This window comes from Podarcis gaigeae (assembly GCF_964106915.1).
Source record: "Podarcis gaigeae genome assembly, chromosome: 4".
Classification (NCBI taxonomy): Eukaryota; Metazoa; Chordata; class Lepidosauria; order Squamata; family Lacertidae; genus Podarcis; species Podarcis gaigeae.
In genome coordinates, this window is record NC_139677.1 from 60,943,284 (window position 1) to 61,231,641 (window position 288,358).

The following is a 288,358-nucleotide window of genomic DNA, read 5'->3' on the forward strand; positions in this document are numbered from 1 at the left end:
TGCTGGGTGAGAGGGACGCGGGTGGCGCTGTGGGTAAAAGCCTCAGTGCCTAGGGCTTGCCGATCGAAAGGTCGGTGGTTCGAATCCCCGCAGCGAGGTGTGCTCCCATTGCTCGGTCCCAGCGCCTGCCAACCTAGCAGTTCGAAAGCACCCTCGGGTGCAAGTAGATAAATAGGGACCGCTTTCTAGCGGGAAGGTAAACGGCGTTTCCGTGTGTGGCTCTGGCTCGCCAGAGCAGCGATGTCACGCTGGCCACGTGACCCAGAAGTGTCTTCGGACAGCGCTGGCCCCTGGCCTCTTGAGTGAGATGGGCGCACAACCCCAGAGTCTGGCAAGACTGGCCCGTACGGGCAGGGGTACCTTTACCTTTACCTTTTACCTGCTGGGTGAGACCAAAGGTCTGTTCTGTCCTGGAAGTCCACCAGCAGGGCTTGAAGTGAATAGCCCTCTTCTCATTGTTCCCCATGCTGTCTCTGAAACTGGGGATTGCATTTAGCAGTTATAAATGATAGCCATCAGAGATATGCATTTCATGAAGGAGGCCAATCCTTTAAAAAGTTTTCTAAGCTAGTGGCCACCATAACATTCTGTGGTTGCAAATTCACATATTAATTACATTTTGTGCCAACAAGCATTTCCACTCTCTGTCCCTGAATCTACTGCTAGTCGATTACACTGGAAGACTCCAAAATCCAGTATTAAGAGAAAATTATAAAAGTTCCCCTGTATCTACTTTCTGCACACAGCTATCATCTCCTTTCTTTCCCCTTAAATTCAAGAGACCCTTTCACATTTTCTTAAAGAGAAGGTGGTTCCCCATCTCCCTGATTATTACACCCCTTTTCAGGTTGGTGATTTTCTTTTTCAGATGGAGCTACTCAAGCTATACTCAAATATGGCTGCACATGTGAGTATAGTATAAGGACATTGTGGTACTTGCAAGTATACTTTACATCCCTTTCCTAATGATTCTTAGCATGGCATCTGCCGTTTTCTAACATAGAGTTGACATTTTGACTCTATGACAAAACTAATCTGATAAGACAATCCTTGTATATGTCAGGGGTGGAAAATTGGTGGAGCAGGCTGGAACTGGTCCAAAAAGACTTTTTGAGTAGCCCGTCATCCCCTTACAACATTTCTTGGTTGTTATGGCAGCAGTGACAACATGGTTGGTTTAAAATATCCTCCACGAAGTGTAGTGGTAGCAAAGGTACTAGCAGTGGGGACATTATCCCTGGTGGGGTTATCCTAAGTGTTATCCTTGGTGGGGGGAACCTCCCCCCAACTACATAGTATCTGGAAATAATCCTCACTAAGATTCAGCCTCTTAAACAGTTTATAAACATCTTCATGGGAGCATTTCTGGAGAGCTTGGGGATCATCAGAGGAGCATTGTCAACATTTGGTCAAGATCAGAAGAGATAGACTTCCCACATCTCCCTTTACAACTCCAAGGAAGAAGAGCTCCAGGCAGGGCAAGAGCTGCACACAGGTGAAGTGCTTTGTCTGCCTACTTCCCCTTCCCTGCCACAGCTCAAAGCAAAACAGACAAGTCAATAGCAACTCTAACAAACGTTTCAATTGCACTCCATGCAGCAAGTTACTATTATCCTGGTCTGTGAGAATCTTGGCCTATGTTAATTTTGTCACACTAAATAGCATCTCCACATTGAACTTGCAGCTGAGCAAGAGGTGTGTGAACTGTGTGTGTGTGTGTTTAGGGTGTGTGGTGGTGTTAAGTGTGGTGTGTGATTGTGTGTGTCTTAAGGGCGTGTGTTGTCTGGTCCAGACACTTTTGGAATGCACCTTCTGATAGATTTTGACCTCGGTAATATGGACCTTGACCTGAAAAATGTTACCCATGAACCTCATTTGCCATTTTTTTGCTCATTTACTGAGTATATTGTTATGAGTTTGTGGGATGCAAAATATCCTAAATTCCAGGGTCCAATTAAAGTTAGACTTAATGAAGGTTTGGGCAATGAAATTGTGCCAAACACTGAAGCCCTGGATGCAGTTTATGTTAAAATACAAGCCAGGCCAGCCTGGTGATAGCTTGTTGATTGTGGGTTATTAGGGGAACAAAGCCTAGTCATGGCCAGGTAGGTGAACCATTAAATGAGACATTAGCAGGCAAAGAATATGCGAAATTCTGTCAGACTCCTTTCCTTCCCCAGGGCTACAATTGTTTTGCACAAAGATACGTCAACTTGTGGTGCTGTGGGTTAAACCACAGAGCCTAGGACTTACCGATCAGAAGGTCGGCAGTATCCGCCCTCCCTTCCCCACACATGGGCAGGGTTTGCGGCACCAAGCGAGGCTCACCTGGGCGGGTGCCACCCACCTGCTTGAGCTGGCCTTTGACCCGCCCTCGGCCAGGGAGGACAATGGACGGCTGGCCGGGGGTGGGCCTAAGGCCAAAAGAAAAGAGGCTGACCCCTGAGCTCAAGCCTCTTTTGCTGTTCTTCCTTCTGGGATCCCCGTGACGGAGTGAGCGCCAGTTGTTCGGTCCCAGCTCCTGCCAACCTAACAGTTCGAAAGCACGTCAAGTGTAAGTACATAAATAGGCACCGCTCCGGCGGGAAGGTAAACAGTGTTTCCGTGCGCTGCTCTGGTTCGCCAGAAGCGGCTTAGTCATGCTGGCCACATGACCCGGAAGCTGTACGCTGGCTCCCTTGGCCAATAAAGCGATATGAGCACCGCAACCCCAGAGTCAGTCATGACTGGACCTAACGGTCAGGGGTCCCTTTACCCTTTACCTTATGGCAACTTGGGCTTTCAGAGGATCTCCTGGGTGCTGTGGCTTTTTCAATCACCATGGCCATGTTAAAAACTAGGCTATGGGACATAGATCTCCAGGAACTAATCTCAGCTGCGGGGAAAACATGTCCCCCTCTTTATTTTCGACTCTCTTAGGTGCAGGAATTTAACCTTAATTATTTACAATTTTTGTTTAACCTGCAGGAAAGAAGGGCTTTTTCGCTGGCTAGGTTCAGTTGTAATCCTTCTAACCTCCTTTGGGGTAGGTTTGCGGGTATGGCAGAAGGAGATAGGATCTGCCCATGTGATGCCCACCTGGTGGAAACTCTAGCTCACATGGCCCTTAAGTGTAAAATGTATGATGATCTCTGCCAACAATACTTAGACCACCTATGTATCCCAATATGGAAACCTGAGACAGAGGTTATACGCTTCTTATTACAGGGGAGAGACCAGGAGCTCACCAAGACAGTAGCTAAGTTCCTCTATTTGATTTTCTGCTGCCAAAGTATGCTACCAGCCCTTGCTGGAGACTACAGAGGTGAAATAGATTGCTCGCCTTTTCTTCCCTTTGGCAAATGACTGTATTGTTGAAATGGCGATGAGATCGCATTGGCCTATTTGTTCTGAATGTTTGTAAGTGATGCCAATAAAGGTTTGATGGAAGAAAAAAAATATGCCAGCCATCCTGAGCTGAGAGACAGATATCAGAGGCAAAAGCAGAGTTTTTAGTTTGGTTTTGCTGCTGGTGATGATGTAAGCAGAAGGAAAAAGAATTGCATTTTGCAAGCAGTTTGCAAGCTGGAAAAGGGAGGATCAGAGCAATGTGAATCCAAGGAGGCAGTAATGGGAGAAACAGGACCCTCTTGGAGCCCCTCCATCTTAGGCTCAGGTTATATATGTGTATAAATAAACCATATTTCATAAAGACACTACAGTCTCCACTGCGTCTCATTTTTAAAGGAAACACAGACCCTGGTAAATATGGCTGGTACCCCTGGAATCTTGCACCACTAAGAGATTGGGCTGGCGTGTAAATATATATTTTTTGAAGTTCTTCACAGTCTGCTTGGCTCCCCGCACCATCCTGAATAATTTTGTGACCAGTTGAAGAACAGAATGGGAGGGACAGCATCTCTGTGTGTAAATTATAGACACTATCACTGCAAGAAGACAACCCTACTTGTTATAGCAGAAAAAAGTGAGTCCTTCTCTGCAATTAGGCTATCATTCCAATTGTAATACATTTACCTAAAATGTACTACCTTGATTATTGTTTACTGCATATGTCAAAGTGTGTATTCAGGCAAATGACTTCTAGCCATTATTTTCATCTTTCTGCTGAAACCATGTCTGTTACGCTAGTGAGCTTCACAACAATATATATATGTTAGCACGCGGTGATAAGAATACAAACATCACTGTGCCACTCACCAACTTGACAGTAAATTAAAACCATGGTTATATCACTTTAGCTTGCATTCTTTCCATACCACAGGTCACCATGCCCCAAGGAGATTGTCTTCCAAAATATTGGCCAACTACACTCACAGGAAGATTCTGTTGAGTCTAGCCAAGAGAGATGAATAAATGTTGGCTGGAATATACTAGGTCGATGGAGTGTCTGAAAGATTATTTGACATTACAAGACAAACAAAGCCAACTGTGGGCGCAGTCTGCTTGCTAAGCGTCAACAGGATCTTTTTGCACTAAGTTCAATGGGAGAAGGCTCTGTAATTAATCTTCATGAGTAATGCGTAGGTTTCCAAAACATTCTAATTTCCCACAATCATCCTTTATTTATGCCCAGATAAGTAAATGTTCTTAGGGCAGCTACACCGCTCTGTAGAAGAACTGTCCCAAGTCTATGAACACCATCTTTATTTAATTTAACTGGCTTTCCAAACTTTCCCCTAAGAATTACAAAAAAACTCTTAGTTTTGCCTAAAGAAATTCTTAGCAGCACAGTTCTGCCTCTATTCAGAGTAGGCAAAGAAAGCTCAAACTGCAAAGAAATATTGTCCTTTATCTAGGAAGGGAAGACATCAGCAATAGCCCACATAGTGCTACCCAGCTATTATGGACAGCTCCCATCATTCCTGACCATTGTTCATGTTGGTTAATGACACCAAAACTGGCCACGCCTGGTGTCTTCAGCCCTTCCATCACAATGGAATTAGTTATGTTGCGAGATGGTGAGGAACTGGTATAGGGTCACCCACTGAATTTCATGGCTATGTGAAGATTTCAAAGCAGCTTTCCACTGTCAAACCTCTAACCATTACACTATGCTAGTTCTTATCCTACATGAGGCAATTTACCAGAGTATGCTTGAATTTTTCAAGCTAACAACTGGCTAATTAACATGCAGATGAAAGACAAGGAAGAAATGAAAACTCTGAAATCTGCTTTGAATAGAGTTATTTGGTTAGTGCCGAATGCTGCAGCATGGTTACGGACAGGAGTGAGGCAACATGAAACCTACAGTCTGCAACATGAAACCTACAGTCACATTTACACTTTCGATTTATAGTTAATAGTGCTAGAAAAGCATATTGTAGTTAGCCAACAATATGCACAGTATTAAAAATGTCTCACGCCTTTCTCCTGCCACACTGCGGCACTTGTGAAAATGGATAACATAAGCATCTCATCAGAAGAGTGTTTCCTAGTCCTGACATGCATGTAGTGCTCCTGTGGTCTGGTCAGTCTAAGCTGGAATCCAACATGGCCGCAATAGCTTTGCTGCAACCAACCTGGTATGGCCTCATGACCATACCTGCTCTAGACCCACTGCTCTAGATAAATCCTTCATTTATGTACCATGCAGGTATATTTCTATCACACTGTTGTAGAAACTACCCTGATCTTCAATTTTTGTATGTTGCTGGTGGCAAAGAGGTAGCTCATGAATAAATAACCTCAACCATTATTATTGTTTTTAAAAATTATGTCTCTCTGTGTTCTGGGTGGTATATGTTCATGCACATATAGCATCTCTTGCATAAAATTATTAGTTTTTTAATACAAATAAAAAATACAAATCAAGCGCCAAACTGATCCACCCATTCCTAATATTACCTCTCCCACACTTAACAAATAACATTGCCAGTTACCCACAACTAGCATCTACAAGATGTAATTCAGGTTCATATATTACCACCACCACCCTGGTCACCTCCAAACAAGGAAACAGAAGACAGAAAGACAAAATAAAATAAAAGGGGACGTTGTGGCAGGAGAGATTTCTTAAAATTATTGTTGCTTATCGAAAAACACTCCCAGCTGCCTATATTTATTTATAATTGACTCGGTTCCTCTTCTCGCTACAGGCATTCCTATGCACGCTTGAGATCCAAAAGATTTGCAATGCTGAAATGACAGGAGAAAACACCGCAGCTTATGAAAAAATGCTATGCAAGGTTCTCATTTATGTTGTCTTTAGATTGCCTTCATATAAAGAGTCTCTAAAGGGACCATGAATAAAATATGGAGAGTAATTAACAGCCACTTTGCATTGACAGGGGCATCCTTTAAATTAAAACCAAGTTTCTGCAGTGCTGGCCCCTCCAAAAAAGACTCGTTGGAAATCTGTTAGTCATCCTTTTTCAAATTAAAGACTTGGAACGGTTACTGTAAATGAGCTGGGATTAAATTCTATAGACCTTGACACACTGTTTCAGACATCCCTAGCATTGCTTCTTGACAGTGACTTTGGCGATGGTAGGGGCCATAGCTCTGGGGCAGGGCAGATCCTTTGCATGCAGAAAGGCCCAAGTTCAAACACTGACATCTGTGTTAAAGGGGTGGTGGTGGCAGCACCAGGCATAAAGAGGACCTTTGGAGAGTCATGGCAGTCATAGCCTGACCTTGGCTGCAACACGGACCAAGTGCTTGGCCTACTGCAGTCTAATCACAATTTTTATTTGACACATAGTGGAACTGCGATTTCATCTTTATGTTTTGGGTGCAGGTTTAGGTAGGCAGCTAATGTGCTGCTGTAGGAACAAGGAGTACACCCTTATTGTCAAGGCAACCAAAACCAATACTATTTTGCATTAGAATGTGCATTTCACTGCAAGGGTCTAGAGGTTGCATTCATTTAAAAAAAAGAATGAATGAAAAATGAAAAGAAGCCCCATTTGTTTCAGTTGCTTTTATAGTGGAAACAAATGGGAATTAAAATGAATGAAATGAAAATGACAGTTTGCTTAATTTCAAGTCATTTGTTTCTAGTTGCATGGCTTTACCTTGGCTAGAGCTTTGTGTTCAGCTCACAAGGAGTTCTTAGGGATGGAGGAAGAGAAAGTGCAATGAAATTGTCAGATATAAATTGGGGCTTATAAAATGGAGGTATGTTGTCCCATCTGTCTGAAATGTGGAGGTCTGATGCGGGAATGGCTTCAAATTTCATGACATTTGGATGGAAAACACCAAAGTTCTAGGCAACATCAGACTGGCTGGGTCTCCTGTTGAAATAAATAGGAGAGAAAATGAATGAAAAACAAAAACAAATGAACTAATAACCCATGAAAAACAAAAGCAACATGAATGCAGTTCAGGCAAATGGAAAATGAAATAACTTTTTTAAAAAATGAAATCAAGTAGAAATAAAATAATAAAATAATATTAAATAATTCTATTTCCTTGTCCATCCTTACAAAAGACTGCTGAGCCAGTTGCCTCCAAAAGGAACTTGCCCCCAACTCCCCCTAAGAAAGACAGCAAATAGGACCAAACTAGGTATTCACTTAGTTCTTTGGAACCTATATTTGAGACCTTTTCTAGTCATGATGTTTTTAGGAAGACGGAAGTTTGTCCTGATGCAAGAAGATGAGTGACTGTCTCTCATCTTTAAATCACCAAGTAAAAGCCATGGCAGCTCTCGACAGCCCTCATTCCCACTAGCTTAGCACAAATAGCCATGGAAGAACCAAGGAAATGCATGTCAAGAAAGAAAATAGAAGGAAAGCACTATTTCAAAGGTTTAAATTCTGACAGATACGTATGTTCTTTTGGCAAAGGGACTACAGTGTATGTGTTTTCAAAAGAGCTTTTTCTAAATACTGTATATAAATGCAGAAAGGGGCAGTAGAATCCATGAGGTTCAGTGTCATCTTCCCCTGATGAAATGCCTTTAGGAACCCAGCCAAGATCCATGATGCATGACATATTACCCTAGCAGTATGTCAACAAGGCCTTCAAAATGCAAAGTACATCTGGGAAGTTATAGTTGTTTGAAAGAAGCTGGTAAGCTTAGAGGGGTTATGGACAATATCTTTTGTGTCATGAAGGCAAAGCAGAGCTTCTTTGTTTGACTTTCCAAATCTTATATGGGAGCAGAATAGTATGTTTGTCATATGTTTATATAAACATAGGAGCTTTATGTAAACTCTAAGACAGAAATGGCATTGTATTCCACACAGTTTTACCTACTGTGAAATGCATTACAGACTGTACTTTAGCATCAATTGGCAAACTCTCAGTCAAGAGACATGGTTAGGTTCACGTAATTTATAAGGGCCTCATGGAGTTGAGCTCTTTGTGCAGTGCCTTCTTGCAAACCATCAATAATTCTATATCTCAGGCTTATTTTTCTAAAATTTCTAGATTTTAGGAAAATAAGTCCAAGATATGTTATGCTAAGTTTGTGTAAACAGAGGGATTGCTTACCACAAAGTGCTGCTGTGCCACTTTCGAATTCTGGGATTTGATTTTAGTGTTGGGGCTTCTAGAGAACAAAAACCCCATTTGGAAAGTTCTCTGAACCAAGTCTATGAACCTAAGTGACCAGAAAGGGCTGCATCTCAGCAATAGTAAGTACACTGATCCCTCATACAAAACAACAATTTCCATTGGCTCAGTATTGTGTACATACCACCTTAGTTGTCCCATTAGCTGCCAACCATGAAAAGGCACTGAGTAAGCAAAGTGGCTTCAGGGCCTGATTTGGATGAGAAGGGTGTTCATTAAAGGCTGTCATCAATGCATCGATGGTACCAAACTTTGAATCCATGCCCAGTTTTGAGCATTTTGACAATTTGCATCATGTACACATTGAAATGACTGGCATTATGTTTACAGGGAATGATCACTTTGCATGCAACCAATGTACACACAACCGCTTTTGCGTGTGCTGCTTTTTGCCCCTGAATGGGATGGGGCCAGAATGGACTTATGCATGACCACTGACATGTGCAATGACCCAGAATGCAACCTCTGCACAAATGGGGAGCTGCCTGTACATGGGAATAATGTGCATCATATACACACTGCAATGATGTGGGGCTAGAACAAGATTTTCCCTATGATGGGTTTGTGTCCCCCCCTTTTTTTGGACAAAGGTTCTGTGCCTTTTGTCATTGTATGACATGGGTAGGCAAACTAAGGTCTGGAGGCCAGATCCGGCTAAATTGCCTTAGAAATCTGGCCTGTGGACCGTCCGGAATCAGCGTGTTCTTACATGAGTAGAATGTGTCCTTTTATTTTAAATGCATCTCTGGCTTATTTGTGGGGCTTGCCTGGTGTTTTTACATGAGTAGAATGTGTGCTTTTATTTAAAATGTATCTCTGGGTTATTTGTGGGGCATAGGAATTCGTTCATCCCCATCCCCCAAAAATATAGTCCAGCGCCCCACAAGGTCTGAGGGACAGTGGACTGGACTCCTGCTGAAAAAGTTTGCTGACCCCTGTTGTACGACCTGGAGAAATCCATCTACCTTAGCTTTTTCAGGCATGAAGATGCGGTAATGGCTTGTCCTTGCCAGGCATATATACAACAGAGATAGGTCCCGAAACACCAGCTAGTGCCATAGTAACAAACACCTCATTGTCACTGGCAACAAAAGCTTTTGCAAGAACTAATAATAGAGCAGGATATAGTTTTGCCCAGCCATCTCTAGGTGCAGATCATCCACCATGGCCGTGATTGGGTTGACACAGGTTTAGGCTCCCTGCTGCTCTTCACAGGCTATAGTAGAGTAAATCTGACTGAAGCTAGAAGGGTCAGTTCTAGCTGAACTGTGACAAGGCAGGGACAGAGCCAAGCCAAGAGAGGCAGAAGCAGGGGTGGGCTCAGAGAACTGCTTGCCTTTTCACCCTGACTCCTTCTCTTGCCTGTGTAGGATTCTGAGAGGAACATGTGGAGCTTTTATTTATTATTTATTTGATGGATGTTGAGAATGTTTACTCAGGGCACCATACAAAGGATGATTTAAAATAATTATAAAACCAAGTAAGCCACACAAGGAAGCAAAGCAGCTAGAATTTCATTGTAAGGTCAGAATTAAGTGAGTCAATCTAAATGACAGATGGAAAACTAGATCCAGCCAGCAGGACGGATGTTGAACTAACCCACCTCCACTTTGACAACTGGACAGGCCCTCCCAGCTGCCATTCTGCCAATCACCTGATGACACCATGACACGAGGAGATAGTGCTTGTATTTCAAAGGAAAGAATAAGGAGCACACACTAAATGTGCCGTCAAGTGATCATTTTTTCCCCTTTTGCAGGCACCACTTAAACTGAAGCTGCCTCTGCAAAGGAAGAACCTTTCAATTCAAGGTAGGGAATGTAAGGGAAGAATCAGGAGTGCACTCAAAATGCCCTCCCAATTCTTCCTTTACAGCCAAAAGTTGATGCCAAATCAAAAGGTGTCCATTTTTGCTGCAAAGGTTTGCATTCGAAGTTTACTTTCCACTCTTCATCTTTTAGCCACAGCTTGAACTTGTCTATGCCTGATGTGATATATAATGTCAGGCCCAGAAAAAATAGGCATGGTTTGTCCAAATCAGTGGTTCTCACCACTGATCAAAGTAACCTTCAGCTGGTGCTAGATAGGACATGAGCTCCAGACCAGGGCACCACGACTGACAAGGCACTCTCTGCAAACACCGCCCACATCATCTCTGACAGGAAGTAGACTCAGAGAAAGGCCTATTACATCAGAAAAAGACACCTATATACAGTTTTCATTCGCTCCTCTAAGACACAAAAAGTGTCAGTCCTAAAACATTTTTAGGCTGATTACCAATTTAACCAAAGCACTACAAAAGTTAGTATTGCAAGCTGCAGCTACCAAACTCTGTGCAAATCCATTAAATACTAATTTGAGAACAGTATTTATGATGAAAACAAGACTCTCCCCACCCCCCTAGGATTTCATAGTTATTTGATGCAATGTCGCTACAGTAGCTGGAGGTTGCTGACTGCTAGGACAGAATGGTTAAGTCCTCCTGATTACAGGTTTTTTATGTTATTACCAACCACTCAGTCTTGTATTTGAGAGCCAAATTCATCTTGGATGTAACCTAGTTTGAAATGAATGAAAGCTCCTGGCCCATTAAGTTTAGCCTGTGATAAAGTCAAGGGCAAAAGGATATTCTTATGCAAAGTAGCATCAATGCAGATATGCCACTAATCGCTGTGGATTAGGAGGAGGATATCCATGTCCTCATAACACCTTCATGCTGATCTTTCTCTCTTTCTCATTTTTCTCAACACAAGTATAAGGATTTATTCCTTCCCCAGAGAAGACACAGTGCTATCTGTTAATGAAGCAACAGAGCATCATTAAAGGTGCAAATCTCTTATTATTTTGGGGATGGTGATTTGATAAAAGTGTTGTTATGCACAATGTCATATTAAAGGTGTTCATTTTGCTTCTCCAGACCCCCTCCAGTGCTGGGTACAGCAAGATCAGCCTAGCCATGCCAAAAGCTGATAATTCAAACTGAATTTAGGCACACACCTGATAGTTTGATCATGAAATCAGTAGCCCCCTTCATAGGTTAATTGCATGGCGGCAACTCCACATGATTAAGAGGAAGCAGGGCTTTGGGGTCATTCCTGATGTCCCAAATCTTCCTGGCCCTGACCCAAACATCCACACACTGAGAAAAGACAGTGTAGAAACATGTTCTGGGATGCTGCATGATCAGGGCTGCAGAATACACAAAGGCAGCTTCTGTGGTGCCACTTTAAGACTGATTCAGTAGGAAGATTCAGTAGGAAGAATATAAGACAGAGGCCAAATTCATATGGGAGATTCTGGGTGGCTTCAAAAAGACTGCCACTGGAGCTAGACTCATATGAACATACACAATTGCAAGCTGGAAGTCAATTTCATTGGGCAAAGAGCAGCTGAAGTAAACATGCATAGGAGCAAGCTGTTCAGATCTCTGATTTGTAAAAATTGAAGTGCCAAGCACAGAGGAGGCACAGAACAAAAGAGCACTTTGGATTCAAAGTACTAAATAGACTAATAATAAAGACAGCACCTTGGTATATTTTCAATCCTTACGCCTCATGGTATGTGTAGCTGTGATGGGACACAAAGCAACTGCGCTGTCAATACTTCAGTAGCCTGTTAAAGGCAAATGTGGCAAATCATTCCTGCTAAGCTGCCTGACAGCTGCAATCCCATTATGAGACTATTGCTACATATCATGTGCGCAGGTTTGCTTGGACTTAGATGCCTTGATGTTTATTGAGATACCATAAGCATAGTGCTGAAAGGTATACAAATGTCTCCTTCAGTCTTTATTCCTGGAAAATACAACCCCTTTGTGCAATGGCCACTTTGTTAAAACACTAATGGGGTCTGTTGCCAGGCTAGTAGCACTCTCTGAACTCATTGCTCTAGTATAACATACAGAGTTGACATATAAGATGGAGGAAATGCAAAATACAACTTTGCCATGTTGCCTGCTGGTTTACTGGTGCATTGGCCAATTAACAGCTCTTTCACCTTACTTCCATGAATATTTACAACCAGAAAAGCAACAGACAGATCACCTCGCATGCTCTGCAATTCCATTCCAAACCAAAATCTGTTTGATATCAACTTACCTGCTATTAAGAAGAGATATATTACTCTGAAACTCAAGTGAAATGTCACAGTTCAATGATTAACTGATAATATATATTGAATTCAGTTAACATATACTGAATTCGGTTGCTGGGTGTATGCTTAAGCATATTTAAACAGAGCTTATGTGAAATAGCTCTGTCTTTATGCAATTATAAATGGAGATGCAGAAGTAGATTATGATTTTATTGCATTTCCTCACTTAATCACAATGTTCTGAGTTAAGGTACATTGCAACTGGGAATGCAACTATTGGGTAAAAACTAGGTTATGTTTCTCTTCCATATGTGAGAATATGCATAAAAGATAATCATTTTGCTAAATGGATGTAAATTAAGAGCAGTATAGATTACAGTTACTGTAAAAATAGGTTAAGATATTTCTACCACACTCTTGCTTCTAAATAAGCATACAATTTACAGCCATACCTTGTGTTACGTTTGCTTTCAGGTTACGAATGTGGCAAACCCGGTAGTGTTTACTTCCGGGTTCGCCCCGTGCACATGCTCAGAAACGATTTGCACGCTTTGCGCATGCGCAGAAGCACTCTATCGTGCTTCGCGCTCGTGCAGTAGTGGCACTCTACTTACAGACTTTTCGGGGTGCAAACGGCACCCCGAAATGGATCGCATTTGTAAATAGAGGTACCACTGTAGTTATTAAATTAAAGGCTGACTACATGTTACAGATCAACATGCTGAGCCAAGTCCAGACTACAATGTTTTAAATACACAAGCCTCTTTCCTTTCCCTTTTTTTCTTCCTCAGCCCTGCTTTCCATCTTTCTGGTTCTACCAAAGCACATTATTTCATTTCATCCTTGGGTTTTACCTGCTGGCTGTGCCACCTATCTTTTGTGGATGTTTACAATAGCATCAGGAAAGTTGTAGCCATTTGATGAGATAACTTGGTCCTGTGTAGATTTCACTGACAGATGCATTCATGGGAACATTCAAGGTTCCTTAACGTAAAACTGAGATTTATGTCGAGAGGCAGAAACATTTTGAAATTGCTCTTGCATACGCTCACACTTTCTCAGCTGGGAAAGGATTTTCAGGCTCCTAACATGCCAGAGACAGGTGGATATCCAATATAGACGCATGCTGCAGCATCTGCTAATGGTTACAGATTACATTTAAAACAGCTATGCATCTGATAAGTACACTAAGTGTTGACAGGTATTCAGCTAAAGCAGACTGTACAATAATATGAAAAAGCAACACATTACACCCATGTTTTAATCTAAGATGCCACTTTAGAAAGGTTAAACATTATTAACAGATACAGACCTCATTTCACAGAATGCATTTTAAGGACAAGAGATCTAAGGGCCTGGTACACTGATCCACATCCATTCACTTGCAAAACAGTCACAATTAGAATGGCTCTGTTATATAAACATATGAAAGTTTCCAAGCAGGTCTAGAAACATATGTAATTTGTTTCCCAATGTTTCAGTTATTTCCTTTCACATAGAACACCAGCAGAATAACTACTGTTTGTGGCAAGGCATGGGGTTCCAACTTTGCATAACCTTTGCAATCATATGTTCCCCAGATTCATCTGCCAGTCATCAGTAAGAGTGGAACAAAATTCTACTACCACTGGAGTTTGGGCTGGTACTGTATATTCCAGCGAGCATAAATGAATTTCCAGAACATAGTTAAAATCGCCTGTTTGGCAGCAAGTTCTGGACCTAGCCTAGAAATAAACAGAAGCCCCCTGTGAAGGAATAGAGGACTTTGCTTCCAAATTCCTGCCTTGAAGGACCTGGGGGCATGCCAGGTGAGGACTAGCGCAGTGCAGGCAATGCTTTCTTCTGGGGGTACTCAATGGTGCAGAGTACCAGCACTTACCCCCCAAATGTTCAAAGCATGGCACTTACTGCAGCAACTTCATGGTGAGTATCAGCAGACACACACACGCAGAGAGAGGGGGGAGGGAGGGAGGGAGGGAGGGAGGGAGGGAGGGAGAAGCACTGGGTGAGTTACATATGACTAGACACTCTAACGCAACCCTCATGTGTTCCAAGGCCAACAATGAAACAGTTGGTGCAGTTTTTATCAACACATCTTAACAGTATCTAAGGGCTTCACTGTGGAAGAGGTTGTGGAAATAATCTGCATTACATTCCTGAAGTGAACACTCCGACGATCTGCTGTAGTAGTGATGTCTTTTACAGCCTCTCTCCCCCCCCCAAAAAAACCCCAAAATAAAAGCATACTGGATGGCTTCGAGTATATGCAAAGGGTCTCAGTTCTGCTGAGTTCTGCCAATTTGTGTACACCCACAGTAAACTGTAGAAGCAATCCTGTCTTCTGCAATTCACACAGGTTTGGGTAGAATGGAACATTCCATTCTCTGTCAAAATGTCATAGAGTGGAACAGACTATTCTGTTCTCCCCTCATTCTCTAGGGGCAGGTCACATTTACAGGGTAGAATCTGCAGATGGGAAAGTAATGTGTTTAATTCTTAGGTTACCATTTTTTCCCCCAAATAATCCGGCGAGACTTTTTTTTTTTGAAAAGGGAAAAAAAGCTTATTAAAAAAGTTTTGTTTGTCTTTTTTTTGTTTTTTTAAGAAGTAATATCTTCTCTTCTGTAGTCTTCTCTGTCACGCGGCCTTCCTCTGAGCCCCGGCTTGCTCTCTTGGAGCACTAGCTGCCGTGGAGTAGGCTCGGCTCAGGCCTGGGCTCGGCCACGTGTCCTTGCCCTCCCTGTGCACAGGATTGTTGTGGGGGTTAAATGAGGATGAGGGAGAACCATGTATGCCACCTTGTGCTCATTGGAGAGAAAAAAGTGGGATAAAAAGTGGGATAAATAAAGTGTATATTGGTAGTTGTACCACTTCCACCCCACTTTCAGAATCCTATATCAGAACACAGTGAGGCAGCCCTTTCCTGATGTGAAGGCTACAAATGCCTTGCATCAAATTTCCACCAGACACCTTAGTTTACTGGTACATGATGAAAAATGATAATGCTATATTTATAATCTCTGTGGTTTCTGCAAAATACAATTTCATTCCTGAGGACACATTTTTCACAGAAGGATTCTGCCATTATCAGCTTCTCATATATTGCAGGAACTTACTTTCCAGTTCAATTCTCCTTCATGCTTTCGAATGGAGGGGGGGAGGGTTAAGGCTGTAATATTGAGATACATGAGATGAGGCTTCCCAGGGCAGCCCACAGAGCAGGTTAGAGAACAATTTTTCTGATGAGGACTGTGTTCGTTCAAGGGTAATTTGTTGGGGTCCACATGTTGGCAATGTGAAGGGCCACTGGTGGGTGCAGCCAACCCCGTTTGTCTTGTTCTCTTTCTGTCAGTCCATTCTCTCTCTCTCTCTCTCTCTCTCTCTCTCTCTCTCTCCTTCCTTCTCTTCTGTCTCCATCACTGATCACCAGACTGCTAGGAACAGGTCACTCTGACCTGCTCATCTGCAGTGGTGGCACCAGGAAAAAAAAATCTGGGTGGGCACTGAAGGATCAAAGCATATTTCGGGGGGGGGGGTTAGTTCTCTGAAATAAAGCCAATACTATATGTAAGGATACCAGCAATGGAAGTACAAGTGGGGTGGGAATCTCCTTGTTTGGGCTGGTGTTTGCCCCTTCCCAACCTCTGGCAGAGAGCTTTTGAAATTAGATTGAAGACCACACAAAATTAGCCAGAAGACCACATGCAGCCTTAGAGTGCAGAATGTAGATGCCATCATGCTTAGGATAATATTTTATTCTCGGTTTTAAATGCACATTTTATATTTGACTTCCTTTAGTAATGTTTTATTTTGAAATGTTTAAGATAAATATTTTTTGTTAACTTTGCTATGTTAAATGTGCATTCTGTAGCTGACCTCTTTGCAATGTTTTATTATGAAATCTTTAAGATAATATTTTAGTTTCCTGTTAAATATATTGCTTTGAATGTTTACATCATATTTGACTTTCTTCAGCAATGTTTTATTACAGATTCATAGAATCATAGAATTGTAGACCTGGAAAGGACCCAAGGGTCATCTAGTCTAACCCCCTGCAATGCAGGAATCTCAACTAAAGCATCCATGACAAAGGGCCATCCAACCTCTGCTTAGAGTCCATAACTTCCTGAAGGAGTCTGTTCCACTATCAAACAGCACTTACTGTCAGAAAGTTCTTCCTTTCTTGTACAGTGGTACCTCGGGTTACATACGCCTCATGTTACATCCGCTTCAGGTTACAGACTCTGCTAACCCAGAAAGCGTGCTTCAGGTTAAGAACTTTGCTTCAGGTTAAGAACAGAAATCTTGCTCCGGCGGCCCGGCTAAAGTGGTGCTTCAGGTTAAGAACAGTTTCAGGTTAAGAACGGACCTCCAGAATGAATTAAGTACTTAACCCGAGGTACCACTGTAACTTGAATCAATTGTTTCAAGTCCTACCCACCAGAGCAGGAGAAAGCCAGCTTGCTCCATCCTCCATGGAACACCCCTTTGGGTATTTGAAGATGACCATCATATCTCCTCTCAGTCTCCTCTTCTCCAGGCTTTATCCAGTTTTATTGTATGTTTTAATGTAAGCTGTAAACCACTTGGATTTTTTTTTGCTTAAAAATATAAACAAATATAGAAATGAAATGAATTATAATTATAATCAGATGACAAAACAAACCTTCTGGAAAAAAAGGCTGTTACCTTGTAAGAGGGTCACTCTGAAATTAAGTTTACTTTTGGCCCAAGCTGATCAGTGGTATAAGCAACCTAATCTGGACGGAAGAAAAATGTTTCTCAATAATGGCAGTAGGATAACTGAGAAGATGCTAAGGATGTTGAAGGTCTCTGAAAAGGTTAGAAGTTCAGTGCTTCATTGCTCCAATGCGGGAGACTACTAAATTCATCACCACAATGGGGAAGACAAAAGCCATTTCACTGCAGCAAGCCCAACAGGCGGCGCTCTACAGAAATATGGGACAATTTCCCTAGAAGAGCAAGCAAAAATGGTAGAACCTCTTGCATTGAATGGGGCTACACTGTTGTGCCATGGTCACTATATTTGGCCCTGAAGAATCATTATTTCCTATTTGTTGAGAGCCAGAGGATGCTTATGCATGTGATAAATCTCACTATATTCAATGGGCCTTATTCGCTAGTAAGCAAGTCTAGGATTGCAGACTTAAACCTTCATATTATCTTTGCTGTGACCCTATTTTAGCTTAACAGAAAAGGTTTTCCTAATTTGACTATTAATCTTGGTGCCAGACTGATGTATTCTTTCTCTCGAGTCCTTTAATTTAGCCACAACAAAATGCACATGTAGGATATTCACTTATGTGTCAGAAGTAATATATATTAATCGCTGCGGTTGTCTGCTTTAGGGCACAGAATTTGTAAAACTCTTACTGGCTGCTCATCCTGGTTGTCTAATATCTTTGAGAAGAGTGACCCTGCATCCCTTTAAAGTCACAGAGAATTGTGGTTAAAGGTCACGGGAGATTTAGGATGTCACTATGTGTATGCTGGTTAACCATGCTCCAGCTCTGTATAAACAGCTTATTGTTTAAGCTCCCTGTCCCTAGCCTTATTTCTAGCACAGCAGAGTCATATAAGGGCATACAATTGTTGCACCAATTACTCATTGTCCTTAGATAATTCTGGTGGCGCTTCCTCATGCCATCTTGTGTGCAGTTGCTAAACTACACCTTGGGCTATTTGCTTTCACATCCAGTCCCAAGGGGACTGATTCATGTGGATACAGATTCACAGGGGGCGGGGATGATAATTTTTTAAACCAAGCATAAGCCCATGTGGATGAACAGCAAAGAGATGGTATGTCCTCTCTCTCTCAATTTGCTTGATTGGTTTGTAGCTTATTTCAAGCCAACTGCAATAACGCATCTTGTCTTGGACAAGACTGGCTGATTAGCTTCTGGATGTGATAACTGGATAATTCCTTGGGCATTTCCTTCCCCTTAGAAAATTCAGTTTAGAATGATGGGTTCCTCTGAGTTGTCTGGTAAAGAAAGCCCGTCATTCTTTGGCTTTGATGGAACTCTTATCAGCAGGTGACAAAGGCAGTACTCATCAAAGCTCCTTGTCAAATCTGTTCTTCAAAATCACTTGTCAGTCTTTCCAGCCTTTTCCAAGCTATCCAAGGGTTGGCTGACTTCCTATTCATACTGAAGGTCCTCTGACCTATCTTGAAGTTTGTCTACTTCTTGGCAATCTTCTCTGCAAATATCAGCTCTCTCTCTCTTTCTCTCTTGCCTGTCTCTCTGTCCCTTGATTCAAGGCTTGTTGATAAAAATATTGTTGAAGCAAAATATCTCTTGCCATATGATTCTAACCATCTCGTAGTCCTTGAACTCTTCTTACACTTTATACAGCAGCAGAAATGTACAAAACTTTATTTATTGATATGTTTCCTTTGGGGGCATAACCCACCCAAGATGGTTTATGGTATCTTAAAAACACAATAAATCTTCTGAACTAAAATAACCAGAACTAACAATGGCAGCAACATTAACAATTATTTAAAAGGCCAGTTACATAAGGTGTGTAAAACTCTAGGATATGTAAAACTCAGCAAACAGCAAGGAGCCATTTTATTTGCACTGTGCGTGCTGCAGTAGCTCTTGTGCAGTGGGAACCCATGTGGGAAAGTTGAAATAATCCTACTAAAAGAATATTCAATATCCTTTGTCTTAAGTCACACTATAAGGTAAAGGTACCCCTGCCCGTACGGGCCAGTCTTGACAGACTCTAGGGTTGTGCGCTCATCTCACTCTATAGGCCGGGAGGCAGCGCTGTCCGCAGACACTGCCGGGTCACGTGGCCAGCGTGACAAGCTGCATCTGGCGAGCCAGCGCAGCACACGGAACGCCGTTTACCTTCCCGCTGGTAAGCAGTCGCTATTTATCTACTTGCACCCGGGGGTGCTTTCAAACTGCTAGGTTGGCAGGTGCTGGGACCGAACGACAGGAGCGCACCCCGCCGCGGGGATTTGAACCGCCGACCATGCGATCGGCGAGACCTAGGCGCTGAGGTTTTACCCACAGCGCCACCCGCGTCCCTTAAATCACACTATAGCAATGTACAATTTAGTGAAGGACTGTAGTTCATCCATTTTGCATGCAGATGGTCCCACGTTCAAGCTCCAGCATCTCCACCAGAGTGGCTGTCTGAGAGTGTAGATAACAGTGAGTTAGATGGACCATTGGTCTGACACAGTATAAGTTAGGTTCCTATAGCCCAGAGCTGAATTGGCAAAATAGGGAATTAATTATAGAACAGTAAAGTGTTGGTTGTGGTATTCTGTGCCCTATATGGTCTGGAGCTGGGGCGCCTGAAGGATTCTCTTCCCCACATAAGCCTTTCAGAAAATAAGATTTTAGGCATTCTCTGGGTGTTCACTATCTGCTGAGCGGATGACTACCAGAAACAAGGCTTTCTCAATGCTGACACCCAAATTATGGCATCTCTCTCTAAACTGGTGTACTGTACTTGTCCCCTTAAGTCTTTTGGGATCAGTCTGTCTTCTTCATTAAGTCTTTAAAATGTCACCTGATTTGTCTTGTTATAGTATTAGCTACTATTTATTTTCCTTTCAGTTTAACAGAACCTGCTTGTTATTTGATTGTTTTTAGGATACTTGTTACTTTTTTATTGTTGTTTATATCTATATTATATCTATATCTATATCATCTATATCTATATCTATATCATCTATATCATCTATATCTATATCATCTATATCTATATATCTATATCTATATCATCTATATCTATATCTATATATCTATATCTATCTGCAGATGTATTCGCCATTTTTTATTTAATGTGTCGAGACATTTATATGCAACATATTTTAATTGGTTTTCAGACATTCTGTGCTGGGTATGAATGTGATATCAGAAAAGCTTTGGAGCTATTCCACTGTAATAAACGGGGTGACTTCAGAGTAAGTGGTCTGAAACCTTCAACCTCAGATATTTCCATGCATTTCATAGCAATGAAACTGCAGAATGGCTAATTAAAAATATCTTTGAAGAGTGATAAAAAAATCAGGAGCTTCCATCTAATTGTCTGGGCTGGAGAACATTTTCCTATTAGGTAGAGTGAATTCGGATTGCCTTGCCGCCACCTCAGCTTTTAGTGAATAATAAAAGACACCAGTCACTGGACCCATCAACAAAAATTATTTAGAAAGCCATGAATGGTGTCTCCTTCAATACTTGGGGAGAGCCGAGACAATTTTGCTGTTGTGTACAGACTTGAAAAATGTGATGTGACTAGTAATTAGCATGCATTCATATAACAACTAGCTGGATTACTCATCAGGAGTGCACTATTATGTTGCATAAACTGCACAAAAGAGAAAGAGACTCTTAATGAATTTTGGCTGAGTAGAGCTATGTGCAGTGAAGTTCAAAATATTTTGGATCCTTGCCAACTGATATAGAAGAATATGTCTAAAAGATTAAGAAGCAATTTGACCAATCCTCCTGCTGATCATAGAGCTGCCCATTGTTTCAACATTACCCCCCACAAAAAAAATCTTAAAACCAATATTGATTAATCTGATTTTCCCAGAAAGCTAGCCTGTGGTCAAGCTCAACCAATAAATTTTCAATGTAGTCAAAGAAGCGAACAGTTTAAGCTTCAAAACACTCCCTCATTCTCATTAAAGAGCTTGCTATTCTTTCTGATCCTCATAATTTTGCTATGAGGAAATATTTGAATGGAATGCATTTTATTAAAATAGTCAGTCTACTATTGAGAAAGATCAGGTGTTAGTTAAGAGTAGGTTTTATACTTCACACATTGCAAAACATAAGCAGTGGATCCCTCTGGACAGTGTAAAGAGGTCATGATGAGAGTGTTCAAATTTAATTCCATGCGCACCAGGAGAGGCATAATTATGGCCTCAGTGTCACTAGTGAAATTGTGCCCAATTCCAATCATTACTTGGTGATTTCTCTGGCACTTATTTCCAACACCACTAAAATCCCACCACTGTCCTTTCACTTATTATGACAGCCAGCCCTACTCCTTGCTAGGACAACCTCCAAAGAAGGACAGGATTTTTTTGGAGTGATGGCATGAAATTCCCTTCCAGAAAGAATGCAAAAAGGAGGTACTGGTTCTCAGAAGTTCCACCTAAGAAGACTTGATTACAGCTCAACATGTTTCAGAACACAGGTTCCTCTGGCAATGTGATGTGGTTAATTCCCTTCCAGCTCCAAATGCCTTGCAATGACCACTGAAATTTCACCTCTTGGAAAATTCAGTTTGGCTATTCCTCCTCAAATATCCAAGGCATTTTCAAACCACAGAACTAAAAGAATTTCCATGAGACCTGTGACATTTCTCAAAGCAGTCCTCAGATTGTCACTGGTGCTTACTCAGTGTAAAATTTTGAAGCAGAGGTTCCTCTTCAGATGAAATAAACGAGGATTGTTGGCAGAACTGGATAAAGCTGGCAAAAATTCTTACAGGGGTTTTGTGCGTCTGTACAGATGGTAAGTGAGGTTGTTTGGTGGGGTGAGTGGCAGCATCCTAAGAAACTATTTCACAAGCTGCTCTATACTAATTGATTGGTGTATTACGTACTGAGAAAGAGGGCATGTTGTGCACCAAACAACTATTCATACTTGTTTTATTAGGTATTGCATCAATTTGGTTCATTGGAGGATTGAAAAGCGACCTGATGATGTTAGCCAATGGAACAAACTCAGACAAAATGTGATCTCATTGCTCACAAGTGGCTGTTTATATACAGCTATACGTATAGGAATATGAAAGTAACCACTAGAACAAGCTAAAGGGGGAGTTTTAGCTGTAACCCATATTAATGGGAGTCAATATTTAACTCTATAATTTCCCATTATTTCATTCATGTTGTAGTTAAATTTATGTTTATTATATTGCATTTGTAAATAAATAAATAAAGTTAGAGGCCACAAGTGAGGTAAGTATTGTATCTCCTTGTTCCTCTCTGAATTAGGTATGATAGCACAAGCTTTGCATATACTTTGGCTACGAAAGATTTAGATCAATAAATTGCTTACTCATCAGTCCTACTCATAAGGATTTATACTTTGTATAAATACCTGCTGTTCACATCAAGAAATTTAAAATCTGACCTTGCCTTACTTTCCAACCTTGACTTTTGAGGATCAAGGCCAGACACTGAATCATTACCATTTAAGTTTGTACCCTTGACATTACACTAGTAATTGATCTCATCTCTCCATTATTACGTTAAGCCTATATGGATTTAGAAGCTTGAGATTCTTTCTTAATTGACCTCAGCTCCCCCCTCCCAAAAAAGTAAAATTACTCAAGACTGACATGGGTAGTTCATAATTTATCTGAATTTAAATGATGGACTTATGTATGAAGGCTGGGATTTTGAGACATAGTGAAAGCCATCCTTATTCTTCTTCTGCCCTGTGTGTGTGTGTGTGTGTGTGTGTGTGTATACACACACACACACACACACATATCACAGAGCATTTTCTCGATTCCAGATGTTTATTTAACCACATCCATATAGCACACAACAATGAATGTGTTATACTTTGCATAATACAACACCGACACATTTGGCGATGGTGACCTTTTCCAATTACTCCCAGCTCAGTTTGTTTAGCTGTTGTCCTGCCACAAACTATATGGCTGTGGTGCCATACCTCAGGTGCCCACATTCACTAATATACTACTTACATCCTAATCCTGACTACTCAATCGTATACCAACTCATACATACCGCTCAACCATCCCGAATTGAGCAGGACCTCTCAGAATTACAGAAGCCATCCCGTTTTTTGGTCCAGCATTCTGGCGTGAGTCAGCTGATTCATTCCAGACCAAAAGACACTTGTTTTTTGGTCTCATGATCTTGTGTGAATCAGCTCTCTCACACCAGAGCACTGGACCAAAAGACATTGGCTCCCACGGGACAATGGAACCAAAAAACAAGTATCCTGATTTTGATAAGCAAGATGTTGGAGAGTATGCTCATAGACTTCAGTAGTTCGAAAGAACTTTGCTACTGGTCCCATATTGACCTTTCTTAAGACTTTCATGCATAAGGCAAGGCCTGGTTTTGTTTTAAAGCCCTCCAGCCAGCCAGGTTATTGATGAGATTGCTCAGTTCTCAGGAGGATCAATAGCCATGGATATATATTCACAGTGAATCTTTTTCACATTTTGTCTCTCACATGCAGTTGCAACCATGACCTCAGAGCAGCTACTGAAACCACAAAATGACAAGCCAAAACATCCTCCAGTGATTCTGCCTTAAGATGCTCTGTCTCTATGAATTAACAGCTGAGTAGTTTCACCTGCATGGGAGAAACAGCATCAACTCCAGTTAGTATTCTCCTTTGAATATACACTGACCTTTCTTGTCAGGAAATGCCTTTCTTGGGAACAGATTCTTCAGAACTATTTATGCTGGAATCAGTGGGATAATCCTGAAGATGCTATTCAGCATGACTGAGGAGGACATTTGTTAGAGACCATTTCACTTCTCCGCAGCAGTAATGAACCAGCATTCAGAGGCTCAGCCATGCAATCCAAAGTGAACTGAGCAAGATGGTGCAGCTTTGAATGATACAGACACACACACGATCATATCTGAAATCGGTGTAGTTCAGTGTCTAGAATCATATACTGGAAAATCAGCACCTACTTTGGCCAGTGAATGGTCTCCACCCACTTGCAATAACTACTACAATTTATTTCAGGCATCATCATGTCTCTATATCAATATAAAGTAGGGATGGGGAGCTTGTGGCTCTCCAGATGTTGGTGGACTCCAACTCCCTTGACCCTTCACCATACTAGGGCTGATGGGAATTGGATTTCACTAACATCTGGAGGGCCACATGTTCCCCATCCCTTTTTTATATTGATTTGGAGACATGTTAGCCACTTCAGCCACCCTGTGAACTGCCCTGAGACCTGTGGGTATAGGACAGTAAATAAATCATCATCATCAACAACAACAACATCAACATTCTGTGGCTAGAGATATTCATACCCAAAGAGGGGTAGCCTTTATTTAGGGCTGGTTCTGCTACTGCTTTTACAAACATACCTCATATTTTGTAATCATGTTTGGGAGCTCAAGGCTGAAACTACTCATGAAAGTGTAGCCAGTGAATCCATGAGGACCCAAGGTTCATGCAGAGCAGATAATTTGAGAAAGGGAGCCAAGCTACAGATTTCAGGTAAGGTTACACATGTAATATAGACAAGTTATTAAGCAACATGGAAACACAAACCAATTTTATCCCTCTCTGTCTCTCATCAAGATATGTTCTTCCATGAGATGAGAACCAGACCAACACACTGCTCTCTCTCTCTCTTTCTCCTGCTGTGGTAGCACTTGCTGGACTAATATCATACTGCTCTGGACAAGCCAACAGAGCAGGCAGGCAGGCTCTGGGCTAGGCTGTCAACAGTGGACTCACCTGAGGATAGCAGCAGGATATTACTGCCCTCATCAGAGTGGCAACCAGTGTTTAAGCAGAGCCAGTGAGCAAGCCAGCATGCCTGTCTTCCTTCTTTCCAACCATGCAGCTTGCCATGCATCCCCATGAAATATGAGTGCACCTATGGCACAGCTGTCAGTGATTCCAAGTGGACCTGACAGCCAGGCACATTCCTACTTGCTGACCTGCTGCTGCAACAGCCATTTCAAGTTTTACACATAGGCCCTCTCTCACATGTTATGCCTTCTCTACTTCTTGCTTAGTATGCATGTATATTTACATGTGGAACAAGTGCAGCATAAAACAACAGTAGAAACAAACAAAAATGGTTAAGATAGTTAAATAAAGGGAGGGGAAGGGAGGAAGTAAGCCAATTTCCACTCCTCTCTCTGTGACCCCTGTCACTTCTCAATCTAATCCATGGTCACTATATGTGTTGTATTTCTCATCCGCCAACACCAAGAGATTGTTGAGGGTGAGAGGCGTGTCCTTGCACTTAGCAGGCACCAACATCATTGCAACGAAGAGAAGGAGGAGGCTCCATTTGACTTAGCACAGTACAGTACGGACTTGGCAGGGTTACACAATAGCAGAGTCAGAAGCAGAAGCCCTGTTCGTCCAGAAATGAATGCGGATTTATGGATCCTATTATCTGTCTAAAATCTGAGATGCACTTGTAGCATTCCATGTACCAGTCCCTTCAGACGAAGCTGCTTTGAAGGCAGCCCTGTTTAGGGAAGCTTTTAATGTTTGATGTATTACAGTATTTTAATATATTTTTTGGAAGCCGCCCAGAGTGGCATTTCCACTCAGAGTGGCATTTCCAGCATTTCAAACAGAAGTCTCCCCCACCTCTACCTGGAGATGCTGGGGACTGAACCCAGGACCACATGCTCCAACAATGAGCTATGGCCCTTCCCTCATCTTCAGTTTATGGGTGCCATGACTGACTTTTCACTTTCTCTTCACATGCACACCCACAGGCTTTGAGTGACTGGAACCTGCCACGGTGACTGGTTATACTTCTACACCCAGTCATATGAGCTGTTGTCTCAGAAGCTGCTAACAGCATTTGGCCATAAAAATGTTAGGCTCATGACAAAGCCTCAATTTATTAAGGAAAACACAGGACTTTTCAGACATATTATGTACAAATTTGGTAAGTGGCCTCATGGATCAAAAGATGAAATCATAAAAAAGAAAGAAATGAAACTAGCTGATCCCCTGTAACTGTGTGGAAAAGGTGTTATAAATATTATGAGCTGCTTGGCTCTATTTGTTCACTGTCAAATATATTCCCTCGGGTCTCTGTTCCATGCACAAGGCCATTATTTGATGGAAAAGTATAAAGTCATAACAGGTTGATGTAAATTTCTTTTAGATGCCTCATACCTCATAAATACCTTGGGGAATATGAAACAGCAGTTTTGCTCCCTTTCATAAGCTTAAATGGAGCAAATGATTTGTTAATAGATGCCTAAGGCTAGAATCCTATGCACACTTTCTTGAACTCATGGACCTCCCTTCAGAATAAACATGTACTGTATAGGATCAGGCTACATACCGATACCTAATGACATAGCCAGAGCACGTTTTTCCATATTTCACAACATTTTTGAAGATCATTCTCAGAAGATAAAATTCATATACAGGGGGAATCAACAGAAAACAAGGAAGATGCTGCGTTGTTATTTCTGTGTCTTTTAGAATTTCACTGTGCACTACAATTTAATTAAAAAAAACCTGTGAGATATTAATTCAAGACATCAAATCAGAAGTTGGCTCAACTGTATCATCTTCCTCAAACCTTCACCTTTCATCCTTCAGTGTTTGACACAGGTAGAGCAAATGTATGAGTTTATGCTGTTTCCTGGACTCATGTAAGACTGAATGTGAATGTGGTGTGGCCTCCCTGTATATTTTTCCTGATACTGAGAAAACAGTTCTTATTAGACAGCAATTATCATTGTGTGTGTGTGAGAGAGAGAAATAAATATTATGTGATCTGCTTAATCAGTACCAGCACGACATCACCAATTTCCCATGGTAAGCTTGAGGTTGCCTGTGGAGTGAAGCAGAAATGACTATACTTGCTCTAATTGTGTGTCATGCCATGCCCCCATGAGAGCCATGTTGTGTTATATCATGCCCCACATGGCAGCCATGTTGTATTATGCCATGCCTCCAAGCAGTCATTTCATGACATGCTCACGGCACCTTCTCAGAATTCAAACTGTGCCGGCTGGTCTGAAAAGATTGGTGACCCCTGTCAAACTTGACAGCAATTTAGTGCCTTATGTGACTCATGTGTTGGTCACACTGAAGTATTCCAAGAGGGTGACAGCCACAACGTGGCTTACAAAATGTGAAATAGTCAAATCCACTGTAGATGTGATAATAAACATCCTAACTAAAATATTGCACAAATTCATTTAAATGAATGTAAGCAAAATATGAAATGTAACATTGTTGTTAACAGAGGCGGTTTTAGAGTGGCATAACTGGTGTGGCGGCACTGGGTTCCATGCTGCAGGGGGTGCTACAACAATGCTGTAGAACATAGGTGGAGTGGGGGGACTTTAGCATTGCACAGGGTACTGCTGAAATTTGGGAACCCAAAGCCTGCCATTATTGTTAACGTTAGGGTTATGTGGAGAGTGAGCTTGCCCCACTCCCAGTAAGACTGGAATGAAAAAACGAGGGCTGGTGGAGAGATGATCAGATTGAAATTCACTGCCATGTCATTGATTAAACCAAACTCTCTGTCTAATATCTTTATATGGGCCAGTCACCCTAGGTTAGTATCCCCCACACAAAAAATGAGCCATCGTTGACTCACTGTGCATTGCCTTAATGTGCTGGGTTGGGTCTAGAGTTTGTCACACTTGAAATCCCTGGGTCTCCTCTAAGCATGACCAAGTCCAACCCAATGTATAGATGTGTGGATCCAAAGATACAGAGAGTGAACTATGAAATATCAAGGCTAAAACAAAGATCTGGAAATGTAGTAAGATTATTTGGGGGGTCAGGGAAAACACTGATGGTCAAAAACAATGAAGAGTCTTGTTGCAGACTAATACATTTATTATGGCACAAGCCTTCATAGATTAGAAGCCATTTCATCAGTTAATTTGGTCTGCAAAAGCTTACACCATAATAAACTCCTTACTTTCTAAGATACTAAAAGATGCTTATTTTCCCCCCTTTGACAGACTAACACCGTGGAAGTTTTTATGATGACAGAAGAATGAAAAAAAAAATGTCTTATGAGATTATGCTTTGAAATATTGACCTGATTAACTTAGCAAAAAGATGTTTGATAGGAGACATGACTGTACTTTGCAAATACATGAAAGATACTCACAAGGAAAGGGAATGAGATCTTGAGAAGATAATATAGGTACAGTGCAAGGAGAAATGAGAACGCAATGAGTAAATGTAGTGTGGAAATGAGATGAGGAGGCTAAATTTCTCGCAGAATTACAGAAAGACAGTTGTCAGAATAATTTAAAAAAATGGATTAGGTTAAAACTGGAGACTTTCAAATTCATATGCCATATATGCCATATTTCATGAATCATGAGTCATGTGAAGGGAATAACAAAATGCTCATTCACAGCAGAGCTTGTTAAGCCAAGATATCATAATCTGAAGTGGTTTATGATCATCCTTCCCCAAACTGGTGCTTTCCAGATGTTTCAGACTACAACTCTCATCATATCTGGAGTCAGGCTGGTGGGTGCTGTCGACAAAAACATATTGAACACATTAGGTTAGCAAAGGCTAACTTAACACAATAAGGGCTCGTCCACACTTTGGCTTGTGTCTCAAAAGCACACGGCTCCTGTGCTTTCAGGGAACAGATCCAAGAGGTTTTGACTTTGCCCAGCCACTTTCCCCCAGAAATGCGATCTAAACAAATGGCAATCCGCAGAAAACCTGATTTTGGTTTGCTCCACTTCAACGCTAAACCGTGGGTCTCCCTGGGAGAAACGTGGGGCAAATGGAAGTGTGGATGAGCCCTTTGTATTGTAAGCTACAAACTTATAAACAGATCATGGAGATTGTAGTTCCTTTTTTAAAAGGTGAAATAAATCCTCTCTCTCTGCCCAGCATTAAACTTGGATTGTTCTAAAACAAAAAACAACAACACTATTTTTATTCACCAAAAACTTTATTCAGTTGATTTCCTAGGCTCCCAAAACTTAGTCTTATATCCCTTTTGTGTGTGTTTATTGATTTTATATCGAAACATACAAAGGACACAACTCAGTTCAGAAATAGAACTCAGTTCTAGAGATTAACAGGCCCAGAAAAAAAAAATCACACAGGAATTACTCGAAGAATCATGGTAACGGGAGTTTATCCCCCACAAATCTACAATTCCCAGCACCCTTAACAGACTACAGTTTCCAGTTTGCAGACTAGGAAAGAAGACAAATTTTTTGAAGATTTGCAACACAGTATTCTGTAATACAAAAGCAAACACCTAAAGACTTTTCCTGCCCACCCCCTGCTGGTGGGACGAGGAGAGGAGAAGCGCTGCCTACTGCAAGTACTTTCCCGCTGAATAGCTACAAGCAGTGTCCTCCAAGGGTTGGACATGACAATGTTGCTGGCTATGCTGGCAGCTTGCCAATTATCTTGTTGCCAATTCCTCTCAGGTAGTGACCTTGCTGGGTTATAGAAGCATGTTGTACTGACTTTATTACAGCGTGCCCTTTTATTGAGGGTATGTTTAGTGCATGTTTGGGGTCTAATTAAAATGCTAAAATATGGTTCCAGGAGATTATTATCCTTCCTTCAAAGAAGACACAGAGTCATAGGACTTGTGTGCCGAAAGTGGCTGCGTAAGTTGAACAAGCAAGGTTCTGGAACCTCCACAGATTCACATTAGATGCATTATCTTTTGTGATTTCTTTCACATTACCTTCTAATCGGCAGATGCACTATCATGGAACGAGTCAAAGAGTTAATCAGAGAATATGCAAATTCTTTTACTGATCCTAGCCTTTACCCAAGTTGCTTTGCTACTTCTCTAACAACAACAAAACAACAACAAAACAGATTACCTTACGGCTTCTTGAAACGGTGAGAGGAAGTAAGCAAACCCAACTGCTTGTGAGTCTAGCTTACAACCTTGTGAAAGTATGATAATGGCATAAGATGCTTTTGCATTATGAGAGCACATGAATGCCTAAATCATTAAGGTCACATAATGAGGTATCACATGTCATCTTTAAAATCTTTGAAGATACATCTTTGTTGTATCTTTGTACACCTACTGTACACTGCTTATAGACTGAAATTTCTAAATTAAGCCGTATATAAATTGTTTTTTAAAATAAAATTAATTAGGCATATTCCTGAAATTGTGTACACTTTTCATGTATTTCCCAGAAATAACTTTGTCCCCACATATTCTTACGGCACATTCTAAACTTAGGGGGTCATTTAAATTCCATATTGATATTATTTTCCCTTTGGAAATGACAGGTTGTGCTTGCAGACTTCCCACTGGTTGGCCCCTGCAAGAACTGTATGCTGGACCAGACAGGTCTTTCACCTCATCCCCCAGGGCTTTTCCTATGTCCTTTGGTTAAATTGTAACTTTCTCATGTAGGTGTCAGTACAGAAAGCTCTATTGCTTTCTTCTTTCTTTGTCTGCATAAATAATAAGCTGTCAGCTAATTAGAAAGATAAGGATAAGATTTCAAAATCTCCTACTAGTACATGTGTGGTGGTGTAAACATTGGGTTAATAATGGGGGAAAATAATGGGTAAAAGTGATTGTGGTTATTCAGTCTCAGTGAAATTTGTCTCTCCAGTCAAGTATCTGGTTGCAGTGGCGTAGCGTGGGGGGTGCAGGGGGGGCCGGCCGCACCGGGTGCAACATCTGGGGGTTAGGGTTAGGGGGCGCAAATCCATGGGTTAGGGAGCGCAAATTACTTGCCTTGCCCCGGGTGCTGACAACCCACGCTACGCCACTGTCTGGTTGAAATATGCACAGTTGCATGGGTGGAAACTATAGCTTATGTGCTTCACTATATAATGTACTTCAATAAATTGAAATGTGTTTTAGCTGTTAAAGGCTGGGCAGATTCAAAATCTGTGGTTTCTATCATAGGCCTATTGATAAAGCAAGTTAGCTGGATATTAAATTCACAAAGAAAATCTATTATGTTGACTGAGCTACTAATTGGATAAGGTTACTGGAAACCACATGGTATCCTGGGAGATTGCTATGTGGAATCTGTACCACATGGAGAAATAGTTGCTGGTAGCATCTGATCATTGGGTTGCTTTTCCAGTATTACTATTCAAAACCACTATATTTCTGAATGACTATGGAAGGTTTTATGGTGGTTACAGGTGCTATGCACTGAGTTCATAAGTGACTATATCATCATTCCTGGTCATCTGAATGTATTCTGTGACTATCCTTATGAATTCCATAGATGTTTAAAGCCTTTGTTGTTGTTGTTTAGTCATTTAGTCGTCTCTGACTCTTTATGACCCCATGGACCAGAGCACGCCAGGCACTCCTGTCTTCCACTGCCTCCCGCAGTTTGGTCAGACTCATGTTGGTAGCTTCGAGAACACTGTCCAACCATCTCGTCCTCTGTCGTCTCCTTCTCCTTGTGCCCTCAATCTTTCCCAACATCAGGGTCTTTTCCAGGGAGTCTTCTCTTCTCATGAGGTGGCCAAAGTATTGAAGCCTCAGCTTCAGGATCTATCCTTCCAGTGAGCACTTAGGGCTGATTTCCTTCAGAATTGATAGGTTTGATCTTCTTGCAATCAATGGGACTCTCAAGAGTCTCCTCCAGCACCATAATTCAAAACCACCAACTCTTCGGTGAGGAAAACTACTGCAGACTGACAATAGCCTCGGAGATAGACATTTGTTCAGGGTCTGTTTTATACCTTAATAATTGAGCATGGTTGCCAATAAAACCATTTCTGGATGTCACACACCTGCTGTAATATATGTAAGAAGACCAGCAGCTGATTGGCCCTTTTATTTGAAAGAGTCTACCTGGCAGTGTCATTCCATTTTTGAGGGTGTGCACACGCTCTGCAATAAGGCTAGTTCAAAAGAAGAGCCACTTATATATATCAAATCATTTACATGGAAGGCCAGGCTTCCTACATAACACCTATGCTCCCTACGTAATCTGTTTCTTCTTTGTATCTCACAGCATGATCAACCTAGTGCTCTTGTTGGAGACCTAGAAGAGAAAAAGAAAACTCTCTGCCCACTCCTCTTTCTTTCTTTCCAAAGATTCATCAGAAAACACAAAATTTACACTTCCACTTCACAGTCGCTTGGGCCTTTGTACAATCTTGGCTGAGAGTATGCCTGGATTCCAAGTCAGAGCAGCCTGCTATGTCAAAGACAAGCTGGTGTCTGTGTGTGTGTGTGTGTGTGTGTGTGTGTGTGTGTACCTCATTTGTAATCCAATGGAGTAGTTAAAACCTTTCATGCTGTTCATACCCAAGAGGGTGAAATTGCATTTTGCACACCCACACTTAAACAGATGGATTGTGCAGTGCTTAATAGAGTCAATATTTAATTTGTCAATATTAATACTGAAATCTCTAACTGGGGGTTGTTGCATTACATCTCCCCCTCCTCTTTTTATTTTTAGAAAAACCATGCAGATTATTATTTCTCAAAGCATTTCTCACAAGAAATGGTTTGCAGAATGTACAGTTGAGCCCATCCATTCCCTTTGTACTCTCAGCATGGTTTTCCTAAGGAAGTCCAACTATAGGTACCTCAGAGTTCATAAAATCCCTAGACTGAGAACTGTTTAGACAAGTGCACATTATAGAGGTGATGATTAGAGAACATTTCAATTTCTTGTTTTTCAATTCATAAGAACACCTGTGTTCATTTTAGTTTGAATAAGCTTCTTAAGTCCTATACTTGTTGTAGAACAAAGTTTGGGAATATAGCCAAATAGTATCCCTAATGTTTCAAAAACTGAAGTACTGTTGTACTTTTCTTGTGCTTTCCCTCTCAGAAACTCCCAACAGTTTTAACACCTGACATATGATTTGTATATGAATAGGTTTCATGGAACAAAATAAGAAAACTGCAAGTGCAAAAAGTCAAACAAAATATAACATATGAAAAACTTTAAAAAGCAAAAAAACAAGGCCCTTTTTTCTTCTTTCTCCTTCCTTCACTATTCAGAAACAAGGCAGGCTTTGAATTTATTAGCACACTGACAGTTTCTGGAAAAAAATGTCTTAGTGCTAAGTGAATGTGGTTAACAGACACCTCACAATAGGTGAAATTTGGATACACTGAGCCTCATAATAAAGACATACCGGTAGTTATGTGTTCTTAGCATTTGTAAGGGGTGGGGTGGACAGTGGAACTAAGCCCCCTTTTAAAATGGGTTACACATTTAGCACTGTCATTTTTATGAATTATTTGGGGTATTATCCTGCCCTGTCCATCAAACCTCCCTCATGGTAGACATTGGGCACAAAGAAACATTGAATCTGGCCTAAAATACTAAAATGGCTCAATAGCATCCCAGTGACAAAATGGGCCCAAGAGAGGCTTTTTGTCAGTTGCAGAAAACATGAAAACCAGCCTTCCATGAATGCCCAGTTCATGGAAGACTGATTTCCTGTTTCCAACGAATGACAAAATGCTTCTCTTGGGTCCAGTAACTCATGGTGAGAAGATAAACAAGCTATGTTAGCCTTTCAAAATGTTGTTCTAGTACATTTGCAAAACTTGTTCTGTGGTATGTCTCACTCCTACCGACTGTCCTCAGAGGAAAATATTGTTTCTACAACAGAGATGACTATGCATAAAATGAAGAATTCCTTCTTACGTGCCACAGGCATGCAGCTTGGACAGGATTTTTAAAGCCTGCCATTCCAATAATAAACAGTAGAAGCTGCTGAATGGTCTTTTCATAATAATCCAGAAAATTATTAGTAGTATTAACATTTATTTATATAGTGCCATCAAGGTACATAAGCAGAATTCTCTCCCAAAGGGCATACAATACAAAAGAGCATATATAAACAATACAATAAAAACCAATAGTTTAAAATGAACAGGTATGCCAGGTATACCGAAACAGCCATACTTACCCAGAACTGGAACTGCTCATAGTATAGGACCAGCTGGGATTGCTTAGCTGATAGTTGAGCCATAGGCAAGAAGCTTGTGCCTGTAGCTGGTGGCTCCCATACTTGAGGGGTGGGAAGAACAAACACAAGCTCATAATACAGGCTGAAATCTCCCAGATGTTACCCTTCTCTCTCACCTCCAGCAAAACAGTGTTGCCGCCCTGTTTCCCCTGATCAGCTCTTGATTTAAAATATTCCTCTAGCCAAATATTTGAATTTGGAATCTACAGTTCAGATTAAATTTTCACATTCTCCACTGGAATAGTGTCTTAGAACACATCATATTGTTTTAATGTATTTGTCTAACTTGCGGCAATAGTACACAGGTGTGGGCTAGAAATTGGGGCCTCCAGAGTGGCATTTTGATAGCAGCTCAATTCAATAAATTGTTGTCAGTTCTATGACAGACTAAAGAAGAGGCAGGGAAACTGTGGCCCTTCGGGTGTTATTGGACCAGCTGACATCAGTCCCAGCCAACATGGCCAATTGTTAGGGATGATGAAAGCTGCAGTCCAACATCTGGAAGGCCAAATGTTCCCAGACTAAAACAATGGTTTGATAGCTAAAGAAGGGTAGTTTGCATCATGGACAGAACAGCATATCTCTTAAGCTGCTGCTCTCTACATATTTTGACATAGAGCTCCCATCAACCCCAGCAGAATTGCAGTCAAAACCATCTGGAAGGAATCAGGTTGGTGGTGGCTTCCTTACCTTGCACCTGCATATACATTTATATTATACCAGAGTCACCATTGCTTATGGCATATGTTTTCATTTTTCTGGTTTACTATAGTCTTGGGGGGCATGTTTTATATTGATTTAAAAACATTACAAAGACTTGTTGAACCTGTTGGCCAGGGAACACAGCGGGATAGCAAAAGGAAAAATATGTATCACTAGCAAAAATGCCTAAAAATCACCAGTAAGCTATTATTTGTACACAGCCTTATTGCCACAGAGTTTGAATCACAAATGATGGCTGCCCCCATCTGCTTCCTTAATACAGATTATCTTTCTGGTAGAATTGTGTGAAAAAGGGATCCATTGGATTACCACTATGGCCATGTCTCTCCCCCCCCCCCCCAAGTAGAATTATATATATTTTATTCCCATGTTCACAGCTCCATAGTTTAAAATTACACAGCTACTATACTTCATTCAGGATCAACGTAACCTCTCTCTCATACACATGCAATGGTTCTCAATATAACACCCTTCCTCTTTTAGTTTTCAAAAACAGCTTGCAAGCATCTATTCCATGCATTTTTTGTTTTTGGTAGAACATGTGGTTGGATGTGGCTGTTATACTGGTCCAGTGGGAGGAAACCTAATAATTCCCCTAGTATTTTTACACCATTTGTTATGGACTGCTTTAATTAAATGTTTGGAAGATGATCTTGAAACTCTGATAGCATATATTAATAAAATAAATAAGTAATGAAGTCAGGGAATTTTTTAAAAAAGCGAGGCATGGATTAAGGTAGCGGCTTTCTCAGCATGAAAGAAATTGTGGAGTCAGGATGAGCAAAGGACTGAAAATCTTTTGCATCAGCTGGGGTGAAAGATAAACTACTATTAGCTCCGCCACAAATAAAGGCAGTTTGAGATTTCGGTGGTGGGTGTTGATGCCAGCACGGACCAAAATTTAAAATGTTCACTATAAAGTCCATTGATTTTAATGGAGATTACTTCAAGTAGTATAGGCTCTGTCTTTCATGACTTCAAATGGGTTTGGTGGTCTAGTAGTAAGAATGGGGAATGCAGCCGTTGAATAGATGCCTGAATAATTTCAGAAATTCCTCTGAAGGAAGCTAAATGATCGTGGGAGTAAGTAAACATACCAGAAATGCACTAGTTCTTTGCTTAGGGGACAACAAACATACAAAAAGATTTGAAAATGTTGGTGTGGACATAGATGTAGCTCAGAGGGAAACTTAAATATGGCTTTGGAGAAACTGGAATGACGAAGAAGAAGAGGACAGCTCCTGTGCTAAATGAAGGGCAGGAAGAAACTGAATGATTGTGGCTGGTAGCAGGATGGGATTAGATGAGTGCTCACTGCACAGGAATCTGCAAAAGACAGATATGAGCCCTGAGTCTAAGAAAAATGGCAGTGACCTAAAGTATAACCTGGGGATCTGTAAAGGAAGAGAGGAAAGGCATTTCTTGAGTAATATGGCTGCTGATGGGGAGCATATTAATTAGAACATTAGAGAGGGCATGATGATCTAAGAGATTAATGTAGGGGATTTGATGAAATGTACAAAGCTGCCAAGGGTCAGTATTACCCAGAAAACAGAAAGAGACAAGGATCTAGAAAACTAGACAGGCTTCAGATTCTAAATAGAAAGGGCAGGGTTACTGTATATAACCCATGTATCTGGTTTGTCACATTACCATAGACATATTCAAAAAAAAATTATGCAGATGTGCACAGATATGCACTGATAATGCTGGTCATATGAGGTGTCCAGCACACATTTTAGATACCCTTAACTTTTAACAGATTGTGATTTCAAGGGAAACTGGAATATGAGCTCATATTTTTACGTGGAAGGACAAAAAGGCTCATTGGACTCTCAAGCTGTAGGAAATGAAACCTTATTTCATTTCTTCATTACTGTATTTATATAGGATTCCTATATAGGCATCCTATATAAACATAGGGGACGCAGGTGGCGCTGTGGGTTAAAAGCCTCAGCGCCTAGGACTTGCCGATCGAAAGGTCGGCGGTTCGAATCCCTGCGGCGGGGTGCGCTCCCGCTGCTCGGTCCCAGCGCCTGCCAACCTAGCAGTTCGAAAGCACCTCCGGGTGCAAGTAGATAAATAGGGACCGCTTACCAGCGGGAAGGTAAACGGCATTTCCGTGTGCGGCTCTGGTTCGCCAGAGCAGCGATGTCACGCTGGCCACGTGACCCGGAAGTGTCTCCGGACAGCGCTGGCCCCTGGCCTCTTGAGTGAGATGGGCACACAACCCCAGAGTCTGTCAAGACTGGCCCGTACGGGCAGGGGTACCTTTACCTTTACCTTTTATATAAACATATTCTAACAGCTCAAAAGAGATGGATGTGTGTATGCCCCTACCTGGATTGGCAGTGTTGTGTCTTGGACCTATACTGATTTGACAGACAGTGATGAACAATACATAGACATATGCATGGTTAATTGGAAGTAATTAAGTTTCATTTATCTCAATGCAAGTAAACTTCCCTAGGATTGGGTTCCTGCCCTATAATGCCTACTAAATATATACTAGTAGGAGGACTAATTTAATTGATGTGACTATATCACTGTAAGTAATTTGAAAATTACATATTTACAACCCACCCAATATTATTATTCATCCAGAAGACTCAACCCAAAACCTTCAGTCTAGATTGGGTTATCTTTAAACCAGCTAATATTCAGTCTCAACCAATCTCAATTCACTGGATTTAAATGTCCCTTAAAATTTCAGTATTATCATAATGTGTTCTGAGTCTTGCAACTCAAGACCATTCCTTCACTCACTGAGCATTTTGGCATGTACTCTCAAATCTTCATGAAAGAACATAGTGGGGATCAGGCTGTCAGTTGGGTGAAAGGTGCCCACAGGCGAGTGCAACTGTCTGTCAAAGAACATCAAGTGCCATGAACCTTCCTATCCAATCAACAGCCTGCAGGGAAGGGGACAAAATCAGAATGTTCCCTTAGGATGTGCAGTGTTGCCCCTATGGCTCTCAAAATGGCCCCTTGAAGCTTTGACAACCAATTCAATTAAAGCCAGCCTTTAGGTTGCTTTGAGCCATGCTGGGGGTTGCATACGGTGCATACTGGACTGGATCAACAAAACACAAAGCAGGCTTGATGTCATATTTGTACATTCCCAAGACCAAATAATTTTTGGCTGCCATTCAGGATCTAGACATGTCCTTTGTAATCAAACAGTAAAACAGCTCCTTTCTCCCCTGGTCTTTCTGCTTCTACAGATTGGTATGCTAAGCACTTGTATTGACCTCAAGAAGCCTTTATAGTGACATTTACAAGACCATAGAACTGGAAGCATCTCACAAAATGAATTGCCTTTTATTGGTGGATAAAGTTTAAAGAACTTTGATTGCTGAGATATGTGAGAAGAGACTCAGAATCAAGACAGCGATGGAATTCTCTTCAAGCTACTACTAACTGTAGGTGGCAGTATGCTACAGTTTAACCTTCAGACTAAAGTATTCTTATTGCCCACGATTTGCACATATGGAAGCTCTTACCACCAGGAAAGACATTCTAGACACTGGCATGACAAAAAACTAAATTTTAAATTAGAAAAATTTATGAACAAAAATGTTCATAATGTGAGACAAGAAACTTACTAGGAGAACCTTCGAACAATATGAAATTAGTCATACAGAAGTTGTGAATGAACTACATAGATTTGTATCAGCCCAAAGCTGCAACATTCTTTTTAAGGAAAGCAGAAATGATAAATAACTGAAGCTTTAAATAAATTGGTATCCCTGACACTATGTTCTTCTCCCTTCTTTGGCATAGCATAGATATCCAGTTATCCAGTGCAGTGCCTCCAGATGTCATTATATCAACTCCCATCATCCTTGATCCCTGGCTGTGCTTCCTGGGGCTGTTGGGAGCTGAAGCCCACAACTACAGGACAGTATTATCCCTAGTGTAGACAAACCTGGAAAAAAACTATACAAAAGAGTGACTTCTTAGATGAATGCCTTATTATCTGCTCATTTCTTTCTTCCCAGTGAGTCATCTATGTAGCACATTGCATTTGCAACAATGGAGTCTTCATTCAGGAGCTCTTGAATATGTTTTGTGCAAGGAGATTATTTCACAGCAAGAGGAATCTTTAATAATCAGGCATGTCGAAAAAGAAGCCTTTGAAATGAGGCATGGGCTCACCTGCTTGCATTTTATTCACACACGGCCATATAATAGAAGGCTAATTTAGGACTGCAACTTCTACAGTATAGGCTAACCCAGTACTGACCTGTTTCCCCCCCACCCCCGCCTTCCCGTCACTCTTTCCATTTCCTAACATCTAGATGTGGCAGCAAAAGGGAAGACTCACAGCTGGGGCTAGTGTTGATTACAAGTATCCAGAACCACCAGGAAACATTTTGTGCATATTTATTGTATATGTACATTTTTCATGGTTCCTTGTATTCCTGAATGGTGTTGGAGACCCTGAGGTAGCTCCCATCTTGTGTTCTTGCTGCCTTTACAACATACAGGTAAGATGAGAAAAGAGGAAGGGGAGGTTAGAAGTGAGAAGGAGAGATGGAGGCAGGTTCAGTCTGCACTAGACCAAATTAGGACATGGATTATGTGTTGTTCAACATACAGAATATGCCTTACAAAGTCATTCTGGAAGTAAAAAGTCCCCCAAATTACAAGCATTATGTCCACTATTACAAATCACTTTTAACTATCTCAGCTGGGTCTTTTTTTGCAGAGAAGTTTGTTATTTCCTGCTTTGGAATGGGCATTTCTCATGTTGGTACTGATCATCTGTATTACAAGTCAAAAACCTTTCTCTTAGATGTCCTTTTCAAGGTGAGAATATAAAAGAAAATTCTGCACATGCATTGTCAGCATTCAGTATGTCCAGATTGCAAAAGTTCTTTAATGTTAGCTCCTTACTTTAAGTGAAACCCTTATCGAAAACTCTCATTGATTGCTGAAAAGCAATGTGAACTACAAGCCAGCTGCTTTGTAGGTGCATATGCAATTATTTAATGTAATCTCTTTGCATGCAATGGAACCGTTATTGATTGCTGTGAACTATGTGACCAGATCAGCAAGCCAAGCAGCTTTGCACTTGGGAAGTACCTTCTTTCTGTTTGGGTCAATTTTCAGGATTGTTTCTTGCAGACAGTTGGTATGGTTGTAGTCTCCCAACCGTACCTAAAACCCACTCTTGTTCCTGGGTACGTTTGTTTTGGCAGCAGAGAGGTGATTTTCAATTCTCAAACAGCTATTCCCACAGCTGTGCTGAAAACCAGTATTCTGGGAGGTAGGGTGGCATTACAAAACAGTGCAGGAAGACCATTGAAAACCAGAATGACCCAATCAGCCCTGGATCAGCCAGCTAGCCATTCATTCATTCATTCATTCATTCTCTCTCTTTCTCTCTCTCTCTCTTGAGTGGGGGATAACCACGTACACTACCCCAAGCTCATTCCAAATGAGTTTTTACTTTCCTTGTAGATGGAAATGAGCAACATGAGCCAATGCTTTGAGACCTCCAAATATACCCCCTTTAACATGTACATTTAAAACCCACCTGTCTATGTTCAAGTGTAGAAATTGGAGCACAGCTGCCAAACTCACAGCATAATGGGTCTTTTAACCATGATACATCCTAAGTGATTTGACGGCCATTTTAAGATCTCCAACTCCCACTTAATCAGACGAATAACAGTGCTTTACAGCTTTGTTAATATGAAGACTGCTGTATTTCTCTTGACTTGTGTTCTCTTCTTCTTACCAGGAACACATGTGTTTTGCCTGAGGTATGAGATGTATCTTTGGAAACTGCCAGGCTTTGTGATGTTAAGAATGGAGATCAGCTATTGCTTCTGTATCCCAGAATCCTAGCTGTAACCTGAATCCTGCAGCAGTGCAGCAGCTAACAGACACTCAATCAATCAATCAATCAATCAATCTGCAATCTCCATCTTGAGACTGAATCCAAATGCCAACCTCCATTCCTACAGTACAAAGCCTAATTTTTGCACCTTTCTTCCTTATTCCTACATCCCCTACTTTGTATGACATCTAGTCTGATGAAGAGTTATGAAGTACCTGCTTACAATATTCTGACATTTTGGTTGATCCAATAAAACTCTGCCCAACCATGGGTTTGGGAAACATGGCTACCTTAAGTGCTGTCTTTTGCTTTTTTCTAATATGGCATGATACTTATATCAGAGTTGCCAACCTTTTTGGCCTATAGGCACACCTGGAAGTCTGACAAAGTGCTGTGGAGATTAGTCATAAATCAGCTCCAATGAAGGCATAATACACAATGGCTGTGGTGGACATGTGGCACAATATGGCCACGACATCCCAAAAAAGCAGAAAAAGAGGCAGGCCCACAAAATTGTACAGGCATGCCCTCCCCACATCATTGGAGAAAAGGCGTCTACACTACTGACCCCCATGCTCCATCATAGAGAGAAGCTCTTTGCACCTCTCCTCTGTTCAAAATGAAATAATGGGTGGTTGTCTAGTCCTGGCAATCAAATGTGGGGATGTTTAAGAGGGCACATTCAATGCAGACAAGGCAGAACAGGCAATATAGATTTCTGAGGGGATTTACTGAGATCCTTTGTGGACTCCAAAGGAGGTACTGGAAAGCAGAATGGTTCCTGCAGGTGTCATTTTAGTGAACCCTTTCTAAACACATCCACAGTCCAGTCAAGTCACAAAATAATACACTGCAGAAAAACTTAACAGCTTCCCAGATGCAACTGAAAACTAGTTTTGGTTATTTGGTTTTAATTTTTGAGATGACACAACAACTACCTTGCAGTATTAGCATGTGGTGGCTTAAAAATTCCAGACTAGCTTGTTGCTTATTTTTAAAAAAGATATTTATGTGTACCTAGTCTGTCAAAAAATGTGGATTCTCTGGATTAATCACAGTAACAGAATGTGGATTAATTATAGCTGGAGGTAGTTTGCTTCTGAATACCGATTGCTAGAGACCACAAGAGATGAAAACCCTCTTGTGCTCGGGTCTGCTTACAGGTTTCCCACAGGCATGTGGGCAGCCATGGTGAGAACAGGGTGCTGGACTCTAGTCCAAGAGGGTCTTCTTGGTTCTTACAGTATGAACAGTGATGCACATTTCAATGTATAATTAAACATTCAAATACACATATACATTCAGTTGATGCCACAGTTCCTGATCCATAAAATGATGTGATGTGTGCATAAGCTATGGATCATGTACCCATATCCCACTGACTAATTCTAGTACTATCGATTTTAGTGAGGTCTTCATATAAATAAATATGCTTAGCAAGACGACCTGAAATGATATGAGGGGCTGAATTCACACCCTACATTTTCTATGGGTTCTTCAGCTTGTCAAATAGCTTTCCTTACATGGCTGGTGGAGATAAGCTCATGAGGGACTTAATTACTGCCAGCATGGTATTTTTTCTAATTACACATCATTAATCAAAATTATGTGATTTGGGTCACTGAAATCAGGTTAACCATATGGCAAGCACAGCGAAGGCTTAGTAATGTACAGGTTTGCTAAGGTTTAGGAATCTGTTAGAGCACAGATTTGGAATTCCATTGAAGAAAGTAATGAACTGCGTTTGAGAGAACGGAAAGTAATCTCAGATAATCAGAGAAAATAGAGTCTGCTTGACAGTATGTTGAAAAGGTTCAAGAGGTGAAGCAGAAGTCATGCATAAATACGAAGAGGCAAGGCTTTATTATTTGCAGGGGGTCTGGAAATCTCCAAGGCTGTGATTATGCCACAAAGTATGAAATATTGTATTTAATACTGAACCCCAAGAATCCCAGCATTCTATGACACAAATAAAAAAAAAGCTTTCCTTTCATAGAAAAAGGCAAATCATAACTCAGAGCATGACAACTACATTTAAATGCTCTGAAATTATAATGAAAAGAAGGGTGCACTAAATACTTCATAAATACTTGACAAAGTCGCAAACTCTGCTATCCATATATTAATTACCCTGGCAGGTTTTCCTGACTTACTGGAAGGTGACACCAATAATCTTGATGTAAATGAAGTGTAAATGAAGGTGTTTGGTGAAACATGGAACTCTTTCTTTAGTACCAATTATTTCTTTCCTTACAAACACACAAAGACATACACAGAAAATTGCTCTTTGATTGTCCTTAATGAAACAGGGATGTCTATAGTATATGAAAATACATTCGGCTTATATTCACAGCAATTATTGCCGTAATGTACTAAGTATTTTGCTTTTTCATATACACAGAAACAAAACAAAGAACACTTCAGAGCCAGCATGGCTTTGGAATGATTTCCCTGTATTAAAGCAGATTAGCCTACTGCACACCACTTTCCCGAAGCCTTAAATACCAGCTCTCATCCCCCATCCTCTACAAACAACACGAATAACTTAAAATTCATTTGATTTATTTACTTCTAGTGCTGATACAAAGATCATGACAAACACAACAAGGAAGAAGATAACTAAAGCATGGGAAGGGGCAGATTAACTGGGAGAGGGTTGTGGTTTTGATGGTTTTTGGCAGTACAAAGGAAATTAATGTTGGGGAGATGCTTTAGACAGACACTGCAATAAAGCCAGCATTTGTGGACTTTGATTGCGAACAGAAATCATCTACTTGCAAGGTCTTTTCCAGTCATTTCAGCAATGGGCAGTGCACCAGGGATAGCCAATGTGGTGCCTCCACCAGCCAAGTCAGCATAGCCAGTTGTGATGGGAAATGGGAGTTGTAGTCCAACAACATCAAGAGGGTGCCATGTTGGCTACCCCTGCTCTACATTGAGCTGCATGGCAAGGCTGATGCAGGGTGCCCATAGGATAGCATTGGCCGTCAGCTGGGGCTGCCTTTCACAGAGGCCCTTGCGGCACCCACCCAAAGTAGGGTGTTTAGGAAGTTACCACCCGTGGTGTTCCCACCTTGATACCTAGCACAAGACCCCACAATGGGGAATTATAGAGAAAAGGAAAACAGACCCAGTGGATCCAAAAGTGGCCCATTTCCCAGGCTGCTCAAGCCTAGAGTTTGCACAGCAAAATAGAAAAACAAAATTCTACTTTCTACCCTGATTGATTTTTTGGATCTGTTGATGGACCTGCCACTTGATTCTGCCCTGCTGCTCCCGGCTGAGGTTTGGGACTCTTCTAATTGGTATGCCCTAAGACTCTTCCTGTATCCGGTGCTGGATTCAGGTTTGGGGAAGTCCTTGGCCAACATGCCCTCAGAGGATCTGCTGCCTGAGTTGGCCATGGCTTTTTCACCACAGCCAGTTCACTTGCCCTCTGCCTTTGGGCCAATCCACACAGCCACCCAAAAGGGAAGGTGAGTGGAAGTGGCAGTTCCTTCCTCCTCCTACCATTGCCCAGCTGTTTACAGGAGGCTGATGAACAGGCACAGCAGAAACAGCAGAGTCAGGGGGTTCCAGAAATTGGCAGTGCCCCCTGCTTTGTGATGTGCACCTCAGTAGGTGCCCAAGGATCCTGACTCTCGCTCTGCCTGTATCAAGCATCCTTTCACTCTTAATGCTGCTTTGAGAAGCCTCCTGGTTAACAGAAGTGTTTGTCCTGCAAGGGTTCATTCACCAATCCTATTGCCCTTATTGGATTTTATGACTTTGTTCCTGTGAGCCCCATCAAATCTGTATTGATTTTAGGTGGCCTTCTCTTTATATATCCATCTCTCATTCATTTTAGCTAGTTGCTATCTTAAACAGATTGTTGGGGGGAACAATCTGTTCTCATCTCTAAAGTAACTTGTGTTTCTCAAGGAGATCGCCCTCTTAGTCTCCTTAACATGAGCTATAAAGGGCAAGACTGATTAACCTTCTTTCAAAACTCTAATTCGCAAAGCTCAGAATCATTTTGGTTGTCCTTTATTACATTCATCTAATCGTCTATGTCTCCTGCATTGCGTATATATGACGGACAACTCTGGTTGGTGTTTCTTTCAAAGATATATCAGTGGATTCGGCATGATCATCCCACTGATCTAAAAGAAGTAGTATGGGGGAGGGGGTTTCACATCTAAAAAAATCTTGCCAATTCAAATTTAGATTTAAACTTGTTTTCTGCTATTACAGTGGATCTGGCAATGACTTTTATTCCCCTGAGCAGAACAAAATAATTATTTAAGAATAGTGTTCCTTAATACATATTCTGCTAGGCACATTTAATTAACTTGCAGAATGGCAAAAATAATAATAAAGAATCATGATAGTGAATTTAAACAGTTGCAAAGAAGTGTTTTTAAGAAGGCCCAAAACATACATTATGAAGCTTGAAAATAAAGCATCCTTAAGATCAAACAAGATGTATTTTTGGAGAACAATGAACTGGATCCTCCAGGGTTTTATCATTTAAAAACAGCTATTGGGTGTTAGGGGTTGATGGGTTGTCAACCTGGTCCCTACCACCCACTAGTGGGCATTTCAGGATGCTAGGTGGGCGGTAGGGGGTTCTACTGCACAAGCTGAATCCTCCTTCCATCTAGCACTGGTGGGCGGTAAGGAAATTTTACCCTCAAGAAAGATGCATTAGTGGGCAGTAGGCATAAAAAGCCTGACTACCCCTGATTTAGTTCTTGAGAAGTATATGTATGTCCTCTTGGAAGGAAGATAGGAGCACCATGCCATCTTTTTCCACTTTGAGGAGTCTGTAATGTGCAGCGGTTGCTGAGGGAAAAAAAACAAATAAGCAATGCAGGCAGGAATGTTGTAAATGTCTTGGTATGCTTGATATGACAAAAGAGGCATTGGAGAAAATTGGTTTCTTTTAATGTTTTATCACGTTTTTCATTACTGCTTCATGAAGTGTTTTTGCCTTTCTTTGGCAGCACTGCTAGAAAAAAGCAAATATAGATATGATTTCATTAATAACTTGGTAACCAAGACACAAACAAATGCTGTAGAAGAGTTATAAAGTGGTACCTATGGTTGCGAACAGGATCCGTTCCGGAGGCCCATTTGCAACATGAGCAGAATGCAACCTGCAGCGGTGCATCTGTGCATGCGGGGGTTGCAATTCGCCACTTCTGCACATGCGCGTGACATCATTTTGTGCATCTGCACATGTGCGAGCAGCAAAACCCAGAAGTAACCCTTTCCGGTACTTCTGGATCGCTGCGGGACACAACCTGAAAAGACGTATCAGGAAGCAAACGTAACATGAGGTATGACTATATATCATTACAACACACTCACACTTTATTTATTATTTTTGTATAATTATTTATTGATGTTCTTTATTTTTCTGTTGTTGTTTAGTTGTGTCCGACTCTTCGTGACCCCATGGACCAGAGCACGCCAGGCACTCCTGTCTTCGAGAGCACTGTCCAACCATCTCGTCCTCTGCCGTCCCCTTCTCCTTGTGCCCTCAATCTTTCCCAACATCAGGGTCTTTTCCAGGGAGTCTTCTCTTCTCATGAGGTGGCTAAAGTATTGGAGCCTCAGCTTCACGATCTGTCCTTCCAGTGAGCACTCAGGGCTGATTTCCTTAAGAATGGATATGACTGATCTTCTTGCAGTCCATGGGATTCTCAAGAGTCTCCTCCAGCACCATAATTCAAAAGCATCAATTCTTCGGCAATCAGCCTTCTTTATGGTCCAGCTCTCACCTCCATACATCACTACTGGGAAAACCACGGCTTTAACTATATGGACCTTTGTTGGCAAGGTGATGTCTCTGCTTTTTAAGGTCCTGTCTAGGTTTCTCTCTCCTTTTTTTTCATACAAAAAGGTCAAGCATAACCTGCAAAACCTATGAAGAAAAGTTAACCTGCAAAAGAAGACATTAACTGAGGGTGGGTAGGGTGGGAGAAGCTCTGGAGCCAAGTGAGGATTACCAATTAAGATCCACCCTCTATTGTGTGGGCAGGTAATCCCTCCCCCTACCTGGCCTGGTTTCCCTGGCAACGCTTCCCCCAGGTGGGATTGGACAACTCACTGGGGTAGGCGGGGACCTCCAGGTATCCCACCTGAGGGAAGGCAAAGCCTATGCTGATGGGGCCACTCCAGATCCAGGGCTGCACGCGTCCCTGCAAAGGGCGCCCCCCGTTTTAAGTGGGGAGCGGTCATTAATGTGGTTAGAAATAAAACAACTTTTAAATGTAGTGTTAGAATCACGGTGAGTTTACATACATACATTCCACCTGGCATTGTACCCAGGGGACATAGAGCTACTTTTTCAACAGAAAAACTAGCTGTTAATCATTACAGCTGATTCAGCTCACTCGCTGATATTACCTGTTACACACTAAAAATATTTTAAGTCATCATCTCACAGGAATTTGTTTTCTCCCCCATAAAGTGCCCCTTCCTCCATGGGAGAGAGGAAAGAAGGGAGAGAGAACAAACACATCAAGTAAAATTTAACTTGTTTCCTCTGGAAGATCCGGATGCAAGATACATAGCTTGTTTGCAAAACACCACCAGCAAAACATTTGTAGCAACTTTCATCTCAGCCACTGCTAGGATGGTCCTAATTACAGACCAAAAATGAGTAGCAGGCATAGTCTAGTACATAGTACCACAGAGAAAAAAACCCATCATATTGGAGCTGCTTTTATTTATAGGAGAAAATTGCAGAATCTCCCTCCAGCTCCAAACTTGCTCCTTAAGCCACTTGACAGAAATAAAATGGAGTCTTAAAAAATGACACACTATTTGCTTTGATTGGGAGAAAATAATAAACTGACCCTGATAAAAATACTGATATTTCCAAAGAGTATTCATCTAGGTTTCTCATTGCTTTTCTCCCAAGAAGCAGGCGTCATTTAATTTCGTGACTGCTGTCATCATCTACAGTGATCATGGAGCCCAAGAAAGTAAAATCTCTCACTGCCTCTATTTCTTCCTCTTCTATTTGCCAGGAGGCGATGGGACCAGTGGCCTTGATCTTAGTTTTTTTGATGTTGAGCTTCAGACCATATTTTGCGCTCTCCTCTTTCACCCTCATTAAAATTGCTCCTCACTTTCTGCCATCAAGGTTGTGTCATCTGCATATCTGAGGTTGTTGATATTTCTTCCGGCAATCTTAATTCCAGTTTGGGATTCATCCAGCCCAGCCTTTCACATGATGAATTCTGCATATAAGTTAAATAAGCAGGGAGACTGTACCATATCCAGTTCTAACTGTAGTTTCTTGTCCCACATAGAGATTTCTCAGGAGACAGATGAGGTGATCAGGCACTCCCATTTCTTTAAGAACTTGCCATAGTTTGCTGTGGTCAACCCAAATTAAAACCTTAAAAACTTGTGTAAGTGATAGTATTATTATTATTTTATTATTTATTAAATTTATTACTTGGCCTTCACCAGCAGATCCAGGGTAGGTTACAACAATTTAAAATTCAGAGTTTAAAACAATTAAAACAGTTTACAGTTTCAGGAACAGTATGAGTCCCCCAAAACCACACATCTCACTGTGAGAAGTGAGGTTGCAGGGAATCAGGCAGAGGGACTTCTCGGTAGTGGTGCCCGCCCTGTGGAATGCCCTCCCACCAGATGTCAAGGAAATAAACAACTATCTGATTTTTAGAAGACATCTGAAGGCAGCCCTGTTTAGAGAAGTTTTTAATGTTTGATGTTTTAACATGTTTTTAATATTCTGTTTGGAGCCTCCCAGATTGGCTGGGGAAACCCAGCCACATGGGCGGAGTAAAAATTATCATCATCATCATTATCATCATCATCATCATCTCAGGTGTCAAAAGCCAGGGCAAAGAGGTGTGTCTTCACCATTCGCTGAAAGCTGTCTAGTTATGGAGCCAGATACACCTCTGAGGGGCCACTGTAGTTCAACACCATGGGATCTTCCCTTCCCCACTCCCTCTGCAAAAGGGAACTCTATCTTGTTGTAAAGCAGGCATCTGTTCAGTGCTATATACTCCTCACTAGGGGCAGCAGGAGAGAACCCTGAAGATGTTAATAGCACTCTGTTTCAGGCTCTTGCTCCCCAATAATGAATTTATTTGTTGTTGTTGTTGTTGTTGTTATTATTATTATTATTATTATTATTATTATTATTATTATTACCCCACCCATCTGGCTGGGTTTCCCCAGCCACTCTGGGTGGCTTCCAACAAAATATTAAAATACAATAGTCTATTAAACATTAAAAGCTTCCCTAAACAGGGCTGCCTTCAGATGTATTCTAAAAGTCAGATAGTTGTTTTTCTCTTTGACATCTGGTGGGAGGGCGTTCCACAGGGTGGGTGCCACTACCGAGAAGGCCCTCTGCCTGGTTCACTGTAACTTGGCTTCTTGCAGCCAGGGAACCGGCAGAAGGCCCTTGGCGCTGGACCACAATGTCCGGGCAGAACGATGGGGGTGGAGAAGCTCCTTCAGGTATACTGGACCGAGGCTGTTTAGGGCTTTAAAGGCCTAAACGCTAAACACCAACACTTTGAATTGTGCTCGGAAACGTACTGGGAGCTAATGTAGGTCTCAGCAGCCACTCCCAGTCATCAGTCTAGCTGCTGCATTCTGGATTAGTTGTAGTTTCTGGGTCACCTTCAAAGGTAGCCCCACATAGAGTGCGTTGCAGTAGTTCAAGATTATGTGTCACTTAATCATCAAAATTTCTAAGTGCTTTGCAAATAATATACATTAAAATTACTGGTAAAGTAGCTGTTAGAAACAAGCTAGCTTGATTTTTTTTCCATAGCAGTTTTAAAATATTCATTATAAAATAAAACTGCATATAAATATACATGCCAAATTTACACGTCTGGACAGGCCTGCTTCAACAAAAAGGTTCGGCAGGTGATGAAAGCAATACAGCTAATAATAACAATCCCCTCCAGGAGGTTGGTTACACATATGTGCATTGATTTAAATTTTAAGTTTTAAAGAGAATTTCTTTTGCCCTTTTCAAAGATAATGTGGGTGTCAGTGTACTGTGTGAAAAGAATCATGAGTAAGAGAGACCTTTATGCACATCACACATTATCATCCATGCTTCTCTTGCAACACAGAAACTGTGCGGTCATTTTCTCTGATGTATTAAGCAAAATGCCCATCTACAGAGCCACAGGTACAATGTGTGATAATCCCTCCCTGTCCCCCTCCTGCATTTTCTGATTTAGTCTGGCTAGGTGAATGGGCTGCATACCTTTGAATGCAATAATCCTCTGATTCACACGTTGAGTTAAATTCTTAGCAGTCTGTAGCACATGCTTCTCGCATCCATTAGCAACAGAGACATACTGCATTCACCTACCGAGTGAGCAAGAGTAATAAATGTCTACTATTTATTTAGTCTACAATAAATTTAGTCTTAATAGATATATATATTGATCATGTATTTACTTTACAGAGTTTCACTGCATATTTAAAAACTGACATCCTGGAGCACTCCACTGGTACTCTGTTCATCAGGTTCTCTTCTTTAATAGGTCAAATAATCATTATATATCACTGGGATGCTGGGTTTTAATTCATTTAACATTTTAATCTTTCATCAGTTTTTCATTTAAGAGGATTTCACTGCATATACTGGATTTGTATAAATCTGTGTGTGGTAAATTTATTCTTTTAACAGTTTTATTCTTTCATCAGAAATTCATTTAAATAGATTCCACTATATATCATATCTACTTCCAGTGAGGCTTTAGGTCAGGCTGTAATTGATGCAAAAGCAATGAGGTATTAAAAGAGATGGGAAATATCTGAAATTGGAAAGAGTTCAAAATGTGTGCCATTGTGAGGGCATGACATTCCTCAGATACGCAAGGGGAGGGGAACTAATGAACCATTTTGTTCCAAAGCTTTGAACAGTAGATCATTTTCTGTTCTTACGGGAAAGTCAAAATCTACACTTTCCCTTCCCTTTAAGTCAAAAATTAAAGGAGTAATCAACATGATATTTCACCTCCGTCTAAAAAATAGCATTTCCCTTGTTCTAGAACCATTCCACAAAAGCCTTCTGACTTTTAAGCCTTTAAGACTTTTAAGCCAACTGAAAACTTTGTTCTGCCAGGCTTATGAGGGCAATGAAGAATACGTTTCTCCATAATAGTTTGTTACTGGGCTCTGATTTTAAGTGGTTATGGGTTGTTGTTTTTTAACAAAAATGTGCTATTGTAAATGGCTTTGATATTTTTTCTGATATAGGAGGATAATTACAATTTCCTTGTTACAACAGCTCCACTCACTACTTCTCTGCTTCCAAGCACAATTCAAAGTGCTGCTTCTAACCTATAAAGCCCTATATGGCTTAGGTCCAAGCTCTCTGAAAGACCATATTCCCTCATAGATCATTGGGGAAGGCCCTTCTCTCAGTCCCACCACCCTCACAGGTATGCTTGGTAGAAACACAGGAGAGGGCCTTCTTGGTGGCTGCTCCCAAATTTTGGAACTCCCGCCCTAGAGAAGTTTGAGTGGCTCCCTCCTTGTTGTCCTGCCAGCAGGTGAAGACCTTTTTATTCCACTGATTGCTTTTAATGAAAGGGCTGTTTCTATGGTAATTATCTGTATGGTTTAAATATATGAGAGAGTTTCTCTTCTTTTATTTTTTAATTGTTTCTTAATACTCCCCCAACTCTGGGCTCTGTTTTTAGCTGTTCTTATGTTATCTGTAAGCTACCTTGGGTCCCTGTCTGGAAAAAGCTGGTAAGTAAACAAACAAACAAACAAACAAATAAACTGTGGTGTCCAGTGTAACATTTGTACATTTCTTTATGTAATATTTTGTGTTTTAGCTAACAGTATTTAACTCCAATTAACCTTTAACTATTAGTTAACTGCCTTTACCATCTCTACAAAAATAATTAAGGCTTTTAATCCATAACAGCTATATAGAGTTGTTCAAATTCGTATTTTATGATTCCGGTAGATATTAAAAAGCAAGTGTTGTTGGTTTTTAATGCATAAGAGAAGAGACTGCTGTAGAAGAGCATACCTTACCACGGATCCAAATCAAGGACTCAAGAAGCACAAGTTACAGTCCCAAGAAGCTGTTCTTTCCTAGCCATATAAACTGCAATGGAAAATGTGAAAGGATGTGGTTTCATAGGTGAGTAAACCCAAGTCATATTTTTTCATCCTACTCAACTGTGATAGAGAGAAAAGGAACCAGAAAATTTAAAACTGCTGATCAAAGGTTTATGTGGGGTGATGCAAACACTGGTGAATGATGGAACGGAAATGCCAGAGGGGTACAGGAGGGTGAAAAATATAGCGTGTTTTACAAGATCTCAGTGAAACAATGAACTAATTTATTTGAGAAAAGCCCAGCTAAGAATATCACTGATAAATTGCATTTATGTCATGTGCTCAACAGCCTTTTCAATGAATAACGTTGAATGTTAACCATACCTGCAAAATTCAAACAGATTTTAAAACAATAAGTGTTGTATTTTGCTTTCCAAACACCACACAGTAGAAAGAAAGGGAGTTGAACTACAAACCATTCCCCAAACAACAACAAAGCGTGTTCTCCTTCATGGAGAGCACATGTTGCGGTGGGGTCTTACAAGACATCCCACTGTTGCTGGATGGGTAAAGGTAGTTGGCCACCATTGCAATTGGGTTCGTCTTGTCGTTAGGGAGAATTTGATGTTGCCATTTTTTGATTGACAGCCAAGAAGTTTTATATTCCCTGCACACAGCGTTGAGCTTCCTCTTTTCGCTGTGTGCATCAGATTACCCGCCCACCCTCCCTATATTTAGGGTTGTTCGCTTTGACCTTGCTATTCCTGTCATGGGGTTGTCTGCTTTGGGGACAGGGGCCTGGTAGGAATTTTGTCCATTTGGCTGATTGGCTGGTGCCACTTGGTTTTTGCCTGCTGTGTAGCAAATCGTCACAACTTGTAAGATTGCGGTTCGGCATTGGTTTTATGAATTGGTTGGTGGAGGGACATGGATTGGCTGTGCCTGCCCCTCCAATGCTGCTGCTGCAAGGGTATTCCGTTAAAGGAATCCAGGGGCTTGCCCATGCTTTTGTCTGTCAAGGGGCTAGGGCCACGCAAGAGCCTCTGGGAGCATTTGGGGAGAGGTGAGGGCATGGTTCCCAGCTCCATCTTTCTCCCCAAAATGTTTTCCCTTTCTGACTTTCGCGGACATGCGAATATAAGTCTGTACCCGGGCGGGGACAGATAGTCGCAACCAATGCATTTTTTGTATTTTAATAAAGTTGTGGCCAAAATTATGCCAAAAACCTTAAACAAAAATTCTGTGTGAATTGTGTTTTATTGGGGTGGCTTAGGGACCTCGACACGCAACCGCAATCTAAAGAATATGGAGACATTGTGAATGTGTGAAGAATGGAGAAGAAACATCCATTTTAAGAAACCATTTGGCTTCCTTTTCTTACAAACCATGTGTTCTACCACTGATCCTTATAGTTGAATGAGCAGAAAATACTGGCAGACCCAAAATGGGTAATCCCATAAGTCTGCATTGCAGCCTGGTGCCTCTGCATTATGTCATGATCCCATGTGGCCCTCCAATCTTAGGTTTTCCAGCCGGTGAAGTGGCTTGCTTCATTAGTTTTTGATTCAGGCCTACCTATGAATTGGCCCATGTTGGGCAGGCCTGAATGACAGGCACCTCCCTGGGGATAGGCCCAACAGAGGCCAAGACTTCCCTTGGGTTCACGCCTAGGCAGTGCTTTTTTTCCTAAAAAATATGTTTATGAGTACTCTCATTTTGACTCAAGAAAATCACCATTTTATCGTTCAAATCAGGAAAAATAAATACAATAAATGGACAAAAGTACAAACATTCACAAAATATTTAGGGGTATGCGTACCCCTGTGTAGTCCGCCCAAAAAAGCACTGCTCCTAGTGAATAAATACCAGCCTGCCCTTGACCCTGGGTTGCAATTCTTCACTGGGTCTCCCTGTCTCCTTCTCTCCCTCCCTATGTGCTCTGCCAATTCATTGTGGCATGAACTTGCTATGGTCATTGTTGGCCACTATATTCAGGGCCTGGCAGGAATTTTTCCCACCAGGCAAAATGGTTCATGCCTTGTGGTTTTCATCTACCTCATAGTAATCATCACAGCTTTGGTGCTATAGGCATTGGGTAAGCCTTAGTCTTGGATGAAGGGGAGGTTCTAGCCTTTGCCTGCACCTCCAAGAACTGGCTATTCTGTTAAAGGGATCCAGGAGGAATTGCTTCTGTCCATATGCCCAGGTGGGGACGGGGACCACAGCACTCCTCAAAACAGTAATCCAGCAACAGGTGACCCAATATGATGTAGGTCCCAGGACCCCTCTCACTGTTTGTTGACCTGATAACTTAATTCTGGCAGGTGGGCCTGAAATCAATGGTAATACCCAATGCCTATGCCACACCTAGGATATCTGTAATTCAATAAAGTGGTGACCTTATTTCATCCCAATGCACTGTTTCTTATCCAGTAATTGTTGGATGTGATGACGGGTGCTGTAGGGCCTCAGCACGTAACTATCTGCCTAGTAAATAGAGAACAAGGCACAGTCTTTGCAGCTATTGGAACTCACTAATAGCATGCAGCTGAAGAATTGGCTGGTTAGTTCAAATCAATAATTAAATCTCCCTCTCAAACACATACACTTTGTTTTAGCTTTTATTGACCACTTTGATTTGATTTGCTGCAGTGAGAGTAGAATCTGCAAAAGCAAGAATTCACTTCTATGCAGCTCTTTCAGAAGCTGCAGCCATGTCCTGTCCTAAAATCCCTAACAATGCAATCCTATACATGTCTAGTGAGAAGTAAGTTCTATTTCGTTCAACAGGACTTAACATCAGGGATTGCAGCTTATTATTCCCAAACTCCTTTGTTTAACTTTTTTTGGGCCAATAGTGCACAGCCCTAGTTCCATTCCCCACCTTGATTTAATTTCCTTGGCTCCCGATTTCTTCATGTCTCAACCACCCATTCCTCAGGTTCTTGGTTTTAGGCCAATGCCTGCTTCATGTCACTTCCTTTACATATCCTGTCTGATAGAATGCAGCTTGATTTTAAGAGTTGTGCTTTTTCATGGCCCCATCCTTAATTCAGCCTTTTGTAACTTAATTCACTGTCTGCTCCACCCTTTGCCATGGTTCTCTGTGCCTCTCCAGTGGAATCCTTTGTATTGTGTACTCATGACAATTTGTACTCGTTATGTTTTCAGAGCAGTTACATGCAACCCTGCTTCTAATAATATCAGTAATAACATATTTTCACATCTAACCTCACATACAGCAAGTAATGCATGCAAATAATAAGACTTCCAATAAACCCACATCCACAAACATGTACGCACATAAGTCAAGATAGACTAAAAATAGCAACCATCCATTTTGTTTCATAGACATAATGTGAAAACCAAGTGCAGTAGACACATTTGAAAATATGTTTATCGGTTTTTCGTTTGATGCTTCTCTATAAAAAACCTTTGTTCCAGTGAATATTCAAACAAATAGTACTGTATTTTTTCGTCTATGACAAGCTTTTTTGACCCAAAAATGAGGTTCAAAATTTAGGCTCATCTTATACATAGGTAGTACTGAGAGGGGATGTGCAAATGGTTTTTTGGCATGAACCAAGATTGTAAGAGGCGATTGGCCACTTGATTGTTTGGGGGGGGGGGTGCTGAAAATCGCTCGCCCGCCAGAATGCAGCACACAACTGCTCGCGTCGCTTACAATCACCGCTTACAATCTCAGGCTCGCACTTTGTTTGACTTTCGGCATCTCCCCACAAATAACCCTCCCCAAAAGCTCAACCCCCATTTTCTAAATTTTGAGGCCCCCAAAGTAGGGGGTGTCTTATAGATGGGGGCGTCTTATAGATGGAAAAATACAGGACTTTACTGAAACCAGGTTGTAAGCTGGTTTGCCATCCTCTTTGGCTGCATGAGAGTAACTGTTTTATGGCTGGAAGTATTTGTGGTTATAAAGGAGCAGCATGAGAAGAAGCAGGCATAAGTGGTGGTGGCTTCCACACCAGTAAGAGGCAAAAGAGCCCTAGCTGGTCTTGTATTATACAGTGGTACCTCTGGTTACGTACTTAATTCATTCCAGAGGTCCATTCTTAACCAGAAACTGTTCTTAACCTGAAGCACCACTTTAGCTAATGGGGCCTCCCGCTGCCACTGCGCTACCACACAATTTCTGTTCTCATCCTGAAGCAAAGTTCCTAACCCGAGGTACTATTTCTGGGTTAGTGGAGTCTGTAACCTGAAGTGTATGTAACCTGAAGCGTATGTAACCCGAGGTACCACTGTACAGCCAAGAAAGCCAGTCTGCTAGGAATTCAAATTTCTGAAGCTATAAAGCAATGCTAGGTGATCCAGACTTATGTTCTGGTTTTAAGGCAGTAACTAATAAAAGCACAGTTGATGTTTAAGATAGAAGATTGTCCCATCTCTGGCCTGAAACAATCTGCAGAGGTACTTTGGAGAAGCATTAAAAGTGCCCTTGGAAATTTATTTTGGACAATCTCCAGTTCTCTGACCTCATTGTAACCCAATAATTCTGTACTATAAAGTATTTGTACTTGAGCTGTAATAATGAGGAGCGAAAGTGAGATCAAGTTTCCACTCCATGATTTTGTACAACCCCAAATTGCCTGCATCGTGTACACAGCTTTTCATCTAACATAGTTGGGAAAATACATTGCAAGTCTAGACCCTGCTGTGCACTGTCTCAGTTAAGCCCTGACTGAATCACCCATTCACAGCTACAGTAGCTCCCTTCACATGAAATAATTATAATTAATTATTATAATTTATATACTGTATACACAAGCAGGGCCCTGCAGCAAAATATTGCAGTGTATCACTGGTGTCCTGTGGTGGATGGGGCTGAAAAATGAAAAGATAATGACAGCTAAGGCAAGAGTCGCTGCTATAATTTGGCTCTTACTTCATGCGCATTTAAAAAGTTTATTGGTCTTATATGATAGTAAACAAACATAAGTAAATGTAAAGCATTCTCCCTCCCTCCTTTAAACATTGCCAACTAATGTGCAATTTTAAACAATTAAAAGATTAAGCAGTCTGCATGCAGACAATATGAGGCTATTGCATGCAGTTGAGTGCTGGATTTGTCCTGGGAGGAAGTCTGAGGGGGACAATTTAAGTAGATTGACCATGGCTGCAACATGAAGGGTATGGGGGATTCCTTGTTCCCTCAGGGAATTGGTGGGCTGTATAGTATTTGCACACTGATTATGCGCCTTTGTGGACCTAGACATTCAAAGTTAGCAATATACTTATGTTCTTAACCATGTGTCCTACCTTTTACTTACCCATGGGTTTGAATGAGCATCAGCATGACTGGCTTTGGATAGATCAGAGTCATTCTGTAATCTGTCAAACCCTTTAATGTTTCTGTATCTGAATATAAGCATATATTCCTTTCTGATAGGGTTTAGCGTTAACCAGCTGTTATCATCCATATGCTGGCCTCAGTGAGACTCTGACATGCTTCATTGCCCATGAAGTACCTTCCACTAGCTCATATTATATATATTACGCTTGAGAAACAGTGTTTTGCAAGACAGGCATTTCCAATAATAAAGTGTGTTTTTCCAGAAAGGGTATTAATTTTACTGACATGTTCTGGATTTGACAGACCAAATTAGCCACACGTAGGGCCTACTAAAACCAATGTGAGCAGTTTGTCATAGCTCTCATTGAATTCAACACATGTCTAGTCAGAGTTAAGTCTCACTGAGCTCGCTGGAGCAAACTCCTGAGTAGGTAGGTTTCCAACCCATTGTGTGGAAATTAGGATTGTAAAGAAGCATTGTTTCCCATTCTGCTTATATCTAGTTTATTGTTACTGTACACAAGTAACAATAAACAAAGATTGCTGCAGATATTCAGTGCCAGTTTGGTATAGTAATCACCAGTATGTTGGATTCAGACCTGTTTAAAGCCCTGTTCCATCACAGTGCTCACTAGGTGACACTGGGCCAGTTGCTCTTTCTCTCTTAGATTAGTTTATGCGTCAAGGAACTGAACCCGTGTGGTGGTAAAGAAGAGACAAGGATTAATGGGCTGAAAAAAGGCCACAACTTTTATTGGTTACAGCATGTGAGTGGTATTGGCTTAGGCATTGGATAAAACAACCTATACATGACCCCACTCACGCAGCAGGGGGGTCTTTGTTAACCTTAAAAACAGTGGGAGGAGCTTGTTGATGCAAATACAACTGGAAGCTTCCCCTGATGTCACCGGGGGTCGTGCCATGGCCCTAGCCACCGACAGGGCATCGGACAGGATCCACGACCGCCAGATTCCATTAACAGAATACCCTACAAGGGGTGGGGTAGGTGGTGGCCAAACACCGCCCACCAAAGCACAACACATATTCCAATTTCTAACCGCCAATACTGGAAAAGTCGTGACAAATTGGTACGAGGTAGGCGAAAAACCAAGAGGCTGGTGCCAATTAGCCAAATGGATAAAAACTCCTACCAGGACCCCTGTACAACCAGGGCAACCAACCAAAGTCCATAGCAAGGTCAGAAACATGAACCTAGCCTAAAGGGCGGGTGGGCGGGTGACCCATCGTCTTCTGAGGGCTGAATGAGGCACGGAGGCTGCTGCGGCTGCTTCAATGCGGCTAAGCCCCTCCCCCAGACCAGCCCTATTGGCTGGCCAGCCAAGGGGGCGGCGCGGCAGCAGGGAGATGACGCAGGGAACCAAACACGCCCCGCTGCTGCCACGGGAACGGTTCCCACTCACAATGCCTCCCCTCTGTGAGGAGGAGAGGCTTTGCCTCACAATCAGAGGAAAGTGGTATAACATATCCATGTAACTCACATACCCTTCATATTTCATCCAATGATTTATCAAATCAGTGTGAGGCATTGGGTTGCCTTCAATGAGCACTAGATGAAAAGCCTTGATAAAACACCCTGAAACAAACACACCTAAAGAACAATATGAAAAGCAAGCCAAATTCAAGCTTCTCACAATAATGAGCCTTGGCAACCCTGACATAGGCACTTCCACCTATATGACTGGCTGCAACTAATATTTTGCAGCATTGCTGGCAAAATGCTATGCACCCATCATCCAAAGCACATGGGCCAGCATGGCAGGTTTTAGGCTCAGGCTGAAAATGTGATTAAAATAAACTGAAGAAAGAAGCCACAACATTAAAGTGGAGTAAATGTGCCAGCTAGGTAGAGGTGGTAAGACACTTAAGGTATAATTAAAATATTTTCTCCAGCCATATTTGTCAGCATCAGTTGCACTGAAATAGCTTACAAATAATGAATGATTATCTCTGAGTTGGCAATGCTGGTTTTCTGAAAACAAAGTGATTAGTTTGGCTTAGCGCTGTATTCCAATCAATGTTTATGATGCTCTACTTTCTCGAAAGCCTCCATCTATCTCTTAAATGCAACAGTTTTATTTGCTTAGGCTTTCTTAGGCATTTTACCTTTTTGCAGTATATTAAACATATACTGCGGAGTTGAATTATCTAGGCTTTAAAAATATGAAATCGTGCCCAAAACAGTGCTATAGAATGTAGTAATTCACTATGTTGGCTGTAAAGCACAGATGGGAATGTGTAGAAGGAGGATTAAGCAGCTTTCCGGATCCTAAACGTTATCAGGGATAACAGAGAAAACTGTGTCATACATTACTGCCTGGGGAGTTGTCGAGTGTTAACAATTTATCTTGCTTATACATTAAACAAGATGGAAAGTGTGAGGGTTTTTTTTATTAGCAATAATAGTCTATAACTAAAATGAAAGTAAATTGTTGCTTTGCCAGAGTTTTACTAATACAAAGCAAGCCAAACATCGCAAACTAGTTTATTCCAGCTGAAAACATAACTTGCCAGACCCTAAAGATTTTGGAATGAGGCAGGCATTTTGGGGTCAAGTTCCTTTAAAAGATAATTTATGTTTCGAAACCTTGATTTATCTAAGTGTTTATGCCAGTTTTACAGCATAAAAATAATGAACACACCATTTCCCGTCAACCTGACTTTCACTTATAATGCGTTCAGTGAGAGTTAAGGTTGTATCAGGTCACACACTGCTGAACAATTCAAAAATACTTCAAAGCACAAAAATGACCAGTTAAGGTGAAAGTCACCTTCACTGCTTGCTCTCTTCATATTGCCTATAGTGCTATCACTTAATACTTAATCATCTCCAGCCTGATCCACAACCCAGTCATATCACAGTACTTGGATTAAAGTTGATACAGACACTTTGAAGTATAATGGTCAGGGAGCCCAGTTCGAAAAAGGCATGGTACTTATGGCCATGTCAGAAGTGGTTCTTATTGCATGTCTGAAACCTATTCATGGGCATCTCTATCCACCTGAGCCAGTATTTTCTTTGGTGCGTTTAAACGGAATAGGTTTGGGGTCACATCTTGATTCAATAGTGTTTTGAAAACTCTTGGCACTGTCTTGGTTATTCAGGATAAAAATGTCATATTATTCCAAGGAGCTCAGCTTTGAAGGCTTATGGTAAAATAACAGCAAAGGGAGTGGGTCATTCTTTGATGTAAAAGTATTTGGTCTCAAGTGCCTTAGTGTCTGCAGCTTTTTTACATCTTGGTAAGCTTGTCCCACTTCTCCCACTTCATCCTCCAGAGCTGCTTTCTTTTATTTTTCCTTGAGTTTAGGTTGAAGCATTGAGGTACAAGATGCTCTGGAAATGAACTGAGCACATTTTTAATTCATGAATGGGCTTAACCACAGTTAACTACGTGTTGGACTGTGGCCAAAAAATGCATTTTCTTTGACTTATGGAGTGGACCTTTGTTACACAAAGCCCAACAATGTACTGATTTCATAATGCTCCCCTTTATTTGCCATAGTTACTGTAGCACAGTAGTTCTCAATTGTTTCACTATATAACCTACCAATGAACCTTTGACTCTGAGGTAATTCACACAACCATTTTGTTAAAAGTTATTTTCTCCCAATACATGCCAAGAAGTGCAGCAGTTGAAAAGCCAAAGTCAACATTATGAATTATTAGGCACTAGATAGAAGATAAAATGGCAAGTGCCATGATTTTAATACTAAAATATGTAATATCCATGATGTGACCACGTTTGAAATTTTGTGTATAGTTCTAGTTGCTCCATGTCAAAAGCAGAACTATTGTAGAACGGGAAAAGAGAAACTAAAATCAAGTGGGCTAAGAATCAATCCTACGATAAAAGGTTAAGTAGACTGGGGCTTTTTTAGTTTTTTAAAAAGTTGACTGAAGAGAACATGAGCAAAGGCACACAATTCTTAATTTCTCCTCTCCCATAATCCACAACTCAGGGTCAATGAATAAAGAAAGTTGTCTGTAGGGTCATAACAGACAAAAAGAAGTACTTATTCACACAATACACAATTAACTTGTGGAATCACTATCCAATGTCATGATGATCTTTAAAAAATATTAGATAAAAGAATAGCTGAAATCCTAGACAGCCATAGCTGAGAGGGAAGTAGAACACTTGTAGGTGGAAGTGTTTTGAAAGTTTGTACTGCAGTTGATCACCTGGCTGAACAGACAAGCTAGGTTTAAATGAAAAAGTGACCTGTCTATTCTGCTAAGTGATTGATTGGTATCAAACAACAAAGGAATACAGAGAGTAGAGCCTCATCAAGCACAAATTCTGTATGCAAAATGAAGGTATATTGTACACTAAATATCTCAATGCACTGTGTACTAAAGTACAAAAGAATAAAAACTCAAAGATTATATGTACAGTCTCAAATCACTATTGGAGGTGATTGATTGGTAGCAGCGGGGGGGGGGGGAACTATCACCAACAGCTTTCAAAATGCTCATGTGTGCCACTGCTGTCTAGGATTGTGGCCATGGAGCCTAGGTCTATTAATAATTTTCAGCCAGAAATAGTTACTAAAACACTATCTGGAGAAAGTATATCACTAAGCACCAGAAACTGAGGAGTGGAGGTGGCCATCGCTGTCATACCCTACATATATGTCAAGTTAAATTCAGGACTGGACCAACCATGAAGTAAAGTGAGACAGCCAGCTTCACCAGGCAGCTGATTTTAAGTGTCATGAAGGGAAGCAAATTGTGCTCATAAGACCTTAGCACTAGTAGTCATTCTAAATTCTTTACTCCCAGGGGAAATGAGAGGCAACAGAGAAATGTGTGCCTCAGGTGCCAAAATAAATCGTGTCCTCCCTAGAAGAGGGCACATGTTGCGGTGAGACCTGGAGACTGACCTTCTGTGTTGTGGGTGGGTAAGATTGGTCAGCCACAACACCCAATTGGTAGGTACCTTGATGTTGAGTTCAGTCTGGCCAATGGGGCACAGTCCAAACGGATTGAGGGACCTATATATACCCATGCATGTGACCCAGAGCTTCCTCTTTCGGCGCGTGCATTCGGAACACCTGCCCAACTCTCCCTACTTTTAGGGCTTTTGCGCTTGACCCCGCTATGCTGTCGTGTGTCATCTGTCATTGGGATACGGGGCCCAGCATGAATTTTCCCCACTTGGCTGATTGGCTGTTGCCATTTGGGTTTCGCCTGCCGTGTAGCAAATTGTCACAACTTGTAAGGTTGCGGATACGCTCTGGTTCAGGTGATAGTGATGGGAGAACGCTCTCGCCATCCCTAAGTGAAGGGTATTCCGTTAAAGGAATCCAGGGATTCAAATGGTTTGGTCAACCCCTGAGAGGGGGTTGTGCCCATGCCTGAGTCCAGGGAGACATCTGGGTGGCAGACATAGTCTGTTCCCGGATTTCTGCCTATCCGGGTGTTCACCCTTGGCTGACCTATGCTGGAACCCTGGGTCAGCACTGCCTGCAAGGGAGCTAGCCGAACCAGAGCCTATGCAACCACTCACTTTCTGTAATCAATAAAGTTGTGGCCTAAATTCAGCCAAAAACCAAACTAAAATTTCAGTCAAGTGTGAATTTATTTAGGGGGGAGGTCTCTGGGTCTGAACATGCAAATTGACTGGCCTTGAGTACTATATGTCTTGAAGGAGAAGCAGGCCTCATTTGATAATGTGTCTCAGGCAGCAATGTGGCTTGGAAAAGAAAACCTGGCTAAAATTTAAACTCACTGCAGGTAGCTGTGAAGCCCTATTTAGGCATTATACTATTGAACAAGTGGACGACATGAATGGGTAGAGGGTGAATGCACTAGTTCCATGTCTGTCACCATCTCTGTTGCCCTCAGTGAATTGGAAGTGGGGAATTTTCATTGCTATGCAAAAGGTCCTGAGTAGGGCTGGGAAAGAGCCCTGTCTGAAACCCTTGCCAGGGATGACAATGCTGAGCTAGAGGAACAAATGGTCTGACTCTTTGTGAGGCAGTTTCCTATTTTCCATAGCATCCTCATTGGTAGGCACATGCACACCTTTTCCACTTGTCTTTTTAAATATACAGATAATTGATTCTCGCAGCAATGTGGGGAATGGCACCGTCAGGAAAATTAGAAATTGCATGCCTTCAAGTCCTTCATACAAGGACATACTTGGAGAATCCTAACCTAGTTAAGATACATTTAAGGAAAGAGAGGTAAGCCTTCTTAGTAAGCAGGTTGGAATATCTCCAAACACCTTTCAAATTTCTGTTTTTAAATACTTTCCCAAGACCTGGCTAAGCACTGGATTAGAAAGACAGGTGCCTGTTGTCTAAGCTGTCTCAGTCATGTCATCTCCCCTCCCCCTCCCCACTGACTGATGCTCTCAATGATTCAAAAGGCAAAATAAAATCAAAAACCATTACAAGTAACAAAAAGGCTGAGTACGTGAAGGGAGGAAGCCTCTTGCAGCAAATGTCTGAAAAAAACTGACTGGCTCTTAGAGGTTTGCCAGTCCATTACCAAACAGAAATGCATGAACTATGTGATTAAGAGAATACTAAGTAGTGAGTACAGAAATCAATTCTGTTTAGTGAGGATGCAAATCCCCTTGAGGCTTTAAAATGTTTTTTAAGGTCTGATGAGGTGGGGAGTTGACATGTCTTCTATAAATGCACAGAATTACTGAGCACAGGGGATTTATTTAACCAGGAAACTTGCATTATTGAGATTAGACATCTCGCTTTCAAGGTGCTCCTGGAAGATAATGACTGCTATATCCATAATTCACAGTAGACATCAGTTTTGTCAGGTAATATATAAATAGGCCTGAAGATGGAACTTAGCAGTTTTCACTCTGAAGTGCAAAACAAAATTATGGACCAAGTTTCCTAGGATTCAGTAGAGCTACACCAGCAGAAAATTTGATCTGGTGACTTGAACATATTCACAACTATATTCTATATTCAATATGTTTCCACTTTTAATTGATTTGATAACACATAAGATAATCATTTGAAAAACTATACTTTGGAATTTTTATAGCCCCTTCAGGCTTAGAACTGAGGTTACATGTCAATCCTGTTTGGGTTTGGAATCTTCTAGGCTTTGTGTGCTATATTATGTGTGTATTTAGTTTGCTCTGTGTATACTTAAAGGTAAAGTAAAGGTACCCCTGCCCATACGGGCCAGTCGTGTCCGACTCTAGGGTTGTGCGCCCATCTCACTTAAGAGGCCGGGAGCCAGCGCTGTCCGGAGACACTTCCGGGTCATGTGGCCAGCGTGACGAAGCTCTCTGGCAAGCCAGCGCAGCACACAGGAACGCCATTTACCTTCCCACTATAAAGCGTTACCTATTTATCTACTTGCACTTAAGGGTGCTTTCGAACTGCTAGATGGGCAGGAGCTGGGACCGAAAGACGGGCGCTCACCCCGCCGCGGGGATTCGAACCACCGACCATGCGATCGGCAAGTCCTAGGCACTGAGGTTTTACCCACAGTGTATACTTACTACCTTCCAAAAAGTACAGTGTCTGTGTGATCTCTGAGGCAAACAAAAACTTTATTGGTTTCAATTGCTCTGCAAAATCTTAGAAAATAGGTCAATATAAGGGATTTTATTGTTCAGGGTGGGGATGGAGCGAATGAAACAGTAGCCTGTCTGTAACACCTACATCAATATTTGGCTTAAAGGGTCACTTTTGCAGGCAGTTTTGTAGTCCTGTTTTCCTTAACATTGCTTTCTTCAGTCAGTGGGAAAGAACATTTGGCAATTTCCAGATATGGATTAGTTATCAGTAGGAAAGTATCAACTGATGGTGCCAAATACAGCCTCTGCTTGCATCATATTTGTGATGGGCTCTTTGTCACTGCACCACCATTTTGTGACTGGTGGGTCTAGTAATATTCAGTCATCCCAGTGGTTCTGGGGTTGGACAATTAAAAACAATTGCTTTCATTCGTATATTCAATGGGGGGTGGGGCTGGGCAGCACAAAAACAACAACAAAACAGGTGGTATATGGAACAATAGCATGACCCTTATGTACCACCACACAAACGTGTAATTTCCTGTGTGAATCAGAGCCTTCACATCAACATATGATTGCAAACCAAGGGGAGCACAGAAATAAATAGCACAAATGGGTCCTTTTAGCAAAATTTGTGTCATTTTAATGTCTGAATTTAACTAAAATTCTGAATTTGAGGAGGGTGGTCAGTGGAGCAGCCCTATCAGTGAATAGTCTGCATGTCACATGAGATATTTTTAGAAAAAAACCTTATTAAAATGTTTCTTTACTACGTTCAATTACAGCAGGAGAAGCAGAATTTTTAAAAGCTGTTTAAATGGAAATGGATTGTTAAAAAGAAAAATCAATAATATTTAAGAGTTAGACTTCCATGGGTCCATTCCAAATGGTTTAGTAGTATATAGATCAGGGCCAGTGGTTGTATGCTTGTATTCTGGAACAGAATGTTCCAAGGCCTCTGACCTGATTTTGTCAGTGCCATCTTAAATGTTTTATGAAAGTGGGCATCCAGAAGTGCAAATGATACAGATACAGCATCTTGGAACTCACACATGTGAGCGGACATTCTCTGCTGGTGAGAAACATAAGTCTATGGCAGAGCTTTCCAAACTTTTCATGTTGGTGACACACTTTTTAGACATGCATCATTTCACGATACAGTTATTCAGTTTTACTAGCAAGCCGCAGGTTAAACTAACCCCTTTCCAGTCCCAGGAGGAGTTTGGGGAGTGTTTGTGCGACACACTAATGTGTTGCCACACAGTTTTGAAAGCTCTGGTCTTGGAACTACCTAAGCAGCACAACCCTAACCATGTTTACTCAGAAGTAAATCGTACTGAATTCTAAGGACTTACTCCCAACTTAGCAGGGTTACCATTGAGGCTAAGAAGTTTGCATGATTCTCACTTCCGAAATTCTTACTTCTAAATCATTTTTTTTTGGGGGGGGGGGAATACAGACTTTCTTATTTAAAATGGAGGTGCCTATGGTTGCCCCTGCCCCCCCATTCCCTTTTGTCACTTGATTTGTCTACGGTTGACAACTTGCAGCAGAATGCCTTTACTGACTCTGTTGGAAAGTCTTAAAGGGAATAGAATAGGAAAAGGGGCTGAATTTTGAGAACTAATATTACAGAAGAAACCAGAAAATGTAATAAAGACATTCAAGAGAATGGGATGCAATATGGGGAAAGAGTCCAGTGCTTTTTTCCTAGAAAAATAGGAACAGTACTCACCATAAAGTTGTTACAGTAAGTGTCACATTTTTTAACCAAAAAAAGGAGAGGTGTAAGGAAGTGCCACGCTTTTTAGCAGCAACAAAAAAAGAGGTGCTGGTACTGCATACCCTTGAGTAAGCCCTGAGAAATAGGCACTGGAGAAGACTAGCTATCTTTCACCAAATGCACTATTTTTAGAAAACTTATATAAGATATTTGCAAGGTGGTACATCACTTCATGGAGAAGAAAACAGATATCATAAGGTAGATACACTAGTTGTTAGAAATGTCTTAATGTTCAAAATTTGGGAACATAATAACTGAAGAGGCAATAATTGAAGCAGAAATCCCATTGGATCCTATTAGAATTTTGTTGGAATATATGAATGCAATTGGATCAAAAAGCGATAAATAGTTTATATATTACTTCATCATAGCTACAAAGGTATAAGTATCTCCACATTGTAAAAATGAGGAAATAGCAACAGTTAAGGACTGTGAAATAAATTGTTGGGGTGGTATTAAACTAAATAATTGCACAAGCGGAGTGAGTTCCACTTGTACAATGGGATCTCCCCCTTCTCTCTCTCCCCCCCCCCCCACTGCCACTATCCACAGATCTGTTCCAGAGGGATGGTGGAACAGATTTAGGAGGGAGGTGTGGGGGAGGAGAGGGGAAAAACATTGCACAAGGAGGAATTAATTGCACAAGGAGAAATCCTTATGCTGAAACAACACTCGACTTAGCACTACATTGAATTCCACCCTGATAAAAATTAAGAAATAATTGAAACATTTATTATTAATCATTAGATTTGAGAGGAGCAGTATTAGTTAGTTGGGTTGTGCTGGGAAAGACTCCCTGCCTGAACTCTGGAGCGTGAAGTCAGTCACTGTAGACAGTAAAGAGTTAAGATGGACTAATGGTTTGACTCCATGTAAGCAGTGGCGTAGCGTGGGGGGTGCCAGGGGTGCCGGCCGCACCGGGCGCAACATGGGCGGGGGGCGCACTCGCACTAGCACCTCTCTGCCCCTACTAAAATCCACGGGTTAGGGAGCCCGTGCTCGCTCGGCTTGGCGAGGAGGTCGCGGAAGGGGGAGAGCAAAGCCTTCTGCCGCGGGCAAAAAAAGGAGAGGAAGCCGGGCGGGCGGGCTGGCTGGCTGGCGGGGGTCTGGCTGCGCCTGCTGCTGCCGTTGCCGCTGCTGCCGGGCTTTGACAGCTTGGCGAAGCGGAGGGAGAGGAGCTTTATGGTAATTGCAGCTCTCTCTCCACTGGCCGCCTGGGTAGTGAGCCGAGCAGGGAGTCTGGCGAGGGGGCGGGAAGAGACTTTCCCCCCTTTTTTCCACCTCGCCTGGTCAAAAAGGAGAGCGGAGTCTCCTCAGGGCGCCCTCAGGCAGGTCAGGGCAAGGCAAGCAGAGCGAGGAGGAGAGAGAGGGGAAGGCGGGGGGGAGCGGCCAGGAAACGCCGCGGTGTGGAGGGGGAATCAATTAAGGAGAGAAAGCGAAAAGCCTTGGAGAAAGGGGGAAAAGGAAAGAAAAGAGGCAGCTCTGGGAGAGCGCGGGGGAAAGAGAAGCCTCGCTGCTGCTGCTTGGGAGAGTAAATTACTGTACTTGCCTTGCCCCGGGTTAGGGGGCGCAAATTACTTGCCTTGCCCCGGGTGCTGATAACCCACGCTACGCCGCTGCATGTAAGGCAGCTTCCTATGTTCCAAAATCCAGGTGGGTGGGACTAGTCAGTGCAGATGGCATCATAGATGTAGTTAGTTAGCATGGTCCCACTCACACATTGCTCTACACATGAGATATCACTTCCACTTTTGTTAGTTTGTTAGTTTGTAACACTTCTCTTGCCTCTTACCCAAAACACTTTTTTTCCGTTTCTGTTTTTTAGGATTCTAAGCCATTCAAATGACGTCTTATAGAAAGCCAATTATTTGGAATGTGGTTACTGCACTGATTTGCAAGATTCTGCACGCTTTCCGGACAGAGCTACTCCTGTTATCTCCAGCCCTCTTCCCTAATTACAAGTTCATTAAAAGTTTAAATGGCTTTGTAAATGGTTGGTTCTACCCTCTGGTTTTTCACCATAATGCACCACTGTTTCAAATGTCAGATTTTCAAACACCAACTGTCAGGGGTGCCAACTATAGGGGGCGAGGGTGAAGATGAGAGGCGGGATGCATCACGTGACACTGGGTCCTCTCAATGTGGAGGGCAAGTTGGCGCCCCTGCCACCGGTTGCATTTTATATGTTATTTGTAGTTAGGATTGGCATTTCATCCCCTGGCATGTCCCCTTTGTCCTGAAAACTGCATGGTAAGCATGATTTTTCTAACAAGAAAACACAGTGCTGCACTTGTTGAATAGGTGTCTTTCGGAAGCCCTGCCAGAAGAATGGTGACACTCTTTTCGAAGTGTAACATTGGGAATGTAGGTGCTGTAGACACTAACTGAGCCAGTCAGGCTTGCTTTGGAATCACAAAAGTGCAGTAACCTGAGCAAATTAAATTCAAGGCTGCTGGACCTTAATCTGGTTTTGTTGGTAAACATTGTTCATTAATTTAAGGAACTGAGTGTGCTGGCCCAGGCAATCCTGTCTCATTTGATAATGGGCTGGGAATCCAGTGGATTATTGCAGGGATTTTATCTTGCCCTAATCTCTAGGGAGAAATGTTCAAACAGCTGGGGAGGACAAGAAGGAGCTGCATTCTGTGGCTGCAGTTCCTTGGACGAGGATAATATTTGCAAATGCTGCAAATTTTGACTTCGGAGAAAAATGAATCTGTTCTGTTTTTCACTGGTAAGTCTCTTCTTAGTCTGCCTTACTTTATAAACATGAGCTTTAGTCAGGTGACAGAGATTAAAGGTGTTAAAAAGAGAACTGTTGGGTGTACAGTATGAAACTCTCGGTTAGTAAGGGGAAGGGGAATAGAACAGCAAAGGAAGCAAATCATAAAAATAAAAATAAAATAAAACCAGAGAGGAGCGTGATTTAGAAGTATTTTGTCTGGTAGCTGTGGAACTGATGTCCACCCCCCTTAATGGTTCATGTGGAGCCGTTTTTTATTCATGAAGATGAAACAGTTTCTCTTTGTGTCATGCATTCAAGAAACGATTTGAATTCCATTTCTAACATGGTGTTTTGAAATATTGAGACTTATGCAGTTGCAGTGTGACCTGGGGGGGGGGGGGGTTGGAACATTGTGTGTTCTCACAATATAAATGCCATAAGGTTTTAAAACTTTGATAGCACACTTTAAGTGTAAGTACTATTGTAAAATGCAGCTCTTTTCACAAGATATTTTAGTCTATGCGCTGTAGTGTTTCAATATCTTTTCATATGGTGAAAGCAAATGCAGGGTGTGTGTTTTTTTAACAAACAAACAAACAAGCAGTTTTTCCTACCTGTTTGTGAATATTTATGCTTCTACCATGAAAATTTAATTGAATACATTGCTTATTTGTTGAAAAGAAATATATTTTTTTAAAAAGTGACATTTTGATCTAGTTCAATACATGCAAGTATCTTGTTTTCATTTTTTTTAGATTTATAATCTTCTATTGTATACATCATAAAAGAACACTGGTAAATTACAGTGGCAAGTACATTAAACGAGCCAACAACAAAGTGAGAATACAAAGAAGTTGGAATAGAGATCAGGTCAAGAATCTATTAGCACACCTTACAGTGGCTTGTATCTCATCAAACCTCGTTAAAATGATTGTTCTTGCTGATTTCCTATGAAACTAAGGATCAAGAGGGCTTGATGTATTTCCCTCAGATGGAATTACATAAATGAAGTATTTTTTAAAAAAACACTTGTCGTTATACCTATCAGGGAAAGTTTCCATTTCACTTGAGACGAGGCAGACATAATTGCAGTATCAGGGATTATCTGGGCCTTTTTGCCCCTGCAAGTGGCAGTATGTACAACATGAGCCAAGAGATAGTTATTTATTTATTTAATAAAAATTTATACACCCCTTGATTTTAAAAAAAAAAAAAACCATCCATGCGGTTTACATCAAGATAAAACCATGAAATCAAGAACAAATTACAATAGTTTAAAACATACAATATGTTTAAACAGAAGGTGCTTTAGCTGAGTACTTTTCATCATATTTCTCAAAACAGGAAAATTTAGTTTGAAATGTGGTAATTGGCTCAGACAAATTCCATTACCAAATTCAAAGCTTTTGAATGAATTATAAGATCAAAGGATAGCTCAGCTGGTAGAACATGAGACTCTTAATCTCAGGGTCATGGATTCGAGTCCCACATTGAGCAAAAGATACATACATTGCAAGGGGTTGCATTAGATGACTCTCGTGGTCCTTTCCAACTCTGTAATTTTGAACAAATCATTTGTGACCCTTGTATTTTGGCTTCTTTATGCAAGGTGCCAGAGTGTGCTGGCTAGAAACTGCCTATTGTCCCATATATCTTGGATTACATGTTGCCCTGACTCGCATGTGCCAATGGGGTAGCCTAGACTTGCTCATTATAAAATTGAATCTTCCTGTGACATATTTGATTGGCTTTAGAACAGAACTGAAGATTTTGAATAAATGTCTTTAGAATGGGTGTGAGAGCTGGGCTAGAAGCAGACAGAAGGCAGAAGGAGAGAGAGAGAGAGAGAGAGAGAGAGAGAGAGAGAGAGAGACTTGATTTCTGCTTGATTTGAAGGCTGTGACTATAGGAGAAGCAAGACCTTCTGGGGAGTTAATGCTGTGAGCCCCTCCACCATAGGCTCAAGTTATATATATATATATATATATATATATATATATATATATATATAATAATAATACCCTGCCCTCCCCAGCCAAGGCCGGCCTCAAGGCGGCTAACAAGCAATAATAAAAACAACTTGAATGAATACAACTTAAAAACAAAATTAAAATACAACATTAAAATACTGAAACATTAAAATATTAAAATGTAGCCTCATCGCAGGAGGAGAAAGGAAAAGAAAGAGGAGGAGGGAATCAAACTGGCTCCAAGCCAAAGGCGAGGCGGAACAACTCTGTCTTACAGAGTTATTTATATGTGCAAATAAACCTTATATCATAAAGACACTACAGATTCCACTGTCTCTCATTCCAAGGAAACCGAACTCTGAATAAGTACCTGGAGGTGGCTTGCCGAAAGGTCACCCATATGGTATTTTTACAGGGTGAGGGGAGCATTTTGGGAAAAGATGGTCAGAGCAGAGATGTAGCAATGTAGCAGTGTGTGGCTTTGTAGGTTGGTTGAACGTTATTGACTTTAGAACTTTGCATTGAGTCTCTAGAAGCAATGAAGAACACCTGTCCTGTGGGACTAATTAGACTCAGCAGGGATTCTAATTTGATTTACCCCAAGCTGCACCCACCTGCCTTACACGTGATATCCTATATGACATCAGCAGCTACAAATGTGGATTTCTTCTGAAAATTGGGTTTTCAGAAACTGCAAGACAAGTCCTGTGCCATGTGAACTGATTTCCAACCACACAGGCAAAGGAAATGGGGTTTGCAGGCTCTACTGATCAGCTGATCATTGATGCATGCAAAGCCCTTTGCTTTAGCCTGCATTGTTTGATTTCAAACTATGTGGGAAAGGAAAATACTTCACCTGAGGTCATGCAAAAGCAGCTGAACACTGGGGAATTTTCAGGTGTGTGGCAGATATATAGGTGGGATGGGAAATCTAAGAATCTAGCCCACCAGTTAGAAAAGTTTCCCCATTCCTCTTTCATATAGAGGTCCACAAAACAGTCTGCCTATTTAGGGCCAGAAATCTAATTACTTTGTCCCAATGTGCAAGACACTGTTGGATTTTATTAATTTGCTATAGTAAGGTTTTGCATGAGGTTCCTAAACAACCAATAATCATAAGCAATTTGTAATTACATATCCAGTATGTAACAATTGTGAAGGTTATGTATCTGGTGTGAAATCAACTTCTGTGGAGAAAGACAAAGGGATGTTATCCCGGCTTTTCTGTGGTTTGTTAAACTCAACTGAGGAAAGTTCTCTTCAAGTCATACAGAAAAGATATACAATCTGCTGGAAGATGAAAAGAATTAACCCAAATAAGGTTTCTTCCATTTCTCCATCTCTCTTCCATATGTTGGCTCTAAATTTTACTGGTAAATCCTAATATTAAATACAGTGTGGCAGCTTAATCGTCTTAACGACTTTCAGAGCCACTGAGCCACTTTTGCAGTTTATCAATATTTGGTTCAGCAAATAAAGGGATGGTGTAAAGGAAATATTCTTGTTCTTGTTAATCTTTGTTAAAGCAAAACAATAGTTCTGCAAACAAAGCTCTTTCTTTGTGGGATGTAATCCAAATGAATCTGCACCTGAAGACCAGTTGCTGAGAATGGCAGGTGGGCAGAAGGCTATTGCACTTAGGTTCTGCTTCTGGGGTTCCTAGGGGCAGGCATCTGGCTGAACACTGTGTACCAAGACTGCCCAAGTTACTTTGACACCCGAGGCAGAATGTCCCACAATACATAACCATCTGCTGCCCTTTCATGGCACCCAAAATAAGCTGTGGTGTCTGCTTCACTTTGCCCAATGGTGGGCCCAGCCCCGAGCCTATTCCTGGACCAATTCCCTGCCATAAGCTCAGCAAGTGGGGCATACCAAGGATAGTAGTGCAACTGGCAATGTTGCCACTTACTGTAAGATCCTCAGCACCTGCTTTTTTCACATCTTCAGACCTGGGCATAATCAGGCCTCCACATGAGTACAGCAGATTAAGATAAATACTCAATTTAAAATAGCTGCAAACCCCACCCCCACTAATTGTGGACCTCTGACCATCTGTGGACCCTTGGTGCGATTTTCTTTTGCCCTGGAAACTCTGTGGAACCTGTAACAGCTGTTTGGCATGCTGTTCTTACTGTACTTGAAATATAATAGAGATCAGAAATAGAAGCAATACTTGTGTGAACTGACTTTGTATGACAGACTGAATACTATTCTATTCTATTCTATTCTATTCTATTCTATTCTATTCTATTCTATTCTATTCTATTCTATTCTAATCATTATTTCTTACTGGTCCTTTACCATAAGATCCCAAGGCAGATTAGAACAATAAATTATACGATTATAGAACAGTTGCTAAAACAATTATGATGCTCTTGAATTTCAGGAGGGCTCTATGGATAGTTTATATGAACCAGTTAAGGAAAATCAAGACCCACATGAGACCATTTGCATGACTAGCAGGGCTAACACCCCAGTAATTGCCTCTGCAAAATGTGGACCTCCCGAAAGATCTCAGTCTTTGGTAAGTGATCCTACATCAGTAATTTGATGCTTAATCACTAATGTCATTCTGTCTTTAAACGTTTGGACTGCTTTTCAATGGAATTGTTATAACTGCTTAGGTTTGAACACAGACTTACAAACACAACTCTTTTCAAACTGATACGTCTCTGAAAACACCAAAAGTTATGTGTTAGAAAAAGCCCAGTCCCTTCCATAATGGTCAGTAGTATCTGGATTAGGATACGGTCCAGGATCTAGGACCCTGTGTGCCTAGGGCAGTCCACTCTCCTTAATGAGATGTGGAAGTTCCAACCAAGCATGAGAATTCCCCAGTGGGTATAACCAGCATCTGTTTATTGTACATGACTTGGCAAATGTCTCCATTGTCCATCTCTGCTTGATGCTCATATCCTATTTCACTTCTGCACTAGCACACGGTACTAGTGTGAAGGCACAAAGTGTGCAGATGAATTATGGGTTTTTACTCTTGACCCCATCGCCAAAGCAACCTGGCCTCTTTCAGCTCCAGCTCCAAATACTAGGGATGCCTGAGGTCCAAACTTCATGCATAAATCTCTGTGCCTAGAGCCCTGTGCAATTTGTTTATGTCTACACACACAAAAAAAACCTCATATGCACAAAAACTTCCCTGTCTCTCACATCCATGCTAACATGTAGACCTGGGGCAGAGCTTTGCATCACCAGTGGAAAGTGATTAGTCAGTTTAGGGCTTATCCACACTTCCCCTTGTCCTGCTGCTTTTTCCCTGCTCCCTACCCCCACCCCTGGAAAACCACTCTTTAGTGCTCAATTGGAGCAAATGGCAATTTGGATTGGTGTTTGTTCCAATCTATCACTAAAGAGTGGGTTTTCCCTTGAAAAGGAGTGGAGCAAGGGGGAAACCGTCCAGACTCATGCTTTCTGGACCTGCTTCTCTTGCATGCAACTCTGCATGCACCATCTATTGCTAAGCTGGGCTGCAGTCCAACAAATATAACCAGGAGAAACAAACAAAGAATACATCCATCAGGAAAGGGGTGGAAATCAATGCAATATTCCAAATGCTTGCATGATTTAGTTCCATTTACTTTCCTAGTTGTTTTCAAATGGAGCTTTTGAAACACTTATCTGTTTCCAATAAAACCTAACTGCAAGCCATCTGTGCAATGTTTAGCAGCAATATTATTTTAAAGAAAAGAACACACAAGATCTTGATTGTATGCAGTATGAATCAACAGATGTTATTTTCAAAAAAGAGTCTGGTATTACTATGAACCTATTTCTGTTATCCCTTGGAAATCAGGTCACCATGTTAATGTATGTTACTAAAATTAAAGTCATGGCATGAGGGGCAGTCACAAAGGGCAGCCAGACAAGATATACAGATTTATCTTTGCTACTGTTTTATGAATGAGCATTCAAAGTCACTGTTTGTGCTCCTGCAGGAATCGGTGCCTCTGAAATAAAGCGGCACTTTTATTTGGTACAAGTACTGGTAGTTTCTCAACACAACTCTACCTCAATAATTTCATCTGGTATGCCAGCTATGGTGGTATCTAGATTTGGGTAACTTGGCCACAGTATTCCATGCATTGGCCATCTCAAGACTGGATTACTGCAGAATGCTTTATGTGGAGTTGCCCTTGGCCCTTGGCCCTTTACTGGAGCTCCAGCTGGTGCAGAAGGCAACGGCTAGACTGCTGATGGGGGCAGATGGCCAGCAGCATGCTACACCTCTGCTAAAACATCTACACTGGCTTCCCATTTGCTTCTAGGCCAGGTTCTTGTTTTGGTATGCAAATCCCTTAATAACTTGGATCGAGGATGCCTAAGGACTACCCGAGCCTTTATATCCCAGTCTGATCATCTGGAGGTCTGCCGTTAGTTGTCCTCTAGAAGTTGGGTCTTTATTGTCACCAGTCCGATTCTGTGAAACATTCTTCCAGCAGAGATTTGGCAGGCATTCTCACTTTTGACTTTTAGGCTGTTGGATGATGTTTTTTTAATATTGAGTAGCTAGTCATTTTAATTATTGTTTTGTACTGCTTTTAATGTTTTCTTTTTAAGTGTTTATGTAGCTGTGCAATGCCCTGCTATTTTGTGAAAGGGCTGTATATAAATACTTAAATAAACAATCAATCAATCAATAGTCAACCTCTCAAAGGCAGACCTTGGTAATATGCTGCCCTGTGCAAGGCCATTTGATGCCCTCCCCCCCAGCCCTTGTGGCGCTGGCTTGAGCCAGGCTTTGGAAAGGAGGTGTGAAGCTCTTGCAGGGTCCTAGAACCCTCCTACCTCCTTCTCAAAGCCCAATAAGTGTTTGCCTGGCTTTGAGAAGGAGGAAGGATGACTCTAGGATCCTGTCCAACCCCTCGCAGGCAAGTACCCTCCTTGGCTGCACACCCAGTGCAACTGCACTGCTCGCACTGCCCTAAATCCACCTTTGCCCTTTTCTCTGATATTAGCACCTTGCACTGCTGATGTAGCTGAAATGTCAATTCTGACAGGTTGGACCAGCATGGAGAACTCTTGTTCAGGAATTATCCATAGTGATAACTCTTTGGTGTTATGTCTTTGTCGCAGCAGCAGCAGCAGCAGCAGCAGCAGCAGCAAACCTTTTTTATATAGCCCTCCCACCCAGAATTAGGAATGTTATACTAGTCAGAGAAGCTTGTGGAGTTAGAATATGCAAACTATCATGTTTTAAAGCTCTAGTATGTAACATGCCTTAACACACTTGCCATGTCTGGTTGAATGTGTGAATCTATCTTATATTGAGTCAGGCTGTGATTCACTCTATCCTCGCTGACTGGCAGTGACTCTCCAAGGTGTTTCAGACCTCTGCCAGGGATTACATTTGGAACTTTTCCTTTGTTCCCATAACAGAGAGCAAGTGGATTCACCACAAAGTTAAACTCTCACACACTCAATAGTAAGCAAAGCAATCTCTGACATCATCTCTCATTCATTGATATCACATGTTTCATGCCCATGAAGAGGGAACATTTTTTAAATGCTGCACTACCTTTTTTAATGTAACGCTAATTAAAATTCTTCTTTGGGGGGGAGGAAGAAAAGAATACTAAATCAGTTAAATTGCTTACTATCAACCAGCTTTAATGAGGAACATAAATATCCTGTTGGATCTCTACATTTTTGTTTTGAGAAATGTTTAGTACAGTAGTTAACTAAAAATAACAGCTCTCTGCTGTGTCACTCTGCTAGCTGCAGAATCAATATGGTTATTTATAAAATAGTTTCTAGAAATGGAAAATGAGATTAGCGGTGACGTTTCAGCAATGTGCCTTGTGGAAAAATGCCGCTTAGGCCAAAGCGCAATGTGTAATCTCCTATCTGCTATTTCTAGCATGAGCGTTATTAGGTCTACACCTTATATGCAGCTCTAAGCTTATTAACTGAGCCTGCCTGGACTCTCATCTTGAATCCTGTCAGTCAGCATCTGAACATTGTCACCTCATGATTTCAAGGCGGCATAACTTTATTCCAAAATCAGCAAGGACTCTCTCTTTCAAGCTCTGAAGAATTTTGCTAGAATTCCTTTGTGATGAGGAACAAGTCATACATGTACAGCAAATGGGTCTTGCTACAATATTCTGCAATGTATACCCATCACTGAACAGGAATGTTCCATCTCAGCCAAGCTGCCTTCCAGCTTACTATAAGCAAAGGGGGATTTAGGGCAGTGCAACTGGTTCTGCCACACTGGACATCACAACTATGACATAGTCAATTTAGCAGAATGGAGGCGTACGCCGAATGTTGGCCTCGCACAGAACACCACTGAAATTTGAAGGGCCAATGTCTGCCCCTGCTATAAGGGCTCCTCCAGACTATTTGTTTCCACAAAACTTATGGGTAGATTAGACTGTGCCTGGTGTTTACTGAGCATTGGTTCTGAATAGTTTTTGGAGAGGTTATACAACACTGAGCATTCATTTTGGATTTACTCAAATCTGCTTGCTCGTAACTATGCATCTTCCTGTTATTCATTCATCCCATGCCTTTCTGAACCACAAGAATTCCATTTTTAAAAATGAATTCATGGACCTAAAATGACTTTAATTCACTTAAACTGCACAAACCAAAATTTCCAGTATGGACTTGAATCCCTCCTGCAAAATTCTGACAGTTTTGAGAAGACCTAGAATGTTAGGAGCTCAACAACCCAATTCCATCTCCCATTTCTTCTTCCCCTAATTTCCCATTGTTTTTCTAGAAATGGTACTCAATAGTCTGTAATTTTTGCAGTCCACTTAGCATGCTCACGCTTCACTGAGCAGTTTGGGGGAGGTAGTATGAATTTTAAAGACATATTATAAGAACTATTTTAAAAAAATGGTTTTTTTTTAAATTGGAAACTAACCAGTATTATTCTTTTCACCAAAGGAATTTTCTGATATTGAAAACACGTTGATGAAAAAAAGACAGTAAGTGGACATTTATAATAGCATCTGTGAGCTGTCTCTAGTTTTGTGTACTAAGCTAGCCTCAATCTTTTAATTCTTTATGTATTTGTACTGTGTATGTGGCAGTGCTAGTGCCATTTGAAAATGTATATAAGCTTGCAAAACACTCTAAATCTTTTTCAGCATTTTGTTTCCAAACTTTCTCTTTACAATAACTGAAGAGGAGACATCAAAACTCAGATACATTTAGTCATCATTAAGCTCAGCATGGGTTAACCATATGTATGGTTTTTCCCCATAAGACTTATATGGTAACCTATTTCAAAGTGTGCGTGTACTATTGACCTGATAATCTTCTTGTGAGTTTCCCCTCCCCCCCTTTATCCCAATACAAATTAGTTCTCAAAATGATTTGGATTAACCACCAAGCCAAGGTATATTTTATCAGGCATTTCTGTGACAGTAGTTTGGTTGGACTAAGATTTGCATGAACCAATCTTACGATTGTTTCTGCTAATGACTAGTATGCACATTGATTTATTTTTGTATTTATTTAAGAGAAGAGCTGGACTGGCAGATTCCAAGCTTCTGACAGGATCTTTGTAGGTGTTTCCTCTTTCAATTGCCATCTCATTTTGAAATCCCATCTTATACAATGACTTATCAGCAGATCTGTGTCTATGTGGCAGACATACAGGGCCAGCCCCAAACATTCTGCTATCTGAGGTGGTCTTCTTCAAGACGCAAAAACCCAAGGCCAGCCAAGTTTATCTTGGCACCTGAGGCAGAAATTTCCCCAAGTACCGGTACCTCTATCACTCTTCAGCAGCAAAAATAAATACTAATATTAATAATATTAATAATAAATAACAATTTGCTGCCTTCATGGTACCCAAATCAGCTCATGATGGGGCCAACCCTGCAGACATGTCAGCTACTAAGCCATCTGAATTTCCGGATCACTATTATCAACAGATAAATTTATTGTCCAAGTTCAGGCTCAAGATGAAGAGAGAGCTTGTCTTATGAATGTAATGGTGATCAGTTGATAAAAATACTATTTGAGGTGCATTTCTCCAATAACAATAGACTTATGTACAAGGCTTTCTGCTGGGCTGGTAAGAGGGAACCTATAATAGTTATACAGCAGAGGAAGTTTTCTCATCACTGAGTAGTTATTTTGGGGATTTATACTCCCTACTCATCAACAAGTTCCAAACTGTAGCTCAGTGCCAAGGTACCTGCTTGCATACAGAAGGTCTTAGGTGCCATTCCTGGTATACCTAGGGTTGAGCCAGTAGAGACCCTTGTCTGAAATCCTGGCACTGAAATCATTGGCATATAGATAATATCATGTTTGAGGTACCAACTTGGTATAAAATAGCATCTTGTGTAACCTAAAATTACAGTTGAGACAAAAACCTTAAAACAATGAAAGTGCGGACAAAATAAAGCAGACTCAAAGCAGCAGCTTGAGAAGCAGTTTTTCATAATGGTCAAATCCTCTCTTTTGCATAACTATATTAAGTATGTAAAATATTTCTGTTCTCTATTGCATCTGATTATTTGTAGAGACTTTCATTCCCCTGGTCTGTTGGAGGGAGGTGGCCATGCTCCATGCGACAGTGGTAGTAGTTAACAGCAATTCATTTTCAGCCCTGGAGGGAAACAACTCTGTGACCCAGGACTGTAGTTTGGAGGCACAGAAATGGAGAAACAGGTAGACCTGTGCCTACTGTAGAATCATTCAGGTCACATGAGCACCCCTGCCCAACTACTGCCGAAACAAACATGACCTGATGGAGACAATGCTTTGGATGGATTTTGAGGGGCAGAGAGGGATCACACTTGTCTCACCTAGGGCAGCATTATTATTTTTTAGCAATCCAGATTCTTGAACCTGTGTGAACAACAGTTGACTCAGACAATCATCCACTCATTACATATAATGAATAATGTAAACCAATTATTTGTGAATTATGTGCTCCCCAAATGAGTCATGCTCCCCTTAACTATTTGGTAAATGCTTGGCAATGAATAATAGATGGGAAGAAAATTAGGCTCAGTTTGAGAATAATTTTCTCATCCAAAGCAGGGTCAGCCTTATGATAAATGACTTAGAGTCCTATGGCAAATTTATTATGGCATGAGTTTTTGTAGGGTGCAGGATTGTTTTATCACAAAGCTCCACTGTAGTTAGAGTGCACAGGCATCATTTAAAGATAGCAGACAAAAACCCTGGTTCAGTCGTTAGAATAACTACGTTGAATCGATTAATAAAAGATCAGACTCTACATTCTTTTTATCTCTTTCTAGGTCCATCCAGAAGTCCATGTCAGAAAATGAAGCATTTGGTTAGTAATTCACATTGTGTTCTGTTCAGGCTTTTGTGTTGTTGTTTTATCACGCAGATAAGGGGGCATCCATGTGCTGAAGACCTCTGGTGAAACAGACAAATCCAACACTCTGACAGAGGTTGCTGGAAAGTACCAGACATGCATACAAAAAAACAATTATAGGAGCATTTCAGATTTAATAGAATGTGTGTCTAATTTGTTTTCCATTGTAAAAATATCTATTTTCCTTTGCTAGTTGAAACCGCAAACATAACTTGAGAAATGAAATGTATTTTCATAAAATGTCTAATCATTTTTTCATGTTTGATTGTGATGGTCAACATATCCTGTTTTCAGCAGCTAGCTTTATAAAAATCATTTCGTATATATTCCAAGTTGTAGATCTGATTTATACAGACATTTTAAATACATTTTTTTTGCTGAATATGGAAATAAATAAAAACATGGCAATCCATCATAAAGAGCCTATCGACCTCTCTGTGAGTTTTGCAGTTCAGCAGGATTTGCATCCATTCATATTTTATCTCACTAGATGACAATGAATGGAGAACATCTAAAGCAAGGATGCTTTCTAAAGGTAAAAATATAGATTTTAATTGTAAAAATCTTCATATTTCATGACACTATATTATTGCTTTAAAGCCCACAAGTATAAAATGGCCATGCCATATCAAAAGAATTTCCTTTCTTTTTCTCCAAGTGTATTTAAAATGAAAACAAACGAAAAGCCTTAAAAGGAATTGCATCACCATTCAGAAGTGAAATCACAACAGATGTTTCATAGATGTGGTTCTTAGTACACTCTTGAAATCAATACAATGCAGTCTTGAAATCAATATGAACCATGCAAGAGATGCAATCATATTCCTAAAAAAGATGATACTACACTCTCACATGTTGAAACCATAAACTTGCTGATGTCTGCTTTGAATAAATCGGTGTGGCATCCTTAAAACAAAATCATGGCAAATCTGTCCTCATAGAACTTTCCTACGGATATTAAGACCAATTGCTTCACATGCAGGTTGACATATAGAGATAGCGAGTCAATAGTAGCTTACAACAGAACACAAGTTTCTCACATCATCAGTCAACACATATTTGCCAGCTTTGCAGAGTTAATTTAGAGGCTATGGCCTCTTGGTTTGTGGCAGCTGCTTCTCTTTGGACGCTCACTTTTTGATGCAAGAGTGACACCTCCAACATCACTAGCAACAGAGCCCAACCCCTCAGCATGATTGTCTTCTTGCCTGACTTCAGGGTTTGAGGTTTATATTTACCAGTGCTGACCCTGAAGGGGGCAGGACCAAAAGGGGATCTCCACCTGAGGGGATCCCCTTACGGGGCACTGCAAGAGCCATCTCCTTAACATCTAGATAGCATGAAGCTGGGGTGTACCTTCTCTGAGGCTTTTTGTGTTGGGATTAAGAACCACCGGTTCATCTATCTGAGTATTAGAGCATTCCCAAATTGTCTAAAAGAAACATTAGTCGGATCACTCTCAAATAAACCATCACTGAACCAAAATCGAAATAAGCTACTGACTGATTTCAAAGCTGGTAGTCACTGGCCAGATTTGGATCCAGTTTAGGCTCTGTTACAGGCTTTAGTCACCTGGAGTCAGAAGAGAGACAGTGGGTTTTTGACTTTGTTGATTCTCATTGATCTTAGCAGCTTTCAGTCCAATTATCTTTCAGCTTTGACCTATAAAGCCTTAAATGGCTCAGGACCACAATACCTCAAGGACCGCCACTTCACATATGAACCATATGTGCCTCCTTTGCGAGAGGTCAGGAGGGTGGCAACACGAGAACGGGCCTTCTCTGCAGTGGCTCCCCATCTGTGGAATGCTCTCCCCAGGGATGTTCATGTGGCACCTTCACTATACAACTAGGCCTTTGCCTGACTCAAGCTACATCATATACCCTGTTTAAAAATGCTAGCTCTTTTGGGTTTTTTTGGGGGGGGGTTATTGGTTTTGTTTTGACTTTATGTATTTTATATTTTATGTGAACTGCCCTGAGACCTCTGGGTATAGGGCAGTATAATGATGATGATGATGATGATGATGATGATGATGATGATGTGGTACCTCGGGATGCGAACAGGATCCGTTTGCATCCTGAACAGAACGTAAGATGCGACTGCGCGTGTGCAGGTCGCATTTCGCAGCTTCCATGCATGCACGTGACGTCATTTTGACCATCTGCGCATGTGCGAGCGGCGAAACCCGGAAGTAATGTGTTCTGTTACTTCCGGGTCACCGCAGAGCGCAACCTGAAAATACTTATCCTGAAGCGTATTTATCCCAAGGTATGACTGTAATAATAATAATAATATCCTTCTGGAATAGCTGTCTAAGTTGGGAGCGGGCAGTATTGCTTTGCAGTACTTCTGGCCCTAGTTGGATGGCCGACTCTAGAATCTGGTGTTTGAGCGGTATTGTAAGAAATTGTGCAGATTTGTGCAGCCACCAGTGTGGGGCTCTACATGGTTTGAGCATGGTTTTGACCTCCATGCTATTTAACATCTACAGAAAACCATGGTGAGGTCATCCTGAATTATGGAGTGTGTTGCCATCAGAATGCTGAGGACTCACAGCTCTGCTTCTCCTTTTCATCATCCTTATATACCCAAGCGATTGTTGTGCTCTACAGGAGAGGGCATCCTGCAGTTACTGTTGTTGTTATTGTTGTTGTTCTAAATCACCCTTCACCTAAGGTCCCAAGGCAGGCTGCAGCATAAAAAACAATATTAAAAACAATTAAAAACAACTTACAACCATAAAATAAGGGCTCCATTTCACACAATGTTGGAATAAGGACTTTGTGTGGTAGCACCTCTCATGACATATCAGACAGGTGTCTTCTCTATTTATTTATTTTTTGGCATTTGTTGAAAACTGTCCTCAACAAGCATAGATTTTTATCCCATCAGCATCTGTAATGGATTTAAAAGTGTTTCTATATATGTAGTGGGTTTAAATTGTTTATATATATATGCATTTTATTATATCGTTTTTATATATGCAATGTGAAATTGCTTTGAGATTCTTCATGACAAGCAATTCATAAATGAAACAGACAACTGAACAAATGAATAATCACTGGCCCTTGTGGTACTGTAAGGACTCTCTGACACTGTAATATGGATCTGCAGATCAAACTAAATATTATGCATAGATGCCAATTGGTCTAAATCTTTTCCACTTTTAGAAGCTTTTTAAAGGAAATTGCCCTTTGGGATTGGTTGATCTGCATCCCAACACTAATTATGTAGAGTATTCGGCTGCTTCACTAATATGATATGAATCCAGGAATCTGCTTTCTTTGCTTCGCTTCTAGATAGGAAAAATGTGAATGGCACACTCGGGCAGCTTCCCAAGAAGCAAGAGAATGATTTGTACTTCGGAAGGCACTGTCAGTCTGAAGGTAATTGCAATACGCATTTCAGCTGATTTTGCATTTTCCTCAAAACATTTTAAAGGGCACAGAGGAAAACAGTGAAATAATTTGTCAAGGCCTCTGGTGGGGAGGGCTGACTCTTCCCCAAGGGAAAGATATGCACTTTAAATAAAGTGGAAAGTTGAAGCAAGGAACTGCATGGCTTCTATTAAATGCTTCCTGTAGCTGACATGTAGCAGAAGACCCTCATGCAACCAGCTTGTTGTTGTTTTGATCCTGGCAGAAGATTAGTATGCCTGCTATTTGACATGTATTTCCGATGAACTGTATGCTAGGTGCTTTGTAGAAAACAGAAGTAGCAAAGCCTTCTAACAGGAAGCCCACATTGGGGGAGGGAGGGAAAGAAATATAAACCCCAATCCTGTCTCACTAGCAGAGCAAGTGCTTTGCATTCAGAAGGTTCCAAGTTCATTCCTTGGCATTTTCAGGTAGGGCCAGGAGAGACTTGTGCCTGAAATCTTGGATAGGCACTGCCAGTCAGAGTAGACAGTTCTGTGCTAGATGGACCAGTGGTCTGACTTGGTATAGGACTGCTTCCTGTCTTTCTAGCCTAAACATTTTTTGTTTAGATGTAAATCTCATTGATATCTGTGCAGCTTAATTATTGCACCAGAAGTAGTCTAGTCATGCTGGCCACATGACCCAGAAAGCTGTCTGTGGACAAACGCCAGCTCCCTTGACCTGAAAGCAAGATGAGCAACGCACCCCATAGGCATCTTTGACTGGACTTAACTGTCCAGGGGTCCTTTACCTTTTACCTACTAGAGACAAAATCATGTGGGGTTGGGGGCGGGGAAGAAGACATGTGTACAGCATTTTAGACTAGACTCAAACTGGATACACACCCCAAAAAATAATAAAGCACATTATTTCGCCAAAGAATTCTGGGAGCTGTAATTTACTCCTACAGAGCAACAATTCCTCTCACACTTAACCAACTAGGGCTGGATCTAGGCACATCAAAAAAGTGTTTCAGGAAAACGCATTGTACACTTTATTATGGGAAATCACATTGGCAAAAGACGGGACTCCACAGCACCTTCTGAGGTCACAGTGTTGTAACCCATATAAAATGCTTTTTCTTTACTAATGTTGACATAAGTTTCTTCAAATGCATGGTGTGTATGCAGGCTTAAAGTATATTTTCACTATGGTTTGCCAACACTGCGGTGGGTCCTATCAGTCTGATTTTACACAGCACTATGGACACACCAGTATGTGAATGGCGTTTCCAAGGAAAGGTACTGACATAGGGAAAGTGAGCCAGGAAGCTGTGGCCAAGCACAGCTATAAATATTTTTTTACATATCTACCACCTTAACCAATGGTGCTCCTGCTACCTTTCCACTTTGAATAAAGGAGCCAATATGAAAGACCAGTTATCATGACACTTGAGGGCAGTACATAATAGCTTGAGGAACAGCTATCTCTATGCAGTCCTTTCAGAGTTGTGGTCTACTCAGTTTAGATAAGTGAGTTGACACAAGAACATGGCAACTTTTATGTTATGCCTTAGAAAAAAGCCTGTTTGTTTTTAGAATTCACTGAATCAGGGTAAGTTGCCTCTCTATTTCCTTCTTTCTTTCTCCTTACTTGTCCCTCCTTTCTAAAGGCAATTGGGTGTGAGGATTAAGTGATTGACCCCACAGAAACTAGACCCTGATGAATCAAAGCACTAAACCACAGGCTTAACTTTAAGCACCTTAAAGCCATAGATTTCAAATAGGCTATTCATGAGCCTATCTTATCTTTTAGCTTTTCTTTAACCGTTTCATTTCCCTTGGCACACCATGAGGGTCTTGTCTCAGTTTGTAGTACAGTTTACTTCTCCCTTCATAGTTTTGAATAATCCTACAGAGAGTTCCTACATTGCCAGATGGCCTGGTTGCTTGGGTTCATTTTAGGATCTGCACATTGACTTTGCCTTGCTATGCAGTATTTCCTGCACAGTTTACAGCAGGAAAAGGCACATGGAGAGACATAAAGGCATAAGGAGATGTTGTAGCAGCAAGAGTGGAGGGTTTTGCACTTGGTCCTGGCTTACAAGCATATGATGCTACCTTATACCGTGTCTAGTTCAATATTTTCTGTGCTGATTAGCAGTGATCTTGCAGACTTTTGTGCACTTATAGCACAATAAAATAGGATCTGTGCTGAAGCTAAGTAGGTCTGGTTAAAGCTGAAATGAAAAATCAAGTAGAAACCCATCTCTACTGCTTTGAGTTCCATGATGAAAGGAAAGTGGGATACAAATGTAATTATTATTATTATTATTATTATTATTATTATTATTATTATTATTATTATTGCAAAGGGAATACACAAAGCTTTGTTCCTCAGGATGATGATACTGCAGATTTAAAGTAACATTTTGGTAACACCTTCACATTTCCCAAAAGAATAATAATACCAACTGTTGCTGACATTAACATTTTGAGGGAACATAACTTATATTTTCCAGAAAAGTAGACTGATTTGATATTCTACTAAAACAATTGTGGAAATCTATATGCTCATGTGCATACAAATTCCATTTACATTAATGAGCTGTTTGCAAGTGAAAAGGTTTAGGATCGAGGTGTGAAATCTCTAATTAGATTTTGGTTGAAATAGATCATTCAACTTCACCTAATACAAACTAAAGGAGTTGGATTAAAAAAAAAATAATAATCATGCCATATAAAATTTTTTAGAAAATAAATGAAGACAAAAGTAGACTTTCTTATTATCGTTGGCATCAATCTGTCTCAAGAGAATGGAGTGCATCTCCAGGGTGACGCCAAATCTCTGGAGAATCACAGTGCCTGCTGTGGCTGCAGAGGCTGGTAACTCATAACTGCTGCCTCCTGCAATGTTTTTGCTGTGTTAGCAGCACCAAAGTGAGCTATCTGGGCACAAACGTAGGCAATTTGTATGGGGTTCCTGGGCTGCCCAGACAACAAGTCTCTCTTCTCATCCTTATTGATGTGGTCCAAAGAAAAATGAGCAATATGTTTGGTGAAAGAAGCATACAAGATGCCATCCATCCCTCTTAGGAACCCCACTCTGGATTTGTGTAGGGTTTACTCCTTAGCCTTGTCTTCTCCTAAATAGGTCCCACAAGGCAGCGGGTATGGATTTTTCCTTTGGGTTTTCTCCCAAAGTCTTTCTCGTGAATGAATATATCTGTAAGGTAGCAGAGGTTTAGGATCAGAGTCATCCTTGACTTGGATGAGTTACACTCCCAGGTTGATGAGCCCCATCTGCCCCTTGTTTCCCTTACAGCATGTGGAGTAACTGCCTTCTTGACCAGTGAACACTAATGGTCTTGTCTGCTCAATCTGCTGGAGTCTGTCTTCACATGCAAGCAGGGGCGCCGACTTATAAAAAATATTGGGGGGGCCCATACCGGGGTCCTGCCCCGGGAAGTTTTCTAAATTTTAGATGAAAATTAGTGAGTTTTAAAGTTTTTTAAAAGTATTTTAGAGTCATATGATCAACATTAGAACCCCGAAAACTCGACTCTCTATAACTCCACACTCCGGGAAACTCGACAAGCCTGAAACACTTTTGGCTTTGAAAAAAGAAACAAAACATAAACACGCACGGTATTTTCGTAAAAAGCTAATTTAATTTGCAGTAACAATTATGCTTATAGACTATTACAGAGCAGTGAATATATAGCTCTGAAAAGACTGAAATGATATTTAAATAAATCCTAAACTATCATTAAAAGAATAAAACATAAAATATCGCTGTCGCACAGTAATAGCACTTTGATTAATAAGTGAAATAGCTAATTTAAGCTTACTTTGAATAAGGCTGAGGGTTCATTAAATAAAAATAATATCTCAAAGTTAATGCTTTAATACAGTTAATAAAGTTAATACAGTATGCCTAATACTGTATGTAAATACTGTAATACTGTATGTAAATAACGGGCTTTAATTGGGTCTTACACCCTAAAAATATTTAAGTATTTGAAAATAACTAATACAGTACTATAGTAATATAGAAATACAGTCCTAAACTAGTACTAATATTTCGAAACTGAAAATTTAACATTCTGTATGTATTTAATTCTCTATTTTATAAAGATTTTTAATATCTGACAGTGAGTTTGGAGTAGCCCAATGCAAAAATCCTGAGGATCCATGTGGATCCGTGCTTTGTAACCACGTTTTTGCACCACTGTGACCCTAGGCAACAGTGGGTGCGTGATTTTTTTGGTGCAAGATGTAGCCATGAACATGCTATGTGATCTGATGGTGAATTTGGGGTGACCCAGTGCAAAGATCCTGTGGATCCATGCTTTGTAACCACGTTTTTGCACCATTGCAGCCCCAGGCAACAGTGGGTGCGTGATTTTTTTGGTACAGACTGTAGCCATGGACATGTAATGTGATCTGATGATGAATTTGGGGTGACCCAATACAAAAATCCTGAGGATCCATGTGGATCCGTGCTTTGTCACCACGTTTTAAATGGGGAGGGAAGGAAAAACACAGAAGGGACAAGAAGCACAAGAGGGGTGTGCGGAGAAGCAGCTGGCTAAGAATGCAGGGGAGGAGTTTAACGGGGTGGGGGGGAGGAAAGGAAGGCAAAAGTCCCCTCCCAAGCCAGCCCCCCCCCCTCTCTCCCACCTGCATCCCTAGAGCACGGAGAGGAGGAGGTGGTGGGCTGGAGCCTGCACACAGTGTGACTAGGAAAGAATTAGAAGGAAGGACTCGATCCTTTCCTTAACCCTCTGCTTGCCAAGAGGGCAGGGGATTCCCTGCTCTTTGTTGAGTTTGAGCAAACGCAGCAACAGAAGCGGGTGGGCAGTAAGACCCTGAGGCAGAATGCAGGAAAGCAGCAGCTTCCGCCTTCCCTCCGCCCGCCCGCCCGCCCGCCCGATCTTATTTTTGCCTTATTTTTGCCTATTTTTGCTCCGGCGCTCCGGCGAGTCAGCTCCAGGGACCACACATTCGCTCAATAACACGCACAGACATTTCCCCTTACTTTTTAGGAGAAAAAAATCTGTGTGTTATAGAGCGAAATTTACGGTAATAATTTTCTTAGATTATTGGGGGGCGGAGCCCCCCCAAACGAATTTTTGAGGGGGCTCGGGCCCCCTCAGGCCCCATGGAGTCGGCGCCTATGCATGCAAGAAAAGTCCTTAACTCACTCAGGTTTTAAGACTCATCGGCTACCCTCACCTGGTTATCAAAGCTGTTTGCTGGGGTGCGGCCACTGTCACATGCTGACAGTTTCTAGGAGCCACAGGTGAAAACTGAGTACAGGGTAGGGAACAAAGGTGGACAAAGTAATCCAGAAGGAGCACAGTGTGTCTCCCAGAAGAGGTACTACCCCTCCCTTAACACCTATACATAGTAATAGTATAGAAATGTTCTTTATTAATTTGAGATGAAAATGTAAGGTTCCCCTTCCCCTTTAGGGAAGGTTACACACTTCCCCTTTGCTATAAATTTCTGATCAGTTTTAGCCAGATGCAATGAAAGTGGCACAGAGTTATTATTTGTTTATTTCATCTACAGTGACATCTATTTCATTCCTAAGCACAATTCAAACACCTGACTACATATTGATAAGCCTTCGGCTTTTCCTACCTCTGCTTAGGACTGTAAAATTAGGAAGTGGGTTATTAAGGATGTAGCAAATCACAATACATAGATGGCTGTTGGAATTCTGCTTCGAGGCTCACAATTTTGCAGGCTTTGCCTAGAGCTAGCTAGTAAACAGATCAAAAGTCTAATGCTAACCAAGTTTGTTCAGATGCATGCAAGTACATCTTCATATGCATGCAAGTACATGGGACTGCTACTTTAGTGATCCACAAATTAGGCATGAATGAGTTTAAGTCCAATTATACCAGCTTAAGTAGCTGATGAGTGGTGATCTTTAGAAAGACTGGGACAGTAAAGATGTTCCCACTATGGAAAGCAGCGTGGAAGTAAAAACAAAAACAAAAACCTTCACAAGAACTTTGCTGAATGAAAATCTTGACTTCAAACAGTAAAAACTCATTATTATGATTAGAGAAAATTTTCAAAGTGCTTCCTGTGCGCGCGCGCGTGTGTGTGTGTGTGTGTGTGAATGAAAGGCAATATGTGTTTATCCTATAGTCAAAGAACATAAATATTCTGACCTCCTAGGTGTCTTGTGTACTCTAAGTTTCCCCATCACCACAGCTATTTTAAATGTCTACAGCATACCAAGAGGCAATGAATATTTTTAAATCTGACAAGATGTTATAAGGGAAGGGAAGAAGCCCAGAGAACACAGGAAATAAGATTGAAAGCTTTAAAAAAGAAACAACAACTCCAATTTTCCTACTGTGGTAAAAAAATATCTCTGCGTTTCCTACCACGTTTCTGTTATATTTGTATATGTTACTCATTCTATTTTCAATGAAAATGTATTGCAAAAACTTTAATTAGGTTCTTCGTGATAATAATCTTTGTACTTTTCTAATTCCCACCTCCGGACAGAAATGAATGAAGATTTTCTTATCGGAGAAAGGTTTCATTTACTACAAGGAACAAGAATAGAGGAAACTACATGTCAGGTAACTGTGAAACTGTAGCAGAACTTGGGCAATAGAAATACCTGCCTGAAGTTCTTTCTAGACTGGGCTGCAAAATGGATCCCACGTGTCTGTAGGCTTGGATGGATTTTATTTTTTTTATCAGCCTGCTCTCTGACTAAGGACTGCTAATGGAATCCCGGCCACAACATCCCCGTTGAGCCACCATGGCACCCTGCTTGGAGGGTCATGCATAATTTTTCTGGCGTACTCAAACAAATGGGCCTGCCAAATCATTAAAGTTGGTGGTTCTCTTTTGGTCTGTGGTGGTTGAGCAACTCATGCTGGCTATGTTTATAAGCTTTTATAATAGATGCTCATTCACACAATCCACATTAGTCAGATCATGAGCTTCCTGGTGGTCACAAGCACTCCAACAGGTTAGGGGTAGAGCTGTAAGTCAGTGGTAGAACATCTGATGCAGAAGACCAAGTTTCAATCCTTGGCATTTCCAAGTAGGTCTAGGAGAGGACCTTCTCTAGAGATCCATTGCCAATTAGTATAGACAACACTGAGCTAGATGAACGTACAGGGCAGCCTTGTACGTTCTTGCCAACCTTCTGGACCAGAAATGTATCTCCTGTAATTGCTTCACTTAAGGAGAAAATAATCTCGTGTGGGGAGCAAGCGTATTTAGAGTATTTTTCCCCCCACTCTTTTAAATAAATGTGGCCAGGAAACTGCTTCAAGACAGGTTCCTATGAATGTGTCACAATCACACTAGGTTTGTGTATCTGGTGTAAAGATTGAAAGTTTGAGTATCTCTCTTGATTTGTTTTTATTCAGTGGGTTATTTTTTTATATATATGACCCATAAGGGTTTAATGCTTTGTAGCACACACAAACACATAACTAGGCTGCCATTGAATTAGTATTGTGAAATTTTATTTGGCACAGACCTATCCTAAGTGCTTTGATCAATCTAGCCAGCCCCAGTTTGGTGTATGTGTCCAGAATGTTTCTCAATTTTTATAAACATATACTGTGTCTCCAGGCACTTGTCTTCAAAAGACTACATTAATTAACCCACTAGTATGAGCAATTAAAGAAGCCTGACCCTTGGGCCTGTGCATAATAATATAAAGGTAATTAATGATTCATCAGTTGCTGAACACTGAAGAACTAGAAGACACAGCAGAAATAGGTGTTCCTAATGATGCTGTTGTTATTGATATCTCAGAAATCCGTGAACAAATTAAAAGGAACCAAAGGGGCTTCCCTTATCAATGGGCAAGCAAGTTGCTACACAATTATATCTCTCAACCGGTGTGTTACAGCTTGTGTTTGGTTTGGAGTGAGACAAACCACAAACCTAGGTTTGCATATAATGCTAAGTCAAACCATGGCTTAGCTCCTGATGATGTGGAAGTAGCAGCTCTGAGGGAGAAGAAAAGTGGCCATAATCTTCTAAATGCCAAAACCAGGACATTTATTCATTTATACTAGGCCATTAGTGTTACATGTGAACTAGGCGATTATGTCATTGAGAAGCAATTCAAGATGCTGTAAGTCAGCCTGGGAGAGCTATGCCCCCCAAGGGTAGCATCTATATTATTTTGTGAATGAAGTTTGAGTCCCAACTTTAATTTTGGCTTGCTTTTTCTTCTTGGACAGTTTTTATTTGGCAACAGAGAACCATGTGGGCTTCACAGCCAATCAATTGATTTAAAAAAATCTACCTCATTGGTATTATTGATACCTTTTATTTTAAATGCATTCTGCATAGCCCAATTGCTTTCATGATATATCTACATGGTGCTGTTGCAATTCCTGTTGTTGACATTTTGTTTACCCTTTTGTGGCCAAGGTAATGACATTTGAACAGTGGATTCCACCTCAGAACCATGTCCCAAGTGCATCCAGTGATACAGTAAGAGAGATTCCACAATTTTTATTCCTTTTTCGTTTTGGCCGAATTATACATTGGCTGCAGTGTTTTCAAAAGCCTTCTTCAACTAAATGAACATGCAGAACATTATAGAAGCAAACCCTTTTAGATCTATGTCTTTGTGCCCTCACACTGATTTGCCAGCCAAAGTTGAGTGTGCCTCAATAGTATTTGTGCCTGAGGAGATTTTAGGAGATCAGGTTGGCCCCATTTCGCTTTATCTACAAGGACTCTGATAAGAAAAAAGTTTATTAAAAATTTGTGCTAGTCAAATGCTGACCAATATAGCTAACTGGTAGCATCAGGACAACTAAGATAATGCAGTGTTTAGATTATGGAGAGAAAGATGGAGAGCGGAATTAAGCTTAGAAGCCCCATACCTGACACTCCCCAATTTTGACCAAAACACAGCCCTGCGCCCTTCTGGATGCATGAAGAACCAGGCAGAAAATCAGGCAGAGGGCATTCTCAGTAGTGGTGCCTGCCCTCCCATCAGATGTCAAGGAAATAAACAACTATTCGACTTTAAAAGACATGTGAAAGCAGCCCTGTTTAGGGAAGTTTTAATGTTTAATGTTTTATCATGTTTTTAATATTCTGTTGGGAGCTGTCCAGAGTGGCTGGGGAAACCCAGTCAGACAGATGCGGTATAAATATATTATTATTATTATTATTATTATTATTATTATTATTATTATTACCTATTCATATAGGCACATGCTTGAGTGACTCAAAAGAAAGACAGGAATAGGTTTATTTGTCCCAGATATAAATATATTTAAGTTTTATTCATTCATTTTCACACGCAACCTCCCTCCTTCCTGTTCAAGTAGTTGATATTTTCCCTACCTCCACATAGCAGTGTGATGTTCTGAAACTGTTTCAGATCCTGTTTCTGATAAGTTGCTGTGGTCATGAAGCCCCAGAACGTTTAGTGCTTATCCTTAATCAAAGCAAAAAAGAAAACTCCAAAGCTTTCATTAGTACAGTTTGCATCAGTAAAATATAACTACTGCATTTATTGTTCTGCTTACATGACTTTTGCTAACATAAAACTCTCCCCCTCTCCACAGTAACTGCTCTTAAAACAAAGAGGATTACACTTCATCCATTAGTAAAATTGTTTGAGTAGATTATATTCCCGTTTTACTTTGAAACGCTCAACCATCCACCCCTCAAATAAAATACAAGTTCAGACCTCAGTTCAAAATTCATAGTGATGTTAATAATTAGAGTTTGACACGTTGTCTGGTAAACAATCCACTTGACTTGGGTAGGTTTGCTTCTGGCTAAAATGCGATGATTTCTGTGTTGTCAGCTAAGAAGCCATTTCACTGATAATTATCCCCATTGCTTTTTGGTGGACTGGTACCCACCAAAGTACTGCACAGTGGCTTGAATCTATTTGCTGCATGAACAGATGGAACATCCATTAATGGCAGGACTCCAGCTGCTCAGGAAAGGACCCCTTCTGCATTTTGAAGTCTCATTCTGTGAATGGAATGGCATTATAATCTCAAGCATGTCTGACCCAACCAAGTGGTTTTGATATTTTAAATGAACATGCAGCTTCCCCCAGATGCAGACTTTTGCATCTCCTGTTAAGATGACTGCGAATGAAATTAGATTTTCTATTCCAATTCCACACACTCAAACATAACTTGGGTTGCGTCAACATGCACCAGCTGAGGATGGCATCAAATAAAATTAAATCCAATGCAAAACTATAGACTGCTTTTTATCTTTCAAATAGAGTTCTGATGAAAAGTTCTCAGATATGTAAAATCATTCTTATATTTCAGGGGGTCATGCTTGGTTCAGCATATTCAGTAATGTTATATTGCATCTCCAGATCCTATTATTTTGTAATCTCTTCTCCATTATATTTTCCCTATTCTACAAACCTGCCAGTTCCTCATATGATTTGTGTACTCTGAAATCCATGGTTAGGTTGAAGAACCATTTGTTTCAGAACTCTTCCATTAGCTTACTCAAAAATGTAGTATATTACATATTTATTCTAGTAAAATATCATATTCCTAGAGTAAGGTACTCTGTGAAAATACCCTTTACCAGCCTAGTAATGGTATTCCACACATTTGTAACAGAAATGTTGTTGTTGTTGTTTAGTTGTTTAGTCGTGTCCGACTCTTCGTGACCCCATGGACCAGAGCACGCCAGGCACATGCCTGTTGTCTTTGTCCATGGAGTTTTCTTGGAAGGGATACTGGAGTGGCTTGCTGGTTCCTACTCCAGGTGGATCACGTTTGGTCAAAACTCTCCACTATGACCTGTCCATCCTGGGTGGCCCTGCACGACATAGCTCATAGCTTCTCTGAATTATTCAAGCCCCTTCGCTATGGCAAGGCAGTGATCCATGAAGGAATGTAACAGAAATACTAGTATCTAAAGGGACTTTTGAACTACAATCCAATCTTTGATGAGCACAAAATAGCTGCCAAATGGAAAAACGTCTCTTTCTCTCTTTCCTTGTTGTATTTGTTAGTTGCCCTGTAACCTGAGTTATTGAATCATTAAAAAAAACAGAAACAGAGAATTCATAAAATACAATCACATGTATACTTAAAAAACCACAAAAAACCCAGGCGCCTAAACCTGGTTCCAGAGCACCAAAATAACATAACAGAGCAAAAACACATCCATCCTAACCACCATAGAAACAGTGTTAAGATCAATGTTTTAAGTATTAAGGTAAAGTCCAGGGAGAATAAAGAAGACTTTCCTTGATGCCAGCAAAATATTAATGAATATGCTAGGCAAGCTTTTCTGGGAAGAATGTTCAATTACTAGGAAGCCACCATGAAAAAGGCCCTCTCCCTTCTTGCCCTCCCTCTGAACTTCAGGTTTGGGAGACACTCATAGAAAGGGCTCTGTAGATTACCTGAGGGTTCAGGGAAGGGTATATATGAGAAAAGGCAATACATTAGATACTGCTGTCCTAAAGTAGTGCAGGATGTTATAGGTTAAACCCAGCACTATGAGTTGGACCTAAAAACAGCTTGGGAACAGACTTGGTGCACATACTTCCTACATACCTTTTGAAGGAGTGAGTTTTATGACAATAGAGGATGTGTTCACATTACTGCTTACTGTGGCTCCAGTGTGCTCCTACCACTGTTTTTTAAAGCCAGGTTCACATGACATTAGCCACACTCCATCTACATCCTGTAGCATTTAGAAAAATACTCCTCTTTGATTAGCTTTTTCTCAAACCAGCTTTCCGTTGCGGTGTGAACAGTTCATGGTTCCGTCGTGGTGTGAACAGTTCAGGCTGCTTTTGCGCATGTGCAAATGAAAGCATCGCTGACCTGCAGTTTGGTGCATGCAAATAAATAACTGGTTGAAGATATTTCCAGGCCTGCTCTGCTATGAACAGCAGTGGAAAAAAGCTACTTGAAAATGCAGCAAGAGGAAATGATCTTGCAGTGTTTTAAGCCACTAATGCAAACATAGCCACAAAAAAGAAAAACCCACCTCACCAGTGTCGAGCTGCTGCACCACAAATGGTTTCGTGTAGCACTAATAGCTATGTGCCAAGTGGTTCTGTATAACAGCCTTTACTATCTGAATTATTGCAAAAACAGCTTGTCTGCTTTGGATTTGAGATCTATTTGCAGGCATAAACAGAGAACCAATTGGACTTTCCCACCCATTCTTTTTCTTATTCTATGGAAGATAGGCCTACTGGTAGCAAAAAATCAATATACCCAGTTCTGAACCAATACACCTCTGGCCACCTAGTCCTAAGAACTCAAAAGTAGAGAATAGGCATTGCCATCATACCTTGCTTCTGTACTACTATGTCTAGCAGCTGTCAATAAGTAATAATGAATGAGTCTCACATGGCATAGCACTTTTTATGTTCTTATATACAGTGAAATACTACAAGTTCCATAATCACAGCTAGTGCATCCTTACATATTTTCCTTTCTTTTTCTTTCACAAAGAAAGAAGCTCACAAGTTATATACTTGTGGCTGATTTAATTAATATTTTTGTAGCACCTTTGAGAACACTTCAGAGTCAATTTGTAGCTTGTAAAAAAATTACACTGTATTTTTTTGCTTCTTGGGAGAGAGGTTGCCATTAATTTTTGAAGGCCAAAGGCTGACTATCTCCACCATAACTTCTGTCTTCTTTAAAAGCCACATACTGCTTGAAACCTAAGAAGAGGTAGTGCAGTCAATCCATGAACACTATTATTGAGGGATCTTCAGACACATGAGAAAGACTCCTGTCTGCTGCTAGTTAGTGTAGACAATATTTGATTAGGTCAACTAGTAGTCTGATGTAGTAGAATCTATGATGTTTGGAAAGCCAGGAAAATGTGCAAAGAACAAAGACTCATGGAAGTTCAACCTTTTCCATGAGACTATTTTTCAAGTTGTCCTTCAAGCAATCATGCCGCTATTGCATCAGTCAGCTGACTGATTTAATTTAAAAAAAATTGTAGCACCTTTGAGAACACCTCAGAGTCACTTTGGAGCTTGCAAAAAAAATTACACTGTATTTCTTTGCTTCTTGGGAGAGAGGGAAACAAACATTTCAATGTGTTTTGACCATATATTTCTTTTCTACTCTAGGTTGCAGAATCTGATGAAAATAAAGCTGAAACAGTGGGAACTTTAAAACGGTTGCAGAAATTAGTGCAGACTAAGAAAGCCAGTATACACAGTTCGGATGACATCAAACATGTTTTAATACCTCTCAGTAAGTAAAAGGATACCTTTTGAGTCTATATATGCTTGCGCTTATTTCAGTTTTCTATGTAGGTTCAGAGAATGAGTACCAAAGTAGGTAAATTATGCAGGAAAATATTATTCCCTCGTTTATTTAAATTAAATATGTCCTGGGGAGACTATAGTGTCTTCTGAGTAAGCTGAAAGAATCTATGAATTGTGAGATCAGTGGGAAGTTAGAGACTTCCTTGCTTCAACAGAATGTCTGCAAACTGGTTCAGACAATACCTCAAGGGTTAATGCAGTTCATCATGTGAAACATGCGCACTATCCCCACCTCTGCTGGCTTCACTCACCCATGTGGGGATAGACCATTCAAATGTGGCCATCTCTGCATAAAATCTTAGGTGCGTAGGTCATAATTGTGGGGTCGGTTTCCTAGATCAACGCTTACAAATATCCTATACTTTATACCAAGTGTGTGTTAATAGTTCCACAAGTTCGGTACAGAATTGCCTGCATCCAAATATTTCTATGTGTCTTTGGGGATGGGTGGGAAGATAAAACACTATTTCAAACCACAGTTTCGTTGATTTATTTTTAAACTTTTTAAAGATCCACCGCCACAAGATGTATATGTCTCCGAAGATGAGGATGAAGCTCCAACATCATGTATGAAATTAACCAAATCCCAGGACAAGAAAGTATTGAGAGAGAATACAAGGCGAAAGGATGAAGCTGAGACGAGAACAGGCCTTCTATCAACTTCGTTGGGCAGATCTTATACTTCCAGACTAAGCAACTTAGGAAATATTTCCATCCATTCAGAAACTGAATTTCAACTCTGGAGTGATTGGAAACCTTTTCCTGATAACCAGTTGTGCCCCTGTGATTTCCTGATTACAAGGATAGAGGAATGGGAAAAATGTACTTGTTGCTCTCACCAACCCCGTCTTACTTCCTCTCTCACGGACGTTGATCTCCCAGATTCATGGGTAAGTTGCTTTCCTCCTAAATATTTAACTCAGCTATTAAGACTTGTTGGGTTACGTCTGGCAGTTATTTTAGTCTACCTGTGACATGGCTGAAGCATCCAAAAGAATGGTGATAGAAAAATCCTGAAAGACAAATCTGACCCAAACCTGACGTTGCCTTTATTCATTCCCATAATTGTCGTGACAGATGATCCCAGTCACCTGCTCATTATAGTCCTGTCAAATTGTTAAGTAGTGCTAATATGTCTGTAGCAACTGTAGGTTTATGAAAGTTAGGTTCTGATGGTTCAGAATTTGTTCTGGAGGAACTACCCTTGTCTCAATTCAAAATGGATTCACACATCAGAGAAGGTTTGGGGGGGGGGGGAGAGAGAGAGATATTGAAAAGTTCATAGATTTCTCTCCTGGCTTGAATTATCATCACATGCACTGATAGTGCTGTGCATATACCCATTATCATATTGACCCTTAGGAAATTGTTGTTAGTTTTAGCTACATCCACAACATAGCACTTGAAATTCAACTAGATCTGGATGGGCAACATTAACAATGTTAAATTTCTGCAAGAAAGAATAATAAGAATTAATTTACCACCAAACAAACGTCTACTTGGTTAGATGATCTGGTCACATTATTCACAGCAAACAACAAACACTTAGTCAGGGCAAATGGCTTTGGGTACACACATGACACATGCAGAATGTCATTTTACATTCTGAGACATAGAATAACTTCTAGAGAGAATAGTGTTCAATTTTTGTTACACCTGAGCATTATGAGATGGGCAAATTTGGATTTTGAACTGGATATTATTATTGTTTTATTAATAATATTTATTTGTTGTTGTTTTTTCAGAAAAATGACTCAAACATCAATGTAAAAACAAACATTAAAACTAAGTATAAGAATACAACTACAAAGCTCTTAGATTTCGGTATCAAAAGTGAAATCTGTTTATATTTATGTCATTCCACCTTAGTATTCAGAATAAGGAGATCATAACATCTGTTAAAGAGAAGTCGTTTTTGTCTTAGTATTTTGAAGAAAACGACCTGTTAAATCACTATCCTTTCTCATCCAGCAAAACCTTGCCTGTTGTGTGGGATGTGTTATTTGACTTCTTTCAAGCTTGGCACTTAAAATACTCTTAAGAATATGGTTCCATACTCTTGCTCCTGCTTCCTTCACTCATCTAGCCTGACAACCAATATTACTTACTGTTCCAGGCCCTTTACACTCACAACCTGTTTTTTACCTTAGATTTTGCTAAGAGCTCACATGTATCTAAATTCAGACCTCCACAGAAGTTTAATTCTTTAAGTATATTAAGCTTAGTTTTGCACCCATGTTTAAATCATACCAGCACTTGAATATGACACTGATGCAGTTGGGCTGACTGACAGACAAAAGACAGCCACGGTTGTCTTTGGTAAGGTACAAGTACGGAATAGGAACCAAAACAAAGATATTAAAAATGTAGGGAATATAAAAAATCCACTCCACCTCTCTTCCTGCTTCAATTTTTTGCCAGATTAAGCTCCCTTGCTTAAGCAAATTTTACGTAAACAGGCCTGTTCAGACCAGGACAATGAGATTCTTTGCAAACTAGAAGACTGGCATGCGCCACTTCACACAGATGCCCAACACATGACACAGGCTTGGAGAACATTGCTATCTACAGCAAACTATGAAATTTGTACGTTAAAAATAAATGAAAAGTTTGAATGTGCCATTCAAATTGTATATGAGGCAAAACAGTGGCAATTCAGCAGTATGACACTGACATGAAGAAATAAATTCAGTTTGAACTGATGGCCCTGGCAGAAAACAGTTTATTGATAGCGGACTCTGCTTTAGCATTAATCAGAATACATATTTGTTGATCTTGATTTTAATCAGAGATAGGAAGACAGATAGCATCACGTTTGCAGCTTGAAAGGTCATCCACTACATGCTGCTTGCTCTTGGAGCTGCTTTGTAAAACAAAGGTTTAGCAGACCTCACCCTATGTGTCTGAAATCTAGTCTGTTGATAATGTTGCAAATACTCTGACTAAAGTGTGTTCGGTTTTTCTTCTTGTCAACTCCAAAATGGCTCCCCTTCTTTCAGCTTTGTACAGATCTTTCTAATTTAAAGCTTCATCAGAATGAATTGGTAGCCCCAGCATCTCCAGTTAATATAGAAGGGCAGGGAAAGGCCTGTCTCACATCTTACATCTTGGAGAGAAAATGCCAATCCTCTAGTCTGACTTGGTATGAGGCAGTGTGAGATGTTCAGATCATACCAGTTTCTATAGTACAAAAGGAAGCAATGAAGCCTTTAGCTGATTTTTTTGACTTGGGAAAGGTGAATGTAATTACTTTGATTACGGTGCCCATTCCTCCCCTTTTAAAGTCATCATTGTTAACTTCTCTGCTCTCTGATAATGATGCATTGTGGACACATTTACACATGAATATATATTACACAGTGATGTCACTTGATAACTTTCACCTGAACCATCAGTGAACCGAGTCTGCTGTGAAGTTCTATCCGTTAAATGATGTGCAGTAATTTGTATATTCTGTGTTGTGTGTCTGATAAGACTTCTCATATTTTCAACATATCATTTAATGTTAGTCATTGAGAAGTAAGAACATAGTTATGGACTTGCCTTCATGTTGTTTGCTATGCTTATGGCATGTTAATTAATGAGAGCCAGTGTGGTGTAGTAGTTAGAGTGTCAGACTAGGACCTGGGAGACCAAGGTTCAAATCCCCACTCCGCCATGAAGCTCACTGGGTGACCTTGGGCCAGTCACTGCCCCTCAGCTGAACCTACCTCACAGAGTTGTTGTGGAGATTAAATGATGAGGGAGAGAACTGTTGAACCCTTTAGAGGAAATGATGGAATATAAATTCAACAAATAAACAAATCCTTGAGTGCTAGAAAGGTGATTGGGAAGTTTGTTGATGAATCTGGTTATCTGGATACATTTGAGTCAGTTTTGGCACCAAATCAGCCTTGGTCAACCTGATGATTGGTAGAGGACAAGTGGAGTACTTGATCTCTCTGTGGCTTTTGATACTATCAGCCATGGTAGTTTCCTGCACAGGATCTGTGAGATGGGTATCAGAGGCACTGTTTTACAGGAGTTATGATCCTACATGCCCTGTCAGTTCCAAAGAGTGGCACTGGTGAATGCTCATTGGCCCCTTGGTGTTTGTGCTATGGGATGCAAAAGGGGACTGTTTTGTCCCTGGTGCTATTTAACATCTTTATGAAGCAACTGGGAGCAATCATTAGGGGATATGGAGCAAAATGCCATCAGTGTGTTGATGATGCACAGTTCTACTTATCTGTAATATCAGAGGTAGATTTAGGGGAGTGTGACTGGTTTGGCTGCATCAAACATGGAGCCTTGGGGGCACTGCAGGGGGTGACATAGCCATGATGTAGAATGGAGGGTGAGAGGCGGCGGGCACCAAATTTTCGTGCCGCACAGGGCACTGCTGAAATTTGAGACCCCCATGGTCCGCCACTAGTAACATCTTAAATAGGACTGGGTGTGCAGACTCTGGACTAGTGTCTTGCCAATGCTGTGGACTGGACAAGGACTAATAAACTGAGTTTAAATGCTGGTAAGAATAGGGGCCACCTCCTAGGGGCTGAGATCCCTTTGGCCACCCCCACCCCTCAGTTGATGGGGATTGCCATTCAAATGATGTGTGTGCACCACATCTTGACATTGTTTATGTGAGATGGGCCTTACCTGCTCCCCCCCCATATTTTATTCAAGCTGGTACCCCTACTGACAATATAGAGGCCCTGTGGGGCCTTATGTTTGAGAGACAGGTCAGTTATCTCCTTTTCTTCTGCCAGTGGGGAGCTTTTGTGCCTTCTATGAGTAGAAGGAGGCCTTCATTTGTGAAACAGTCAATCTTGATCCAACCCATCCAGTTTTATAATAAACCTACTAAAAGTCCCATTGGCAGCTAATTTCTTTATCTATGATGCATCACTTGTAAATGCTAATGGGCTACATAAAATGGAAGAGATCCATTTTACCTTGAATATATGTTCTGATCTTACACACTGAGTTTTCACTACTATTAACTACAGTATGTTTTTACAATATGGTCAGTCATAAGCATGAACAACCTTGCATGTAACATTATCAAATGTGATGTTCCAGGTATTACTATCAAGTTATTTCTTACATGGGAGTGCAGGAATTTTGTAACCTGTAACATACACAACTAATTGTGGTTTACTAAAAAAGACTGATCTGAGGTATTCAGGTGCCATTTATAACCCTCCCTAATAGTGTGTGTGTGCTTCACATGCTCCTTGTTCACCTGTCCCTCTTTATGATCAATGTTGTGCAATGCATTCTTCATATTAGACCATTTGAAAATTAAAAAGATAAAACTCTCAGACTACATTAACTTTCCAGGCATTAAAATTCATTCAAGATTCCAGCTTAACTCAATTATGTGCTTGTAATGTTACGAGTGTCAGTCTTTCGCTCTGTTTGGTATTTTCAACAACTAGTGATGAGGTCAAACTTTCAAGGACAAGGAGATAATCAGGTCAGCCTTCAACCTGCTGTAATTTTTCTGATGCATGGAGAGAGGAAATAGATATGGGTGGGCACTATATCTCCTGAAATGGCCTCTTTCTACCCGTTTAACGATAAATATTCTAGCAAAGGGAAGCTCATATATTACTCTACATATGAATTCTCTTTTTATTAATCACACAGATTTTAACAGTGGGCAGAAAAGGAATTAATGTTTGAATTATCAAGGTGGTTTGATTCCCTCCTAAAGGTTTATTTGGTGCTTTAAAGGTTGGAACAATGGCCAAGAGTATAACAAATGAATTTATAATTGCATGAACTTGGGTTCAATGTGCATTTCCAAATGATATGATAAATGCATTACTAGGTGTGTTGTGTACTTGTGGCATTTATTCTCCAATAATTTCCTGTGAGTTTGGTCAGGTCTATGATGGCATTTCAGCTGCCATTACCAGACATATGAGGATGAGAGATATTTTTCCCTTCCAACAATTTTATTATTGACTCTATTGCAAGAATACAAGATAGATTTAAGCATGTGAAACTACTCAAAATCTCATGAAAAAATTGATGAGAGAGTGAAACCTGAACATGAATTTCTGAAATGCTAGAATGGCTTTTAATAAATATAGGGTCTAATCCATAGGGAGCTTCTCCTACAATACTGTATCAAAATTAATGGACTCATGATTTAGCTCCTGCCCTGCATAGACCAAAAGAAGGCTGGATTGTGTCCATAAATGCACTTTTCTTATTCAATTGTTTAGAAGGTTTAAAAGAAAATAGTTATGAGGATACCTTATAAATACTCATCATGTTTGTAATCTTTCTTTGTTAGCTAGTCAACCCAATTTGATCAACCCATCTTGACATGATATTGCCTCCTCAGATTTGCATAAATATATACAGTGACCAGAATAACAAAATTAAATGATAACTCATCTGAAGGGTGATATATAAGCTTCAAGCTTTTTTTCTCCGGAATATTTATTGTTAACTCCAGAAAGACAGAGGCCATTTCAAAAGATATAGTACTTATCCATTATTTCTTATTCATGCATCAAATTTTACAAGGGCGGAGGAAGAGGGTATATAATTGAAGGTTAAAATATTATCTTAGCAACTGTTGATATGTGTTTGGGTCTTTTGACAAAGTTTTGATTTGTTTTTAATCCATGAAGCACTGTGCTAAGAGCTGAGCAGTACACCACACACACACACACAAACACACACACCTTACTGGTTTCATATATAAGACTATAGAGATATAATCTAGGAGGGCGCAATGACCACAAGAGTAGGTTCACACTCCTGTTTGGTGTTTTGGAAAGTGGCCCATTTTAGTTTGTGCTGCTTTGCCTTAGATTGATTTGTTGTTGTTGTTTAGTCGTTTAGTCGTGTCCAACTTTTCATGACCCCATGGACCAAGCACGCTAGGCACTCCTGTCTTTCACTGCCTCCCCCAGTTTTGTCAGACGTCCCGCAGTTTGGTCGGACAGTTTGATATCAGCACCTTAATTTTGAAAATCTGAAGCTCTGTGCCGCTTTATTGACTTGCATCAACAAATGACTATAGCTCTGTCTCTCATACACACTTTTTTTTTTACAGAAGTGAATGAAATTTGTAGGCATAGCAGGCCCTTCTATATAAAGTCTTCCAAAACTCCAGACAAATAGGTCCAAGTTATATTTTTGTTGTTTGGAGCTGGCTGACGTTGAAGTTTAACCTTTTTAAAAAAGAGAGAAAATCCTCTATGACTGTTTAAATTCCATGTTAGTTCTACTGGATCCAACTTTTACTCAAATAACTTGTAAAATTGAGGAATGTGCATGCACACATGCATGTTTTTTCTCTATTTGGGGAGGAGAGATTAGCAGGAAAAGAAGCAACAAGTGTGGGTGGTGCCCACGGTACTCTCAGAATTCCAAATGGGTCCCAAAAGACCACTATGCTATTCTGTATAAGCTAAAATGCACCACTTTCCAAAACACAAAACATCCTTGTGGTCATTGCACCCTCCTCGATTTTATATCTCTAGAGTCTTATATATAAACCAGTGAGATAGGGGTGTGTGTTTATTACTCTAAAAACCAGTTGGCTAGAAGTACCAGGAGTAAAGCTGATTTTCATCTTGTTGATATCAAATGATCTAAACTACCTCACACCAAGTGTAGGCTGCTAATAACAAATATGATTCCATTTCTGGCCAGGATGACAACCTAGGGAGGATTTTGTTTTTTAGGGATAAGATTGTTTGGCACATTTAGATGTTTTTTGTAGGAATATGCCCTGGAGCAATGGTTGCAAAAGAGTCATGAGCCTAGCTTCCTATGCACTTCTGAAAACCTACTCTAAAGAAAACATGTAAGAATATAAGAAGAGTCCTGCTGGATCAGACCAAGGTCATCTATCAAACAAAAGTAGTTCCTCTAGTGCAGTTCCTCTGTTGCCCACGGTGGCCAACCAGATGTTCCTGGGAATTGCACAAGGAGGCAATAGCAGTCTCTGCTTGTTTCCCTGCAACTGGTAATGCTGCAGGAGAATGGATATAAATTGTTTGTTACCCACCCTCATTAGAACATACTAGGCAGTGTTTGTTCTTTTACACTTCAGCTCACTGTATTTTTAATTTATTTTGAGAGGGATGTGCCAGAAGATCACGGTTGCTGTGGTGCTTCCTAGTATGGTTGTAACACTGAAAGAAGAGAATAATAATAATCCTGCTGCTTGGGATGTTATAAATTGTTGACAAAGCTATAGAACACTGCAGGGGGTTGAGCATCCCTGACTTGTTCACCCTTCCACACAAGGCTGCTAGTATGGAAACAGTGCATCAAGCACCTTTTCTGTGGAAGCTGCCGTGAAAGAAATGTGGGGAAGAAGCTGAAGGAGCAGCGCTTGCTGAGTTATACCCAGAGCCTCTCTCTCTCTTTCTTCTTCTCATTTTGTCTTCCTTCCTCTATCTTCAGTATTTCAACCAGTCCTAGCAGAAAGCTGAGTGAAGTCACATCCTTAGCAGAATAAGGAAGTTTTATTTTGCTGATTTGAGCTCTGTGTATCATTCACACTGCTGCACTTTGGCTGAGCAAATCGAGCAACTCTGCCTTATAATGGTATTTTGATTCAATCTGAATGTTAAGATGTTGAAGAGAAAACCTTCGAATGCTTCAGATAAGGAAAAAACTCAAAAGCCAAAGGTAAGAGAATTTAGCATTTAAGAAGGAATTACATTTAGATGGAAAAACCCAAGCTGTGGTGCTCAAAATAATTTCAGTTATATAGTACCAAATTACAAGTTTTTGATATTCACAGCCCAGAGTTCACTGGGACTGAGGGCAGCTGGACAGTGTTCATTTCTGGGGGGGGGGGGGTTGTGAGGGTAATTTCACACAAACAGGCCCTCCCATGAAAATGAGGTGGCAAAGACCCTCTCTTCCAGGAGTAGATGTTACAGGTTTCAGACCTAAGTACCAAGCAAGCAGAGGTGTCTTTGAAATTGTCTTCAACATGCTGCCCTGAGTAATTCCCAGATTTAGGTAAGGAAATTCAAAATGAGAATTTTACAAAGGTCCCACTTAAAAGAGAAGGCCACCATCCTCAGAGGGAGTTGCACAAGTCCAAGTCTTGGTAACAGTATGCAGCCCTCATTCCCAGTCCAGTGAGGGACCTTGATTCTAAGTTATTTTTAGTTGAAAAATATGAAAGTAGCTCCTTCAGAAGTGTCATCGCCACAGTTCTACTTCTTTAATTGTGAAATGACCCTACAGGGGTCTTAGGACTAGTACTGACAAAAAGTAATGGGCATTTTATCCACAAGGATGTGTGCTCAGTTACATGACTGTGTTCAGAAACTTTGTAAATTGCTGTGTGAGGAAGTTGTCTGGGAACTAGCCATGGCTTAGACAGGAGTATCACTATGATTCCATAATTGTTGCAGATGCTTGTTTCTGTCAACCAATAATTTTGTTTTTCTATCTTTAGTGAACCTTTTAGTTTAACAGTCAGTTGTACTTTGCTGCAAGTGTTTTTATAGTAAAGCCTAACAATGGCAGATTGCGAATGCATTTTATTTGAAGTAGCAGACGTTTGTTATTTTGGTACCCCTTTGCCTTCAGGTATAATATAATTGATCCCTCGAGAATGTTTATTGTTCAGTTCTTCATTGTTTTGGCTGCCTGTGCTTTACATTTACATTCAGAGGCAAAGATAACATATAGAAAGATATATACAGATATACATATATATACAGATATATACAGCTGAGATATTGAATGCATACATTTTAATTCTAAGTCGAAATTCCAATCCCACTGATGTCAGAGTTGGACATGGTAGAGTTAGATTTTTCCCATAGGAACATAAATAGCAAACTTTGGATATTTTGTTCCCAGGTTAGGACATTCAAGTAGCAAAGAGGAGCAGAGGAGAGTCTTGCCAAGAGCACAAGACAACCAAATTATTATTTTCTGCCCTTTCATTTTTATTTCCCTTCCCTCCCTTTATTTTTGGCAGAAAAAATTGCTGCATTAGTGTGAAATCATTACTTGTGAAAGGAATTGGGGAGGGAGAATATTTTGGGTTCAAAATGAATTTTCACAGTTAGATCCACTTTTTCCAATTTTTGGTAATTTATTTTTTAATGGCCTTTATATCTAGCATAAAAATATTACTGGTACATCTGTTCTGATGACTGGCTTGAATAATACAGATTTTCATTTTTGAAAGAAACAAAGGGTTTTGGTTGGGTCAACAAGATATTGTTTATGGATGGATTCATATTTTTTCTTATCTGGTACTCTAAGCTTTCTGTGACTGTTATTGTGTGTATGTGAATTGTAGGTGTTTGTATAAAAATGTTAATGTTTTATATGAATTTCAGATGGTATAATGTATTTATTTTCCATTTTTAAAAACACAGGTCACTTGGAAATCTTTAAGGTATCAAGTGACTAATAAATCTTATTACAAATAAGAGTATAAGACAAAATTTTTCTACACACATAAAACCTTTAAGTTCATGCAGTAAGTATGAACTTCCTGAGCTTCCTAAGACTGATCTTCTGATGATAAAGGGATTTTCCCAGATTGAATTACACTTTCTGCCACTTTCTGGGGAAAGAATGGATGAACTTGTACTATCAACAGTAATCTTGAACAAGTCAATATTTTCTGGGAAGATAGAATGGATAACACAATCCTCTTTTCACTGATTTAAAAGCTGATTAGGATTGTAATAAAATGGATGAATTAATAATTGGCATCAATAAGTTATTTAATCTTATATGTTTAATGATGGGCAATGGCCACCATGGGGCCGGCCCTACCACTGCTTTAGGTAGCATTTGCTGAGCAAAAGCACTCCAGCTGTTTCTCCTGAGGCCCCTGACTATAGCTGTCAGTTGGCAATCAGAACTATGTGTACCACCTTCTAACTAGATCTGCTACCCTTGGGCACCCTGAAAGATGGTATGCCATTGCCAATGTTGAAATAAGATTCAAATGCCAGCCTGGTTGGATTCTTTGGATGGAATGGGGGAAGGGATGTGATCTCGTCTTTTGCCTCAGGTAGCAAAATGTATTGGGCTGACTCTGATGGCTGCTAAGCAAGGAGGTGATTATCACACCACTGGAGAGACTTTCTCTCCTTCAACTTTATTTTAGATTAATACTGTAAGCTATCATACAAATGTTTTTATGTAGAAGGTAGTAGTATGAATTGATTTTTATAAAAACACATTTTCACACACTTGGTGAATGGAATTGCAATAGTAAACCAGCCCCTACCCCTGCCCTGCCCCAATGCCTCACCTTCAAAAAATATACCTTTATTCTTTAGTGGCTTTCACAGTCTCCAGTAAACTTCACCAAACAGTTGCCCATCATCGGGGGTGGAGTTGTGTTTGAAACAGCTCCATTCTACAGCTATAATGTATTGACCCCTTGCAGAGGGCTGATAGGTCTAGAAATTAAATCTGGCCCCTCATAGCTACAACATTCAGTGAGAAAGAAAATATTATCATGGACACATTGCTCCTTAAGCCTTTCTGCATGCTGGGAAAAGATGGCAATTTTAAAACACCTTACATGGTTCCTCTGAGAGGAGACATCTCTCCAGACACTTCAGAAGTGCATAGTATTGCCACACTTTCACAATCATTCCATCATCTAGAGTGGCCGTGTTCTGCGTTATGACTGCTCATTGAAAGTCTCTGGATGACTGGCTTTCTACAAGTTTAGAACTACTATGTGAAAAATTAAATGGCCACTCCTCAGTAAATTTCCCCTTCTAGTGAACCACCATTGTAGCTCACCAATGTTTGTACCCATCACCACGCATTTTCTCTACAATATTTTACTGGTACTTTTTTATTATCTTAATCAATGTAATTTCATGGGAAGGAAATGACAAAATAAATGACAAATGTACCACAGGGTAGTACATTTATCTTTTATTTTGCTATGATATGTATTTTGATAATGTTTAATGCAAAAGCATAGTGGTGCTAAGCCAGTGTGTCTTCCACACATTTTATACTGATTTTCACTACGTGTTTAAAAGTAGGGAACAGTGGGGAAAACCTAACTAAAATCAATTCTGCATTCGTCATACTGAATTTTGCAATTCCCCTCTAAAGAAGATTGTTACCAAACTAACCATATGGTTGGGAAACATTTAAAACATGCACCTCTAGTTGCAAAGGAACTGGCAGGATTTCACAATGAACTTCCTTGCGTGCCTTCCTGAATGGTCAGGCATTGCATTCTACAAAAACTAGTAACAGTCATGCTTAGTAGTTTCAATATTTATCTAGCAACCATTTATTTTTCTTTTAAAATGAGCTTCAGTATAAACAAGAATCTCACTTCAGTGGGTAAACTGAGCAGCTACACACAGACACTCAGTGTCTCTCAGAGATGCATTTTTTAGGTCAGCATACACACACTATCATCTTCATATTGTTGGTATAGCATGTTTTTGGTGTTCTGAAAGCACCTTTCTGTAGAACAGTTATAAGCCATCTTACATCTTACATTTCCTTGTGTGGAAAGTGACAACGCCATATGGGAACCTCCTCTTGGGGAGAGTTTTGTGACATTGTTGGACTGCACTTGTGTAGATACTCCCCCACATCCTTCCATGAAGATATTAACCTGAGAGGTACCTGAGCCATTTGGTGTTGGGATTACTTTGAAGATAATCAATTGGTTTTGTAAAAAAATCCCCAAGTATATTGGTATATTTTAGTCTTCGGAGAATTGCATAGGCTTCACTAATGTTTTGCTATTTGAAAGGAGGGGGCAGAAACAGCCTCCCTTAAGTGTTTATGCTCTTTAAAAGGACAGATGGAAACAGCCACAATTAACTCTTTCTCATCTGCAAACAAACACAATTGGGAAGGGGTTGGCTTCTGCCATGGTATTTATTGTGGTGTTGCTTTTTAAGTAATCACTCCAGTTTATCGAAACTTCAATCAACTTAGTGTTGTAACCACTAAAAACTTTTCCACCAAGAGCCATTTATCTGATGCTTATGGTAGCAGTTTGATAGATATGAAGTGCATCCGCTTTGTGCATTGCCCTTGGACAAAACACAGCTGTATGGTGATATTTTAAAAACCACCATGACTCTAATGGAATTAACTGGTATAAAAGGGAACAGATATATTGGAAGCCTGAAGTGCCAGAGGGTCTATGAAGTGCCTTTTTTTTTTGCATTCCTTGTTGAACAAATCAAACTGTGTCATGTTCCAGGCCTGTCTGGTGCTAGGGCAGGAACACTCTGAGCATAATGCCAAAAGTAAAAAAGATACGTAGTTGCTTGTGTGGCACAACTGAAGGAAGCCTCTGGGCAAACACTGAGTGCAGTATAACTGTATGTGTTGCCTGTGCTACTGGACTTTTGGCATCTCAATAAACCGATAAGCATTTTTTCATAGAGTACAGTGTGCATTGAACAGGGAGGGAGCAAAGAAATTGATGTGCTAGAGGGTCTATGACCTCTGCGTGGCAACTGCTCATGTTGTCTGCACAGCATGCAGGTGTGGACACCTGCAAAACAATGTCTGCAAAAAGCGCTTTTAGGAAAAACCTCAAACTGCAGGGCTTACAGGCTAATGTGCACACAGAGACACACTTCACACAGTAGCATGTAAAGAGCTGCTCCCTTCATTCCTAAAAGCAGGGAAATGGTAGCCGGTGGAGAATTTTATTCTCCTACAAATGGAAAAAGCTGCTTGATGAGGATGAATGAGTTTAACTTTGTCCAGGAATGGATGGAGGATGGGGCACAACCACAATCAAAATTGCTGGAATCTAAGGGCTGATTTACTTAATTTTTGTACAGTTTCAGACAGGATCCTGATTGTATAAACTGACTCAAAAACTGTATTTTAAGTTCTATCCATGGTGACTCATTCACACGTGCAGGTCATTACTTCCTGTTGCAGTTCTCAAATCATGAGCATATGCTTGTGAACAAAGTTTTAAGTGCATTGCAACTCTGTGGGTTAAACCACAAAGCCTAGGACTTGCCGATCAGAAGGTCGCGGCTTGAATCCCCACAACGGGGTGAGCTCCCATTGCTCGGTCCTTGCTCCTGCCAACCTAGCAGTTTGAAAGCACATCAAAGTGCAAATAAATAAATAGGTACCACTCCGGCGGGAAGGTAAACAGCGTCTCCTTGTGTTGCTCTGGTTCGCCAGAAGCGGCTTAGTCATGCTGGCCACATAACCCAGAAGCTGTACACTGGCTCACTCGGCCAATAAAGTGAGATGAGCGCCACAACCCCAGAGTTGGCCACGACTGGACCTAATGGTCAGGGGTCCCTTTACCTTTACCTTTACTACCTAACTGCCCCATTTTTACTGGGACATTCCTGGAATTACAGAAGCTGTAGAGCACCTTGGGTGGCTGGCCGCTGCCACCTACCACAACATGCATGAAAAAGGGCCGCAGCTTTGTGATGTACAGTGCCACTTCTAGAAGTAAATCAGTGTGTGGTGTGGGGGTGAGCCCCTGGCACACAGCTGAGTGGTGGTGCAGTGTGGCATGCAGTAGTGGGCATGCGCACACACAAGCCACTAAGGTGGCGTATGTGCAAGCGGTGGTGCTCGGGGGCGGGCTAGCAGACAAGCAGTGGCGGCAGTGGGATTGGGGGGGGGTACAAACCAGCAACTGGTGGTGGCGGTGGGATGGTGTGGGGGAGCATGCAAGTCAGCAAGCAGCAACAGGAAGTTAGTGCAGCAAAAGGGGGAGAATGTCCCAATTTCTTCTTAGGAGGTGGTGGAGCAATTCAGTGGTTTGTTATTTTATTTTTAAAAATGAAACAAAATTGTGCTTATGGATCAGATAGATTCTTCATAAATTTCCTACGTTTTCTCCTGTTTAACGGTGGATACAATGAATTCCAAAATAGCAGATACAAAAATAAAAGTTACTGTCATGCCAAACATTCATTATTCAAAATATAATTGTGGGTTTTAAAGACCAAGATATGCAACGTGGAGACTGTATACCATTAATGAATATTAACCAGGGTTAAGCTTTCTAATGTTATTTCAAAGGCATTTAGGAGATTCAGATTTAAAACAGAAAAGTTTAGATTTCATAAAGAAATTGAGCCCATAATTAATCAGCTACTCATATCATTGTAGCTGGTTTCTACAACCTATTTGGCAGTCACATTCCTCCCCCCCCCCCCCCCCCATTTACATTTATTCCTACAATAATGAGAGGTGATGAGCTGATGATAAAGCTACATTTTTCTGGCTTCCAACTGTGTAAATTTATGCTTAGAGGCAGAGATGGCACATAGGTCTGTCATCAAAGGTCTTTAGTACAATCCTCTAAGAAGACTGTCAAGGTATTTGCAAGTTCTGCAAAACAGCCACAAACAGATAACATCTGGGTATGATGATTTTTGCTGGAAATACCTGTAAGCATTATCGGATGACACCCACATGCATAGAAACTTGTCTTCATATTCAGTTAAAAAAAGAACTTCAGGTGACATTACAGATAAGGTTTTCCTGTTTCCTGCAGGCCTTGTAAATTAAACTGGGTCAGAGCTAACATCGGCTGCTTCATCATCACACAAGTGCGTGTGTGTGTGGGGGGTGTCCATTAGTCAAAGTTTCTGCAGCCAACAATACTGCTTATTTTCTTGTATTCTGTGTAGACAGTTGAGCCAAAACAATCCCCTAGAAAACTTTGTTTACTGTGGTAGCTCCTATTTATTTCAGTGAGGCCTACAGAGGATAGTTTCTTAATGGTTTCCTGTTCATGATTGCTTGTTGATGTTTTTAATTTTTTAATTTTTTCACTGAGATGTTCCTTGTTTTAAATTTACATGTTTCTTCAATTGTGTTCATATATCATAACATTCTCATTTTAAGATTTATTTATTGATTTAACACTAAAGACAATTTCGGAAGTTGTAATACAGGTAACAAAAGACAAATTTAAAATCATGTTAAAATATATTGTTGTGATGGTATTTTAGGTCCAGTTTGCTAATCTGTGACCCTGTAATTGTAGAGATTCAAAATCATAATGAATTGTGCCATCATCAGTTCTACTATTATATTCCCAAAAGGTGAATGGGATTTTAAGGATCATTTTGGTTTTCGTGTTGCATTTCCAGAGCTCGCTGTCTCCCATCTAAGATTGTGCTACATGTATGTCAGGCATCATTTAAAAAAAAAAAAAATAAGTGCAGCAAGAGGATGTGGTTGAAGGTTTTTTTAATGGTGACAGAAAACTTCCAGTAATCCAAACCAGATGGTTCTAATCTACTAACCTCATTTTTAAAAATAAATAAAAATGATTATGATACTCAGACAGAATTTACCCTATTTTGCATGGCAGATTTTTCTGAGTGTTGCTGCACTATATCACTGTACATAATGTGAATGTGTGTGAACTTAATTAGATAAAATATCTGCTTATCTAATTTGAAAAATATCTGAGATTCAGAACAAGGAGCAACAATTTAGAGAAAAATATTACTTCAAAGGAAAGAGGGCAGAAGAGTTGTGAGTCATGCCCCTGACGCTGCTTTGTCCACATCTTTGGATGTTAGGCTATTCACCCAGTAGGGCAAAGTAGTGAGTACAGAATTTGCCTGCCTACTCACTTAGGTGACTGCATAATTTGCTCTTTTATAGTGTAAATGCATTGTTAAAGTGGCTAGTCTTTTACAGTGGACATGTTGTCCAACTGGGATCAACTTGCCGAGGCATTAATTGATAAGAACTCAAGCTCTTATTAATTCATGTGCTTTTTAAGAATAAGAATATCTATTGCTTTTCCAACATCAAAGTGCTTTTCAGCAACTGAGAAGTGAATAAAAATAATAGAATAGATACCAAGAATAAACACAACAAAAATATAACTCAGTCAAAAACACTCTCAATGAGAAATTCCCAAGGCCAGATGTTTTTACAGTCTCTCTCTCTCTCTCTCTCTGTCTCTCTCTCTCTCTCTCTGTGTGTGTGTGTGTGTGTGTGTGTGTGTGTGTAAAATAAGTTCTGAGTGGGATTCACGTAGCAAATCCTGTCAGTGGAAGCGCTCTGCAAAGGTCTTCTTCTCCTCTCCTCCCTGCATGCCCCCCAAGTGGCTTGCAGGGGTCAAGAGAACCCTCTCTGAACAGCTCATGGGGAAAGGGAAGGGGAATTCTCCTGTCTGATATGCCCGCATAGATGGAATGTTTGTAATAGTGCAATGTTCAGTTCAACCCAGTGTCATTTAAACTGTAGGAGAGCTTACAGAGCCCACATAGATATCCTATGAGTGATATCCACCATTAGTCAAACTTACGTGCATAGATTTCATTAAGTCTGCTCCCAGTATGACTTAGTTGGACACCCAATGTATCCAGGCCATCTGCATACTGAACCCGTGTCACTTGAATAACCTATACAGTACATTTGGTTCCATTCCTGCTCTAAAAAATGTGGCGCTGGGCCAAATATGGAGCAGCTTCAGTTCTGGGGTTTTGATTACATTTTGCTCTTTCTTTTCTGCATTTAAGTCAGCAGGTTTCAGTTTTTAACATCTGTCAAACAGCTACTCAGCTGGTCCTAGTTATTTGTAAACTTCAGTGCGATCAACCTTGCATTTACTTTACATTTAAAAAGTCCTTTTACAGATTTACAGTCCGCTATATAAATGAACTGGAGACAGGGCAATCCAATAATATTTGAAATAAATTTTCTTCACTTTGCACTCAAAGGTGAAACCTCTGTGGAATTGACTACACAAAGTCCTTCACTCTATATTTTTCTTCCTTATTAACCTGCTGCCTGCAACATCAGCCATTTGTGCTCATTGAGTTTACAAACCTTCTCCTCCAAAAATCCTAAGAAAAGATTTACTTATTTTTATTTATTTAGGATTACATGATATGGCATATTTGCTGTGCATAAAACTGTCATTGGCTTTTTAAAAAATAAAAAGTTTAGGTTCAAAAAACCTGGTGGGTTGGGGGCTGCTTGGGCATGAGGTTGTTTATAAGCCCTGCTATATTCACTGCAGCACTCAACCTCAGGTGATATAAAGCATGCAAAAAAGAACTTTCTGTCAGTTTTATTATTTCTAAAAAGGTTCCCCTTGAAGGAGAAGAGTGACCTTGTTCTGCTGAGCTGACATGTGCCATTGAATTAATGGCTGAGCTTCGCTTTAGGGAAGCTTGCAGAAACATTACAACTCTCGTGGCTGAGTTTGCTGTGCACATTAATCAGGTAAACCAAAATGATGCATCAAACACTCATTTAAAAGTAGTAAAATTCCTCCCTCCCCTCCACATTCCTTTTTTTTATAAAAAAAATCTTCCTAAGAATTAGTGTACAGTTGGTCATTGCTTATGGTCAAGGGCACTGCTGGATGGATACAGTAAAACATAGCTGAGGGGACTGAAACTTTTCTTAATCTCCAGCTACTAAAGAAGCTCAAGAAGGAAGTTAGATATAATAGGGACAGGTTAGGACCTGCATTTAATACAAACCTTATCTCCTAGAACATATTTGCTCTAATTCTCATGACCATAACATTATTTGACATTATGATTCATAACAATGTGGTAGCAACATTGATAAAAAAGGAACGAAAGAGTTTGATCACACTTCCAATGAAGACAACAGGGAGTTTATCATTCATTTAATGGAGGCCATGATCAATGGCTTCAGGCAAGACAAACAGTTTCTCCCATTGACAGTGATTTTTGTAATAGTCTGTTAATGAGATTTATGAAGTATTTAATAGTGCTTAAGAGTCCAATGCACCTTTTATTTTTCCTGCGTCATTTTGTTGTGGTCGTTAACTGAACGTAGTGCTCTTCTGGAGCTCCCAAAACTAAAGTTGTGATAGACATGTCCACAAAACAGATTTAAAGCAGATTGTGCCTGCACACACACACACACCTATAATGAAGAAAGCATTCATCTAGAGCTTTCCCAAATTGTGGATCTCAACATAGTTGAACATCCCCATTTTTCAAATTTTTCAAATTTAATGACCAATAATCACATAGCATGGGGCAAAGAAGGTAAATGCCATCACAAAGTCGAAAGCCTTAGCTTAAAGAACTGAGATGCTTTCAGGAAATGGTTATTTATTATGTATGCCAATATCTGCAAAACATCTCCACAGAGACACAGCCACTAAACTTGCTAACAAAGTCAACCACAACCTGCTTTTTGAGACCAGATCAGAAGGCTGCCTTTACAAAGAGAGCATATATTATGTTGAATGCCCCAGTTCTATAATGTCAAAAAGCCCAGAATGTTTGGAAGCAGCTATGGACTAGGTGGAGTGCTTCCACAACTGCATGGCTCAGAATGGATGAATTCTGCCCCATAATTCTTAACAAAGCAGGAAAATGCCATGCACGAATAAAAAGAAGTGCCTTGTGAACAAAGCTGGATGAATATTTGAGATGTGAACAGCTCACTAAAGTCTCTCAACAGTTATCCTAAGATACTAACCTAGTTCCAAAGGAGCACTTATGGTGATGAAACAGTTTATGGCCATATTTAAAAAAAGATTTTGCACACGGGACAAATAAAAGCCAATGTTATAAAAGCAGGTGGATGAACCTCATTCCTGTTCAGAAGACCAGCACATGATCTCCCACTTCTTTATCCTTTGTCTTAGTGGTGCATGAGGCTCTGTGTTGTCTTTCCTGAAGTGCATATTTACCATAGGTGCAATCTAATAAGCACTGATCTCATACAACCCCCATTTGTGCTCATAGAAAAGCATAACTTGGCATCTTAAGGCTGTCTGCCTCACCAAATGCTAATAAGCTAGACAGATAATTCTTTAGTTAGCATAACCTAACAAAGCACAAGATACGGTTTATGGCTGTCTTGGGTCTGGCTGTAAGCATTAGTTCTGTTAATATTTCCCAGTATTAAATGCTGATTATTACTATTGAGGAATGTGATGCAGGGATTAACTCTGGCTCTCAGGAAGTCCAGTGTACTACAGACCTCCCAGAAAGGAAGAATGAGAGTTAGTGATGATTTAGATGGGGAATGGAAAATACAACAATTATAACAATGTCAGCACCTCAACCAGTAGCACATTTACACCTCCTGTCCTCTGTGCTGAAAACCTCTTCTCAAAACGATATAGTAAAAATTAAGGAGGAGGGGAAAGAAGAACATCCTAACAATAGTAACAGGCATCTGTTGTTGTTTAGTCGTTTAGTCATGTCCGACTCTTCGTGACCCCATGGACCAGAGCACGCCAGGCACTTCTGTCTTCCACTGCCTCCCACAGTTTGGTCAAACTCATGCTGGTAGCTTCGAGAACATTACCCAACCATCTTGTCCTCTGTCGTCCCCTTCTCCTTGTGCCCTCCATATTTCCCAACATCAGGGTCTTTTCCAGGGAGTCTTCTCTTCTCATGAGGTGGCCAAAGTATTGGAGCCTCAGCTTCAGGATCTGTCCTTCCAGTGAGCACTCAGTGCTGATTTCCTTCAGAATGGATCAGTTTGATCTTCTTGCAGTCCATGGGACTCTCAAGAGTCTCCTCCAGCACCATAATTCAAAAGCATCCATTCTTCGGCGATCAGCCTTCTTTATGGTCCAGCTCTCACTTCCATACATCACTACTGGGAAAACCATAGCTTTTACTATACGGACCTTTGTTGGCAAGGTGATGTCTCTACTTTTTAATTGACAGGCATACTTATATGTATATAGAGCCTTCAGTTAAGGAAAAGCAAGGTGGAAAAGCAAGCAAGAAGAAATGGGTGGCCAACATGGTGCCATCCAGATGTTGCTTCACCACAGTTCTACAGCAAAAACTGTATTGTTTAGCCCTTTGCAATTTGATTTATTTTTTATCAGCCAGCTTTGCTGATATGCTCTTGATGCTTTTAATGATGTTCTTGTTGTAGTATTTGTTCTTAAGCTGTACACTGCTTTGTTATCTCTTCTATGAAATTGTGATTTAGAAATATCTGAACAAAAAAAATAATCCCTGATTTTTGGCTATGTTGGTTCATGGGGTATTTATGAATTAGTACTTAAGAGTTCATAGTCCTTGCCAAAGCAGAACATCCTCCAGCAACCTCAACTCCGTGTGACTTACAAGAGGGAGGACACCAGAACTAGCTTTACAGGGGCTGAATTGTTGAAAACATAGCAGTGAGTTGACCAAGAAGTAAGCTTGTTCACCAGCTCTCACATTCCTCTTCTCCTGGCAAATCATCCAATCAGAAATATTTTGGTGCCCAAAGGGAACCTCCTGCATTCTTTCTCCTTCTTAATGGGTGCATGCAAACCCTTCCCTTCCCGCAGCACATTTTATGTTCAGGGGGATTAATTTGCTTAATGTAGTCATCCTTCCAAAAGAGAATCACTTAATTTTATGGGATTCTGAATACCAGTGTCAAAATCAATGGCCCATTCTCTTCCAAGAGACTTGCATTTGCTTTAAAAGCTTTTGTAAAACTGGAAAATAAGGCTCCCACATTACACCAATGGCTTCACCGGGCAGATACTCACTGAAGCTGATGTGGCGGCTGGCACAGGCGAGCAGAAGGACTCAGGAGTCACGTACACACACACACACACACACACACACACACACACACTGCAGGCCCTCAGCTCCTCAGTGTGTTTTTCTATACTGTTGTCATGGGGTTGAATGCATTTTAAAAGGTGGCAGCTATATTGATTACTTAATGGGGAGAAAAAAGAAGTTGGGACTGAGAATTGCTGAAGTAGCCCTGCTTAATGCTCTCCTGTGCAGCAAGGCCATTATCGAGAATGGTGGAAACCATCCTGCAGCTCTTATTAATGTTTAATAAGTACGGCACAACACAAAGGTACATGACAAAATAGCCCAAGGCCTCTGCTCAGATAGGATAGAAGATTGTTGTGAGCCTCGAAAGGAATAACTGATTTCCCTCAGCTCTGGCTCTTTATGAGAACAGCAACGATAAGCATTATTTCCCCTCTGCTCCTCAGTGTCTCACTATCACATCGGCACTTCAATAAACAGGGATTCATCATAGGCATCCCGAACGCTACTGAAAGGCACTGGCTGCTAAATTTGTATCATGGCACGAGCCTGTTCCTCAATTAAACATTGTGGTGAATTGTAGCCTTCCTTCATTTATCTACAGTGCTGTGGGGCATATTCAGCAGGACTGAAAAGTCAGCAAAAGGTGTTAATCCTGCCTGATAGGCCCATAATCTTTGGTGCTGTGTGTGTTATATCACACTACTGAGATGCCTCTCACCACTTGTCAGGATATTGTTCATTGATTTAATATAGAAAATCTGTAAATGAAATGTTAACTGTACGAACTGAGGGGGATATCTGATGCCCATTTGCAAAAGGTACCGTATACACACACACACACACACACACACACACACACACACACACACACCATATGTAATCGGTAGCAATGAAAATGCTCTGTTACCTTGAATCAAATAAGGGGGCAAAGTAAGCTTGATATAAAATTACAGTAAGCCAGGAGTGGAGAAGCTTTCGTAGCTCAAGGGCCATATTGACAGACTGTCCGGCAGCTATGTGCATGGGATGGATGTGATAACCCCAGGCCTGAAACTCTCACATGCACCAGTAGTGGCTCACTAGGTGGGGCAGAGCCACTACACTAGTTTCCAGCAGATGGGGCAATGCTGCCTACCAGAAGGGGGGAGAGATGAGACAGGGAGATCAGTGTGCTGCAAACGCATTGGCAGACCCAATTTGGCCTTTCTGCTGGTGGGTTTGCACCATGATAACCTCCCCATTGCCCCATTTTGGGGGGTGGAGGAGGTGTTGAAAATGAATAGCAATGCAATCCTAAGCAAATTTACTCTGAAGTCATTTCCACTGTACTCAATCAGATTTTTTTTTTCCACTAGTGAGATTGCAGCTCTAGATAAGGAATTATTCCTCAGCCTTGAGGATTAATGTGGGCTATAAAATCAAATAAACAATCAAAAGAGGGTTGCAGCTAGCAAGACTGATCTTCATGTGATTGCGAACTAGTTGTCCAAATGATAATTTTATTCCATCAGTAAATTGTCTATTACTCTTTATTTTTAGCTTCAAAAGAATGTAAAAGAAATGGGACCTAACACAGGTAGTAAATTTGTGATTTATTACCAGGACTGTAATAAGATGAGGCACCTTCCAGACTGAAAATTATCCAAGGAAGTTACTTTGTAAAGTGTACCGTTAGTGTCAGTTGCATGTACATCATTCTTAGAATCACCACTGCTGAACTTGAATGCACACTTGTCACTTTGCATAACGGTCAGCAATGCAAACATACCCATAATGAGACTCTTTCAGAACCAACCATCAAACCCTTGCAGAACCAAAAGGGCAATATGTAAATATAGCCAAACTACCTTTAGTACCGGGATGCGGGTGGTGCTGTGGGTTAAACCACAGAGCCTAGGACTTGCCAATCAGAAGGCCAGTGGTTTGAATCCCCGCTACGGGGTGAGCTCCCGTTGCTCAGTCCCTGCTCCTGCCAACCTAGCAATTCGAAAGCACGCCAAAGTGCAAGTAGATAATAGGTACCGCTTTGGCGGGAAGGTAAACGGCATTTCTGTGTGCTGCTCTGGTTTGTCAGAAGCAGCTTTGTCATGCTGGCCACATGACCCGGAAGCTGTACGCCGGCTCCCTCGGCCAGTAAAGCGAGATGAGCACCGTAACAACCAGAGTCGGCCACGACTAGACCTAATGGTCAGGGGTCCCTTTATCTTTACCTTTAGTACATATGTTTTGTTGTTATAAAAGAAATGGAGTTAATAGAGTAGCATTCAGTAATACTGAGAATAGACTCACTGAAACCAGTAGGGCTTAAATTAAGCATAACACTAAATCTGAATCCAACTATTGTTCCTACCTTATCCTTTGTTGATTTGATCACAATTAAAAAACACTTTGTAGTACATTAGGAGTGTTTGGCAAACCTGCGTAGAAGATAACAAAAAGTGTGTGTCTTAAGGCAGACATTTAAAGCACATCCAATGCACATTTGAAACATGTCCCTTCCTCCCAAAGAATCCTGGACACTGTAATTTTCCCCTCCCATAGCTATGGTTCCCAGCACCTCTAACCAACTACAGTTCCCACAATTCTTTGGGACGGGGAGTCATGTAGGTTGGGTGTGCTTTAAATGTATGGTGTGGATTTGACCTTAGTTACTTTAAAAGTCAACTGTAGCTACCTGCTCAGGGTGAGATTGATGAGTAGAGCCATCCTTTGGGACTGGACTCAGGATATGGGTAACAATTGATAACTTCCAACTCTGCAAAGTTCTGATTGCTCATCTATAATGTATTTGAATCGCTGACCATATGTCAAATATGAATGCATAACATGTACCAACTGGAACACTCAGCAAAGTTATGAAAACTTTGTATCAGCTTACTCTAAAAATAAATAATTATGCTAGTGTGTCTATCTATATTTATTTTTTTCTTTTCATAGCGAGCAAGTAGCTTTGGGAACTTTGACCAGCGCAGACATCAGTCAGTTTCAAAGCCAGATGATTCATCTGAGGTTTGTATATTACTCAATCTAGTTATTTTACATAACGGCTCCTTAACTTCTGTACATGCAACAGAAGCACATTGTGCAAAATACAGTGGATTTTGCACCAACTGAGTGAGCAACTGACTCCTGAATTGAGTAAAATTTGTGCAGACTTAATGATTTGATGATATAGCACACAGAACCTTGGTTTTCGGAGGGGAAAACACTCAAACAGCAGGTTGCTGTTGTTGAGAAGTTGTACATCTCATAGTCATCTATTGTCTATTGCCTGTTACATTGCTGGTAATTAGTTATACTAATTAGTTATACTAACCTTTTTGGAGATTTACAGAGGCATGTCCAAACACAACTGGACAAGGGCCAACAAATCTTGCTTTGCCTTGTTGCCAGCCAGAGTACTGTCATCATTACCTTATTCCCCCATCCAAGTACAGGGGGAAGGGCCTTCTTACATTATGTTGCATTCAAAGCTCAGCCTGGCTGTGGGGTGTGCATGAGAAAGAGCAGCCCTGACCTCTTCCACAGTGAAGCTCACCCTCATTACATTTAGTCTCAGACATTCAAAAAGTGCCGAGAAGTCTCCTGGCTCTCCAAGTATCTCTGAGGTTCAATGCAGTATCAGGGAGAGTCTTTAAATTTCTCCCATGCTTCTGAAGTCAGTCTGGTACTTTTCCAGGCACTGAAGAATGGCAGGGGCTGTTCTTGATTTTGTGCTCTTTCCAGAGCAAAAGATGTAGATTCTTACCAGTGGAACTCTTAACACAATTTGCCTGTAATGAACAAACTGTAATTTGGGGGCAGAAAACAATGACTTGCTACATGTATCATCAGAAAGCTTCACCAAGAGACTCCTATAAAATTTTAAACAAACTTTTTTTCTTTTTTAAAAAACCCAGATATGTGAAGCAGATGCTGTAAGTGATGGTGGAGAACTGGGACATAGCAAATCACCAAATAGTGGGGGAAGCCTTGGAAAGAAGATGCGGGCCATTTCCATGACTATGAAGAAAAAGATGGGTAAAAAGTACATCAAGGCACTTTCAGAGGAGATGGTAAACATATCACTAAAATCTTTTGATCTTCTTTATCTGCTTGTGGTTTAACTTCCGGTTTTTAAGCTCTGCTGTCAAAGTTGCTTCATATTTAGCTGTGCGTGTCACTGTGTTCAGGCAACATCATAAACACTGCGGTGATATTGCAAAACTAATCTGTAAAGTAATTTTCTCCAAACATATTGAACTATGCTTAATCACGCCAATCCACTTCTTTGAGTGAAATTTTTATGTGCAACTGATTGTGCGTCTTATTTCTGCAAATGAAGGCTTTGGGAACGAAGTGGGGAGAAATGTTCAGATTCTGTTAGTGGCAGTAGATTCAACACCGGGATCCACCTTAAATCCTAGGTGTTGCAATTCAAATACTTTCCCTTATTCACTCCCATTTGGGAGTTGGAATGTTCAGATGGGGATGGGGAGATTACCGGTACATCTCACACTGATTTGAATAAATAAATCAATTATTTTGTTGCAGACTTCCAATACATTAACTGAATTTTTAATAGAATTTCTGGGCTCCCATTGTACACAGTGGTATTTATCCCTGAGTAGACATGCATAGGTTTACACTTTGATGACTAAGCTGGAAGTTACCCTGAGTTGCTTTTTTCTCTATTTGATATTGTGTGTTATAAAGTTTTTCTAAGTCTTTTTCACCAAAACAAAATGCCAAGTTGTTGTTGTAATTGTATTGAAAGAATGCCTCTCTTTGACTACTGTTTAAAATCACTGGAAGCCAAAAGTAGTGCATAACTCCCAAAAGGGCAGGTCTCAGAATCATGCCCTGAAGAAGTTATATTCTTTGACCCCAAAGCTTTTTCTGCTAATCTCAGATGTGAAACAGCTGGCTGAAGTTACTTAGGGCAGAACTACACATTATTCAAAACCATGTGTAATAAAAAACCAATGGCTACTTTTCTAATGGAGGGTGGAAGCAAGTGTAGATGCTTAACTCTGTCTTTGCCAGCTGCTTTTCCCTCCCTCCCCAATCAGAATCTCAACTTCTTTTTCTGCCCAAAGCTTGCACTGTGAAAGTAAAGATGTGTCTGGATCTCTGCAGTTTGGGACAGTTGCTATTTGGAATGGAGAAGTAGTGGGCATCCTCCTTTCCCTTTTCCACTCAAAGGGTTCCCTTTGCAGCTATCAGACTTGTGTGATATGGTCCTGTGGCCCTGCTTCTGTCATTAATTCAGTGCACATGGTACATACAATGGGGGACCCTTGATTAATATTACTTCACTTGCTCTGCAACAGATGTTCGGGCTGAGGCTAAACCCCTGTTCAAATTAAATGCTGAGTTGATGATAGGCATAAATAATCAGACACATCTTTTGGCACAAAGGTGTGTTCAGTGAAATAGTCATTCTGATATTTATTTTTAAAATCCATTAATGGCCCGGGGAAGACTGTGAAAAGTAAAATGGCAGAATTTGATGAAAGTACTAAAGTAGGCTATGAAGAATTACAAAAGAATCTCAGAGCCCAAGCAGAATGGAAAACTATATGGCAGCTGAATATCCCTTAACTGAAGAAACGCACCTTGGAAATATAACCCAGTCTACATAAATATGGTTAGATACTGAATACACTATTACTGCCAAGTAAGGAAGTTTGGGAGTCACTGTGCATACTTCCTGGAAATGTCAATTCAGGCCACTGAAGTCTTGAAAAAGCAAAAAATGTTAGTGATTATTATTCAAGGTGACATAAAATAATATGCTAATTCTCTATATAAGTGAATGGTACAGTCTCTTGCAAAAAAGTGATAGCATGTGAATTGTCAAAATTGTCAGTGGTATGTTAAGTTTTTCATGTAAAGAGAGTCTAAATGAATATGATTTTTCAGTTTTAAGGGTGGGAAATCCAATAGCCACAGCATGCACAACTGTGCATAAGGCAACAAAACGTGGTGGGTGAGCAATACCACACAGGAGTGCACATAGGAGTTACCATTTCTGAATGATCTTCCATGTGAAAGTGTCCAAAAAGAAAGACATCAAGGAGAAAAATTCTAGCTAAGCACAATTCCTACAGTCTTGTTTTCCCTTGCAGGGAAGGTTAGGTTGGGGGGGGGGGACCCAGAGGGGAGCATTCCACAGTGTAACCTCCCACCAGCAGGATGAATGGGTACCACTTTGGCATTGTACAACCCTCATTCTGTTATGAGGGTAGACTCAGTCTAAGTTGTTGAGACAATCATCTGCAGTTTGGTAAAAAGAGACCAGGGTTTGACCTATATTGGATGCAATGGATTCTTATGGTGTAGCTTTAAAATTCCTACTTTTTTTTTGCATTTTATATATAGTTAACAGGTGGAATTTAAGAGTGCAAACGTGGTAAAAGAACTGGACTCAATAATTGACTAGATGTAAAAGAATATTACCAGAAGGCACACAGTTCTTTTTGATAGTGGCAGTGTGCACATTTGCCAATTAATCAACAAGCAACATGAATAGACTAGTAACTAGTGGGGCACTACAGGTAGGGGAAAAGGCTACCAGCCAACAACAGAAACCCTCTTGTGGGAGCAATGGATGATATTTTGCCACTGTGAGAATAGTGGACAGAATACTGGGGTAGATGGGCCATTGGCCTGATCCAGTATGCTCTTCTTATGTTCTTAACGAGTTACAGAAAAGCTTGTATGAGTTGGTCCTAATCCAATATTAATACATTTTGGAACATAAAAATTCCCATAATGGGCATCATGGGGAAATGTGCTTCTCATCCTGTGTGCAGCTGCTTAAATCAGGCAGCTTTTGAGTCTTATCTGGGGCATCTGATCATTTAATCCCTTACTAAGCCAAAAGAAATTGCACTTTGTCATCAAGGTAATGCATCCTGCCACCCAAACATGAACTTAGAACTGCAGAACTATAGAAGTGGAAGGCACCTCAAGAGTCATCTAGTCCAACCCCCTGCAATGCAGGAATCTCTACACAAGGTCACCCATCCAATCTGAAACTATGCTGGACCCTGCTTAGCTTTGTGGATCATGTAGTGGATTAATAGTGTCATCGCTTTTGTCTTACTCACCAAACCTAATAACGTGAATGTGCTGTAATCTCCCAAGGTACACGCTACCTCTCTGTCATGCTGACTTCATATGTTGCAACAAGAGGGAGAAGTTGCTTCCCGAGTTCCCCTTTTCTTGTGAAGTTATTGTTGCTTAATTATTTAACTTAGACAGTGACACATAGCAAGTGGCCTCACTGTTACAATACGTTCCCATTTTAAAAATAAAGCAGTCATTACTTTAAGCACTCTGGATTAAAAAAACACCCCAAAACAAATCATAAGCAAAGGTAACCAATCCTGTTAGGACATAAGAAGAAGAAAAAACCTTCAAAATCCACAATTTGGAAATACGTTTTCTCGGGGCCAACTAAAAATGTCACAAAATTGTGGTAAGTTTTCAAGATCTTCTAAACTCTTCCTTGGTTACAAAGAGGAAGGAGTGAAGGGGACGAGGAAGAATTTAAAGTACAAAAATTCAGCTAGATGTTATAGCCGTGAGGTCAGTTTGTGGATTCAGTTCCAAAATGGAGATTGTAAGCAGAATTAGTCCCACCCAGGTGCTGCAGATAACAGCTTCTGCACCAGAATTCTGGGATAAAGAAAAAATGGCTTCTCCCCATTTCAGAGAGATTTAAGACTGGTACCAGCTACAGCAAATTTTAGATGAACCCAAGTTTCTGTTAGAATAAATGATTCCCCCCCCTTTTGCCTATTTGTTTGGTTGCTACCTACAATGACGTACTTGCAGGGCTCAAAACCACTAGGATTTTTTTTTAAAAAAAAAATGATGTTGCTCTGTTATGTGAAAGCTAATAATTATAGCCTTGACATACATGTTTGTCCCTTGAATTCTGAAAAACAAAGTGATTTTCAATCTGACAGCAGTTGCCCAGAGAATGGCAGAGAGGAGTGATCACTTTTTCCAGTTGATAGGAATTGTATGTCTTCTGCCAAAATTGCCTTCATTTCAGACAGCCTTGCTTTCTTTTGAGTTACTATATATGTTTAGCAAGCTCTTTCTCTTACTCCCACCACCACTACCTACACATGGCTTTACTAAAACCATAACATGTGACATCTCAGCTAAAACATCTGTTCTCGCTGCCTATATCCTTCGGGAACAGGTTCAAGGTTCATGCATTGATATACAAAAGCCTGAACGACATGGGTGCAGGATACCTTATATCCCATTATCACAGCTCAATCACTGAGATCATCTGCTTGAGCACTGTTAGTTGTCCCCATGTTACAGAGGCCCAGCTGACCTCAACTAGAAGTTGGCTATTTAGTGTTGCTGGTCCCATGTTGTATGTAGAATGCTCCTCTAGCAGAGATTCAGCAAATATTCTCCCTTTTGACTTTCGACTATCTCTTGGTGACTTTTTTATGCCAACATGCCTATGCAGATGTTTAAAATGCCCCTTGATTAGCCAGATATTTTAATGACCTCTTTGTATCACTTTAATTTTTTTTTATACTGTCATGCACCACCCTGATGCTTTGTGAGAGGGCGTATATGCATACATTTTTATAGAATTAAATAAACAAAATAACACTTTCTTCCAAGTTCTGTTTGGTCCCCATTCTGTTTTGCTGCAGGTACAATGCCAAGTCTCTTATTAAATTTAATTTTAGCACATCCACATTTCCCAGAAGAATTTGGAATTTGTGATGACTTGGTGGAACTGGTTCTGCTTAAGTACAGCAGATGATGAACTAAACAGTGTGATATCTTTTGGCTTTGATATACTGCTTCCTTAAGCAGACATATTTTATTTGACAAATGCATATGTGGGTAATGTTTCTTTATACTTACCATCTTCTCTCTCTCTTCTGCTCTAAAGAATGATGAAGGAAGAGATGATTCCTGCTCTAATCGAAACAGTGACCCTGGTGGAGGGTCAGGCACTGAGAAGGCCTCCCTAAAGGCCAGCGACTCCATGGACAGCCTCTATAGTCTTAATAGTGGCCAGAGCTCCTCAAGTAAGTGCCAGTTAATGATATGCTGCAGAATATATATATTTGAATGGCTAGAAACAATCTTAAGAACATAAGAGCATCAGTAGGCTTAAGTTCACCTAAGTCTGAATTGAATTGCAGCCAACGGCAATTCTTAACTTGCTTTCACGTGCATTGAATAGGGCTTTCCTGCCTTCCCTTTCTATTGGCAGCCAATCAAAATCTTCTCCTTGCGTTGGGTTGCCCTGGGAATGGTTTAGGATTTGGTGCAGGTGGGTACAGATAAGAGCAAGAGCTGGTGAAAATCACCCCTGCTTCCATTAGCAAATAGAATTCAACGTGGCTGAGTTGCATCTAGTGATGGCTTTGTTTTAGTGGAAACCACTTCTGCTCATAGCATCAGAGGCACTTGGTTTTGATCCTGACCCATACTTCTTGATAAGGCAAAGGTACCATCAGATACCACCCACTGTCTTTTCCCAAACTATTTACATTTTATAATTTAACATACTAGGGTATTTACATTGTAATACCAGATTTTAGTGTTTGTATAGTGCTGCAGAGTATGCAAATACCTTCACATATGTTATTTCAGTTTTTACAACAGTCCTATAAAATAGGTCACTCTTCTTATTCCCATATTACAGTTCACTAGTATTGGTTTGGCCAAAATGACTCAATGAGTTCAAATCCTAGGAAGATTTTTGCTGGGGATTTAATGACTCACAACCAACTCTTTGGGGGATGTACCCAGTGTTAGTTATACTGTTCAAATTAATGTACACAACTAACTTAGGCTCATTAATTTTGGTGGGCCTACTTTGATTAGAATTTAGTTAGATAAGTTGTCATTAAGCTACATCAGTATCCATGTTATTTAATACCAATGCATTTAAGTGAAATATTGTGAACGAAATATATCATTTATCATTGCTGACTTTGTCTTTGGTGAAAATTAATTTAGAGAGTGTCTAATTTTCCAGAAGAAATATTTGTATTACCTTTGTTTATTTATGTATTTTTTAAAAATAGACCACATTCATAAAGTCCTCTGTTCTTGCTATTGCAAGGGATATCTAACATGCTGCCTAGATTGAACATGAAACTAAAAAGAGGCCAAATTTTCCTTTTTTAACAAAAAGTAGGAAAAGTTAATGGCACAAGCTTGTAGAAGTTTACTCAAATGTAATTCCCATTCAGTGGGGATTAGTCCTTAGAAAGTGAGTTTAAGATCACACCCTGAATCTTATGTATGTCAGTAAAAAGTGTGTCCTAGGATGTGTTGCATCTGATCAACAGTACACATAAAAATTATGGATGAGGCTTGTATCTGGTGAGCAACAGTGTTTGAATGGCAAGCACTGATAGGGATTTTGTTATCATATGCTTTCGCAGAGAACTTATGTAAGGTTTTATATTGTCATTCTGTCTAATAGAATTGATTAATGACACTAAATGATCCTATTTTAGTCTTTTGAGCTAAAACACCACTCCACTGTAAAACAGAATTGTTCACTGACATATCAATTCAATTTTCATTTCCTAGGTCTAGGTTAACCATATTTCCAAAGCGACATGGCTTTTGTCCATTTAAGTGCTTAAATGCAGGGTAATATTCTGCAGGGGCTACTTCTAACTCTTAACTGCAATGGTGAGTTTATACAGATAACTTATCTTACCCAAACCTGATCTCTCCTAAGCAGGATAGTCAGGCTGTGTCAGGTTTTTTTTTATTTAAATATTTGTATGCCCACCAAACACAAGTCCATGGAGCAGTTAACAACATTGTGTAAAAGAACTGCAATGCCAATATAAAATGGATAGCTATTCAAATTACACATGTAAATAACACATCCCATACACAGCCGCAAAACTAAAAAGTTGCCCATCAGATTTTAGATACTTATGTTAATGCCAGCTCATATGAACAAAGTCCACTGGAATAAGATGGTCTAGAGAAGGGCTTCCCCAAGTTGGGTCTCCAGCTGTTTTTGGACTACAATTCCCATCATCCCTGACCACTGGTCCTGCTAGCTAGGGATGATGGGAGTTTTAGTCCAAAAACAGCTGGAGACCCACCTTTGGGGAAACCTGGTCTATAGATAAAAACTGAGCCTACATGGTGGGACTTTTGAGGGAGGAAGTTTAAAATGAAGATGCCACTGCAGAAAAGCCCATTACAAAGATGGACATTTAGATGCCTATATATGTATTGTGGGGCTTGTATGGACAAAGTTCTCTTCTAAGTTAGTTTCTTCATTTTAGTTTCTTCATCTCTCCTGTAGGGGCATACCACATGGTAAGTAGCATTTTACCAGATATCAAATGCTAAGATGTGGTATAGTCAGATGGGGAAAACTGTACCTGTGGAACTTTTGTTTCCCTCAGAGATCTTCAAAGTACAGAAGCTATGTCCCTCTAGGAATGTGGTCACTATGTTTAGGCCTCAAACCTAGTTTTCCTATGTCAACGTGATACAGAAAATGGTATGTTGCATTCCAAGCCATCTATGCAAGAACAAACTCTCTAACAATTTTTGCCTGTGAGAAAGCCCGAAAATGGAATGTAAGTTGCCTCTTGGGTTTATTTTACCGTGGTACCTCAGGTTAAGAACTTAATTCGTTCTGGAGGTCCGTTCTTAACCTGAAACTGTTCTTAACCTGAGGTACCACTTTAGCTAATGGGGCCTCCCACTGCTGCCGCATGATTTCTGCTCTCATCCTGAAGCAAAGTTCTTAACCCAGGTACTATTTCTGGGTTAGTGGAGTCTGTAACCTGAAGTGTCTGTAACCTGAAAAAAAAAAAAGAATGAAGGCATAGCTACCGGAACATAGGAAACCACTTTATACTGAGTCAGACCACTGCCCTATCTAGTTCAGTATTGTCTGACTGTCAGAGGCTCTCTAGAATTTCAGGCAGAGTTCTCTCCTAGCCCTAACTGGAGATGCCAGGGATTGAACCTGGGACCTTCTGGTGCAAAGCAGATGCTCCACCACAGAGCTACCGTTCTATTTCTCCCCTGTTTCCAGTGGCCACCCTCAACTCCTGCCAGCTGTCAGAAAGAATCAGAACTCCTGCTTGCTTCAGCAGGAGGAGCATAGGGTGAGCGAAGTCATAGACTAAAGAAGCTATGGATGGCGCTTAACTTTTACTCAGAGCAGTTATATTGACATTAATGGACATAAATTAGTCATGTTCATTAATTTAAATGCATCTACTCTGAGTAAAATGTAGGTGAATACCACCCAATGACTGCATAACATTTTGAGGGTGCGGTGCTTCTTTTAAATTATCATGACCTAGCAACCGTATTTATTCCTCCCCCAAGTATAGCTAAGCAAGCACATCAAGTGAACCAATTTTTGTGTTCCATTATCTGTTTTGTCGTGGGAGAATTCAAGATGCTGCTGTTATCTAAAGCATATTTGAATGGAATATTTCTGTGCTTGCTCAAATGTGCTGATGCAGGTTTCTTTAGATGACAAAATGACAGAAATCTTGAGAGTAAAACTTTTTCCTCTCCAGTGTGCAATTCTTTTGAAGTTCTGTACTTTGCATATTCTAACACATCACCTGTAAAATGTTATCCCTGTTTGTCTGAATAAAGAGGTAACAGTCAGCAGATGGTTATTCTACATCGTATATGAAAAACACACAGTATTAGTTTTGGGCCATTTTATTTCAGTGAGCCCTGAGTAAAATCTAGGCTCAAGTCTTCACATCACTCTATTGATGGAGATTTTGACCATTTTAATTGCATTTCCATTGTTTCAGGATTTTGAGAACCAAATAGTCTATCACTTAGCACTTTCTCACAATTAAGTATTACCCTGCAGCATATGTTAATTAATTGCATGGGGCATGATCCACATTTGCACATCCACAGACACAGAATAGAGTAAGAGGTTCTTAACCTCAGGGTTGTGGGATTTGAGCCCCACACTAGGCAAAAGATTCCTGCATTGCAGGAGATTGGAGTAGATGACCTCCAGGGTCCCTTCCAACACTACAGTTCTATTATTCTATTAAATCCACTGCTAAATCCTGTGGACTGAATTCAGTAGAACTGTACATAGCTTATTTTTGGCTGGGATGCATCTACTCCATAGAAAGTTGACAGTAGAGATTAATAGGAATGAAGAGTAGATTTAAATGAAGCCAAGCGTAAGCAGAATGCCTTGGAGGAATTGGGTCTTTTCAGAAGTCAAGCAGGATCTCTGTGAGATGGCACAGGTGAAGTGGAAACCCCTAAATCACCTCATAGTACCTTGGTAATGCAGACATTAAAAAAAATCCTAGAGACATGCATCTACTAAAAGCAGAAATAGTGTCTCTCAGCTTGCCATATGAGGAATATAACCAAAATTGGGTGATGAGGGAAGAGAGAGGAAGTACCAGGGTGGGGAGAGGATGGATGGAGAGCCTTGTTGTGGTGGACTGGTCAAGCTAGTAATCAGAAGGAATTATTTTTACTTTGAACGTGAATCTATTTTAGTTCTTCCCACCCACAAAGTCAAACTTATTTGTGTAGCAGGTTTCTTACTCATGAACATCTCTTTATGTGTTCTTTTTTTGCCCACCTGCAAACTGCAACAGCTGTCCTTGTGGGTAAGCCACTGCAGCTATCCTTCTGAAATTTGGCATAATTTATACCCTCTAAAAGGGTAAAGATGAAGACATATCCTTTTTGGTTGGAGAAACTTTAAAGGTGCCCAGCACAACAGTCAGTGCCCTATTTCACTGTAATTTAGCAAGCTTTGATTCTATCAAAGTTAAATTGTATTTTAATTATCTATTTTTCTATATTTTAGTGGTTCTTGTTTTATCTGTAAGTCACCTTAAGTCCTGTCAGGGGAAAGGGTAGGGTATAAATGAAATAATAATAGCAACAACAAACTCCTTCTTAGCAGTAAGTATGCCTTCAAATTTCATCCACTTCTGTAAAAGGGGGGGGGGAGTTATAGTCTTTTTTTAAAAAAAGAATACTCCCTCAAATAGTGAATTGAGGTGGGATGAAGTGGTCTCAGGTGAAGCCCAATCCAATTCAGACAGCCTACCAAGTGTCTCAGATTGAGGTGGGCTGGTTTCCAAAGGGCTGAATTGGGAGTCCAAACCAAATCTTGTTGCTCATGCACACCTCTTGTGATTTTTCTGTTTTATATCTTTCAAATGATTTCATCTTCAAACTCTTTTGGCTTCATGTTGTATCCATCTTAAATGCTGTGAAAGGTTGACCATTCTTATTGCTTCCAGGTGGGGTTACTAGTTGCTCAGATGGGACAAGCAACAGGGACAGCCTAAGGCTTGATGATGAAGTTCCTTACACTGGACCTTTCTGTGGCAGAGCTAAAGTACACACAGACTTCACACCTAGTCCTTATGATACAGACTCTCTCAAAATCAAGGTGAGTTAACTATTTGTTAAATTTGCTTTATTCCTGAAATCACTTTCCACCTGTGATGCTCTCCCAGTTCAGGCAGCATTATATAGAAGTCATTTTTTTATAGAAGAACAAGTCTTGCCAATGAAGAACTAGCTTGGTTTCCACAAAGCCAGCTTGTGTCTAACTAATCTTTCCACTGAGCGTCTCAATGAGCATGTAGATTGGGTTGATTTGGTATGCTTTCAAAAAAAATTTGACATAATCCCTCACTAAAAATTCCTGAGTAACCTTTGCAGTCAAGGACACGTTCTCTTAAGCTGCTTAAAGAGTGGGAAGTAGATAATAGGAATAAGTGGACAGTTCTCACAATAGAGGGATGTGAGAAGTGGAGTCCCCCAGGTAAGTAGACTGGAGTTTGTGGTTTTTAATTTGGTCATAAAATATCTGGAATTAAGAGTGAGTGTTGAAGTGACCAACTTTGCTAATAATATCAAATTGATCAGGATGGTAAGAAACAAGATGAAGAATGGAAATTGGGGGATCACAAAAAGAGTTTCTCAAAACCGGGTGAATAGGCATTTGAATAGCAAATGTGATTTAATATAAGAAAGTGTAAAGTGATGCACACTGAGAAAAACAAACCAACCTAACTTCACATATATGCTAACAGGGTCTGAACTGGCAGAGACTGAGCAAGGTTACAATCTTGGAATTGTGGCGGGTAGCTCAACGTAAATGTCAATTCAGCGTGCAGCAATTGTGAAAAAGGTGGCCTCCATGTTAGAGATCATTAGCAAAGGGATTGAAAATAAGCCTGCTGACATCATAACATACAACATACAAATCTATGGTCAGATCACACTTGGAATTCTGACTACAGTTTTGGTCACCTCACCCTTCAAAAGCATATTGTAACTGAAATGACTGAGGGGCTGGAGCAACTCCCCTATGAGGAAAGGTTACAACATTTGGGACTTTTGTTTTAGAAAAGGGGGAGAATATATATAGAGAGAGAAGTATATACATGGTGTGGAGAAAGTGCAAAGGGAGACATTTGCTGGATCCTGGAGAAGATGGATTTTGGTCTGCTCTGGGGGGGTCTCTTGATAACGTTCTTATCAAACTTGTACCTTAAGCTTTTGTGTCACAAAGAAAAAGACGTAACTAATAATAATCTTCAGGTGTCTTTTCTAGCCTTACTTCACATTGTGCTGCCTCATACTCTGCTGTAGTTCTAGTTGAGTTATGGCTGTGGAGTGTGACGTGTGGGGAGGGAGCTGTTTCACTTTTCCATATTAACAGAGACAAGATGATGTCTCATGACCATGTTCCCAGCAATGTGGGGTATGATTAAGTGCTGATTTGCTACTAGGGGAACTCTGAAGTAATAATTTGAGTCCCAGGAGAAAGGAGGGACTGCCCAGGTTGTCAGTATTTACTGGAGCATAACGGTGATATGCTCTCTTTAAAGTGGCTGAAAGCAAAAACCAATGGCTGCTCCCAAAGTACAACATAATGCAGATGTTTCAAAAACCGAACACAGTACTTGCCTAACAGATGTGTTTGGATCAGGTCATATTTGGTAAGCCGCATATTGTGTTAACTTAAGTGCTTTGGCTTAAATTCTGCCTTGCCAGAGCAGAAAATAATTTCCACTTGCACATGGAGGTGGAAATCCCTTTTACATCTGCAGCAGCCCCACATACCACAATCCATTCTGTTTCTGAGGGTCCCCCAACCCTGAAGAGCAGATTGGGGGGGCACAGGTAGCTGCAGCAGGAAAGAACTTAAAATTGTGATATAGAAGCTGGTGAAATGTGTTGCACAACTACTTGTCCTTTGTCTTGGCACCTGTCTGGAAAGATTACCTCCTGTGTTTCTGGATATTTTGATGCTGCTCTTTCATTTTTGCTATTTACCTGACATATGTGTTTGGATTAACATGTTTTGAGTTTGAACAAAGCACATAGTTTTCATTTTTTTAAAAAAATCCTGCTTTAATTTTTATAATACTGCTTCATATACTAGGGAAGTGCAAAAGGGTAAATGACACATTAGTAGTGCACAGACCAAATGCTAGAGTTACATTTTAAGTAAGTATGTGAGGGGGAGTGCAGGGTCAATTATACTGTCATTGGAAATAATGAATTGTATTTAGCTAAGCCTTCCTCACTGAAATTAATGAATCTGTTAATTAATTAATGAACCATTAACTTCAATAGACATATTATGACAGGATACCATGACAAGTGTCAGAGCGCAACAGAAACAGAGTTTACCTCCCCACCACAGTGGTACCTATTTATCTACCTGCACTGGTGTGCTTTCAAACTGCTAGGTTGGCAGTACTAATAATTATATTATCAACCTAATAATTATAGCAATTGGTCTGTTACTTCTCTTCAGACCTTCCTGAAATGGTGTGGGAAACAGCTGTGTTACTGCAGGTTCCACTTGTCAATACGGAATTAAATCTATGGATTGGGCCATTTTTGTCTATCCTATTTTCTATTTCAGTTAGGTGTTCTTGTTTATAAGTCCTCATCCATACTGTCGTTTAATGTGGATATTAAGCTTCCTGTACCTTCATTAATTCTCTGTTGTCCATATGATATTTTCCTCTGTCACAGCCTTCCCCCACTTTTCCCTCTCTCAATCTGGATTTTCTCATACTAGGGATACTCTGAAATGCAGAGGGTATGAGAAAATCTGGAGGGAGGGAGGGAAAGGTAGTGATTTAGAGAAGAACGTCATAAGGACAACAGGACGCTTACTCTCCACATTAAATGACAGTATGGATAAATAAGCTCTCCTTTCTTTTTAGATAATGTGCATCACTATTTGAGCCAACTCTGATTTCCCATTGGTCTGCTTTTGATCAACTGAGGCAGACTAGTCTTGTGTATCACAAATAATATGTACAGTACTAGTTTCAGAGTTACATTTTGTTTTTTTGTTTTTCTTCCAGAAAGGGGATATCATTGATATCATCTGTAAAACCCCAATGGGTATGTGGACGGGACTGCTAAACAACAAGGTGGGGAATTTCAAATTCATTTACGTAGATCTTATTACAGAAGAGGAATCTGTACCTAGAAAAATAAAGCCACACAAGAGGAGTAAAAGGGCCAAGCCTAATTCGCTTCAAGAACTCTTGGACCGACTCCATCTCCAGGTTGGTAAAACTCAAAAATTTTATTTGGTAAAGCTTCTTTTTGCATATCATGATCATTCTCAAGCTCAAAACTTGCAGCTTCAGGCCATACCTTGGGAGCCACAAGCACAATTTGTTGTGTACTTTGGCTAAAATGGATAATTCCTTTGACCTATAGAGTCAAATTGCTCCATTTATTAGGCAGCTATCAAATTATCACCCAGGTTGGTTACATGTGTGTGGCCAGATATAATTAGCCAATAATCAGATAAGTGCCAATCAGGTATTGAAGGGGAGACTAAGTAAATCCTCTGCTCCCCCTCCCAAAGGGTTGCTTGATGCTGTCACTGATTATCTGACTAGGGTTATGCATGTACAACTGACTCCTTGTGCAGACTAGAGTCACAGGCGGTGGCGTAGCGTGGGTTGTCAGCACCCGGGGCAAGGTAAGTAATTTGCGCCCCCTAACCCATATATTTTAGTAGGGGCAGAGAGCTGTGAGTGCGAGCCCCCCCAGATGTTGCGCCTGGTGCGGCCGGCCCCCCCTGCACCCCCACGCTACGCCACTGGTCACTGTTGGCACATTTGCAGAATAGGAAAGTTTCTCAGATTTATATTGATGTTTGGTAACATCAATATACAGTAATATGTCTCTGACAATGTAGTTTGGGGGTTACTCTGTGAAATTAGATCCAAGCTCCCAGGTGACCCAGATCTGATGACATGCATAAAATCAATAATATATAATCTTACCACTTGTATTTTCTCAGCATTCAAAGCATTTCACGTACATCCATTAAAATAGCTGCTTTGGTTGTCCTCAGAGGAAAAGGTAGGGTATATATTGTATAAAATGAATGATCAGGTTATAAAATTGTTGGGGTAATCTACGATTCTCCAGTTGTTACTGGACTAAATTCCCACCACCTCCGACCACTGGCTATGCTGACTGAGGTGGATGGGATTTGAACAACAACTGGAGGACCATAGAGTATCCTCCCTCATTTTACAACAGTCCTATATGGAGGGATGTATTATTTCTTTGACTGTAATACAGAGAAAATAACAATAACCTGAACAAAGTGTTGTAAGGGTTGCTAAAATAATACGTGATACAAGCTTCCAGTGCTTAAGAAAGCTTCTGTATAAAAAAATATCAAATTGATATTTATATAATTAAGATTATTATTCATCAGATCTGAGACAACAAGTAGACATCAGGAACCAAAGCTGAGCCATAGGCAAGGATATAAACCTATCTTGAAGCGGCAATTCTTTCGAAGAACCTGTCAATTGTATACTTAATATTTCATTAATAAAAATCCTTCACTCCACTTTCTTTATCACTAAAGAATGGTTTGTAGCTGATTTCAATGTAGTTCCTAAGGTATATGAAACTTCCACACATAGTATTGGTCTATTTAACTAGGCATGTCCAAAGTCCGTTTTGGGGTCTAATCCGGCCCGCCGGTCGGTTTAATCCGACCCCTGTGGCAGTTTATTTCCTGGGATAAAATCCTTGAAAAACCTCAACAACTTCAATCCTAAAAAAAGGTCAACAACCTTGGCCCTTTGGTTGGCCCCCATGGCCCTTCACTTCATCAAATCTGGCCCTCTTTGGAAAAAGTTTGGCCACCACTTTTTAAACCATAGAAAATATTACAGCATTGATGTAATGCAATATAATCAGCATTTTTATTAATGCTTCAGAATCACAATGTCATTTTCTGTTGTTAATTAGTCCTCTTAACTTTGCACAGTAAGATACACAAATGCTTTTTTTTCACATGGACAGTCTTCAGAAATGTATGCCTATAAATATATAGCGTGCCACAAAATAAAAGACATGCCTGTGCTACTGCACTTTATGTTGTGTGCAAAAAATGCAGTCCTGCTTGAAATGGCATATTTATAAATTATACTGGTGACAATGATTTCCTCCTGCAAACTAGATATAATTTTTTCTTTATATAATATTCAGCAATGATTTGTTTGAAAACTGCATTAAAGAGGAATGTAAATCAATTGTAAAGTAGGAGAAAAGGTCTTCAAAGGGTTATGTTTGCCCCAGCTTGCTTGTTGAAACCTTTCACTGAAACTGTAGGTGTATAAATAAAGAAAAACATATAAAGTTCTGAGTGCATTTCTAAAAACCTTGGGAATAATCTTGCCAAAGTGAAGCAGTTGTAAGGAAAGCTGCATAAAATCTTCAGATGAATCCTGAGTAGAACTGAGGCTCGGGAGCTTCAGAAAGATTCTGGACTTATCCAAGCTGAAGGAGGATCTCTCTGGAGTGCTCTGAACCAAACTGGGGGCCACTGAAGCATATACGGAAAACACCAGAGTGGGAAGAGGGAGAGTTCTTTGTGACTGACAAGTATAATCAGGGAACAAGTTTAGCTTCTGGAGGGATTACTATGCCTGCAAATGTCATTCAATTTTGTCAAAAGGAATAAAATGCCCCATTACTGAATGTAGCAGGGGGGAACTAAGTGCCCTACCAGAACAAGGCAGCCTGTTTTCTGAAATGCCAAGTCAGGGCCAAATCAGGGTTCACACCCCTGAAACACACACACACACACAATTGCTTTTCTCTTCAGCGATACAATCAAAAGAGAAAAAACTGTCAATGGAAAAAATAACAGAAGTATGTTGTTTTTTTCAGGACTACTCATCAACCCTCTTACTAAATGGCTATGAGACTCTGGAAGATTTGAAAGATCTAAAAGAGAGCCATTTAATTGAACTTAATATTGAAAACCCAGAAGACAGAACAAGATTACTGTCGGCTATTGAGAATCTGCAGGACTATGAAAGTATGTCTGAGGTTTTCATTTGGTATTATATATTGTCACTTTTATGTGTAAACCTCCATGTCCCCTACCCGGGGGGGGGGGGGGACTGTGATGGTGATGGTGGGATCTAATACAGTAGTAGCCAACATGGTTGAATTTCAGCTCTTTTCAACCCCAGCCAGTATGGCCAATAGTCAGGGCTAATTGGAATTTTTTCTGGCAACATCTGAAAGGTATACCCTTGTCTACCCCTGGTCTAATGCGCTACCATAGGTGTGCCTTTAAAATCTACTTCCAGTCTGCCAACACTCAGCTTCATGGGATGACCCTGAGTTCTAGCTGTATAAGGAGGGAGTAGAAAAACTCCCAACTAATAGGGGCTGAACTGTCAGTAATTGATCAAGCTAGATAGTGTGCAGTCAAACTGACCCCAAACCACCTGAGCACCTTTTTGGTTATACAGAAGTAGGAGCTCCATAGGGCCAGGACCATGTATGTCTTCATGATGTCAGACGGAGGAATCTCTGAAGTAACTCCCTCTACCCCTAGAGAGGGAGTTCTAATGCTTCCAAAAGGCCCTTTGATGCTCTTGCAGAAGCCATAGGACTGCAGGGCCCACTATCTGACTCATAGTTATAAAGAAGCTCTTAGCAAGACATTCTGCACTTAGCTTAATGCATGTATAAGGAACACTTTAATAAAGAAACTTGAAGCGGGTCTCAATGGCAAATTGATCTTTCCTATAGAACAGTAGCGTTTTCCCCCAGTGTAGATTGGTAATGTGGAAGATAAGAAAAACCTGCAAAAGCATGCAATGGGATATATTAGGTCATCCAATCAAGTAATTATAATGAAAGAACGGCAGCCAACATGATCCTGGGGTTAACTCTTAGCAGAGTAACTAATTCTGCATGACCTTGGCAATACCATTGTGTTTAAGTCAACCCGAGTGGAAAATTGGGTTGAAAAAGCTGGACATCGTTGTTGTAACTAAATATTGCATCTGAAATCAACTTTCCAAGGTCAATATTTTTTTCTTAAATAGGCATGACTCTGTCTACTATAAATGATTTCCTAATTAAAATTGATTATCTGTACTGCTTAGAAGTGAGATGCATAATTACCCAATTGTACAAGAGAATCTAGATTCTGACCACAGAAATTACACTAAAGTGACAAAAATATAAGCACCACCTACAAATAGAAATGATCTTTTGTTGAGACTATATGGGAAAATTCCACTTAAAATAAAAAGCTTGTCTTCCTTTAACAAAGATCCATAGCACTAGGGCTCCTCTTTTGAAGGTTTAGATGGCTGACTCACATATAGGCCAAATATGACATGTGAGTTTTTTCAGTTTCCCAAAATTTAGACAATTGGCCTTCCATTAGTTTGACTCTACAGGAAATAAATTACATCACCAATAACTTTATTTTTCCTAAAATAAATTCCAAAGAAGACTGACCCTGATCTTGTGAACAAGGTTTGTACTGCTAAAAATCCATTGTGAATCCCTTCCATGTGAAGCCATGGCAAATTCTATCGAGCTCCCCACCCACAACTGATGACTTCACACCACCTGAGCAACTCTGCAGCTGTTCTTATAGCTAAAAGATGTCTACTTTATTGTTAAGAGTTTTATTACCAATAAAGGGGATTGAATTGTATGATGAAATGAACTTCCAGCCCTCAGACCACTTTCTCGAGAACTGAACTGACCCCAAGAATACAGCAACTAGAACATCATCCAGTGTCTTTATAACAATTGTGTTTTGGGAAATAAGAGCCCTTTACATTTTAAACCCATCACCTGTACAGTTTTCACAGTGAGGAATCAAAATGATTGTTGTGACTCACCACTGAAATAATTGCAGGGCACAACTCTTGGGATTCTAAGAGCGCAGGTGGCCCATGGACTACATGCCTGGATTTTCTGCACATAGAAAACTAGCATATCACTATGCTAGAATCCATCTCCCTTATATGCTAGATTATGTGTCTAGGAGTCTTTATACTTGAGTAAAAAACTAAGCATGCAATCACTCATCTACAGAGTGTGGGTTGTATCCCAGCAGAACTAGCACATATCTCTATTTGGATCTGACGATCAGTTCTAAATGGACCTGCGGTTCAACTGAAGGACATATCTAGAGCTTCACCAGGAGATGTCAAACTCATGCATACAGCAATTATTCTCCAAACAAAGATCCTTTCAACTGCCATTTTCTTTATGAAGCAAGCCATATTGTCACAACTTCCATTGCAGTGATCTAGACACCTGTACATTTGCAAAGGCAGGTTCCAAGGGCAAAACAAGGGCAAAAATGGAGATAATGAATATTTATAGCATAGCTCTTGTCAGTGTGTATGCATCAGCCTTATATTTCTTCAATATCCATAGCCTAATCCTACAGACTAAAGTAGTATCAGACTATACATGTCAAAATGATGCATATCATAGACTGTGCTAACCCTATCTTAGACAACTCTGACTGAAAGCCATTTATCTTTTATGAAACTGCTATGCTTTAGGAAAATTACATGACTTCTAGTAGCTGATAAGATAGCATGTTCCGCTGATTCTGCAACATTTAATAGTAGCCCTTTAAAAAAAATTCTATCCCAGGCCTTTAACTAATATTTAACAGATTAAAACCAGCATCTGCCTTAAGTGGCACAACGCTTCAAATCAAAACTTGTGCATTGAGTCACGAAGCAAGCTTGCTACTTTTAAAATTAGAAGATTGAAGATTGGCATATGCTAAAATTTTCTGGTCTTTGGAGTTGTAGTCCTTTGTTATAGCAAGGTCTCAGCTTAGTTAGGGTCCCAGGAGTGGACTGAAGGGACAACTGATGCACTCCTGCTGGGACTGGGAGGAGTCTCCTCCACATTTGGCCAACAACCCCTTGATAGGACAGTTTGCATGGAGCAGAGGCAGCTCACTTACACCTCTTCCTAATGGGCTTTTCTGGCCCATAGGTGCTACAGTGCCGGTATTTCCTCCTTCCATATAGGGCAAAGGATTAATTTAGCTGCTTCATAGGTTGATCCAAAGCTGATCTTTTGGAGTAAGGTGTTTGGGTTCTAGTGGTTCTACCATTGGTAAACTTAAGGACAGACTATTGCAATGCATTATCTGTTGAGCTACCCATGAGGCTCGTTCAGTAGCTGCAACCTGCTTTCAATTCTGCAGCCCTGTTTTTCTCAGGCATAGGCTACGGACACCTATATAAACACCTGTGTTGAAGGAGTTGCACTGGCTGCCAGTATACTACCGAACTATCTTCAAGGTCTTACTATTAGTATTGTTGTTGTTTAGTCATTTAGTCGTGTCCGACTCTTTGTGACCCCATGGACCAGAGCACGCCAGGCACTCCTGTCTTCCACTGCCTCCCGCAGTTTGGTCAAACTCATGCTGGTAGCTTCGAGAACACTGTCCAACCATCTCGTCCTCTGTCGTCCCCTTCTTGTGCCCTCCATCTTTCCCAGCATCAGCGTCTTTTCCAGGGAGTCTTCTCATGAGGTGGCCAAAGTATTGGAGCCTCAGCTTCAGGATCTGTCCTTCCAGTGAGCACTCAGGGCTGATTTCCTTCAGAATGGAGAGGTTTGATCTTCTTGCAGTCCATGGGACTCTCAAGTCTCCTCCAGCACCATAATTCAAAAACATCAATTCTTCAGCAATTAGCCTTCTTTATGATCCAGCTCTCACTTCCATATATCACTACTGGGAAAACCATAGTTTTAACTATACGGACCTTTGTCGGCAAGGTGGTGTTTCTGCTTTTTAAGATGCTGTCTAGGTTAGTCATTGCTATTATACTATTAGTATATAAAGCCCCAAAAGAAATGTGGCCAGTGTTCTTAAAAGATCACCTTACTCCTTATACCTCTGCAGGTTCTTTGCATTCTGCCACTGAGGCACGTCTGACAGGGCTTGGCAGTGTTCGACTGCCCTCAACAAGGAATTGAGAATTTAGTGTAGTGGCACTGGTGTTGTAGAACTCTCTCCATAATGAAATTTAAGTTTGAAATCAAACTGGTTGCCATCTGTAACGAGGTGTTTTTTTAGGCAACAACTTATAAATTGATTATTTATTGTGAAAATTATCTACTTTTTATAACTTCCTTGTAGGACGAGTCATTCTGCACTTCTGTTTCCTTCCATTTTTTATTTTGCTTTGATTCTATTTGTCATGTTGTTTTGGTTTTGAGATTCATACACTCCATTTTTGAATAGGTCTGTGACATAGAAATGAATAAATAAATTTGGTGCAAGAAATCAGCCCGTTTCTCTTTCCCCAATAGTAGATTATGCCCCCTGCTGTTCCTAGAGCAGTGATTTTTTTCATCTTTTGGGAAAGCACGTGCAACACTGGTTTTCACATATGATTCTTCCTATAGGATTAGGATGCTATGAAAGCATGCCGTTTTTGGTTATGATTTATTTTTGACATTTTAAATCCCGCCTTCCTTCCCCAGAGTTCAGGGTTATGAGCAGAGTTCAACTCATGTTGTCCTTGCAATATGCTGAAAGATAGTGACAGGAGCCAGCTCACCCAGTGAACTCCATGGCTGAATTGGGATTTGCATCTAGGCCTCCCCAATTCTAACTGCTACCCTACACTGGTTTTCTGTGATATGAATGGAAATTGGCTTGTAAGTTGTCTGGTGCCCTTCCTGCAGGTCGAACCAAAGCAGCCACATAACTATCAATCTTTTACTCAAAGGGATTTTTATAGCATATTGTTTCAATTTTACAGATGAACAAGACCAAGAAGCAGAGCAAGTGCCACAGACCTTAAGCCCTGACCTCAGCTTTAACAAGTCACAGTTAAATGACTGTCCAAGAGACTCTGGTTGCTACATCTCACCAGAAAATTCAGATAACAGCAAAGAAGACCTGGATACAGAGAACCTGCCTGACATGGTGCGGGCAATCACCATCACTGAATCAAACTGAAAACGGTTCGCATTTCCAGCATAGTGACTCACAATGAATTTGCCACTTCAGCAAATGCATGGAACTGATCTGTTAGTCTGGGCATGCAATAATTGACAGTACCATGCATTATCAATGAACGTTAAGACTGGATAAGCCATTTGATTTCCATCTTTTAAAAAACTGCAAGAACAAATATGTCTGTTGAATTGCATATGTTTGAACACTTGCATTTTTATACATTATTTATACAGTAAACTGCTTTTCTATCATGTGAGAGTAACTAGATAATGGTTTATAGTTCCAAGATTGTTCATTTCAAAAAAAAATCTAAATATTGTAAATAGTGTATGTAATTGCTATTTTGCAAGTTATCTTATCCTTTGTATCTAATTATACTTCCACCACCACCACCACCAAAACGCCACTGTGATTAAAATGTAGCCAGGCAAATATTTAAATATGAATTTTTCTTGCCCTAATTTCAACAATGCAATGCAGAGTTAACTCTAATCATCACTTAAAACGATTTATATTGTCATAAAGTAAAGGAATGTTAATATACATAGAAATTAGACTATAATCTCACTGGGTAGTGTCTTCCAAATACTTTATGCATGTGCTCCTTTTTATAAAGGGTTTACTTATTCCTTTTGTTGTTTTCTTTGTAAACAAGTGAGAGGAGAGTAATTAGAAGCAAGTGATTTTCTTTTTCTTAATTCTCTATTTCAAACCCTTTTTCAATGTGCTTAATATAAACATAGACATTCAGAAATTTCTATTTATTAGTGAACAGTCAATTACAGGTTGAAAAATGAGTATATAACATGGTCTATCCCTCAGAGAACTATCATGTCTGCATGTATCTTGCAATGAAGTTTTTTCCATTCTCTTCTTAAAAGTACTCTCCTTGAAAAATAAACCAATATCACTGAGTCCATTTAATTGTTAACGTTTACATTTATACCCCTATTATTTATACTAAATATTTTTCAGAACATTTTATTTTGTATTATAACAACATAGACAACATATAACAACATATTCCATATTATAACAACATATCAACATAGAAGCTCACACTTCACAATATAACTCCCATTTTAAAAATATATACCGGTAGTTTTAGTTACAAATTGGAATTTATTGAATTTGTAAGGTGCAAAGCAAAACCTACTAAAGTTGGGTGAAAAATATGGTATTCTGATCTAAAAATGGTTCAGTGAACCTATATTGTTCATCAGTCTGTAGAAGATCAGCTCCCCACTGCAACTTCTGGAATCCATTCTGGACTCCAGAGGCCCACTAGTGGACTCCGCTAATGAACCTGCCAGAAGCTGGCAGGTTCAAACTTTATCACGTGCTTCCATGTTGGCATGGAATATGTTCTTTTCTGTGGTTCTCTTATATTTGGAAGCCTGGAACCAATTTGTGGTAGAAGTATGCAGATACCTTTCACACAACTGTTGTCTTTGCAACAAACTCCGTTTGGAAGAACTAGTGTGAATTGCCCCATGTACATGATTGCAAGTTTCCAAATATTAAAGCAGTAACAAAGGGTGATATGCAACTAATTTTGTACTCGGAGTAGAACCACTGAATTTAATGAACATGTCCACATTAAGTCCATTGAGCTCAATGGGTCTAATTTGAGTAAAATGTAGTTGACTGCCACCCGTAATAAAGAATTAATACCTGGTTAGTATTACCTGAAAGAAGTAGAACCTGGTTAACAAGGTGCTAACTTCCAAGCTAAGACCCCCAAAAGTGAATTCTGTATTAGAGCAGGATGTGAGATATGGGACTGCACAAGTTACAATATTTTCAGGTGCACACCAAGCAAGGAACAGAGGCTGTGATCCAGGCATAGGCAAACCCGACCCTCCAGGTGTTTTAGGACTACAACTCCCACCATCCTTGACCACTGGTCCTCTTAGCTAAGGGTGATGGGAGTTGTAGTCCCAAAACATCTGGACGGCCGAATTTGCCTACGCCTGCTGTGATCGAAGGGTGCACAGTTGTCGCATCCCCTCACCGCCCTCCCCAAGTGGCCTTGCAAGGCTCAGATCTGGGGAGGGTGGCGCGAGAAGGGAACAACTGCCATTCCACTTGGGGCTGGTGTCGCTCTAGTGGCAGCGAGGGCTGAGTATGAGCGATGGGCTCCGTTTGTTCTCCACCCTGCCCCTGGCATGCGTGCACACGAATGTGTGGGCACACACAGCTGCCCCAGGCAGCATGGAAACACACTCCACCACTGGAACTAGTGGTTAGCAAAATCCACTTTTCCCCAATACCCCAATGCCCTGGTCACTCACCATCCCCTGCTGTACACTGTCTATTCCAGCCACTTGCAATATTTTGGTGGAGCCAGTATTGGAAAACAGACCTAAAGGATGTGGGTAGAAAGCCATTGTCAGACTAGGACTGAGAGAACATGATTCAAATCTCTGCTCGGCCATGAAGGTCACTAACCTACTTCACAGGGTTGTGGTGGTGATTAAATAAGGAAGGAGAGAGCCATGTTTGCCACCTTGAGCTCCTTACGAGAAAAAAGGTGGGATATAAATGCAATAAATAAAATAAATAAAAACTTTGAAATAATTATAGTGTAAACCAGGAGAACTTAGCTTGTGCAAATAGCATCAACACCCAAAGCATTAAAATGAACAGGGGAAGAAAAGTGCTTTATTGTTTTGGAAGTGACAAAGAGTTTTGATATTAAAAGCCAGCAGTTCTCAAAAGTTATGTTCAGCATTTAAAATTCTACATGAATTGATTAGCTTCACACTGTACAGTACCTTATAATTTCAAACAAAAGCCTAGGTACTACTCATCCAATTAAAACCTACTCAACTGAAAATCCTATTTATCAGAAACAAATGTTTGTCCTATCTATACCGTCAACAAACTATTCACATGAGCGGCTAGCAATAAACAACAGAAAGCTGCACAATGAATGTCAATTAATGCAATTTGCTTTTCAAATAAACTTGCTCTCTGTGTGCACAGCGTAAGTACTGTCCTGTGTAACCATTATATAAAGGTCAATTAACTTCAATTCTAGTTAACGTGCTTATACTAAAATAAACCCAGCAGAGAACCTTTTTTTCCCCATTCTGTGCCGCTTGGTACACAAAGAAGTTGAAAACACTTTTCTCCCAGAATACCCCATGTTATAGATCATTCTGAAACACACACAGTCTTTGGCATCTACTGGGTGCACTTTTCTGTAACTTTAACATAAGATTTCATTATCTGGCACATCATATAACCATGTCAGGAAAGCAGAGGTCCGCAGTCTGTTGGCATACAAAGACTTTAAGACATGCACATTAATCCAAGACAATGCCAACACCTCTCTTGAAGTTGAAATCTTTCCTAAAGATAGCCCCAATGCTTTCAAGATTGTAAATGGGTTTTATCTTTGGCCTCAGAATGTCAGCATTTATAGCAAAAGTCAATCAAGTGCTTCCTTTGCTTAATCAGGAAGAATATTTGCCATGTAATGGGCAGCTTTGGAAGCCCTTGTGTGGAATTATGCAAGCAGCACTAATTGAAAGGCCCATCAGTGGTTTAGAAATAATTGAAGCAAAAGCAATTGGTTGAAGTCAGGAGTATTGGTCTGGGAAGGTACAGAACCCTATCCTCGCCAAAAAAGAAAAGGGAAAAAGGGAAAAAAGGGAAACTGTAAAGGCAGGTAATTTGAAAGAGCATTTGGTCTGACTGCTGTGTCATCATTAGCTTTCTGCTGAATCTTTGTTTCTTTAGATCAGCAGTTTCGAAATGTTTTTTCCCCTACAGTGAACCACAGAATTTTATTTTATATTGTTCAAGAAACACATGACTTCTTTCAGCATCTGGTGTGCCCTTGCCACGGCCAAAGTAATGGTGACCTGGCAACCCACTTCCAATCTTCCTTTGGTGGGTACAAAATTTATTATCTGGGATAGTATTAGAGTCAGTTCATACAGTCACTTTTAAATTCAGTAAAGTCAACCCAAGTCATCTTTTCCAATACTTGGCACGCTAGCCTAGCCTTGAAAATGTTCTAACATAACTCAAGACCTCTTTGCTCATTTTCTGAATGAAGGGTCAATGTGGATACAAAGTGGGTCTGTGGGATGTACATTTACCTCCCTGCCCCCAGAAGTCACAAGGTTCCTCTGGCCCCTCCCAGGTGGAGAAGTAACTTCTGAAGTGAAGTGCCTTTTCCATCAACATAGCCTCCCTGTACAGTTTGGTACAGTGGATATTTAAACTATGGAATTCACTATGACAAGATGCAGTGACAGCTACCAACATGGAAGGCTCTAAAGTGGGACAGACAACTTGATCAAGAATGGGTCTATTGGTGACTACTAGTCATGATGGATATGTTCTACTTCCACTGCATCTGGTTGGCCCGTGTGAGAACAAGATGCTGGACTAGATGGGTCTTTGATCTTATCCTGCAGGGCTCTTTTTCTGTTATGAAAATGACTAGGGAGTTACATTTTTATATTTGTTAGAAGATCACCAAATGTTTATGATTACGTTTTCGTATCTTAAACTTACATAACACATCATGTACCAGAAAGAAGTCCTAAAGTGATTTACAAGACAATAAAATACAGAAATACAACTGAAATCCATTAAAACTGTGCAATACAAAACTGGTTTATTACAGAGAAAGCCTCTGTAAACGAATATCCAGATGGGTTGACTTAGCTATGTAAAAATAAGCATAAGAGCAAGACCTCAAAATCAGCATGTTTTTACAAACACCTGCAGTGTCTTATATAAACCCTGACACAGAATCATTTTCAAAGAAATCAGTGAAACTGATTCAGGTCAGTGCTTGGTTTCTTTTGTTTGTTTTAAAAGTATTTTAGTTGCTGATCTGATATTTCTGAAAACAAATATAATTCAATGTGGCAGTTGGCATCTTTTTTTTAATAAATCACATATTCCGGATTACAAGGAGTTAGGAGTCCCAAAAGCCTCAATATAATTTTGAAGTACTTCCAAGTGGCCAGCAAAGGACAGATGAGGGCACAGACCTTAATGAATTCCTACAAATACGTAACCAGAGTTTTAAAAATATAAACTATTGGGGGTTATTCCAAGACAAATCACAAGCTCTGGGGAACTCTGGAGTTAAGGGAAAGTTCAGCTAAATCAATGCACTGCAAGACCCATTCAGACAAATTGGACCAATATAATTTCAGAGTTCAAAACTTGCAGCTTGACATTGCTCTCCATTCTTCTTGAGAGGGCAAAGCACTATAGTCGTTCATTTTTATTAATCACTATGTATTTGTGTTTTAAATACTATTTGCTGTGCCTAACTATTTAAACCAAGGACTATCCCCCCAAAAGCAATGGCTGGGTTGACTACATTCTTTTTAACAATGTGGTCCTTGTTTTATCAAACCACCAATATTCAGACTTTTGACAGTTTACCTCTCAAGAAATTCAACAGAGGAATGTAATCATAAGTCAGCTGGTCATCTCATCTACTGAAACCTCAAGTGATTTTTCAAAGTCTGTGGGTTTTAAACAATATTGTATCATGGACATTTTGTTTATTTTCTGTAAACCCACACACAGCTTTGTTGCGGTCCACAGACCCAAAATATACATACAACAATAATAAATATCAACAGTTATTAAGGTGTAAAATCGGCCATGCTAGCCAACAGAGGAGCTTTCGCCTGTACATACGAATTTCTGATTTTCACTGCCTCTGAGAGGAATTTTGCTACAGCCAGTGTAATAGTATCGAATTCTAGATTTATTTTTTGATTAAGTGATCTAAACAACTTGCTAAATAAATAAGCAAATAATATGGCTGAACAAGATAGGCAATTATTTTCTAAATTCATCTGTAGTAGAATCATGGAATCATAGAAGTGTAAAGTTGGCATGGAACATAAGGGTCATCTAGTCTACCTCTGGCAATGGAGGTATCTTTTCCCCTCAGCATGAGGTATCAACCCATGACCCTGAGATGAAGAGCCTCATGTTCTACTGACTGTGTCTCTGTCAGTCTCCAAGTAAAACCACAATCCTCCAGCTAAATGAGTTTTAATCTAGTGATGTGTATGTGAAAAGAGCCATACCTATATTAAAACAACCTTGGCTAGGGGTGGGGGATAGGTTGTTCTCTTCTCGGATCTGCTTTTTCTTATTCAGAACTTTCCAAGACGGTCTATCCAAGATGGTCCTGTCTCAAACAGCAATAGTCTAACCTTAAGCTCTCAGAGCCTGGTCAGCAGGTTTGACAAAAACTTCAAATAGTCCTTTGGCTCCGTCAACCCTCTCCTGTCCCAACCTCATTAGTCTACAACAATATCAAATGTAGACCCAGATGTGTATTTGCATCAACTTCTGCACACAGAGGTGGTCTGCATGCACTGGTAAGCCAAACCATGACTTCGTGCATATGGACAAGCATGGCAGATTCTGGAGAGAAGATTGTGGCTGCTGGTTTGGTTTCAGTCCTACTGCTGTGAGCTAAGCTATGGTTCAGCTTAACATGTTGTCTGAACCCAAGCTCATGGTCTGTCTCCTCCAGACAAACCATGAGCTGTAGAGCCAAGGATGAACCTTGGTTAAAGCTCATGTCAGCTTAAGAGTAACTTTTGCTGAATCAGGGTAACAACGTAAAATGGTTGCAATGGGATTTGCTCAGAACCTTTTCTTGATTTCACAAAGATTACTAGCACTGTATATTTGTATGTGATAGAGATCCTTATGTGTTAGCTATCTTTTCCTACAAAAAGCATTAAATAAGATTTCTTATTAACTGGCAAAAACAGCAGTGAGACAGCTCAGTGGACCACCTGAGAGCCTTTTTCAGAGAAGAAAGTATGATTAATAACTCATGTCTTATATTTTGATAAGTCTTCAAGAAATATGCCATCTGAGGCAGCCAGTTTGGATTCAGGCAATACCTCCTACAAAGCATCTTGAACATCATCAGGGTCTTGTGGAACAACATTTTGATTAGCTAAGTGAAAATGAATCACAAGTGTTGGCATACAGTAATGCTACAGTTTTTATTCAAGGAATGATCAATTGGTTGCAGAGTTGATGAAACATTAAAGCAGGAAGATCAATGGAAGACATTATATCCTTATAAGACTCTGAGATCCTCTGCTCAAGGCCTTAAAGGTTCCACCATCCTCATCAGACACGGATCATAATTACAGAGATATGGTAATTGGGGACATTAAATCAAGCACACAAGCGAGATCTGCTGTCACAGCAGGAACTCCTTCACTGAGAGCTGGCAAATATTTTCTCTCTCTCCCACTATTGGCACAGCAGGATCATCAGCCAGCCACTGGCACAGTGGCTGGCCCCTTTTTCAATCTGTTGTAGCTACACCCTGTTGAAGTAATTCAGTTAATTGCAGGCATCAATCTTCAGAGAAATCTTTTGCTCTGCTTGTTGTAAGAGATATAAGGAAGACAATGAAACAATGTAGCAGCACACACAAGACTCTGGAAATTGAGCCAGAAGTCTGCACTGGGGAGGAAAAATCTTCCATAATAGTTTAGGCGTTTTAAAAATGCCTTAGAGTTCAATCCTAGGCATGTTGATTGCTTACAAGGGCTTTACCACCAATGCAAGGTTTCTGTGCTGAGGATGAACCTATATAAGCAAGACATCAATTTATGAATATAACAAATGTTCTTTATTTACAGTGCTTTTACATAACATGCAATTCACTTCCACAAATTCTCTATTATTCTCTCTGTCCTGCAGATTCGTTTAACTTCCTTCCTCATTGCACTTAACAGCTGCAGCTCAGTGTGTGTCTTCCAAGCAGCATAGAAGCAAACAAACAGAAAGCAAGGGCCCTCTGGTTCCAAGCCCTCCTCCAGTTTAAGATTTAAACTCTCAGTGATTAGGCAAAGTGATTAGACATTCCCAAGTGATGAAAGCCAAATCAGAGACTGGCTAACAGGAGATTGGCTCTGGGAATATCAATCTGGAACTAAGGTCTCAATTATGTATGCTAAATGAGATAGCAGTTGGAAGATGTTTAACATCTTGAACTGCTTTAGCATCTACATGGAACCACTAAGTGAGGTCAGCTAGAGGTTTGGACTGAGGTGTCACCAGTATGTGGATGACACACAACTCTATGTTCCATCTACTAATCTCAGGGAGGCAGCTGAAATCCTGAGCTAGTGTCTTGAGGCAGTTCTGGGATAAATGAGGGCAAATAGATTAGACTGGAAAAACCTGCTAATCTGGATTGCTTTCTTTCAAGTGGAATTTAAAGGCATTTAGGCATGTTTCTGGCCTGTCCTTCTGCTCTTCTTTTTAGTGAGGAGAGTTGAGTTGGGTCTGCCCTTTTATATACATTTTATGGATGAGGATTGGCGTTTCTTCTTTTATTCATGCTTTTATTTGGTATTTTAGTCTTTATTTTTGCATTGTGCATTGCTCTGAGCCACTTCTGTGAATAAAGCAAATGGTGATAGCTGTTGTTCTTTTCTTTTTTTAAGATAATACAGGTTTGATATATTGTAGATCCTGCTATTTGGTTTTTAAGAATTGTTTTCAACTTAATTGTTTTTAATTGGTGTTCTGTATTATTATTATCATCATCATCATTATTATTATTATTTATACCCCGTCCATCTGGCCGAGTTTCCCCAGCCACTCTGGGTGACTGTATGTGTTTTAAGCCACATTGTGAAGGTTCTGTCAAGGTGAACTATAAATATATAAAATAAAATCACCACCACACAATCAGCCTGGTGACAAATAACCTCATATGCACAACCTCATAATACCTAGAGCAGATAGAATCAATTCCAAGAGCAGATAGAATCAATGGTTAGATGGTTGCTTTTTTCTTAAAGTAAGTTGGAATGATTATATCCACTGATAAAGAGAAAGAATAGATAAAATGAATAAGGGCCAACAGTACAATATGACAGTGGTTTGCCTTAATAGTAATATCACATGTTAAAAACAAACAAACAAGGGAGGTAATTATTCTGCTGTATTTGGCAATGAGCCTGTACAGCTTGGAATGGACTTTGGCTTTTTGTATTTGACTTGGCACCAGCAGGCCTCATTTGGAGAGCTGCATGCCATGTGGGGCACCACATTTTAGAGGAGAGAGAGAAAAGCTGAAGAGTTCAGATGAGAGCAACAGAAATGATGATGGAGTCAGTAAATAACAGCTCTGAAGGAAGCTTAAGGGACTGGAGCCCCATCATTCAAAGGGGAAAGAAGACAGAAGGGAGGCATTATCGTCTTCAAATATGCAAAGTGCTGTTACACCAAAGACACGGGCCAATTATTCTCATTAGTGCACAAGCACTAAGCAAGTTGTAATGGCCTTAAGATGCAACAAGGAAAATGTTTCATTTTATTAGGAGAAAAATTTGAGAACTGTCAGAAACAGGAAGTACTGAAGCCGTTCAGCACCCAACTCTCTTCTACTGGAGATACAGAAGAAGGCGGCTGTACAGGTCACACCCAAATATGTAGCTTTAGAACAGAGGGTGACTGTTCAATAAAAATGCTAGAAGTTTGGTTTCAACTTCAGTTTCCTTCCATGCCGTGATGGGCTCATCTCAGTTTGGAACAGGGTAGTCTTTCCCACTCTTTTTGGCACAAATCTTCAAAGAGAACCCAGAACTCACAATATCTTATCTGTGAGGCTGGGCCAGCACAATTAAGGACCCTCAAAGCACTATGCTTGACAGTCCTTTTGTTTCCCTCTTTCAAACCCAGGAAATTCATTGTGCCTCTGAGGCTGGCAGATGTAGATGAGGAGCTGTGCTTGATCTAGCAAGTCACAAGAAAGGTCTGCAAAGCTCAGAAAGATCAGTGGCTAAGTTTCAAGATGGGAAGGAGGTAAAATAGCATCCAAAGAGTTGTTTATATAGCTCAGTTGGTAGAACATGAGTCTCTTAATCTCAGGGTTGTGGGTTTGGGCCCCATGTTGGACAGAATTCCTGCACTGCAGGAGGTTGAACTAGATAACCTTTGTGGTCCTTCCAGCTCTACAATTCTGATTCTATAAGACGGGGTGGGAAACCTCCACCCCACGGGTCTAATAAAGCCCTCCAGGCATCTCCATCCAACCCTCAGAATTTTCTCCAGGCCACACCCCTCACCAACCCTGCTCTGTTCTTTCCTCAAGCCCTCAGCTGGTGGGGTGAAGTTGCAGCAATAACCTTCTAGCAGTGACATCACTGTCACTTCCTGGAATGGGCAAGGTAAGGGCTGTGCAGGCACACCAGTACAGCTAATACAGCACTCCCATTAGTGCACCCAGTATTCTTTGTGACCTTCCATGGAACCTGATTTACATGCAGCACTCATTTTGCAACCAACAGTTGCCTCAGGTGGTAAAATGTCTTCAGCCAGCCCTAAGCAGAGATGGGATATTTCCAGCATCTGTCACTGGGCCAACCCAACTTGGGACCTATTAAGTTGAAAACAGTCCCCCTACGCTTGACAGTCCTTGGTTTTTGTTTCAGACTTTCAGTCAAGTGCAGGATGTCAATCAAGCCCTTAGGACTGCTAGATTTATGTACTGTACTAGATTAGCACTGGAATTAATGTGACTTACTAGGTCTCAGCTTGTCTTCTGTATCAGGCCCAGCTGCCTGCTGATGGTGAGGAGTAAGCTGTGCACAGAGGTGGTCTAGGTTGCTAAAGACTGGGAAGGAGGGCTTGCCCTTGCCAAGCAGTGGCCTCCTAACATAGGGTGCTAAGCTTGCAAGGCAGGGGGAATGGCTCCATGTTGGGTATTGTTGTTGGCAGGACTATGTACCTGTCCCAGACCTTCTGCTTATAAGATTTTTTTTTAATGGAGGTATTGAGAATTTATTCACAGGTGGAAATGCATACACACTGCACAGAGTAAGTGACTTGTCCACAAGGGCACAAGCAATCTTTTACATATTGGAGTCAATGGTAAATATTCCTTGCTTTGCTGGAAGGTGATTACTCCAGAAAAATAACTGGCATTGACTCTTTCAAAGCACTTTTTACATGAGATGGTAATAGTTCTAAGATCAACGCATGGGCTGACAAAAGAACCAAGATGCCAGAATTCCTACTTCTCTGGGGTGGGGAGTGTGGAGAGAGAGAGAGACCAGCTTCTCTTTGCAAGCACAAGATTATTAAAGCCAGCTTGGCAAAAAAAGCAAACCCCAAGGAAAGGTGCCAAAGTTGGAGAGAACTGTGACGTTCTTTCGTAGCTATAGCAATAATTTTGCAAACGACTAATAATAAAGAGTCAATAATCAGAAAGATGTTCTCTGAAGTGAACACTACTAAATTACTTCAGGGAGGAAATCAATTATCTCCAAGGTAGCTGCAGCTCCCCAGCTCAATATCCAAATTTATGATAGCCACTGCAGCTACAGAATGCTGAAATTCAAAACCTTTCAGCAAGGAAGTCACCGCGGTTTCTCGGGAAAACTGACAACTCCCCTGCATTACAGAAATATTTTTGACAACACTCTTTACTATAATGTGGTTTCTTTTGTAACCTGCAGCACTATCAACACAAAATTCACGTCCAATGGCTAGACCAGCCATTCTCAACCTTTAATCCAGCATAGCCAATGTGGTTCCCCTCCAGCTGTGGTTGGACTGAAACTCCCATCAGCCCCAGCTAGCATACCTATTAGGTACGGATGATGGAAGCTGGTAGTCCCACAAATATCTGGATGACACCATACGGGCTACCCCTGCAGCATATTCACTGAATGCTCCCTCCTTAAAACCATCAGTTAAAAAATTGAGAACAAAGAGCACTCTAGACAAGACAATTTATATATTTGCTATATATTTGACTACACAGTGTATGTAGCAGTGAGAATGGCTACACACACACACACACACACACACACCACCTTTCTTCCATTATGGAGCCCAAGGCAGTGTACATGTGGTAGCCAGGCAGTCATTAACCAAGCTCAGACCTGCTTGGTAAGGTGGCAAGACCACAACCTGGGAGTCATCTACCATTTTTATAGAAATGATGCTTAAATAAGGTGACATATATTGGAGTTTATACTGGAAATGCATAAGTGCTAATATATATATATATATATATATATGCTTTCGTAGATTTTCACGGGTACAGGAATGCAGGTTTTGGTGTCCTCGGGTGTCTTCCCGTGTAAAAGTTGGGGTGTCTAGGCGACGTTTCGACGAGGTCTCACTCGTCATCTTCAGGCTGGTGCTTTCGGCTTCTTGTTACTGGAACAGAGCGGGATCTCAATGTTTGAGTTCCTATAAATACTGTAGAGGGGGTGTGGTGTCTAGCCTCCAATGTTCTGGGCAGAGAGGAAGTTCCCAGGCTAGTGTGCCTTTTCTTCTTTTGTTCCTTAATTACTTGAGAGATACCTTGAGTGATTTCTTGAGTGATATCCTGAGTACCACTTAGGTGGGTCATTAGGTGTGGATTAGTTGCTAAAGTCTTTGTGTCTTGACCTCTTGAACTTTGTGAAGAGTTTTCCTGAGAAGATGGCTGTATTGCACTTAGTTGTGCTTTGGCTTGGCTTCGTGTATAGGGGCGAGCTGTGGTTTTGTGGCTTGTGTCAGCCAGATCTGTGTAGGGATTGCAAGGGGGTGCAGCATCCGGAGGTGCCACCATGGACTGGCTACTGGATGGTGTCAGTAATTCATCTGTGGAGAGGGTCTGGGTTTGGGTCTGGTGTGGTTGATTGGTGTTGGCGTTCTGTGTGCCTCTGGATCTGGTGTCAGTTTTTGTGGGGAGGGCTAATTTCCAGATGTCTGGCAAGCGGGATGTGTCGTCACGCTTGTTCATGTTGTGAGGGTGTTTCTCTATCTCGATGGCTTCCATGATTATTCTCTTGTGGTGATGTTCCGTGTTAAAGAGCAATTTGGAATCTGCAAAATTAATTTCGTGTCCTGTTTCTTTCATGTGTTGGAAAAGAGAGGAAGTTTTTTCTTCTTTTTTGACGGCATTCTTGTGTTCTGCGATACGTGCATTTATTCGTCTGTTTGTTTGTCCAATGTACGTGGCTGGGCAGACTTTGCAGGGTATTTCATAGATCCCTTGGTTTTCCAACTGGATTTTATCCTTGGGGTTTCTGAGGATATTGGCTATTTTTTGGTTGGTGCAAAAGGCTGTTTTGATATTGTGTTTATGGAGGATTTTGCTAATTTTATCTGTAGTGCCCTTGATATAAGGAAGGAGGGCCATGCCATTGTTTTCTTCTGTGTCTTGGTTTTTGGGGGGTGTTTCCTTTTGGATTAGCTTCGTAATCCTGTTTTGCTGGTATCCATTGGCAATTAACACATTTGAGAGATTCTGTAACTCAGTTGTCAAGTGGTCTTTGTCAGCCAGGCGTTTGGTTCTGGAGATGAGAGTCTTGGCTACGGAGTTTATTTGTGCAGGGTGGTGGTGTGATTGTGCATGTAAGTAGCGGTTGGTGTGTGTTTTTTTCTGGTAGATAGTGTGTCCTAGGGAGCCATCAGGTTTTTTGTAGATTAGGACGTCAAGGAAGGGAAGTTGGTTGTTGGCTTCTATTTCCATAGTGAATTGTATTTTGGGGTGTAAGTTGTTGAGATGTGTGAGGAAGCTATCCAGTTTTTCCTTCCCGTGTGGCCAAATTACAAAGGTGTCGTCAACATATCTGAGCCAAAGTTTGGGTTTGTGTTCTGACTTGTCTAAAGCATTGGTTTCAAAGTGTTCCATGTACAGGTTTGCGATGACCGGTGAGAGGGGTGATCCCATAGGTGCTCCTTCTATCTGTTTGTATCTTTGTCCATTGTGGATGAAGTACGTGTTGGTTAGGCAGTGGTTGGTCAGGTCCAAGATGTATTCGGGGGGATTGTATTTGTTTTGAATAGCTGTCAAGGCTTCATTAATGGGCACTTGTGTGAAGAGAGATACAACATCGAAGCTGTGCACATCGAATGCACGTATCGCAGAACACAAGAATGCCGTCAAAAAAGAAGAAAAAACTTCCTCTCTTTTCCAACACATGAAAGAAACAGGACACGAAATTAATTTTGCAGATTCCAAATTGCTCTTTAACACGGAACATCACCACAAGAGAATAATCATGGAAGCCATCGAGATAGAGAAACACCCTCACAACATGAACAAGCGTGACGACACATCCCGCTTGCCAGACATCTGGAAATTAGCCCTCCCCACAAAAACTGACACCAGATCCAGAGGCACACAGAACGCCAACACCAATCAACCACACCAGACCCAAACCCAGACCCTCTCCACAGATGAATTACTGACACCATCCAGTAGCCAGTCCATGGTGGCACCTCCGGATGCTGCACCCCCCTGCAATCCCTACACAGATCTGGCTGACACAAGCCACAAAACCACAGCTCGCCCCTATACACGAAGCCAAGCCAAAGCACAACTAAGTGCAATACAGCCATCTTCTCAGGAAAACTCTTCACAAAGTTCAAGAGGTCAAGACACAAAGACTTTAGCAACTAATCCACACCTAATGACCCACCTAAGTGGTACTCAGGATATCACTCAAGAAATCACTCAAGGTATCTCTCAAGTAATTAAGGAACAAAAGAAGAAAAGGCACACTAGCCTGGGAACTTCCTCTCTGCCCAGAACATTGGAGGCTAGACACCACACCCCCTCTACAGTATTTATAGGAACTCAAACATTGAGATCCCGCTCTGTTCCAGTAACAAGAAGCCGAAAGCACCAGCCTGAAGATGACGAGTGAGACCTCGTCGAAACGTCGCCTAGACACCCCAACTTTTACACGGGAAGACACCCGAGGACACCAAAACCTGCATATATATATATATATATATATATATATATATATATATATATGAGTTGCCCATCTCTACTCTATTTTATAGACTCTTTCATGTACTAATCTGCTGGATATTGCCTCTTGCTTTCAGGATTACTAAACTATTATTCCAATGAACATTTCACTCCCTGGCTGTCCTCTTTCTTTATAATTGCAGTTAATGTGGAGCGCTTATGTACTATATCAATTTAATATCTGATATGGCCTCTGTCAAGGTATTACATCCTGCACTTACTGGGTGATGGACTCTAGCCTAATAGGGCTTTTCTGTCTCTAACTACCCTGATTCAGTGTCCATTTTGCTATTCAAATGGAACAGTGTCTGCTGAGATGGAAAACTAGAAAGCAATACTTAGATGGAATAATTTAAATTTAACAGCAGTTTAAAAGCATTTGTTTTAAATTGCAATAATAACAGAGGGAAAACACATATGGAAAAGCTGATTCATTTGTGACGAATACATCATCCAGAAAGCCTAATCTTTTGCACAGACAGCATACAAATCAATTGCAATATCTTTGACCATCTTTATGTTGTGGGTGTTTAGATTGGAATGAACATGCTAGGTATAGCTGTACATGTCACACTGAAAGAGGACTCCATGGCGGTCAAAGAAGAGGAAGAAACAGCGAGATCCAAAGTGGACTCATCTCAAAAAGAAATAGGGAAAGGAGTTAAGTACACACTGCATGCAAATACATGTGACTGAACCCCAACGCCATTTTTAAGAATGAAAAGCCACTTCAGAAGAGTGAGGAAATGGAAGGGGGCAAAGGGGAAATCAACTTGTTCTCCATCTACAGATACTTTGTCCCAAACCACATCCTAAACCATAGCAGTGTGGATGGACAGACAGGTACCTGGGCTGTGTCTGCGTTTTCTCCTAATAGCACATGAGCTAGTAGCAGTGGAAGGAGAGGGATAATTTTGAACAGGGAAATGTGAGGACAGGAAAGATTTCCACTCATCTACCAGCTACATAGCTCAGTCTGATTTGGACTCATCACTTGGTAACTGCTTTTATCTTAAAGAAACAGTGTGTGCTAAATTTAAATGGTTTTTTTAAAATTAAGTATTTTATTTAAAAAGATAAAAAAATTAATGATACAATAAAATTCATGGATTTATGTCAGCATCACAACCAGTTCTAGTGCATACATTGACATAAAAAGCCCAGTCAACTTGGGTCCCAAATATCTGAAGGAGAACCTCTTCCCATATAGAAATGCACAACTGCTGACATCTGCATGGGACGTCCTGCTGACAGTTCTGTTGTCCTCTGTTCATGGGGCAGCAGTGCATGAAAGGGCCTTACCTGTGGTGGCTCCTAGGTTGTGAAATGCCCTCTCCTCTGAGGTGCACCTGGCCATATAATTTTATTTTATACATTTCATTGCCAGATCAAGCGCGGGTGGGACTGTGGGTTAAACCACTGAGCCTCTTGGGTTTGCTGGTCAGAAGGTCTGCGGTTTGAATCCCTGCGATGGGGTGAGTGCCCGTTGCTCAGTCCCTGCTCCTGCCCACCTAGCAGTTCGAAAGCATGAAGTACAAGTAGATAAATAGGTACCGCTCCAGTGGGAAGGTAAATGGCGTTTCCGTGCGCTGCTCTGGTTCGCCAGAAGCAGCTTAGTCATGCTGGCCACATGACCCAGAAGCTGTACGCCGGCTCCCTCGGCCAGTAAAGCGAGATGAGCGCCGTGACCCCAGTTGGTCACGACTGGACCTAACGGTCAGGGGTCCCTTTACCTTAGCAGTGGAAGATGAGATGAGACTATCCCTGCCATTTAATATTTATGTAGTACGTGGTTTAATTATATTGAGCTGTGTGTAACCCACAAGGCAAAGGGTGAGCTATAAATGAAGTTGACTGCAGTGGGAGAAAGTAGCTGTTGATGAAGGCAGAAAATGTCTGAGGGTGGGAACAGACCCACTGGGAAAATGCAAATGGAGTGTGGTGTCAAGAAACAGGACAAATGTGACTCATTTAGGGAAACCGTATGCTTTGCTGATAAGCTGTAGCAGTTGGATGGCAACAATCAAAATACAGTCATACCTCATGTTACGTCTGCTTCATGTTACGTTTTTTCAGGTTGCATCCCGCGGTGACCCAGAAGTACCAGAAAGGGTTACTTCTGGGTTTTGCCGCTTGCGCATGGACAGTAGCGCTAAATCACGCCACGCACATGCGCAGATATGGCACTTCAGGTTGCAGGCATTTCACGTTGCGAATATGACTCTGGAACAGATCCTGTTCGCAACCGGAGGTACCACTGTATAGTAGAAATGATAGACTGGCCAAAATTTGGCCAATCACATGTTTGTCCTGGCATTTATTGGGAAGGCAGCTTGAAGAGTAAAAGTCCAGGTGTAAAAGAGCTTCAGAGACAGGAGGACTAGAGGGCAGGGCAGTAAGGGAGCTTTACATTATAGAACTAGGTTTCCTATCCATGCCTATTGTTAAAGCTTTAGTGTTCCCAATAGTGATGTATGGAAGTGAGAGCTGGACCATAAAGAACGCCGAAGAATTGATACTTTTGAATTATGGTGCTGGAAGAGACTCTTGAGAGTCCCGTGGACTGCAAGAAGATCAAACCTCTCCATTCTGAAGGAAATCAGCCTTGAGTGCTCACTGGAAGGACAGATCCTGAAGCTGAGGCTCTAGTACTTTGGCCACCTCATGAGAAGAGAAGACTCCCTGGAAAAGACCCTGATGTTGGGAAAGATTGAGGGCACAAGGAGAAGGGGACGACAGAGGACAAGATGGTTGGACAGTAGCTTCTCGAAGCTACTAACATGAGTTTGACCAAGCTGCGGGAGGCAGTGGAAGACAGGAGTGCCTGGCGTGCTCTGGTCCATGGGGTCACGAAGAGTCGGACACGACTAAACGACTAAACAACAAATTAGGGAATTGGAATCTGCAGCTGATAAATGCTGTAAAAGTTTCAGTAAGTGTAAGTTCCCTTAATGCATTCAGAGGCATAGCGGAGGATCTCTCTAACACACACAGACACACACTAAATGGCATATACAATAAACCAAGAATTGGTACAGAGAACATAGTAATGGCAAGTTACATAAAGAGCTAAGATGCAACCCAATGGGCCTATAAACTCCAGCCAGGCAGAACAAAGGTAGAGAGCCTTGCTGGATATTTTTATTGTTCTGCGGTTTGTGCAGTAAAGAGTTGCTTCTATTTTTACAGCTAGATCATGTTCAAGAGAGGTGTACAGCCTCTCTGCAAGGAATGCAGGTTTACAGTATCTGCTTTCAACAAACTTTTTCTCCAGGCAAAACAGACACTTGCTACTCACATGACAGCATACGGGGGAGTGATGCTGAGAAAATGAGACAAGTTGTGGGTAACATTTTTGCTTTTCTTGTAAGAATAATCTGACTAATGTCGGAATGATTCCATCAGTATTGTCAGAAATAGCTCTAAGAACCCTCCAGGTATGTTGAAAGTCTTGCAGAGGCTACAGCTAAAGCAAACTGGATGCCAAATGACTAGAGATTTCTGGAAAGATATAAAGCAATAGCACTAAGGACCTTGACTTATGCTGATGAGTTGGAAGTTTTCACTTTACTAATTACAATGAGGTCTACTGGAGCTGGACTTTCTGCACCTTCACAAATTGTCTTACACAGTGTCTAATAGTTTCTACGTGACCATACCTAGAGAATGATAAAAAATTGATTGGGTTTTTAACAATTCCAACGGGGCATTATCCCTTATTAATCATTATCTCACTATGCATTGATTAACTATATCCTACTGTAAAATAATGATGGATGTTCACATACTAATGACACCTCTCACCTCTGCCTGAAAGTCACAGAGGTTGTGATTGTGAGTCACAGGCAAAGAACTTTTCTGTTGCTTAAACTCTGTACAGCGCCTAGAATAAACATTAAGCAGCAAACAATAAATAAAATGAAGGCTGAACATAATGAAACATGTTGTCTCTAAACTATGCCAAAGGCACAGCTATTCCTGTATATTATGATGTTTGTTAAGAGTAGCTGCAACTTCTAATAGAAAGGATAGTTTGCTGTTCAATAGTAGCTCTGTCCTAGCATTAAAAATAGCCGAATTCTATTTCCACCAACATTAGGCACAATGTTAACCACCTTAAAACTTATGAACGCAATCCAGAGATGGTTTCACATGCCTAACTTCTCCCCGCCACCCGGTGTGGTACTAGTTGCCTACTTTAGAGAACAATGACAATCCCACCCCATTAATGCTCACAGGATTTGAACATAAATATGGCTATTTGTAAGTAACCCACTACGTTTATGCCGATAGCCCTTCTGGCTTTGTACCTGTTTTTTGTTAAGTGGGAATACAGCTACAACAACTCTGGTTCCTTGCCTGGAACCTAGTACAATGGTACCTCGGGTTACATACGCTTCAGGTTACATACGCTTCAGGTTACAGACTCCGCTAACCCAGAAATAGTGCTTCAGGTTAAGAACTTTGCTTCAGGATGAGAACCGAAATTGTGCTTCGGTGGCGCAGCAGCAGCAGGAGGCCCCATTAGCTAAAGTGGTGCTTCAGGTTAAGAACAGTTTCAGGTTAAGTACAGACCTCCAGAATGAATTAAGTACTTAACCTGAGGTACCACTGTATCTGCCAAGAAGAAGATTCAGTATGAACCAACAAGGGAGGGACATTGACTTGTATAGTATATTATTATTATTATTATTATTATTATTATTATTATTATTATTATACCTCCCTTCATCCATAGATCTCAAGGCGATTCACAACCGGTTCACAGGGCAGTTATTTGGGAAATGAAGTGGTACGTAGTTGTCACATGTCAGTAGTGGGTTGGGCAAGAGGTAAAAGTGTATAGAACAATGAACACAACTCTTAACTTTGTATAGCAGTCAAAGTTCCAACCATGCAAAAAGAAGTTTCTACACATCACCATCCACCTCCATCCTCTCAACCAAAGATGCAGTAACAGTTTTTAGGTAAAAGCAGTCACAGAGGGCATGGGCACATGGCCTGGGCAGAGTCCAAAGAGAGGGGCTTGGAGGACCATATTTAGTCCCTAGGCCTGAAGTTCCCCACTCAGTTTAAAGAGACATGTGTGCACGTAGAGCTATTGCCATGACTGTCAAAAGACTTCTAAGTTGTCTTTTAATGGTATCTTACGCTTAAATGAGAGAGAGATGCAGGTGGTGCTGTGGGTTAAACCACAGAGCCTAGGGCTTGCCAATCAGAAGGTCGGCGGTTCGAATCCCCGCGACAGGGTGAGCTCCTGTTGTTCGGTCCCACCTCCTGCCCACCTAGCAGTTCGAAAGCACACGAGTGCAAGTAGATAAATAGGTACTACTCTGGCAGGCATTTCCATGCGCTGCTCTGGTTTGCCAGAAGTGGCTTAGTCATGCTGGCCACATGACCTGGAAGCTGTACGCCAGCTCCCTCAGCCAATAAAGTGAGATGAGCGCCGTAACCCCAGAGTCGTCCGTGACTGGACCTAATGGTCAGGGGTCCCTTTATCTTTTACTCTTATATAAGCTGCCTTATACCAGTCAGGCCATTGGTCTACCTAGCACTGGCTCATATGATTTTGCTGTTAAACTGGTAATTCTGTGCTTAAGATCTCTATGAAATTCACAGATAATGAATTTCATCACTAATAAATAGTCCTGCTTCTTATTACAATGGAAACATAAAAAGATTTCTTGCACAAAAATCATCTGATGCAGTAGGCAGGCTGTGGCTATTGTCTGTGTATCTTCAGATGCTCAAGAAAGATTGCATTCCACTCTGCAGCTAGAAGCCATGTCTGGAAATATCCTAAAATATTCAGCATCTATTAAGTAGGTCAGAGCATCTATCATTTAGAGCTCATCATAAGACACCAATCAACTTCCCATCTCCTTGCTTTTAAGCTGTACATGCCAACACAACTCAAGGTTAATATTAATACACTATAGAGAGAGCAGGGAAACTGGTCGCTACATATGAACCTTGAAGCTGCCCACTTTACTTTGGGCAGGGGAGGTCGTTGATGATGGGGAGAGAAACTTAAAGGAAACTAGAGGTGAGCTCTGTAGCTGGTGCCTCTCTTCCTGGACATCGTAACAGAAATTCACACCCAGGCAAAAGCACATTGAGGATGGACATCTCTCTACATCCAAAGTACCTACTGTGGGGAAGAGCAGGGAAGGAGGAGGAAGAGAGCAACTGCTGGGTTGCTGGAGGAATAGCTGACCACCACCACTTGTCTCTCCCTTGAGCAGGTTTGGGGAACCTATGGACCTCTAAATTGCTGGACTACAATTCCCATCATTCCTGACAATGATCACACTGGCTAGGAATGATGGGATTTGGGAGTCCACCAACATTTGGAGGACCACAGGTTGCCCATAACTGTCCTTGAAGAACCAGTTGTCACAGTGAAACAGTGCCTATTCCTTGCCTTTGTCTCTCTCATGAGATCTTGACTGCTCTCTGCTTGGGGCCTCTGGCATAACAAGCTGCCACAACCACCTTTCAAATCAGCCATCTGAACCCTGAAGATGCAATTTAGCCTCACCCCAACTCTTTCCAAAAGTGGAGCAGGAAGAAAAATGAGTTTTGAAAGTGGGTAGGGGGGTCTTCCCTTTAAGTGAAAAGGAGAATATTTAACTCCGTCTCTTCCTTAAGAGCAACCCAACACTCGCCATATGCATGCAACATTCCTGCCAAGTTGAAATACTATTATAACAGTGGTTGCTGAATGCATCAGGATTGTTTAAAAAAAGAAACCTGAAAGCATCCACCATTGCATAAACTGAATTTAGACACAAGATTTGCAACATATGGTTTTGACTGCACTTGTGAAGGACCTACTGTCTTCATGGAATATTCACCCAGAAAATAACCACTGTGGCTAACATGACGTTAATGTCGTGAGTGTAAATGTGAAAATGAAAGAATGGATTTCATTGTCAGCTTCCAGAATGATTTCATAGGAAGGTTCAGTGAATTTGTTAGACCTAGAGAATTAAATATAATAGGCAGAAAATGATGAGGCTTCTTTATGATTTATGCATCTGCAAAAATTTGGATAAAGATTACCAAAGGTTAATATGCTCTCTATGAATCTGAAACACTTCAAAACTGTCCTATCAAATCCGCATCTCCAGCAATATTCTGACACCTAGTGGGAAATGAGTATAACTGCTTATACAATACAGCTTTCCTGCCTTATATTTTTTTCTCTGTACTTAATGTATGCCCACCAATGTCACACATCCAAAGAAGTGAATTCTAGTCCACAAAAAATATGTGATACAATAAATATGTAAGTCTTTAAGGAGCCACAAAATTCTTTGTTGCTTCTGGTTCCTAAGACAGTCAGAATAGTATGCCTTTGTCCATTGTTTGACAGCTGATTTTTTGAGTTAAAAGGAAGAAAAAAATTAATTGGGCTGGGTTTACCCTCTCCAAAAAGGTGAGGAAAAAGTTGTGTGGCTGAAAATGCAAGATGGCTACTCCCAAAGAGTAATTTTCATCACAATTTCTCCTATGGAAGGTCCCGGAGGGTGGTTTTGTATCTAAAAAGATGTGCTTGTCAATATGTTTTTGACAACATAAAGCATTTCATTGACATGTAAAGACTGCTGTGATGTAAAACTCAATTTAATACTTATATTAATGCTTATATTATATTAATACTTTAATATATTGCGTCTGGGCAGCCTTAAAAACAGTGATTATTAGAACATCGGGCTAGAATTTGGGAGACCAGGACTTGAATCCCCACTCAGTCATGAAACTCCCGGCTAAAGAGTGGCACCTTTAGCAGCTTGGATATAAAGCTGGGATATAAATGCAATAAATAAACAAAAACACAGAGCCAGGCTTTTCAACGTGTCTGGGAATGCTGGGGCGACCAGGGCTCCAAATCACATGGAAGAAGCTACCTACTCACAGGAAACGGCTGTAGCATTGAGCTGCTTCCAAGCACTTCCACTCTCGCCCTCTACTGGCTCAGCCCACAGCTCTGGAAATGGCATTCCCTGTAAATGCTTCTAAGCATCCTCTGGAAAATCCAAAATGCCTTTAGGCGGGAAGGGAGGGGGACCCCGTGGCAAATGGTGGGCTTTGAGTCCTTAACTATTAAAAGGGAACCGGGGGAGTTTACCAAAAGCAAACTAAACAAAAACTTTAACGATAAGCATCAGGAAAACTACGCACCAGCTAAGACAACAAACTACCATTCCCGACAGGCAAAGCGCAGGAAAAGCTGTCATAACAGACCCTTCTTCCTTCTCCTCTGTACGTCACCGGAAAGTTCCTCCCACGTCCCATCAGCCCCTTCGCACGGATTGGGTGACGTGTCTTGAGGGGAGGGGTCAGCGCGGCACGTAAAAGTGCGCGCCGACGAGATGCTTGGCTGGCGGGCATTGTAGTTTCTCTGCCTACGGACTGCGCTGGGGCTTTATGAGAGGAACTACATTTCCCAGCATGCGCCGCGTCGCGCGAGGTTTTTTTTTCCCCAAGCTGCGAAGGTACAGTCATCACAGCGGTAAACGGCTCAGGAAGCCGGCGAGTGTCACGCATAACAACAGGCTGGGCGTTATAGGACCGGGCCAGGGCAGCGAGAAGTTTCGGAGATGGCCGGGGAGATGACGGTGCTGGGTGAGTGAGAGGGGCCGGCTGAAAGCGGGTCGGTGGTCGTGTCAGCCTCTGCTCGGCGCCTCGTTAAGATCCCCCCTAAATTCTTGCCTGCCTGCCTGCCTGCCTGCTGCTTTTTTCGGGGGGAACCTCGGCCTAGATCCGCCGCTGAAACCCAGGGCTCTAAGCCGGAGTACTCGAAGCTAAAATGAAAGCTTTTGAGTACACGCAGGGCATTGGAGGTGTCTGAAGGGAGCCTCCAGTTCCAGAGGCAGCCTACCTGTGCGTTTGAATGCCAGCCGCGGGGAGGGACGTCGCCTTCATGCGTTGCTTAAAGGGTGGCTTGAGGCAAAAGAGGACAGAATTCCTCCCCCACTAATCCGCTGTGTAGGAAAGGGAATGGTGCACAACTACTAAAAGTGCAGGAGATCTATGTTCTTCTGTCTCTGGTTACCCGTGTCGGGTTGGACTAGATGACACTCGAGTCCCTCCCAACTCTACAATTCTATGAATCCTGGAGGCATCTGGTGGGACCCTTTGAGTTCAAGACGCTGCACCAGATGAATTTTTGGTCTGACCCAGTAGGACAGTCTACTGATTTTTATGCTTTTGTATTGTGGTGTACTGGCCCGGACACTGAGGTCCAGTTCTGAGGGCCTTCTGGCAGTTCCCTCGCTGCAAGAAGTGAGGTTACAGGGAACCAGGCAGAGGGCCTTCTTGGTAGTGGCACCTGCCCTGTGGAACGCCCTCCCACCATATGTCAAGGCAATAAACAACAATTTTACTTTTAAAAGACAACTGAAGGCAGCCCTGTTTAGGGAAGTTTTTAATGTCTGATGCTGTATTGTTTTTAATATTCGGTTGGATGCCGCCTAGGGTGACTGGGGAAACCCAGCCAGATGGGCGGGGTAAAAATAATAAATTAGGAGGGGGAGGGGGGAGCTGCTGCCAACCAGAAAAAAAGTGATCACCTCAGGTGTCTGATCTTTGGTATCATGAAAAATTACAAATGGTTTTGCATGTATATAGTATTTTCACTGCCCAGGAGGGAGAGAGGCACTTGTGGGATTTTCTGCTTCCGGTACCAAAATAACTTGACCAGCGTCACTGCTATTCATTTGCTGCTTTGCCTCAGGATGGTCCTGGACTTAAGGGATGAAAATGTTAAAGCACTTCCTTTGCAGACTTCAGTATCTGTAATTTTGCTTCTGGGAAACTGATCAGTGATTGGTAGAGTCACAGGAAGAGGGGTGTTTAGTGAAGCAGTTGAAGAAGGAGAGGATGAAAGTTGTTGGTTTTCTCTAGGAGGGTGCCTTTCATTGTCTTTCTAGTTTGGAGTTTGTTACACAGGCAATGTGTTTGCCATCTGCCAATACTGGAAAAAGGCTTGATGGACCTGTTTCAAAGAACTGGCAGTGCCCATGACTCATCAGAAAGATTTTATTTGAGTGGCTAGCACAGCGAAAATGCCAACAGTGTGAGGCAGCTGTAAAAAGACACTATGTGCTAGGATTATTAGAAAAGGAATTAAAAATAAAACTGTCAGTATCAAAATGTTCTGATTCAAATCCATAATGCACCCCTTTTGGAATATTATGTACAGTTCAAAAATGATATTATAGAGCTAGAGAAGACGCAGCTAAAATGACCATGGAGTGTCTTAAAATCTAAATGGTTTGGGGATCTTTAGCAATATAATTTATGAGTGACACAATAGCTGTTCTAAAAATTGTACCTGCTGTGTATGATCTAGTTGAGATTCCTGCATTGCAGGGGGTTGGACTGGTTGACCTTTGGGTCCCTTTCAACTCTATAATTCTATGGAAAAAAATGGATAGTCTTGTTAACTTCTTCTGGGATTAATTTTCTGACTTTTAATTTTTCTTTCTTTCCTTTCAGGTTCTGCTATTTTGACACTTTTATTAGCTGGATACCTGGCCCAACAGTATTTACCTATGCCAACACCAAAAGTAATAGGGGTTGACCTTGGCACCACATATTGTTCAGTTGGCGTTTTCCTTCCTGGCACAGGGCAGGTGAAAGTGATTCCTGATGAAAGTGGGCACAACAGCATTCCAAGCATTGTGTCATTCACGGAGGGAGATATTTATGTGGGATATGATGGACTAGAGCTGGCGGATTCAAACCCACAGAACACTGTGTATGACGCCAAGCGATTTATAGGGAAGCTCTTCACACCAAAAGAATTGATAAGTGAGAGCCGCAGATACCCATTTAAGGTGAGCTTAATGTTTTGTTTACCAGCTAACTGCCAGTGAGTGTTTGATACCCACACTTCTCACTGCTGTGTAATAAGTTAGAAGACCTGAGATGATTCATTTGTTCTAGGAATAGGTGAAGCTGAGGCCTTGTGGTTAGAATTGCTTCGTACAAATGAGGAGTATGTTTTTACGTTTTTGGAAATATATTTTGTGCTGCTGGGAACTGCTTAAATTTACACCACTCTTAAATATTAATTAAATCGTATGCATCATGTGATTTCAGGTAATGTCTAGTTCAGACAAATCCTTTTAAATGAAAAAGAAAGCCTCTATGATGAATTCTGGCATGTTTCTGTGGTTCCTATACATATGGAGTTTTAATTTTGTTTTAGAGTATACTTTACACTTTTTTGCTGTGTGAGCCACCCAAAGAACTGTCATGAGATGGCTATATAAATATAATGAATAAATAAGGAATTTTATTTCTTAACAGCACACTCCTTTGTTCACTCAGAATTAAGTGAGTAATTCTGTGTACAGGCAGGTCCACTCACTCATATGTATGTGATAGCAGCTTAAAGATTCTGCTTTTCTCTTGTTTTTCAGATTATGAATAACAAGGGAGCTGCTGAATTTTCCATTGCAACCAATGAGACTTATAATGTAACACCAGAATATATTGGTTCTCAACTCCTTTTGAAATTGAAGAGGATGTCAGAGGACTACCTTGGAATGCCTGTTTCCAGAGCAGTTATTTCAGTGCCAGCAGAGTTTGATGAAAGACAACGAAACTACACTATTAAAGCAGCAAGACTTGCAGGTGATGCATATTTTCCCTTGTATTCTTGCTAAACTCAGTTTATTTTCATAATGCCATACTTGGAGCATATATAACAGTAGGCCAGCATAGACTTGTCTTTGGCTTTGACTTGTGCAGCGTTAGAAATTGTGAATGAAATTTCTCCAGAATGACAAGCAGAGTTAGAAACAAAATTAAGGAAACAAAATCACTTACAAATACACAACCATTTATTGTCTGAAGGAGAGTTAGACACAACTCTACAAGCTTTAATCATTTTATACTTAAATTTCCACTTAGTCGTCATATTTGGTTTAGAATCATTATTTTACTAGATGGAATAGGAGGCAAAAATAAAAATATTGATAACATATTTTATCTTTTGAAGGACTGGAAATCTTGCGGGTAATTAATGAACCCACTGCAGCAGCCATGGCATACGGTCTCCACAAAGTTGATGTTTCTAATGTTCTGGTCGTAGACTTGGGTGGAGGAACGTTGGATGTTTCTCTGCTGAACAAGCAAGGAGGGATGTTTCTGACCCGAGCCATGGCAGGTAAAGAAGAGTCTTTAATGCTAGGGTTTGGGTCACTAAAATAATTTTACTTGGCACTTCTAATACAGCAAGCTGTAGGTTGGTTCTACATCTTTCCTCCCTGCTTGTATACCATTGGATACACTCATGCTTATCGCGGGCAGCTGAATATGTGAACTGACTTCATTAAAAAATGCTGTAGTTAAGATTACATTGAAAGATGTAGAAGTCCTGTCCGAGGTGCTACATTTGTGATGGCCTGCCCATGCATGCAAATTAACACTTGATGTTGTAGTAAACGAGTCATGAATGAATGCCTTGGGTCCTGTATTGGAAGAAAGGTGGGATATAAAGAAAATAAATAAATCTGTAAGACTTCCCTATGATGAGGTGAACATAGAGAGGTCAGAGAGGCGAGTTATTGGCCTTAATTTTTGTGTGTCCCATTTATTCCTAATATATTTTTTGGACAATGAGCACCAATGATTTTTTTTGTGGAACTTGCTTCCAAATGAACCTATACTTATGACTAGCTTAAGCCAGGTTATGATGCACCAAGCTCAGTACAGCCAACCAGCTGTCTGTGGCAGCCTCTCAAGGGCTCAGTGAAACCACCTGTTTTATGAGATAGCTCATTCAGCGGAGCAAGAGACTCTTAATTTTTGGGTCATGGGTTCATGCAGGGGGTTGGACTAGATGACCCTCATGGTCTCTTCCAACTCCTCAGTTCTATGCTTCTAAGCTATACTTATCATTGTCATCAACTGTTGTGTTGTCTGTATGTCGGCTTTGTATTTTAGGTAACAACAAACTTGGAGGGCAGGACTTCAATCAGCGACTGATGCAATACCTATATGATGAGATGCATCACACATATGGCTCTCTGCCTTCTAAAAAGGAAGAGATACATAGACTCAGACAGGCTGTAGAAGCTGTCAAATTGAACTTGACGGTTCACAACTCTTCCACAATCAGAATTTCTCTTACTATGCCACAGCGGAAGCACCAACATGAACCCTTGAAGGAAGAGAACAAGGTATACAGCAAACATGAAAGTGTCCTTTCAGAAATCGAAACAGGGATGAATGAGGACCTGAAAGGCAGTCTTTCAGAAACACAGAACGTCCCTTGGAAAAAAGTTCTCTTTGAAACAGAAATTTCCCGGAAACTCTTTGAGACATTAAATGAAGACCTTTTTGAGAAGATTCTTGTTCCCATTAAGCAGGTATTGAAAGAAGGACATCTACACAAGACTGAAGTAGATGAGATTGTATTAGTTGGAGGCTCCACCCGAATTCCAAGAATACGTAAAGTTATTACAGAATTCTTTGGGAAGAAACCCAACACTTCCGTTGACCCAGATCTAGCTGTGGTAATAGGGGTGGCCATTCAGGCTGGAATTGTGGGGGGATCTTGGCCCCTCCAAGTTAGTGCTGTGGAAATTCCAAACAGGCATTTACGAAAGATAAATTTCATCTAAGTGTCAGTGTTCTTATCCCATTTTATTTTCTTCAGTTCCATAACTAAGCAGGGCTCTATATGTCCTAACCTAAATCCATTAGCATGTTCAGTGTACATTAGTTCCTTCCCTGTGTCCCTTGTAAGGGATTAGCTATATAAAGAAGAAAATATTGTTAATACTTGAGCTACAGGAAAACATGAGCTCATTTGTTAAGGAAAGCCAATGATCAGAAACATTGTTTCTGAAGCATGATTTTATTTTATTAATTTAATAATCAACAGAACCTCCAGACTTCTTTACTTGAAAATGGAATTAAACCATTCTGAAGTAATGAGGGAGATAGTGTTGGCATTGTTTCCTGGCATTTCCCAGGAATATGTATTGACTGTGAACTGGCCTGGCAGTAGCAGTATTAATGCAGATAGCACAGCTGAAGTTCATCTTAAATGGCATTTAAAAGCACTTTTCTTAATGTTGCATTGAAGCTTGAATGTGCTTTAGATAGTAGCACTTTACCAAGAGCTGTTCTGCAGATCCTACCAAAAATCTAATGCATTCCTTAACATTAGCCATGGGGAATCATCACTATTGGATACCTCTTAGTATTTCTAGTATAAGGTAGTAAGAGGCAAACATTATAGTTTCTACTCATGTGCTGAAGGAAGTTTGCAATTGTATGTGTTATCACTGGAAACTCCATGATTGTATGGTATGTTGACTTTGTTCAAGTATAATTCTAAAACTATGGTTTAGTTTAGTGCTATGTGAATGAGGGTGTGATTTGTGTGATCCCACTTTCCTTGTCCTCAGGCAGCTGTGAGTAGGTTAGAAACTTTCTTCCTTTTTTGGTTAATGCAGTTTAGCTTTACATCCAGAACCTAAACTGTGGCTAGTCTTAACTATGGTTTACTGAAAGAAGCCAGCTTCATAAGCCACTATTTTGAAGCTGGCTTGTTGCAAGAATCCAAAATTAAGACTAGCCAGTTCACATTTTACTTGAGGGAGTGCTTGCACCTGACTCTTATTCATGTAACACTAAACTACAGTCTAATGTTGTGCCCCAAGCGAGGCTAGTGTAAAACTTGTATTTTTCGGTTTTGATCAGTTATTACTACTGAAAAATTCCATAATGCAGATAACTCTACCTTTGCTTTAGTTGTTACAGTTTGTGCAATTCAGAGAATTCCATAAAAAAAGTTGAAGTAGCAATTTCAGTCTATGCTTTTGTAGAAAGTATTGAAACTAAATATTCCAGGACTCTTGAAAACACTCCATTCTTGTTAATAAGAAAACTGGTATTTTCTGGCTGCTGATGTTAGTCAGCAGCATTGAAGTAAACATCTCATTATTTACTTATTTTAGATTTAGATTTGCTTCTAAATTTGCAATTAATGACATAGGGATTAATGTGTAATCCTAATGTGTCAAAACGCTCACAGAGTGTTGCAATGTTAATGCAAACAATACTGAGTGTTTTTTGGGGTCTCACCCTCAAATATGTGTAAACCTGAGATACAATGGTCAGAAATTTTCTTAATTATGGTGGTTAAAAATGTGCCATTGTTGAGGAGGTAGTTAACAAACATATCTCATTGCCCAGGTTACTCTGTGTTTGTCTATATAGGCACTTTGTCAAAGATCGTCATAATCATGTGTGTAGAGCGAAATGTACTGTACAATGCGGCTCAAAGAACATGGCTGAAACCTAGTTCTGAGTGGTTGTTTTTTTGTGGTGGTGGAGAAAGGGCACGGAGAATGTTTTCAAGGAGCAGAACCAGTTATGTAAAGAGCAGGATGCTGTGTGTGAACTGCACTGTAGTCTTTGTGTAGATAAGGTAAAGGTAAAGGTACCCCTGCCCGTACGGGCCAGTCGTGACCGACTCTGGGGTTGCGTGCTCATCTCGCTTAAGAGGCTGGGAGCCAGCGCTGTCCGAAGACACTTCCGGGTCATGTGGCCAGCGTGACGAAGCTGCTCTGGCGAGCCAGCACCAGCGCAGCACATGGAAACGCCGTTTACCTTCCCACTATATAGCGGTACCTATTTATCTACTTGCACTTAGGGGTGCTTTTGAACTGCTAGGTGGGCAGGAGCTGGGACCGAACGACGGGAGCTCACCCCGCCGCGGGGATTCGAACCGCCGACCATACGATCGGCAAGCCCTAGGCACTGAGGTTTTACCCACAGCGCCACCCGCGTCCCCTTTGTGTAGATACTGAAGATTATATTGCTATTAGTAGGACCACCAACTACTTGATCAGGATTCAAAGAGCTGTACATCTAGTTCCAAGAGCCTAAGGATCTTCTGACTCCTAACCCATCCTGCAAAGCAAACTGCTTTTAAAATCTGGATTTTGAAAGTAGATTGTCATAAGTCATAGGTGTTCTGAATTCATGGTTATCAGCTGCTGAAAGAAGCAAATACAAAGAAATCCACTTGTGAGCCTCAGTAGCTCATGGGAACTCGGGCCCATTGTTTCTTACTTCGGATATAAAGAAGCAGACCAGTCTTTACTTTTAAAGAGACTTGAATTCTTTAGATGTACAGCAACAAGAGGTGAACCAAATAAATTGAGAATGTGAATCAGAGATTGTTGATGGAATTGAAGAAAACGTCAAACTTATTCTCAGGCTGTCCTTACAGTATCGGTAGATAGAATATAGCATTTTATCAGCAGATGGCTGTGTGAGAAATGAACTTCCTCTTGCACAATGGAAATTCTCCTTCCCCCTCTCCCCATATGGCCCTGGCATACTCCCTCAATCTCCTCTGGGGGGTTGGGGAGGGACAGACCCTTTGTAGCAGATTTTGGGGGAGAGGAAGGTAAAGTCCTGTTATGCGAGAGGAAATCCACTTGCACAATGTTGGAATGCAACCATAAATTGCATTTTTCTTGTAATGAGAGGAATGTACATCTCACATTTTTTTCTAAACTTTCCAACACAAGGCCAACTCCTGTTGCCTTTAAAAATTGGTTGTAGCCCTTCCATATAAAGAAGGGTAACCCTTCTTGCTTAGCTTAGCAAGAAGAGAAAGCTTTGCCTCACAGCTTTCTGTAGTCCATTTTTATTGAAGTTTTACATTGCCAAGTGATGATTTTACATGGCAAGGCAAAGTTACAAGCGAAAACCATACAAGTTTAGGTCAAATATTGGTAAAATTAAGCTTCATGGAAGTCAAACTGTTACCCAAACTATCAACGTCTGGAAGTCTGTATCTCATCGATCAGGATAGCTTCTAGAAGTTTCTAAAGAGCAGAAGGGCAGCCATCTCTGGTGGACCTAGCTCTAAAGAACTGTTTTAAAAGCAGCTTACTCAGGTGCTGTTAAGGCATGCCTCTGTTTATGGCAAAGGAAGCAGACTTGATTTTCTTCCCCACCCATACTGATTTGATTATGCTGGAGCCGGCTTACTGGCATCCTTAACTGTGCCCCCTATGAGTTGCTGTGCTGGTGCAGTAGCTTGCAGAACCCAATTAGTTTTAAGGTTTACTTGAAGATTTAGAGTTGTTTTGCAAAGAAGTAAATGTATTTCGGACATTAACGTATTATGGCAAACTTGTAAACCATAACATGGCCCCTCCCTATTTTTAGACAAATAATTATAGTAAAATATTTTTCTTACTGAAGCCATTGGCTTTAAAACACACACACATTCAAATTGTTCTCACATGTTTCTATAAAAAAGAAATAGACATATGAGAAAAATAAGACTTGGACAGGCTTATTTCATCAGTTGGAATCCTGATGGGTTAGCTAAGTAACATTTGTATCGGCGTCTCTTGCTGGAACTACAGTTCCTTTCGCACTGGCACATAAAACGATTAAGCTGGGTTGCAGGCTACTGTGAAGCGGATTTTCTGTGTGGAAAAAGGATAATTTTGTTTGGAGACTGCATTTACAAAATTGTCTTTTTGTATTATCAAAATAAAAGACCTTTTATACTGTCTGTTGTGTTTATTTTGAGACTGCCCTATTGAATGTAAATGAGGTCATGGCCATTAAACTAGGGTGTTTATAAGATGGAGGGGAATCTCGCTGCCACAAAGAAGTTTAATAATGCTACTGCAGAAGTATGTCAAGGCTTGGAAGGATTTCCATAATCAACACATACACACAGTTTTCTGAAATATTAAGAGTATTTGCTCTGCAGCTTGAGGATTTTCTAGAGAGCATCCAGCCCACTTCAGACAATGCCAAACCATGGTTTGTTCTGAGGCTGACAGTTTCTCTTTTCCTTGCCTTCTCAGAGTGAGAGAAAGAGAGGTGTTTCTATTCACAGTTCAGAACAAATTGCAATTTCCCAGTTTCATTCCTACAGAATGGAAAACTGCAGCTTATTGCAAACGCTGGAACAGAAGCTTCGCATTTCTTAAGGCTAACTGTACCTTGTGGCAGTAACAAACCTTGGTTTATCGTTTAATTGAACTGGGCTATGGAAAATGAAGGGCTTGGTGTCACCGGCTAATGAATTTGCTGGATTTTATGGCGGGGAATGTCCAATTGTGCAGTTCTGTCCTACTTCACTTGCATTTTCTGGGACCTCACAGGTGATATTTTTGTTGGGAGTACTTTGAGTTTAGTAGTAGGCGAGTTATCTGGTCATTAGGCAATACTGTCTACCCTGAACCATAATGACAAACTGGCAGGAAGAAAGTGAAACAAGGTATGTGTTTAGGAACTGAAATCAAAATACAGTGGTACCTCGGGTTACATACGCTTCAGGTTACATACGTTTCAGGTTACAGACTCCGCTAACCCAGAAATAGTACCTTGGGTTAAGAACTTTGCTTCAGGATGAGAACAGAAATCGTGCTCCAGCGGCGCAGCAGCAGCAGGAGCCCCCATTAGCTAAAGTGGTGCTTCAGGTTAAGAACAGTTTCATGTTAAGTATGGACCTCCGGAACGAATTAAGTACTTAACCCGAGGAACCACTGTATTGCTTCATTTCAGATTTTTATGCCATGCTTTTTCAAAATTGTAACAAGCCCCCGCCCCCCATACTTGGTGATGATCAGGACTGTGTTCACAGGCCTGCCTTCCCTTTCCCCAGTCAGATGTCCAGACTGCAACTCATTGGTCCCAGCCAATAGCCAAGGTTGATGGGAGTTACAGTCCAAAATGGACAAATAGCACCGGGTTAGCAAAGGCTGCTCCAGAGCCAGAGGGGCTAAACTGATTCTCATCATGCTCTTTGTAATTAATAAGCTGCTACAAGTTTGCTAACTTGGATAATGTATACAGACACATACACCTTGTATTAAAAACATTTAATATTGGCAACACAGTTCATTTTTAATTTTCTTTTAAAAAATTCCCTATAAAATGAAGTAATTTTTGCTATAATTCTTGTAGAAGAATTCAGGAAAATAATAATCACTGTTCATATTAAAGATTGAGTGTCTGCCTCCTGTGGTATTCCAGCTTCTGATACCATTTCATAAAATATGCCTTTCTGTTGCAGCAACCTGGCTGGAGTATCAAATTCAGCAATCCTTCCAGAGTTCAGAACAAGCACCCTGAAAGAGCAAAACAATGTAATGGGGAAACCTTTAATCTAGGAAGAGTTGGAGCTAATCAACTTGCAAAATAAAATTTACATTAAGCAGTTCATTTGTTAATTAAAGATTTCTGGGATGAAGGTTGACTACTTTAAGGCAGGAGAGGGGAACCTGCGGTTCTCCAGCTGTTGCTGGACAGGAGTTGGAGTCTCAGCTTCCGGAAGGCAAAAGTTCCTGACCTCTGCAAGGAACAAGGAACAGCGCAGTATAAGAGCACAAGCTCTGCTTGTTGAAGATTAAAGGTTACATTTCTATTTAAACAGAAGATAGCAAGTGATGTGAAAGACAAAAGAACCCCGAGTCAACCGTATTGAGGTAGATGAATAAATCTGACATGATACAAAGTAGCTTCCTATCTTCCTATTTAAGAACTTTCTTTAAAAAAAAAATGCTGACCAATTCCTGAATGTAATTACCTTTTCATCAAACAAATTTGATTCTACAAATCTGTGGCTCCAAACACACTTTGCCATTGTGTGTATTACAGTGGGCAAATTCTACTGAATCCAGTAGTGCTACCTACCTAACATTCAATAGGTAGATGGCAGTTCTTTTTTATGAGGAGACAGTCCACGGAAACTGAGGCGGGATGGAGATTTTGTTTGCACCAGGCCCAAGAAGAAACAGTTTATTCCTTTACTTTCAGGAGCTGTTTAGACGGGTGGGAAAACCACATGCCACTTATAGCAACATACCTATCAGAATCCAGTATGGAATGCAGCCTGTGGGCAATGGTTAGTACTGTGCAGTTGTGGAATTCTGACCGGATTGTGGATTGTACTTGATTGTCTGTTTCCATGTCAACAGAGGCTGTTGCTTCATCCAAGATTAATACTTTCGTCTTTCGTAGCAAAGCACGAGCCAGGCAGACAAGCTGTCTCTGCCCCATGCTGACAAAAACAGAAATACAGTTTTAGTATGTGCTCTCGAATGGCGCTAGGCCTCAATTTCTGATTGGGCAGCTGGTGGCTGCTGCACCAACTTGTGAATAGGCATGCAGGTTTTATGTTTGTGTGTGTACACAAAAAAGGATGACTACAAAAGGATCGCAGATGTGAACAGTGCTAGGAATATGGATATCCCATTAGAAAACCGCTGCTAGTCTGAGAAGCAAATATGGGGATATGTGGACAGACTCTGTCTAGGGCAGTTTACTATGTGCAAGAACAACCCCGCACCCTGCAAATCTCTGGATAGGTCTAAGGTGAACAGACATCCAAGTAGAGAATGGTAATGTTTCTTCATCCTTTGTCCCTTACTTTGGCCTGCCAAGTAACACTATCTGTGGGTAGCTTCATCAGTAGAAAACCACTTTGGAATACTAGTACTCCTCTGCTAGTGGAGATCATTATTCTTCAGGTTACTTAGCTCACCCCTTAACATAGTTTAAGACATACCTCAGGTTTTCACCACCCTCTGAGATCTCATGGAGAAGTTTCTTTGGGAGTGACTTTACAAAGTTCTTCAAGTCACACAATTCCAGTGCATCCCACAGTTCAAGATCAGAGTATCTTCCAAGTGGATCCAAGTTTGACCGCAGTGTCCCTGAGAATAAGACCGGGTCCTATGGAACAATGTCTAGACAGTATTTCCATGTAGTATAATATTAGCGAGTTTAGGTTTCAGATTGATATTACTTTGGGATGGGGTCAAGAAGGGCTGCTGTTCCTCCGCCTCCCCTCCCCCATCATCAAGCTATTAAATCCTGACTTGTTTTAGATATATTTGTAAAGAAGCAATAGATTGGCATTAACCTCCTTGAGTGCAAACAGAATAAATGGCAAATTTATTTGTAAAGATAGCTGAATCTGAAGACCAGGAGGGACAGACCATGGGCTGTTATTCCCTTGTGGCAAATGGACAGCACACTACCTTTCAGAGCACAATAAACTTGGCCAAAGCCAAAGACTGTTGTCATGTCAGTTATCTTAGAGTAAGCTTTCATCAGAAGGGCAGTTGGAAAAAAGGCAGGAGATCAGTAGGCAATGAGAAGCCCATGCAATAGGAAATGGGAAAGGGGTGGAAAGAACTCTGAAATATGCCACTAACTAGGCATAAATTCTTGAATCCCTGGGCAAGCATTCCTGATACATGTTTCATATGTTATCCCTTATTTTCCCCTCTCCTACTATAGTAAGTAAAGGACTGGTTTCTTCCAAGACAGCAGGCGGTTAAATGCAATGCAAAATCAACAAGTGGACCTAATGGATTACAATATTTTTTGACAAGTTCATTAAAACCATTGTCAAAAGCATAATGACAGAATTCAAAAGACTAAAGCTTATAAATGAATTGTATGTGTGGATATTAGACAGACACATACGAACACACGCACACAATGCTAACCTGTGGAATAATGTTCAGGTTGCCACGTAGGTCATGCAAACCCATAGTTGATATGTCAATGCCATCAATGATTATTTTGCCTCCAGCTCTTTCTATTATCCTAAACAAACTATTTGTGAGAGTCGATTTGCCAGCTCCTGTTCTTCCTATTATTCCAATCTGTAACAAAATATATGTGCATTTTAAAATGGTAACAGTTTCACTATGTTACTTAACACATGCAAAGAAAACAGTATAGTTCCATATAAAAAAAAGGCAAAACAGTCTTGAAAAATAAAAGCCTTCAACAAGAAATCTCTACTAGTAAAGGTTAGTGGCCAACATTAGTAGATAACTGATTGTTTTTTTCTGGTTCACAATCAACCACAGTGCTTGTGCCATGCAGGAATATCCATAGAGCTCAACAGAGTGCACCCACCCACACAAATATAGATTGGGTCCTGAGATCACTAATATAAACCTAAATGCCTTCTTTTTTACACAAACCTTTTCTGAATGATTTTTAAAATTGATTGTCCACTGATTACCTTCTGCTGCTACTGCTACTTTAATTGTCATTGGTTTTGGTACACATTTTATGCTTATTTTTTTGTTTTCTTCATACCACTCTGATATTTTATTATGCGAGCAGTTTATACATCTTTCAAAATAAAGTAATAAAGAACGGAGCATGTTTTCAACTGGTCAAGGACACTGGCTGACAATCCAGTCCAGAAGAAAGTTTGCTCCAAACCAAGGCCCTATGCATGTTCTGGTGTGTACTTGGGGCTGTGATGCCTGAAAAATGCTACATTTCCAAACTGAAGGGACAGCCTGATAGCACAATTGAATACAGACATGTTACAGCCCTCTATTTGATGTTAGATGGGCAGCATTTTAAGACGGAGAAGTGATCCAGCTCACTTTTGTCCACAGGAAATCACTTAAACCAGGGGCACTCAGTTTCAAGAACAGCAGCCACAAATAACACAACAAACTTTGAAAACATATATTTAAATAGACATATTTTTAAAAGGGAAACAGGTGTGACAGAGTACTTAATTTTGGCACGTTACCTTCTCTTCTTTGCAGCTTTGAAAAGTTACATCCTGCAGAGCCAAGTCCAGATCTGGCCTGTACCGAGCTTGGAAATTTACAAACTGTATTATTCCTTCCTTGGGCCATCCCACAGGTGGACGATTGGATAATATCCAGGGGGCCTAAAATGGATAAACAAACTTTGAAGCTGATAAAACAAGCCACAAATTAGTGAGCATCAAAACGTGTACTTAAAAGTATTTCACAATACAGTCATACCTCGGGTTAAATATGCTTCAGGTTGAGCATTTTCAGGTTACGCTCCACAGCAACCCGAAAGTAACAGAACGCGTTACTTCCGGGTTTCACTGCTCGCGCGTGCGCAGACACTCAAAATGACGTGGCGAGCGGGCGCAGATGCTCAAAATGATGTCGCGAGCGTGTGCAGAAGCGGTGAATTGTGATGTGCGCAGACGTGCAGTCACGGGTTGCGTTTTACTCAGGATGCGAATAGGGCTCCAGAATGGATCCCATTCACATCCAGAGGTACCGCTGTATATAAAATTAGCCCTTCCACCACTGCAGATGATGATGTCACAAGCTGAAGCTGCCTGCCCAGGCTTCTATCCAAGAAAGCGCTAAGCTACTTTTCCCATTAGCACAAGGATTTGTGCTTGCACAATGGAACTTTGCCCCATCTCCTCCCCTGTGCACCCCCTAAATCTGTTCTGTGTTCCCCCCACCCCCAAGCAAATTTGGAGTGGGCAAGGGGAAAGGAGAGGGGAGAAAATTCTGTTGCACAAGCACAAATCCTCGTGCTGCAAAAGTTTAGAGAATCTCTGGCTCATGGCTACCTGCCCATCAGCTGAAATAACTGATACCATCAGATACATGGGAACTTCTTGGAAAACCCACTGCATGCTGATCCTTTCAACCTTTGAAAAGGACCATCATATTCCAGAATAAAGGGTCTTCTTGCTATTGCTTTTCCCTAATTTTTGTTCCCTTCATCACTGTGTGGCAAAGCAGTCCCTGCCAGAGTTAATGTAACTGGCTCTCTGAGAGTTAATGTAACATTGCTCCATTGAGCAGCAATGAGGTAAAAAGCATAGGGATGCCTGCTCAGTTCCTGCTCCTCTTTGCTTACACAGGAGAGCAGAGACTAACTGAAAGCAGGTGCTCTTTGCAGCCGTTTATCCTACCCTTTTAAAGGATGCTCCAGCAGCAATCACAACCTAAACTTTGAAAGGTTTGAGCCTTCCAGTGCTCTGCCAACTAATTTTTTTAAAAAAATCTTCATTACTTAATTTCAAGCTGTATACTTATCGTCATTTCACAAAAGCTGTTTACCTCTTTGTCTGTCTTTTCATATTCACAAACCCTTTCAATGGCGACTGCATTGGTTTCAATTTCACATGCTTTTCGGACCCAAAAATTCAAACTTTGAGTTATCTGAAATAAATAAATACTTGTTTATAGAACTTGTTGCAGTGGGTTTAACCTGTTAAAATCTGTGTGGTTCTAGACAGTCACTGCATAGAAAAAATATAAAGGATAGCTTTATCCTGTTTTAAGAAATACTTAAAACCAATGTTATGCTGCTAGGCATACTGAATGGCTTAGATCTAAAGGCATCTTGTGTGAGCAGAAAGACACTTCTTAATTTTCCTGCAGCCCCTCCATGCCGTTCCAGAGGATCCCTTGAGATAGGAAAGGGGAATATAAACTGAATGAGCTAGGAGACCTGATTTGCAAATTGGAGAGCCACTTGCCCCATCTGGAGCCAACCCAATGTGTTGGCAGCACTTTGAGACTTCTTAGAACTGCTGGATTACCGCAGAGTTTGGCTTACTGTAACATCAATGATTCCACTCCTACCAAATTTGCAATCCATTTTCCAAGTAGTGCAACTGCATTTTTTAAAAAAAATGCTTACTTACTTACATTCAGTGCATATGTTATTGATAATCCTACTGTGGCAGAGTCCACCTTGCTCCCAGCGAACACTGCAAGCAATGCAGCAAGGAAGACCATCAAGTTTCCCAGAAATTCAAGTCTGACAGCCAGCCACCTGTCATAAGTGCATGCCCAGATTAATTAGGATTCAATTACACAGTTATCAAATTGGTTAGAAATATCTGCATTTTCAGTCCTATCAATTAAAATAAGAATATAGCTTGGTGCTTTGGGGGAGGGCCATGGCTCAGTGGTAGTGCACCTGCCTAGCATGTGCTCAAGGTCCCAGCTTCAATCCCTGGTCCTTGGCCCCCCTTCCCCCCGGTAGGGCTGGAAGAGACCCCCCCCCCCCCCGTGCCTGAAATCCTCGAGAGCCTCTGCCTGCCAGTGCTTCCAGTGCAGGTAACTTACAACTTACAGACATTTAACTTGTGTGCATTCAGCTTTGTGCGCTTGGAAAGTAAAAGGGGGCAAAAGTCCAGGGAAAAAGCTACTTCTGGAAAAAGAACTTTGGCAATCCCACCCGCTATTGAACCCAATGTGTTTTGAGTATACTCAATTTTGTATTTACACGCTATCCCCAGAAATAACCCCCACATAAGTTGAGAGTTGCTTTAAATGAACTAGATGGACTCCGTATAAGGAATCTTCCTATGTTCCTAATCTGTGTATAAATTCTTCCCCATGATATCCTAGGATCATTAATACAGTACCTGTTTGAGATCACGTTGTTGTAGAAGCAAACCATGTTCTCATTGACGACATCTTTGTTCTGATTAAGAAATCTTTCCTGATGTCCAAAGGCTCTGATTGTGGATACACCTACAAGCGTTTCACTGAAGTGTGAAATTATTGGTGTTTGCGTAGCTCCAGATAACCGTCGGATTTGTCTGGAACTAGCAATATAGTATCGCTAATGAAGACAAAGGGAGGGACAGGTAAGAAGTGTGTATAGGGCACCAGGGCATTGTTTTGATTTGATTCAATTGTATTGTTTTATATGGTATTGTTGTAAGCCTCTCTGTGGCCTACTGGCAAAGGGCAGCATACAAAACTCTTAAATATATAAATTGCCTTAGACCAGAAAACCTCCTACGTACCCTACATCTTAGAATAAATATAGGCCTCGGATTGCAGAACAGCAACTTTCCCTTGAATTGTGCAAAGCAAGTCAACTGCAATCCTCTACCCTTTCAGTTAGATAATATAATTAAAATAAAATAAATGGGAGTAAAACAAGGATGTGTTTTATTATTATTTTTCTGAATGCTCAGCCTGGCACTTATTCAACTTACTTGCACAGTGAAATATAAGTATCCAAGTGGAATAACCCCCAGTATGAACAGGGGTGATGTATACACAATCACAAGGATCGTTCCAACCACATCTAGTGTACAGTTCAACCAAGTCCGTAGATAATAATGGAAACGTATATCAACTATAAACATATCCTACGATAATTGGAAAGAGGGGGGAAAGAACAGACATTTTTTTAAAAAAAAAATCCTTCTTATATATATTTGAAAACACTTGATTGTTTCTCTACTACCATGTTCATAGAACTGCATTTGTAGGTGTTGCCCCTAGGCTGTATACCTTTAAGAAACAGAAGCAGTAGTGAAGTCTACAGGGTCAAAGTGTTATGATGATATGAGTACTACGCAGCTGCAAATAAGCTCAATGTTTACATCACATGATGGGTCTAAGCGTGGGACAGGAAGTTCCAACCTGTTCTTAGGGTTGTGTTCTCAGTGTAACATGAAACCTTCCTGTTGTTTGTATCCAGGAGGAGTCAGTCAGTTGCTCGGAGGATTCTGAGAGAGAAGTCATGCTTTTGTACAGTGTACAGTTCGGGAATAAAAGTAGGATCAGACCGTTTTCTTTCTCCTGCTGCTATGCAAGGGGGAGAGGAGTGTGCACGTTTCAGGAGGGAGGTGTCGCTTATCAAAGACCTTCCTGGTCTGTCCGGATGCCAGCCAGGGTAGGTCACTGGCAACAGGCCCCAAGTGACTGGGAAGAGGAGCCAGCCTTTCCCGAGGGGGCCAGTTTCCAACACAAAGCCCAACATTTAAGTAAACCATGACAGTGCACTCATCCCTCACTTGCCTTCCAGGAATAGACTTTATTCACACAATTTTCCTAGAAGCAATTAACATGGAAATGAGCACAAAACTGCCACTAGATCCTGCTAGATTTCCAGAAGCAGCTTTTACATGAAACTGAAATATAATGCGGAAAATAACAGTGAAACGTCAGCAAAACAGACCAGCCATGTGAATGAAGCCTAGATCTCTTTTCTATCTGATTAAATACACCTAATCAGACTCTTTCTAACTTCCAAATAAATGCGCAAATTATTTTAGTGCTACACTGCTATACATAGTTGTGCTTTTGTTGCTATGTTCTTAATTTTTTATAATAAAATATATTCAAGGTCACACTGCAGTTGATACTTGCCCGGGTAGGTCTCATAAAAAATAAGAAATAGGAAATAGCTGTAAAAGCTGGAATAAGTTGACGGGGGTACCACAGAGTGAGAGGTGTTGATTTTGTTGCATTGCCTGAACCTTGGCAAGAATTCTCTTGCAAATGAAGCCATTTTACTGTTTCATTTAAAGAAAAAGAGAGATAGAAAGGTAATGACAGAGGTAATGATAGGCTGCTACGAGAATCTTTCAAACAGATACTGATTTTAACTGATTGTTTTATTTAAATTGTTGTAAGCTGGCCTGAGCAATGCAAACTGATTAAAAGGGTGGGGCATATGTTTACTAAAGAAATGGGATATAAAAAACTTTCCAGAATGCCCTTCTTCTGAGTAAGGACTGACATTTCTAGATGAAAAAACTCAGGTGATCTAGCCCTGTGTATGCATCCTTCCAACTGGAAATTGTCATCACTGTCAACATGGAAAGGAAAATGGACCAGTGGCTTCTTGCAGTGATGACAGTATGAGACGCATTCACACCGGGGGGGGGGGGGCAGGAAAGGGTGAGTAACTTTCCCATGACCCAAGAATGAGAGGCAGCAGATTCTGACCACCCTCCCAAAGGTGACACACAAAACAGACAGAGAGTATTTGCTCCTTACCTTTGTGAACCTGTTGATGATTTGACCTACAGGGTTAGTTTCAAAATACTGGAGTGGAAGGTGGAGCACACTGTCTAGCAACTGATGATGCAAAGACCGGGATGCAGAGAGAGATCCTCTAGTGAGCACATATGCACCACAGCAAACCAGAAGACCTTGGATGAACAGTATTAAAGGCAACATTAAGAATTTCATCTAACTTAGTTTCAAAGAATTCACCACAGCAGCTTCTCCATTCAAGATAGCTTTGTGTGAACCTTAATCCATCCTCTCTGCTGGTCTCCCAAGTATGGAGAGAGATGATGAAGTAAAGAGTTTAACTCAGTGGGCCCTTCAAACTTCCAGGAAACCCCAAGCAGTGACAGTGCTGCTGGGAAGCCTGAGGTACCAGAGCATGCAAAATCACAGTAAGCAGTTCCCTGCCCTTGTTCAGATTGTATTATGCATGCAACAAAGAGGTTCCCTGAACTGTTTGTTTCCTACAAAGCATGCCTTTGGCATACCACCTCCACAGATCTCCCTAGCATGTGTTAAGTGGCATCACACTAAAGCAGTGTTTGTAATCTTGATGAACAATTAAATGCCTCCTTTGCCATCTGCAGATGAGCAGAAAGAAGGGGTCAACCTTGGAGAATGACTGCAAGAATTGACCCCGGATTACATGAATCTTAGTGTAGGAATGCCAAGGAAGCTAAACTTGGAAAAGCAAAGAAGATAGTCAGATGCCTCATATGTGTAGGCTTACCCTGTAGGAATCCCAAGAGCCCATAGATACTAAGTTTGTAGTTTCTTAATTGTTTCCATTCTGTGTAGTCTTTGATTTCTTTTGCTTCTGTTGTCCATGTGCTGAGCCACAGATTTTGCCCTATGGCTACAACATTTTGGCCTATGTAAGCTGCTACGGTTAGCCACACCCATGACCAGCCAAATGCTTGTAGGTACTTCAAAACAATTGACATTCTCATCTAAATATAAAAGATGTTCATGAGAGTTATTACAATATGCAGACAGGATAGTCTTGGTAAATTATGTAGGTAGAATAAGTGATTTATACTTCCTCAAACCCAATATAAAATTATAAAACTCAATTTCGCATAATGAGTCTTCAAAAATACATTCTCCCCTTCAAGCAACTGATTTCACATTTGTGTCTACAATTTATTTTAACTGCTTGTTGCATTTTAGAAACATGTAAATAACATTAAAAAAAATACTTACAGAACCAGTGGCAACTTTTTCTTTCTTCATTAAGAATGCATTCCTTTGATCAAAAGAAGAATTGCAATAAAAGCTGTTTTACATTAAAATAAAAAATGAAACATAGAACCCATCTAAAAACAAGTTGTGAGTGTTAACCTTCAGGTCCTCTACAGAATAGGCAGAAACTGTGCCTTCTCTGATGGACAGGAGTACAGGTGTGCCCCAGCCTCAGGCCACTTACATCAAGGGAGGGTTGAAGAAGACAAACCCACAGTTGTGTGTAAGTGCACAATAAGGAATTGGAGCACAAACAAAGCAGATTGCCACTTGCATTTCCTTCACCAATTCCTCCTTCCTGTTCCATCTCCCCATATCACATTCCACACCATTAGGGGTGGGGGAGAGGTGGGCGGGTTCCATGAGAAAAGCTTTTCCATTGGCACAGTGTGCTCCAGTGGGAAATAGGCAAAGAGCCCAATTCCACTCAAAGGCATTAGGATCTTGCCCTGTGTTTCTATAATATGCCCACAAGAGGGCTGCACCACAAATCTAAATGAAAAGCAAATGATTCAAGGGGATGGAGGATGCACTATTGCATTGTTTTTACTACTTTGTTGTTTGCTGCCTTTGGAAGGAAGGGAAAGACAGAAATTTAGCAAACACTCACTCATGGCACTGCACTCTTTGGATGCCTCCACTCTAGGAGTGAAAGCTATTAAGAGTGGTTTTCATATAGTACTGAACTGAAAACTCCATTTTAGAACTCCCCCATCCCCAAGATTGGGGCTGCAGAAAAGGAGAAAGACATCTAGGTATTTGCAGGGCGGATGGTTATTTACAGCTACACTATCCTGGTCTCTGCTTCAAAATGATTCTGTCAAGCCGGCTACCTACTCTGCAAGAATCCTCCAATTTCATAACTACCACATATCCTATTATCTTGGTTTGAGTAAAGCTAGAGTTTCTTTGTGTATGCCTTCAGCTTTGGGGTCACCAGCCACCACTGGATCCACAAGATCCAAATGACAGCCAATGTATATATAAGGGAGATCTGCTGGTCCCTCTCTGAATGCATTTGCAGCTCTACTTTTCTCCCTTCTGAGCTATCATGTATACTTTATTTCATAAAATTCATATACCACTTGCACTGTAAAAACAACTTCAAAGCAGCTTACGAAAGATAAAACAGTAAAATAAAGAAAAAATTACAACCCTAATTTAAACAAACAAAAGTTTAAAATTACCTCATGGAAAGTGGCTCTAGCAGCTATTTCTGAGTACTCACATGTCTTTTTCCCCCAGCTGTCTTTTCTTTGGTACAATGTGGTCTCTTGTTTTGATTTTACCTTAAGAATAAGGTTAAACAGGATTTATAATAAATAATAATAATTACCTACTGAAATACCTACAATATATTGGGCTGAATCCAGAGACACCAGAAATTCTGGCAATGGTGCTGTGAGCTGAACAGCACCATGAGTTGTTGAGCAAGATCTAGCAGAAGGCACTTTGTGCAACATCAAACAACAGCTTATGCAATGACTTGTACAAACAGCAGCACATCTCTGAATTCTCCTCTCTGCTCAGGCAAGGAGCTTCTGCAAAGTCATAAAAAGAGACGTTGTGTTTTTGTGCAAACACAACGTTTTTGGATTCAACACAATAAAGTGTAGTCAAATGAACATTCATCAGGATAGAAACAGATCATTTAACTGCTGATACAAAACAAATGGTGTGAACTTAATTTCTATGTTCATTCATTAGTCGGTCAGTGATCCCCACCCTCCCGCTGCCCCAACAAAATGAATGCAGCCATCCATTCTACTGGGCACAAAAGAAGTACTGAAATATTATAATATGATATTCCAGCATCTAAAGCTAGCTGAATTTAAGCAAAAGAATTAATTTGACTGTTACAAATGACTTGTTTATTAATTTGACTTGTTACAAATGACTTGTTTATATCTGTTCACTTTTTTCTTTCCTCTTCCATCAAAAGGCCCATCAGAGCCAACAACCTCTGACAAGATCAGGGTTGGGGCCCACCTCTCCTTCATCGCATGGGAGGGATTCACAAAGAATAGTTGGACTGTTATTTCTAGAGAGTGAATCCTATAGACAAATACAGTCAGTTGTGAATGATCTAGGCTAGTCAGAAAGAAGTTCTGGCTAAAATAAACTGGATTATCTTGTTTTTCCATGCATCAGATTTTAGCAGATCTTGAAATCTTAAAGGTTCAAGAAGCCCAAAGTAGCAGAAGATGGAATTATTAAACACACACACAGAGCAGAAACGCACTGAACATTCAGTGCATGATGGGGCAGAAAGATCACACTTGAGTACCATCCCACTGCACTTTACATGCTATTTGCTATAATATATAAATGGTGAGTTTCATGACAGTGTATGGTGTCATGGGTAAAGTACTGAACTTAGAATGAAGAGATCTGGGTTCTCTTACAACTCACCATGAAGGAAACTGGTGTCCCTGGCCTGCCACTCAGTTTAATCTACTTTTTAAGTTTATAGCCAACCCACAGGGAGACACTATATTCTGCCTGAGCTCCTTGGGAGGAGGGGAGACAAAAAGTAATTGATTTCTACATGCACATATATAGCAGATAAGGTGTCACAGCTACTGTTCAAAACTAGGGAAGTCCTACATGTCATGGAGGCAATAAGCCAAATCTATGGAAACCAGGGTTATAACAGGTATGTCTGAAGGGAGGCGGGCACAATATACATGCATTGGCTTTTATCATTTTGAGCACAGGGTTCAAATGTCACAAAACAAAATCACACAAGTTGGCTTGTACAAATCTGTTTTGTTACCTACTTGACACTGAGGGCATCTCTTCATCTTCCTTTCCTCCACCAAAGGTTTGAATAAGCTCAGCAAAGTTTGCTCTTCGAGAGAGTAGGTCTTTGTAACTTCCCATTTCAGTAATTCTACCATCTTCCATCATGATAACTATATCGGTCTGAGAGAGGATTGCAAGGTTGTGTGTCACTAAAATACGAGTCTTGGGAGAAAGAAAACACAACCATGTTTATATTTTACACTGTTAAATAGGAAAATGTTAAAAGTATTAATTCCAAAGACTGAAAAGAAGCATCATTACGTACCTTGTTTTTCAATAAGCCTGAGGGCCCAATCACCTTCTCAAAAAGATGCTTCCCAACATGGACATCTACTGCAGATAAGGGATCATCTAATAAATAGAGATCAGCACTGCTGTAGGCAGCTCTAGCTAGGCTGACTCTCTGTTTCTGGCCCCCACTTATATTCACCCCCTAGGAAAAAATAAGGCCAATACTATTCAAAACCTTTAAAAAAACAATAATGTACTTCCCGCCCCAGCCCCAAAATCCTTAATATAACACATTAATATTGATAATATTAAAAAAGAAATACTCTTATCAGTAGAGTATAAAAACAAGATTATAAAGTAATTAGAAAATGACCTGTGCTTTGGCCAAGTTTCACTCTTTTACCTGCTGGTGTGTTTAATATTGGGTGGAGAACATGGGGCCCTCCAGATGCTGTTGAACCACAACTTTCATTAACCCAGCCAGCATGGCCAATGGCCAGGGAAGATGAGTTGTAGTCCAACAATATCTGGAAGGCCACAGATCCCCTGAATAATATTCACACTGCAGTCCCAAAGGATTTCTGTCAATAGATGTGTTCTTGTAAACATACAGTCATACCTCAGGTTGAAGTAGCTTCAGGTTTAGCATTTTCGGGTTGCGCTCTGCAGCAACCCGGAAGTAACAGAGCGCGTTACTTCCGGGTTTTGCCGCTCGCACATGCGCAGACGCTCAAAATGACGTCATGCGCATGCGTGGAAGCGGGTTGTGTTCGCCTCAAGATGCGAACGGAGCTCTGGAATGGATCCCGTTCGCATTCTGCAGGAAGACCTTTTACAGAGTTCTGTAAACGTTAAGTGACAGTTCTTCATGTAAGAACTGCACAGGGACATGTCTGTCAATGTGAACTTGAACATCTTGCTACATGCCAGTCACTCCACATGGAGTAATAGTGTCACTAAGTCAGTGCAAAGTCTATTTTCTGTGTTATGTTAAGTACACAATATTACCCCAAACACTCTCAGTCTGCTTTTCCGATTTTATTAAGGGCGCAGTTTCATCTAGCAATGAACTATCACCATAACCAATAAAGTACAATTTGAAAATGGCTCACACAGATCCCTAATGAAGCCCAACTGTCTTTCTTAGTACTTTTAAATTTAATCCCTATCCTGAATAAACCGTCCACGCACATGGGCATTTTCACTTACCCTTTCTCCAATTTCTGTTTGATCCCCAGCTGGTAATTGCTCCAAGTCTGGCAACAAAGCACAGGCTTCCAAAACCTTTTCATAGTAGAGCTTGTTCAGTTCCAGGCCAAAAAGAATATTTTCCCGTAAGGTGGTATTCTGAATCCAGGCTTGCTGGGACACATAAGCAACTGAACCCTGAAAGAAAGAAGAAAACACACTGAAGTGTGCAATGCTCTAAGAAGGGCTGAACTCCATGAATGAATATTCATCTTCCTGCAGACACTACAATTCTAGCTCTCTTCAGGCCACACTGCTAGAATAAGCCTACAATAGGACTGGCTCAAACCCTTATCAGTGTAGAGAAACAATGAATTCTTGAGAGTTCAAGAAGAGCCACAGAATTTGTTTTCTTTTTTAAAAAAACACCCTGTTAAAAAGGTAATATGAAAAAAATACTGCAATTTTTTCAAGACTCAAATACACAGGAAAAATACACTTACAAACAATAAACATTTTCAAAATAAAAATAATCTGAAGCCAAAACAGTCTCATTTTACTTTTCTCTGAGCAGTTCCTCCTGTTTTTTCCATTTCTCCCAGAACTGCAGAAAGGAGAGATGATTTTCCAGCTCCTACTTGACCCACAACAGCAACCAGTGAACCTTCTAGGATCTCTAGGTTCAATCTAGAAATATTGAAGGAAAGAAGTAGAATTTATTTAATGGTTGTTCTGGAGAATAAGAATCCTTACTCAACAGTAAGCTATATCCCGCCCTCCTTGTACTTTTGGGTCACCTGGGTTGCATAGCTTCCTGCAGGGCCCTAGTGTTTCAGTCACCACTGCGTGCTGTCACAATAAGGGTTGTCTCTGCTCCAGGGCCTTCCACAGGCTTTATACACATCATAGCTAGAAGCCACCATCCATTTCTCTCAAATTACACTCTCAGCCATCAACATTTTACCATTCCCATCCTCATCTAGTTAAAGTTTGTTTCATATGGCCCCTTTTATTAGCTCATGTGTGAAACATGGGGCAGGGGGGTATCCATGGAGAGTGGGTTCCCACATATTCAAATGCTTTTGGCACATCTACAGAGTGCACAAATTCATTCTGTAGCAGCAAGTCTCTGGTGAACCTGGCAAATGTTTTACTGTTTACCGGTGGACCCGAGTTAATGTTTTAACATGCCATCCATACAGATCGTGGCAGTTCCTTTATTTTGTTGTGGATGTCCAACACAGGCACACACCTATTATATGTACACACACATAACTACTATTGGTGATGTAGGATGAGGATGAGGGATCATGGCTGTATATCAATTTTAAAAAGGGCTATCACATAGATGATGGAGTAAATTTGTTGGGACTCAAATGAATAGGTGTGAATTACAAGAAAAAGATTTTCAAGTAAATATTTAAGAACCTCCTGACAGTATGAACTGTTTGATAGTGGAGCAGACTGCCTCAAATGGTGGTGAACTCTTCTTCTTCAGTAGAGGTATTTAATCAGAGGTTAGATGAGAGATACTTTACTAGTGAGTTGTCTGAATCAACTGGAGTTTGAATTAGATGACCTTATATAGGAACTGAGCTTTCACCTTGTTTAATAATCAGCAGTCTCCAAATTAAGGCACAGCTCTTATATCCTGGATATCGTGTTTGTGCAACACATGATTATTTGCTTTAGGCAGAAGAGGATGCCAGGACCATTCTCATAGCTGCTGTCAGATGTACTGCATATGAAAAATGCAGAGCTACCTGTACTAATGTTGCCTGCAAATCTGATCTTCCAACTATTTGCCCTTTCAGAGATTCCTTCCCTTCCCAATAAGGTTTTTCCCCTCAGTTCCCCCTCACTATAGGATGTATGAGTTCTCATTTTCATTTGATCACTCATCCCCAGTATTCAGGACATTGACCTTAGCACATGATTACAGATTTTTGCATTAGACTGTAAATATAGTTTATTTCTTACTTATTTAAGGTTGGAGCTCCAATCTTCTCCCAGCGGAAAGAGGCGTTAACAAATCTAAATGCATGATCTTGAAGTTCAGAAACAAAACAAAAGTTAACAGACACAGACTCTTCAGCCCAAGTTCTCAAGCATCAGTCATATACTGGAAACAGATGAAAAGCTTACCCCCACTGTAATCTGTGTGGATGTTTTGAGGGTTGAGGTCTTCAGAAGACAGAAAATCATCTAAACGAACTATAGAAACCTTTGTCTGCAAAAACAGGTGCATGCTTAGTCAATTTAGATTTTACAAAATGATTTCGAGGACATTACAAACCCATGAAGATTTTTTTGCTATTTCCAAAAGCAAAGTAATGCTGAACTGCTTACAGTTAGCCTGAGGCTGAAAACACACTGTTTCTTTGCTAAAGTGTCTCATATGCTTTTCTTTAGCCACGTGGGGAGCTAGTTCTCTGTAGGGTCTACCAAAATAGAGCACACTTTACTTCCTTACAATAAGACAGCAATCCTATAGTGCCTCCTGGGTGAACTAGATGGGGCTGAGAGGAGTTCTAGCCCAAAACGCCTACAGAACACCAGGCACAGGAAGGCTGCATTAAGTATTCATCTGTTTTCGCTCTGATTTTGATTTAGTAATTCATTGCTGAAGATAGCTTGCAGCATTGCGGGCAATGAAAGGTAAAGCATCATGATCACAGAAGGGACCCCATTTGCAACATCCTTTATACATCACCTTTGGGCTCTCAAAGTGACTTACACAGTTAAATGATAAAAAGAGCATTAAAACAAGGCAATAAAACAAATTCAGAAACAGGTAGGAATCAAAAGATGTCTAAAGGTTAGAAAGCCTTTACTGCTCAGATAAAAAGCATTACTGAAGGGGGCCAGCCTAATTTGGGTTGCCATATTTTGAAGAGCAAAAAAAGAGGACACATTTACCAAATTCTATTTTTAAGTATGGATTTCAATGATGACTCTACCCATGAAAAAGAGGACATGTCCTGGAAAAGGAGTACATATGGCAACCCTATGAGTTAGGGTGTCACACTCATTATCACTGGACTCTCATGCTTAAGCCTAATAATAATAATAATAATAATAATAATAATAATTTATACCCCGCCCATCTGGCTGGGTTTCCCCAGCCACTCTGGGTGGCTTCCAACAAAACACTCAAATACAATAACCTATTAAACATTAATAGCTTCCCTAAACAGGGCTGCCTTTAGATGTCTTCTAAAAGTTTGGTAGTTATTTTTCTCTTTGACATCTTGTGGGAGGGCGTTCCACAGGGTGGGTGCCACTACCAAGAAGGCCCTCTGCCTGGTTCCCTGTAACTTGGCTTCTCGCAGCGAGGGAACCGCCAGAAGTCCCTCGAAGCTGGACCTAAGTGTCTGGGCAGAACGATGAAGGTGGAGATGCTCCTTCGGGTATACTGGACCGAGCCTTACAAGATAGTTGGCTGTAATGGATAGTTTTCAGGAAATTGAGATCTTAAAGCCAAAATTATTCTAATAGTGGAAGTCATTTGTTTAAAATTCAAACCTACCCCAAACTATTTATAAAGTATGTTTGTACAATGTTTAGAGCAAAAAGAACAACAAGCGGGGGAGGGGGCATTCTTGCCCCTTCCGTTTGTGATTCAATTTTTAGGCAATCTGTACCTCTGCCTCACCCTTGATGCTTATTTCCTATGGCAACTGAACTGAGGGCAGATGCACTTGTATAGGGAGAATAGCAACAGGGAAGTAAGTGGTGGATCCCATATGAGTTTGGCTTTCCACACTCATGCATCTTTTTTTTTTCTAAAATCCAGGGTCGTTCCCTTCCTGCACTATATGCAATTGTTAAAACAAACAGGTCTGGCCCCAACTTTCAAGATGTGCTAAGAGATTCATCAAACTCCCCCCGCCCAAGATAAACCTTGAAAAGGGAAGTATGCACATCACTTTAGCAAAGTCCCTTATAATTTTATCTAGCAGCATAAACCAATACATTTTAAATGTTAAATAAAAGATGAAAAACATGCACATTATTAAATGTTATTTAAGTACCACAAATATCCTTTCTAGGATATGCTCAAACAGTATATTTACCTGAGCTATTCCAGAAATTGCTGTAGGCAAGTCGAACAAAGGCAGTCGTAAAATATTAAACAAAGAGATAGAAGTAAACACTTTAGCAGCGGTTAAAACATTTTCTTCATCCAACAGAAAATATACTCCAAATGTAGTCAAAGAGACCTTTAAGAGAAAGAAGTAATGGGGTTCCCCCCATAGGTTAAGAGCTCAATTTTCAGTAGTACTGACTGAACAGTGTTTTAGTTTATTGCTAATAAACAGCATGACTGACAGGAAACAACTCAATTCAACATATGTTTCCTTGGCAGAAACCACTAGCAAAAACCAAGCTCTCTTAAGTGCCGTTTCACTTAGTTTAGCTTACTTCCAACTGAAAGTTGAAGACCTTCATATTCATAGAGAAAGCAAGCATATAAGTAATGCACAGTTTGGAGTATTTGCTATGCAGATAGTATCGATTTGTCCTACAGCTAAAGCCAAAACAGCATTAGGCTTCAATCCTAAAATGGAACTTATACATTCAAAATGAACTGCAAAGTTATAGCAGCATAAATGCACCAAGTCTTACCTAATAACTAGCATTATATTCCAAACTAAGCTTAAACTAGACCCATTGGGTTGGATCCTAAATTGTTCTTCCATTCATATAATTTCCCAGACTTTCCTTAAAATTTTATTTTGCTTCCACCATGGTTTCTTCAGAATTTCCCCAAACTCTTTACTTTCTTGTTACATCAAATTAAAATCTAAGCACGAAAATAAAACCCTACTTTGTAATCAGGAAATTTATTTTAATAAATTGCTCTATATGGTGCCCAATACAGAAAGATTACTTCATACACTGGTGGTTTTTGAACCAGCATGTGATAAATCTTGGATATGTACCACATATCCTTAATGGTGGCAAAATGGTTCCTTATCAGCAGGGTTGTCTTGCACCCAGCAAGATGTAGGATATATAATTACCCAACTGTATAAATGAGTGCTATTTCATTAAAACACACCAGGAAAGGGATACAAGTCAACGTCAACATGGAGAACGTTGTCAGGTAGCCAGAGGATTTCAAAACATCGATTTCACGTTCCCGAATGTCCACAATCTTTTTCTGATATGATGGCTCCCATGCGTATAGCTTGAGAATCTAAACAGAGATGTACATTTTGAAACACTGGCACCAGTTAGCAATATTGTGAAATACAACTTTATGCTCAAACATGTGTTATTATAGTACATTTAAAGTGCAAAACATGCACACACACCCCTCATATTGATGTGCAAAGTAGGCTGTGTAGCAGTTCCTCATAAAACCCATAGTCAAAACAAAAAATTCCTTCCAGTAGCGCCTTAAAGACCAACTAAGTTAGTTCTAGGTATGAGCTTTCGTGTGCATGCACACTTCTTCAGATAAAACCCATGAAGACAACTTTTCCATTCTATATCAGAGGACACCATCACAGTTTGACATTTACCTCAAACAGAGACTCTTCCCTAAGAGACACAAAGTGATCAGGTAGTCCATTCTTTTTCAGGTAGGGACATTCTATATGGCGAATGGAAGGACCTCTGCTTGAGGCAATTAGTTTTTTCTCTAGTGCCATCAGTGTGTGTGACACTTTATGGCATACAAGAGGACAAGTTGCTGCCCTGAGGAGCTTGCAATCTAAGACGTGACACAAGAGAAAAAGCAGAGGAAAGGAAGGGGAAGGGAGGCAGGGCTAAACAGGTAATATGTGGCTGTTTCAGTTGCATGCAATTAGGCTTATTCTTATCAATTAGGGCATTGAAATTTCCTGGTTGTGATGCAGCACACTATATGGCAGAAGCTTGCCCAGTCCAGACTCTGAATGAATGATATGAGAGTCGTCTTGAAAGAAATATAGTGCACTCTTCCTGAAAAAATTCACATTTTTGATAGTGAAAAAGGGAATGAATCATAATCACAATAATTGTTCAGAAATGGCAAAGTGCATTATCTATTATCAAGTTAGCTCAAAATAATCTACACGTGGTTATGAATTGAGACATATATATTGTCCTCCATAATCAGACTAAACAAGTATACAGATTCATTATCTGTCTTACCTTTATTCCATGCAAGATTTCACTTAGGAGTTTAATTTGCTGATCCTTACTCTTCATTTGACTTTTCTGAAAAACAATAAAGTTTATTAAGAAAGGTTATAGGGTTAAAGGTTCCTTTTTTATGCTGCATAGCACATATATGTTTCATATCCCACAACTGATACAGCCATTGAGAATGCAAATCAGTAATGTTTCAGGCAGAATAACTGTGGTATTTACTTACACTGGTAGATGACTGACTTTTTTGTTTATTTTTTTTTAAAAAAATAAGCATTATAAAGACAGAAGATTTTATAAATCTCACTTAGTAATTGGGACATTGGACCTGTGTGACAGACACCCTCACTTAAGATGGGTCTGGGTAATGTGCTAGATGTGTCGTTAGATAAATCTTTCCCTTTATTCCCATAGTAGAGGTCTTCAATTAAGTGTTTGTGGTAGGGTTTATGTTTAACAGCAGTAAGTTATTATAATTAGATGAAGGGGAACCCAGAGGATCTAAGTAAGGATAAGGCACCTTTGAAGCACAGCTAGAACTTTATGTGTTTGCACTCAAAGATAGCTTAGTTGCTACTTTTGAAAGGCACTGCACATTGCTTCAAACAGACACTCCTTACTGAGATATTTAAGATCTTTCTCGACTTCACACTTCAAAGCTGTCACTAGACAGATAAATTATTTCTAGGATGACTACTGTCTTACGCTACACATAAAACACCCCAACCTCTCTTCGAAACCCAACCTTTCCTCAGGTAGCTTCACACTTAGCTTCGACATGTAATGCGCCAGACCTGTTGCATTTGGGAGACCTCCTGCGCACTGTCAAGTGCCATCATGCCCTGAAGTCAATGCTGCTCTTGGGTGGGCATGAGGGGGCAACAGATAGATAGATAATACTTTATCCAGCTATAAGCCCACAAGGTAAAACAAATCAATAATTAAAATAGCATTTTACAATAAAAAATATCAACTAAAATATTTCAACGCATAATCTCCTTCACATTACTTACAATCTCTAGATGTACCGTATTATGGCCTTGAAGATAAAGATGGTGCATAGAGTTTACTAGATTTTTAATAGTCATGCAGCATTCCATGAAGTCGTTTATATGAAAGAACTGAAATCAGGAATCTGGCAACCTGTAATGTTCTATAAGAGTCAATGTCCTGGAGTAGATAAGCTAGATGTAATTCAGGTGGTTTAGCAACAATTTCCAGAATGATTGAACTCAGAATCCTTGATCGGGGAACAATGTATAAGGGGCAATTAAACAAGATATGATAAAGGGATTCTATTGATTTGTTGTCACATGCACATAAAACAGAGGATTTACCATTAGAAAATCTATTGCTCAGCACATTTGAGGGGAACACATTAAATCTGGCTCTAACAAATGCGAATCTATGCGACGCAACCGATAAGGTAGACAGATATCGAGGTATCTGGGACATAGATGTAATGCCCTGATTTATCGAGGAACATGTACCTCCACCTGTAGTAAGATTTTGTTGCAAATCAACCTCCTCCAATCTTTGTTTGATGACCTTTTTAGCTGTAATTAGATCTAAATTTAGTATATCGGAAGGAGAGATTCCATAAGACCATCCATTCAAATTAAAATGATCATCTCCCTATAATACAACAACTTTCTACGGTACATCCAACTGAAATTCTTACCTGTAGCTGCTTGACTTTGACAGCAAAAAAAGCATTGGCTGGTAACACCAAAAGCAGCACACTAACACCCGCTAGCACCGAGGGGCCCAGTTCTTGCCAAAGGAAGGTAATGGCCAGGAGGATCTGAAAGGGGGCTGACCATAAGAGGTTGAGGTTGACTGCCAGTTCCGTGAGTTGCTGGATATCTGCTGTCATCAAGTTGACAGTTTCCCCAGTTGTATACTTCTTTCTTGAAGAGCTAGATAAATTTAAAGCCTGCAGCCAAGGAAAGACAGATGGTATAATTAATATTCTGGAAACACATTTTGTAATAGCCCTACCATTGTGATACAAAACCATAAAAGATGGCCACTTTAAATTATCTGGGTGGATTTATGGGAATGCTTTTAAAACTTAAGTATGCCTCCATCAATCCAGCCCAGCAGAACTTTGCATTCACTATTAAAATTAATGATGAAACTTATATACAAGGAAGTTCCATGCGCACATTGGAACAAGACTAGAACCTTTGAAATATTTGCTAGAATTTCTTGTTTCCACTAGCAGATCAGGGGTGACAAAACTTTTTTGACCAGGGGGCAGATCTTTATCTCCCCTCAGCTCCCATGGGTCAGCTCTGACAGGTGGATGGAACCACCCATTTCTCAATCACTTGACATCATAATGATGACAGATGATTGACATATGCATAGTCCCACCCACTTGCCAAAGCTGACCCATAGGAGCAAAGGGAGATAGCGACAAAGCAGAACTGAACGCCCCACACATCAGCTAATGTGTGGGAAGTTCAAGCTTACTTTCTACAGAGTATGGGTGTATCAGTTGCTTCCCTTTGGGAAGTGGCCAGCACACCCTAACCAAGCAGGATGGAATTCCCCATGCATCAACGGATGGGTCAGCGCTCAGTTTTGTTTTCTGCAGGGATCAACTTCATCTGGGGAAATAGTGTGTGCAGCTCAACCAAACAGGACTGAACCCCCACCCAATGGTTAACATCACCTGATTGACAAGTGGACATGGTTTTAGAATAACAGCCTGGAAGGCCAAACTGGAAGCCCTGGCAGGTCAAGACTGCCCCAGGTGCCAAAGGTTCCCCACCTCTGATTTATATTATCCACTTTGCAAAAATTTACTTTATGTCAGTATCTGAACTTTCTATAAATCAGTGGAACAGCTCAAAAAGCCTGTTCACCTTCCAGTCCTCATTGTCTCCTACCCACTCCCAAAAACTGAAAATGCCAGATTAAACACCTTTTGAAAATGTGTGGACTTGGGTTTTTAACCAGAGCATCTGCCACTCAGTTCTGAAAGAACTCATGGAGGAGACATAAGGAAAGGAAATTCCTCACCTTCTGTTCCCCGAGGCAGATCTAAGTGCCCCCTTGGAAAGGTCTGTCCTGAGGACCCTGGAACCTGAATGGAAGACCCCAAATGCAGGGCAGGGGGAATTGGGAAGGCAGCCTGAACAAGCTAGATTCACTTGTGCAGGCTGCCTCTATCCAATTTCCCCCTGATAACAGCCTACTACTACTACGGCCCCCTGCCCACATCCCAAGGACTGGGAGGAATGAAATGTGGAAGGGGCAGTGGGGATTTCCCTTCTGCAGGCATCATTGCCCCCGCCCCCAATATGGACAGACAGGAGAGATTACCTTTTTGTATACAAGGCCAGTGACGGCAGTTCGAATTTTCCCAACAGTAAGCAAGTTAAGGCGCTGGTAGGCCTGTTGGATTAGTGTCTGCATAACAACCACAAGCAGAAGAGCCACTGCATAGCCATAGCCATTCCAGAGTGGAGCAGAGGAATGCTCACACAACAGAATCATTTCCCTGCAATGCAAAACAGCAAAGTTTATTTGATTTTATTCTTAAAGCAAATGATGACCCTATTCCTATTCATATAACACAGTGAATAAGCTTCCAACTTTCATTAGATCCACCTAGTTGAAAAACCAGGAACACCTGGGTGATGTTTATCTTGTTCCTAGAATGTGGAGGACACTGAACAAAGATGCCGAGTTTCACCCAGGTCCTGACCAGCTGGATGTCAAGCCCGGGTGGGCTTCACTGTGCCAGGCCATCCCCTGTAACTGAGAGCAGATGAAGGCAATGGGTAAGCTGGCTGAAGGGTGGCCACCATCCTCTCAGCCAATAACCTCTCAGCTCCTGGGACACAATCCATATGATCTGCAGCATCCCACCCTGAACACAGAACCCCTTCATAGGCTGCATCCTAAGTGTAGGAAATGCTATGTGCTCCAAGAATGCTTAGCATATACAGCGGATGAGTGTGGCCTTTGCATATGGAGGCAGAGGGAACCATCATGTCGAAAGCATAGAAATATGCCTCTCACTGCAACAATCTGGCAGCAGATTCCAGAAACTGGATGGCCTCTGATGCATTTGCACAGGTTGCCCTGTCTCCATATGTCACTGACAGGGGAAGGAAAATTTCTAAACTGAGCAGCACTAATAGCAGAGTTAACGGTGATAAGAGGGCTGCAAAGTTAAATTAACTGAAAGCCTTTAATCAATAAATAGGCGTCAATGATGAACTGGGCAGCATATTTTTTTAAATACAAGTCCTTTTAAAAACTGAAAATGGCACCCACCATCCTAAAAGAGGTATTCCTCCTTTAACTGCAGAAGGAAGCAGATTTTCCTAAGCTGATGGCAGTTGAACTACATGTAGTCATCTAAAAAATGAATTATTATTTATGTGCCAGAAATATTGTTATCCATATGCTAATTTAACAAAGTTCCTTAATCAATAACAATTATTTTTTAAATCAGGTTGCAACTATAGTAGTAGTAGGGCATATAGCTCTTACCGGCACTGTATGCCACTTCAATGTGTGCAATACAACTGCTATAGTAGCCTTGGAGTCCTTGTGTTAGCATAAAGCACTTCTGCTTTCACAAGGAAAGACATGTGATGTCAACAACCCTCCCTATCTACTGATCTGCTCTTGATTACCGAAGGATGCTCTGGAACATTATCATATATGATATAGAAAGATGCCGTAAGTGAGGGAAGTAAGTGAGAGCCAGGTGCTCCACCTTGCATAAACAGAAGAACCTCATTGCTAGCACAAACTAACCACTGGATACAGTCCACAGTTAACCACCTGTAAGCTGCTAACAATTAACCCACAAACATTATCTGACAGACATATGCATGTGATGGCAGCGGTACCCAAACTGATAACATCAGGTTAATCCAATGTCTTAAACGCAGACTACATATCTCTGATTTCAAGAAACTATGCAAATTCTGCTTGCATTTCATTCAAGTTGAAAATGTATCAACATGCAAGAAGCACAATTGGTAAATCATCTCCTTCAAGCCAAATAATACTTGAGATTTTAAAAAGCATATTATTTAAAAGTAAACAAAGCGGTATGACAAATGTATGTAATTAAACAGCCAGAGGAGGTCAGATTTTACTGTCAATGGTCCAGATTTTCCAGGCCAATTACTAGGAAGAGTAGTCCTCCTTCAAGCCAATAGCTGGTTTCTAGCTAATTAATATTACATATAATTTGTATTAATTTATATCTCAACATACAGATACATTTGTGAGATTTTTGCAAGAAATTTCAACCATGCAACAGGAAGATCTGGAAAAGCCCAAGGCACCTGGATCTGCCAGCTTGATATTAAGGCATATTTGCAAACTTACTTCATAATCTGTGGGCTCAGGAAAGCTAAAAAATCAGTTGCAACTTTCAGAATAGCCACCTTGATCAATAAAAATTTAAATGTTTGCCATAGTGGTGAAAGGAGAGATGGCTTTTGGGAAATTGGCTTTTTTGTCACGTCTTCATAAGCAGGAGCCTGTGGATTAACAGATATGAGATCTGAAAATATGGAAATGCTGTTTGCCTACAACAAAAGAAAACCCCTCTAAAACCAATAAATGTACAGTAACATTTTAAAAGTGGCTCCGCATACATGTTTGCTGCGACACAATTTGTATGTGCGGTGGCGAGCTTCAAGCTTCCAAAGGAACATCAATGTTCATTCCTAGCAACATGTTTAAATCGGTTGTTACCAGATTTCCAGTAGTTGCCTAGAGCAACATGCATAAACTCTAAGAGGCATCATCTTCCTTCAGATAGTCTGTTCTCACTGTACATGGAGGGTATAAATTGTTTGATTCACCTAAGGGATTACCCATCTAAGGCATTAAATCATGTATCTATTGAGGCGATCAGGTGTTCATTCCAGGGAAACATCTTGAGCAAGCAAGCATCACACAGGTATTGCAATCTAAAGAGACAGACTGGGTGGAGAAAACAGGTAAAAGGAGAAGCAACAGCAGCAGCTTATGCATGTGTGGCACAGGAGTTCTTTAAGAGATGAAAAGTCATTCCAGTTCTTCAAGGCCAGGTTATAAATCTTGCCTCTGGAAGCCCATGGCTTCTTTCAGGGACATCTTTTTTTATTGCCATCAGAATTACCTTTATGTCCTTGGATTTCTTAAATACTTCCTTTCTCCAATGCTTTTCAAACTCTGGACACACAATGTAGGATGAAACACTTTCAATGAGCTCAGACAGGTCTTCCCTTTCCAATGGTTTCTTATAGCCTAAAGTTATAAATCTTTTAAAAGACAAGTTAATCACAAAACAGTTCAAAGATAAGTAACAACCAACAAGATAGTAAAACATAAAGGAGTGAGAAGAGAATTGAGAAAGTGCTTATTTCTATAGTTAAAATCTAGTTCCCTATTTCATCCAACATCTCCTATAAAACACTGTCAAATCAACAAAGTGACCGCAGGGGAAATGTTCCATGTGATTTGCTTCCATAATAATAAAAGGAAATAGTGTTGGTTACTCACTCCCCTCATCTGTCCTGTGAACAGTTATGAAACCTCCATGGCATGCTTTAGAAGTATACAGGAAAATAGGAACAGGGCCCAAACTTGCTCACACAATCAAAAAAAGGTCAGAGGTTCTACACTATGGGTAATTACAACTGCATTTTACATTTCAGCTTATGAAAATAAAGCCAAAGGAGCGTTCAAACATGAGGGAAGCACAGCACGCAAGACAGTAGTTACTGTCTTGTCATGGTTTACTGTGAACCAACAGTGTGCTGCTTTACGCAGCCCCAATTGCTCCCCCTTTGCTACTTTCCTGGCAGAAGCAGAAGAAATAAGACCATAATTTGTTGTTGGCTGATGAATCCTGGCTTGTTTGGGAGCAACTAACCAGGATCCCTGGTTGGTTTATCATGAGGAGCCATCCTAGATTGCAGCTCCACGATTGGTTTCTCCCGCAGACGCCAAGGGAAAGGCAAAATGGGAGAGTTCAGGCTACATGTAGCAGCATGCTGCTCATTCACTGTAAACCACAATATTGTGACAAGAAAATATGACCATTCTGACAACAGCAGGGAGACAGGTGACAAGATGGCTCCAAAACAGAACACATCAAGAAGAGGAAAATTCCTCAGAGGCAACATCCTTAAAGAATATGTCAAAGGTTCAATACTGTAGCCAACATTACTGTGCGTCTCCCAACAGAGAAAATTGCCAGTATCAGGAAGAACAGGAAGTTTGAAAGAGGCAGAGCTGGGGGAAAGCAGCCCTGCGGCCTATATAAAGAAGAAGTATCTTAAACAGGAGTGACAGCCTGCTGATCATGAAATCATTGTCTGGTCAGCTGATGGCCATTCCAAGTCTTGTACAATGGCCTGCAGTCCTATGCATGCATATACGTGTATGAGACACAAGCACACGCAGTTACACAGAAAGTTGCAGCTTATATTAATATCTCATTTGCAGCCAGTATCATTTATGTGCTTAACCGTTCTTTTCAATCTAGACTTTTTTCAAAACAAGTCCATGATTTAAAAGATGTAAGGAGTGCAAAACCACCACGAGTAATTAACATAATACTTAGTGATGACTGACTCACCTAGCAACATTAGATGTTTCAACTTCTCCAAGAGGAGTTCAAAAAGAACATTTTTTATAAAAAAAAAAATCTTAGTATGAGTTCTGTTGACTTAGGGAAGTGAGTATGTAAGAAGCCTGTGCACAACAGCACTCTGCACACCTGTTGTTCCCTGCATCTTAGGTATTCAGAGGCATAAGGCCTCTGTGCAAGGGTGATAAGTCAATGTGGGACATGTTTCTCCAGTTTATTATTACCAAAGCTCCGGACCTACATGGAAGCATGTATTTGTTCTGGGGTGGGTGTGGCTTAAAACAAATAATCATTTATAACACAAGGCTTTAAAAGCTTTCCTATCTTTCCAGTTTCTGGTTAAGCACAAGGACCTCTATTGTGAATTTAAAACAACATATATAACTTTTGTACCTGCTATACCAGGAATATGTTATCTTGCTTAAAAAGGAAGCACTTTCTTCAGGACTGCATTTCTGTAAAAAAGCAAACAAGAAAAAACTAGGCTAAAGCCTTCTCTGTGTGTCCAGACTATATATAAAAAGTGAAATTCAGAAGAAGTCTACAACTTTGCTATCAGATTTATATGAAATGAGAATTACACACACTATTCTAATATGCATATTATTATTTCTGCAATGTCATCAAACTGTGGGGCACTTCACAGAAGATACATTTCTAGATCTTTTATTTTTCGTATGCATGCCAAAAGACATACATATAGACATACTTAAACAATAAGGACTGATGGAACTATGGCTGAATCAAGTATTGTAGTTCCAACCAACATCACAATGGCTGGTTCTGTAAAGAGGTTTAGGGCAGGCAAAAGTTAAAGGGCTTAGGGGAAATCCAGTCTGTCTACGACATACATATTTTTTTGCCAAAAAATGGGTGAGACTTGTTCTCAATTCTTCCTTTTTTCAAATTCTCTGCTTCTGTTTCTATTTGGAAACCTGCCTCCTTTGCACATTCTTCCCTTAAATCTCAGCTTCTCAGAGCTCCATTACTTGAATCAGCAGAGTTAGTAACAGTTTGGGATGTGTATACAGATGTGTGTGATTTTGATCAGGACAATGGAATGGGGCAAAAGGATTAATTAAGCATCCCCAGCAGCAGAAGCAGCACCTCGACCCCAATTCACTTCCAACCCTTCCTCCTTTCAGGTGGCTTTCTAGATAGGAAATCTGATCACAACTAATCTGCTTCATTTCTATTTCAGCCCTTTGTGTCAAGAGTCAAAGTGACTCATTTAAGGGCATTCAGAGTGTGTTATCCTTTCCACCCAATACTCTCACTGCCCAGATAGCAAACATGAGAGAGAGGTCTTCCAGATCTGAGGGTGCGTGCAACTTCCAGGTATGTGCTTGTGAGACCACTTCCAAAATAAGAAGTTATCTGTTGATAAACTCTTCTGGGTCTTTATGCTTACAAGCTGTCAGCAGAAAAGAAAAACTTTCAGAAGCCGCTTGAAACCTTGATTCATACAGGTGTAAGCTTCTGCCTCCAGGCCCAGCCAGTGCAGAGAGGAGCCGCTCATTTTCTTCCGCTGCCTTTGACCCAGCCCCCGCTTTATGCTTTGCCCAGACGCAGCCTGTCCCCTTGAGCCTCTTAGCATTTTAACCAGAGCACCCTAGGGGTCCTTCCCAGCGCCTATCTGAACACAAAGCATACTCAGCATAACTAGCGGGAGGACACAGGATGTTTTTCTGGAGAAAAACCACATCCACCTTTTTTTAATTCTCGGGGTCTCTTAGGATTTCCCAGCCCAACCTTCCGCGTGCGTGTGTGTTGGAGCCTGGAGAGTGCTTTTGGAAGCTAAAGGACAATGATTTCCTGAAACAGCCACACCGCCTGGAATCACCTAGTCGGATTTTACGCGTGCGCGCTCCCGCCGAACACCATGCAAAACCCATCTATGGGCGAGTCGCCTTGCAATTACCTTTTGGTTGAAGGGCCGGAGGCGCTCGTAGGAGCCCCGCTTGTTGGCCCACGAGTCCCCCGGCATATCCCCGGCTGATCCCGCAGGCTCAGCGCCCGTCGTCCCTAGCGCAGCTTCAGCAACAGATGTTTTCCGCTTAGCAGCAGCAGCCCCCCCGGACGACGACTGCATCTACAGGCTCGGCTCCTCCGATCGGAAGCGAAAGGAACCAATACAGCCGCCGGCGGCAAATCGGGGGCGGAGCTCCCGAACTCAGTCGCCCGGAGACAGCGTTGAATAGAAAGGTGAATGGGGAGATGCGCGATTTATCGCCAAAGCAAAAGTCCTGACGTCCACGCCCGCGCGCGTCAGAAGTGATTGCTTCTGATGGCGGGGGAACAGTACACGCCTTTTCCCTTGCTTCCAAGGCGTTAGGACACAGCCGTGAAGTAAGAGCGAGAGACGGCGATCAGAGATAAAGAAACCTGTGGCACTCCGGATGTTGCTGGATGATGAGAGTTCGAGTTCACCAAACACCAGGAGGTCCACGGGTTCTTCGCCCCGGACTAGACTAAGATCTGCTTTTGCCACCTGGGGTTATTCATCCCCCCAGCGCTTTCAGAGTTTAGTAATTATTTGTGATTTACCCAGAAATTATACTACCTTGCTTAAGACTGGACTGATTTTCCTAAAGAGTATCTGCTCTTTTAATATGGAAATCACATAGAATCATCATAGGAGCCTATGCATGCCGGAACACCTTGCCCTGTTTCCCACAGAACTGGACATGTTAGAACCTATGCTTCCAAAAGATAGCCAGCAAGCTTCTGGATCCTTCCCTTCAGGCTAGCTTACTGCAATAAGTAAGTTCATCTAGCTTTTCTTTTTTATTGTTTCCCAGGCAGATGCCAAGAAACCAGCACAACCTGTTTATGAATACGTGGTTGCACATCACCAACATTGGTCAGTGGAATAGTCCCTCCCAATGCAAAGAGCAAGGAGGAAGTTTTTAATTTTAATTCAAATTGTGGGAGGGTTAAACTTCCCCTACACCCACCACAGTTCCAATCCTGCTTGGCCTTAATGGTACTTATCAGCATTTAAAAAACTGAATATGTGCATATTAAATGCAGCAACATTTTTAACGTTTCTATGAATTGGTGTGTAGGAACTTCAGAATTCTTCCTATCAAGAATATTATTGATGACTAGAAATGCACTGATCAGCCAGGAGGCAGATAAGGATTGTTTCCCCGCCTCCCCTCACAAGTAATACTTAACATGCACATGGGGATAAAGTGGGAGGGATTGCTCTCCCAAAGTTGTAGTGTTTCTGAACATCGTCTGTAATCAAGCTCTGTGGAATATATGTATATGGCACTTGGAAGGTCAGGACTTCCAATATACAGTATGTCATTTCTACAAGAGAAGGCATTTCCTTGTAACAGTGCAATTGAATACAACCTGTGATGTGATTCACAGAAAGCTGCATGTACTGTACACAACTTGATTTCTACACATAACTGCACAGAACCAGCAGGTGTATGAACTGACGTCATAGAAAAACACTGTATGTAACATGATAGAAGTATGAATGTAAATGGGTGACTGACTCCAGATTGTAACTGAAATATTAAGAATAACTGAGTTTCTGTCGGTAATAGAAAAGTAACCAATTGTTCTCTCTCGTCAGTTTTACAGGAATAAGACATATCTGCATAGGTCATGAAATAAAAATATCTTGCCAAGTATCAAAAGCAGGTTTTAGCAATAAGCTTTATTGTTTACCTTCATCACATTGTGACATCGTATGAAAATTCAAGCCTTTCAACATTTGCATGTGGGAAAGAACTTAACCAATAATGTGTGCCTATATATACTCTGCAATCCAGAATTGCAAAGCTAGTCCCTTGAATTCACAAACAACTTTGCAAGCAAGGCATATCTTCAGAGAAAATTTACTTCATTCTCATATCTCCTTCAAATAGCAGCCAGTAATATTCTTACAGTATTTGTGTCCCTTGTATATATGGATTTGGCATTCTTTTCATAAATATATTTACTCAGAATGAAATCCTTCTGGTTCCAATACAGTTCTTGGATTTCCAAGTGAGACTGCAATCATATTGCACTTATTTGGGAGTAAATCCCACAGAATTTTGTGGCACTAGATCCTCAAGCTGAATCAAACTGCAGCCTTAAAGCCAACTCAAACATGCAGAAATAACAAGTGCTATGACCCTTTTGAACCAGTAAGTGAGCAGTTATACATATGTATGTTTCTCCACATTAACAACAAACAAACAACTTCCACAAGGAAAGCTAGCATAGTTGAGAGAAGTGCTTAATTTAAGCCTAAACCTAACATGTTAGATTTCCATGTACACAAGTATTTTGTTTCATTTACATGTTTGAATGCCCCACTCTCCACCATGATGTGGGAAAGCTGAAAAGGGTAACTCTACATGGTATTTATGCATTTCCAGTTGGCTGTACTCCTGCAGCCATGTAAGGAATCACGAGGACCAAAAACTATATAAACAGTTTTGAATAACTGCAAGCTAAGCTAAAGACAGCCACTCTTTACTGTGGACAAAGTTACTAGATGAGATTAAAATGCTTTGTATATTCTTTTCTGTGAAGTAGTAAGGTGATTTTTAAAAAATCCAAAAAATGCTATTTCTCCCTTTTAAGCAGAGTGTAACTTCTATAATACTTTACCTTAAACCATTATAAATAATCTTATATACCACAATAGCCATGTCATATTTCTTAGTAGGGTGCAAATAGGCACTATGTAGTCAACCCCATTGTACATATATTTATGTCCTTATAGTTTTGTTGACTTTCTTTTTATTTTTTTCCTATCATTTCCCACACTACTATCACTGTCACTGGTTTCCTGAGACCTTTTCCTTTTAGATGAACCTTCCTTAACCAGATACTGTGTGTGGTTCTTTGGCTCTGGGTACACACATTCAAAAGAGGTTTGTCCTGGATTCAGATAGGCTGGAACAGGAAAACTTGGAAACGACGGTGGTGATGCCATCTGATAGCAAGGAAATTGCTGTCCCATTGGATTATAAGGGGTATATTGGTGTGCTAAGAAACACGTCATCTAGAAAATAGAAGGTAAATTAATATTTTAAAGTTTGGAAGAGAATTGCTGCATTAGTTCTAGAGAATGAAAGGTACTGGACATGCTGGACAAGCTTTGATTTACACTAGTCCTTTATCAGGTAGACTGTAAAAATCAAGTAATTCTTACACACACACACACACATGCGTTGGTTATAGATATGAAGTTTGGCATGACTGGTCTGCTCCTAAAACCATTTCCAGTTCAAGCATGACACACTAATGTATAAGGTTTTTAAAGGGGGTCTTAACATGAAATAGACACAGAAATTATGTGAGGCAGACATGCCAATGTAAGCAATGAAAGAATGCCTCCATCCCATTTATATCATTGATGTTCACAACTATAGGCTGATAGATTATTGGAATTTGTCACAGTGCTGTCCTAGCCTAGAATGCTTCATATTGGAAGTGCTGAGGACATAAATGTGTAGGTGGGTGGGGGGGTGTTTTGTTTGTTTTGAAGAAAGGCAAATTTTGCTGTAGCTCAGCATGACCAGCAAAGTGGTTACAAACTCATTGGCCTGGATCTACCAGACATGGCTAGGCAATACAAAAGACAGCCTAGCACAATGAGTTTTGTTGCAGAGTCCAGTCAATTTCTGTTTCCGGAAGGATGTTGGCACAGCTGGCACAGAGGGGCAGATTGCCAGCCATAATCTTGGCTTCACTAAGCAGCTGCACAGGTATGGGTGCAGGTTCATAACTAAAGCCATAGCATGGGAAAGGGGGAAAGAGTTTCCACAAGTTGTGTGTTTGGCAGTCCCCCCTTCCATTACACATCCTATAAAGTGTATCTACACTATCTATTGTTGTGATAGATTTGTGATCATTATTTCAATCTTACCATGTTCTGAAAGGCAGAATAATCCTGTGGTGGGCTATTATTCACCTGAAAAGGACTTAGAGGTAATGGAGTACCACCATAAGGCTCTAAATTCCTATAAAAAGAGCAAGTAGGGAGATATGGTGAGTGAATGCTAATAGATTTACTCATTTTTCAATACATACATATATAGGTCTGATTCGGGGCTCTTTACAACACAACCCTTTGCATGTCCAGCAGGATTTACTCCCAGATAAATTTGTACAGATTTGAAGCCAGCAGAGCAACCCAGCCCTGCCCATCTCTGCCAGTCTCCACTGTCAGGGAGGAGAGGTCAGCTGAACCTGCCCAAATGACAACTGCTACAATGGGGGCAGGGCCAGCACAGAATTTGCTGGATCCTGTGTGGACCCCACTGCCACAATGGGATATGGACCTCTTTATTGTGACAGCCTGGGAGCATTCTGTCTTGCCCATACCCTCCCACTCTTTCTTGCCCCTCCCAGCTTAAACTTTGTGGCTGCAGATGCAGCACTCACTGTACTGCTCCATCAGGCCCTGTTACTGAGAGCCAGGGGATAGAACTGGAGTCTATGTCAGCTTATAGAACTTCTTATCCCTTCAGATGGGAATATACAAAGGCTGTGATTCTTACATACTTACCTGGGAATAAATCCCATAGTAGAATTTACAAGGAAGTAAACATAGGATAGGACAGACGTTAAGGCTGAACATTATACATAATTTAGGAACTAAGTCAGAATGCAAAAATGATTGGATTATTGCTTTAGGGAGCTAAAATTGATATGGCACTAGAAGGGAGTGGTAAACTGAACATTTTGGAAGATTAGTCTATACTTTCAGTGCACATATACCACATAATATTGGGTATCAGAACAGAGGTTGTGTCTAAACTAAACTCCATGATATTTTTATACTGGAAAAAGCCATTACCTGTGTGTTGATGACTGCATATCATGTTCCACATTCTGGTAATGACTGATTAACTCTACACAGTGGGAACTCCCTATGAATGGAATAATAATAATTTTGAAAATGATTAAAATTGGTCTAGTCAAGAGTTGATTTCATTTTTTTCTGAATGCCTAACATACTTTACAATATAGAAATGAAGTCCAATATAGAAACAAAATTCAGCAATCATACTACTATAATTAGTTTATTGTAAACACCTAATAAAATTAAAACCAAGTGCATAACCTATCCAATACCAAGCTACAATTTCCACCCATCTCCAAAAACCCAAAGTCGAATTTACTTTTATGCAAACTTTTTAAATGGAAAATAATTTCATTTTGGAGCACATTATTCAGTAGTTAATATGGGAAACGTTATTATCATAGCAAGCCCCAATGGTAATTTCTTTATTGGTCTCCAAGAATCGGGGTAATATTCAGGCTATACTCAAGAGCAGACCCACTGAATACAGTGGTACCTCAGGTTAAGAACTTAATTCATTCTGGAGGTCTGTTCTTAACCTGAAACTGTTCTTAAACTGAGGTACCACTTTAGCTAACAGGGCCTCCCGCTGCCGCTGCGTGATTTCTGTTCTCATCATGAAGCAAACTTCTTAACTCAAGGTACTATTTCTAGGTTAGCGGAATCTGTAACCTGAAGTGTCTGTAACCTGAAGCGTCTGTAACCCGAGGTACCATTGTATACTTAAATGTCTGTTGCTTCCAGTGGTTCTCTGATTATGACTGAGACTGCAAACCCAATTCCACTTACTGGGGAATAAGCCCCATTGAATTTGATGGGACTTGCTTTTTAGTCATGGCTAGGACTACAGCTTTAGTTGGATCCCTATGAATAATAATAATTAATAATAATTTATTATCTATACCCCGCCCATCCATCTAGGTTTCCCCAGCCACTCTGGGCAGCTCCCAATAGATTAAAAACAGAATAAAACATCAAATATTAAAAACTTCCCTAAACAATTAAAAAAGTGGGTTCTAGACTAGTTTTTTTCTCAAACGGCAGTCTTTAATAGCATATGGCAGACTGCTATTGAAATGACTGAAAGGTTCAAAAACAGTTAATGATTTATCATGTTGGCCAGATAAGTTCAAAGAACAAATATTGCAAGTTTTCTCAGGCTAAAGCACAAGGTCCTTGTGTGAAACCAAGACGTTATATGGATCCTGGCCAAGGTAAGTTTCTGAATAACTGTGATTCATTGATATATTTCAACTTGCAAGTGGTCATGAAGACTCACTAGAGATTATCAGTGATAAAAAAAGTATTTGCAGATAACAGGCTGACAACTCTTCAAGGAAAAACTAGATTACTAACTTATAATATCGGTAGCCACTACATATTTCAAGTTTTCTATTGAAAAAAAATGGAAAAATTACAGCATAGTTTTGCCAGAAAGATTACAGAACAATGCTGCATCTAACCTGCTACATGGACATAATAGAGGGAGGGGGGAGTTTTGTACAAAGACATTTTGAAAGTCTGAACTAAAGGAATTTGAAAAAGACCAGCAGTTTCAAGTGAACACATTACAATGTTGTACTCTGCTAGGACGGTAACAAAGTACAGACTGTAAAATAATAATATATTTTGTAAGATTTGGCTCTCATTTATTGATTCCCAAAAGAATATATCTATTACCTGATCACATTTTTACTGTGATAAACTCAGGAATTTTTTTCTACCTTCTTGCAAAAGTGGGATGTCTTAAAGGGTAAAAATGCAATATACCAATTAGTTTGAGAATTTTTATACTCTCAGAATTGTTTTTTTAATGCATTAAATATCCACTAACAATCACTTTTCACGTCAGGATTGTGCATTATATGCCCAGGTTTTGTAAAAAAAATTGTTGGCAGGTAGCTAAACCTACCAAACCGATATTGCACTTTAATTGGTCTTCCGTATAAACGAATCCCATTCAGCAAAGCTATGGCATAAGGCACTGACTCTGTGTGTTTAAAGCAGACAAATCCAAAAGTCTTGGGTTTTCCATCTTTGTCCTTGCATATGGTCACATTGGTTACCGGTCCAGCCTGCAAGAAACTTAAGCATTACTTTCTCATAAATCCCAGGAAGGAAACAGCTGTTTGTTTGCTGATTCTAAGGCTTGCTGGACCAAAAGTCGAAAAAAGGTATATAATATTGGGTACCAGCTATTTCAGCATTGCAACAAACACATGCCATTATGATGTAATTTTACTTTAATATACAAAGATTTCCATGACATATTCAAAGTCTGCATATCTCATATTCATACATTTTATTCTATTTAGCATATCAATCCAATTCACATGGACTGTGGCAACTAGCAAAGCACTTAAGGATTTTTTTGGGATATATGTAGGCAGTCCAAAATATAATAAATTGTTGTTGTTATTTCTCACCCACCTTTCACCGTAAGGTCTCTGAGCCCTACAGCAATTTTAAAATGCAATATTAACACTATTGTAAACCTGTTACCAGGGGCGCAGGTGGCACTGTGGTCTAAACCACAGAGCCTAGGGCTTGCCGATCAGAAGGTCAGTGGTTCAAATCCCCGCCATGGGGTGAGCTCCCATTGCTCAGTCCCTGCTCCTATCAACCTAGCAGTTCGAAAGCACGTCAAAGTGCAAGTAGATAAATAGGCAACACTCCGGCGGGAAGGTAAACGGCGTTTCCGTGCGCTGCTCTGATTCACCAGAAGCAGCTTAGTCATGCTGGCCACATGACCCAGAAGCTGTCTGCGGACAAACGCCGGCTCCCTTGGCCAGTAAAGCGAGATGAGCGCCACAACCCCAGAGTTGTCCACAAGTGGACTTTTAATGGTCAGGGGTCCCTTTACCCTTAAACCTGTTACAGTCAAGAGAATAAGGTGGGTCCTCTAGATATAAATCTCAGGTGTGAAATACCAGGGTAAAGAGGTGTGTCTTCAGCATAACTACATAATGAAGGTGCCTTTCCTTTGGGGGGGGGGGGGTTCCCACAGCATAGGGACTGTCACAGGGAGTGCCCTGTTCAAGGCTGCCATTCCGTGAACTTCTGAGGCTGGTGAAAATACCAAGAGGGCTCCCTCTGCTGATCTTAATATCCAAGAAGACCTGTAGAGAAAGAAGCAGTCTTTCAAATATTTGGGGATTAAATCATTCAGGGATTTAAACACTAATGTGAGCACAATGAACTGGGCCCAGAAATGAACTGGAAACCAGTACATGTGGTTTAGAACAGGAGTTACATGAATTCTACACACCTGGCTGTTCATTTTGGAGCAGTTGAAATTTGATTGCTGTACATGAGTTATACGGTACAAACAACAAGGAAGTGTAAAACTGTAGAAGGATCTACAGGTAAATATAAGAGCTATCCAAGAAGAGATTGAACCAATTGTTGGCTAATAGACTATATGTATCTTGATCTTCTTTTTCTGTGCTAGATTAGCAAGGCAAATAAGATGAAGAAATTCTGACACTCTTCAAATGAGCAGAAGCTCTTGTCAGGCAGAGATGAGTCTACAGCCCAAAGAGCAGAATGATTAATCAGGCTTTTTGTTTGTGTGTGTAATCCTGTTCACATTTACTCCTCAGGCTTTATATGAAATCCAGCAGAATGCCCATGTGAGAACAGGTTTCCCACAAGCATCTGGTTGGCCACTGTGAGAACAGGATGTTTGATTCGATTGGTCATTGGTCTGATACCGCAGACTGTTCTTATGTTCTTACTATAAACAGACAGTGTTCCTTCTTTTAACTGCTGTGTATACTGGTAAAATGGGGATGCGGGTGGCGCTGTGGGTTAAACCACAGAGCCTAGGACTTGCCGATCAGAAGGTCAGCAGTTTGAATTCCCGCAACAGGGTGAACACCCGTTGTTTGGTCCCAGCTCCTGCCAACCTAGCAGTTCAAAAGCACCTCAAAGTGCAAGTAGATAAATAGGTACCGCTTCAGCGGGAAGGTAAACGGCGTTTCCGTGCACTGCTCTGGTTCACCAGAAGCGGCTTAGTCATGCTGGCCACATGACCCGGAAGCTATATGCCGGCTCCCTTGGCCAATGAAGTGAGATGAGCGCCGCAACCCCAGAGTCGGTCACGACTGGACCTATACTGGTAAAATATGATTGAGGGAAAGGTATATATTAAAAACCAATAAAAAATGAAATTATATGGATCTTCAGCATCTCTTCATTATAACAGATTCAGGCAGTAATTTGTGAAAACAGAGATTTGCTGAATTAATCAATAAAACCCACTTCTATCTTGATGAGGAAACTGAAAGTGGACATGTGATAAGAATGTGACAACTCACAGAAAACAAGCTAGATGTCTTTGTATTTTGCCAATATTCAGTAGTGTCAAATATCAGTTGCTGCTCAGCATAATGGCTCTATACATTTTCCAGTGTTTTAAAAGTAAACATCACATCTGACAGAGTCATAACTGAAGCCTTCAGCTTTTCCAAGGAGAATCAATGTTTGTTTTATCCCACCGCCCCACCCCAGAAAAGACAAGTTTCCCTGAAGCAGCATTTTTCCAGTCTGTGTTCAAGGTTGCCTACTGCAGATGATGGAGTTCTTCAAGGAGTAGAAGTAGCAAATGAGGTATTCTGGTGCTTGTTCTTTTTAACATGTAGATCTCCCTGTTCATAAATAAAAATACCTGCTCAAGCAAGCTACAGGCACAGCTAAATTTTTAAAGCTTTAAAACATCTACCGTAATTTACCATTATTTCTGTTTTCCCAGCTCTAAGATACAAAGAATGTGTGAATCATATGAATGTAACAAAGTTATCAGAAAGCTATTAGGTGCCAATTTAGTGAAGGTTGGAACAAGAAGAACATTGATTATTTATGCTGTGCTACTGGAGAAGAAAGCATTTCTGCTTTATAAAATATAAGTATCCATGTAGAAGCAAGAAAACCAAAATGGGAAGGATATGAAGCACACAGAACGAAGGAAAAGTCTTCCAGCAATATCACTGTAGAAAGAGGCGATAAGTCCAAACAAGATGCTAGCAGTTAGCCTGACGAAGTAACATAAGGAAACCACGAACCTTCCCCCATTCATTTTGTGTTTATTGTTAAGGGTGTGGTAAGCTATTATCAGTTGCTTGGCATGCCAAAACACAACAAGAACCATGATTAAATTGTGGTTAAAACTGGAAAGCAAGGATTGATAGCATGTATGTATGAATTATCTGACACCTGGGAAACAAAGAAAGAGGCCCTTTCCACCTAAGATTGCAACCATTCTCTGGGAAGTTCCCAACATTTAATATGTTTATCAATCACATTTCCTTCCTTTACTTCCATTCCCATTGCTTTCAGTGGTTGTCTGAGAATTTTTGAGAAGATGGGGAGAACATAGAATAATAGAATCTTGGAAGGGATCCCAAGGGTCATCTAGTCCAACCCCCACAGGGCTTGCAGGCCACAGTGAAATAAATGTAGCATTTCACCTAATTTTATGTCTGTGCCTCAAAAAGCGTCACTTTTTAAATTTTTGCCTGGTGTAAAAAGGTGGTTAGCACCACAGTACTAACATGGAGGAAAAGGTGGCAACCCCTTTGGGTTTTAAGAATATGGTCATAGTTTTCATTTTGTATTGCCTTTATTTTCAATCACCTTGAGAACTGACCAGCCACCCTGAATGTCAAGCTTCCTGAATATTTACAAGAAAAAAAATCATAAATAAAGCCCTGTTTTAGGCATACCTAGCTTCTGATGACTATTTTATCTTTCCATTTTGTATTGTTTAAGGCACCTCTTGGTACATTTCACACATCCTCGATGGAATGGAAAAGGACTGAAGCCTTGCTTCATACTGCGAATTTAAGACTCCTGACAAAAATCTTCCACCTGCTGCTCCTTTTAAGCATTCCTTCCCTGCTGCCGACGGCTCGCCAGCCCCGCCCACTTCCAGATCGCCCTGCCCACCTGCCAAGGTGGCCCCGCCCCGCCGTCCCTTGCACCTGCAGGAAAAGCTCGTAGAGAATCTCCTCTTGCACGCGGCTCTCCAAGTTCCCCACAAAAAGCGTCCGGTCCGGCTCGTCTGCCTTCCCTGGGCTTGTCATGACAGCGGCCAGCAGCCCAGCTGTGCGCGAGAGACGCAGGGAAGAGCCGGTCAAAGCGGCAGCTCCATCTGCACGCTGGAATAGCAGATAGAAAGTGGGTGGGGCAGGTGGGGGAGAAGGGGCGGGGCTGCAGCGGACCCGAAGCTAAGCGAGAGAGGCCGTAAAGCAGCGGACGCGCGCGACAGGCAAAAGAGGGGGGCCGAGGGTGAGCGCGCTTTACGGCACACCGAACCCTTGTTAAACAGACGGGGGTGAAGGAGCCGCCACCCTCCCTGCCGGGTATCCGAGCAACTGACTGACGGGGCTGTGGAGAGGGGCGGGGTTTCCCCAGCTGCAAGGAGACCGCCCCTCCCTCTCCGCCGTCGGAATTGGCAAAGTCACCCCTGCGCTCTTTGCCTCCTGCGGCGATTGCGTGGTCCAGAGGAGTGCAATGACACACAGACACACATACACACACACAGTGTGATTCACAGCACCTTTCCTTGGTATTTCTGTAAGAAAAGCGTGTCTTATGTGCATTAACGTTGTGGCACTACAAACTGGCACTACACAACTCGAATTAATCCCGAGGGTTCTTTTTAACTCGGTGCTTTTATTTTATTTTTGCAAACACATTCTCTCAACTTTTTACGGTTTTGTTTCGGCGCCCCGAGGTGCCCCTCCCTCCGACGTTGTGAACTGCAACTCCCATCCTCCTTGACTATTGGCCATGCTCGCTCGGAATGATGGGAGTTGTAGTCCAAAACATCTGGAGGGCGTCATAGTACTGCCCAGGATGCTCCCTCGTCACCATGCTTGGTTTCTCTAAACGCCTCGCTCTTCTTTTCCCCGCCCTCCTAACTCGTCACCTATCTGCAGTCTAATTTCTCTTACCCTTCCTTATGGGGAAAAGATCCCGAGAAAGTGAGGGAGGCTGCTGAACAAGCCTGCTCCTCTTACAGCTGGGCTGTCCCTCCCACCAGCTGTCCTGCGGTCACAATCCTTATGATCCGCTATACGCTATTACTTGGTGTATAATGTGTTGGTACGTGCGTTTAATGTTCATTATTTTTTTCTGGGCATGCAACTATTATTAAACATATTTCAGTAATAGAGACACGGGTGGTGGGTTTGAAAGAATTGTAGGCTTCCTAAACTTTGTCTGCCATCCTGTGGCATAACTTGATATTGCACTAGGATCGCCGTAAGGTGGAGTTCTAAGATTAATTGAGTACAGTATCAGCAAAGCTGTTTTTAGCTGCGTGTAAATAATTTAAGATAAAATATATTCGCATTTAAATCAGTTTAGCACAAATTGCTTTTAGAAAATCAACTGATTTTTTCAGAAGAAATAAAACGCATTGTCACAATGACTTTCAGCTAAAAATGACCTCCTTGCCATCTTTTTAATTTTGATCTTTATAAAGTTCTAGATGACCCCCCCAACCATCCCAGGAACTGCAGTTTGTTAAGGGTTCTGAAAGCTATTAGGAGACCACTATTCCCCCCACAGAGCTACAATTCTCATAGTGCTTTAACAATCCCAGAGAACTGTAGGAATTGTAGCTGGGGGGGGGGGTCCCTCCTAACAACTCTCAACATCCTTAACAAACTATAGTTCCCAGGGATCTTTAGGGGAAGCCATGGCTGTTTAAAGTGGCATGATGATGCTTTCAGTGTATGGCACAGCGAGGACTTGGTCACAAATTTGGCAAATTTAGGCTGTGCAAACTGATTTGAACCTCTTGGACAGGAAACCTGCATCCTCAAAAGACTGGACTTCTTCCAGTGAGGAAGATGGTGGGAAAATGTACTGGAAAGCATGGGAGAACTGTTGCTTAACACAGACCACCGAGACCACATAACACCCGAGCACTATTCAAAGTGTTGGTGCTGACCTTAAAAGCCCTAAACAGCCTCGGTCCAGTATACCTGAAGGAGTATCTCCATCCCCATCATTCTACCTGGACACTGAGGTTCAGCGCCGAGGGCCTTCTGGCGGTTCCCTCACTGCGAAGTTGCGTTGAAGGGAACCAGGCAGAGGGCCTTCTCGGTAGTGGCGCCCGCCCTGTGGAACGCCCTCCCACCAGATGTCAAAGAGAAAAATAACTACCAGACTTTTAGAAGACATCTGAAGGCAGCCCTGCTTAGGGAAGCTTTTAATGTTTGATGCATTACGGTATTTTAATATTTTGTTGAAAGCTGCCCAGAGTGGCTGGGGAAGCCCAGCCAGATGGGCAGGGTATAAATAAATTATTATTATTATTATTATTATTATTATTATTATTATTAGTCTAATCTCCCCACAAACAAATCAGGATAAATACACATTAAATCGCCAGTGTTGTCTAAACTTTCTACACTCTTGAAGTAGGTCACCTGAAAGTAATCCCTTCTACATCCCACCAAACCTGCAATGTTGCCTCTTGCATTCTACATCAAGTATCTACTATCAGGATACAGAGTCCTGTAAAACAAGGTTCCAAGAAGTCCAAGAGAGTTTAAAAGGAACAGAAACTGCCTACATAAGTTAGTTGGAAAGGAGGAGTCACCAGATTGCAAAAGGATAAAGGCTGGGTTTCATTCTGCCAGGTACTTCCTTCTACACACCACACCCATTTTATCAGTGACTCTTAATTGAATACTGAAGCAAACGGCAGCATGTTAAAAGGAGAAAGCAACACCCTCCTGAAATGTGGTGGTTACACGCTGCTTTTCAAAGATCACCAGTGCTGGGATTATGTGTCTTCACCTGTTTCGTGGCTTGGTGTGTGAGAGCAGGTAAGATAACCAATTACAAGTTCCTCATGTATTTTTGCTATAAGGAAACGAAGCATACATTTCAGACTTTCAGACGGTATTGTGTGAGTCATGATTCTCAGTGCCTGTCAGATTAACGTGACTTCACAAACAGTACAAAGGTTATTCCTCCGTTGTAAAACAAATAAAGGTGCCTTTGACCTCTGGACAAAAAAATGCAGCTAGATTGACCTTGTGTGGCGAAAGAGAGCAGGAAAAAAATAATAATCCCTTGCTGCTGAGATGTAATAGTGTAGCTCTACCACTGAATATATTGTATAATATAGAGGACTGGCTCAGTGATAGAGTATGTGTGTTGCATGCAAATGTTTCCAGAATCAATCCCTGGCACCTACAGTTAAAAGGCTAGAAAGCTGTGGTCAGAAAAGACACCACTAGGCTGGATGAACCAGTGGTCTGACTCAGTATAAAGCAGATTCATACAATTTAAACATCTAAGACCCTGATTCTTCAAAGCATGCTTGTTCAAAAATAAGTTCCACTGCATGCAATGGGACTTACTCTCAACAAACTATTCTCTCATATGAACCTGCCCAGGCCCTGAGATCTTCAGGGGAAGCCCTTCTCTCGGTCCTGCGACTCTCACAGGCATGCTTGGTGGGGACTGGAGAGGGCCTTCTCAGTGGTTGCTCCCTGATTTGGAACTCCCTTTCCAGAGAAGTTAGACTGGCTGCCTTCCACTGGCAGGTGAAGACCTTTTTATTCAAACAGGCCCTTAGGAACTGACTGTTTTGAAGGAAAGAATTAGTGCTGTGATGTTTTTATCATTGTTGCTTTGTATTTTTAATACATTTTAAAATATTGTTTTATTTTGATTAGCATTTAATTGCTTTTTAATGATTATCTTAATATACTTTTAGCTTTTTCTATTTTAACTGTGGTTTTTTTAACTGCCTTAAGTCTGGGGAAAAGGCTGGAAACAAACAAACAAACAAACCTAGAACAGAAGCCTAACCGTGTCATTATTTTAAAAAGTTATTTGCTTCTCATATTCAGACATATCATAAATTATATCTGTACAAAGATAATGGTGTCTCAGACACACAAAATGACAGAAGATCAATGTGAGGTTTTGCATTAATGTTGACTGACACTGTGGAACAGTTTATGTTTGCTGTGTTACATTTAACATATTCAAGTAGTATGTGTCCAATGCATTTCTGTATTGTAGTGGTTACATTGTAGGTATTTTCAGCCTGCAGGCATTATCTTTGACACAACAGGAACATTTTATGACAGAAAAGTATTAAAGGCAACCATTCTAACCGTAAAAATGCACACATTATATTAAAAGGACTAACACAGGTTAGGGACGGTGGAATTTTCATTCTTTGTAATAGAGCTTGTTTGAATGACAGTAATTTGAATGCATTTTTAGGTACAAAAGACGAAGAAGATGTAAGCTTGTCATAATGGTAAAACTCATTGAAACATTTGCAAAATATGGCCTATTTAATCAGATGCAATGTTGTATTAAACAGAGCAGACTTGGACCAGCCAGCCCAGGTTCAAATCCATTCTCATGTGAGCTATGATGTTTGCTGGGTGACCTTGGGTAAATTCCTGATTCTGATGCAGAAATAAACCACTAGCACATCTGCAAAGCTAAGCAGGGTCCAGTGTGGTTTCAAATTGGATGGGAGACCACGTGCTGAGATGCCTGTATTGCAGGGGGGTTGGACTAAATGACCCTCAAGGCCTCTTCCAATTCTACAATTTTATGAGGCCAAGCTCCTTTGCAGGTTTGTTGGAGTAAGCTTCCTTGCATACTTTGTAGGTCGGTGAGGTAACTTGTGGTTTTAAAAAGAATTGTCTTAACTGATCAAGTGTTTTATTTCTCACTTATTTTATCTTTCAGATACAGAACAAGAATGCCCTAAAAGAATTGTCTTAACTGATCAAGTGTTTTATTTCTCACTTATTTTATCTTTCAGATACAGAACAAGAATGCCCTAAATTTACTGATCTTAACATAGGCAATGCCATGATTGGTACAGACGTAAAAGTGCAACTGCTTTTGCACACAAGGAGAAACCAAAACTGTGCAGAGATTCTCAGTGAAAACAATCTAACGGCTTCTACACATCTAAATCTGACCAAGCAAATTATTATTATTATTCATGGTTACAGACTTACAGGTTCCCCACCAGTATGGATTGATGAAATTAAAGAGCTTCTGCTTAAAAAGGAAGACAGCAATGTCATAACGGTAGATTGGAATCGGGGTGCCACGACTGTGTATTATCCTAGTGCTGTTAAAAATGCCAAGACAGTAGTAGGAATTTTGAACAATCTTATTGACCAAATGCTGGTAAGGAAGCCATGGCACAACAGCCTTCTTACCTCTCTCTAATCCAGTATACTGTCTTATAAGGGTGACAGGACCTTGGTTAGTTCTTGGTAAATGTACCTAGTATAAGGCTGTAATGAGATGTATGACCTTTCACTGTTTGCTTTGCCGTTCACATTATGCTTTTGTGTATACGGAAAATATTTTTGTGCAGAAAAATGTGTGAACTCACATGCAGGCTAACACTGCAATAATTGCACAGTTGTATATGTGCCACAGACCCATGGCCGATCATACTTGCCCAGGATTTGTAAACACAGTAAAAAAAAAAAGTCTGTGCATGATCTGCATAGCTTTCACACTTTTTTATAACATGAAAATGTGTGAAGTAGCCCTTAGAGCTGAGGCACATCAGCCACAGCAAACTAGCAGTGGCTGCTTTCATGTTTGATGATGCAGTGGCTCCGAACTCCTGCTGAAGCATGCTGCTGAACTTGCTGCCGTGTGCAATACTGAACTGTCTTGTACTCTTGTACAATGGCAAGAAATAATCAAACCTGGACAGGCTGTAGCTCATTGGAAGAGCTTGACATACAAAGGGCCTCAGGTTCAATCTTTAGCATGTCCAGCTAGAGCAAGGAAAGACTTCTTCCCAAAATCCCAGAAAGCCACAGCTTGTTAAGGGAAGTTGTAAACAGTACAGAGCTAGTTCTCCAGGAAAAGGGATTGATTGTTAAATCACTCTGAAAATTGCAGCTCTGTTTCCTAACAACTCTCAGCCTCCTTAACAAGCTACAGTTCCCATAATGAAGTGGTGGAAGCCATGGCTGTTTAAAGTGGTATCAAAGTGCTTTAAATATATGATGTGAATGTGGTCATAGTCTCCATGTTTCCCTTGCTTTACTGCACTGAAGAAAATGGTTGCTCATGCTACATAGAAATAACCAGAAATATAGTCAATGTGGGTATATATTGCATAGTAATAAATATATGGCATTTTTTGTATCTTTAAAGAGGCAACAAAGGCATTAGTTTTCTGCTACAAAGAACTTCCTTTTGAAGTTGCTAAAGAAATTGTTTCATGTCTCATCTTCTCTTGAAAAGCCTTTGGACTTCCAAAGCTGGAACATGGCTATTTAAGAAGGAAGAATAAAAGCTGGTTTGCCCTCTGTGGTTCACATTCCTATAACCTTCTATCCATACATATTTACTGACAGGCAAATGGAGTGTCTCTTGACTCTGTATATATGATTGGAGTAAGCCTTGGGGCTCATATAGCTGGATTTGTTGGGAAGGCATACAATGGCAAAATTCGCAGAATTACAGGTAAGTGTTAAAAACTGGACATTCTGGTGTTTTATTCTCTATTCTCATTCTTGTTTCCCTATGCTGAATGATTCAATTTGTCATAGAAAGCAAACAAAGTCAAGCTGGCTTAGTCACCCAACATAAGGTACAGTGCCTGGGGTGGGTTTAAGTGAGTTGGTCATAGTCATGTACATAGTTGAAAATTTGTCCACCTTCTAAAAGATACAGTTTAAACCAGGGGCAGCCAACATGGTGCCCTTCATATGTTTTGCAGTGCAATTCCCACCAGGTCCAGCCAGCATGGCCAATGGTCAGGGATGTTGTGGACATGTAATCTACAACATCTGGCTCTTGTGGTCTTCTGCATTATTTTATAAAAGTATAATGTATGTTTGTGTTTATAAATGTTTTGTGAAAGCTGCTTGGAGATCTTTGGCTAACAAGCAACTAAATAGTCAGATTATTATTATTACAGTGGTGCCTTGCAAGACAAAAAGAATCCATTCTGCGAGTCTCTTCGTCTAGCGGTTTTTTCGTCTTGCGAAGCAAGCCCATTGACGGCTTAGCGGATTAGCGCTATTAGCGGCTTTTAGCGGCTTAGCGGATAAGTGGCTTAGCGGCTTAGAAAAAGGGGGGGAGGAAAAAAACCCCGCAGGAACTCGCAAGACATTTTCGTCTTGCAAAGCAAGCCCATAGGAAATTCGTTTTGCGAAGCACCTCCAAAACGGAAAACCCTTTCGTCTAGCAAGTTTTCCGTCTTGCGAGACAATCGTCTTGCGGGGCACCACTGTATTATTATTATTAATGTACCATGTTGGCAACTTCTGACTTAAACAATGAAAAGGCAGCTTCTGGTGACGCCCTTCCTCAGTTTTTAAAGTAGAACCAGTGGAGGTCAGCTGTTGTTTAAAGAAATCTCAGTCAACACTGACCTTCAGCAAACACATCATGAATGCAACGATGTTCAGGGATATGAAATAAGAGTTTACCACTTTAATCCCAAATACTTGGGTCAGAATTTACAAAGTGTTAAGTATTCTTTAGTTACCTTGAATTCAACTGTTGTGACTCTTCAGTGAAAGTGATTGCTGCAATCAGTGGATTTACATTCTCTCTGATAATCCTGACCTGCATCCTTCTTTCCTTTGGGAGGAGAACGGGCAAATTGGAGAGAAAGCTCATTTGTTTAAATAGTGGGTGTGTTTTATATTACTTTTGTGCTGATGAAGCTTAACAGTTGGGAGGAAGCTTGTGACTATATACTTGTGTGTTTTATCCTGCTGTGGTCTGCTTCCACTCAAATACTATTTACAGATTCGTATGTACATACATGTGTGCATGTGCAATTCCTATTATAATAAGCTAAATTTTTCATTTCTCATACCAGGTCTTGACCCAGCAGGGCCATCATTTACAGGAAAGCTGCCCAGTGAAAGATTGGATCACACTGATGCTCAATTTGTTGACGTTATTCATACTGATATTGATGGTAATTATACCATTTTGGATTTCCATTATCGTAATGGAGAATGATTCCCCACAACCCTAATCTGGTTTGCTGGGAGAAAAATAACTATTTCAAGTGTTCTGAAAGGCTTATACATAACCAAAAAACAAAAACAGTTTTTTATTCTTTTGAAGCAACACTACTGGCTGGTCTTGAATACACACTAGTTCAAACTCAATTCATTCAGGCAGAATGACTTGCACTGTTCATTTGTTCCTGGCCAGTGCAATTAACCAATTTCTGTAAGTATCCCCAGTGGGTTTTGGTGGAAAAAAACCAACTGCTTTGAACTCACAGGAAGTCGTGCCTCTTCTTAAATAAAGGAAAAAAATGTAATGTTTATCTTGCTAGATTGTTCAGATAAAAACTCTCAAGAATGGCTGATAGTTCCAAGTGTGTGTCTGCATAGGAATACAGTCTAAAAAATTGTATGAAACACTGCATTTTAAAAGCCTGGGAAATAAAAAGGGCTTCACCTGGTGCTGAAAAGGAATCAGACTCACTGCCAAGTTTGGCTCCGTGAGGAGAGCCTTAAATGCTTTATGTTTGGTTCCCTGAACAATCTTAGAATTTATCAGGGCTGGCCCAATAATGGCATCTGGCAGGTCATTATGTTTGCCTGAGGAAAGGGCCATCTGCTATTCCAGGGAAAACATGACCAGCCTTGGCCAATTTATAACCCACCTACTCACCCCATGCAGGATGTTCTAGCCAAAGCATCAGTCACATAGTTGTCACACACTTGTCACTTAGTTATGTGTCACTGGAGCCTGGGAAGTGTCTTGGTTCCAGTTTTTCTGAGCCTGCAGGACCATCCCTCCACAACCTCAACTTCTGTGCATCCATTAATTACTTCTCCATAATATAATCTCATTGGTTGTTGTTATCTTTGTAAATATGAATAATAGTTCTTTTGTCGTTTTGAACATTCTGACAAATGCATGAGAAAAGTGTTATCATTTATTGTGAAATGACATCTGTATTTTTATTCACTATATGTTTTATTTTTCTTAGCTTTGGGCTACAGGGAGCCTTTGGGAAACATTGATTTCTACCCAAATGGAGGAACAGATCAACCTGGATGCCCAAAAACAATATTCAGTGGTAAATACAGATAAATTAATTCTAATAGATAAAAACATCAGGAAGGGTTATGCTCTGGAGTCAAATGGGTTTTCACAAATCAACTCGCAAATATATTAGCATCAAATAAATATTTCCAGGCAGAATGTTGGAATGGTCCTCCTGACTGATATTCTTTACATGCACCCTTTATGGTGTCATTCTCCCTTTTGAAGCGAAAAGACTGCACCAATTTTAATATATAGGTTTCACCTTGAGGTGGGACTGCTGCTTCTAATTAAGGTTTTCTCATATGGAAGGAAAAGAAACTTTACAGTCTTTTCTATGCATTGTACTTTATGTACTGTGTAATACTAGAAAATGAAATTGGTTGGGTTTTGAAGCTGAGTTAAAGCATGTGATTTCTGTGGTGCAGTGGATCAGTGTGTCTGGCTGTTAACCAGAAAGTTGGTGGTTTGAGCCCACCCAGGGATGGCTGTGGTCAGGATTCCTGCATTGCTGGGGTTTGACCTAGATGGCCGTTGGGGTCCCTTCCAATTCTACAATTCTATGATTCTACAAATGATTTTGCTTAAATTTATTTCAAAGCTTTCATGGGTTATCCTGTTCTAAATAAATTTGTAGCATAACTGCCTCTCCAAGTTAACTACTGTTGCAAGGGTTACTGAGATAATGGATGTGAAGTGCTTTGAACACTCAGGGTTGTTGCGTTCATTGTGTGTGTGGAATGCTTGGGTGAAGAGCATTCCACTCACACAATGACAGTTCCCCTTCCTTTGCTCCCATTTCAGCATACCCCCCCCAATTTGTTACAGAGAATCTCCCCAAGGCCCTGCAGCATATTATGAGGGTGCCCAGGGGGATGCAGAGGAGTGGAGGACAAAGTTCCATTGCACAAGGAGATGCCTTTCTCAAGCAGAAGGATCTGATACAACCTCAGAAATGTCATATTACCATATGAACACCATATGTTTACAATATTGTGCATTGCTAAAATTATATTCCAGAATGCCAGTGTGGCTGAAGTAGGCTCAGTCACAATGAGTCTAGTTACAAGAGAGCAGCAGTCAGTTCTAACTGAAGAAATACCTGCACTTATTCAGGGAATCAGAAGTTTCCTTAACATCTGCCAGGGCTTCAGCAAAGACATGATAAGAAAGCCTGCACAAGGCAATACAGATGGAATAGCTGCTTACAGCTGAAAGCATGAGAGTGGGATGTCATGTTCACAACATTATTGCATGTTCTTTTACAAGTGCAGATATCTGCTATGAAAACTGTCCATAACTGAAGAGGAGAAAGAATAGAGAGGGATGGCACCAGTCTAGGAATCTCCAGAGGAAGAGTCTTCCAGTGATGGCAGTCCCAAGGAGGAGCCATCAGCCCGTATGAAGCCATGGGCACCATAGCTCACATCACCCCTGAACCACCAAAAGGCACCTCTGCCACCAGACTCCAATGACTGGTCCACACATACCTCTGAGGAGAGCCTTTGAGGAGATGTCCTTACAGCCTGAAGCCACAGGACCTAGATGTCCTGGATCCCCAGCCTACCTGGCAACAATTCCCTCTAGCATATACAGTATGTCAAATCCAAAGTTCAGCTGTCAGAAAACATGGTCCAGGGGGCAATCCACATAAGCAAAGTCCATCAGTCCAGAAACACAATCCAGAGTCAAACCCAAAGCACAGTCCTGTAGAAGTCCTGCAGCACCCAAAGCAAGCTCCATCAACATAGACAGTTGAGCAGACACAGTCAGCTTTGCTTCCCTTTTATCCCTTGCATGTTAGTTGCAGCATCTGGGCTTGTCAGGACATGTGACCCTCACCTATTCGGAGGCTACTCCAGCTGAGGAATCACACACCTCCTTTCAGAGCTAATGAGCCCACACCTGGGCCATGGGCCCTGGCCTGCCTCGGCCTCCAAAAGCATACCTCCCACTTCTCCCTGTGCCCCAAAACCTGCCTTGTTTGTGAAGACAGCGGCTTCTCTGGCTCTGATGAGCTAGTTGAGTCTCTAGTTATTGGATATGCAGCCCAAGGAATCCTCCACTTTCTTCAGAACACTGCTGAGGCAACTGGTATGTTTTGTCTCAGCAGCAAAGTCACTATTTGTGGTCTTGAAATCCCAAACCTTGGTCTCTCTCCAAGGTGCTGATCCTTGCCTTTCTGTATGGAACCCTGGGACCACTGGCCTCCTCCTTGCATCAGATATCACATATTCTCAGTGGTGGTTATCCCTATGGATCAGAATATAACCTACGGATGAGACTTGCTATAGAAAACACAGAGCTTCTTTTGAGTTAGCTATTGTGTCCCATGATGGGAATCTGTGCAAGAACTGATTGTAGGAAAACATAAAATGATGCAAAAGTCAAATTTGCCACTTTAAAACATAATACTGTTTAGCACATGTGCCACCACTATTTGACAGGCAGCCTTTTTTTGTAAGATTCACATTAATTTGGCAAGCTTTTATATATGCTTAGATGACAACCTAGTCTTACACTGATAATCAGTGATTTCCCCCCTAACAAAATGTTTAGCGGTACTCTCATTTTGACTCAAGAAAATCACCATTTTATAGTTCAAATCAGGAAAAATAAATACAGTAAATGGACAAAAGTACAAAGATTCACAAAATGTTTAGGGGTATGTGTACCCCTGTGTCCCCCCAGGGAAAAAAAATCACTGCTGATAATCTATAAAAGGAAACTATCGGTTGAACTTAAAATGTTGTTGCTTAATAATATTAGTATTGCTTTTATAAAACTAACATTGCATTGCTTCATTGTTTCTTTTGTAACACTTTCTCTACTTTAAGGCACCCAGTATTTAAAATGTGATCATCAGAGATCTGTTTTCTTGTACATGGCATCCTTGAAACAGAATTGTAATGTAACTGGATACCCTTGTGACTCGTACGTAAATTATAGGAATGGAAAATGCGTGCACTGTGAAGCTTTTCAGCCACTCCCATGTCCAGTTTTGGGTAAGAGCTATTAATTATCCTGCAAGTGGAAACAGCATGCTATGGATAATTTCCTGGTTGTGCAATAATGAAGATACTGGCTGTGCACAGATAATTAAACATTAGCTTAATAGACCAGTTATATGCATGTATTTCATACACCTGCACAGCACCCCTTTGCTTCTTCTTTGCTTCTGGTGCAAACCAAGGAATCAAACCAGGAAGTAACTGTACTTCCTGTTACACATGAACCAGGAATTACTGTTGACGTCTTCCAGATAGGTTCTAAGTTACCTTCTGAATCTGACTTGTTTTGGGGATGTTCTTGTTCTTATGGTTTGCACAAGACAAAAGAAAAGCAGTTAAGCCAACTAATCCAACTGAACTGAGGGCAATTGTGGCTACTCTCTGAGTATCTCTTCTTCACCACACCATCGTCTGCATGGGGCCACAAGCTTAGTAAATCAGTAAAGTAAGATGACTAATAGTGACATAAGACAGAAAGGAATGCACATATATATTATATTATAGCTGGAGTGACAAAGGAGCCAAAGTGTAATCCATTTTCCTGTGCATAAACTGACTGACTATAATAGAACTCAGCGTGCATTACTTGCGTCTAAGTTCTTATGAGCTGATGTTAGTTTTGATTTCCCAGAACGTTATATAACAAAAACCAATCTTCATGATTTTTATCTTTCCTTTGTTTGTTAATTTTCTGCTGAACACATTCCAATTTAAATTTCAGGTTATTATGCTGATAAGTGGAAGGGCCGTTTAATTGAAAAGAACCCTCCTGTGACAAGAGCTTACTTTGATACTTCAGACAAAGACCCATTCTGCAGTAAGTGATTAACCATTCTCTGTACCCTTTCTCCAGTTTTCATTATCTAATAACATTATGAACAAACCGTTTTTTTCTGTACAGATAGCATGGCACACTCTTGATTAAACTTCGTTCTCTGTTGCGGTATTGTTTATGCTCAGAAGATCTATGTGTAGGAAGGGGAAAACGCTGAAAACAGGAAATTATCTGGGCACCTGGTAAAAGATGACAAATGAGCTGGAAATGAGATTCAGCTGGATTTGCATCGGATAATCAGAAAAAAATATTTAAGAATTACAAAGAAAGAGAAGCAAGTTATCTAGGTGCTTGCTCCAATGCACTGCATCATGATTTGTATGTCAATGTGATTTTCAGATGCTCACATTTCTGTGGGTTTGAAAATTTGAGAATTTGATGTGTGTCAGCCAATCCTTGCATGCTACGTGGAGTCTGAAACGGGGATTAGGGGGATTACAGTATCATCACCACAGCTTTTCTTGTACATATAACCAGTGCTGTTTTTCTAGAAAAAGAGGTGCCAAAGCTCACCACGAACTTCTCCCTTGTTCTCTTAGAATGGCAATGGCACCCATTTACAATATGCATAGTAAGCATAAAACACCACCACATCATGGTGAATACTAGCATTTTAAAACCATCTAACTTAGTATTAAGTATCTTTGATAGTATTAAAATCACAGATATTAGACCACAGATATTAGACCTACAATCACAGATATTAGACCTACATTCTGTAATACAATATTACAACAATATTACAACAATACAATGCTTCAAACATTTAGTTTTGCTTTCTCTGTTAGCATGGACCTATTGTTATCTTTGTCTCTCTCTTGGCAATCTTGATTGGTGTCTACACAACAAAGGGATTTTAATGGCACTTTTTTCACCCATCAAAATCTGAGGGAGGGACAGTTTGGAGATGGGGAGCTAGGCTGAACCAGATGCAGCCTGGGGGTTGTAGAAGTTCATGTTGCTCTCTGGGAATTGAAGACAAGATCAGTGGTTTGGATGCCTGCCACCGGACACCATTTGCTTCTACTATGCTATGTTTGCAGTGTATGTTTCCTTTACAAATGCAGTGGTACCTCGGGTTACATACCCTTCAGGTTACATACCCTTCAGGTTACATACGCTTCAGGTTACACACTCCGCTAACCCAGAAATAGTGCCTCAGGTTAAGAACTTTGCTTCAGGATGAGAACAGAAATTGTGCTCCGGCGGTGCAGCGGCAGCAGGAGGCCCCATTAGCTAAAGTGGTGCATGAGGTTAAGAACAGTTTCAGGTTAAGAACGGACCTCCGGAACAAATTAAGTACTTAACCCGAGTTACCACTGTATGCAAAGAGATCACAAGTCTCAAGAGTGCTCTCAAACTGAAATCCCTGGCCATAGCACCACTTGGAGAAGGGCAGCCGAAGTTATTTTCTGCTAAGCACAATATTTTATTGCATTAATTTACCTTTCTTTCCTCCTCTCCCTTCAGTGTATCATTACTCTGTGGATATTATTACCTGGAACAGAAATAGTAGGAGAGGTTTCATAAACATCAAAATAACAGATGATGCTGGAAATACAACAGAATCCAAAATTAATAGGTGGGTCTTATTTTAGTCGATCTTTTCTTTATAGAAGTCACTTCAGCCATAAGTATACCTAAGTCCCATTGAGATAAGTGTTACTTATTTCCCAGTAAATTGCATTTGGAATGAAGTGGCGGTTTGAAGATAAATATACAGAAACACTGCAAAATACAAATAGTTGTGTCTGTTTTGTCTTTTAATCAGTGTGATACAATGGCAAAGGTGCTGGCCTAAAGGAAAATAAGCATGTCTCATCAGTGTTGATGAGTTTGCAACCTGGCTTTGTTCCAATAAATACAGCAGGTTCAAAGCTAGGAAATAATACCAGGCATATAAGGAACACCAAGAACATAACTGGTGTTTTTCTCTTATTGATTATGTGTGGATGAGAAAGCATGCGTAGCTGAGAATGAATATACAGGATGCTTGACATTTCCCCTATCTGCTGATGCCCCTCTATTTTAAATGTCTTTCTTCACCACCACTCAGGCCAGGCTCAGAAGACTGGCTATTTTTGCTGCCTGCCTGGGATTGCAAGAACAAGCAAGGATTATCAGCTGGCAGACATGGATGGCAGGCTGTGTTTGGTTTGCAGGGCCACAAGTTGTAAAGACGTAGAATAGGTGTTGAACTAATAATGTGTCCTGATATCTCCTTAGCGGAGCAGCTGCATTTCACCAATATAGACAAGCCCATTTGCTTGCTGGATTTGACGTGGATTTCAACAATGTATCCAAAATTGCCTTGACATTTTCTACAAGGAATGCAATAGGCCCCAAGTACAAGCTTAGGGTTCTCCAAATGAGATTAAAATCTCTTTCAGATCCCCAAAGGTAAGCATATAGTTTTTCTTGCAACCTAACAAAACCTGCATTGATTGCCTTATTTGGAAGCCTCTGTGTGGACATCTTTTTATGTATAGTCCTTAATATGACTATTAATAATGCCAACCTTATAAGCAGAGGACCGTAGCAGTTTGTATGAGATCTAACCTTGATTTCAGCAGAATTCTTCCTTTTATAATGCTCTTTAGCACATAGTTCTTACAAGGATCAGGAGATGACTGAAAGATGGAAAAATTATTTACAAATGGGCCAGGGAACAAGTTATTGGGAGCACGTTGCACAATGGCAATAGGAGAACATGACTTTAACCTGATCGGACCTGGAGCAGAAATTTCAAAAAAGGTAGCTGAGCAGCCCATCAAGGGCTTCTGCTCAATAACAGCATGGACCATGGGGTGCTGTAGAACAATGGCAGGGAACCTGCAGACATCCAGGTGTTATTGGACTCCAAATCCCATGAGCCCCAGCCAGGATGGCCTATGGTCAGGGATGATGGGAGTTGTAGTCCAGGAGCACCCTGAAAGCCACAGGTTCTTAAGCCCTGCAGTAGAGGGTGGTTAGGTAGTATGAGAATAGTATTGAAATGAGTAGCCCCCATGCCACCAGAGTAGTATGTGCACCCCCATCTCTGAGTAGTGAGGGACTCTAGAGGTTCCAGCACTCACGTGGGGTTCCGCCTCCTTGGAATGAAGGTTAGTGGATATCTGGTTTTATTTGCACATATATTTGAGTGGAACACAGGATGGAAGGACTCATTCAGCACAGCAAGGAAGTCAAGTCTCCTTCTCTCCAGTTTCCAGCCAAACTTGCACACTAACTCTGCTATTGTTCTCCTACTTACAATATGATGTCGCTGGAACCAAGTGGTGGTCTGGGGAAAGATGCCTACTCCCTCCTGAAGAACATCACCTCTCAGTTGTCTTCATAGCAACATGGCCTGCTCTTTTAGATTCTAATCAGGGTGCTTAGCTGGCCCTAGCTGGGGTCATTAGCTTACAAAGAGTCTGGTTTGACCAGTTCAGCAGGTCTCCAGTCTACTGCAACCCCCATCTCACAAATACTGCATAACAGGCTTGTTTGAGACCTACCTGCAACATCCAAACCAACCACAAATCCTTTTACAGTATGGTGGGCTAAATAATACAATAAGGCAAGATTGTACATATTTGTTAATGCTGTTTAGTTGTTAATGTCAGGGTTTTGTTCTAATCCTCACAGCCAGGCTCAGGTCATGGTAGGGGGAGCTGTGACTGCTCGGAAAATAATTTCCTTAGCCAATTACCTTTGCATTTTGTGCAGCATTTTGTATACTCCACTAGACTTTCTTTAGTCCTAACTATTACTTGCTTCAGACATGAATTCATTGGCCACAATCCAGCAGAGAATTAGACATACCTAAATGCCATTCATTTTAGTGACACTTAAGTGTGCATAGCCAATGCATTGGATTGTGACCACTATGGTTTTAGTTCTGTATATGCTTCATATGGACAGCAGGTGAACTTATTTATCAGTATATTACGTGCTTTGTATTGTGTGTGTGTTTTGTTGTTGTTGCTCATATACAATTATGCAAGTCTGGCTGGAATGACAATTGAATTATTACATTGCACAAAGTTCCTTATTACACAATCATAAGCTGTAATTGCATAATTGCGTCTTGCAGTTGGGTAAAATATGTGAAATTGATGTGAACACACACATATGGCTTCTGTAGTTATTCATCATTACTGTAATTGCATAAACAGTCAGAGATATGTTAAAAACAACAGTACTTAACCAAGCTCTAAATGTTAATTAAATTAGAACAAAAATAGATAAGGAATTGCACAGGCATGAAAGAATAATGCTCCAAAAATTATATTAATTTGTGATCTGCCAACAGTATCAAGTACAAAGCGGAAAGGCACTGGAGGAAGAGCTAACACAACCTCCCTCTCTCACCACAATGTACTTTGAAAAATAGCCTTGAGGAAAGGGCTGTCAGGTCACATGACTCCCTTTTGTGTGTGCTTTGTGGAAGAGGTGTTTCCCCAAGAACACTTCACTATGCTAATATTGGTGGGAAATGTTTGAGCTGACTATCAACACCTCAAAAAATAGTAGTGTGGATCAGCTCTCCAATTGTACAGTGCAGGTCAGCATTATGAAAAAATTTGATATATAAAACGACTCCTCCCTGTACATCCTTGTCATCTTGATTTGGCCCATTTGTGGTGTATTTAGGAGAACGTTCCCAGGTGATCTTAAAAATCATGGTAGAACCCGGGAGGGGGGTGGATACATGGAATTTCACTGCCATTGTGCATGCTGGCTGACCTTCCAGTGACCATTCAGAAGCTCAGTTTGAATACATGGGGGGATCATTTGAGACTTTAAACCAACAGGTATCCCTGAGAACTGACACCTTTAATTAGAAGAATAAAAGAAGGCTCAGATAAAAAAATTTGAAGCCCAGATGGCTTCTAAGTAGTTTGCAGGATTAAGAGCCTCCTAATACCACATACATTATATGTAAAAGTGCTTTAAATAGGCAAGTGATCATGCACTATATAATCTTCTAGCAGGTCTGTGTGTGGCTTAGTATGGAATGGGGAAGCAGAAGGGGAATAGATCAGAGCTGCATCCTATTAATAGAGGATTTGAAGGTGGCAATTTTGCAAATAGGGGGCCTGTGGTGCAAAAGGTGGGCAACTGCTAAAGATAGGAAAGCAGTCTGAGTGAAGGTTGCAATTAAGAAAGAGGTTGAAATCTGTAGTGCAGTTCAAAATGGAGTACAGTGGTACCAAGTGTGAGACTGAACAAAGAGGAAGACCTGAAGATGGCAAAAAAAATTTAAAAAAATTCAGAGGTCAAACACAGTGCCTAGTTGTTGTTGTTATGTGTCATCCCCAAATATATGGAATAGGGAGTTTTCTCGCCTTTCTGAGGCTGGAATGAAGACATCTTCCAATTTAGTTATGGTATAGTAGTTGTATGGGTGAAGAGCAGTGCATTTTTCAAAAGCATGTTCAAAACAAAACAAAACAGATTAGGTAGTCTTTCTATTGATAATATATTACCTCACTTTTCTCTCTACAGGATTCAGCTCTGTAGGTATGATTTTGTTTTGCTGGAAAATATTGAAATGACCTTCAGACCTATTCCATGCCATTGATATTGAAGTGTGAAACAATAGCATCTTTCAAACCTGCCTGCGTGCATAATGCACAGACAGCACCAAGAAGTGGCATAGAGCTAAACTTGCTCCCTTCAAGAAGGCTGAACTTTCAAAGATTATGGCTCAGATTAAGGATCAGCGAACTGCTACAAGAAAATCAAATAATTTTGATGCATAAAGATGTGTATGCTACCAGCAATCAATTTCTAATTAACAAGAGGAAAATCGATACTGTGAATCATATTCTGTGTAGACGTAGACTACTGTCTTGCACACAATGCTGCTGATGTCCCATTGAAATTATAATTTCATCCCTATGTGCTTAGCAAAGCACATGAAAACATTGGGTTGTATCCAGCTAAGTTCTGCTCAGAGTGGATCCACTGAAATTAATGCCCCTTTCCATGAATTTCAGTGGGTCTTTTCTGAGTATGGCTAACATTGAATGGATTCCCCCTTTCCCCCACAATAAATTTCATGTCAGTAGAGGATGAGACTTTTAATCTCAGGGTTGTGGGTTCAAGTCTCACGTTGAGCAAAAGATTCCTGCATTGCAAGGGGTGGGACTATATGCCCCTCGTCGTCACTTCCAGCTCTACAATTCTATGATTCTGTGACTGTATGTTAGACAAATGTAACGGCTTTTAAGAACAAATGTGGTAGTGCCAGAAATCAGGAAGATAAGATCGCTGAGATTATTCTTTGCGTCTGTGCATTATTGGAAAAGGCCTTGTTGGTGGAGAGGACCACATTGTGCACATTGGAGCCCACAGCCTCACAAAAGCCAGCTAAACTGAGACTATAAAATGGATCACGTTGCTACTTTGGGATATTAGAAATTATTAAAACTACACCAAGAAGCAAAAGTTTAGCCCCTTTCAGGTGTTTGAAACCCACAGATGCGGAATGCATAAAGGTGCTGTGTGGAATGCATGAGCTACTCCTCTCCCCTAGGTGCCAGTGCACATGCCAGCTATAGACTCTGGTTGTTCACCCAGCTGGAGGATATGTCCACTGTGAAAGGATAGGAAATCTTTTCCAGCATGAGGGCCACAGGCAAGAGGAGGGTGCAGCGGAAGGCCAGTAAAAAGTGTGGTCTGGGAAGAGAGAATATGTCATGCAGGGAGTCCTAATGGCCAGGGAGAGAGAGGCCTGAAGTTCCCATCCCCTAGACTAGCCTGTATGTTCCAGTTAGCCCACCATATCTGCAGTTCCTAAACAGGCATCTAACAGGATCTCATATATTCTTCAGCATGTGAACATTATGATTTTAATGTACATTTAATAAAGATTTGTTTATTTCAATCAGTGTGCAAGATGCTACTTAAAATGTGATACATTTAATGGAGCACACATGAAGTACATTTTTTTCAGGAATGTGGAATTTGGGGAGCTGTAGTTTGTTTAAGGTGTTGAAAGTTGTTAAGAGACTCATGTCTGTTAATCAGCCCCCCCCCCCCCCGAGCTACCATTCCCAGAGTGGTTTAATAATGAATTTCTCTTCACAGGGAACTCTGGAAATCGTAGCTCTGTAAGGGGAATAGGGGCATCCCAAACAACTCTCAGCACCCTAAACAAATCACAGTTTGGGGGAAGCCATGACTGTTTAAAGTGGTAGGAAAATGCTTTAAAGATATGGTATTGATATGACCATTAAACATATGGTGTTGATGTGACCAGAGCCTCTGTAATGGTTGGTGGGTGTGATCAGGAGGAGGGCAATGATATGAGCAACAAATTTGAATGTTGGGCTGTGTCTTACATATGTTCACTTTAGTCTTGTGGCATCTTAATGCTACTTAGCTATGATAACGTGGGAAGTGTGCTTATACAGTATATTAGAGTGTTGCTGTGGCAACAGGCTTCCTATGGACAACCTTTTATTGCTGTTGCAATATTCTATGCAGCCCTCATCTACAGAACATGGTGTGGGTTTTGAACGATGAAGATTTGACTTTCTTATCTTTTCAGAGGCAGGTAGAATCACAATGCATAGCCCAGGAGCAGAGCCAAGTGGAAGTGTGACCAGTACTCGGAATTTGTCCCATCTTTGCTGAAATTCCAAACCACAAAGCTTAGGAGCAAAAATCTCAACCCTATCTGTAGGAAAACTGGAATTTGGCAGCAGCCCTAATTTTTAATTGATTTTTTTTAAAAATGAAGTTTAGTTCCATTTTAGCCATAATGGAAGGTGTTTGCTCATCTGATGACAGTATATCCCAGGAGTAAATGTAGAATCTGTAGCTAGTTTGTTGCAGCAATAACAAAGAGACTTCATTAGCACTTATTTGCAGAAAAGTACTTAAACCTGTTCTGCTTCCATATGCTAAAGGGCTTGGAAAGATTGTGGCAGTGATTTATATTTAACATTTTACAAGGGAAGTGGAAAGGGTCATATATGACAATATTATTGCAAGTAAATTTATTATGCCAAAATCTCCCCCTCACCCACAATTTTTTAAAAAGAGTCAAAATATAGTCTTAGACAAATCTATGTTTTGTTACAGCAAAAAGAGAACAAAAAGTTTCACAAGAGTTATGAATGAAGCTCATTCTTTGGTTGATGAGTGTTAACTGGCATTGAAAGCATAACATGAAATATATCAGGATAATTATGCTCCCACACTCTTCATTTCAAGGAGTGGTGCATAGTAAACTGTCTGGCATGATTGTATCACACCAGGTCATAGTTCATTTTGCTGCGCACAGCACATGAACCAGAATTTATTTCCCAAAGAGCCAAAACATGTGCCAGCATTGAGTCCAGAAAGGAAGGTGAGACATAGCCATGTGGGAAATTAGGATTCACACTGTCTGTGTTCATAAAAAGGCTTTAGGGGGTAAACACACACACACACACACACACACACACACACACACACACACACACACACCCTATGCCTAACATCAACAGTTAGTATGATCAGGCACCTTAATAGGTGGATCACTATCAACTAGACTCTGGCTGCTGCTTTATTTTCACCACTCTCACTAATAGAGATCTACCTTCTGGATTCAACCCTCAGTATATATAGGGGATGTGAGCCAGGGAGCAGGGAGCAGGGAGCTGGTGCCTTTCAGGACTCTCACTGCCCTTTTAACTCTTTAGAAAGATTCCTGTGTAAGCTTCACATGGCAGAAGTCTTACCTGATAAGAGGAGAGGTCAGTACCATTCAAAACAGTCACAGAGCTGTTTAAAATATAACATTGGAAATTCTGCTCGAACATGACTTTCATTATGAGCATTCTCTAAAGCAGGCAAAGGCAAACTCAGCCCTCCAGATGTTTTGGGACTACAACTCCCACCATCCCTAGCTAACAGGACCAGTGGTCAGGGATTTCTTTCTCTCAGAGGCATAGCAAGGTCAGGTGGTACCTGGTGCAGAATATTTTGTCACACCCCCCCCCCACATCAACGGTTCGGGGTAGGCTTGAGAGTCGTGGGCGGGCAGCATGCCAAATGTCAACCCCCTCAGTGATGACACCCGGGGCAATCCGCCCTCTGTCCCCTTCCTATGCCTCTCCTTTCCCTGAAACCCTGCTGACCTCCACTTCAGTAGGATTCCTCCTCTTCTTAGGAAGTATTTCCTCCCACAATGAAGGGATTCACTACCACAAGATGTGGCGATGGCCACCAGATTAAATGGCTTTGAAAGGAGACAGGTCCGTGGAGGATAAAGCTATCGAAGCTACTTGTCATAATGGTCATATTATACCTCTGAATAGCAGGTGCTATCATATGTATGATTTGCAGGGTGTTTAGATGGCCAGTGAGAGCAGAATGCTGGGCTAGAGAGGCCTGTGGTCTGATCCAAAGCAGCTTATATGGCACTGGTCTTTTAATCCAGGGATGGATATTCTTGGGAACAAAACATACATGTGTTTTATTCTGTGTATTTAGTACCAAACGCCTCAGAGAACAGTTAAAAGAAGACAATAAGAAAGTTCTCACAATGCACAGGGGAGGGAAGGTCCCTGCCCCCAAATATACCCATTTATTTTAAAATGTTTTATTACATACAAAATCATATGGATAATAAAACATGGACTCCAAAGTACAAATTATACAATGAAAGAGAATGATTCCTTTTTAACAAATTAAAGCTCTTCTGTCAGAAGAGGGCAGCCTTTTCACATATATTGTAAACAAAACAAAACAGAAAACATCCCCTTAAATTATTCCCTTCATTCAGATTCAATATGCCACAAACAATTGTGGAAAGGAGATGATTAGAAACATTAAACCCAATCTACCTGATTGTTAACAGATTGCATTCTTGTTAATTCTTTCTGTTCTCAGCAGAAGACATGATTATAACTATTCGGCAAGGTGAGTGCATCTTTTTGCTTTGTTCATGTCATAACAGACTTCTTCCCCCCTAAAGCTAAACTTAAGAGACAAAGCCATTTTCAAGAATCAGAAGTATAAATAAATAAAAGCTGACATGTCGTGAAGGAATGATCTTATTGCAGCGGAGGCTTGGTGTGGCAAAGCAGATGGGCCTAGTCACACAGCCAAAAGTAGGAGATCAGAGAAGCATCACCACCATACTTTACAGGAATATGTACATAAGGGTGAGTGTTTAAGGGTGACTATTTATTTTATTTACTTTTTATTATCTTATTTATTACATTTATATGACATCTTTATAAGTTCAAAATAGTTTGCATGGCCCCTCACATTTTAGCTTCACAACAGCTCTCTGAGGTAGATTCAGGTAGGTAGCCATGTTGGTCTGACACAGTAGAAATATATATATATATATATATATATATATATATATATGTATGTATATGTATAATGTCCAGTAGCACCTTAGAGACCAACTAAGTTTGTTCTTGGTATCAGCTTCCGTGTGCATGCACACTTCTTCAGATACACTGAAACAGAAGTCACCAGACCTTTATATATAGTGAGAGGATGGGGAGGGGTATTACTCAGAAGGGTGCTGGGAATGGGTATGCTATCAAATGCCAACAGTGCCCTTAACAGTCTTCAACAGGTTTAACACACCTATCAGCCACACCTATCACCCATTCCCACCACCCTTCTGAGTAATACCCCTCCCCACCCTCTCACTATATATAAAGGTCTGGTGACTTCTGTTTCAGTGTATCTGAAGAAGTGTGCATGCACACGGAAGTTCATACCAAGAACAAACTTAGTTGGTCTCTGAAGTAGGTTAGGCTGAGTATATTTGTGTGTGTCCACGTGTCTATTTATTCATCAGTTTATTGCCTATTTGCTTGCTTCAGCCTAGAGTTATATAGCGTGTCACCCAGTTATATCCATCTGTGAAAGCAACAGACTTCCGCTCACACAAAAGGAGTTATTGAAGCCCTCATCACCTCCTAAGACTGCTTCAAAGGCCTCCCCTCTGGATCAGACTTGGGAGGTGAGACAAGGGCTGCGGCAGGAAGGGAAAGGGGAAAAGGGGGGGAAGGGGGAAAGGAGAAAGGGAAGGAAATTCTCATAGTACAAGCAGAGGTCCATTTCCCCAACACTGGATATCACCCATAGTATTTCATATCAAACAAAAACATTTTACAATAATTTTGCACCATAATTTGGGATCCATAACTCAGGTATTGACCTTCATACTTAAAACCACACCCACTCTTAAGCCCTAGTGGTTTCTATAGCAACTAATATATTTCACAGAGAAAACAGCAAACTAAAATTAGAATGAAAGGGAAATGTACCGTATGTTTTAGGAATTTCTCTTCCACTTGTTTTGAAAATGTCTCAGCAGCATATGTATAAGGTTTAACCAGTAAGGAGACAGTTAAAACCCATCTGTCAGCACAGAATGTTCAGAAACTACCTCTGTGCTAGCTGAACATCCTTAAGGTGAGAAGAAGAAGATTGCTGTGGTTTAGGAAAGGTCATTATCCATCCAAGGTGCATATATAGCAGTGCAGGAAATAGAAACTGCTGTATTCTTACCAGCAGGGAGTTCTGTGTCCTTACCATACCCTCATTTTTAAGCATGAGTCAGTCCTAAATGGCTGGATTCTCAAGAGCATGTCCATGCTGAATGTTGTGTCCATTTACAATGGCTACATTTAGTGCTTTGCCATTGGCAATCAAAGAAGGTTGATTTACCTTGACATTTGAGAGTTTGTCCTTGCAAAAGTGGCTCAGCTGAAAGCCCATGCCCTTCTATATTGCAATTTTTATAGGGATATAAGAGCCCGATTTATCTCCACAGTATATTCTTTACACTTAGGGAATTGAGGTGAACTTTATGTTCCATTTTAACAGCAGGCACCAATCCTTAGACTAAGAAAATAATAGCCAATTTCCTTGGTATAGTCAAGACTAGGAGACACTTGTTAAAGGGAGGATGAGTTCTGAGTCAAAATTGCAGGTTTCTTTAAACAAGTTTTGATCATGCATTTTGTTATCCTCTTGAGGACCCAGGCACTATGAAGCCATGGGTAGGGAAGCAAGTTTCAAATAAAAACAAGGAGTCCAGTGCTAAATTTAATTCCCCCACAACTTTTTTGATTACAGAAGAATAGGTTTGACATAAACATTGGGCATATATCCCTTGATCAATCAGCCTGCCTGCTAGTTGATATGCTGTCAGCTGACAGCTGGGGTTGACCAATGCTGAATTCTTCCTTCCGATAATTGTATGTTAAAAAATTATTCATCACCATGATATCCTAACTTTGCCTCAGCCATGGATGATTTGATGAAACCATATTTGTTCTTCAGGGGGTTTTTATAACCAAGATCCAAGCAACTTTCAATATTTGCATTACCAAAACAGTCTGATTCTTTCTCTGGCTTTTAAATATAACCTGCAAGCATTGCAGCAGGATTCATTGGTAAACTGGACCCTGTAATTTCTCTAATAATCTGACACAGCCCCACACATATTGTTTAATTCGAGTACAATTCCACAGTATATGAGCAAAATTTCCTTCAGCCTTGTTACATTTCCAACATATTACTGAGGTTGATGGGAACATTTTTAACAACTTGCAACCTAATAAATAGCAATGGTTCTTGCACACTGTGTATCATGTGCTACTCTGGTAATCCCATATCTAGCAATAGGCAGAAGGATTGGCTTTAAAGGATTTGGTCCCCCAAAATCTGGTATCTGGAGCTGACCCTACATATGTTCTGATATCCAGACTGGATAACAAGAGGATGTTTCCAAAGGGTGTAGAGATTGTGAATGTTCAGATAATTAGCCCATCTCCTAAAAGAAGACTGGTAATAGTTTGGTGTTGATAAGTGTTGTGATAAGAGATTAGATACCTACACTCATGCTGGTATTCAAGTTGCAGTGTGGCAGTCAACAAGTCTGGCTTCTGGAGATTCAGAGAGAGATTATGCTGACACCAAATACCAATCCAAAACCAATGAAGGGGAAAAATCCATAATCACTTACCAGCATAGACGACAATGCTAATGAAAATTTGAAAACTCAATCCATCTTTTAAATAAAAGTAAAAACAAAGCTCTGTCTGTAGCCCTCCTAATTATATCTAAGGCCATAAACATTACTTGCAATTTCTGTTTCACAAGAGATTTTCAAAAAGAGGCAGTGCTTTTCAGCATACAAATTATGACAGAAAAGGACAGGAGATTGAAGACAAAGACACTTGGAGTAATTCTCTCTAGATGAAGGCACAATTCCCCCACCCACCATGCTAATGCATTACACTTTGGCATTTCTAAAATATAGCTGTGAAGAATTCTGTGAATCCACTAATTAATATGACTTTTTTCGTTAGACGTTTCATTAACCCACATATTCAGGTTTGCATGTCAATTTTTTAACCTCACAATGTTGGCTCTTAATGCTATAATTCATGGATTTCCCACAGCAGTAAGACAACAATAGCTTCTATACATATATAAAAGAAAAATGCATAATGTATACTAAATGTATACTAAAGACATTATCTAAAGGGTTTGTCCTTGGCTTGTGTGTACTCTGTGCAATGAAATATAACTGTCTTCACAAAATTATCACCAGTAATTTAAATAGGGAATGCTTATTTGTCAGTGGGGCGGTAGAAGGTCCCTCAAACTCTACTGGTAGAACGCTGGATAATATGCAACAGTTGGGCAAGAGTTTCTGACCAACATAAAGTCTCTTCCCCCCTAACTTAGGCTATTATATTCTCTGCTCTGCAATAACTCAGATATCGATTTGTGCTTGAATATATAAGTCATGCCTGTGTAGGATGCAGTAGGTAATTGGCTTCATCATCTGAGCCACCATTTTGTATCTGGCACCAGTCAACGGACTTTGGAGTTCAAGTAAAAATCAGAGTAGATTCCACAGCCCTGTAGTCTGCTCGCACCTGGCTTAAAGACTTAAAGAGCAACAAAGGGCCCGGTGGCCCACACTGCAACACGTGCTCTCATTTATTGGAGAACACGCTTTCCACATTGAATTTCTTTACGGCCAAACCATCCTTCTAGTTTTTCAATTTGGCATAAATAAACATTGAGCCCTGTGGCTATGCACATGAGTATAAATTCATGAAATGTTCAGAATGTAAATGTTTCAGCATTTCTTTAGCATTTCACCTTCTAGTGTTCATTCTGCTATTCCCTTTGTAATTGTTATGACTTAATTGGTGTTTGTTCTATACTTTCCTACTAATTTATATGCTTGTATAATTGCCAAGTTTGTATTTCCAATGTCTGCTATGTGTCTATTCTACAGCTCTTCATTAATTTTTGCAATATGCTTTAACTGAATAATCACTCTGGAGACTGTCCTTAAGGTTACTAATGGAATCTTTTAGTTTTTTTTTTTAAAAAATGGCACAAAAACATACTTTTCCAAACACATTTTCAACTTGGAATAAAAATGGCATAATATTAAGGCTGCAATCCTAAACATATTCACCAAAGAGTAAATCTTACTGAATTCAATGGAACATACTTTTAGGTAAACACGGGGATGGCCTAATCTATCAATTTCAGTTTCCATCAGTTTTTAACTTTCCCAGTCACAAGTTCAGTTCTTCACATTTCTGCATTAGTTTGTGGTTTTTAAAAAGTCCTCATGAAAATTCATCAGTAATTTCTCACAATATGCATGTCTGTATGTAATTTGACCCCAAATACACATTTTAATGCAAAGCAATTTCCACTAATTTCTAAAGATAATTTCCCAAATATAGGAATTTTATGCACAGTTTACGCTAGTATTTGCATTTTTGAGCTAACTTCTTGGATGGAGAACTGCATTGCAAAAATCAGCGGAGTATCAGTTTCGAAGGGTGGTTGTTTCAATTTGTGTATTATTTTGGAAAGTACAAACAAGGCGGATTTGACTTTAAATGTGAACTGAATTGAATTTCTCCTCATCCCTATGTAGACATTCACTGGTGAGTGGCAGGGAAGAATTGAGCAAATTGGAGATCTTTGCGTTGTCACAGATATCCACATGGGTCCAATGATGTTTCAGTTCTTTGACCTGTAACAGCTCCTGCAGCACCTGCCCTATTTCTTGGCTTTCTTAACTTCACATTATTTCACCTGTTCATTTTCTGGGGCTTGTACTGACCGTGCATCACTGGGACATCTATTTAGCCCTGTTCATGTATACTTGGAAGCTGTGGAGAAGCCAAGGGGCTGCCTGTACCCAACTTCCTTACCCAAACCAGCTGTACCCTGATCTTATACACAGGTGGAAGGTATGAAAAGTGATTCTTTGAACATTGAGTTAGAGACCTCCCCACTGCTGGAAACCCTGAAATATCAGAATTCCAGATTGTAGATTTGAAGGGGGTTCTGTTGAATGCACACAAAAAATCCCCTTTCAGACTAACCCTTCAGGAGTAGAGCTGAAGAGGTCAGACAGAGATGCTTATGTTGAGGTTGGTGTGCATAGTCCCAAGTCCTTCCACACTTTTGTCTTCTATTCTGTTCAAAATCTGTGGCCTGGAGTGGCCAGTTCATATATTTTCATGGTAGAGCTAACAGTGATTAAGACCAGGCCTGTTATCTGCCTATATTATTCAATGAAACCTCCCAAGAATAGAAAGTTCAAGTGTGCTGCAGTAAGGGATGCCCTTTCCAGTGGTGGGCAACTGGCTGCAATCCTGCACTCACCTGCTTGGGAGTAAATCCCATAGGACTTAATGAGGCTTACTTCTGAGTAGACATGTATAAGAGTTCCCTGACTAGCAATCAGCTACAGTTAAAATAAGCCTTAATAGAAAACCAGTCAGTACAGCAGTCACCCATGTTTATCTTTCAGATTTCTCAAGGTAAAACAGTAATTTTAATTACTTGCTCATGGTGTATTGAAATTTCTTTTTTTAAAAAAAAGCTTGGTTTTTTACTTCTATTCTTTGAAGTGAATTGTTATTAAATTTGGTTATTAAAAGTTGGTGCCTTATAAAAAGTGAAAGATTTACAAAATATCAAACAAGAGCCAGGAGTCTAATCATTATAATCATTTCCCCTTGCACTCAGGTGTTAAAATTGCCAGGGCAAGTGATTGCAGACACTTCCATTAAGAATTCATCAGGAGTCCTTTTTAATAAACATGGCTGAATTAAATAGGCAATATCAAATAAATCGTAAATTACATCTGATTTGGTTAGTTTCTTTAGTCTTTCTAGGCCAGGTAAAAAAAAATAATAATAGAAAAATCAAAAGAATGTTTATATCAAAGAACAGAAGGAGAGAGAAAATCAGAAGCATAGGTCTCAATTGAAGAACAAAGAAACCTAGCTGCTTGAGATTATAAGGGGTTATTCCTAAATTCCTATAACAGGTGGAGCACTGATTTTTTTAAAAAAAATTACAGGAGCATGCTAAGCTAGTTGGAAATCTAAATCATATTTAATCATTTTCTGTCTATTAGTTTCATAAAAATATAAGGCAAGGGCCATGTGGCTTTCTTTCTTTCTTTCTTTCTTTCTTTCTTTCTTTCTTTCTTTCTTTCTTCTTCTTCTTCTTCTTCTTCTTCTTCTTCTTCTTCTTCTTCGTCCATATAGTTAAAGCTATGGTTTTCCCAGTAGTGATGTTTGGAAGTGAGAGCTGGACCATAAAGAAGGCTGATCGCCGAAGAATTGATGCTTTTGAATTATGGTGCTGGAGGAGACTCTTGAGTCCCATGGACTGCAAGAAGATCAAACCTATCCATTCTAAAGGAAATCAGCCCTGAGTGCTCACTGGAAGGACAGGTCGTGAAGCTGAGGCTCCAATACTTTGGCCACCTCATGAGAAGAGAAGACTCCCTAGAAAAGACCCCGATGTTGGGAAAGATGGAGGGCACCAGGAGAAGGGGACGACAGAGGATGAGATGGTTGGATAGTGTTCTCGAAGCTACCAGCATGAGTTTGACCAAACTGTGGGAAGCAGTGGAAGACAGGAGTGCCTGGCGTGCTCTGGTCCATGGGGTCATGAAGAGTTGGACACGACTAAACGACTAAACAACAACAACATTATTATTATATCTATACCCCAATTTTCCTCCAAGGAATTCAAGGTGGCACGCATGATTTCCCCTTACAATTTTAACCTCACAACAACCCTGTGAAGTAGGTGAGGCTGAAAGAGGGTAATTGGCTGAAGGTCACCCAGTGAGTCATGCCTGAGTGGGGATTTGAACTCTGGTCTGCCAGGTTCTAGTCCAATCTTCTATTTACTACACTGGCTCTCAAACACATGATTTAATGTTGCAGTGCACAGTGGCGTAGCGTGGGGGTGCAGGGGGGCCGGCTGCACTGGGCACAACATCTGGGGCGGTGCGCTCGCACTCTCAGCTCTCTGCCCCTACCGGGTTAGGGGGCGCAAATTACTTGCCTTGCCCCAGGTGCTGACAACCCACACTACGCCACTGGCAGTGCATGCATTTTTAAAAATGCAGATAGATGCTGGGGTAGGGGGCAGATCAGCATTAAGGCAGCAGTGTGTAGAGAAGTGGAATTTAACCCTTTACTCCACCACAGTCTTGTTGAAGTCTCTCCCCTCATGGTCTTGATGAACATTATTCTCCCCCCAGCTGCTATTGGCATCAGGAATGAAGATCTCATTGGCAACATTGGTTAAATTCTCCCTTGACACCTGCAGTAGTCCAGGTCTTGATCAGTGTCTCTAACTATGTTAACTGCAGTTTTAAAAATATACATGCGATATTAAGTCATATATTTAATGACACATTGACTCTTACATACGTTCCAAAGAAGACATAAGCAGAAGGTCATTTCACACAACTTGGGCAACCACTAAGTATGTCACATATTAGAACAAGGACAATCTAACTTTCTGGGTGGAAAGAACCTAGATAGTGATCCTAAATTGGGTCCATATTGGGGGAGATACTCTCTAAGATACATACAAGCAGAAGAGAAACATCATCACTGCATCTGGTCTTATTTACACAACTACAGTACTCAGATTAAAAATAAATCTGACTCTAATGTCCTGAAATGAAAGGCCATTCAAGACCCAAGTTGAGAAGAATCAAGCAGTGCAATTTTTCAAGAAATAAGTTCCAGCAAGTCCAATGGGCTGACCCCCAGGTAAATGGGAGATGGCAATCCTATGGACTTAATTTTGAATAAACATGCATAGGGTTGCAGACAGGGTGGTCTCTTCCCCAAGGTTCTGTGAAGGGTTCTGCTATCCTCTTTCATTTAAGTGGAAAAGGCAAATGGTTACATCCAAAGATAACTGAGCATAATCTGCTTGTGCAGTGGGGTTCTCTTGGCTCCTCCCTCCAATCCATCTCTCTGCTCCCACCCCCCAAAGATGCTCACATGGGTTGAAGAACTGTCTGGAATGGTGACAAGAAAGGGCAGAAATGGCTGCAGCAAGGTGGGGAATGGGGAGAATCCAGCTGCGAGACTGGAAGGTTCACCCATGAGGAAGTTTCTTTAGCTCCTGCAACTTTTCCATGAAACTACTGGAAGTGGAATAGAACAATTACTACCATTGTTCTGTACATAGCACTATAAACTTCAGTTAATGCATCGTAACCATAAATTATAAGAAATGCTTAGCTGTTAACATAATGAATCAACACAGTGTTGCCAAGGGTAGTTTATCACAAGGTTTAACTGCAAGTAGCACCCCTGCCTTTGAGCTCTGACAAAGATTTAAATATTGGAAAACAAACAATCAATTCTGCTGCAGTGTGATTTATTTATTTATTTTTGCAGGAAACATTAGCACTTGAACTGCTTTTAATTAAAGATGTGTATTTTCTTCTTTGGTCCTTTCTTTGTTGATTCAAAGCATCACAGTCCTTTTCTTCAGAAGCTGATCTGGCAAAATGTGAAAATTATAGAGACTGTATGAGGGTGATAGGGTGTTCCTACTCACACAGGATGCATATAAAATGTTAGCTTGTTTGTTTAAAAGATTTCTATGCCACTCTGCAATGTGGATATCAATTCCTTATACGATTAATCAATAAATACTTAAAATCTCAACATAACATAAATATAAATGGCGAGATGTCTGGAAGCTGTGGCTGGATGGTTGCGTGGGAGCCGGTTGAAGTTAAATCCTTCGAAGACAGAGGTCCTCTGGCTGGGGCGGGACGATATGGGATTGAGGGGGCAACTCCCATCTCTTGCGGGGGTGCAATTAGTGCCAGCACCGTCCGTTAAGAGTTTGGGTGTAATCTTCGATACCTCCCTCTCTATGGAGGCGCAGATTACAGCTATAACAAAGGCGGCATTTTTTCATCTCCGCCAAGCTAAGCAGTTGGCCCCTTATCTCTCTCGCCCTGACCTAGCCACTGTGATCCATGCGACGGTCACCTCCAGACTGGATTATTGTAACTTGCTCTACGTGGGGCTGCCCTTAAGACTGACCCAGAAACTCCAGCGGGTGCAGAATGCCGCGGCGAGACTCCTTATGGGGTCTTCGCTGCGAGATCACATTCATCCGGTATTATACCAGCTGCACTGGCTCCCGGTGGAGTACAGGATCAGGTTTAAGGTGCTGGTTTTAACCTTTAAAGCCCTATACGGCCTAGGACCCTCGTACCTACGGGACCGCCTCTCCTGGTATGCCCCACAGAGAAACCTACGGTCTGCAAATAATAACATCCTCAAGGTCCCAGGCCTCAGAGAGGTTAGGCTGGCCTCAACTAGAGCCAGGGCTTTTTCGGCTGCGGCTCCAATCTGGTGGAACGCTCTGTCACAAGAGACTAGGGCCCTGCGGGACCTGACATCCTTCCGCAGGGCCTGCAAGACAGAGTTGTTCCACCAGGCCTTTGGCCAGGGCGCAGCCTGACTCCCTCCTCTGGCAACCTGCTTAGAATCTTGCTTAATTAGTTGCCATTAATTTGATTTTAATTGATTTTTATAATGAAATATTTTTAGAATGTGTTTCTTAGAATCTGATTGTTTGATTGTTGATTGTTGTTAGCCGCCCTGAGCCCGGCTTCAGCTGGGGATATAAATAAAATTTATTATTATTATTATTATTATTATTATTATTATTATTATTATTAAATAACATACAGTACAGGCAGATGTTAAAATCAGAAAAAATGCAACAAGCTGCAGGAAAAATAGAAGATATGAAGGGAAACTATATCTGCTTTCAGAAACCAATGTAATTGAGTGTGGGAAGCTAATAGGTGGCCAATCCAGATACTCGTTTCATAGAATTGTAGCGTTGGAAGGGACCCTGAGGATCATCTATTCTAGGCCAAGTCACTGCAATGCAGGAATATGCAGCTGCTCCATACAGGGATTGAACCTGCAACCTTGGCATTATCAGCACCTTCTTCTTCTTTGGCGATCACTTGTAGCCAAGTAAGATTGTCTTCCATAAACACCATTTTCACAATGAGTCTGTAAGTGATTGTGGAGGCCAATTCTGGAACCACACATCCTACCACAGCGAGGACATTGGTTTCCGGGCAGGAGTTGATCAAGGTGTGGATTTGCCAAGCGTGCCTTCCTCTTAGCACATTTCTCCCTTGCATCTTGAATTATCAGCACCACACTCTAACCAACTGAGCTATCCAAGCTAACTGCAATGCATAGCAGACTGGGATCTATGGGGAAAACCCCTGCTGTAAATAGGACCACCCCCCACTTATCAGGGTGCAATCATGGGTCTACAACTGTTCTTGGCATCTTCAGGTTCTTTTCATTCGCACCACCTGATAAGAAGGCTACATTTGCTTATACAAAATGTCCCTGTGGCAACCCTGATTCATATCCTCAAACACCTCAAAGCTAAGACACTGCTATATAGCCTATTCCTGTTGTGGTAAAGACAGCCTGCAGATACCAGGTAACATCGTAGCAGGCTAACCCTGTGGAGGTATTTAGTGGCAAATGGAAAGCTGCTGCTAACAAATGATCAGCTGCTGATAGTAAATAGGAAGGTAGCAAAGGAACAAAACAATAAGTGACAAGGTGGTACGGTGTCTTACGGCTATAACAGCTGCAATTTTAAAGATACCTATTGGCAATCTTCCCACTCAAATATTGCAATGCTCCAGTTGTGTACACTGGGGTTGATCAGAATAGCCATTGTGGAGGGAAGTTCTCCAGTCAAACTTGACACATTTCTACTAGACGAAGCAAATACAAACTTGCCAGTTTCCAAATTAAAACTAGGCAAAATCTTGCATTTTAATGAGTGAAAGGTCTTCAGAGTTTCAGCAATATAATATTAAAACTTTCACACAATTGCACAATGCCCAACTCATTTACAGCAACTCTTTGAAGTGTAAATTGTATGTTTTCCCCTAAACAATTAGAGCAAAGAATGGGAAACAATAATTCACACTACAGGCAAAAATAGAAAGACGACCACTATTTGTCACAAGAAAAAAGGGTTTTTAATTTGCATGTTTCACCCACGTGGTGAGGTGTAAATGAATTATATTTTTTATCCAGATGGGTATGTAAATTTCCCTGGAGCTTTGTTACAGCACAACTACTGTACAAGTACAGTATAAGCAAAAAAGCAGCCTGTTTCAAGGTCATTTTTCATGTTGTGAATTTACTAAGATTTATTTTAGTTTGTCACATCTTCCTGTTTCAAAACTTATTGAACTCAGTGTGGCAATAATTCCAATAGCTTCAACAGGTTTTGGAACAAACTGATATACTTCAGCGTTTTCAGTGTTCTTACCACAGAATTTAATACAATTATTGACTGGTTGAGAGACAATTTCTAAAAGACAGCAGTGGTGGGGTTAAAACTTGCTGAATAGTGAAGCCATTTAACCTGGGAAATACTATAATTTTAATTGTGTGGGAACTAAAGGTAGGCCTTTTTATTTTCTTTCTTACTGGCAATAGGATAGTTTGTGGAATGCTCTTCCCAGACAGACTCGCCTGGCAGCATCATTACAGATATTTAGACGCCAGGCAAAAACATCCCTCTTTACCCAGGCCTATGGCTACTAAATAATCTATGGCCTGTGAAAGGGGAGTGGGAGAGGACTGTTATTATTACGATTATTTAACGATATGGTTGTCTGTCCGTATACCTTTTACTATGTTTTTATTTTGTTTTCATCACTGATGTTTAGTAATGTGTTTCTAATGTTGTCCACTGCCCTGAGATCTTTTGATGAAGGGCAGTATATAAATTGAAATAATAATAACAACAACAATAATTCCAGCAGAAGAAAACAAATAAGGTCAATGCACAGTTAAACTGCAGACCTGCCTTATAGCTATTGAAAAGCCTCAAATTTCAAAAGGCAATTGCATACCAAAAATTGCATGCATGCAATTGCAAAATGCATGGACTACTTTTTATATATTTGCAAGGAACACAAATTTACTGAAATATTTCCCGATACCCTTGTCTTTTATCACCTAGCACAGCTTTTTTTTTCGTTTTCTTTTCTTTCTTTCTTTTTTAGGAAGGATCTGCAACTGCACAGCTGATGGTTGGGAGGGCCCCCAGAAGGCCAGATGAAACCTGGCTCTAGTTCACATCCAGTGTGGGAGTTTACCACTCCTGATTTAGCAGGAAAACTCATATTTCAATTTTCCTGCTATCTGTACCATCTGAAAAGTGAATGTTTTCCTTAAAAAAACCAATTGTCATCACTATCCTATTCTGTCTTCCTTTCACCCTGAACAATAACCTCTTTCTCTTCTCAAATTCCTGAAATAGCTTTGGAAGAAAACAAAGCATTCAGGTGGGAGTTAAGCTTCCCAGGGCATGGTCTAATTGGTGGGTCTACAATGGGGTGTCTAGGTTTCCCTCCGATCCCGGAGGTGGTAATGTTGGTCCAGATCCAGGCGGTGTAGGCTTTGGAGATGGTCCCGGTGGTGGTGGAGGCCAAGAAGCTGCAGCTCCTTTCTGGAGGTCCTCCTCGTGGTCGTGTAGGAACTTCTGTTGGTCCTCCTGTGTTTTAATTCTTACTTTCCTTCCTTTGTAGGTAAATGATAGTCCTTGCGGAAACTCCCACCTATAAGGGATTGTGTTGTATCTCAACAATTTGGTCAAATCTGTATAAGTGGTCCTAAGATCCAAAAGGTGTTTAGGTATATCTCTGTAAATTTCAGCCTTTTTACCTTCTATCTCCAAAGATTTTTTGAAATGTAGGCCTAGTATCTTGTCTCTTTCCTCTCTCGATCTCAAAATAACCAAACAGTCTCTGGACTTGTCCTTCTTTATCAATTTTCCCAGTCTAAAGGCAGTCACAATTTTAAAGTCCTTATCTTCCTCTATCCCCCAGAATTTGGAGAACAAAAGTGTTAAAAATCCCTGTAGATTTCCTTCCTCCAATTCTGGGATAGCCCTTAATCTGAGATTATTTTCCTTACTTTTCAATTCAACCAATGACAGGTAGGCTTGTTGTTCCCCTACCTGTCTTTTCAGAGGCCTTACTTCCCCCCTAATCTCATCAACCTTTTTTGTTCGCCTGTTCTGCTTTTTGACTAGCTTCCACCGCAAGCTTATAATTTTCAGTCGTTGCCCCTTGCAATTTTTCAATTGCCTGAGTATGATGAGAAACTTGCTCGGATAATTTAGTAATAGAGGATGTAGCTTGGTCAATTTTTGATGATTGATTGTCCACTTTTTGATTTAAAATTCCAAGTTGTTCCAAGATTTGTTTCAGGACTATTTCAGATCCTCCAGTTGCCATATCTTCTGCAGCAGGCTCTACAGCAGGCTCTTCAATTTCCACCTCCTGTGCTGTCAGCACAGTTGGGACGGATGATCTTCGTTGATGAGATAGGGTTGTTTGAACAAGTTGCCCTGGTTTCTTTTCTTTTTCTTTAGCTTTAGCTGCTCTTGTTCTCCCTGTGCCACTCATTCCACACCTGCCTCTGTTCAAGGTCAAATTTTCTTTTGTTTCATAAGTTAGACAAAGTCCAGAGTGTAAACAATTTAACCACAGAGAATCACAATAAAGTACAGTTCCCAGGCCTCTATGTCTCCACAATCCTCTAGGTGGGGGTATTTCAAAGTTTCAAGGAAGGAGAGAACTCTTGTCCGCCATTGAAGTTCTTATATTCCCTATGTTAAGTCTTTAATAGTTCCAGAGCACAAAAGGAAGTTTCCACAGGCTTTCTTTGTCTTGAAGAAAAGCCACAAGGTGTCAAGAAAGGTCCCAGCAACAATGTTTAAACGTTAGTATCTCAGTCTATGTATCAGTTAAGCTCCAATAACAGTATCAGCAGTTTGACAGTTCTCCTTTGCACACTGACAGCCCGATAGCTGGGTTGTCCCTTTTAACTCCACATAGCTCAAAATTAGGAAGAAGGTCCCAAAAATAAAATCCACAACTTTTACAAAGATTTCCTGCTTGTCTTTTCACTACAAAGTCTGTCAAATACACCCTCGTTTTACTTTTACAGTCCCTTTTCGGCGCTTCAGCGCTCTTCTGCGCAATTGCTTTAATCTGGTTAGCAGGATCGGGAGACGGACTTCCTGTTACTCGCCTCCCGTTTTCAGCCGAATTTCAACCAAATTCCCAAATTTTCCGATGTTTAACTCCCCTTACTCACGGGTATGTAGCAGCCAATTTTGATGTTTTCAAGAAGAAAGGTCGGCGCTCATCAGCAGCAGCAGCGCGGCTTTGCATCCACGAAAAGAGCGATGAACTCACAGCGCCGCTCCCCCTTTCGCGTTCCGGAGCCCCTTACGGAGCCCCTTCTTTGTTTCCGGGGGGGCTTTGGGCGCCCGCCGAGTCCCACGGCTGCAGGCTCGCTCTGCCTGCGGTTTTTCTTAATGGGTCTCCGCTTTGCCGTAGCGGACGACCCTTTTTCGCGGAGCCCCTCTTCACTGGGTAAAGAGGACCGCCATTGCTGTTTTGCGCCGCCTCCGGAAGTCCTGTAAATAATCTCTCTCTTGGGTATCATCCATGAGAGCCAGCTGCCAACCATTCTTCTTTCAGGTAATCTGCTCAGACATGCCATGTCACACCAAAGGTAGCAGAAAATTGCAAACATAGCATGTACCACATGGAGAAACTGTGCCATTAGTCCATCCATCATGGAACACCACAGTCACTGACGTCTGTCATCAGTTCTATCACATACAATTCTGTGCAGTGGATTATAGTTCTCTTAAGCAAATTTATGTTTCATTCCACACATTAATCACAGGAAGCTGACTTATACCAGTAATTCACCTGTTGTGATCCACTCTGATAGGCAGCAGCTTTCCAGGGTCTCCGGCAGAAGTCTTTTCATCATCTGCTACCAGATACTTGAAAAAGAAGAAGTGAAGATGCCAAGAACTGAATGTTGGACCTTCTGCACTAAAAGCATGCACTCTCTCTCACTGAGCTCCAGTCCCTCCTTAGTTATGAAACAGTAAGGACAGAATGTTTGGCTTTATTACAAAAATAGGTTGGGACCATGGACATAGCAAGGATTTATTCTAGGGGCAGCAGGCTTCATGTTGTTGGGGAAAGAACCAAGTTATCTGTGATGCAATTGGTCAGTTAGTTAAGTATTTTCATTTATTTACTTGATGGGGGGGGGCTACGCCCATAGTTGGGACCGCTCCAGATGTCTTTTTTATTGCACATTCATGATTATTTGTGCTCATTATGCTATTGGGATGATCATGCTGTTTGCACCAGCAAAGTTAAGAACAGAAGAATGTAAGGGAAACCTGCTGGATCAGGCCGATGGCCCATCTAGTCCAGCATCCTGGACCAATCAGATGCAAAGCAGGACTGAAACACAAGAGCATTTTCCCTTCTTGTGGTTTCCAGTAATGGGTATTCAGAAGCATTTCTGTGTCTGACCATGAAGGCAGAGCATCTCCATCATGGCTACTAGCCATAGATATGTTACCAAAAAGGAGCAATGCAGCAGCGAGCAGCAGCTGCAGATGGCTGGAAACAGGATGTTGATGTTTATGACTGTTACCATGGGAAGAAAGGGGCAGTCCATTCACTGTACTGAGCACCGGATGTTAGCTCAGTGTGTCATATGACCTGTACTGGAAGTACATGGGAGGAGCTATACGCTCTCTGCTATTGATGTAAAGAGAGTGCAGACACGTTTCTCTGTACTGCTGCAAAAGACAGAAATAAAAGCATGTAAATACATTTCTGTCTGTCTCTTTCCCCTCCCTGGGGATAGCAGGGAGGAGGGGGAAAGGAGTGGTGTGTTCTTCTCACGTTTGAGGAGGATCGCCGATAATAGACCTCGCCTGTTTTCCTGCCGGGAGTTGCAGTGGGGAGGTCAACAAGGAAATCAGCTGGTGCCTAGCAGAGTGGCACATTCCTCTGACAAGGCTTGATTCCAACAAGATAGCCATGTCCTCCATGAATTTGTCTAATTCTCTTTTAAAGCCATTGAAGTTGATGACCATCACTGCCTCCTGTGCGAGCAAGTTCCATAGTTTAACTATGCACTGCATGAAGTTTTGGGCTCGTCACACTGCTTAGTTTCCAATCAGTGCATATCTGCCCACTGAAATCCTATAAACTTTTAAACCACAAAGGTTTCAGTTTATTTTTGCCCTTCTTTGTTGTGCTATAGCCACTCTGGAAAACAAGGACGTGGAAGCACTACAGAACAAACTAAAACTGAGATTTGATCCAAGGCCTTCCCAACTGATGAGTCAAGTGCTTAACCACTATCTTATACCAGTCATTAGTGAATTGTAATGAGATTTCCTCTTTGTTCAACTTATACATGTGACTGTTGGATAGGATAATATAGTGGTGTGTTTTTCATACACAGTATTGTTGCTGGTTGCATATTTATTTCATACACAAGGCCATCCAATCTCATTAGACCCCAGATTTCTTTTTTACATGAGAAATAAAATTAACGTATGCATCAAATGTCAAAACTACACTGCAGACTTTTGTTTAGCTCGGAGTCACGTGGGTCTGTCTAATCTAATTGCAGCACTTCAGAGATGCACAAGGGTCAAGGATGAAGAAGTAGAATGAGGGAACAGCAGCAGAAAGAAAAGTGCCCATTAACTAATTGCAACAGAGAAGTGTCCATTTTATGGTCAAGAAGAAAGTGACCTTAATTGTGATGTGAAGGATACAGCAAAGAAGCTTGAGAGAATGACTGCTTTCCTGACTGAGACTGGTCTGTACTTCCTTGGTTACTCTGTAGTGATCACATACCCTCTAACATTTCATGGATAAATATAGGGACATTTATTTACACAAGTGGGTGGGGCTAGGTGTAAAAGTTGTCAGTCAGGTACACAGCCTGGTAGTGGACATTGAGAGGTTAAATACAATCTGTCTAAATGCACAAGTAGCAAATTGTATTTTTATTTATTTATTTAAAACTAGGTACCTTTTAGTTGCACTGCTTGGGAATTTTAAGCAACCAAAACAATCAGTGCAGTTTTGAAATCTGTGATGAAAATCTAAACATAGACCAAAAATTGATGTCATGAATCATCATGCAAAATTTGGTTAAATTTAGCACAGTTTTGAAAGGTTTAGTCTGTTATCCTGTTTCAAAATGTCACACCTGCTCTTTGATCTCAGGAAATATCATGCAAAATTTGGACATCTCTTGACAGGTACCCAAATGCATAGCAAGCAAGCAAGCAAACAAACAACTGTCAAAACTATATAGTAGTTTTTACTAGACTGCTTAACATTTAAAATACATAGCACACACCCATCAGCTCCCACTACACATTTTATTTGCAGCATACATTCAAGAAATGCATGAATAAATCTCATTATATAGGTCACAGCCACACAATACATTTAAAGCACTATGATACCACTTTAAACAGTCATGGGCTTCCCAAAAGAATTATGGGAATTGTGATTTGTTAAGGGTCCTGAGAACTGTCAGGAGACACCTATTCTCCCAGTTACAGTTCCCAGCATGGTTTAACAATCATCCCTCTTCACAGGGAATTGTAGCTCTGTGAAAGGAATAGGAGTCTCCTAACAAATTTCAGCACCCTTAACAAACCACAGTTCTAAGAATTCTTTGGGGGAAGCCATGACTGTTTAAAAAGGAATCAAAGTGCTTTAAGCATATGGTGTGAATATGGTCATAGTGTCATTCCTGGAGCACGACTATGGGGAATTTGCTTCATCTGAAAGACAAAAGAAAGGAATGCAGGTTGTGCTTTCAAAAGTTTGCTGCCCCCATCTTTTATTTCCACACTTTCTGAGGACTCACAAAATTAATAGCGCTTGCTGATCACATGTGACTATGAGTGTTAGCCACTGTATGGCTCTGATAGTTTTTGACAACTGAATGCTTTGAGATTCCTAAGTGAATCTTGTCAGTCTCCAAATTTCAAGTTTTCGTGTCAACAGTAATATTTGAGGGGAAACGAAACTAGATCTTGGGAAGAAAGATGTATGAATCAGTATGACCCAGTCTCTAAAGCTCACCTCATCCACACCGCCCAAGTTTAATTAAGTCAAATTTTTATTTAATAGGTTCTGTAAAATGTGGTTGGCTTGATTTTTTATTAATTCTGATTGGAATGTCACAAAGGAAGCATGTTTATCTCTTTGTTTTCACATATAATTACTGAGATGCTTATCAAACTATGAAGAAGAAAGAGCAAAGCACAGTGGCAGCCTTTGAGAGGTGGTTCCTTGTTGTCATGGCAATGTTCCTAATTCTGACAGCAAGAGAGACACCCAGCCCAACAGAATCTTGGGAGCAGCCTGAAAATAAGGTTCCCTCCCCCCCCAACTCCATTAAAAACTGCCATGTGATTGGCTAATGTGACTTGAAGGATCACCTTATCGTATATTTGCCCACTCAACCATTTCAATCTGCAGAACTGGCCCTATTACTGGTGCCAGGCGTTACTCATTCCATACTAGTAAGAAATTATTCTTTTAGTGTGCCAGCACTTAAGACTTTGGAACTCCCTGCCTATTGACACCAGGCAAGCAACTTTGCTATATTCTTTATTTCTGCTTAAAACATTTTTGTTTAGGCAAGCTTATCCAGGCACATAGACATGTTTTAATCTCTTTCTAGTTTACCACTGACTTTAATTTCTTAAAAATGTTTTAATTACTTGTTTTAGCTGTTTTTATTGATAGTTTTAATATTCTTTGCAAACTGCTTAGAGGTTTTGTTACAATCAAGTGGAATATATATTTTGTTAAATAAAGTATTTAAGTGTGTGTGGGGTTTTTTGTGTGAAAGATATATAAAACCTAATATTCTCTTTTACATATTTTAGTTATGTTTGGTTAAGTGTATTTTTAATTTGTCAAATTGTATTTAAAAATTTGATATTAGCTTCCTTGAAGACTGAATTATTGAAAATAAGTCTAGAAATAAAAACAACAATGTAGTAAGTATTAGGGTACTGAACATGTGAACAGTTTTTTATTATTATGAGCATATTTTAAAGTTTTAACCTTCTAAAGTTATTTTTAAAAAACATTGTTTTTATGCGTCTGTCTTTATAAAACATTTCTTGCCTCTATATCAGCTTTATGCTGCTTTTCTGAAATGGTTGGGGATTGTTTTTAAAATTGTTGTTTACATAGTGATTTATTATTTTATGTAGGTCCTCTTGTGAGCATCATGCCCTAAAAGGTAACCTATAAATATTTATATAAACAAACAAAATAAAAGTAGTTTCATCTGGATCCAAAAAACTGTCCATCCAAAAACTGCTTGGAAGGGTGTTCCCCTTATGCCTTTCATGACACACAGTATATTCTACTAATTTCTCCTCAAACTGGACGGTGTATTCAGATTGATGCATTAAGAAAGTATGACTTACAGATGGCTAACCATCTGTAATTAAGTGCCAGCTGGTTGACTGACATGGATGATCAATTAAGGGAATGAGGTGACACCTGCTTTGTACAAAAGGAAAACATCTCAGTGGCAGTGAATGGGGATTTGCTTGGGGAATGAAAGTGGAAGTTGGTCAGACCTGCCCCCAAAGAAAGCCTGGCTGAACTGACAACATATACCCTTCTGTTAGGCTCACGTAACCAGTACTCAGTGGCCACATCATATATCCCCTCCACCTGTTCACTATGCCTCCCTTTCTATTTTAATCCACTTCCCAACAATGGCCGCTTACCATCTCTCCCCGGTGAGCAATGGTTGAGGCCCAATGTGGTGCTTCCCTCACTGCTTTAACCATTTCCTTTTCAGCTAAGGGGGCTTTGCTGTGGTCTATTGATGGTCGCCATATTTGGTGCCAGGAAGGAATTTTCCCTGCACTGCAGGTTTCGCCTTCCTCATAGCAATAGTCACAACTCTGATGGTTTAGGCCTTGGATGGAATCCTACAGCCTTTCATTCAACTGGGGTGTGGTGAAGTCGTGACTCACCCACCCCCTGTTCTCTGCAGCGGAGATATCAGGGTACCCCGTTAGAGGGTCTAGTCCTCGATTCACTACTTGTCATCTCTACAGCTCTCCTTTGAACCCTCTCCCATCTTGAAATGAGCTTTAAGGAACACAACCATTTTTTCCTATAAGACAGTCTACTTTCAGTTAGCACTGAAATGTCATTTATTCTTTTTGTTACAGAATCATGTTGTTGCATAGTTAGGAACGAACGACAGAGGGTGACAAGGGTAAGTGCAGGGAAATAACTTAAATGTATACGCCTATGTGCAAGGAAATCTGGTAGGGATTTTATGCATCCAAGAACCTATCATGGTATTTCAGACATTCAGAAGATGCTTAACCATGTACACTCAGAAGTAAGTCCTATTGAATTAAATGGGGCTTACCCCTGGGTAAGTGGGGTTAGAATTACAGTCTAGATTCTGCTTCCAGTCTGTCTGAGAAAATATAGAGTTTCATCTTTTGCAAGTGAGCTGATGAGTTCCCCGCCTTCCCTGTATTTTTGTTTTTTCTTCGTCAAATTAAAAAAACTATTTTTAAAAAAACAGATAGGTAACCCCTTAAGATTCCAAAATAAAACTAGACTTGTATGAATTGATTTGTCATGTTCTATATTAGTTTAAGATGTTCTTAATATGCATCATACCCATGCAGACTGCACCAGAGTTGTTCTGATGCATACACAAGAAGTATGGTCATCTTAATTCAAATTCTGTTGTTGAAAGAGGGCCTATTTTGTCAAAAATCTTTTAACTTTGCTCAGCTAGCAAAGCTGCTGCTACCAGGACAACTCTCAAACATCAAGGCTTCTCTCATTCTATCAAAGTCATCAGTGTGTTCTTGAATGGAGCATTCCTTGATAGTAATTGGATAGTTGCCTTGGTACTGTTTGCCATGCATAAACTATTACACAGTTTGAAATATGCATTCATTGCTTCCTGTGATACCTTGTTCAAAGCATCCTATTGATTTCTTCTGTTTCATCTGTCAGTCACATACAAACCATTCTGGTGCCTGAGATTCTCTGCAGTCTATTCCCTAAAGTTCCACCTGACATTGATTTTTTACTTTTGTGAGTGATTTTCTAGAATTAGACTTTCTCTAACAATGTCTGTAATAGGGAAAGGAAAGTGGAAGAAATCACTTGAGGCTTTACAAAGGATATGACCTGCAACTTTATAGTTCTCTTTCAGCTTTAAGGGAAAAAATATAGAGATGCTAATCACTTTCTAGTATATCTAATAAGAGAATAAAAGAGGCTTTTTGAAAATTCATATTGAATTTCTTTTTTATCTTTGTCTTGAAATAGGTTTGTAAAAGCAATTGAAAATGTGATCTTACATATTTTTTCTTCTATTTAGTTAGTGGTTCTTCCCTTCGCTTGCAATTCACTGAATATCTCTTACAATGCTGAATTCATTTCCTTGTTATGTAACTAGGAGGCCGATAGAGTAGATTGAATTAAAATGCTGCATTTAAATTCTGTATACAGTAGTCAGTCTCTCAGATAACAGTGAATCTCTCTGGGTTCCTTGTCAATTATAATGTTGCCTGGTTTTCATGATTCACAAAGCAACTGCAATACTTAAGAAATGGAAGCATCATATATTGGAATGGCATCTAAGTGAAGAAACTAAATACAACATTAGATATTTCCAAAGTTATGTGGTATGGTAGGGGGCTGCTCATCCTCTAGCCTTGGCTGCAGACACTGCTTGTGACTGCTTAATAACTGTACATTTGTTACCTTATAATTTGAAAATTGATGATCTTCTGAGAAAGAAAGCTGTCTTGTCCACAAAAAAGCTTAGTAATTGTAAAACAGAACAAAACAAATATCTCTCACTCTCAGGTGAGTTGCCATGCCAGCAAATAGGTGTTCAGGAAGGAGTGTAAGGACTGCTGTACTATCACTATGCCACTCAAATGGCCTTGCAAAACACAGTGTGTGGGTTGGTGTATTGTAATAGCAAGAGCTGTTATTGCTAGGTGCAGCATTGTGAGCTATTGTACACTCAGAGCTATTACCCTGCATGGCATTAGCCACACTCACACAGTATCCTAACAACAATCCGGCTGCTGCAAAATCAGCTATGAGGAAGATCAAATGAAGACTTAACAAGATGAGCATACCTTTCATGCACCCAGGTGAATTATTTGTGGGATAACCAGCCTCATATAACCAATATGCTTAAGTCTACTTAATGGATGAAGGGGTTAATATCATAGAGTAAGCTATTCTGCTGGGCTTAGCTATATCTAGTTCCTCTCACCTTGGGAGGAACTAGCCTTTATTCCCCTCCAGTCTACCTGATGAACTCAGCACAAGACATTTTTGTGTCCCTATAACTTAGGGTCTTTCACCACTTTAGAACTAAACTAAGTTTTACTATTTGTGCAACCTTTCTGACCAATGTATGGAAAAGCACATGAACCTGACCTTTGGAGAGTTTGTAAGTAAACCATTTTTAACTTACAAGATGTGTGGTCTTTTCCTATGCTGGGGGAAGATTGGAATATTTTGGAACTCCCTTAGAAAAACCATATTTTAAAGATCTATCAACTTTATATTTCCATGTGTTATTTTGCTACATATTTTGTGATTTTAAATCTCTTCAGGGGTTCTCTCACCAAAGAGTACTTGCCCCAAACATGGATTTTGGCATCTAGGAATTTTCCTTTTATACCCAGTGCCTTTTTTCTAGGGGGATGCATACCTCTAAACATTTTGTAAATCTAAGTTTGGCCTCATTGAGGGGCAATATTTCAAGATGAGTAGGAAAAAAGAGACTACCCCTAAACATTTTTTTAAGAAAAATGCACTTATACCTATTTTTTGTCTTTTGCTCCAGCATTATGTTCAGCCTGTTCTAAACGCTGCTATAAAGCAACAAATGGAAGCCTTAAAAAGTACTCTAGATTGTTCCTCTGTAAACATAGCTTGGTATGTATGGCTTGCGTGTTAAGATCCCCAGGAGCTTCCCAATAAATAAAGACACAATTGACGCAGAATTTAGTTTTAGGTTATTGGCATAATTTTGGCCACAACTTTATTGATTACAGATAGTGAGTGGTTTGTTTAGGCATTGGTTCCCGACTAGCTGCCCCTGACCTCAGCAGGGCAGGACTGATGACTGGGCCACATCATATCGTCAGTACAGGTAAACGTCGTGGGGGAATAATGGTCCAGGATCAGACTCAAGCTCACCCCAAATGCTCCCAGGGACTCTTGCGTGGCCTTACCCCCCCCCAAAGGGGTTGACAAAAGCATGGTGAATCCCTGGATTCCTTTAACGGAATACCTTTGTGCATTGGAGGGGACAGGTGCTCCAACCCCTCCCCTCCAGACCACCTTGAACCAATGCCTAACCACCAAACCTTACAAAGTTGTGACGATTAGCTATGCGGCAGGCGAAACCCAGGTGGCACCAGCCAATCAGCCAAATGGGAAAATTCCTACAGCGCCCCTGCCCCAACAGCAGATGACCCATGATGGCATAGCAAGGTCATAGAAAGACCCTAAATATAGGGAGGGTGGGTGGGTGATCCGAGGCACAAGGCGCTAAGAGGAAGCTCGACACAACGTGCAGGTCCCTTGGTTAATACACAAAATTCCCCTTGGTTAATACACAAAATTCCCCATTGGTCAGATCTGCCTAGCAACTGAGGGATCACCAATCAGGTTGTTGTGGCTATCCAATCGCTCCCACCCACACAAACAGTGAGGTCAGTCCTGTTGATCTCACCACAACACATGCCCTTTGTGAGGAGGACTCGATTTCCAAGTTTGGCTCCAAATGCAAGGCCAACTCGGATTGGCTCCACTCAGGAGCTCCCAATCAGGGCTTCTAAGCGCAGTTGATCCCTGCTACAAACAAGGTTTGAATTTGGCACCGAATCTGATTTTTAATTCATGCTGGTCTGCAAAAGGAAATGCTTTACCTGATGTCAGGTAATGATGTCCACCTAATAAAGTGGTTTGCAGGCTTGTATTTGCAGTTTGACCCAACATTGTCACCAGAGACTTAAGAAGCCTCCAAAACGTTACCTGGATTGGTTATGATTACTCATCATATACTGGTACTCTGTTAACTTCCCATTTTGGCTATTGTATTGCACTGAACATGAGGCTGCTTTTAAAAATGTCCCAGGAATGTACCTTGGTTGTCGAATGCCTTGGTACTCATCCGTTTGGCTCCCAAATGTTGCAAACATTATTTGGAAGCCGAATGTCTGACACAGCTTCCGAATGAGTGCAGGAAGCTCCTGCAACCAATCGGAAGCCACACCTTGGTTGTCGAAATGGTAGTCCATTTCTAAGCTCAATTTACCTTTGAAAGCCCTAAGTTTTACCTTTGAAAGCCCTAAATGGATTGGGAGCAGGCTACCTGAAAACCTGCCTTTTCCATTATGTGCTTTCTTAAGATTCTCTGCTCCCGCTGCCCCACTGAATCTATGCTTAATTTTGTGGACATGATGAGTTATATTTTCTAGTAAGGCTTTCATCTCTTTTTAATTTGTTGATGTTTAGTCGTTTAGTCGTGTCCGACTCTTCGTGACCCCATGGACCATGGACTCTTTTTAATAGTTCTACTTTATTATTTCAATTCTTGTTTACTTCTCAAACTTTATGTCATACAAATGTCATAAATAAAGAAATGATTTCAAGCTTATCTGTCACAGACCCCTCATGTTTATTATTTTTTTAATAGCTTGGCACAAATGTGCAGGCTCTAAACATTGCATCAAGTGGAAAGAGTATAATAGCACTTCTGTTTGAAACAAAGTAGGCTTTAATATTGAATTTGATCTTGTCTCAAAACACAGTATGCTTTAAAATTGGTGCTGATATAAGACTCTTGTTTTTTTATGAAGTGATACTGCTGTTTCTGGCATCTGGGCTGTGTTGTGTACATGATGGCATTTTACATTACTCTTAGCGTAATCCTGTGTTTACCTACTCAGAAGAAAATCCAATTGAGTTTAATGGGACTAAACCCAAGACAAGATAATATCAGCATGACTTTGCAAAAAGGCTGCTGAAGCTAATGTAGAAATAGAGTTACTTTTCCAAATAAGTCATGGTGAATCATATATCTGTATCTGTATCACTGCATGTTGCTTTTCTTGACACTGAGGGTTCAAAAGTGAATGGATGCTACTTAAGGGCATAGCTAGCTGCTCCAGTACCCGGAGCGGCAGGGGTGGGGCAAGCTGCACACAGAGTCCGCCTGGTGGACGCAAGCCCCACGCTACCATTTCGGGCAGAGCGGGGCCCGAGCCACCATGTCACTCCTAGGAGACACTCCTCAGGAAACACTCCTCAGGCGCGCTGCAGGCCAAGCCCTGTGGTAAGTGCCACCCCCCGCGGTGTGCCATTTTGTCACCCCCTCAGGGATGACACCTGGGGTGGCCCGCACCCGTACATCCCTGATGCTACTGAATTTTGAACTTTGAATGGTATCACGTCTGAGGAAAGCTTGGAGCCTTGGGCTCAGAAAATCAGAAAACTTTTAAATGTTTTTCAATACTTTGAATTACAAAGAAATTAGATGGCTTTTAAATTGTTTTGAAGCGTTTAAAATATGTTTTTTGTTTTTTATTTTCATGGAACCATACAACTGTGGAGGTGGAAGGAACTCCCAGGGCCATCTAGTTCAACCCCCTGCAATGTAGGAATCTCAACTAAAGGATGATTTTAAAATCATATTGGTTTAACTTCGCTGTTTGCTACCCTGGGCTTCTTTGAGAGGAAGGGTGGAATATAAACTTAATAAATAGGATAAATTAAATATTTTAAAATGGTTCCTAATCTGAGCTATATGGGGGCTGGTTATGGCTGCTGGGTAGTGTTCAAGCTCTGTACATGCTTGCGATGCCTTTGTTGTCACTCAGCCAAGCTAAAACATGCCTGGGGGCATGTGAGCCAAGCTCAAATGACGTCCTGCATATTAACCAATGCCATCTAGCAGCTTACAGATTGAATTCAAATACAGTTATTTTAAAAAGCCTATCTTTTTACATTTGCGTCACTCATGCATTTGTGATATAATTTCCACCATAACTCCATTGGAGAAAACTTTGTCTGATAATAATCAAAGTTGATATAAAATCAATTTCAGATTAGTCTCATTATGGACCTGATACGACGGATCAGATTCCACCCATCTAAGTGTTTAACATTCTAAGCCACTGGGGTTTTACAATGTTGCTTTTCACCTAAAAGCATGATTACATTATGAATTACGTAACAACACTGCTGTGCTAGTATACTTGGCATATGCAATGTTCCCAATTCAATTTGCCAAACTGTACATTCTTATAACTGTTTTTAGTAAGCACATTTTAAAAAATGCATACACACATCACTAAAAGAAAAGAAAAATAGCATATTGATACACTCTCAGACCAGTCTTAAGTTTGCGTAAGGTTTTGTTGGGGCTCAGTTGCACTGGTTTATGCCTTGCCGGCTACATAGTGATGAATGTAAGCTACATAAGGATCATGGAAATTGCTACCTGCCTACGTGAGAGAAAGTACAATGTTGGGTTCATTGTGGCTGCACAGACTTACATGGAAAACTGTTGCATAGAGCTCCTGAATTTAAGGGGGAAGGAAACTAAAGCAAATGGAAACACATATGTAATGGGAACTGTGCTTGCTAGCAGGAAAACGATTTGGACTTGTGATTTCACAACTTGGAAATAAGCCCAGTTCAACTCGTCTGGTCACAGATTCCCTATTCCTGAGGTATAGGATTGTAGCCTGAATGAATATATCCTGCATGTAAGATAACCCTTTGACAGTAATAGGTGTTTGTAAATAAGCAGAGCATTGAATGGGAGAGGGGAGGGGAAAACTTATTGGATGGACAATGCTGTACAATGTAGTAGCTTCTCCATTTTCTGAGAGTCATACAGAAAAACACATGTGAAAGCTAACGGAAGGTGGAGGCAGTTACTTTTGAAGGGAGTAGTTTTCCAGATGCAGGATTGACATTCATTGATCAAACCACCAGTCCATTTTCTTGCTGTAAGTAGAAATGATAGTGCTGTGTTTCGATGTACAGAGCACATGGTACATTCCGAGAGCTAGTGTAGCAAAGTGTCTCAGCTATGAACTACTGGCATGTCTCTGGTTCAAATTTCTCTTCAGCCATGAACTTACTAGGCGGACTCAGGAAAACCATTATATTGTGCCTCAATCCCTCATCAGTAAAATGGGTATAATGCTGATCTACATTACACAGTTTTGCTAAGAGTTACTGAGATCACATTCATGGCACTTTAAACAATATAAAATGTTTTGTAAGTACTAATACACTCTACATTTAATTACTAGGTGTGAATACTGAGCTTGGGCAGACATGTTCATGTTTTGAATCTCTGAGGGATAAAAGGCTTCACCCTGAAATTTTCACACAATGGAAAATATTGGCACAGCTCTGTGCCCAAACCCAACAATATGAAATGATATACCTCCCCCTGCCACCACAACCTGGAGCAGTTGTAGAATGGCTGAGCTTCCTGAAATCATGTATCTCAAAGTCACTGAGAACATTCAGTATAACTAAGTTTATGGCTTTAGCCTCCAGCACAGTAGCTATCTTTTTTTTAATCTCTCTTTTTCCATGCTTCATATCTCAGACCATCTGTACACCTAAGTGACCTCTCAGTACAAAGCCATGACAGACTGCATTTCAGGAACCATACTGAATTGATATGGGACAAAAATGATAAAGTGAAAGAAGAAAATGCCAGTCATTTTGTATGTAGAATTGACACATAATTTGTGAACAGCTAATAGAAAAGAGCCCTACTGTAAACTAATGGGTACGATTTACATAAAGCCATTCTTAGGAATCCTGATTATGCATGACCTTAATCCCTTTGGTGTCAAGCATAGTGGCAAAGTGAAAGCATAGTGAAAGGGATGGAGCTTAGCTCAGTGGTTAGAGCACATGTAGTCCATGCAAAAGGTCCTAGGTTCCTGGCATCTGATGACCAAGATTTTCTTTGTAAATCACTTTGACTTTTTTATTTATATATACACACAATAAAGCAGTGTATAAATTGTCTGAAATAAGAATAAAATAATCTCTAGCTGGACTGCAAAAGATGTCTGTCTGAATCCTTGGAGAGCTGCTGCTGCTCTGTGTAGTTAATACTGGGCTAGATGTACCAATGGTCCGACTCAGTATAGGACAGATTCCTGGGAGCCTTTTGACCTCAGACACTTCAAGGGCTTGCTTGTTAAATCTGTCTAAAAATTTAGCAAGCACCGGTTAAGTATGTTTTGTATGAACTGAATTATAATTAGAAATATATATCTATATATCACTGATTATTATCACGCTGCATGACAAGTACATTTTATGGTAGCCTGATCCCTATCGTTACCAAAATTCTATTTTTTTATGTATCTGTGGATACATAACAAAATGAAGAAAGGAATTTGGCTCCAGCTAACCCGCCAATTCAGTTGCTGTTGCTTTTTTTAGTAGAGAGTTCAGATGTAATGTTGTATCTTAGAAATAAGGACTAGTGTAGCACAGATAGCCTGGTACTGACTCGGCTACAGATTCCATGAAGGCTTCTGCAACTTGAACTAGATTCTCTAGACTTAGTTGCCCATTGTAGCAACCAAGATACGCTGTAACATAATAGCATGAGTATGAGCTGGGCCATAGCAAAGCACTCTTATCTTTTGGCTTTCCATTGGTGATAATAATCCTAGCCTACCTAACAGGATTACTGAGTTAATGTATATGAAACACTTTGTACCCCCAAAATGTGCTGTATTGATGCCACACATATTGTACACCAGCTCTCTGAAGAAATGCTGTGGCAGGAACAGCCTCATCCATTCTCCAGGCTCTGCTACCCTTATGTGCTCTACTTCGGCTCTGATCTTGGTCAAGGCCAAGGCCAAATCAGCCAGAACTGCCGCATACAATATTCCATTAAGACAAGAATAAGGGGATTCAATCTGCCGTCACGTCAACTATCTGAAGGAAAAAGCTCTGTGGCAGGTAGTTTGTCACCTGCTCTGCTCCAGTACTGGTAAAAGGGGAAATTCTACCAGATGTTTCTGAATTACAATTCCCATCAGTCTCAGCAAGCATAGCCAACAGCCAGGGAAGACGTGAGTGTAGTTCAGCAACATCAGGCAGGCCAAAGGTTCCCCACGTCTGTTCTACCATATGCAAAACTTCCATTGTATGCTGCATAGGGCACTTCCTAAGACTGGAGACAGAGGTGCTCAGCAGCAAATGAAGTCACAAAATAGAAAAAAAAACAACTGGCAGTGAATAAGTACATTGAGTTGCTGGTTACAGCAAATATAAAATAACTTCTACAAGCAGAAGGAAAATCAATATAGACACTAGAGATCTGCAGCCAAAGATTTGGCTTGTAACTTCAAATCAATAGGTGAAATTAAACTTATAATATCTGTTTAGTCTACCTTCCCCCTTGGTTTCCTGACCCACAGCTCCCCCCTTTCTCTTATCTTTCATGTATTTAGAGTATCTCCTGTCCATAATCTTACAAAAAACACAAAGATCCCCCTTCCTTATCCTTACATCCTGAGATACCCCAGATACACAATACCTCATTCTTATATTCTCTCTACAAATTGTTCTGGAAAACTATCATTCAATGGATTCATATAATTACACTACAAGGGTTAGGATGGCTTCAATAACTATTCATTGAAAGGCTTTAAAAATCTACTTTTTTATTGCTCTTTGACAACCTGATCTTCAGTACTGCAAAGTAATTAAACTGTGTAAAGAAGTTGCTAACCTCTATTAACAACCTTGAAAGTATATCCTGAGGTTGCCCCACCAAACATACCTTTTGCTTTCCTATAGTATGATGAATCAGTTAAATTCAATATATTTAATTTTGTAATTTTCTGAATTATTTTTAAAACTTACAGCACAAATCTACAACTTCCTCCAACACCCATACAATGGGTCACCAGTATTAGGGTCAGAAATATACTTTCCTTCCCCACCCATCTACAATAATTCAAGGCAACATGTAAGCCCAGTCCAGGAGAATGCGATGGTGAACTAATTTGTTCATGCAGGTGGTCAATAATACAATCATGAAGACCAGATTTGTAAGGATGTAGCTGGCAGAGTGTTTTTCAGTTCTATGTCATTTATTGTATATATACAATAAATTCTCACCATATGGCTTAAAATTTTTGTGGTTTCTTTGGTTCCCTAGTATCCTCATCTCATGTGTTATCTTTTCCACTAAGACAATTTGCCAGATATTTTTACACCAAAGTGTGATACTCAAACCCTGAAACTTCTTCCATTTTTAGCAATAGGTAGCCTTGCCACCACTATCAAAAACCTTAATAATTAAGTCCTTAATTATAATATTTTCATTTGACCCTTAAAATGTAGATAGCAGGAATAGGATGTGATACATTCCCCTTTGTCTGCAGCAACAAAATGTGCACCCAGGGAACATATGTGACACCTAGGCAGGCATCCTATATCATCTATGCAGAACTTTAATTGTATTTTCCTTCATATAGGCAGATATTGTTTTAACTGATTCATCAAACCATAGGGATTTCCATTTTTGTTCCTATCGCTCACAGTCCAGATCAGTTTCCCGTATACCTTTAAGTCCCATCAATGATCCTGCCAACATCCCAGACAGTTCTTTATCAACTCTTGATATCATTTCCTTATATTCTGTAAAAGGCAATAAGTGCATTCTTTCCAACCATGTTATTGTTATATCAGCATGTATCTTAACAAATCTCTAGTAAAAGGCAAAAATTTATACAATCTGAAGAGAAACCAGAGTATCAATCTATTTGATTCAGTGAGCATATTCATGACATCACAGCAGCTCAACCAATCTATTTAGAAGTTGAAAGGTAGCTGGTTTTAACTTGTGGCATGCACTCTACCCATGAAAATGTATATTTTTAAAAGGAGATAAAAAATCTGCTTAGACAAGCGGGGGAGTAGCAGTAGTAATGTAGCCAGCACAGGACAGGAGACTTGCAGAGCTGGTCTGAGCTCACAGATGAATGGGAATGTTTCAGAAGAGAGGAAAGGGAAAATGGCATTTTTAAAAATTCCATCATTTGTAACCTTTCCCAGCTCTGTAAAGGTTCAGGGCTGACTGCCAGTTATATAGTAGGGAGGGAGGTTTCTGAAATGGAAGTGTCCTTTTTAAACACACACACACACAAACCCCGCTCTAGCAACGGAGGGGAACTTGTGATCCTCCATATGTTGTTCAACTCCCATCAGCCTCAGTCAGCATGGCTAATGTTCAGGAATGGCAGGAGTTGTAATTCCACAACTCTGCTCTAGAGAATATGGAAGAAAGCTTTTAAATATAACGGCATATATATCTCCCAGACCTAAATCATCCTTCCAGGATACTGTAAAATGTTGGGTAGGCCAATCCCCACCTAAAGGTAAAGGTAAAGGTACCCCTGCCCGTACGGGCCAGTCTTGCCAGACTCTGGGGTTGGTGCGCCCATCTCACTCAAGAGGCCGGGGGCCAGCGCTGTCCGGAGACACTTCCGGGTCATGTGGCCAGCGTGACATCGCTGCTCTGGCCAGAGCCAGAGCCAGAGCCGCACACGGAAATGCCGTTTACCTTCCCGCTAGTAAGCGATCCCTATTTATCTACTTGACCCAGGGGTGCTTTCGAACTGCTAGGTTGGCAGGCGCTGGGACCGAACGACGGGAGCGCACCCCCCCCGCAGGGATTCGAACCGCCGACCTTTCGATCGGCAAGCCCTAGGCGCTGAGGTTTTACCCACAGCGCCACCTGCGTCCCAATCCCCACCTACCAACACCTTAAATTTGCAGTGGCATAGTTGTCTTCAGTATTTGATAGACTATAGAAGGTCACTGAGAATAACTCTTTGTTTGGATTTTTAAAAATGTTTTTAATTTCAAATTAATTCATTTCTGCATACCTAGGGAGTTTCTTGAATATGCAGAAACCCTTCTTTTTGGGTGTTCCATTTCAGTTCCAAGGTACTAAATCATCTATCATTCAATCTTATGTTAGAGGGAATAAGTAGGATCCCACTATAAAATGTTGCAGTATATCTTGGTGGGCGTGTATTACCTGAGTCTGGGCTAAGAAGGCTTATAGGCTCAGGTATGAAAAGATAGTATTCCCTCTGTGAAAGTATAGCATCTAAGGGCCTTATTGATCTTTGAAGGTTCTAGTCTCCTCAGAAGAGCTGCACTTTATTTATGATCCTTAATTGTATTGTCAACAAGTGCACTTACAGCAGAGCTTGTTCAGTTTTGAATTATCTTGCTTTTTGCCCTTTTTGTTTTTGTGACACATCTTAACTCTTCCATAGCTAATGCATAAGATTGAAACTCTTCATTTCTAAATCATTTCCATGCATTTACCAATCAAAATTTACCTTAGCAATTATCCAAGAAATCTGGTTTGGTGAGCCCTAGGTTCAAGTGATCAGTCTGATTGTGCCTTATATTGAAAGGCAGGCTGATGTAGTGGTGAGAGTGCTTAATTAAGGCCAGATAATCTTGGGTTCAAATCTCTAGTAAAGGTAAAGGAACCCCTGGATGGTTAAGTCCAGTCAAAGGTGACTATGAGGTTGCGGTGCTCATCTTGCTTTCAGGCCGAGGGAGCCAGCGTTTGTCCACAGACAGCTTTCCAGGTCATGTGGCCAACATGGCTAAACTGCTTCTGGCACAATGGAACACTGTGATGGAAGCCAGAGTGCATGGAAACACCGTTTACCTTCCCGCCACAGCGGTACCTATTTATCTAAATGGAAATGGGAAACCATGTAGGTTGACATGAGAGCCCTTCACAAACAGCAGGAGAAAATGTAATGAACACAATAAAATATTTTATTATTATTATTATTATTATTATTATTATTATTATTAAACAATAATTTATTATTTATACCCCGCCCATCTGGCTGGGTTTCCCCAGCCACTCTGGGCAGCTTCCAACAAAATATTAAAATACAGTACGTCAAACATTAAAAGTTTCCCTAAACAGGACTGCCTTCAGATGTCTTCTAAAAGTCTTTAAAATAAGTGTGTTTGTGTGTGTGTGTGTGTGTGTGTGTGTTGGAAAGAATTCCGTATTTCCTCAGACTTCATAAAAGCAGATGAATGCACAATTACTGCCTCTACTTGGAAATCATAGAATCATAGAGTTGAAAAGGATGTTAAGGGTCATCTAGTCCAACCCCCTGCAATGCAGGAATAACAGCTAAAGAATCCCTGGCAGATGGCCATCTAACCTCTTTAAAAACCTCCAATGAAAGAGACTCCACCACCTTCTGAGAGAGTCTGTTCCACTGTCGAACAGCTCGTGCCACCATAAAGTTCTTCCTATTGTTTAGTCAAATTCTTCTTTCTTGTCATTTGAATTCATTGGTACTTTGGCTCATATTTTGACATTTGAAGTTCAGATTACATCATGCATTTTATACCTACTCTAATGAGAAATGCTGTCATATTTTAACGTATCACCATGTGACCATATTTTTACGGCTGTAATGTTTTGTTTCTTGTGGTTTTGAAGGTTTAGAACACTTTTTCCCATTAGTATATTGCTGTTGTCTATGGTACTGAAATATTTTTGGACTTCTCATGCTCAATTTAAAAAATAAACAAATCTCCGGTGGTTAATATGATTTGCTGGTGTATGCTAAAGGATATCCCCAAAGAATATTCCTTGCATTTTTAGAAGCTTATGTGCCTGGAAGAGGCCAGCTTTCCAGCTATTAGGTATTCATATATAATTAATATAAACCACTGAATTAAAATGAACTGCTATTTTAAGTAGATTTGAATATCAATAAGCTCCTCCTTCAGCTGCCCAGGATGGTGGCGCTCTGTGACAATAAACTTCCCCATATAAACTTCAAGCTGAAATAAATTACCACTAATTTCCTCCTATTATTTCCCAATATGTCCCAGCTAATTAGCTGTTTAAGTCTCTTAATGTGAAGTATGGGCAAGGCCAATTGCGCAACTACTTGAAACATTCCAATTAAACTTTCCCACACAAATGATCTTGTTTTTATTAAAGCTCTTTGCATAGTTCCCCCACAATAGATTAGGACTTTGAAATTATGATTGCTTTCTTTGTATTCTTCAAAGTGCAGCACTGCAATAGCTCTGTTTGAAAACCACGATTGCACAGTTTTGGACAAACGATGAGTGACCATTTTGTTCCATCAACCATATCCCGTATCCCTATGATGTCCTGACATGGCATGGCAAATCAAGTTGACTCCAAGCTGAATTGTTCCAAGCTGAACCATTTCTTAGAAACGTTAGATCTTTTAAGAGGCATTTATATATCCAGGACATAATTTGAATCAGAGCTCACTATGGCTCAGTCTTAACCTTCCTGTTCTTATTTTCAAAGCTAGAGAAATGTACTGAATGCTATTTCTGAAGCATTAAAATATATGGTCAGATAGAGAGGTTTTCTGTGCAGCTGCAGTGCCTTACCTTCAGCACAGAGTAACCACAATCAGCCTCTACATATCCTTTTGACACCGTTCCACAAGAGTGTAGTTCCACAAGAGTGATATCACTGAGCTCATATCAATTGCCTTTAGGATAGATCTCCCTGTGGTGCAATTCCGTGTTGGAGAGTTCACATTTCAGCAATGCTGATGAGTCTGGCCCTGATTCTTAGGATCCAGTGTGAACTTGTGTGGTTGCACCACAGGGGAAAGCGACTCCTGAAACAAGAAGAAGAAGTGAAGGAACAGCAAAAACGATGACCAGAAGACCAGAGCCAGATTAAGACCTTTAGAGGCCCTAAGCACTTAAAAGATTTTGATGCCCCCATATATATCCAATTCAAAATATAAACAACAATAAACCATAAAAAAATGAAATAAAACCTATAATAAGATGGAAAATAATGTTTGTTTTTGTATACTGCCACCTTTATTTATATTTGATTTTTCCCCTGTAGTGCCCCCTTCCCTTGATGCTTATTTTGCTTAATGGTTAATCTAGTCTTGCAGAAGGCCAAGGTAGGATTGCATTCAAGTGGCACTGAATTTTTTCATCACTTTTCAGCTGTTTTCAGTCTATTGCTATTTTAACTTTTTGAAAGTTTTAAATTCTTGTTAACTTTTCTTACTGATAATTTTAATGTTGGTTTTTTCTGTACATTGCCTTGAGGGTCGTTGTTATTTTTACCATCAGCGGCGTACATATTTTATGAAATAAAGAAACATAATGCTGTCGCTCAAAGCCTTGGAGGAGAAGAGACTCGGCTAGTGAAAAATATGGGGGTGGGGAAAGGCAGCGGGAAATATTTGGGGAGCATCCATTACACTTCTCTTCTCCTTGGAGCCACCCCAGGGTTGCAATATTCGCACAAACACTTCTCAGTGGCACACGTGAGTGATGCCCACACCTGTGCGCGCGCGTGTTTGTGTGGGGAGCATTCTGATTGGCCCGGGTCAGATGTCGTTTGCTCAGGGCAGATGCTTCAATTCCCCTCAGGTCTGCCCCTCTCCAATTCCTCTCAAAAACAGCTCTTGTGGGCGACCTCTCCCTGGCGTGAGAGAGGGTTGCCTGTGAGGGACGCCTCGAACCCAGAGGGCTTGTTCCGCCTTCCCCAGCCCAGAGGGAGAGAGAAGAGCTTCCCGAGTCGTGCGTCCGACGTGGGGCTGCCAGGACTCGTGTGTGGAAAGTGCTGCTGGACCCTTTGCCGTGAGGGCGGCGGCGGCTTCATTGCGGCTCCTCCCCTTCAGGTGGAGGCGCAGAACTAGGCAACGAGCAACGGCGGCCGCAGCAGCAGCAGCAGCAGCAGCTGAAGAAACGGGAGCTGCTCCCGTTTCCTTCCTCTTTGCTGGACCGCGCTTCGCTTTGGGCTCTTCTGGAAGGGCGCCGGGCGAGGAAGGTGGCTGAGGTGAGTTCTGAGGGGAGGCTGTCGAGGCGCTGGCGGGGCTCGGGAACGCCCTCGGCAGCCAGAGAGAGAGAGAGAGAGAGAGAGAGAGAGAGAAGCTCCCCTAAAGTCTGCTGGTGCTGAAGTCCCCTCAGCTCCTGGTTTAGGGAAGGGCGGCAACGTGGGGCTCGGAGTAACTTTGACTATGCGTCAGAAAAGGTGAAGCGTCCTGTTTATTTCTTGCATTTATATCCCACCTTTCCCTCAAGGAGCTCAAGGTGGCCGACACGGTTCTCCGACTCCCCTTCCTCCTTTAGCCTCCACAACAACCCCGTGAGGTAGGTTAGACTGAGAAGCTAGCTCCAGGTTTCCCAGGCAGCTTCATGGGACTGTGGGGACTCCAAGCCTGTTCTCCCACGCTCTATCCCTACACACTAACCACTATGCGACACTGTCCCTCTCTGCCGTTTCCCTGGTTTTGTAGGCTTGCTCCTTACTAGGGTGAGTGTGTGGAGAGCCGGTGAGGGGTGAATCCAGAAACTGAGGTGTTTTCCCAGTCCCTGTTATGGCCAAGCGCCACTGGGTGTGGTGGAGAAGGCGTTCTCAGGTTGAAAAGGATGGAGGAGGAACGGAGGACCCCATCAGTCAGGCGGGCAGTCGATTGCATTTGGCTTGGAAGTGGTAAGGGACTCGCTCCATTTCCCCTCGCTGCGCGGCTCCGAACCCCCTCGAAACTTTCCCAACTTGCAATTTCCGAAGCAGTAAGGCAGTTCAGGGTGGCAGCGTGGGTGATGAAGGAGAGGGCGGACACAGCACCGCCAAAGTCGCCTAGAGGGGGAAAGTGAGGGACCTGAATTATGCTGAAATAGCGAGGCTTTTTGTCAAACCTCCAGCTTCTTCACAGCTCATTGAGGAACTCAGCGAGTGAGTTAATGGGGGGAAATGTGATTGTGAAAGGATTAAAACAAGGGCACACGCACCCTTTAATCCTCATCTGCTGCAAAATTGCATTATACGCACTCTTGAGGAGATGTCTTGAGCTTGGATGCGATAAAAGTCATAAAACAAGCCCTAGAATGTGCACCCAAAATATATATTGGACTTGCTTTATATATCGTGGCAACCATCCAGGAGAGGTACAGATGCTTTATCTTGCTGAAATTAATAGGCTTAAGCACAACTAACTCTGAGTTGGAATGTGGCCTGTGTGTTTGTGGCATTGCACAGATTTGCTACCAGTAGATAGTAGTGTACAATGCAAATTGCGATAAAGGATTTGGTTTACTGGATCAATTCCAGCAGACTATCCAGTCAAAGTTGTTAGCAAACTATGTCCTGTGAACAGGATTCCTTCTTTTTTCTGTCACCATTGTAATGTGTCTTAACCTAAGGATGGGGAATATAAGGCTTAGCAAACAAATGTGGCCCTCCAGGTCATTCTGTCTGGCCCCCAGAACTCTCTCCAGGCCTCACTCCTCACTGGCCCTGCCCCACTCCCAACTGTTTTTGCCTAGCTGGAATGTGTCCTTGAACTAGATACTATCCCTATTGCTTGTCTGGATGAAGGATAAAGAGGGGTGTGTAGAAACTAGCCCACCGTACAGAGGCCAAATTTGTATTCATTGCTCTGCCTACTTTTGCCTCTGACTCCACCCACCACTGGCATGTGGCCCTCAGAAGGTTACCCAAAGGCCCTCAGGGGGGAAAGGTTCCCTCACCTAGGACTTAACCCCTTGCTGTCACCCTCATAACTCTCAGGCTGCAGTCATATGCACATTTATGAGGGATTACAAACAATGAGACTTACTTATGAGTAGCAATGCAGCAGACTGAACAACATCTCTATCTGTTCAACCATTTCCAGTGGTTTGGGGATTTTTAATACATTGCTGCTGTTATTTTGTGTGATGATAGAGTGAGTGGCTACAGTTATACCCAGCGGTCTGACTTTTGCAGTTTATTAGAGTTTAGTAATACAGAAGTTACTTTTTAGTGCAAAGGGCCAATCCCACAATGCTTTGCTGTAACATAATCATGGAAATGCACACACACACAAAAACATTCTTCCCAATGAGCAGAAGTCTTTTGGAGGAGATATGGAAATGACACTTATCTAAATACTGCTGTTTCTTCTGATGGTGATTTTATATGGAAGAATTCCAAATGGCTTATAAAAGAAGTAAACAGCTCTTCTTTTTTGCCAAGGCAATGGGGAAAGTTTGAGTCAAATTGAAGCACTCTGCCTTTGCCCCAAGTTACAATTAAGACAGCCTAAAACTGGTTATCCCGACTTGGTATCCAAGGCTGCATTCACACTGCAGGAATAGATGGAAGGGTTTTCTCAGTTTCCAGCCCTGTTTCATTGCATATACTTCCACTATAAGGGAACAGGAAAGACTAGCAAATGAAGGACAGTAGGCCTGGTTTTACAGGGAAGCATGGAGAAACGTTTAAATGGATATGGGGAAATAGGTAGACAAGAACTTCAGTGTATTCATATCCCAAAGTGAGGTGTAAGTGAAGGAATGAGAAGTAGAAGAGGAAACCAAAACTCATTGATGGACATGATGCTCAGTGCATCATCAGAAACCACATCAAGTACTATAGCATGCAGGGTGGTTTAATTCTTCCCCCGTGACTAAGCCATTATCCCAGCAAAAATACCCCTGCAGTGCTATTAGCCTTTGGGTGGGAGGCTACCATTGGGAGCTTGGTTTCTAAGCACCATGGGAGACCAATTTTTGTTTGGATCATCACTCCACAGACTGAGAAATATAGGGGGGAATTGAAGTAGGGGTTTCCAGGCCCTAGATACAGTGTAGAAAAATTCTAATAGATTTTGATGATTCTGATAGCCAATGGGGGTGTGCCATATTTCCCTCTCATAACATCACTGGAAGGATACTATGTCATGAAGTCATGTTATCTTAAGTGAGGCATTGTGGGAAAACATGGTATTGTTGCTCCTCTGTCGCTGCTTATGAGTGCAATTAAGTTTAAGCATGACCAGGGAGAAAGCTACCATAAGCTCCCCCACCCACAAAAAAATTCCTAGAATTTCTCCACTGAAATGCAGTGTGAGAACAGGAACAGAAAAAGAAGGAAATGTTGCTATCAATTGAGGACAAGGTGATAAATGGCTACTAGGCACAACAGCTATATTCTACCTCCACAACACCAGTTTCTGGGAATCATAAGTGGGGGAAACACTGCTGAGCTCAGGTTCCTCATGCAGGTTCCCTATGGCATCTGGTTGGTTACTATGAGAACAGGATGCTGGATTCTTCTTGTGCCCTTATGAGGAAGCATTTTTGTTTCAGTGCTAAGTAACACCCACTGAACTGTATGGGATTTTCTTCTGAGCAGACATGCTTAGCTGGACCTGTATTAGACACTATCCAAACTGTCTTACACCATGGTCTAAAAAGGCACACGATGGAGCAACCTTGCTGAAGTTGAGCAAGTCTGAGCCAGGTTAGTTATATGCACATCTCAATTAAGAGCTCAATTCTTTGCAGGGCTTGGTACTCCTATGCATTGGATGAGTTAGCAAGTAAAATAGGAGTGGGAAGAAAGTTTGCATATTTGGTCCTTATGACTTTGTTCTAATGCATAGGATCGGAAGAATAAATATTTCAAATTTATTGGGGAGGGGGACAGCTAGGGAGACCCATTATGTATATAAAAACCTATGGCTGAAGAATACAGCATTGAAAAATGACTTTTGCACTCAACCTCCTGTCTATTACTATAGAATTTTATTGTTATGATTTATTGAGAGGATAAAACTTTCTAAAAGCACACACGCACACAAGAAGTGGAACACTTGATGTCAACTTGAGGTGTAAAACTTGGCATCTCTCCTCATTTGTTGTACATCACAGTACTGCAGGCAATGAAACCATAGTAAGTTTTACAAGCTTATTTCCAGGTCAATTTAAAAAGAAAAGATGCAGCATTTCTTTTATGTGTGCTTGGTTTTAGTGTTTGTGTTGAAATGAAAGCTGGAACCAATACTGAAATGTTAAGCTATGAAATATGTAGTTTCATCTTACTACTTTATTTTTGACATTATATTTATGATTTTGAGACCCCTTTCTAAAACCCTGGAAATTGGTGTCAGTCATTGCTGACAGTACTAAGGTACATAGACCAATGGTCTGACTCATACATTTCAAAAATAATTCTGGAAACTAGTTTAGCCACACCAAAATACAATTCCCAACATAACAAACTACAGTTTCCACGACTCTTGGGGGGGGGGGTGCACACATGCACACACACACTTTAAATGTATGGCATGTATGCATCCAGAGTGACATTTCCTATTTTGGAGTTGCTTCTACAATGTCTGAGCAGGGAGCTTTCAGTGTACAGACAACACACACATCTCTGCAGAGTGGAGAAAATGTAAGCTCCCATTTTCTGAGTGTCAGGAGCTGTAGGGACTAGATTGGGATGTGGAGACTCCATCAGCTCTGTGTGCAGCTATCCTGTATAGTAAGGCGTTGGAGCACTTTGCTATGCAGTGAAGTGTTCCCATGCTCTGGACTGGTTCTGCATACTCAGACTAGTCAGTGGTGTGCAGAAAGGTTATAAAGGACTTTTGGTTCGGGCCAGGGCTTTGCCTAAGCAGCAGTGGTCTTCCTGGATCTGGTGCATTTTGGTCTGTACCTTGGATCTGACTCCTTAGTGCAGGCATTCCCAAACTTGGCCCTCTGGATGTTTTGGGACTACAACTCCCATCATCCCTAGCTAACAGGACCAGTGGTCAGGGAGGATGGGAATTGTAGCCCCAAAACATCTGGAGGGCCAAGTTTGGGGAAGCTTGCCTGACTGACCCACAGGCGCGTTGCTTACAGCAACATCAGGGAAGAAAGTGTAGAAACAGGAAACACAATTCATGATCATTCAGTGGTTTTGGATGAAGAGTCATTAGTCAGCAGATGGTACTTACCTGTGCCTCTTGTTCACAATATGAACAAGAAATGCACTAAAACTGATGAAAGAAAGAGGAGCTTTGTTGCCACATCAAGTGATGGTTAGGCTGCTGTGGCTAGACACAGCATCACTTCAAGATATATTATTGAGGGAAAATATGTCATCCCCAGTGGATACTCGGAATGCAACGCCACAAGGCTGATGGGGGAGTGGGGGCAACCTAGCCACCTCCTGAAGTGCCTGCAAATCTATTTCCTGTAGAAGAAAGAACCTCACCACCCACTTACCTTTAACATTCTGAGAAACCCCTCCAAGATTAAATGCCCTGAATGTTAAAAATAAGAAGTGTGTGCTAATTATTTAAGTTCAACACTGAAAGATCAAGAGGCATCAGTAGAGAGCGTGCTTGCCCATCTAAACCACCACTTTTCTTGATAATACACAGGGAAGAAAGGGCCTGATCCTTTCCTAATAACCATGCTAGGATTCTGCCAAGAGGCAATTTAACTGATTTATATCCTGTGGATATGTCACTGCATAACAGATTGTGGAGAAATGAAGGTTACAGGATTTTTATGGACTTTTGAGGTTTTGTACTTTGTCAACAGCATAAATCCAGGCTAACCTGTCTCTTTGCCCATTAGAGTTACCTTAAATTAACCAAGATGGACAATAGTTAATTTAGCTTCATGTCATTAATTATATGTGTTGAGCACATCTGTTGCTTTTGCAAACCAAGGTTTATAGTGACTAAAGTAGTGCACTGACAATAGAAGAAAAGAACTTGAACTGCATTTTATTATTGGGTGTCAAGATCATTTAGAACATTTCAAAGAGGTTTATGACAATTATGATTTGTGGCAATTATGGGAGGTGAAATCTTTGGTGGCACATTGCTCTTTCTTCTTGTCCTTCATTGTCCTTTTATTGATGCCAGGCCCACTGCTGCACATATGTAGCTCTAAAGACGTGAGAGGTCACCAAGTCTTCCAACAACTGAAGGCTTCTAATAAGGCTGTAAAATTGGAGATAACTCTTTTCTTTAGACTATTTTTGAACGGGTGTCTGTCTTTCCAGCATGCTGAGCAATGGAAGAAAAGGTTTTCTGATGTCAGTTCCCTTGGAGCATACAGATTGCTCTGTGAAGTAACTGATCTGAACTATCTCAGAAAATTGACATCAGATTTAACCTCTTGCTAGAGTTCAGCTCACTGCAACTCATCATCCCAGGGAGTCAAGTTGATGAAAACTTTGAGGACCTCTTACAGTAGTCAGATGAAAATGGTAAAAACTACTTCTGGTGGAGTTTCTTCAGTTGTCATTTGTAAAGGGAGTGGTTTGATCTGTTTGCACCTGAACTGGGACGGGGAATTATATACCTGATGAGATGTTCATCAGAGGCTTTGCAGTCATTTCTAAATATCAGGGATGGGAGTCTGTGGCCTTCCTGGTTTAGATAGAGTACAACTCCCATCATGCTGCCTGGGGCTGGTGAAAGTTGCAGTCCAACACTCATTCTCTGCTATGTGTGGATTCACTTCTTGGATTCTGTGTGCTTTTGTATGGTATGTGTGGATAAGAGCTAGAATATGTAAGCAAGGAAATGCAGCAATAATGCAATTGTGCAGATTTTAATGAGAGGAAAAGAACTAGCATTTTTGTTTCACCTACATTGGTCTTTTGAAGGTGAGATGTAGCAATAAAGCTAACAATAGTTTGACAAATGGATGACAGTGTTAATATTTCTATTAATACTAGTCAATTAACAATGTATTAAGACAAGTGTAGCCAGCGTTGTGCTTTCAAGATATTGTTGGATACCAACTTCGATCATCCCAAAGCAGCATAGTTAGTGGCCAGGGATTTGGGAGTTGTCATCCAATACCATCTGGAAGGCTGACTACCACTGTGTTAAGGTGTGTCAAGGGTTATGTGCTAAGATTGTCTGGTCCTGCCTCCTTTGGGGTCTGGTCCCAACCATTATTGGAATGCAGCCCCCAGGAGCTTTTTACCCAGGCTTATCCTCAGGCTGAAAAAAGCCAGGTTTCAGTGTAATAGATTTTTCCGTTGGTATGGAGCAGCTCTTTCCTTGACAATGCTTTAAAGTAGCTTCTCTGTGTGAATCTGGAAATTACATAACCAGACAATGATATTGACTATCCATCTTTATATCTATATTTCCATTGCTCCCTCCTCCCATTCAAGCTTCTGTATTCTATTCCACCCCCACCATTCAAGGCATTACAAAGGCATTACAAAGTTCTATGCATGTAAGCGGCATGAAGGCCTTGTGTGTTGCCTCAAACTTTTCACCCCAGCCTTTGCATAAGTTCCAATAAAGCAACTGAACTTCTGAATAACAATGCTTAAAACTATGCTATGCTGATTCTAGGGCAGATAGTGTTAGGATCAGTTAGTGCAACTTGCATCTGCAAGTTCAGCTATTCAACATAAGATGTGAAGTGTTTGGCTGAGACATTCTTAGCTGAAGGCTTGCCTATAAACACTTGTTTTTACAGTGTTTTTAGAAAGCACTGTGTGGACATATCTTACTAATAAAATGCTAGATAATGGTTTAATGGAGCATTATTATATATTGGACTTCAATCCTCAGAGCCTTTTCAGGCATTCTTAATGCCTAATGACTCTTCTTCTACACCCAGCACTGCATCAAAAGCAGCAAACATTAATCTTCACTGAAGTTGAATAATACAAGAAATGTTAAAGGAATAAGTAGCACAGAGCGCAGAGCACTGATGATACATTGTCACAGTGACTGATTTTAGCCCTTAAAAAACAACAACCCTAAGACCAAGGGCAGCATCTATATTGCATACTTTTAAAGTTTGTTACAGAGTCTGGAGAATGCTGACAATTCTGTATTGGTTGTTCAACAGCATGGAATATCTCAAGATGCATCTGCCCAGAAGCTGAGATATTTTATCTGTTCTATGAAGAATTTGTCACTTGTCAGATTAGTTCCCATACAGTTCAACTGCTTGTTTGATTTAGAGTCAGAAACTGAGGTTTGGGAGGTTGGGAATGGCATAATCTTCTTTGGTCTTGTTTAATGAGATTGGTTTTGTGGTGGTCTAAGCAGAGAAACCCTTTAAAAGGCTTGAGGGAACAGGTGTGACTTGACTCTCATTTATTGATGCTGAAAAATCCTAGCTTTGAGACACCAAAATCTTAACAGGCTTTTGTACTTGGAATCAGTGTCCCATGTAAGATGTACTGGATCAAAATCCAGTTTCATTTTATCCATCATAAAGTTATATATCAAAACAGTGGACTAGATGTTCAATGTAAAGTCTGAAAATAATAGAAAGGAGAAAGTGATCTTAAGTACTACATCCCTCTGAGCCAAAATTTGAAACCAGGCATATTGAATATATTGCCATACAGCTACAGAAGGCAAATTTAACTCCTCCCAAAGCAGAGGAAATATATTTCTCAATACAGTGAGATAGACAACAGATTCCTTTGGCTATTCAGCCCCATTCAACATTCCTTAGGAATTTCTGGGTTATTACATAGAGCCAGCCCCATATGTGAAAAGAAATTCAAACCCACCAAGACAAATATGGATCAATTTCCATGTTGTTCAAGTAACTTTGGATTAATACTTGTCTACGTGGGTTTGGGTCTACTTGCATATATGGGGCTGACTTTTTGGAAGAACTTTGGAGACTGTGATCAGATAGTTCTTCTGATGGAAGGAAACACGATAATATAAGATGATAAAAGTTCCCCAAATCAACTGGCAGCTGGAGATTTTGACACCCAGTTGCTGGTATTCCTCAGTGCCCCATTTTTATGAGGTAAAATATGGTAACATAACATCTTGGGTTTTCCCATAGTTCCATAAACTGTAAAATGACTGAGCATCCTCTTTGACAGTATCTTCTTCATGACGTCCTTGAAGAGTTCACTCATGCGTCAGTTTAAATGTGCATTTGAGGCAATTCCTTGATACATGTTTCAAGGGAGGCCATTGCTTGACTAACAGCTTCCGAGTTGGAATAGTGTAGTTCTTTTTTATGTAATGTTTCACTGGCTAGTTATTTTTTTAAAAATCTAATTAAAGTAAGTGGAAAGGCTTAGTTCTTGTGACTACACAGTTGTTCCACCTCCATGCCAAACTCCACTCTCAGTTAACTAACAATACATATCTATAATGTTTGTGTGTTTTATTTGAGGATTTAAGAGAATTATGGGTCCCAATAGATAAGTTCCTGCTAATAAAAGGGTTATCATAAGGGGCAAGAACATTCACCATATGCAGTGCACTAGATATGTTTCCAGCCATTCTAACTTAAAATATACAGGACTCTAAGGCAGGTTCACTTGGAAATCTGGTGCAGAATACTTACTGTGCTAGTGAAAGAGTAAATGTATGCTGGTGTGCTGCTCAAACATTCAAATGAAACTTGGGGAAACAATGTTTCCATTAGGACATTAGGATGGGTCCAGTGTTTATGTCAACCTAAGCACGTAATCACTTGTTGCTCTAAAACATTGCTCTCACTGTATTCTATGGGATGATAGTCTAAGGAGATTAATTTTCTCTTGTCACATGCATTGTTTACATCAAAGTGTAAAATGCACAGCACAGATTAAATTTATGCAAATGATATATCTTGCATTGTAAGGTTTCCCCTTGTTTTTCTTAAAAGGACATTGCAAACTAAAGTGGTTTGTTTTGGGGGTGGTTGGGAAGAAAGCATTATCCTTCTTCAGTTCCCCTCATTTGTCAAAAAGAAGACATTAAGGGGGGAAAATAAATTAACCTGATCAGATCACAGCAGCGAGAGTGACCCTTGCATCTATAAATTTTTTATCAGGAAAATTGCCCCTGTAGGGAGTCAGATTAAAGGAGGAAGCTTAAATTCACACAGGATATATTGCATTTTCTTTACATTGATAATTGTACTGTTCAACTTGACATAGATTCCAACTGCTGAGTTAAGTGTGTGCCTGTTAGAAAAACCCATTAAAGCAGAATAGTAAAAAGCATGGGCACCAACCCTATACACAGTGTGGCAGCCTTGCACTGCCAGCTGCTAGGAAAGCCCGCTGATTCTGCAGCTTGTCTGGACCTGGAAAGACAAGGGATCAAGTATGTGGATGCAAGGAAAAGCCAGGTACAGAAGCTGCGAGCTTGACAGGTCTGCTGTGCCGGAATAGTTTGTTAGAACACGTTCACTCAAAGCCATGTGCCATTTGTTTATACTACTTTGATTGATTAATGGTAGACTGGGGGGGCGGTGTCTTGAGCTTTATAAAATGCCTGAGTTTTTACAATTCTAAAGTGGGATGCTGTGCAGATAAGTATGGAGGAAAGCATCTTATGGTGGGAAATGCAGAAATTAAGAATGGTGAGCATAGCACTAAAATGGCATGTGGAAATTGTTTTATGCCTTGTTGCTTTAGGATGATTTCTTCCCCCGCAACTCATTACCTACAGCCGTATGGCAGACCCATGGGAAGTGCAGCTTGACATGGGCAGGGCAGCATGTGGGGAGAAATTACTCTCCCTGTGCACTACAGACTTCATCAGAATTGTTTCCCCTTCATATTTGCATTGCAAATTGGCTGCAGTGGAACATTTGAGAAGCCACAAGGAGAACCAAGTGAGTGGCAGGTGGCCCACATGTTGCCTACAGATTGCATGCAGTGGCTACATCCCCCACTCTCTGTACTCCCCAGCATCGCCATCTGCACATTCAGCTGGGATGCAAAGG

General features: G+C 40.8%; 5 protein-coding genes and 1 long non-coding RNA gene across 14 annotated transcripts; 3 read left to right on the top strand and 3 right to left on the bottom strand.

Moving 5' to 3' along the window:
- Positions 1–5,944: 5,944 nt before the first annotated feature.
- LOC310843975 lies at positions 5,945–14,912 on the bottom strand. 2 transcript variants are annotated; one of them, XR_014563842.1, is made up of 3 exons: positions 14,857–14,912; positions 7,014–7,232; positions 5,945–6,135 (listed from the first exon to the last, which is right to left on the bottom strand). It is a non-coding gene; the product is annotated as an uncharacterized lncRNA (long non-coding RNA). The 2 variants fall into 2 exon arrangements; XR_014563843.1 differs by lacking the exon at positions 5,945–6,135 and having other exon boundaries at positions 6,905–7,232.
- A 54,287-nt stretch (positions 14,913–69,199) lies between these two features.
- Positions 69,200–145,001, top strand: SAMSN1 (SAM domain, SH3 domain and nuclear localization signals 1). 2 transcript variants are annotated; one of them, XM_083737115.1, is made up of 16 exons: positions 69,200–69,290; positions 73,641–73,778; positions 78,167–78,207; positions 80,503–80,540; positions 83,888–83,974; positions 90,478–90,554; positions 92,380–92,442; positions 97,064–97,190; positions 97,775–98,154; positions 121,690–121,761; positions 122,652–122,807; positions 127,673–127,811; positions 133,041–133,192; positions 136,140–136,346; positions 138,991–139,141; positions 143,883–145,001. In XM_083737115.1, the coding sequence occupies exons 1-16, from the start codon at positions 69,267–69,269 to the stop codon at positions 144,080–144,082; spliced, it is 2,052 nt and encodes a 683-aa protein (XP_083593241.1). In that variant the 5' UTR covers positions 69,200–69,266; the 3' UTR covers positions 144,083–145,001. The 2 variants fall into 2 exon arrangements, with proteins under 2 accessions (XP_083593241.1, XP_083593240.1); XM_083737114.1 differs by lacking the exons at positions 69,200–69,290; positions 73,641–73,778; positions 78,167–78,207; ... (4 more) ...; positions 97,064–97,190; positions 97,775–98,154 and adding an exon at positions 105,722–105,913.
- Positions 145,002–167,194: 22,193 nt separating this feature from the next.
- On the top strand, positions 167,195–176,457 carry HSPA13 (heat shock protein family A (Hsp70) member 13). 2 transcript variants are annotated; one of them, XM_083736943.1, is made up of 7 exons: positions 167,195–167,516; positions 169,392–169,732; positions 170,321–170,534; positions 170,902–171,069; positions 171,849–173,428; positions 173,557–174,345; positions 174,721–176,457. In XM_083736943.1, the coding sequence occupies exons 1-5, from the start codon at positions 167,492–167,494 to the stop codon at positions 172,526–172,528; spliced, it is 1,428 nt and encodes a 475-aa protein (XP_083593069.1). In that variant the 5' UTR covers positions 167,195–167,491; the 3' UTR covers positions 172,529–173,428; positions 173,557–174,345; positions 174,721–176,457. The 2 variants fall into 2 exon arrangements, with proteins under 2 accessions (XP_083593069.1, XP_083593068.1); XM_083736942.1 differs by having other exon boundaries at positions 167,218–167,516; positions 171,849–174,345.
- A 1,306-nt stretch (positions 176,458–177,763) lies between these two features.
- LOC310843212 (multidrug resistance-associated protein 1-like) lies at positions 177,764–207,920 on the bottom strand. 4 transcript variants are annotated; one of them, XR_014563560.1, is made up of 28 exons: positions 207,643–207,920; positions 206,115–206,176; positions 204,246–204,387; positions 203,465–203,619; positions 201,434–201,611; positions 199,782–200,036; positions 198,104–198,169; positions 197,025–197,162; positions 196,036–196,182; positions 194,105–194,189; positions 193,940–194,006; positions 192,520–192,646; positions 191,981–192,157; positions 190,806–190,973; positions 190,516–190,702; positions 188,964–189,024; positions 187,697–187,739; positions 187,224–187,443; positions 186,479–186,633; positions 184,684–184,839; positions 184,102–184,301; positions 183,377–183,503; positions 182,783–182,884; positions 181,471–181,614; positions 180,416–180,574; positions 179,467–179,647; positions 178,765–178,959; positions 177,764–178,027 (listed from the first exon to the last, which is right to left on the bottom strand). XR_014563560.1 is itself a non-coding variant. In XM_083736119.1 (28 exons), the coding sequence occupies exons 1-28, from the start codon at positions 207,811–207,813 to the stop codon at positions 177,892–177,894; spliced, it is 3,990 nt and encodes a 1,329-aa protein (XP_083592245.1). In that variant the 5' UTR covers positions 207,814–207,907; the 3' UTR covers positions 177,764–177,891. The 4 variants fall into 4 exon arrangements, 2 of the variants coding, with proteins under 2 accessions (XP_083592245.1, XP_083592246.1); XR_014563561.1 differs by having other exon boundaries at positions 179,467–179,614; positions 207,643–207,919; XM_083736119.1 differs by having other exon boundaries at positions 179,467–179,633; positions 207,643–207,907.
- A 1,458-nt stretch (positions 207,921–209,378) lies between these two features.
- RBM11 (RNA binding motif protein 11) lies at positions 209,379–218,779 on the bottom strand. Of its 2 annotated transcripts, XM_083737338.1 has the most exons (6): positions 218,526–218,767; positions 215,508–215,663; positions 214,457–214,619; positions 212,539–212,611; positions 211,606–211,699; positions 209,379–210,738 (listed from the first exon to the last, which is right to left on the bottom strand). In XM_083737338.1, exons 1-6 carry the CDS (start codon positions 218,625–218,627, stop codon positions 210,451–210,453), a joined length of 876 nt encoding a protein of 291 aa, XP_083593464.1. In that variant the 5' UTR covers positions 218,628–218,767; the 3' UTR covers positions 209,379–210,450. The 2 variants fall into 2 exon arrangements, with proteins under 2 accessions (XP_083593464.1, XP_083593465.1); XM_083737339.1 differs by lacking the exon at positions 215,508–215,663 and having other exon boundaries at positions 218,526–218,779.
- A 59-nt stretch (positions 218,780–218,838) lies between these two features.
- Positions 218,839–238,324, top strand: LIPI (lipase I). Of its 2 annotated transcripts, XM_083736962.1 has the most exons (11): positions 218,839–219,651; positions 220,949–221,387; positions 223,361–223,737; positions 224,934–225,042; positions 226,412–226,513; positions 227,546–227,635; positions 230,439–230,606; positions 231,334–231,429; positions 232,918–233,029; positions 233,674–233,847; positions 236,941–238,324. In XM_083736962.1, exons 2-11 carry the CDS (start codon positions 221,300–221,302, stop codon positions 237,014–237,016), a joined length of 1,392 nt encoding a protein of 463 aa, XP_083593088.1. In that variant the 5' UTR covers positions 218,839–219,651; positions 220,949–221,299; the 3' UTR covers positions 237,017–238,324. The 2 variants fall into 2 exon arrangements, with proteins under 2 accessions (XP_083593088.1, XP_083593089.1); XM_083736963.1 differs by lacking the exons at positions 218,839–219,651; positions 230,439–230,606 and having other exon boundaries at positions 221,004–221,387.
- The last annotated feature ends 50,034 nt before the right edge of the window (positions 238,325–288,358 follow it).

Excerpts from the sequence above, each read along its gene's own strand:
- HSPA13 (XM_083736943.1), top strand. The coding sequence starts at position 167,492 with ATGGCCGGGGAGATGACGGTGCTGG. Across the intron at positions 167,517-169,391 it reads CGGGGAGATGACGGTGCTGG|GTTCTGCTATTTTGACACTT; the intron begins GTGAGTGAGAGG and ends CTTTCCTTTCAG. Across the intron at positions 170,535-170,901 it reads TAAAGCAGCAAGACTTGCAG|GACTGGAAATCTTGCGGGTA; the intron begins GTGATGCATATT and ends TATCTTTTGAAG.
- RBM11 (XM_083737338.1), bottom strand. The coding sequence starts at position 218,627 with ATGACAAGCCCAGGGAAGGCAGACGAGCCGGACCGGACGCTTTTTGTG. Across the intron at positions 212,612-214,456 it reads TAAAGTGCAATATCGGTTTG|GGAGTTCCCACTGTGTAGAG; the intron begins GTAGGTTTAGCT and ends TTCCATTCATAG. Across the intron at positions 210,739-211,605 it reads ATTCTGCCTTTCAGAACATG|ATGACGTGTTTCTTAGCACA; the intron begins GTAAGATTGAAA and ends TCTATTTTCTAG.
- SAMSN1 (XM_083737115.1), top strand. The coding sequence starts at position 69,267 with ATGAATCTGTTCTGTTTTTCACTG. Across the intron at positions 69,291-73,640 it reads ATCTGTTCTGTTTTTCACTG|GAGGGCTCTATGGATAGTTT; the intron begins GTAAGTCTCTTC and ends CTTGAATTTCAG. Across the intron at positions 98,155-121,689 it reads TTGATCTCCCAGATTCATGG|CGAGCAAGTAGCTTTGGGAA; the intron begins GTAAGTTGCTTT and ends TTCTTTTCATAG.
- LIPI (XM_083736962.1), top strand. The coding sequence starts at position 221,300 with ATGTGGTGGTTACACGCTGCTTTTCAAAGATCACCAGTGCTGGGATTA. Across the intron at positions 221,388-223,360 it reads GGCTTGGTGTGTGAGAGCAG|ATACAGAACAAGAATGCCCT; the intron begins GTAAGATAACCA and ends TTTATCTTTCAG. Across the intron at positions 226,514-227,545 it reads TATTCATACTGATATTGATG|CTTTGGGCTACAGGGAGCCT; the intron begins GTAATTATACCA and ends TATTTTTCTTAG.
- LOC310843212 (XM_083736119.1), bottom strand. The coding sequence starts at position 207,813 with ATGCAGTCGTCGTCCGGGGGGGCTGCTGCTGCTAAGCGGAAAACATCT. Across the intron at positions 203,620-204,245 it reads AGAAATCCAAGGACATAAAG|GCTCCTGCTTATGAAGACGT; the intron begins GTAATTCTGATG and ends GTTAATCCACAG. Across the intron at positions 189,025-190,515 it reads AGAGATGCCCTCAGTGTCAA|GTAAAATCAAAACAAGAGAC; the intron begins GTAGGTAACAAA and ends CTTATTCTTAAG.